Source organism: Dromiciops gliroides, chromosome 6 (assembly GCF_019393635.1).
Source record: "Dromiciops gliroides isolate mDroGli1 chromosome 6, mDroGli1.pri, whole genome shotgun sequence".
In the NCBI taxonomy this organism is placed as follows: Eukaryota; Metazoa; Chordata; class Mammalia; order Microbiotheria; family Microbiotheriidae; genus Dromiciops; species Dromiciops gliroides.
Window position 1 is genome coordinate 40,266,598 of NC_057866.1, and position 288,358 is coordinate 40,554,955.

At 40.8% G+C, this 288,358-nt stretch overlaps 1 protein-coding gene across 4 annotated transcripts; it reads left to right on the plus strand.

Moving 5' to 3' along the window:
• Positions 1–14,394: 14,394 nt before the first annotated feature.
• On the plus strand, positions 14,395–224,746 carry MPPED2 (metallophosphoesterase domain containing 2). 4 transcript variants are annotated; one of them, XM_043973520.1, is made up of 7 exons: positions 14,395–14,841; positions 21,352–21,601; positions 78,481–78,662; positions 126,940–127,165; positions 216,436–216,551; positions 220,448–220,561; positions 224,206–224,746. In XM_043973520.1, exons 2-7 carry the CDS (start codon positions 21,474–21,476, stop codon positions 224,322–224,324), a joined length of 885 nt encoding a protein of 294 aa, XP_043829455.1. In that variant the 5' UTR covers positions 14,395–14,841; positions 21,352–21,473; the 3' UTR covers positions 224,325–224,746. The 4 variants fall into 4 exon arrangements, with proteins under 4 accessions (XP_043829455.1, XP_043829458.1, XP_043829456.1 ...); XM_043973523.1 differs by lacking the exon at positions 14,395–14,841 and adding an exon at positions 16,451–16,471; XM_043973521.1 differs by lacking the exon at positions 14,395–14,841 and adding an exon at positions 16,550–16,824.
• Positions 224,747–288,358: the final 63,612 nt, after the last annotated feature.

A 288,358-nucleotide genomic window follows, 5' to 3' on the forward strand; every position in this document is an offset into this window, starting at 1 on the left:
AAAACTTTGAGGCCAGCAGGTTCCAAGCAACCTGTCAAGCTTTTGAGGGGAATCCAAGCCAGATTAAAATATAACTGAGAAATGTTTAACAAAATAAATAAATATACAATACAACATAGATAATGCTAATTTGTGGTTTTCTAAGTTAATATTTGTCTGGCAGTGATCCTATTCTCTTTGATTTTGACAGGACCTAGTCCTATGTATGTAATTCTAAATAATAAATACCCAATTTTTAAGCATTACTTTAAACACATATCACACAAAGTACATTAACATCTTTTGACAAATGAATTTTTTTGACATAAAACCCATTTCAATAACATATTGATACCATCAAGAGACAAGGCATATTTATTATTTGTAGTTCTTTTGTATTCAAATATACTTATATAAAATTGCTTAATCATAAATTAACATTAAATAAAATTGTTTTAAAATAGTGTTTTTATCCATTCTAGGTGAGTGACAATGGGCAAATCATTTCACAAAGAGCCATAGCCAGGGTGAGATGACCAGAGCTTCTTCCTAGAGCAGTTAAATTTAGTTAGTTAGTTCCTGGCTAAATACTAGCTCCTATTCCTACTTGGGTAATAGCCAGGTGCCCCCTCCCTACCAACACACAAGGGCTGGTGTTGATATCTGCCCAACCTAAGGTTAATATGAAAATTCATTTGGTGCTACTTGCCCTGAGCATCAAAATGGCTAGCTATACTTGAATTACCTCTCTTGACCTCAGTTTCTTCACTTGTAAGATAAACAGATTGGACTATATGAGCTCTAATGGCCCTTACAACTCTGAAACACTTTCCACTTTAAAAAGTTCCAAATACACGTATGCAACTAAGAATGCTTTGCTCTTTCAGCAAAGAAGCTCAAAATGCTTTATCAAGGTTTAAAACACTTCTGCAAAATAGATGTTATTACAAGGGAAAAACTGAGGCAGAGAAAGGCTATTTGGCTTGTCTTCTCTGACAATGGGTCATTAGTATAGCACTTCCAGGAATAGGCCTGTGAGTATTAATTCCTAGGGCTAGGCTGGAACTATTAAATCACAGAGAAATCTCAAGAAGAGATAAGTTACATGAATCAATGATTGCCAGAGCTAAACAGGCTGTAAGTTCAGGAGAGCCCTTAGGGCTTGCTCCTTATTCTGAAAATCAAAAATAAAAAGGAGGCAGAGTATATCAGATTAGAGGCCTAGCTACATATTATCTTATGATTTTAATCTCAACGTACATTGGAGAATTTAGGTATGTGTATGTGTGTTTAAGTACAGTCTTGAAAAGAAAAAAAGAAGGGGGGAAGCGCTGGTTCATCTGTACACATTCAGACAAAAAAAACCCCAAGAATACCAATTAAAATCAACTCCATCAGCCAATGATCACAATAGCCTCTGGGAGGCTGGGAGGGAAAAGAAGGTTTGAATACTCTTTTCTCTCTCTACCAAAGTAAAAGTAGATTGATATCAAACTATAGACAAGTTTAGAAATAATCCAACTTTATTCACAAAAACTATTGTTTTGAAGAAAAGACTCGTATGAAATTGTTTTACAGGAAATTTGGGGGAAATAGGACCAAACTAGATGAAGAATAATAGTGGATGAGTTGAGCCTCTTCTAGAAAACCAACAACCATCCTTTACTACTCATTCCAACCAAATTAATCAGTTAATTTTATTGAGATGGCATGATACTAGATGATGTCGATTCTCGAAACTATCATTAAATTGTACTAAAATTTCTCCCCATTTGCTAATCGGTTTATATTTTGAACCAATTATTTGTAGCCCAGAAAACCAAATTAAACAAATCAATAATAAAATTTTAAAAACACACACTTATTAAGCACCTACTATGTGCCAGGCATTGTTCTTGATTCTGTTTCTCTAACTTCCTTGCTCAAAGGCAGAACCCATTCCTTTTCTTCTCCTTGATTCCCTTTCTCTTGTCTTCTGTAGATGACAGCCTTTAGAGATCCCTCTCTTCTGTGACAGACATCTCAATGTGACCACCGGGGTGTGTCATGGAGATAGTTTGCCTCTGTCTCTTTTCATGTCTATCACAACAGCTGTGGCATATCTCAATCTGAAAAGAAAACGAGCATCAACCCAGATTACCACACAGACCAAATATTGTCCTAATAAGACTGGAGAGAATATTCAATTTGTAGGCATTTCAGAAGTGAATGACAAATTTAAAAAGACTATTTATTGACTGTTAGATTTGGAGGGCCAGGATGAATTCTTCAAAAGTGCAGCTGAATTGTACCCCAAAGGAAAAGGTCCAGACAAACAGATGGCAGAGAGAGACAGAGACAGAGACAATGAAAAACAGCAAGAAACAGAGGCAGAGACAGAAACAGACAGAGACAGAGACAGAGACAAAAACAAAGAGAGGCAGAGACAGATTGTGAGAGACAGAGAAAGAAAGAGAGGCAAAGAAAAAAGCTTTTTATCACTTTGTTCTTAATTCTTTAAAATGAACAAAATAGTTACTAAAGTTTGCAGAAATCCCTGCCATTAGAAATTTGACAAGCTCAGGAAAACTCTTTCTGGTTCCTTTTTTGTTAAACTCATCATCTTTCCCTGTTTCATATCAAACATGCTACGCTCCCCAATAGAAAGCAAGATCCCTGAGGGCAGAAGCAGCTTTATCTTTGTGCTAGACACAAGGTAGGTGTTTAATAAATATTTTTCCAAATGAATTTTTTTTAAACCCCTGATGGATTTTAAAATAAGTGTAGTTTAGATCCTTATTCTTTGTATCAAAGAATATCAAATGGGGGAAAAAGAGAAAAAAAATGTTGTATTTTAAAGCAGGTAGGTCACTCACTTGGTATAATGGATGGAGAGCGGGCCTAGTAGTCAGGAAGACCTGAATTCAAGTTCCATCTCTCATCATTACTAGCTGGGTGACCCTGGGCAAGTCCCTTAATTTCTCAGTGTCCAGTTACAAAGAAGGTGGTGACCTGCATTGGAGAGAGTTGTTCTCATCTAGAAGTTCTCCAGCTAATAAAAACAGAATCTTTTCAGATCCTTTTAGAGGGTCTTCATGGTCAAACTGATTTCTTTAATAATACTAAGGCATTTTCATTTCAATATAGTACATATAATTGCACATGTATATCTGATTGCTCACCACCTCAGGGAGGGGGGAAGATAGAGAGGTAGGGAATGAGAGAGGGATAGAATTTGGAACTCAAAACTTTAAATAAATAAATAAAGTACATTTATACTCTCTATCGAGAGATTACAATAAATTATATCAATATAGTACATATATTAATAGATATGATCCTCTTTTGAGGGGTTGGTCCTTAATAATTTTAAAGGGACCAAAAAAGTTAGAGAATTCCTTCTGGCCTAGACCCCTTCAGCCTTCATTGGGAAAAGATTTTCCAACAAAATAAGAATCGGGACATTGCTGGGTTGTCTCCCACGTGGGTTTCTTTCTGTGATGTCCGCAGTCTTTAGTATTTGTTTACTTTTTACTGCTCGTTAAGAAGTCATTATGGATGAGGGGTCTGGCAATCCCCTAATCCTTTGCTCTGTGCTCCCCCCCTCCCAGTTTTCTTTATGGTTCTGATTATGTTACAATATTTCCAAGCCCTTCTCATCTTAACCTCCTTGTTAAGTCCCGCTGAACTGAATAGCATACATAACTCCCCATCTTCCATCCGCATTCCCTTCGCATTAGGTGTAACGTTGGCATGAAATTCTGAGCCCCAGCTCCAATTTTTCCAGCTGTCTCTGTCTCCCTGTGATCTTTTGGTACAAATTTTCGAGCGTGTCTTTTGAAAAGGCAGCCGCCCCCCACCCCCGGTGCTTGTGCTTCGGCGTTCTGCCAGCCCGAGACATGGATTATTGTGCACAGAATCACAGACTTTTCCCCCTGAACCGAAGTCATTTAAGTGTGTGTGGTGTGGCACACAGAGACGCCGGGGAGGCAGGACGTCATTCCTGCTTTGTGTACAGTTCAGATGGGTTTGAATTTCACTCTGACTACAGAACAAAGCAACCGCCGGATTTTCCTCAAACTCAGCCCTTACGGAGTGTCTTTTAATGACTCAATGAATTGCTAACATTAAAATGATTGGAGCAGTCCCCCCACCCCCTTTCTCCACCTCGAGTTTTCTCCCTTTGTGGTGCCTCCTGTTTATACCTTGTGGAATACACACGGATTCTGTTCCCAATTTTGCTCCCCGCACGCTTAAACTTGAGACAATTTTTTTTTCTATTTGGCATGCTTTTTAGGTTAAGGGGTTATGTGTCTTTAAGTCCCGTGCCAACCCCGAACCATGGCATTCTCTAGACATGTGCCAATTCCAGTGTCTGAATAATTTGGCGGAGACGTGATATCATTGTCTACTCAGAGATAAATGGAGGGCAAGTGGGGGGGGGGATGGATTTTGAAGTGATCTTTTCAAGGGGAAAAAAAAAAAACCCAGCAATTAGAAGAGAATGACCTCATGTATTTTCTTAATTTTTCCATGTACTGTATGCTTTCTAACCTCCCCCCTTTGCCCAACATTACTCAGATAGTGCTAGTATTTCTGTTTCATTATTTTTCAAGCACTATTTGATGACACTGATTTAACAGTTTCTCACAGTTCACTGCTTCAGTTTTCATCAAATTATATTTCTAGTTACACTAGACACTTTCATCATCAATTTCCATATGCCTCAAAGACATGCAGGGACCAGTTTGCCAACAGTGCACTCAGATACTAGATAATAGCTTCAGTCAGCCTGGATCCTTTTAAAATAGCCCTTTCAGAAATGGAAAGCTTAAAATCCACTGTACCATTTTCTTGACTCCCCCAAACTGGCTCATCTCTGTTTCAGTTGCTTATTCTGCCTTTGTGATGAAAGCAGAGGATTACTGCTGAATGTTTATTTCAATGTGCAGGTTTGGTGCTAAAATGTACACTGGTTAAGGAAGGACCCTACCATCACTTTGTCTCCGTATCCCAGCTGCTAGGAAAAGCAACAGATGTCCAGTTAGCCCAAGAGTGGCTATGTTCCAAAGAACTCCCAAGTATCCCTTTCAAGTTCCACAAGTCTCTCTGCTGTCACTTTCATCATGTCCTGACCACCTCTCATCACCAAGGATGGCTGTAGATTTTGTCCCATGATATTTTCCAGAAAACCCAGAAATGTGAAAAAGAGAAATGACACTCACAATATTTTACGTTCACGCTTGATAGCAGTTCTCATATTATGATCACCACCATACAAATAACATTTTAACTTCACCATTTTGCTGATTTAATTCAGCAACACCAAGGAAGACCCTCATAAAGTGCTGGCTTCAGGGTGGGGAAGTCCTAGATTCAAATCCTACCTTGAACACATATTCATTGTGTGACCCTGGGCAGGACTTTCACATTCTCTGAGCCTCAGGCTCATATGATGGTAGATTGAGAGTTAAAAGAGACTTTAAAGGCCATGTAGTCCCCACTGCCAGCACACTTACAACCTTCATTTTACAGATAAGAAAGCCCTGGAAGGCTCAAGGTCACGCAAGTAGCAAGAGGCAAAGAAAGGCAAAATTTCTAGGATTTAGCTACTAAGAATTCATAAGTTATGACAGGTCCTGGTAGAATTGCTGGTAGCTGCCCATACTGAAGAAGTGAGAGATCCAAGCTGTGTTCTTATAAGCCAGTAGCATCATTACCAAGAATTAACAACATTTAGCAAAACACATTTGTCCTCTGTCATTTAGAATATTGCTCATGTCTGGAACAGACTAACAAGCTAAACCTGCAGTGAACTGTGAATTAATTTGATGCCAGAATGATACATACATCCCACACCACATACACACATGTGCATCACACATACAAATACACATGTGCAGACACATGCAAATGTCCACAAATGAAAATACACACTGTATAAAATATATGTGTGTCTATACATACATGCCTGGCTAGTCTTGCTTAAGCATATGCACCTGTATGAATGCAATAAAATGCACATACACATGCCTGTGTGCACCATGTGATTACACATGTAGGCATGTAGGAGCACATGCATGTGCTGCAAATGCATACACTTACTTGTATATTTATGTGTATACATGTAAACATATGTATAAATCTGAGCAATTTTCTTAATGCTCTTTGGCACTGAATCTTTCACAGAATATTCAATTAAAGTTATCTTGTTGGTCATATGTAGGCATAGCATTCTATTAATTAATTAATTCATTCATTCATTTATATTATCTATTTATTCATTTATCCATTCATCCATTCGTTTATTTATTTATTCATCTTTCTATCTATCTATCTATCTATCTATCTATCTATCTATCTATCTATCTATCTATCTATCTATCTATCTATCATCTGCGGGGCAATGAGGATTAAGTGACTTGCCCAGGGTCACACAGCTAGTGTTAAGTGTCTGAGGTAGGATTTGAACTCGGGCTTTCCTAAATGCAGGGCCAGTGCTTTATTCACCTAGCTGCTCCTGGTGCAGCTTTCTAAAATGGAATGTGGAATCTCCTTGGGCATTTCGTGTTTATAATAAGCACAGAGCTGGCAGAACTCCTTTTCATGAAAGTTCTTTCTATGAAATAAGAAGAGGTGGTGGAGATTTTGCAGCACCACTGAGTTGATTGTTCCCTCACTACAGCACTGTCCAGGAAATCTTCCTTTGATCTTGATGCACATAATAAAATACCTTCTTATCAACCTCAGTAATACAAGTGGCTTCTCCTCACATGTAAACTTTACCCATTTTTTTAAAAAAGAGAGTGACTATAAACAGGGCAAAAGGTACCAGTGATAGGCATTGCAAAAATGCAAGAATGCACAACTAAAGTGTCAAAAGTGTTTTTCTTTGTGTGTTTATTTATTTAGATTATTTTCCCCCAAATTACATGTAAAAACAAATTTTTACACTGATTTTTAAAACTTTTGTGTTCTAAATTCTCTTCCTCCCTCTCCACCTCCCCTAAGAACTTAAGCAATTCAATATAAGTTATATATGTGTAGTCATGCAAAACATTTCCACACCAAAATGTGTTTTTCATTGTCTAAAAGCATTATTTTGCTATACCTTGGGCCTCTAGTTTCATCAAGGAGGATAAAAGAGACTATAACTGACAAGTACTAAGGAACAAAGGATCCATCTCTCAGTTCTGGGTTCATTGAGGGTGGAATTGCCCACGTGGTCATGTTTATTTTTGCCTGGGTGAGGGGGCAAAAGTGGAACAGTGCTGGCACCATGGTGTAGTTAATGTCTATGCTTCTTTCACTTTCCTCTACTTAACATTTCATCTCTTACCTCCATGCTTTTGCACAGGCTGGGCTCCCCGCCTGGGGTGCTCTTCTTCCTTCTTCTATATCTTTTAACTCTTAACTTCTTGTGAGTGTCAACTCAAGTGCTCCTTCTTTCAAGGGACCTTTTCTGTTTTCCTTGGTTGTTAGTGGTCCCTGCTAAAATTGCTTTTCATTTATTTTGGCTGTTATCTGCTTTTACTGATCTATGAATATATTGTATCCTCCTGTAGGATATAGCAAGCTTCTTGATTATAGGGAGTTTCTTAATGTATTCATATTCCTAGTGCCTAGCACCTTACCTAGAACACAAGTAGGTGCTTGTGAAACCACTGTTAAATGACATAATTTCTATTTCTTTAAAACACATCATCAACAACTAAAAATTAATGAGGGTAATGGAGCTTAAGGTACAGAAGAGGCATTAGGGATATGGGCAGAGGAGTAGATCATCATGTGTTCTTCAACTCCACCACTCCCTCCCAAATCCATAAATAAATAGAAGATCAAGTATTGCATTTACAATGCACAAAGTTAAGAATAATTTTATCTGTAAGCCACATTTCTAAAGAAAGAATAACTATCTGCATATAATTTATTTCTACTAGTAAATATAATCATTCTATCTGCATATTTCTGTAGATACAGTTAAGAATAATTATACCTGTAAGCCACCTGTCTAAAGAAGTCTAAACCCATTGCTGGGAATGGGTAGATAAAGATAAGAATGAGGATGGGGCATTAGAGTATGTTGTGGTGGAAAGATGCCCAAACTTGAAGAAAGAAGCCCTGGATACTTGTCTTGTTTCCCTTTTATAGGTCTTGCTTTCCATCTTTGTAAAAAAGAGGCAACTGGAACAGATGAACTTTAAAGTCTCTTCCTCATTGCTATGGTCTTATGTTACCTGTTTGAACAGGGTGGGATTAGATTATATGGTCAACCACCCCTTGGATTGTTCTTGGAAGGCTGCATAGCCTCAGCAATATCTTTTTTTCCCCAGCAATATCTTAAGAGCTGTTTGAATGACAGAGAGCAGATGGCTTGGAGGTAAGATTGGAATGACCAGATGGAGAAAGGATTGAAGAGGTTTGCCAGAAAGGAGTGAACAGGTGAATATGCTTCTTAGTCCTTTCCAACTGCAACCCTCCACCCCAGCCCTGAAAGAAATTTAGATGTGCAGAGACATTCTTTTATAAGTGATTTATTGAAGTAGTAAGTTGGTAAAAAGCATGTTAATAAAATTAACAAATGGGTTTTCATTTTATTTACAGCCTCTCACTGCTCTGAGTAGAGTCCTTCCTGTGACACATTATGGCAGTGTAGCCTTGGGTCAGTCCCCTAAACTCTCAGTGTCCCAGGCAACTCTCAAAGACAGAGATTTGTCACCTTTTTTTGATTCATGGACCCCCCTGTGACAGTCTGGTAAAGCCTATGGATCCCTTTTCAGAATACTGTTTTTAAAGGCATTACTTAACAGATTTGGAACACCAAAGGAAACCAATTCTATTGAAATAGAGTTGTCAGCATATTTAAAAACAAAACAAAACAAGTTCACTGATCCCAGGTGAAGAACTCCTGCCTAAGAGTACAAATTGCAGAGAAAGTACTTATCTGTATTGGTAGGAAGACTTTCCTTATCTGGGAGCTGCCTAAATCAATGGAATTATGGGTCTAGTCTCAATTGCTATACTGATCAGCAAACTCGATATTTTGTTCTTTGACTAAAAATGAAAACATTCCTATTAAAGAATTATTGTATCTCCTGTTTTCCACTAGAATGGAAACCCCTTGAGGGCAGAGGATAGCTGCCTATATATCCCCAGTAACTAAATAGTGTCTGGCATGTAGTAGACATGTGATTGATTTCTATGAAGCAATGAATGAATGAATGGGCTTATTAAACTGGGAAAACAAAATACAATTTTTTTAGTGAACTTTTTATAGGCTTCCTGCATTTTTGTTTCCCAAACTTGGTTACTTTGATGTATGTTGAAAGAAAGTAACTCCTTCTACAATGGCAAAATTTTCCAAAGCTATGACTAAATTCTGCTACTTAAGCCAGTTGGGAACATGCCCAATATGGCAGGAAGCCATAGATCTAGGCAGGCCCAATAAGAATTCATTGATACCAGTAAAAATAGGTGACATAGTGGATAGAGTGCCAGGCCTAAAGTCAGGAAGATTCATTTTCTTGAGTTCTAATCTGAACTCAGACACTTACTAGCTGTGTGACCCTGGACATGTCACTTAACCCTGTTTGCTTCAGTTTCTTCATCTGTAAAATGAGCTGGTGAAGGAAATGGCAAACCACTTCAGGATCTCTGCCAAGAAAATCCCAAATGGGGTCATGAAGAGTCTGAAATGACTGAACAACAAAGACCCTCTAAGCGAAAATCTTGGTCTATTAAGAATAGAATATGTCTATATATAGTAATAATATATAACATACTTAATAATATATATTTGTGTAATATACATGTGTGTATGTATATTTGTGTATGTGTGTGCTTTGCAAACTTTAAGGTACCAAGTAACTGTGTTTTCATTATTATAAAAAAAAATTAAATCATCCTTACTCATCTCTAGCTTTAGACAGCTAGTACATAGCATTGCATATGGTGGACATTGAAAAATACTTATTGGTTGAAACATATTATCTATTGGCTCAGTGAATATCATAAAAGTGCTAAGTATAGGAAGTGGTCACCATTTTGCAAAAGGATTTTTTTGGGCAAACAAATATACATTATTTCTACTTCTTTTAGTAAGCATTCTGCCTGGCTCAATTCAATACTAATGCTTCTGATAGGATCACGCTTTTGAAATACAATTTCAACCTTTTCCTAGTGTGCATATCTATAAAACGTTTTACCCATCAGCCATGAATGTGGTAGGATTACACTAATAAATTAAGTCAAATTGACTTTTAGTCTCTAATTAGCTGAATGAGTACAAGAGAGAAGAATACTTTTTCTTTTTATTTGAGGAATTCTTCAAGGATTCCTTAAAGAACTGAACTAACCATACAAGTTACTTTGATGTGTATTTATTGGCAAGGTTACTCTTGTAAACTTCAAATAGTATGTCTGTCTCCCCCTTCCCCTTTTTGCATACTGCCAAAGATATTACACATCATAAAAAACACTTGTGGTAGTTAGATATTTTTTTAAAAGATGGCTGCCTCTAAGGGAAAGAGAGACAAATCTTCCATTTCCTTCAACTGTGTGAAAAGTTCTTTTCTTCCTTCCCTCTCTAAGTCTCGGTGTCAGGTATAATGTAATGTTTGCAAATTCATTGAGCGAAAATTCTTAAACTGGACATTTTGTGAGAGGGAAGGAGTGTGTATTTGTCCAGTATCCTGTGATGTTTTATTGATATCTTTCAGTTGAACTTCAAAAAAAGTATACCTTTTTTCAAGGTAGAACACAAATGATTTTTCTTTTATAGTTTATTTGATTGGATACTTCATCTGTTCAACAAGTATTTGGTAGCACCTACTATGTTTGAATCACTGAGCTGGATAAACAACATGGAGTATACAAAAGAAACAGGAGTCATTAATTCCTTCCCTTGATGACCTGGGGTGGGGGCGGGGGGGGGGGAGACAGAGAGAGAGAGAGAGACAGAGAGAGAAAGAGAGAGAGAGAGAGAGAGCAAGAAAGCAGGAAGGAAGGGAGGGAGGAAGGAAGGAAGAGAAGAAAAGAGAGAAGTCAGTGAGTCATAGAAAGGAAGGAAAGAAAGAAGAAAGGAAGAAAGGAGTAAAAAGAAGGAAGAAAACAGGTTTATTGACTATTAGACTGAAAATGAGGAAAAGAACAGTGTAGATTAATCCTTGTTTTAATGTATTATGTCCATGGACTCTATTTCCATTTGATTTTCAGAGCCTCTATTTTTAGAGACTAACCATTATTTTAGGCATTTAGAAAAATGTAGACTAGTAACAGGACAAGGAGAAAACAAGGAGGCTGCTTTCTCTCTCTTTGATTCTGCCGGTCCAATGATTTCAGTAAAAATGTCAGTCAGTAAGACTAAGAGCAGGAGATGGGACTTAGTTTTAATTGATCCATGCAATAGCACAATATTGTTGGTGGGGCTGAGGGGTGGGGTGTAGTTAGTGAAAACCAAAGACCAAGGAGCCTTCAATATATTTCTTAAGATTCAGCCCCCAAGTTCCCCTATCAAACTCTCTATTGTTTTCTCTATTGAATGTATTTGCCAAGGATGTTTTTAAAAGGCACTGAATTAGGGTACCAGGAGTCACTTTCCATGACTTCAAACAAAATTCTGAATGAAAGTTTCAACTTGATGCCTTATAAGGACACAATTTAGATAGTTTTCATTGAGAGCTGTCATTCTGGCATTTGGCTTTTTTAAAAAGAAATCCTTCTTAGGATTGCTTTATAAACAATAAAAAAATTGCATTATATAAAAAATTGTTAGCACTGACAGTTGTAGAACCTATTTTTTTTTTGGTAGAACCTATTTTTAAAAATTCAGGCCACAGAAATTGGAATGCAGTACGGTGAAGTTCCCCCCTTTAAAATTAGTATCAAGGGAAAATAATTTATACATGTTCTATTAGGCCTTTACTGTATAGTTATAGTTGTGGATGCTATATCCAAGCCTATTTTAACACGAAGTCATGCTATAAAGACCTACTGCTCTTCATTTACTGTTTGGGTTCATTCACCTAATTTTCTCCATATTCTGGTTGTATTGTTGTTGTTGTTGTTGTTTTGTTTTTAAGTAGCCTATACAAAATAAAAATTCATCATCTAAATTAAATGATTGATATTTCTCCCTTCTGATACAAATAAACACTACTTGTAACAGAGGGGGCAGAAAATGAAGTCTTCTTTCTTCACCATGAACATGCACTAAATAGGGCATGTTGCTAAATTTTCATGTGCCTTAATTTTTCCCAAATAGAAAAATCAAATAAAGAATAATTCACTGGCTGGTTAAAGTTTCATTCACTTGATTTTTACTAAGCCTCAAGAAAAATCTTTGCCTAAAAAGAACTAATAAACAGAGAGTATTGGTACTATTACACTCACTTTCTGGATAAGTTTTATGATAGATCTACACATATGTACATATATACATATACACATACATATTTCTATATATGTATATGTTTTTCAGCTAGGTCCATATGCACAGATTGTTCAGACTGCTTTGAATGACTTAATCAGTCAGTAAAAAAGATTGACTGATGACAATTTTTTTAACTGACCACTTTCCTGGGAAATGATGTAGTCAATCAAAATAGTCAAGCTAGTCTGTTCCTTTAATAGGATTTTAGAGATATACTATACACACACACACACACACAAAAATGTACACACATACGAACACACACACACACACACAAACATATACCTTGAACTGGGCAGAAACATTATTTCTAAAACATGAATACAGTCAAGATTTAATTCATTACTAGACTGTAAAAAAAGCAAAAAGGCACGTACCTAGTGGTGTCTGGTGTCCTGTTCTGTTGGTTCTCGGAGTTTATGCCAGTCAGGAAAAATCAGGGCACTTTCAATTCCAACTAAATTTGACATCATTGAAACTTTAACTCTCATCTAATTGTAAACCAACCAACACTCCTCCAAAAAAGCCCAAATAAACATCATTTCTGGCTCTCCCAGTCATGTGATGGTTATTTCCCCCTTCACTTCAGTGCAAGGGATGGAGATTGTGATAATTTCCGCTTAGTTCTAGGGCTCGGAATTTCCTCTTTCTGAGTGATTTTTGCAGGTGAAGCCTGATCTTTTTACTGTTGATCACACCACCCCCAAAGTGAACCTGAAAACAAATTAATCTTACAGCTGAAGGACACAGACCCAGGGTTGACAAGGCTCCTTTTTATTTTCCGGGGCTATAATTTCAGCTGGATGGTGTCCGGTCAGTTGTCATATAGTGTACTTAGCACACTTCTCTCACATGCACATACATTGTATTTCCCTCTGGAGAACGTCTAGATCTTTGAGTCTGACTTCTGGAAAGGAATGAGAAGACCCGGCTGTCATCCATGCCCTCAGCTCTGACAATGGCATCACATCACAGGGCCAACTCATCTTTCACAGGCGTCCCTGATCAACCAAGTTTTCAAAGATTGTTTTCCCCCTTTTCCTCTACTGTCTAGGTGTTCATTAGGGTTGGGTCTTTTTTGTTTGTTTGTTTGTTTTTTGCTTTTATGTTATTTGCAAGCAAATCTGAAAATCTCTTTTAAAAAAAATGGAGCAAAGAAAACTTCTAAGTTGTCTCACCGCTCGCCCCCCCCCCCACAAAGGGATTATTAATGAAGGAGAAAACAGTCTCCAAAATGCAAAAGTGGGAATAATTAGACTCTTAGCCTCTCCCCTTCCCAATTGTAATCTTGATTTAATTTCTGCAGCTGGAAAAAAAAAGAGAATTATGTGTACATCAGTTTCCCCCCTCTTCCATCATTTTCTTCATGGAGGAAAATCATACACATGAGAAAAACAGAGGATCACAGAAAAAGAGGAGAGAGAGAGTTTGTATATGTGTGTATGTGTGTGTGTTAGAAAAGGGGTTGAGGAAAGGAAGCCGCCCTTCCACAAGGTAAGGATTCAGGGCAGCAGATCGCAAGGAAATTGCAGCCTATTTCATTTATCCGAGTATTGCTTAAAGCCTGCAGCAGCCCAGTGGAAGCCTCTCTGGACTGGGGAGGTGCCAAGGGGCCTGACAGCTAGAGTAGGTCCAAAGCTCTGGGTTTTCTTCGCAGAAAATGCCCATGGGGGTGGGGAAGGGAGAATTCTCATTATTTCTCCAGCTTTAGAATTTCCCGCCCTGGTTATTTTTTTTATTAGAATAACAACGATGATTATGATCCTGAATTTGCTGCTCAGCTGCTTGCTGCCTCCTTTGACCTGAGACACCAGAGAGCAGATTTTCTCTTTGCCTTTCTCTCCTTTGCAGCCCTTTTCCCCTCCCCTTGTCTTCCCCCAGGTTCTCCTCTGAGGGGAGGAGAGCAGCACTTTGGCCGAGGAAAGCCTTGGCCCCCTTCTCCTAGTGGGGGGAAGTGAAGTGGGAGTCTGCAGGAGGAGCTGGCGGGGCGTGTGTGTGTCTGTGTGTCTGGGTGTGCGCGCACACACACACACACACACATACACACACAGCTCCTTGGCCGCCCTGTTTCCTGGTGCTCTGCTCCCTTGACCCCAGTGGCAGTCCCTGTCACTGCACTGCTCTGCTCTCTCCTCCAGCTCGCCTCTCGCTCTCCTTCTCCCTCTCTCTCTCTCTCCCTCTCTCCCTAGCTCTCTTTTCTCCTCAGATCGAGGCTGCTCTCATTCTCTCTCTCCCTCTCTCCCTCTCATTTCCAACCCAGCCAGCCGGTGGGACCTCCAGGGTCGAAGGTTCTGCCCTGCCTCCACCAACCTCCACCTCCCCAGCGCCTCTCTCCTTCTCTCCCTGTCTCCTTCTCTCCTTCTCTCTAGCCAGCTCTCTCCAACTCCCCTATGGATCGGCTCCTTTCAGAGCACTGAAGGCATCTCCAAGACCCACATCCCAGCCAGAGAAAGGTAATCTACCCCGTTAGAGAGGGGGGTGGGTGGGAGGGAGCGGGGAAGGAGGGGAAGGGAGGGGGTGGTGGTGGTGGAATCAGATGGAAAGGAAGGGGAAAAAAAATAACACACACAAAGCCGCGGGTTAGAGGTGCCTTGTCATGTACAAGTAGAAGAGGATCGGGCTGGATCTGAGGCAGCAGGCAGCGTCTGCTCCTGGCTGCTCTTTAAAATAATAACAATAAGGCGACTTTAGTGCAATTTTTATGACTCGGAATAAGCGTTTAAAGGGGTTTTGTTTTCCAGGAGTGAAAGAGAATTATTTTTAGGAGCTGTCTTCTCCCCCACTAACCATTTTCTCGCTCCCTTCCACGCGCCCCCCCCCGCCCCCAACCCCGACCTCTCCAGGGTGTCTTTCTCCTACCGGGGGGTGGCACGAAGGGGGGTAGGGGGAAGAAAGGGGGTTGGTGGGGAAGAGAAGGAGATAGGGAGCCCTGCAAGGGAAGTGATTTGGTCGCGGCGAGAGGCAGAGGAGATGGGGGGTGGGGATGCTGGCTCGGCTGCCTGTTTACTAGAAAGTCTCGGGGTTATAATGTTAGAGCACGGCCGGGCTAGGCCGGGGTGCATTGTGTTTGCCGGAGACCAAGGCAACAGCGGCGGCGGCCGCGGCGGCGGCCGATCCAGGGGGTGCAGAATGCAAAGTACAGTTACAGGAAAAGCCGCCTAACCGGGAGCGGCAGGCATTGTGAACAGGGGGGCTGTGCGGCTCTGCGCCGGGAGCCCCGCGCGCGTGTCTGTGGCTCTGTGTGTGTGTGTGTTGCGTGTGTGTGTGTGTGTGTGTGTGTGTGTGTGTGTGTGTGCGTGCGTGTGTGTATTTTTTCTCACCCTTTCCCCTCCACCCTAACCTCACTCCTTCCTCCGCTGCCTCCCCCGCCCCCTCCGCCGGTGCTGGAACGAGCACAGCTTGGGGTGGGGGTGAGGGAGGTGAGGGGGGTGAGGGGGGCAGGGGGTGGGGGTTAGAAAAGTAAAAATCGTGAAGGATTGTTTCTTTTTATTCAGAAACTGGAGTTGCTAGTGTAGGGTCCCCGTAAGCGAAGGAGGGTTTAGGAAACCTTGCAAATCCAGGGTCTTGCGGCCTAGGAGGTGGAAAGGGCAATTATTATTTTTTTTCTCCTGTAATGGGGAGGTGGAGACGCCGGAGTGGGAGTACGGGGATGAGAGGAAATACACAAAGGCTTTGAGGATCCAGGGTCCCCCTTCCCGCGATGTCAACTACATAACATAACTCATCTCTCACCCCCGACCACCACCTCCGACCCCCATCACACGTAAGTCTAAATGTGGGCCAAAAAAAAAAAAAGGTGCATTGATCGTGAAACACCAAGGACAAACAAAAACTGCTTGGGAAAAACTTTAAGTGCAAGAAAAAGATTGCCACCCTCCCTGTGGTCCTTTACACCACCGGCAAAGGTCCCTCCCTCGTGGTGCCCCCCTCTTCCTTCGGACAGAAGCAAGGCGCCCCAGTAGTTGGTGGACGGTGGTGGCCGTGGCGGCGACTGCTCCGGGGGGCTCTGGCGAGGGCCGATTTGGGATTGGTCATCGGGAGGATGCCAAGCCAGAGCAGCGGAGCCCGCTGGGGAGGCATAACGTGTGTGTGTGGGGGGGAGACTGAGGGGGCGGGTGGGCAGGGGGACTTGGTACAAAAACCCGGGATGATGCGATGTCAGAGCTATTGGGCGCGGATGGCAATCAATCAATCTGGGACCGGTAAAGAGAGAGAGGGAGGTAGCGAGAAAGAAAGGAAGAAGGAGCAGTCACCCAACAGCGGAGCCCAGTGCAGCAGGGTGGCAGGAGGGGCGGCAGCAACGGTGGTGGTGGCGGCAGCAGCAACCACAGCAGCAGCAGCAGCCGCAGCAGCAGCAGCAGCAGCCAGCGAGTGCTCACTGGGAAGGAGAGGGGGAGCTATAGACAGAACTAGCAGGACGAGAACCCATTGAGGAGGTGGGGTGTGTGTGTGTGCGTGTGTGCGTGTGTGTGTGTGTGTGTGTGTGTGTGTGTGTGTGCACCCATGGGACCAGGGGCAGACTGCCCCCCCCTTTTAAGTCATATATTTTAAACCTCCCTCAAACTCCCCAAATCTGAGAGTTCCTTCTTTCTCATTGCCAAGTGTGCCAGCGGCGTACCTGACGCTGGACACAAGTTCAGGTGTGTGTGTGGGGGGGGTATATTTGGGGGTGAGGGGTGGGGGAAAAAGCTTTGGAGCCTCTCTCTAACTTTCTGCTTCCACAGCTGTGAGCGCACTACTACCGAAGGTGGGTGAGCACCCTTGGTGTGAGTGTTACTGCAACACCGTGATATATAAAAGAAATAATTAGGGTCTGAAGTGGAATGGGGAGGAAACTGGAGAAAGTTGCTTGCGAAGTCTGGGGATGTTACTCGGTCTCTCCTCCCCCTGATATTCTTGTGGGGGAAAAGGGGGGGAACAACCCCCTTTCTTGCCAGGCTGGGACAGGTACAGTGCTCAAACTGTTATCCCTTTTTTGCTTATCATATTGGTCCTGAGTCGAAGGGTATTTTGTTGGAGGGGGGTGAACTCCTCTTTTAAATATTTTAATTACTCGGAGACTTTTAAAAGGGCTTCTGACCAGATTCCTGAAAATATTTTTCATTGAACAACTGAAGAATACAAGTGGCTGCTATCTAGGAAATAGCAAAGAGACTTACATGATTTTTTAAAGAGAGATAACCAAGCCGGCACCAGCACAAGGATTTTGGCAGTGTCTACACCATTTCTCTTTAGGCTTATTGACATAAACTACTATTTTACTTGGGGGTGGTGGTGGATGTGTTAGTGTGAACAAAATGAATGCTGACTGTCTTTATGTGAAAAAAGAGGCAAAAATCTATTTGGCTGAATCTGCTTTATAAATATGATATGGCTTAATGGCTATTATAACAATCACACTAATAACTTTTGATACATCCCTGAGGTTACAGATGGCCACTGTAGCCGGTTTCTGCTTCTCAGGCTTTGGGGGACCATGATACACATCCTTGCTCTGTAGAAAATGAATTAATCCGAGGGTGCCGAGGTGAACACCCAGTTGTTGGGGTGGGGGCAAGTGGGGAGTAGAAATCAGCCTTTTTCTCTGCGGTCTGTAAGGGTATCTGTGAAAGTTTTGAAGTCTTCCCTTCTGCCTCAGAATGACACTCCTCTTCAAAGGACTCCAGATTAAAGGAGATAGACACTGCAGGTGCACTGTTCCGATAAGACATTTGAAAAAAAGAACACAGTGGAGACAAATTCAAATGAGTCTGTAGCCACCCATTCAGCCTTTGCTAGTTACATAGTCTTGCTTGTGCTAATGAAAGGATGTTCTATTTGGGCAGAGGTACGGAAATTTACAAATGTTAGCCCATCAGAGGAAGATTGTGGAGGTGAAGTCAGGATTCTGCTGCCCCTTTGAAAGAGGGCAAATGATTTCTGTTTCATCTAAGTTATCTCTCTTTGCACCTTTAAAATGTTACAGACTAGAAGGGGTAGGGGATGCGGTAACTACTGCAGGCTGCTTCCTAAATATTTAAAAAAGCTATGTATAATTCATTTTAATTAGTAAGTTAACTCCCCAGGAAATAGATGTAACATTTCAGCTGTTTCTTGGACTTAGGAAGCCAAACTGTTTTATTCAGAGGTCTTAGCAGTCTGGGCAAAAATGACGGTTTTCCTTTGCTTCTTTACATTCTGTATGTTACACAATAGGATCTGATGGTGAGGAATAAGAATTGCATGTAATTTTCATACCACTCTTTAATTTATGCAAGCACTAAGTTCCCACAGTATGAAAATGTGGATTTTTTTTCCTCCTCTGAGCTTTGATGGCTAACATTCTTTTTAATGACAGTCATTTTTGTAACAGGAAGATGTTTCCATTTGTATTTACTTTGCCGTACAGTGCAATTATGCAGCTTCTCCCTGCATAGAGTCTTCCTACTTTGTATCTCAAAAGAGAATTACAGTACTTAAAGCGGGACTGCAATTTCAAGCAGGTGTTGCGTGTTACTGTTATGCAAAATAACAGCAAAATATAATTGTAACGGGAAGTTAAGGAAACAGCTGCAAACTTGGTATGGAGACTGGTGACATTATCATTTGTAAGCAGTTCTTATAGATCCCTTACATCACACCGATAGGGAGCCAAATTTGAGTCTGAAACTGGTGGGCCTTTTTGTCACTGCTCCATAAAGACTCATAGGAACGAGACAGGAAAGTCAGGAGAGGGAGAGAGAGAGAGACAGACAGAGAGAGAGACAGAGAGAGAGAGAGAGAGACAGAGAGAGAGAGAGACAGAGAGAGAGAGAGAGAGAGAGAGAAAGAGACAGAGAGAGAGAGACAGAGAGCCCTGAGATGATGGTCCCTACAAGATGCCAAATCACAAGTGATTCATCTCTTGGCAGGGACACTGTGGTTGCCTATTAGCAGAGCGGGCAAGGTGGATGTTATTTAGCCCGCCTTGCTAATAGGAAGGAGGCAAATTATTTGAGTGGAATGCTGTGGAATGTCTTAGCCCAGATAGCATATGGAAGGCTACACAGGCCTGGGGTTGTAAAATAATAAAATAAATGGCCTATGGCAGGCCATCTGCCTTTTGCAGGGTGTTTGAGGTGTTCTATGCCAAATTTAAATCCAATCTTAGCATTCTAAATATTATTTTTTAGATCCCAGCAAAGACTGCCGAAGCTTTAACGGAACACATGGTAAACACATTTTGATTTGAGGAGCTTAGAACATGTAGAAGGCATCTTGCCCTGGGAAAATGCTGCTGCTGCTTCTGCTGCTGCTGCTGCTCTCTGTGTGTGTGTGTGTGTGTGTGTGTGTGTGTGTGTGTGTGTGTGTGTGTGTGTCTGTGTTTGGTCTAGAGCTCTGAACCATCTCCAGAGTTTGGTGCAGGTCTGAATTGTGAAAATATACCTATCCATCTCTGAGCCAAAGACAGACAAATCCCCTTTGTGATAGCAGATCACAATATGCCAACATTTTAAACAAAAATGACCAGAGGTCAGAGCCATTTCTTCATTTCCTCTTAAAGTGTATAAAACTAATAACCAATTATATAGCACCAAGAATTAGGTGCTCCGTAATTAGATACCTGACAAATGATATAGTGGTATGCTACCCTCTCCCCCAACACACACATCACTTTACAAATATCCTAGGTGACTGGTGCATTCCAAGTGCTGTATGTGTTTTACTTTCCTGCTGAGTGAGTCCCATGGTGTTCCCATTAGCTTAACAAAATTATACATAGCTTTAGAGCAAAGATAAAGTATACTATCATATGAGGGTTGCTAGCACATATGCATTTGCTGGTGGAACATTGTTGAATGGGGCTGCAAATTCTGTTTAAGTTCCAGATTTCCTTCAAGGGTGAAACACACATGCATGTATACACACGTATAATTGTACGCACACATACAAGGGAAGTATACACACACACACACACACACACACACACATATATATATATATATATATATACACACACAGTATACCTACACACATATACCTTCACCTGCACATATATGTGTGTATATGTACACACACACTTACCTAAGTAAAAGTGAAATAGCATTTTCTATTCTCTGTTTTATTGTATATACCCCTGGGTAACATTGAGTTTCAAGATGTCAAGAGAAAAAGTGAAATTAATCCAATAAGGAAGAAGGCAGTTTAAGCAATTCCTCTGTGCAGACCCTTGTAAACAAGGTGTAACCTCATAAATTTCGGGATTTTCAGTTGCGTGTAAATATATTTAGAAACAAGAGAGGCTATTTAGCTTAATGGGACATGGAAGGCTGAATTCAAAGTTAGGAAGGCCTGTTCTACCTGTGGCACACACTGGTTGTAAGACCCTGGTGGATGGAGTCTTTTAATCTCTTAGAGCTCCAGGCAAACTTTTGGGGGTGGGGTGGGGCAATGAGGGTTAAGTGACTTGCCCAGGGTCACACAGCTAGTAGTGTCAAGTGTCTGAGGTTGGATTTGAACTCAAGTCCTCATGAATCCAGGGCCGGTGCTCCAGGCAAACTTTTTAAGACTATTAAATTGCCTGACTGGTTCTGGGAGTTTCCTTGTCTGGGAGTTTGCTATATCAATAAAATCTTAGGGCTAATAAAAAAAATTAGTAAGAGACTCATAAAATATGAAACTTTAAAAAATTAGGTTCAACCTCAGCTGTGAATGTACCCATATTGGTCATTCATATAAGTGGCACAATTAAAATGAAAGATTGGGTTCACCTTTGAGATGATCTGATTGCAGCCAAGTGTTCTGTTTTAAATAACAGCCCCACAAAATTGGTTTTGGGGACAGGGGAAATAAGTTGGAGAAATGGTATTTGTGTAGAATTAACCCAAATTCCCAGGGCTGACTTCTACAGTTACCCACGAAATCTCAGTTTTCTCGTTCATTGGTCCAGTTGGAAGTTTTTTTTTTCAATGAAGTTTCTTTGTTTTCTGTTTTCTTGCTTTCAGAGACTCAGGGCCTTGATGAGTAAGTCGCTCCTTGGGTTCCGTCTTTGGCTGCGACACACAATGCCTGCTTCCATCCTTTGCTCTGGAAAGTTGTGAATTGCTCATGAGTATAAGGAGGAAGGATGGCACATGGGATCCCCTCTCAGGGCAAAGTCACCATCACCGTGGATGAGTATAGCTCGAACCCAACCCAGGCCTTCACCCACTACAACATCAACCAGAGCAGGTTCCAGCCTCCGCATGTACATATGTAAGTATTTCTTACGGTTTCTTAAGATTTTTTTTTTCAAGAAAAGAAAGCAATACCCAGAGAAGCAAACAAAAACAAAACAGCAAATAACAAAACTTTTCAGGAAAAAAAAATTAGGGAATTCTGCCAGGGAGGATGAAGTAAGATCTATGGTTAGCAAAACTGGGTATCAATAACTTCAACCTTTTTTTTTTAATATACTTTTCCATGTATTATCTTATCCAAGCCTCATAGCATCCCTGGGGAATATTATAAGGCAATCAGACAGATGAAGTAGTTTAAGATTAGGTAGGTGACTTGTCCAGGGTCACACAACTCCTCAGTGTTGGAGCTAAGAGTGGAGGTTTGATCTCTACAGTAATGTGTAAGGTTCATCACCACCCCACTGCCCCTACAACAGCTTATTTCTTTAAGGTTTAAACAGTTCTGCCTCTCCCTCCCCCAACACACACCCTTCTTGCCCCTTTACATTCAGCTGTGAAATAGGCCTAATTGGGGCTAATTGTCCAGTGATTACTGAATCCATTGTCTTTCCGTTTGTGAGTAGAAAGTGTGCTGGGCTGTCCCATTCCACTAACAATAAAGGGGACAAAGGATTAGGGAATTCTGGAACTGTTAGTCTCAAGAAACTGAACTCTTCCCTTACACCCCTGCTTCCTCCTCACGCCCTTTTGGGAGACCTAGGCTTGGAAACTAGTAGAGCCACGAGTAATTTCGAACCCTGGCATCCTTGCCCCTTGACCCCCACCCCACCTTGTCGTGTACTTGTGATTTAGTTAAACTGGTCCAGAATCCCCCTCAGCTGTGCTGAGCTTTCATCAAATAAGACGGGGGGGGGGGGGGGGGGGGCATCTTCCCGCTTTCCTTTATTCAAGGCCTTTAGCTCACTCTGTCACACCCTTCCCAGGGTCTGATGTGAATGATTCAAGATTGGAGTGAACCTTGTCTAAGAAGCTCTTGTAGCCAAGATCAGAGAGGTTAGAAAGCCTGCCAGGCCACCCTGGGTAGAATAAAACTTGGGGTCTGTCATTAGTCTTTTCTTTTCTTGGCCTTTAAACAAAAAAGGTAAAAAACAAAACAAAAACCAAACTAAAAAATCCAACCCATCCTTTAAACTTCAACATCCTAAGAAAATAAAAAAGGTGTTTTCCGTGACCCTGGAGAGTTGGTGGGAATACCAAGATTTTGCTTTGTGGGCATAACCTCCACAGCCAACACCGTTACCTGTGATGAGATGTCTGCAGAGCAAGGAGACTAAAATAGCAGGCACATGCAAAATCCTTGCAAAGAAAGATTGCAATTAAAATCTTGCCTGAGAACTGTGTATTTTGAAACATTTTGGGTCTCTTTAAGTCAGAAGTGTTTGTTTTATTTTCAAATGGTTTTGGAAAATAGCTTAATTTATGCCTTTGGTAGAAAAATGTTCACATTGACCAAACTTACCTGTTGATTGATTAGATTTTTTTCCCCTAAATAAGACATAAATATTCTAGTGGGTCTGTGGAAAGAACACTGAACTAGGGCTAAAAGATGTAGGGCCAAGTCCCAACTCTTTAACTTACTGTCTGTGACATGAGTAAGTGACTTCACCTACGTGGATCTCAGTTTCTTCATCTGTAAAATGAGAGAGTGGGACTACCTATTATTTGGGGACCATATTTTACTTTTCAAATTCATTAATTTTTCCTCTTTTGTGAGGTATGACAATACATAGAAGTCAGAATTCAGATTTTAACAACTCTGCTTTGCATATATTTGGGCACCCTTCATTAAAAAATAGCCAAGAACTTTATTGGCCCTAATCCCAGTCAGGGTTGTCAAGGCAGGAGAAAATTGGATAAAGCTCTTAGAAATTGGCTTATGGAAACCAAGTGAGATTGTGGGACCTGAGGATTCTCATTTGTTTGGCCTTCTTCATCAATATGCCTGTCAAGAGATGTAGTAAGTACTTTTGAGAGGCAGCCTCAAAGTCAGGTGAGTCCTAGGTTCAAATCTTGCCACTGACATGTGCTGGCCATGTGACCCTATACAAGTCATTTAACCTGTAGATGTTTTCTAAGTTGTAGAAAGGGGACCAACCTGCATTGGTAGAGGGAGCTTCTGAACCTGGAAGTTCCTTATGCTAATAAAATCACTGATCTAGTCCCTATCCTTCTTAATAACAGGTAACTTGTCCTGTCTGACACTTTGTAGGATTTTTTTTTGCAAAGATACTGGAGTGGTTTGCCATTTCCTTCTCCAGCTCATTTTACAAATGAAGAAACTGAGGCAAACAGGATTAAGTGACTTGCCCAGGGTCACACAGATAGTAAGTGCCTGAGGCCTGAATGTGATTGGTAAAAGCAGTAAGCATATTTTAAGATTCATCTGCGTTGAGAATTAGTAAAATAACAATAACATGGTCATTTACTGCTTGAAATGGGAGGTTTGTAATTGTAGCACTCCCCATTGTTTTCATATCATATAATGAGCTCCTGAGGTTGGCACTCAAGGCTTTCTACTTTGTCCCCAGATTACCATATTGACTTCTTCAACATTCTCTGTGAATTTCCAGATCTGTCTTCCTTCACACTACTCTACTTTCAACCTCCTCTCCTCTTTTCTCTTGACCCACCAAATTCCTAGCCCTGATTCAAAACCCATGCCAATTTGTACATAACTCAGAAAGCTTCCCTTGGCCATTTCATTACACTGTACTTTTTTCTTCCCTTGATCTCTTATTGTCTATAATACAATACAGTAAATTGTGTTTGTTAATTAGCTTTATTTCATACTAGCCTATATTTTGACTCCTACATTTTTAAGTTTTGGGGTTTTTTGAGGCAATCATGGTTAAATGACTTGCCCAGGGTCACACAGCTGGTAACTGTCTGAGGACAGATTTGAACTCAGGTCCTCCTGACTCCTGGGCTGGTGTTCTATACACTTTGCCACTTAGCTGCCTCATTTTAATTTCTTTTAAATAGGGCTGAACTTCAAAGCTTTGCCTCAAGGCAAGGAAGTTGAGAAGGCATGAAGAGCACCACCCTGGGGTGTTTGTTTCTTCTCCCCATAGCCACCTAGAAACCTGATAGTGTCCTCATCTCTGCCCCTCTGTCAAAAGTGGACTATCCTTCAACAGTGTAGAAACCTCATGAAGTTCGGAGAGTTCAAACCTGCCCTCCCGGCATCTCTACATATAAAGGCTTCTGGCTACAACTCTGTCTTTGGATCAGAAGCTCGATTTCTGGGAATGTCATTAATATCCCATGGATATTAGCTGGTTGTTTGATTATTCATTCAGAAGAAAGTAATAGGAGAGGTTTTCATTTGGAGTGGTCTGTTTCTTCATAGCATTGGGACAAGGTCCATGGCTGTTTTACTGTTTTTAAAGAATTGATTAGGTTTCACTAATAATTTAGATTTCTCTCTTTTTTAGTTGTGTTCTTACAAATTACTGAGATCAGTGCCTGATCAACAGTGTTGATTTTACTTTTTGGAAATGGTTAATACAGCATTTACTAAAGAACTCAGTATTCCAATTATCTTCATTTGTTACCAACAAGCTTTTTTAGCCTCTGAAGTCAAAGGACCTGGGCTTGAATATCTGTTCCTTGTTGTTGTTATTGAGTCGTTTTCATTCGTGTCTGACTCTTTGGGAGCCCATTTGGGGTTTTCTTGGCAAAGATACTGGAGTGGTTTGCCATTTCCTTCTCTGGCTCATTTTACAGATGAGGAAACTGAGGCGAACAGGGTTAAGTGACCTGCCCAAGGTCACATAGCTAGTAAATGTCTAAGGGCAGCTTTGAACTCAGGAAGGTGAGTCTTTCTGGCTTCAGGCTTGGTCCTCTAACATCTGTGATATTTAGCTGCCCTACAACTTACTGTGTGACCTTGGGCAAGGCAGTCTACTTCTCTGACTTTCAGTTTCTTCATCTATAAAATGAAGGGGTTGAATCAGATGACCTCCAAAGTCCTTTCTAATTCAAAATCTATAAAACTTAAGCAGCTCATTTTCCATGAAATATTTTGGTTACTTTAGCTCTCTGTACTTTACGTCTGGAGAAATAGTTAAGAGTCCACCAGGAATGGAGGTAGGTCCCAGTGTCTTTAACAACCTCTTTTCCCTCCCCAGCAATCTATGTATCTGGAAACTTCTCCCCCTGGCTTTGACTCTTTGACTTCAAAAGTGATTTGAAGAAGGGCAGCTACGTGGTGCAGGAGATAAAGCACTAGCACTGGCCCTGGCTTCAGGAGGACCCAGATTCAAATTTGACCTCAGACACTTGATACTTAATAGCTGTGTGACCCTGGGCAAGTCACTTAACCCTCCTCATTGCCTCACCAAAAAAAAAAAAAAAAAGGTTTTTAAAAAAGTGAATTGAATTATTGGTTCACCTGGGCTAAGATGTTTCTGCATATTAATGTGCCTCATTCTGTAAATTCTGAGAAGGATGCTTGCTAGCCTACAAAACAGATTAAGATGGGCTTGAAGCTCTGTGATTTTTGCCTGGGAAAGTCGTTGTCTTCTTTCTTCTTCTTGCTTCTTGCTTCTTCTTGCTTCTTCTTTCTTCTTCTGTTTCTGCTTCTTCTCCTCCTCCTCTCCCTCCTCCTTCTTTCTTCTTTAAAGAAACAATCTAATAACACCTAAAGAAAAAAATGAAAGTCATGTAGAAGAAAAACCACCCCACATTATGCAGTGCACCTCTCTTCATGCTGCACTATCAGCAGGCATATTTGTAACCTAGCCTTTGTGTGCCTAACTCCCTGTGCCTCTCACCCCTCCACCTCCCACTATAACTGCTTTGGGTCCAACCCTTGTGGTCTTCCTAAGGTCTTCTTAAATGAATGGTGTAGTGAAAAGAGTTTTTGTTATTCTTGTTATTCATTTCTTTTGTTATCCCTTTCATCACAGGGACAGCATACCTCGAGACTTATTAAAATGTCTTAAGAAGACATTTGGTAGGGGCAGCTAGATGGCACAGTGGATAGAGCACTGACCCTGGAGTCAGGAGGACCTGAGTTCAAATTCGACCTCAGACACTTGACACTTACTAGCTGTGTGACCTGGGGCAAGTCACTTACCCCTCATTGCCCTTCAAAAAAAAAAAAGAAAGAAAAAAAGAAAAAAAAAACATTTGATATTTGACATGGAAACAGTATCCAGCTCTATTTGGAATTAGTGATTATGAGGGGGCTGATGAGAAATTGCTTGAAATACCGTTCTTTTCATAGTGTTTACTTTTTTCTTTTTGGAGGTTTTTCCCTTGTGTTCTGATTTTTCTTTCACAACATGACTAACACAGAAATATGTTTAACATGATTGTACATGTATAACCTACATCAGATTGCTTTCTGTCTTGAGGAGAGGGGAGGGAAGGGAGTGAGGGAGAAAAATTTGGAACTCAAAATCTTATAAAAACAAATGTTGAAAACTATCTTTACATGTAACTGGAAAATAATAAAATACTTTTATGTTTTTGTAAAAGAAATATGGTTCTTTTAGAGTATTTTAGCCTTCTTCTTGAAGAACTGTTACCCTGTTTTCTCAGAGAAATTTCAAATTGCTAGACTTCATAGTGTTTCCAGATTTCTTAGTGTGGAGGAAGTGTATGACAAATGAATTTTTCTGATAGTGTGAAACCTCAAGTATCTCTGGGATTCATCTACTTAAGGGAGACAATGTTGTATCTTTTCTTTTTTCTTTCTTTCTTTTTTTTTTGCCCAGGGTCACACAGCTAGTAAGTGTCAAGTGTCTGAGGCCAGATTTGAACTCAGGTCCTCCTGAATCTAGGGCTGGTGCTTTATCCACTGTGCCACCTAGCTGCCCCCACAGTGTTGTATCTTAAGAAGCTTTCTAGACCTGGAGTTGGGGAAAACTTGGATTCAGATCCTAGCCCTGACATTTTCTGGTTGTGCGATTTAGGGTGAATCTTAACCTCTCCAAGTCTCAGTTTCCTCACCTGTTAAATGGGAATAATACTTGTAATTGTACAGAATTGTGAGGAAAATGTTTCTGGGAACCATGAAGCACTCCATAAACCAAGTTAATATTATTACTCTCTAACAGCAGCTATAGCTATAGTAGGTTACAGGGCTGAAGGTGGTAATCTGGAAGACCTAGTTTCAAATATTATAACTGACACATACTGACTGGGAAATTTTGAACAAGTCACTTAACTTCCAACTTCCCAATATCCTGGGAAACTGAGACTAAAAGGTACAGGTCAACTTCATTTATGGAAGACATTTTCCATAACTTGAACTCCTTAAACCAATGAAACAAACAGGTCAAGATTAAAATATATGTACATATATCTGTATTAAATAGATATAAAATGTAAAATATATTCACATACATATCTGTTTTATATATATACACACTTTTAATATGTATATATAGGAATACATATATACATTTTTATATAATAAAGTTGTAACATGGAAATGTGTTAGATGTATTTTATACACACATATACATACACATAAACATATATACATATAGACACATATGTATGTATATTAATTTCCACTCACTGTTACTCTCATAGTTATATTCCCAGGATTTGTCCACATGTATTTCACCATTAGAAGGAAATGTGATCGCCAAAGCAGGAAATTCTAGAGAAAGCTCTTAGTTCTGCATTCATGTGATAATAATTCCAGAAAAGAAATTTCCATTTCTTACCAGTGTTGTAGCATGGGGGGAATTATGCCTTGAAGGTGTGGTGGAAGTCACCCTTGGAGTCTTCAAACTTTCCCTAAATGCCTGTCTTCTGTTTGGCAATGTGATGAACTAAAAGCCGGGACATCTGAATTCTAGTCCAGTTTTAGTTATTGACTAGAGCTAGATCACTTAATACAATTTCTGGAAGCTCCCTCTGCTTCAGTTATGTAATTTTCTGATGAAAGAGTAAGAAGAGATATTATCAAAGGTCTTTTTTTGTTTCTGAGTGTCTATGAATTAAATCAGAAAAGACAGGTCAACAATACCCAGTAGCCTTTAAAAATTCCCTCCATTTGCTTAAAAACAAGGCATTTCACTGTCCCATTAGGGAATCTCTTATATTCTGGACTTTTCTTCTTCTCATATAAAGATCTCAGGGCTAAAAAGATACCCAAAGAAGTCAATTGAGTATATTAATCATCTCATCGTTCTCTTTTGGTCTCTCTGTAAACCAAAAAAAAAAATTCCCAAACTACAGATAACCACTAATCTCATGGATATGTGTGGGTATTCCCGTCAATGAGGGAGATCAAGGCCTATCTATCCCCAGTAAACCTTGTCCCTGTCCTCTCTTCAATTAGCCTCAGGGAAGTAAAAACATAGTCCTAAAATAATAATAATGGCTTCCATTTATAGAGTGCTTTATTGTTTGTGAAGTGCTTTTTTTTTTTATTTTTAATTTTTTTTAGTGAGGCAATTGGGGTTAAGTGACTTGCCCAGGGTCATACAGCTAGTAAGTGTTAAGTGTCTGAGGCTGGATTTGAAATCAGGTCCTCCTGAATCCAGGGCCGGTGCTTTACCACTGCGCCATCTAGCTGCCCCTGAAGTGCTTTACAAACATCTTATTTCATTCTTACAGCAAACCTGTGATTAGGCACTATTACCATCTTCAAGTTATAGCTGAGGTAACTGAGGCAGACAGAAGTCCAATGACAATTAGTGTTACACAGCTATTAAGTGTCTGAGGGAGGAGTCAAATTCAAGTCTTCCTGAGTCTAAGCCTAACACTCTATCTACTTCACCATCTCTCCACTTTAATGTTGGAAACAAAATTAAGGTATTGTGAGGCTTAAAATCTAAATTGTGTGGTCACCTTAAATTAGAAGCTTTAGCACCAGTCTTTGGGCATTAAGCATTTATTAAAGGATACCAGGTATTCACGTGGAGTTCAGAAAGTTAAGAAAAGGCCTATCTAGCCCAAGGTTCCAGCCTGGTTGGGTTCTTCCTCAAGTCCTCTGCCATGAGCCTGCTTCAACCACAAACTCTCTTCAAACTGAGTGTGGAAGCTTTTTGTAGGTCCAGAACAGAGGTGGTCCTTACACACTGCTTCACCTTGATTGTTTAGCTTCATCCAAATCCATTGGTTCACTGGACTTGAAGGTGGTCTCGGGCTAAGTTCAAAGTCTTTAGTTTCTGAGAACAATATCTTCTTAAGGGCTAACCAGGTGTGATTACAATCTAGTTAACTTTGAAGTAGGCTAATCAGCAGTCAATCACTCTCACTTGATTCAATCAGTTTAGATTAATCTCCAGGTGGGCCTTTGAGTATCTGCTAAATCCCATTATTTTATCACAGTATGGTGGGAGTATAGGGGAATCATGGAGGATAGCAATGATAATTGGGAGCAGAGAAATAACTCACATGAGCTGCAGTCTGGAAGATTACTATCAATGAACCATACATAAGGGCTGGTGGTGTGATAGCAACAAAATACCTTTATCACCCATCTGGAACTCTGAAAAAATCACATTTTATGAACAACCTGGAAATTCCTTCTTTTCAGAACACTCTACATATATTCATCTCTCTGTTGCTGGTGAGTTGCGATGGCTTGTATTTATCACTACAATTTATTTTTGCACTAGGCACTCGCATGGCTATAATTTTCTCCTTAATGTTTCCAATCTCTTATTCATCTTGGAAATTCTCAATGTCCCCTTTTAGCTTGGATTCATTCATACATAAACACAGGATATTTTTCTATTTTTCCTTCTTAAAAAAAAATAATTTCCCTGTATGCTCCATGGGGGAAACGCCTTGTAGTCTGTGACAGTCAGACTTTGTTTCAGAGCTGACTATGTTCCTTTACTGTGGATTTCTTTGTTTGTGTTCCAACATTTTTTAAAGCACCACCAAAATTAGACCCCTCTCCCCTGCAATCCCTCAATTGGGGTCTTTTATTTATATTTCAAGGTCTGCCTTTGTTATATAATAGGACACACCATTTTCCTTTGGCTGTCTGGTTGTCCTGGCACATTAGGATTACTTTTATAAATACTTGATCAACTGACATTAGAATTGGTGGGGGGGGGGAACATAGGAATGAATTCTGTCATTATCCAGTAAATAATAGTGCATATCTATATAACCCTTTATGGTTGGCAAAGTATTTTACATACATTATCTCATTTGACCCTCTCGGCTATTATCCTTATTTTTTATAAATCTATGAAACTGAGTCTGAGAGGAGTTAAGAAATTTGCCCAAGGTCACTTAGCCAGTGTGTGTCTAAGGGAGGATTTGATCCCAGGTCTTGCTAACTCCCAAGTCTAGAGCTCTTGGATTTCATATTCAGAGAATAATAGATCAAGAGTTAGAAGGGACCTCAGAGGTCATCCTGTCCAATCCTCTCATTTTTCACAGGAGACGTGAAGTCACTTGTCCAAGGTCAAAAAAGACATAAATGGTAGGGTAGAGACTAGAACTGAACATGGATCATCGGGAAAAGAAATCCAGCTTTCTTTCTGGTGCCCCATAATTCCTCCACCTTCTGTTATCAAGATTAGAAGTAGAAGCATAGTTGGCATATGGAAACTTTGAAGATTTCTCTCTCCTTAAATTCAGAAAAGAACTGTCAGATTGCCATCCTTCACTCTCCCAAGTTTGTTTTGTTATTTTTTTTTAAATCTTTGGGTCAGAACATCTTAATCGTAATATGCCACTGTTGAAGTCGGCTAAATCAGTCCCACAATAGAGGGTGTACTGTGGAGATGCTAATTTTAGATTCTAGTTTTTCAGAACTAGAATATCATCTCTGGAAAGATGATTTAGAAGTAAATGAAACCCAACAATTTCTCAAAGTGCCTGGGTCACAGGTAGCAAGTTCTAATTTGAAAAGTGTGTATTCAGGGGCAGCTAGGTGGCACAGTGGTTAAAGCACCGGCCCTGGATTCAGGAGGACCTGAGTTCAAATGCAGCCTCAGACACTTGACACTTACTAGCTGTGTGATCCTGGGCAAGTCACTTAACCCTCATTGCCCCAAAACAAAACAAAAACAAAAGTGTATTCTTTTCATTTCCTTTTTTGTTTGTTGTTATTGAGATCTCTAATTTCATTGGTTGTAGGAATTCCTTCCACAGATGCAGATGGGTGATTCATCTGTAACTTGTAATTTACAGAGTTTCCTCAGTCACTGAGATGTTAAATGTCTTGCCTAGGATCACACAGCCAGCCCAACATGTGTGCATTAGACTTGAACCCGGGTCTTTCTGACTTCAAAGCGAACTTTTTACTGGGATAGGCCAGATGATTTTCTATATCTCTAATGGAAGAACCTGGTTCTTCCCTTCTCCCAAGACTTATGAGATCATTTTATTAGTGAGCATTTCTTCTGACCATTTCCTTCCTTCTCTCCATCCCATGTCTCTCCATCTTTATCAGTTAGACTGGCATGTTATTGGTTTGCGTTTGCTTTTCCGTAATGCTCCTGAAAAACTCACCTATTCTTCTGTGGGGAGGAATGCTTGCCATGTTGCAAAAATAAAAAAAATAAAAATGCTTGGTGGCTGGGTCCAGGTGGAAACACCAGAGCCTACAGAACTAAAGTTTTGGTATGCTTACTGTCCATGATATCATTTGGTTTAACATCTTCTTTCATTTTTTTTCCTCTAAAGATTTTATTTTCAATTTGTACCCCAGCAGAGGGTAGGAACATGCAGATAAATATACCTTTATAGTTTCCTGTGTCCCCCATCCTTTTTTTTTTTTTTGCAGGGCAATGAGGGTTAAGTGACTTGCCCAGGGTCACACAGCTAGTAAGTGTCAAGTATCTGAGGCCAGGTTTAAACTCAGGTCCTCCTGAATCCAGGGCTGGTGCTTTATCCACTGCACCACCTAGCTGCAAACTGGTTTGCTGGATTTTTAATAAGTCCTACTTGTGTCTTTGATGTAGCATTCTTTAGAGAAGATTCTCAAATCTTCTGGGCTTAGGATCCCTTCCCATTCTTACAAATTATCTAGTATCCTGATGAGCTGTTGTTTATGTACAACACATCTAGCAATATCTCAGCCAAATTAGAAATGAAAACTGATAATTTTATATATTTATTTATTCACTCAACCTTCCACAGCTCTCTCTCACTGAAATCCAATTCAGTGCAGGACAGGATATCATGGTTCTCTCAAGAATGAGGGACAGACAACAAGAGCGACATTGAATAGCAAGCCAATGAACATAAATCACATATTTTATGAAAAAGTAATTCTATTTTCCAAAATGAAAGAAATTTAGTAGAGGCAAAAGACATTTAGGAGAGCCATTGTTTTGCTTTCTTTTTGCAAATTTCTGTAATGTCTGGCTTAATCGAAGACGACAGGATTCTTAACATTTGCTTCTGAATTCAGTCAGTTGTGATAGCTGGCTTAGTGTTCTACCCACTGTATTACCTAGTACTAGTATGTCCTAGGCTGTCTTTTTCCAGCTCTGAATCTATGATCCTATGCTAATTTCATTAAAAAGAAAAGATTTCACTTGGTTTATAGAGGTGTTTGATGAGGCATATTTATATCCTAAGTTTTCAAAGTCTCCCCCTACCATTTGCTGGGTCCAGCATCCACAAACATACTCAAAGGATGCCAAAGAAAGAGATCGGGGTTGTTTCATTACAACAGTAACTAACCACTGTACTGGGTAACAATATATATGGAATATGCACTTGAGGAAAGATTCCCATCAATCTATTCTTTTACAGGAGAGTACAACTGTTATAAGAGCATATATTGTGGAGACCGTGGGGAGGGAGGGTACGTACCGTTCAAGGAGGAAGATTGTATTGGATGTATTTGCAAGCTGAAAATTTTATAATTCCTATATTTAAAGTGTCCCTGGTGTTGTAATTGCCTTTAGTGATGGAGACCAGGAGAGTGAGTAAATTGCTTTTGAACACACAGAATATATCATTTTGAAAATATCTATAGTCTTTCTGTGTATCTCTCTGCACAACAACTTAACACCAACAATCAAATGGGTTAGTGTTTAGAGAATCAATCTAGCTTTCTATTTGAGCTTGCTTATTCTATTCCATGCAGTTTCTCTGTCTCTGTCTCTCTCCTCTCCTCTCCTCTCCTCTCCTCTCCTCTCCTCTCCTCTCCTCTCCTCTCCTCTCCTCTCCTCTCCTCTCCTCTCCTCTCCTCTCCTCTCCTCTCCTCTCCTCTCCTCTCCTCTCCTCTCCTCTCCTCTCCTCTCCTCTCCTCTCCTCTCCTCTCCCACAACTCAGATCCTTAGTAGAAATCTGAATTTGAGGGGGTAGCTAGGTGGCACAGTGGATAAAGCACTAGCCCTGGATTCAGGAGGACCTGAGTTCAAATTCACCCTCAGACACTTGACACTTACTAGCTGTGTGACCCTGGGCAAGTCACTTAACCTTTATTGTCCTGCAAAAAAAAAAAGAAAGAAAGAAAAAAAGAAATCTGAGTTTGAGACCTCCCCTAGGAGATTCCATAGAGTCCATTTAACAAACATTTATTAGGCAGTTATTGTTCAACAAGCATTTATTATGCACCTACTATGTGTCAAGCATGGTACTAGTTTCTGGGGATGAGAAGATAAAAATTAAACAAGCCCTGTCCTCAAGGAGCTTACATTTTCATGGTGTTAAAACAACTTGTACAGAATTTTAAAAAGATGTGGAATATTTACAAAATAATTTTGAGTTAGGGTCAGGGAAGGAAGAAGAATAACAACTGTATGGAAGTGAGGGAATCAAGAAAGGCCTTGTGTAGGAAGTAGCAGTTGAACTAAGTCTTGACTGAAGAGAATAGGCCCTGGGAGGCTGTTCTCCCCCATAGTGACCTTTGATGGTGTTTGGGGAGCTGCTTTACATCCCTCCAACTTGACCCTGCCCTGGTGTTAATGGTAGGCGGCACACGTCTTTGTTTATCTTGGAATTTGATACCATCATTTTGGCAACCAAACCCAGGGACCTTTACTGCCTAGATGGTTTGTCATTTGTTGTTAATTATCTGTTACCATAAATTCTGCACTTTGGAGGGGGGAAAGGGGGGAACTATTTTGAAATATTTCCTCAAGGAAAGAATGTATTCATTTCTATGGACAAAAGATGGGGGTGGGGGTCCAGTTGGTAACTGGTTTGGGGGAAGTTGTGTATTCCCCCCCCCATCCAGACTGGTTTGAGTCAGATCCCATTAATTCTGCAAAGACTTTTTATTTTATTTTGCTGAGAGAATGTTTGCAATCCAGCTCTGGTCTGCATTAGTGATCTGTATCCCCATTTGAGTAAAAAATTAACTTTCCATCCTGAGTCTGCCTTTCAGGACGATCTCATCAGACCACAATTATGGACTCTCTCTCTCTCTCTCTCTCTCTCTCTCTCTCTCTCTCTCTCTCTCTGTGTGTGTGTGTGTGTGTGTGTGTGTGTGTGTGTGTGTGTGTTAGGGGGGGAAGGAGGGAGAGGGAAAGGGAGAGAGAGGGAGAGAGGGAGGGAGGGGGAGGGAGAGAGAGAGAGAGAGAGAGAGAGAGAGAGAGAGAGAGAGAGAGAGAGAGAGAGAGAGAGAGAGAGAGAGAGAGAGGAGAGGGAGAGGAGAGGGAGAGGGAGAGGGAGAGGGAGAGGGAGAGGGAGAGGGAGAGAGGGGGGAGAGGGGAGAGAGAGAGAAAACCTGGAGCCTATTGCTTTCAGCTGATGTTGCTTAAAAAAAAAAGCTTGTTAAGAAAAATCCAGACAGACTCAAAAGTAGAGCTGGTTACTCAGCTGCCTTTATGAGGTGTTTGGTTTGTCAGGTGTAGAATGAAAATAAGGCTTTTAACCATTAGTGGATTTTACTTGAGCTCCCATATTCTATAGGAAGAATAGGCCACTTTATAAACAAACGGGGCCATCCTGGACAAAGGGCAGGGCAAACTTCTACCTAGCTCTCTTAATGAAGCTCAGATGAAAAAGGGGGGTGGGGGAAAGAAGGAGAGTGATGGACAAGGGAAGTAGAGATTGTTTGTAGGGTCAGATAGAGTTAGAAGAGACTTTAGAGGGCATTTGGTTTAAATGCCTTTATTTTACAGAAGAGTAAACTGAGGCCCTGGGTAGGTTTATTATTGGGTTTTTGTTTTGTTTTGGGTTTTTTTTTGCAGGCAATGGGGGTTAAGTGATTTGCCCAGGGTCACACAGCTAGTAAGTGTCAAGTGTCTGAGGCCGGATTTGAACTCAGGTCCTCCTGAATTCAGGGCCGGTGCTTTAACCACTGTGCCATCTAGCTGCCCCTCCTGGGTAGGTTAATACATAGACCATATGCTCCTCCAGGTATGGTGGTGTATGTCTGTGATCTCTGCTACTCAGGAGTATGAGCTTTCTGGATTGCTTGAGTTTGGAAATTCTGAGCTGCAGAGAGGCTAACATGGGTGTCTGCTCAAAGTCCAACAACAATATAGTAAGACCCCAGAGTGGGGCCACCAGTCTACCTAAGGAGGTATGAACCAGGCCAGATCAGAAAGGAAACAAGATTAAAGCTTCTGTGCTGATCAGCAGTGGGATCAGTCTCTAGATAGTGACTGAATTCCCTTCCCATCCTGGGTGACGTAGGGAGATGACATCCCAACCCCGCCCCCCACCCCCCGAGGAGGTGGGGGGAACATTTTGAGGGCTAGCACTGTTTTTTCTTTGTCTTTGTATCTCTGGTGCTTAGCCCAGTACCAGACCTGGAGATGCTTAATAAATGCTTCATGATTGGTTCATACTGATGTCATAAGGTTGTTTCTGGTCAGTTAGTGCTTTGTACCTTAGCAATGTGAACTATTAATTGAGTTGTTCAGGATTAAATTGTATGTGGGTTTTGTACCTGCCAAGTTTTAAAAACATTTTAAATGTGTTCCCCTTCCATAGTGAATTCCCTCTAATGTGGTACAAAGTTGACTTGTATGCAGAGTGATGGCTAAGGGTGTCCCAGCTCAGTAAATACTTCATTATACTTAAAACCTAGCATGTGTGCTTATCTTTCAGGAATGCAATATTTCACTTAATTTGTTGAAACTCCTTGACTATTTCATTTATTCCAACTGTTTGGGGACCTCTGATCAAAATCGGAGGTTTTAGTGTTTATTTTTTTTTTAGTAACACCCATTTTCATATAATTACAAAGATATAAATAAAATTAAATAGAAGTACCAATGATATTCATTAACCTCACCCTCATATTCTTTCTAGGACTAGTCTGAATGATTTCTTCTTTGAGTTTTATTGATCTCTTTGGCTTTTATATCATTATTATTTCTGAGTATTCCATCCACTAGACTGGCTTTCCCTGATATATATTTTTTTAAATGGTTAAATAAAACCAATCAGCACAGCATTACATCCACCAGGGAATGAGACATTTGCATATGTGGTCCATTTCCTGTCCAAGGTAAGGAGGAAGATACTTTTTTTTTTTTTTGACTCAGTGCCTGGTACATACAAGTGCTTAATAGATGTCCTGTCTACCTGTTATCTAGCTTTACATTCATTCACCTTCCCAGCCACCCTCCCTCTCTTTTTGTCTCTGTTTCTTTGTCTCTTTCTTTCTCTGTCTCTGTCTCTCACCTTCCCCCCTCCCCCAATGTCTCTATTTCTGTCTGTCTGTGTGTCTATCTCTCCCTGTCTTCTCCAGAGCCAAGATAGGTCATTACAATTACACATCATTCTCTAGTCATTTGTTTTTGAGAACCTGTGTTTATACTTGACAGCCTACATTTCGCGCTAAAACGGGTAACTTAGAGTAGTCTCCCGTGTTTTTTTCAGGATGGAGCTGGATGAATTCCCGAGTGAGCATTTCTAACCCTTCTCTGCTGACACTGTAGACTGTCCTGTCTTCTTCGGCCTCTTCCCATGTGCAATAGAGCAGTGGATCAGAGCCTTGTTAGGCCTCAAAGTCTGCTCACAACTTCAGAAAGCAGACAATTCCATTGGTCCCTTGGACTTGGAGTTTGTGACATAACAGAGCATAGGAATTGAGGCTGGCTGCTTTGTTTTCTTGCTCGAAAGCTGAGATGTAGGTAGCACTATACTGAGTGTTTTGTTTTAACTCCTTATTAAATATTCACTTCTTTACTGAACTAGTCAATGTTTTTGAGTGGCTTTTGAAGCTGGGGGTGCATTTTGACCTTTTCAATATAAGCCTGACCCAGCAGCTAAGCTTAGTAAACTGGGATTTCCCTGAAGACCAAGGAGAAACAGATCATATATTATCATGGGAACTTGTGTTTTTTGCTATGGAATGAGTTCTATGATAATAGTCAGTGTTTCTGTACTGTTTTATGATTTTCAGAACACTTTTCTCCCAAGGGATTTAGCTCAAATGATAGTGGCAAGCATTGTGCCAGGGATTCTATGCTGAGCTGGAAGTCAGAAGCCCTGACTTCAGCTCTTGATTCTGCTATTTGTTAATTGTGACCCTGGGCAAGTCACTTCCCTTCCTGTTGGTCTTGCTTTCCTGGTCTGTAAAATGAGAATTTGGTCTAGAATACCCTAGATAGGCCTCTAGCTCTAAACCTATGATCTTATCAGTACTTGCCTTTGATGTGAAAGGTTAGTGGGATAGATTCTTGCAATTCTCTGTGGACACTTAGAGATGCAGATGGAAGGGGAGGAGCTTAATTTGTGGAAGAGCAGGATCGATTCCTGCAATTCTCTGTGGATAATTTGAGAGGCAGATAGGGGGAGCTTAATTTTAGGTCAAAACACCTGGGTTCCAATCATGGTTGTTGCACGTTCTAAACACTTAATCTTGAGTAAGCACAGCGACCCCCATGCATGTAATGTTCATAAATTTGACTTAAGTGTTTGTAGACTTAAACTCAGGCCATAGCCTGCTTGGCCTGAGATTTCTACCTCTGATTAGGTGAACCATGTGAGGGATGTGATACAGATTGTACCTATATTGAATAGATAAGGAAATTGAAACTGAGAGATGGTAAAAGTTCCCACAGTTCAGCTGTCAGTTGATTAAGTAATATTTATTTATTTTTATATAATTATCCTTTATTTATTTATTCTAACATTCATTTTTTAAAAGAATTTGGAGTTCTGAATTCTACTTCTCCCTCCAGCCTCTCACACCCACCCATTTAAAAGGCAAGCAATAGGATATCAATTATACATGTAAAGTCATGTGAAATATATTTCCATATTAGACATCAGACCAACATTTATTATGCTATAATATGTCTCAGGTGCTGCACTAGGTTCTGAGAATACAAAAACAAAATGAAACCATACCTGCCTTCAAGGGGATTACCTTTTATTGGAGCTAGGACTCCAACCTAGGTCCTCTGACTCTGAGTTCAGTGGTTGTGCCACTAGAAGTAATCACTGCCTTCCCTCCCCAGCTAACTCATCTGTTTTAATTATTAGTCTACCTTTTTTTTTTTAAAATTCCATTTTAAGTAAGAGTCTCATTGAGAAAATACTTGTGATTTGGGGTAATCCCAAAGGAATAACATCATGATGTTATCGTTGGGGTGGCCATGTGTTGGTTAGAGTGTAGTGATGTGTGGAAATGGCTAGACTGGAGACTAGAATTTGACCCATGACAACACCGAATCTCTGGTAGAGAGGCATTCTGGCATAGTGGATAGAAGGTTGGACCTGTAGTCAGGAAGATCTGGGTTCAAATCCTATCTCTGATGCTTAATAGCTGTGTGACAGTCTATAATCTTCAATTTCCTCATCAGCTAAGTGGGGAACAACAGTAATTGTCTTATATCTTGCATACTAGATTTCTTTAGAGGCTCAAAAGAGATAAAAGTACACTAGGTGCTATGCAAACCTTAATGGAAGATAGAAACACCATTTTTTTTTTTTTGCAGGGCAATGGGGGTTAAGTGACTTGCCAAGGGTCACACAGCTAGTAAGTGTCAAGTGTCTGAGGCCGAATTTGAACTCAGGTACTCCTGAATCCAGGGCCGGTACTTTATCAACTTCGCCACCTAGCCACCCCCTAAACACCATTTTAAATGATAATTGTATATCAGTTCCCTGGGTTGGACCAATTGCCTTTCTGGTAGGTCTTCACGACAAAAGTAATCTGTAGCATCCTAGAGAGGCAGTGAGGGAGAATAGAAAAAGCAGTTCCTCAAATTCATAAAAAATCAAGAGTCAGAAGATGTGGGTTCAAATTCCCTCCTCTGTCATTCAGTCCCTGTGCAGTATTAGACGAGTGATTGAATCATTCTGTTTCCTTATCTGTAAAATGAGGGAGTTGGCCTCTTCCGCCTCTAAATCTGTGATCTCTTCTAAAACCCAACTGTCATCATCATAAACAACATTTTTATAGAGCTTAAACTTTTGCCAAGTACTTGCGTGACATCATATTGTAGAGAAGGGGGACGGGAGGGAGGTAATTTCCCTTCCTGGGCTTTTCGGTTTTTCTATCTATAAAATGAAGACTGAGGAAAAGGGGTCAAACTAAATGACCAGGGTCCCTTCCATATCCAAAAGGCTATTCTTCTGTGGTTCTGAGAAGAGGGGGGACTTCAAGAAGTTGAGGACACCCCACAGAGAAACATCCTTCTTCCCCAAGTGCTTGGAATTTGGGAACCTTTTAATAGAGGTGTTTTTCTTAAATTTTCCCTTCATCCTCAGACTCCTGGTTTCTCTGCTGAGAAAGGTGCCACAATGTGACTTTCTACAGCTTGCTCTTTTCCTGGATGCCACTAATTGATGGCATAGACTTCAGGGTAGGACACAGTAGGAGAAGAATGGGCCCTCCAAGGTAGAAGTCCTTTGATTAATCAACATCTTTGATAATTACCTAAAGTGGCTGGGCCATGACATTATTTAGGCAAAATGTGATCTGGTCATCAAGGAGCCCCCTTCACCTGAGATATGAGCAACTCTCTTTAAAAACAGGCAGGACACAAAAATCCGCAAGTGCAATTTAAATGAGTCTGTATTCTGTGTTATAAATATGCACCGGACATGGAGAGAAAACCGGAACAATCTCTCAGGATGCTGTTAGGGCCAAGCGGAATCTCATTAGGGACAACTTCAAAGATCAGTTCCTCATGTCCATAAAAACAAGTGTAAATTATCTGGTCGAGGCCTGCTGTTAGCAGTTAGGAGGATACATTATGCATGATTCTAGACTGAACAGGGTACGGGCTGGCTGCTCTGTGTTCCCATGTGGGGTGGGATTTCTCCCTTATGCTCTCCCCACCCGCCTAACCCCATTTTTTGTGCTGAGTTCTGGCTTTCAGAAATTTATTGGTAGTGTTTTTGTCAATGTAGGGTTTCATTTGTAACCTACCTCTGCTTTTTTGATTAATAGACATCAACCCAGAGAGTAATGATGAGGTTCTACTTAGTTTATGGGAAAGGCCAGTTGATGCTAATATCTTGATCTTTTTACCTCATATGAGGAATTAAAAGTTTGGCTCTTGTGGATTTCAAATCTTGAAGAATGATTGGTACTAGTTTCCTTGATTCCCCCCCCTCCCCCAACGGATTTCTCTTTTCCCTATGGTCATTTGGTTAGTTATTTTAAAGTTTTCTTTGATGCCTTTTATTTTAACATTACATTAATTTCTGAATATGTCTACCCTTCTTCACCTAATGAGCCTTCCCTTAAAAATCCAAAAAGTAGGTCAGCAAATCTAACCAATAGATGGATCATGTCTCACTACATATTACATAGAATGTTCATAGTTTCCCACCTAGCTGATGAAAGTGGGCCGCACATTTTCTCTTCATTTCTCTGGGGCAAAATTTGGTCAACATTATGTAGCATTCAGCTTTGTTTTATTGTTTTTCCCATTTACATTGTTGTTATTATGCATATTGTTTTCTTGCTTCTGCTTAGTTTATTCTGTATCAGTTCATGTAATTCTTCCTATCTTTCTTTTAATTCTTCATAATCTTTATAATTCCTTACAGGGTTATAATTATAACATTTCCCTAACAAAAATTTGTTTAGCCATTCATTCCCCAATCAATGGGCATCTACTTTATGTTTCTTTGTTACCTCAACATGCTGGTATGCATATTTTGGTATATATGGGATCTTCTTCTTCTTCTCTCTCTCTCTCTTCTTCTCTCTCTCTCTCTTTTTATCTCTTTCTCTCCTTCCTTCCTTCCTTCCTTCCTTCCTTCCTTCCTTCCTTCCTTCCTTCCTTCCTTCCTTCCTTCCTTCCTTCTCCTTGGGGCATGAGCCAATCAGTGGTATCTCTGAGGCCAAAAATGGTATATTTTATTCGTTCTTTTTAAAATTGTCAATGCAGTTTTGTTTATTTTATTTTTCATTATTTACTTGGTAAATTAAAAGCTACATTTAGCATCAAATAGTCAGCAAAGATTTTGGTTTTTCTCTGTTTTACCTCAAATAGGATAGCTCTTGAATGTACATGATAGCTGGTAAAATTAGACATTAGGGAGCTTGTGGAATCTTTCATAATCACTTAGATCTCTTCCACACCAGTAGGGGTACCTCCTTCCAAGTACTTGACTTAAGGCTTGGCCAAACACTTTCTTGACTATTTATTCCTTTTTTGATTAATTCCAAATGATTTTCTAGGATGGTTAAACTAATTCATAACTCCACTAACAGTGTATTTGTGTGCCTTTCTTTCCTTTTTTGCGTTTGCTTTTGGGGTTTTTTGGTGGGGCATTGAGAGTTAATTGACTTGCCCAGGGTCACACAGCTAGTAAGTGTCAAGTGTCTGAGGTTGGATTTGAACTCAGGTCCTCCTGAATCCAGGGCAGGTGCTTTATCTGTTGTGCTACTTAGCTGCCCCCATGCCTGTCTTTCTTTAGCTCTTTCACCATTCACTATGTACCTGGTCACAATTTAAAGATGATCTATAATGCCTGGAAAATAGAACACCAAATTCCATCTAGCATTTGTGTACACCATGCCTTAAACACAGTAGGTCCCTGGATAAATTTTTTAAAGAATGGGATTAAAGGTAGGGATTAGCATGTCATTCATCAAATAACATTTATTTACCAACCAACTCTACTAGGTGCTGTAGGTGAGGATGAAAAGAGAATTCAAGCAACCAATTATTTAAGCAACCCAAGTGTTCTGTTATATTTGTATGTATGAGTGTGGGGCTTGGTAAAGGAGAGGACAGAGGAAGAAATGGTCAGAATAGGATATGTCTGAGAAGGTTTCTAATATTTGGGTTTGCATGTCTGTGACCCATTGGTGAGAACTGGAGAAGGGAGGAAGAAGTAACCTTCTAATCTCAGCCTGGGGATGGTTTGTCATCAATGAGCAATTAGGGGGGATAGAGGACGGAACAGGCTGCTTCCCATCCTGAACTGTCCCATTCTCAGGCAAGGAGATCAGGAAGGTATCTGCATTTTTATTTCTATAACAGAAGAATAATCACATTCGTAAGCTTTGTCTGAAATTGCTTCCATTTTAAAATTTACTTCCTCTTCTGGAAAGCGAAAGGAGAACTCCTAAATATCTAAGAATGTACACTCTTCAGAAGACACAAAGTTGTTTTGTTTTTACTTTTTTTTTTCAGGGCATTGAGAGTTAAGTGACTTGTCCAGGGTCACACAGCTAGTGTCAAGTGTCTGAGGCTGGATTTGAACTCAGGTCCTCCTGAATCCAGGGCCAGTGCTTTATGCACTGCGCCACCTAGCTGCCCCAAATATGTACTCTTAAGATAGAAGACCATCCCCAACAAGGATGGCATCTCCTCGTAATACACCTTCCATGTCCCCTTGGTTTCCATCTTCAATCTCACCTTCCTCTGTCAGGTTAATAGAAGGGCAATTCACCCTTTCCTTTTTTCTTTGGCAATGTCTTTAAAATTCATCATTGCCATAAAAATGGTCACCGACTCCCTTTCCCTGCTGTATTCCTGTCTTCATTCGACTGATGATCCTGCCACTTTCTATCTGCCTTATGCAGATCATGAATTTGACTGCTATTAGCTAGAAGTTCTCAGATTAATTCTTCAAATTAATTCAGCCTTCCTTCCTTATCATGAAGTCCCTCCTCCCCCCTTTGTATTCAGAAAGAGGTTGCTTGGTGTACCATAAGATTTGAACAAGAAGAAAGGTCAGAAGCCTTAATAGTCATATTGGGAACCTCCTATGAAGAAGGGGCAATTGTAGTCCTATAAGAGGAGAGTCTCTTCTAAAAGACAATGGTCCAATGGTATTTCAGTCAGTGAGTCAACAAGTCTTAGATCCAGTAGAAGTGTAAGACATAGAGCCTGGCTGAAAAGAGATCACAGTTTGGAGGAGTAGACAAATGGATGCCCATGAAACCAGCAGAGTGGATAGAGTAGACTCAGGAAGATTCAGGAAGACTGGAGCAGAAATCCTACCTCAGCACTAGCTAACTGCATGACTGTGGTCAAGTCACCTAACTACTTGGCCTCAGTTTGGAAAATGTAGACAATGATAGCACTTGTCTTATAGGGTTGTTGCGAGGGCCAAATTATGTAATATATAAAATGGCTTTGCCAACCTTAAAATAAGATAGAAATGCTGACCATCATCATCATCGAGTGATATATAGATAATTAACAAGTATTTATTGGGGATGATGACTACTGACCATCTAATATACTGGTTCACAGACTCTTTGGTTCCTAACACAGTTATACTTGTCTTAAGTAATCATGGCTTACTGAATATTTAAGTTGGCGACACTGGGAGACTTAGGAGACTCCTTGTGTCTATGAGGTATTTGCAAGTCTAAGTTCTATATATTTGGTGCCTTGTGGGTGAGGTGGCAGGGTTGATACACCTTTTGAGGACCACCAATTTAGGCTAATCTCTTCATTTCAAAGACAGGAGAACTGTCACCCAAATAAGGACAGGTTGTCCCAAAAGTCTTGGTGCACTTGAAAGTTATTAGAGGCTAGAATTGCACTAAGACTTTTGGGACACGATGTATTTTACAATCTCTTCCTACATATGTATAGAGCTCGAGCTGGAAGTGACCTTAGAGATCATCTCTTCCACTCCCTCATTCTACAGATGAGTAACCAAGGCCTGGAGTGGTTATTTACCCACAGTGACATGTATAGTAAGCATCAGAGCCTTCCCCTTCCCCCTTCCCCCTTCCCCCTTCCCCCTTCCCCCTTCCCCCTTCCCCCTTCCCCCTCCCCTTCCCCCTCCCCTTCCCCTTCCCCTTCCCGTGTAATCCTTATTGATCACTTAACCAGTGCTCTGTCCACTGTTCTCTGCCCAAATTCACAGAGCAAGGTCTAGATTCTGGTTCTGGGAAATCCTGATAAGGAAACTCCCTCTGCCATATCAGATCAGAACTTGTTTGGCAACCCAGAGTCTTAGAGGTTAAGTGACTTTCCCAGCATCAAGTTAGAGAGACTAGGGTTAATACCCCTGAAAGCTTTAGAGAACAATAGAGTGTCTAGAGCACTGTGTGTCAAGGCTTGCTGGGTTTGGCTTTCAGAAGCCCTGGGTTCAAGCCTTGCCTCTGATATGTTTGGTCTGTACCCTCAAGTCCCTTGACTCACAGCCTCAGCCACCTTCCTAGGGCTTAGCCACTAGGATATAGATGGTTGGATGGTGCATGAAGCTTCCATTGTTGGGAATCTCTGGTGCTTTAAATCAGTGGTTGTCCAACATTTTCATCTCAGTGCCCCTTTATAGTCTTAAAAGCTATTGAGGTTAAAGAGCTATTGTTCATGGAGGTTATTTCTATTGATGTTTATCATATAGATTCAAACTGATATTTTTAAAAATGTTTACTTATTTACTTAAAATGAATAATAAACCCATCACCATGAAAAATAACTGTGTTCCAAAACTACCCAAAAAATAGTGAAAGGAGTGACATTGTTTGGTTTTTACATATTTTTGCAAATCTCTTTAATGCCTTGCTTAATAGAAGACAGCTGGATTCTCCTATCTGCTTCTCCATTCAATCTGTTGATATGTGTTTTAGTTGAAGTATAGGAAGAAAATCTGGCCTCACACAGATACATAGTTGGAAGAAGGTGCAGTGTTTTCTTAGGAAAATAACGTCTTATTATTATTATGAAAAAAATTAAAATGAATTTTTTAAAAAGTCTTCACCTTGTGGACCCCCTGAACAGGTCTTAGGGCTCCCAAGGTCTGCAGAGCGTATCTTGAGAACTGCTGCTTTAGGAATTCTCAGTTCTTTGGGGCTAAATGTGTAGTGGCCTCAGAACATAAGTGTAAGAGGAGTTCTGTAATTCCTCTGGATGCTGATGCCTCACTCCCCCTCCCATCATCTTCTCTCTATTTTGTATACAGTCTGTATATACTTACATATGTACACGTTGTTGCCTTCGGTTGAATAGAAGCTCCCTGAGGACAGGTCCTGCTTCCCTTTTGTCTTTGTATCTGGCAGAGCCAAGTACAGAATCTGGCACATGGTATATATTTGCTAAATGTTTGTTGGGAGAGATATTTTCTTCTCCAAAATTTTGGTTTTTTCCTGGCATAAGGGACATTCTCCTTCTTTTCAAAATCATTTTATCAACCTATCTGTCTATTAATTTATTCATTCGTTTATCTGTTTTTAAATTTATCTATTCATTCACTTATCTATCCATCTATTTACTCAATTGCTGATGAAATTTCACTGGATGTGTTTCAGTTGTATTCTTCCATTTTATTTCTCTGGACATACCCACCCCCTCTCCCACTTTTACCCCTTGACTAGCTAGTATTTTGTTATTTTCACAGAGTTGTTAAGACTGGGTCTTTTTCCTGTCTACTGTAGATATTATAACCCTGGGATGATCTATTGTGGAAGATCCTCTCTGTTCACAAGGGATGCTGTTGAGGAGAAGGCAGCACAAAGGACCTTAGAAAAATGGTTTCCAAGTCCTTTATGCCCAACTTTGTCCTTCATGTCTCTCTAACTTGGCAGTCTCTGCTGGCCTTGAGGGCTCCTGTATGAACCACTGCCTTTCCCAATTCAAAACTGTGCATGTTTGGACTGTAATTGCATTTTTTGCCGTGATGTGAGATTCAGAAGTGTGTGGACAAGAGCCACCGGCTTGGATAAGATGTTACATTTCCATGAAATGGATGATTCCTGGCCCATTGGTTGGTCACACTGTGTGGAGAGGAATACATCTAGGTGCTTCCAGATTTTTCTGGCCAGGAGAAGGGTTTGTTGCGTCAGCACACTTACTTTAACAAGGTTCAAGTACGGTTCTATACTCTGGGAAGGGTTAAATATCAGGCATCAAGGGCCATGTTTGAGAAGTTCACCAGGGTTTCTGCTTGGTTAATGATGTCTTGGACTGATGCGATGATTACACAGAAAATTGCTTCTGTTATCCATAATTTAGCATCGCCCATGAGTGGGTAGACAGTGCATGTATTCTTCATGAGGTCTGAGAAACTGCCACCACCAGGCGTTTGTTCTATAAGCAAGTTTCCAGCCCTATGCAATTTCCTTCTTGGAAAATGCTCAGTAGCAGGTGGCAGGCATTACATAAAGCAAGCTCCTTTATGTTAAAACTGAGGCTGAGACAGAGTTGGCTGCTGTGATGGCACCTTTTTATAGAGGGGGGTTTCATCTCCATCACCTGGAAGTGATGATCCAGGCAGCAGGGTAATGGTAGCATCTCTGTCCACTATAAATATTCTGAGTGTATAGGCTGGTGAGCCAATGGTCCCTGGTAGAGCTTTCAAGAGAGCATCAGAGGAAATCATAGTATTGAGGCAGCTCACCTGTTCTCCAGGTGTGGGCTGCTTTTGAGCAAGGTTTGCTGGCAATTTCCCCTGTTTGGTCTCCAGTCTTGAGTGTTACATATGGAAATGATATAATTGAAATTCAGACTCTGGGTGATGATAACAATGGGTACCAAGGGAAAAATCAACTCCCAACTTATGTATCCCTGATCATAATGACCTTTGCATTTACTTTGCATGTTTTCCATTTCCTCATCTGGCTACTAGCTTCATGCCCCCAGGAAAATGCAAACCTCCTGAGGACAGGGACTATTCATTTGCATTTTTAGCATCTAGCACTGTGCCTTCCACATAGAAGACATTTGTTCTTTTGTTCATTTGAATTGAGGATCTCTGTTAGTAGCTCGCTTGGCTGCAGTAGGTTACAATCACTGATAGAAATGTAAAAATAAAACAAAAATATATAATGCACCTATGTATTTACGATGTGTATATGTGAATGCATGTGAGATACAGAGACAGAGACATAGAAAGATATACAGAGACAGAGAGGGAGAGACATAAGAGAGAGAGAAGAGGGAGAGAAAGAGGAGAGGAAAGAATGTGTCAAAGAATAACAGTATAGTGGATTGAGGGCCAGTCTCTGTGATCCTGGGCAAATCACTTAATCTCTCAGTACCTCAAGGAACTCTCTAAGTTTGTAAGATGCAGAGCAAGTACTGATCTACATTGGCTTCCCAATGAAATTAAAGGTCTTGTCCCCAAAAAAGTAAATTGAAAGAAAGATATGTAGGTAGGTAGATGAGAGAGAGACATGAATGGAATGGATAGATGGGTGGGTGGATGGATGGATGGATGGATGGATGTGCGTGTGCATGGAGGGGTGTGTATAACTGTTTATGAATGTGTCTATGCACTGGTCAGACCTGTGATTTCTTCTGTGCTTGGGAATTCCTGGCATAGAAAGTGTCTTCACTGATGCAGAGACTCAGTCACTCTGTTGCTTTAGGGACTTAGCTACTTGGGATGCTGAGAAGCTAAGGAGCTTGTCCACAGTTATATCTAGTAAATGTAAGAGATAGGCCTTGAACCCAGATATTTTGGGATTCTGAGTCCCAGGCTGACTCTATGCTGGCCCTTTCATATGTACATGTCCCTACAAAAATAGAGATAGAATACCCTGAAACATCTACATTACGGCATCAAATGTGAAACAAGTCCACTTGTCTCTTGAATACGCGTGTCAGAGGCTACAGAAAGTAAAAATACTGGACATGTTTGCATTGTGAAGAGCCTAGGCTTGGACTAATTATGATCGCTCACTTAGTTGACCTTGTTCATTGAGGTGGACAAGTACTGGGCATTATAAAATATTGGGTGGAGCCAAAGTTCAGAAGAACATCGTTTTTCTTTCAGTAGAAATGAAAAGACTTCCAGGCAGAGGGTTTTGTTTTTGTTGTCCTGTGGGTTGGAGTTGGGGTAGGGATAGGGGTTAGGGGGCAGGGAAGAGAACATGCCTTTTTCTTTCTTTTCTTTCTATATCTCTATTGCCACTCAATAAATAAGCAGATTCAGTCTTTTGTTTTAATATGTAATCAGTAGAGAGATTGCATTTGTACTGCTTGTAAGCGAATAGCAGAAGTGAAATTACTTCTTTTCCATTTCATTTTGTGTCATAAAATGTTATGGGATGCAGGCTGTTTTTCCTCTTCCTAGAGCTTCTTGTACTGATATGGGGGGGTGGCATGGAAATCAAGATATTCTTCCTTCCCTTTCTTTTTCTTTGAGCCCAAATCTGTTCCAAACTCCAGAGCTAAGAAATATGCCCTCCTTTGTAGCATTTCCCTCCACCTCTCAATGCCTGGAAACATAAGCCAGAGGTTTGGATTCAACAGATACTGGTAAATTCTAGGAGTAAATGGGAATTTGAAGACAATCTCATATTGTAAAGCAAGTGATTGCTAATCGGATTGTGCCATTATTAGCAAGGCCTTCAGCTGGTTAAGTGGGAATGCCAATTGGTTGCAACCTACAAAGGAATGTGAGCTTTGGGGTGGGGGTAGGGGTAGGGGTGTCATTTGGCTACAGAAACATTCTTTCTGCCTCTGTCTCTGTCTCTCTAAGTGTGTCTCTCTGCCTCTGTCTCTGTCTCTCTCTTTCATACGCATGCACACAAAACAACATATATTATAAAAACAGAAAATCTATCTTAGACATCAATGGCCTTTTTTTTTTGTGGTGGTGGTGGGGGTTGTTATCAGAATGAAATGCATTTTTAAATTGACTTTTTAAAAGGTATCCTTAAGGCAGATTTTTATCCGAACCATAATTCATGGGGAGATCACTCCCCCATCCCCCTTCAAGGAAATAAAATAAATGATTTAACACGGCAGTAATTATTGCCTGACTTCAAAAGTCAGGAGCCTGTGTGATAAATGTGAACGTCCCCCTTCTTCCCCCCACTGAGAATTTCTTTATTCATTAATTTTTTAAGATGGAAGTATAAGCAAAAGTAAGTGTTCTTGGATAACCTCTAACATTGTGCGGTTGCCCACAAAACCTCTGCTTATTAACTACATTATTGATAAAAAAAAAAAAACCCTCGCCATGCAGCAGGAAACAAGGCTGCTGATTCCACTGTTTGCCTAAATGTGGAGACTGTTTAAGCTACAGATGTGTTACATAGGTGCATTCGCTGGATATCTGTGGAGCGTTTTGAAAATGGCCAATGGCAGGAAGCGGAATGGGTTCCCTTCACTGGTTTTATCCGAGAATCTGAGAGCAGGAATGAACCTTTGAAGACACCTGGTCCAGCTTCTACCTGAACAAGACTTGCCTTTCTTTACATGGTCATCCAGTCTTTGCTCAAAGATTTCCAAGGAGGGTGAAACCCACTAATTTCCGAGGCAGCTCCTTCCACTCTTGGAGAAAGCTCTAATTGGCAGGAAATTGTGTTTGTGGCTTTTGTTTTGTTTTATTTTATTCTTTCCTCACTTAGGAAAGCTTAAAGCCACCTGTTTCTTTGCAACTTAGATACAATGCTCTTAATTTGCCCCACCAAGACCAGGCAAATCAAGTTTAATTCCAGGGAGTCCACGGACTTTAAAAAAATCTATTTTGATAATTGCATTTTTCCTACAACAGTTAAAATATACCCTTTTTATCATTGAGTTCCTTTGTGATCCTATGTATTTTTTTGTTGTTTGTTTTGGTGAGGCAATTGGGGTTAAGTGACAGCTAGTAAGTATCAAGTGTCTGAGGCTGGATTTGAACTCAGGCCCTCCTGACTCTAGGGCTGGTGCTCTATCCGCTGTACCACCTACCTGCCCCATATCCTATGTATTTTCTTTTTGAATTTAAAAACATCCTGAGAACGGTTCCATATAATCAAATGAGATAATATTTGTGTGTAGCACAGTGCCTGACACAGAGTAGGTGCTTAATAAATGCATTTTCATATCCCATTCCCCTTCACTAGGCTTTGAGTAGACAATGACACACACAAACTCTTCCTTGTGACAGTCTTTCAAATACTTGACGATAGCTACCGTTATGACTACAATTGTTCTTTGGTATAAAAAAAGTCACATGAAATCTGTCATACCAAGATTGGTTGAAGTGCTTGGGAAGAAGAAAAGAATTTAGGGGGACTTGATCCCTGGCTTCAGTTTTTAAAGAGTTATAATGGCAAAAGGGGGGATTAGATTTGTTTTTCATAGCCCCAAAGGGAAGAACTAGTAGCAATGAGTAGACCCAGCCAATAAGAGGATTTTGACAAGTACAAGGAAAAATTAACAAGCAAACAAACAATTTTCTAACAATTAGAACTGGCCAGAGGCAGAATTTGGTGACTTGAATAGGTATTGAGTTCCCTATTGTTGCAGATTGGAAAGTAGAGTCCAAATGTCTTCTTAAGCAAGAAATTATAATGGTGTGGGGGGGGGGGAGGAGGGGAGTTCCCGGCTAAGACCAGGGTTTGGAGGTCCTTCCAATTCTTGAGATTGTTATTCTGGAAGCATGTTAAAATATAACAAACTAAATGCAAAATGGTAAGCCCTCATTCACTCAACAAACTTTCTTAAGCAAAGATGTGGAGAGCTGTGCTGAATTCTGAGGGGAATACAAACATACAATTTCAGAGGTCTCTATTTGTATCAAACCTATAATGTAAATGGCAAAAAAATACATAGAAAAGTAGACTCTAGTTCATTCCTTACATTAGTTTCTAGCTTTGTAATTTACAGAGCTCTTCTCCATATATGCTACTGGCTTTAATCATCCATACTTCCAACCCACTGATGCCCTACACTGACGGCTCATGGATGTTCTGAGATGTCCTTGGCTTCCTAAAACCACAGAGGGCAATGTTTGGCAGATCCTGCCAAACTGGAAGGGCTTTCAATACAGTTCTCTGAAAAATCACTTGTTGAGGGGAATGGAGGGGATTGGGTAGAAGATAATGGGAGAAAGATGATATGTAGAAAAGTAGATGTAGGCTTCATTTGCTCTTCTAAAGGAATTAAAATCACGATATCACTGCAGTTTGTCTAAAATCAAATGTCGCTTTGTTGTAATTTTCATCTGTTTTCAGCTTTTTTCTTTTTGATCATTTTTGAGGGGGTAATTTTCTGACAGTGATAATCCATCTGTGTAAAGGTGGAGATTGCCTGACGTTGACTCGATGCTTTGGCCATGCTTCTTCCAGCTACTGGGCATTCTAGAGGTCAGGACTGCTTTGGTGTAACTTGTAAGATGAACTTCTCATTTTCAGCCTCTTAGAACTTGCTGAAAAATGTCCAAGGGGATCCTTCCGCAAAGATGATATTTTTGTGTTTTAGACAAAGTTTTTGCTCTATTCCTTTTTATGACTACCTTTAAACATTTGTTTCAGGAAGTTCAAAGAGGCTGAAAATAAGTTCATTGCTTCTCCATCCCCCCTCCCCCCCCCCACCCCAAGACAGGTACATTCTTCACCCTTCTCCTTCCTCTTCAGCTCATTTAATATATTGCCTTCCCCATTTGAGTGTAACCTTCTGGATGTCATAGGTGTTTAATAAGTGCTGGTTGACTGACTGGACAGTAAGTGGCAGAGCTAGAATTTGGGCCTGAGTATTCTGCCTACAGATCCAGTATTCTTTTTACTGAACCACACCAGATGTTATAAAGGATTTAAATTTTCTTTGTATGGAGGTTGAGCTGGGTGACACCAAAAGTCTCTTGCAACTCTGAGATTTTGGTGACACAAACTTTTTTTTGGGGGGGGGGGGATGGCTACATTCCCTTTAAGTTGAACATATGCAAGAGATGAAATTCAGATGTAAATTTTCACATGGGACTTCATCTTTAGCAATGATTTCATCCATTCTTTTAGACTAACCAAGTGACCTGGAGACCCTGCCTCAAACAATCGATTGAATTGATTATTCGAAGGAAGATTGGCCAATTGATGCTCCAGGGTGATCCATCTAGTCTGTCATCTGACAGACTGAAGTAACGAGATTTCCTCTTATTTAAGTCGCAAGGATGACTGATCGGAGCTTCTGTTAAACAATAGATCTGCTGCTTGACAATTAACCTTCCTACCAGCTGGAAAAAGGCGATTGGGATGGTCCATCTGTGTGTCCATGTGCACATGGCACTATCCACCAATCCATGCCCCTGAGTGAAGCATAGAGATCATTTAGTCTGACCTTTTTCCATAGACTCATTTAGTGTAATCCCCTCCTTTTTACAGAGGAGAAACTTGATCCTTATAGTGGTTAAGTAACTTTCCCAAGGTCACACACAAGTCAGAATAAGAGGCAGGATTTGAACACAAGTCTTCAGACTCCATAGGCAGTGTTCTTTCTACCATATCAAGCTAGCCACAGACATTCAAAGGTCTACCATGTGCCAGGTAGTGTTCTAAGTCTTGGAGGGCTTTACGAATGGAAAAAGCAGGCTGCAGAACATAAAATGTTATAATAGCTATTTAATCCAATGCACAGCCCTCAAAATAATCTCTATTAAAGCACATCATACAAGTGATCATGCACATTTTTTCTTGAAGACCTTCAGTAAAGGGTGGCCCACTGCCTCCAAGGCAGCCCATTAGGGCAAATCACTAGGGATTTTATATTTTGTGTGTGTTCTATGTGTGTATATGCATGTATGCATACCTGTGTTATGTGCATGTATATATGTATATATACACAGATTTATATATGTATATGCACAAAGACATGCATATATATGTATAGACATATATTTATATATATTATACATACACAGAGAAAGAGAGAGACAGACGTGGACATAGAGAGAGACTGAGCCTTTTGCCTCTATACAAATTGTATTCATTGTTCCCGGTTCTATCCTCTGAGGCCAAGCTGGATGAGCCCAAACCCTTTGCCACATGAGGGCCTCTCATGTAATTGAAGATAGCTATCAACTTCTCCTGAATTTTTTTCCCTCCAGGCTAAACATCTTCTATTCCTTCAAAAAGTAGTGAGCTCCATCATTAGATTGTGAGTGCCTCTGGGCAGGGACTGTCTTTTGCCTTTCTTTTTATCTCTAGCTTTGTAGCAGAATGCCTTGCACATAGTAGGTGCTTAAATACTTATTGACTGATGTGCCATGGACTCAAAGATCCAGCTTGATCTGGTTGCTTTTCTCCGGATTCTTAGTTCAAAGAGTTGGAAATGAAGATGCAGCAAGGTGCAGTGACTTGCCCAGGGTCACAAGGGCAGTTTAGTTGAGCTAGGACTATATTTCGTGTTTAAGAACTCCCAGGTTGGTGTTCTCACCCACGTGCTTGTTAAATGTACACAAGTGTTCCTAGTGACTCTTTTCTAGTAACCCTGGGCTTTCCATTCTGATCAGGAGAGATTTCTACCGCTGTCCTGTTGTATTCTTTTGATTTCCTAGGTTATTTTTTACACTTGTCCAGCTTTCTCCTTGAAATCACCTTGTCCTTGCTTTGCCAGATTCCTATCCTGTTTTTGGCTTTGGGTTAGAGAGCCTGAGTGTGCCCTCCTGAATGCCATGCCCCATGACTATGCACTAAGTCACCTCTAACCTAGCCAGTCTTATTTCATCTTATGCTCCTTTCCATATTAGGAAAACATTAGATGAACTGACCTACTGGCTGTATACCAAACACCTTCCTTCCTGGTCATCTCCAGACCAGGAGTCTTCTACCTGGTCTTCATCTTCACCTTATTCCCTCCAGAATCTTGGACTCTTTTCCTGGCTCCTAAAAAGTGGATCTTCTTGGATCCAGCTCTTCACCTCATTCCTAAGGCATTTCCAAACATGGTACAAGGGGTGGATTCCTACCCCCAATTTCCAGCTCCCTTTTCCGAGTTGTCTTTTCTTTGCTTCTTAAGAGCAGGGATTGCTTTGCTTATTTGTATTTGTATCTCTAGTACTTAACAGAGTTCCTGAAATATAGTAAGCATTTAATTCTTCTGTACAAAATATTCTCTGTTTTCCCCTTTATGCAGGTGGTTCCCCCATGCCTAGGATGTTTTCCCTCCTCACCTTTGCCTTATTAGAGGTGTCTTTCAAAGCATAGCTTAAGCACAAATGCCTATGTGAAGTCCGTCCTAACACTCACTCTTTAGTTGCTATTCGTGCCCTGCTCTTGAAATTGTTTCCCATGAGTGTAATGTGGCAACTGGACAGTGAGCTCCCAGACCATAGAACATGATCAGATTTGCTGCTTCTTTCGGGTTGTATTGATCATACACAGATATCTCCTTCCTGGTTCCAATTCAACATATGGAACTTGATAGAATGCTTTCAACTATATATGTAACTGAGGGGTTGAAACTATGCAGTGACAAAAGTCTTCTAAATGACTGGAGAGCTGTTCCATCTGATGACTCAGAACATGCTAAACTGTAACCAAGTGCTTTATAAAAGGGACTACTCTCTGTCTTTTGGTCTCATTTTTATCTTGCCCTGAATGGATCAGTATTGTTAACACGATCACCTAAAGGGTGAGGAGGTGAGTCCTAGGCAGTCCTAGGCCCTTAATCCTTATAGGAAGAGTCCCACATATTCTGGGAACTCTATAGAGACTAGGGTTCCCTTCGGAGAAAGTAAATTTGATCTCTTTGGTTTTTAAATTTTCCTTGTTGTATCTTTATTGTGTCTTTGGGTCTGGGAAGACCTTTTTCAAGCACAGAAACAAGTATTTTATAAGTACTAGACAAGCACTGACCCCGATAAGTTTTGTAAAATATTCTTTTTTTATCTAACTATATAAATGGTAATTAATATAATTACGATATAATAATGCTTAAGTTTCTACACAGAGAATGTCTGTGTGTGTACCAAGTGGGGAGCCATATAGAATCTTGAATAGAGGCAGATACCTGTACATCCTTCCAAAAATGCTGAATTTGTAGTCAGGGTCAACTTGTCTAGGTTTGAATTCTGCCTCTTCCACTAATTATTTTTGTTACCTTGGTGAATTTATTTTGTAGGAGATGGAGGCTGGAACAGATTCGTGATGCTCAGCTTTTTGTTACTTGTGGCACAGTGTTCTTCTTTGACATGAGGAATTACAGAACACCTTAGGAGATTTGGGAGATTTGCACAAGCCCATGGGACAGCAGATGTAAATGCCATTGATTTTGGGGGGCACACCCAGCAGAATTAATGATGTCACCTTTGAGAGCCAATGATCTTATGGTTCTATGGCATCTAATACAGTCTTCCTTAAAATAATAAGTAACTAGTCTTAATGTAGTGTAAATAGCTAAACAATTCATAGATTTTCTGATCATTTGGTTTCTTAATATATCTATATCTATGTATCATCTTTCTAACTCTTTGCCTGTGTATATTATTTTTCTCCATTTATTATTATCTCTCTTTTCATCAATTATCTAGTTATTTATCTCTTTTGATCTATTCACCTCTTTCTCTTCTTTTCCATTATCTGTATCTTATTTTTCACTCTATTATTTTCCTATTTATAATTATCTATTTTCTATCTCCATTTTCTATTAATGTTTATCATCTTTTTTCTGTTACCCTTGATTATTCATCTCTTTTCTATCTCTCTATCTCTATTATCTATCTCTTAGCTGTCATTCTCCATTATCATTCCATTTCTATATAGTTATCTGTTATCTGTCTCCATTTATCTATCTCTTCATCTCTCATCTATTTTTCTAATCTATTATCTATCATTTGTCTATATCTATGTCTCTATGTCTCTATCTCATCTGTTGTTGTTGTGAAGTCATTTTTCAGTTGTGTCTGACTTTCTATGACCTCATTTGGGGTTTTCTTGGCAAGGATACTGGAGTGGTTTTCCATTAAGTGAGGAGCTGAGGTAAGCAAGGTTAAGTGACTTGCCCAGGGTCACACAGGTGGTAAGTATCTGAGACTATATTTGAGCTCATGAAGATGAGTCTTCCTGACTCCAGGTTCAGCATTCAATTCACTGCGCTACATAGCAGTTGCATCTAATCTCTCTCTCTCTCTCTCTCTCTCTCTCTCTCTCTCTCTCTCTCTCTCTCTCTCTCTCTCATCTATCTATCTTCTCTCTGTCTATCTACATGAACTTGGTTTATATAAGATAGATTTGAAGTAATCATGTAATCACAGAATAGTTCATGCAGTCTTCCTAAAACAAACATAAATCCTCAATTTAAGAACTTTGTACCTCATCATTTATGCATAGAATGTACCCTTGGGCTTTTGGATTTGAGGAAATGCCACAGATTTTTGCTCATCACTCTTCCTAGGAGAAAGGTAATATAGTGCAGTGGAAAAAAAGCATCGTATTGCAAGTCAGGAGAAACATGGGTTTGAATATGACTGCCCTTGAGAACAATTTCTAGCTGTGTGACATAGGGCAATCCATTGACCCTTTCTGAGCCTCAGTATCTTATCTGAAAAATAGGGATAACATCTATGAACCCAACTTGGGATTATTGTGGCAATCAAATGAGGTAATGCATTAAAGAGCTTTGTAAACCTTAAAGTGCTATATAAATGTCAGCTATTATTAATAAAATTTATATGACTATGATTCAGTATGTCCATTGTAGGTTCATAAGCAGGGCATTGACATTATAAAACCGAGTGTTTTACGAAGACTAATCTAGTGATGAGAATGAGAGTCTAGAAGGGGAGGAGACTGGAGGCCAGGAGGCCAGTGAGCATTACTACAGAGATTGAAATGAGAGATGAGGAGTACTGGGGCTAGTGTGGTTTCTGTGAGGTTAGGGAGGAAGGGGTGAAGACCTGGAGACATTGCCAAACAAGGGGTTCAGCTGAGTATAGATGTATATTCTGTGTGGAAAATAAAGGAAAAGAGATAATCAAAGATAATTTTGAGGGGAGGAGCCTAGAGGTTCAGGAAAATAGGGGCTTTATTGGTAGAATTTAGGAATGAGTTGTTCAAGTCCCCAAGGATACCAAAGGTAGAAAAAAGTTGGTTAGTCCAGGTGGGGAAAGATGAACAGGCTCACGGATGTGTTCCCACCAGCCACCAGCATGCTCTTCGATATAAAAAAGAGGGGAAAGTCTACTTTTTTCAACTTTTTCTTTTTTTCTTTTACTTCTAAGTCAACCCTATATAAACTAAAACCATGCTGATAGACAAATCGATAGATAATCGATTAGAAAATAGATGATAGAAAGATAATAGGTGAGAGAAAGACATAGCTATAGCTCTACTATGCCTCTCCCACCACTACCTGTGTGACTGTGGATAAGTCACTCGAGCTTCTTAGGCATCACTCAATTTTCCTCATCTATCAAATGGGGGGAGTTGCATTAGATGGAAGAATTCTCTATTAGCTCTATATCTAAGCTCCCTCTTGAGTCTAGCCAGACTGTACTTCTTGCTATCTTTTACCTACAAGAGTCTATCTCTGTCCTTTGCACAGGCTGTTAATACTTGGAATATTTTCCTTCCTTATTTCTATCTCTTAGAATCAAACTAAGTGATGTTGTCACATAGTAGGTACTTCATAAATACTTTTACCCTTGCCTTCTGCTGTTTCTTGGTAAAAACCAAACATTACATTCTTCTTTAGTGATCCTTTGGCATCATAGTTGGTCATTAATGCCACCTCCAAGAGGCCTTACTGCTTTGCGTTTCAACTATATTGTTGGATAAATATAGGGGATAGACCTATGTTTCATTAGTATAGAACACTTGTGATGGAGAACACCTTCTACCAATGCAGGTTAGCATTTACAATTTAAAGTCTTAGAGGGGTACCTGGGACATTATGTGATTTGCCTAGAGTCACAGCCAGCATGGGGACTTGAACTTACTGGCTCCAAAATTAGCTATATACTGTACTATCCATTCACAGTGCAATGGGAAAAAGACAATATGTTTTTTGTTTTGGGGAGGCAATAGGGGTTAAGTGACTTGCCCAGGGTCACACAGCCATTAAGTGTCTGACGTCAGATTTAAATTCTGTCCACCATGCCACCTAGCTGCCTGCATGATATGTTCTTTCCAATAGAGACAGTTTGACACACTTCTCTAGATTTAAACCTGTAAGCTAAGGTCTTCATGATAATGCCCAGCTCAGGGGGCATCTCCTCCAACAAAGCCTTCCGTGGTTCTCATATCTCCCCTCCCATTATTCCTAGCTCTTTGCTGGGCTAGGAATCTTTTTTAGCACAATCTCCCTTGTATCTTCCTCATTTGCCAGTGTCTTCCTCCCACCCCCTTAGATTGTGAGCTCCTTGAGAAGTGGGTCATTGTCCTCTCTGCCCTCCTACCTAGGACAGCGCCTCGAATACAAGGGGAGACTTTGAAATGAATGAATTGAATCACAATAGCACTAAATTGGAAATAGTGTCTGTGGGTTAGATTCCAGATTCCTAGCCAGACCCTAAAATAAATGTCTCAAATATATAGAGTATGAACGTGCATTAGGTTATTGGATGAACCTTGATATTTGTTTTTTCTGACTTAAACAATACATTGTGTGACTATAAGCAGAAATCGACTTTTCCTGCATAACCCTTGGTCTCCTACCTCCTCCCCCTCCCCTTTTTCTTCAAAGGGAATATAATAAAACCTGACACATTACTTCAAAAGTAGTTTTTATGGAGCATTTGGCAGTAAATGCTGTTGAGTGGTGATGGAACGGTGCTTTCTTGAAATAAACTGCATGGGGTTGGGGGGGGTGGAAGGGGGAATGTTTTAAAAGGAAGGTAATAATCTCTGTGCTCCTCGGCCTCATTGGAACAGGTGTTCCAAAGGTGGGAGGTGAGTTTTTTTGGCTCTTAATCTGTAGAGGGTAGTCAGAACTAGGGGGAAAATGTTATTTTCTTTATCTCAGAGGAGTCACTATAATTGTTTACTGGAACTACTGGCATTTGGAGTTTACACATCGCTGGGTACAGGGGCCGTTTGTCAGCATAGGAAGAGCAAGGTGCCCTCTTGGTTTGGGGTGTTCTGTTGAAAGTGAGAAGGGTATGTATGGATATGGTGATTTGATGGAGTTTTCTTTATTAGAGATGTGACAAGGTACTGTTTATTCCGGGGGCAATGGTTGTGTTGGGGAATTTGGGATGTGAGAAGTTGGGTTTGGCCACCAGGAGGATGAAGCTCAAAGCTGGCAAGGGCTTTTGGCATCTTGGAACTAAGCCCTGTGTTAAGGGCTAAAATTCTAGCTAAACTGTCTAAAATATCTAATGAGTGGTCGCCAATCAATTATAAGCTTTAGCAAGAGTTAGACTTTTAAGCATTTATTAAGGAGAATAAGAATTTGGTAAAGAGAGAGAAAGGCCTAGATTCCTATCTATTAAAGGGAGAGCATATTTCTAGCTCCGATCTCCACCAGAGTCCAAAGGAAAGAGAGTGAGAGTGAGCGCCAGTCTCTTCCTTCCTCTTCCCACTAGCCCGAGTCACTTCCTGACGCCAAAGAACAGACTCCTGGTCTTGCCCTCAAAGACCTTCGCTTCATGGGCGGAACTCTTCTACAGTAAGTCTCCAGCAGGTGGCGTCATTCCAATCGTTACACCTGCTAGCCCAAGGCCTAGTTATGGCTGTCTTCTAAAACCAGTTAGGGTTGCAGCATCTTAGGCCTAGGGCAGGGAGGGAACTTGTTAGGCCTTCTGGTCTAACCTGTTTATTTTACTGATGAGGAAACTGAGGCTTGCGGAGCTGAAATGACTTGCCCAAAGGCAAGGTAGAAAATGTTGGAATACGTATTTGAATCTTACTCCTCTGTCTCTGAACCCACATTCCCCTAGAAAAGTTTGAAACCCACAGTTCTGGCCCCAGGCAGAATTTTGTAGTGATTGTCTGGGACAATGTCTAGGAATTCTGGTATTCACCAGGCCCCCACCTTCTTTTCATTCTATGAGTTCACAAAGGACATCATTTCTAGAGGCTCAGGAAAGGCATTACCTGTTCAATGATCATTCTAGACACTGCAGCAAACACGCAATTTCTTGTTGGCTATGTTAGCCTCTTGTGATCGGCAGTTGATCAGTCAGTCAGTCAACTGGCATTTTCTAAGCACTTGCTGTGTGTCAAGCATTGCTCTAATTGCCGGAGGTAGAATGAAAGGCACAAACAAAACAGACAAAAAGCAAACCCACAGGTCACTGCCTCTTCTCAGGGAGCTCACAGTCTAATGGGGAACTCAACATGGAAAAGAACTATGTATAAACAAATTATATACAGGACAAATTTGGGGTAATCTCAGGGGGAAGCTCTTAGATTAAGGAAGACTGGGAAAGTCTTCCTATAGAAGGTGAGAAGCCAGGAGGCAGAGATGAGCAAGTAGAGGATTTCAGGTATGGGGTGTGGGGGGCAGCTAGGTGGTGCAGTGGATAGAGCACTGGCCCTGGATTCAGGAGGACCTGAGTTCAAATATGGCCTCAGACACTTGATGCTTACTAGCTGTGTGACCCTGGGCAAGTCACTTAACCCTCATTGACCCACCCCCCAAAATTTATGGGGTGCCCTATCTATGGTTCTAATATATTGCTACTCAGAAATTACAGGCTTCTGTACAAGTTTGGGGGCATTGTGCATTTACTAAAGCATATTAAATGTTAGAGAAAGTGAGAGCACTTGGTTAGAAGCCCTACATACCTAGGATAGAGAGCAAGAACCAGAGGGCAGCATGGGAGAGGCAAGAGCATGCAAAAAGAGAGCGAGAGGCCCCTCCCCAGGGTTTTTCACCTGTCTCAGGTAGAGGCGGGTCACTGCACCTTGATCCAAGCTAATTGGCCAGTAACATTCAAGTCCATTGATTGACATGACTTGAGGGTGGTCTTAAGGTGATTTATCTTCCTTTGAAATTCTACTGACTCTGGGCTGGCCTTTAGAAAGAACAGGGGAGGCTCTCTGGGTCTCATAGAACCCCATTATTTTCTCATGGAGGGCAGCCGGGAAACCACTTGGGAGTGGGGAGAAGGCAGGAAGGCCCGTGTCCCTGGGGGGGTGTGAGGTGTGAGAAGACCGGAAAGGCAGGAGGGGAATAGCTTATGAAGGGCTTTGAAAACCTAATGGAGGATTTAAAATGTGATATTGGGGCTAATAGGGAGTCCGTGGGGTTTACTGAATGAGGGAGAGTGATATGGGCAAGGAAGATCAAGTTGGCAGCTCAGCAGATAACAGACTGGAGCAGGAAGAGGTTTGAGGTAGGGAGACCCACTAACAGACTGTTGGAATAGTTCAAGCCTGCAGTGATGAGGGTATACACCAGGGTCAAAGGAGAGAGGCGGGGCATATGTTACAAAAGGAAGAAATGACAAGATTGGACCACTGTTTGGATATGGGGATTAAATAATGCATAATTATTTTCATTTGCTTGTTTGTTTTGGTGAGGCAATTGGGGTTAATTGTGTCCAGGGCTACACAGATAGTTAAGTGTCAAGTGTCTGAGGCCGGATTTTAACTCAGGTCCTCCAGAATCCAAGACCGGTGCTTTATCCAGTGAGCCACCTATGTCCCTTAAATAATGCATAATTAACAGAAATAGAGTTATAGAGCAAAACTCAGCCCAAGGGGTAGATTCCAGTTCTGCAGAGAAGGCAGGGAAAGACAATTACCCCAGCTGGAAATGTGATCTGAGTCAGTAAAGAAGCGTACCCACCAGTGAGATATTGTATATTTCAGAAAAATCTCAGTTTCTTAAATAATCAAAATGTTGTTTGGTATTTTCCATTGTGAAGGAAAAAAGAAGGAAAGAAACAAGCATAAAAACAGTTTATGGAGCCAAATTCACATCAGTATCCTTTTACTTTGAACCTGGGTTCAAATCTTGCCTCTTTCGCATGCTGGCTAGATGACCATAATCAACCCTCTTAACCTCTCTGTGCCTCAAGCAGCTCTCTAAAACTGTAATTTGCAGAGCAGGTATAAATCTCCATTGGTGTAGGGAGCTCCCTATACCCGTGAAATCATGGGTCTGATTTTTTTAAAATGCACATTATCTTTAGAGCCCTATAAAGAATGAGCCCCAGACCCAAAATGGGAAATCATAGAGTAATTAATTTATATCTACAAGGCACTATTGAGGCCATTTAGTTCAGCTCTTAAACTGGAGTTTGAATTTGTTTTTGCTTTTTAATATGCATTTTAATGTAATTGGTTTTCTTTTCAATCATATGTAAATTTTTATGCATTGGGAAACATTCTGAGAAAGGGTCTATAGACTTCTCCTGGCTGCCAACAAAGGAGTCCTTGACACACACAAAAAAGTTTAAAAACTCCAGATCTAGTCCAACCCCTTTACCAGATTTAACAAATTACAAATGAAGGCCATGGAAGGTTTAATGATTTTTCCAAGGTCAGACAGGGAGTATCATGGGTGGGATTTAAGCCAAGGTCCTCAGGCTCCAGAGCCAATACTCTTCCATCCTACGGACGGCTCCCATCCCAGGTGGCAGTCCAAATTCATGGCCACCAGTTGGTCTTCCCTATTTGCCCTATAAGGCTCCTGTGGGTGAGTAATTAACACTACAGCTCTCTGGAAGGAATCAAATGCTCTCCAAATCTATCGGGCCAGTCCAGAGAGAGCCAGAGTAGAGATTGAAGACAATGTCATTAACTGTAGTAAGTGGAAATGGGGACTTGGGGCTTTCCCATTAGGACTTGGGTTTGGGTAGAACAGGTCAAGAAAGATGGGCTGGGTCCCCTGTGAAAGGAGGTTGAACAGAGAAAGCCCAGCAGGGCTGTTCACAGATTCACATGATTTGCAGGCTTTAATCAGGAGCCAGCCAGCCCCAAGCTTTCCGGAGATTGAATTGCATCCTATCCCAGGAGGAGGGTTATGCCTTTAGGTTAAGAGTGAGGTCATTGAGAAGACTTAGCTGAGGTATGCGCTGAACTCTGGTCTGTGCTCCTGTGTGGAAGACAGGAGAACAGAAGAACTTATTTTCTTCTGGGCTACAAGTTCCAGGGGGTGTGCTTCTCCTGCCTGACCTTCTGACCAAATATTTATTAAAGATTAGTCTTCCAAGTCAACTCAACGCACCACCAGTGCCACCGGCAAAATGGCAAAATACACTGAGTTTGTCTTTGACTTTCTCTCATTTCACTTCCTGCTTTCACTCCTCTTTTTCTTCCTCTCTCTCCCTTGAGTCCCCTAACTTATCACAAGGTGCCTGGGTACCCACAGATTGCCATCTTGGGGTGCCTGGTCCTCCCCAGGGACATGCCTCCAATATGCCACCTACTCCAGAATTATAGCTCCTTATCCCTACTCCTCTGCAACTAGAAGTCTCATATTCCACTAGTTGACCTCAGTTAAGAAGGGGAAGAAGGCAGGGAACCAAACTGAACCAAAACTCTTCGAGACACAATGGAAAGTCAAATCAGATCAAAGAGTATTTATTAAGTGCTTACTATTTGCTGAGCTTTATGCTAGGCACTGGAGATAAAAAGCAAACAAACAAAAACCCTAACCCTCTAAGTAACAAGCAAAACAAAACAGTCCCTCCTCTCAAGGTGCTCACAGTCTAATGAAAATATTGCTAGCTTCAGGAGGCCAAGGATCTGAGTTCGAGTCTCACCTCCAACATGAACTACCTCTGTAAATTTGGTCAAGTGATTTAACTTCCCTGGTCCTCTGTTTTTTCATATGTGAAATGAAGGTATTAGACCTAGAGGCAATGACCTGTGAGGTCCCTTCCAGATCTAAGATTCCATGAGTCCATTTGTCATAGAAGTAATTCACACCAAAATGTGAATGACTAAGATAGTCCTGCCTTGTCATGCTTATAGTCCTTACAAAGAACTTATTGAAGGTGGCGCAGTGGATAGAGCCCCAGCTGTGGATTCAGGAGGACCTGAGTTCAAATCCATCCTCAGACACTTAACACTTACTAGCTGTGTGACCCTGGGCAAGTCACTTAACCCACCTGCCTCACCAAAAAACAAACGAAAAGAACTTATTGACACAAATGGATGTCGCATTGTTGGGATGTAAGGAGACCCAGATTATTTTTACCTCTCACATGGCAACCTGCTGGTTGAAGAGAGGTCATATCTTGGCAGCCACTTCCCTCTCAGCCCTTCAGCTCCAAGGTTCAGATCTTAAAAAGGAAGGAGCAATTCTTGCCATCTTGCTTTGTTCTTAACACAGGATACTTCCTCATTCCTGGGATATACTCTTTTCTTGAATTTCTGTAATCCTATAATTCCTAAGTCACTTTAATTTTCTGGACCTTGGGTTTCCCCACCTGTAAAATTTGGAGTTTGGACTAAATGACCTATGGAGTTCCTCTAGGTTCTAAATCTATGATCCTGCGAACTTTTTGAGAAACAGCATAACTCAACAGAGAGATGTCCAGCCTCAGCATCACAAAAACTTGGGTTCGAATCTTGCCTTTGATAACATACTGGTTGTGTGACATTGGGAGGTAGGGGAAACACAATAATTTCTTCCTTGGCATAGGCTCATCACTATTGAGTGGCAGGGGTCATACATCTCCTCAATGCCCCTTGCTCAGCCCTCCTCCCATCCCTGCCTTTTCCATAGGAATCATGGAGTCTCCAAAGAGCTGAGCCCAGAGACTGTACTGATTGAACATCATCTTTTCACAAGGCCTGCTTGCCTCCAACAATCACTTTTGAGCATAGCTTCTCCAACTCTGGAGTATTTGTCAATGTAGGATGAAGGCATCCAGTCTAATAGGACTGTATGTTTGGGTTTTCTGTTCCTTAGGGCTTGGCCATCTTGGTCACTCCTTCTCCTGTTGGCCAGAATCCTTGCCTGGTTTCAGGTTTAACAGCCCTCCCTCCAGACATACCCCTCCATGTACTCATATAACACCCGCACCCACAAACCCTCATGCTTTTTGTAAAATTAAGTTTACTTTATTCAATTTCCAAAGCAGTACAAGTTACCCCTGATATCGGATTCACAACTGGTTGGTTGGTCAGAAATAAATAATAGTAACCACAGATAGACATACTCTAACAATAAGATTATGTCCATTTTAAAATCAGTTTTACTCTTTAAAGAAACAAAAACAAAAGGTTAATAGATGAGGAAATAGGCCAAGATTTGACCATTTTAAAGGTTAATTATAACTTTCTAAAGCAACAGAACGAGAGAAAAATCAGAGCTCCCTCCTTTGGCCAAGTACACTTGATTTCAGTCACCTCTCACCCCCGGTCTGGCTTTTGTAAAGAACAGGACACATTTGTATTTCACAAACAGGAATGTTGCTAGGTTTTAAAGGCCCTCACGATCAGGTTATTTTTACGGGGTGTGTGTGGGGGGGAGATAGGAGAGCTTAAGTTATCTGAAAAATGCAGTCCAAGAGACATTGGCCCTCACCTTTAAAACTGGCCTCAAAGGACTCATTTAGAGAGATGGGGGCTGGGAGTGGGGGTTGGGGGTGGAAAGCCTGCCTGATGTCGAGTTAGAGGACCTTAGATGGAAGCCCGACTTTGACACCTACTACCTGTTTTGATTGCAGTCAAGTCACTTAACTTTTCTTGTTGTTTGCCAAAATAAATAAATGATAGATAGATGGATAAATGGATGGACGGACAGACAGACAACCAGACAGATAGATAGATAAAGGAGGTTGGAGTAGATAGCTTCTTAGGTTTCTTCAAACTCCTAAATCACTTTAAATCCACGTGCCTCAGTTTCCTCACCTGCAAAATGTGGAGGTTGGACTCTATAACCACTAGGGTTCTTGTTAGCTCTATAACAATATAACACAGGGGAGAGATGGCTGGCCTCAGTTTACCCAGGAAGACCTGGGTTTGGATCTTGTTTGTGATACCCATTGGCTGTTTGACCTTCTCAATGCCCTCAGGATATTCTCTAGTAACAAATTTAATTAATTAATTTAGAACTGTCCCCACCTTACATGTAAAAACAAGTTGTAACATGGATTTTTCTAACTTTGTGTTCCAAATTCTCTTCCTCCCTCCCTCTACCCCCCCCCGCCCCTGTTAAGAACTCAAGCAGTTCAACATAAGCTATACATGTGCAGTCGTGCAAAACTCTAGTAACAAATTTAGACCACAACAAACCTACCTTGGTGGCAGAGCCAAGAGAGATTGTCATGATGCCCTCAGCAGGTTTGAAAATGGTGTCTCCTGGCAATTCAGGCCAAGCTGTGAGGCTTGAACACTTCCATTGAAACCAGGGGTGTGATTGAGCACAAAATAAGTAATAAGTCATAATTATAAATAGCCATAAGGTTTACAAAGCTCGTTCTTCACAGCCATTCCTGCAAGATAGCTAGGTACCCGAGAGAGTGTAATTTCGTGTCATTAAAACATTTACAATGATTTTTAAGAAGTCATATAGGCAGCCCTCTGAGACCAAAGCTAGAAGTGGCATTCTGCTTCTTACTCAGGCCAATCTCTTGAGAAGCAGCATTGGTCAGTCAAAGAATTGGACAGGCTTCTATAACTGGGCTTGATCCCCCTCTCCTTCTCTGGAATGGGAGGGAAGTAGAGTCACACCCACCCCAATGTTTTGTTGTCAAATGGCGGGTACAGACTATTTGTGGTTCCATTGATTGGGGAGTCGATCAATGGAAGGAGCAGTTAACCAGCTATTCCAGGAAGGGAGTGTGGGGGGTGGGGAAGGGCAGGAGAAGAGACGACATAAAAGAATGAGCAACAGAAACTATCTCATCTCACTGAATTCAATTCAGGAGTTTTTCTTAGGCAGCTTCTCTGTGTCAGGGAATATAGTTTGCCCTTAGTCCTCAGGAAGCTTGGATTCTACTGGGAAAGAAACTGTGTAACTGGTAAAGGGCAATCCCTCCTCCAACTCTGACCACCTTGGGGATCTTGGGAAGAGATGCTTAGCATTCCTTATGTGTAAAATGAAGGAGTTATATGAGGTGGGCCTCTAAGGGCCCTTCTAGCTCTGGGTCTGACTTTCCTGGTCCCACTGGGGCCCCTCCCTCCAAACTATTTTGTATGTATCCGTATTTATTCTCTGTATAGGTACATACATGTGCGCATATATACGCATATATAATCCCTTTCTAGCTATCTCTAGCATCTCTATCATTGACTCTCCATCTATCTCTATTATCTCTATCTTTTTTTTTTTTTTTTAGTGAGGCAATTGGAGTTAAGTGACTTGCCTAGGGTCACACAGCTAGTAAGTGTTAAGTGTCTGAGGCCGGATTTGAACTCAGGTACTCCTGAATCCAGGGCCGGTGCTCTATCCACTGTGCCATCTAGCTGCCCCTATCTCTATCTTTCTAATAACACTATTTAAAGTAGTGAGCAATGCAAATATAAAATTACTGGGGGTATTGTGAGATAGTAGATGCAAAGTACTGGGCAAATTTTCCTTTTAAGTGCCACTTCTTGTTGTTAGCCTCCAGTGGGGGCTGGGGGGGGGCATCCCCCTTGCTAGTGATGACCTCATTCCCTTAACTTTCTACTAAACTCTTGATAAACTCAAGGGATGTTTATGGAGTAGTTGAGGGATTTAACAATGGGGCTTTCAGGGGGAATTGTATACACACCTACTTTTTAGTTTAATCTGCGTTATTCACACTTTCTCAGATCTAGAAATCAACAAAATACAACAGTAAATTGAGCCCTGATTGTTGATCATTAAGATGAAAATGCTTACACCGAATATTTACCTCTAGAACCAGGGGGAGCTGGATCCAACATACCCCTAGAAATATCTTATACTTGTTAAAGGCCCAACTTGCAAAGTTAGGAAATTCTATTTTCAGAGAGACAGTTTGGTGTTGTAGATAATAAGAAAATGGGCCTAGGTACGGGGTTCTTGAACTTTCTCTCTCTCTCTCTCTCTCTCTCTCTCTCTCTCTCTCTCTCTTTCTCTCCTCACACACACACACACACACACACCCCCACACACACACATAACTTAACTATATATATATATATACATGCATATATCTAGATCAGAACTGATAGATTTAATATAGATATGGTTGTAGACTAGGTATAGATAATCATTTCAAGATAATGAGTTTCCTTGGTAATCATGTATTTTATGAATTTAAAAGCATGATTCTGAGGTCTCCGTAGGCATCATCCTACTGCCAAAGGGGTCCAGGATACAAAAAAAGACTAAGAATTTCTGCATAGAGTCAGGAAGGGTTCAGGTTCTGTGTCCTGCATAAATTCTACTTGCATAATTTAGGGCAAATCCCATAACCTTGTAAGTGCCCCCAGGCTATCCTCTTAAGACTATTTATTAATTGCAGAATAGCAGGCAACATGCATTGGTAGAGGGACCTTCCTCAAAGGGAGTCCTGACATCAATAAAATCACAGGTGGTGGGGAGAGAGAAGGAAGGAAGAAAGGTCCAGCAGTTCCTGTTTTGGAGACCTTAACTTTTTGTTCCATTTATTTTATTTTGTTTGGTAAATAGTATTTGATTTTTTCCTATTACAGGAGACATTAACTTTTTGAAAACTTGGTGTTTAGTTAGAAAGGAAGGATTGACAAGTGAATTAGGCCCTCCTTGGTAAGAATTTTCCTTGTTTTGATTTGTTGGTGTTTTTTTTTTTTTTCATTCTGCTTATCCAAATTCAGGGCTCCTAATCCTTGTCGTTTTGATTGGCCCCAAATTTTTCTTTCTGTTGGAATGGGGCCAATTGAAGATAAACATGCCTTTCAAAAGACCACTTTCTGAATATGGGCCCTAGCACGAGCTTTATTAAGAACAACTATTAATCCTCTTCGGGTTGGGAGCATAGGTATCACTCTCCATTTTGCACATAAAGAAGTGGAACTGTGGAGGGAGGAAATGGTTTTCCTGAGGTCACTTGCCTCATGAATTTCAGAGCTGGGACAAGAACTTGTTTAGTTGCATTACGCCAGTTAGGTGACTTAGCTGGTTTCTTTTGTCCACCCATAATTTCCTTCCTGCTTTCTCTTCCTAGTTTAAAGAGATCTGTCTTTCTTAGCCCAGCTAACAGCCTGCTTCTTCCCCTAAGCCTTCTTTCAGTCCTCTGCCCTATCACAGTTTCTTTCTACTCTAAACTCCTGGAGCATTTATTATTGATCCATAGGACCATAGGCTTAGAGCATAAAGGATTTTTGGGTTATTTCATTCTACTGTCTAATTTCACAGATGAAAAAAAGAGAGGTAAGTGACACACCCAAGTTCACACAAACAGTAAGTGGCAGAGCCTCTGACACCAAATGAAGTTTTTGGTCCTGATATCACTCTGCCTCTCTCCCTTTTGTAATGCCTCATGGTATTTATAGAAGAGATGGACCTTAGAGGCTACCTAATCCAACCTTCTCATTTTTCTGTTGAGGAAATTGAGGCCCAGAGAGATGGAATAACTTCCCCAGCATCATGGGGCGAGGGGACAGTGCCCAGATTCATACCCAGATTCTCTGACTCCAAACTCAACACCCGATCCCATACAGCTATTAAACGTTTGAGGCTGGATTTGAACTCATGAAGATGAGTCTTCCTCATTCCAATCCCAGTGCTCTATCCACTGAGCAAGCAAGCTGCCCTCTTTACATAATAGACACTTAGAAATATTCATTGAGGGAGCAGGGTGTTGTAGAGAAAATTCTAGACTGGGAGTCAGAAGACCCGAGTTCATATCCTGCCTTAGATATTAGCTGTGTAACCCTGGGCAAATCATTTAACCTTAGCTTCTTCACAAGTCATGAGGATCAAATAAGATAGCACGGGAAGTGCTTTCCAAACCTTAAAGTGCCACGTAAATGATGGCTTTTGTTATTTTTATGAAATTAACATGAATAAACAAATGTGAAGGAATCAGTATTGAAGAATACATTTGCATGAATGCATGAGCATACCAGAAACTTAAGATGATAAACTTCCTCAAGGGAGGAATGGGAGACTCGATCCTGAATTGAGATTCTCTAATCTGTCATTTATGACCAACAAAGATACCTCTAAGAGGCTTCAACGGCTCCAGTGCCAGGTACACTTACAATCTACTCCTTGAAATCACATAGACTGGAGCTCTATGTGGGGCTCACGAATTCCTATTAGATGCAGCGCTCCCAGAATTAAATTGTTACCACTTAATATTCATTGAATGTCACGCTGTACTTTGTTCTCTGAAAAAAATGGAAGGCAGAGACCCAGTGCAGTGGGCTTTGTTAGCTGTAATTAGTTGGAAATGGAATATTGTTGATATTTCAGTTCATCAGTTAAAAGGAGGTACTGTAGTCCTCTTGCGACAAATGTGAATATTTTTATACATATGGGTCTTTTAGGCTTACTTACCGTATGTCAGTGCTATTACTGTTCTGGACTCCCCAGTCTAAACTAGCGGCGTTTAACTAGCTCAGCATTCTCATCAGAGGAGGAAATGATCTCCGTTTCTTAAAACATTTTTATTAAGGCGCGCAGTCATGCTTAATTTTTGGTTTACTGTGCTTAATGGGCCCGTGGCAACGTTTTTGCTTGCAAAAAAAAAATATGCCCTACTTTGCAGCTTCCATTCTGTTAGAATAAAATTCCACCAGTTCATTTCTCATTGATGTGGATTTGGTTATCATTTGGATGGGGTTAAGAATGGGGAGTTAGAAGATGTGGGTGCAGTTTCCCTGCTCTGATACTTACTAGGGGAGTGATTTGGGGCCTCAGTTTCTACATAAGTGAATGATCAATAGAGTTAGACTACATCAGGAAATCTTAACCTGGGCTCTACCGACCTGCAAGGCTTCTATGGATAGATTTCAGGGGGTGTGGATGGGAAATCATGGATGGGAAAAATGACTTAGCATTTTGTTCAATAATTTTAAAAGGTTGTTTTCTGAAGGGTGCCCATAGGCTTTGCCAGACCACCATGTTGCCTCAGAGATTAAGAATTCCTTCCCTCGAGATCTCTAAGATTACTTTTGGCTCTCACAGTGTATTGTAACGATTGGAATGATGCCACCTGCTGGAGACTTACTGTAGAAGAGTTCCACCCATGAAGCGAAGGTCTTTGAGGGCAAGACCAGGAGTCTTTTCTTTGGCATCAGGAAGTGACGTCTGCTTGTGGAAAGAAGAAGGAAGAGACGGGCTCTTTCTCGGTCTCTCTTTCCTGAGGACGCTGGTGGAGAGCCGGGCTAGAAATGTGCTCTCCCTTTAATAGATAGATGAATGTAGGCCTTTCTCTCTCTCTTTACCAAATTCTTATTCTCCTTAATAAATGCTTAAAAATCTAACTCTTGCTAAAGCTTATAATTTATTGGCGACCACTCATTAGATATTTTAGACAGTTTAGCTAGAATTTTAGCCCTTAACAGTATGATGCTGTATGACTCTACATCCTGCCGTCTTACCCAATGCCCACTTTGTAAGAGGTTTAGAGGGTGAACAGACAATGGAAATGGGTTTTGTAAAAATGAGGCACTTAGCTTGGATGATCTCCAAAGGCCCTTTTCTGCCCTAAATGGGGTGATCTTTGCACTCTCCATGAAGAAGAATGCAGAGGTCTAGGGGAGATGCAAGGGGATAGTTCAGTAAGCATTTATTAAGTGCCAACCTATGTGTAAGGCACCATGCTAGATGCTAGGAATACAAAGGCAACGAGGAAACTGCCATGTGCCCTAAAGGCAGGAATTACATTCTAGTGGAAAAGGGGGTGTGAAATAGGCAAATGATACACTCAGCTGTAGTTAAGTAAGTACAGGATAATTTGAGGAAGGAGGCAGGAGAGTATTAACTAAAGGGATCATGAAACACTTTTCATAAGACTTGGCAGCTGAGTTTTATAGGATTTGAATCCAGGTCTTCTGACTCCAAAGTCATCATCTTTTCTACTATTTTCTCTCTCTCTCTCTCTCTCTCTCTCTCTCTCTCTCTCTCTCTCTCTCTCTCTCTCCCCTTCTTCTTCTCCTCCTTCTCCTCCTCCTCCTCTTCTTCTTTTCTTCTTCTTCTTCTTCTTCTTCTTCTTCTTCTTCTTCTTCTTCTTCTTCTCCTTCTTCTTCTCCTTCTCCTTCTCCTTCTCCTTCTCCTTCTCCTTCTCCTTCTCCTTCTCCTTCTCCTTCTCCTTCTCCTTCTCCTTCTCCTTCTCCTTCTCCTTCTCCTTCTCCTTCTCCTTCTCCTTCTCCTTCTCCTCCTCCTCCTCCTCCTCCTCCTCCTTCTCCTCTCTTTTGCTTTATCTAATCGTGTCTCTCCTAGTGAGTCCTACATAGTTGCCTGAAGCATGCAGAGGTTAATTGTGGTGGGGTGGGAAGAGGGTTGCACTTGGAAGAGAAGGAAGCGAGTTTTGAGTCTCGCTCTGTAACATCCTTGGCTATGGACAAGCCAGTTAATTTCTCTGGGCCTCATTTTCCTCATCTGTAAAGTGGGGAAATTGGACTGGATGTCATCTCTGTTGTTTTTCAGTTATAGGCTCATGATCCTGTGAATTGATTAAGGTCACAGGACTAGAATAGAGGTCCGAGTGGAACCCAGGTCTTCTTGACTTTGAGCCTAATTTCCCATAGCCCATCCACTAAGCCCTGCTAAGTCTAAGTTCATTAGACTTAAACTCAATTAGTTTTGGAGGGTAGCCTCATTTACACAGTTTTATTTTTGCTCTCTATGTCCTGCAAGCATGAGATTTTTGACATATTGGTCACTGTTGACTGTTTCCAAGAATCCCCTCTTTGCTAATCTCCGCTGCCAAAATTTACATGATTCATCCACTGGCACTGAGATCTGTTGGTCTTTTCCGTATGACAAGAAACTGGGTATGCAATGGCATCTAAAATAAAAAGCTGGGAAATGACCTGACTTGTTCAATAATAGAGGAGTGATTGCATATGTTAAGGGCTAAAATTCTAGCTAAACTGTCTAAAATATCTAATGAGTGGTCGCCAATCAATTATAAGCTTTAGCAAGAGTTAGACTTTTAAGCATTTATTAAGGAGAATAAGAATTTGGTAAAGAGAGAGAGAAAGGCCTAGATTCCTATCTATTAAAGGGAGAGCACATTTCTAGCTCCGCTCTCCACCAGCGTCCTCAGGAAAGAGCCCCAGACCGAGCGCCAGTCTCTTCCTTCCTCCTCCCACTCGGCCGCGTCACTTCCTGATGCCTGGTCTTGCCCTCAAAGACCTTCGCTTCATGGGCAGAACTCTTCTACAGTAAGTATCCAGCAGGTGGCGTTATTCCAATCGTTACACATAAATTGTAGTAAGTTAGTGAAATGAATGGAATGCCAAAATGCAATTAAGATCGACAAATGAGGAATACAAAGAAATCTGGAAAGAGCTTTATGAATTGATGAAAAGTGAAAATGGCAGACCCAGAACCACAAAATATACGAGACCCAAGACCACAGAGAAAGAGGGAATCCAAATGAATAGGTCGAGAATCTTAAGGGAGGGTTAAAGGGAGTGATTGGACATTGATAACATCTTAGGTACTGAAATGAATTGACTTAAACCTTAATATTTCAAAGCAAGCTTGATAGATTATATTTGTGTTTAGGAATAGTAATATGAATCATGTTAATATATAGTAATATAGTAACTATTATGAGTATTGCTTAATTATTATGTATACTATATTCTATACACTATATTTTATTATATAATAAAGAATATATTGTAATATATAAACTACACTATTATATAATTTGTATCATATGTTATAATTATATTATAGTATACTTATATTAGTAATTAGTATTACTTATATTTGTAGCATTATTACTTAATTATAATAATTGTTTAATTTAAAAAATTCAAAATTAGTGGGTATGAGGGAGGTATTGTGGGATAGTATGAAGAACATTGAGAACCGTGTGTATGAACATCTGGGTTGCAACCCAAACAGTGATGAAAATGTTCCCCAACTTGTCCCTCACTTCAGCAATGCCAGTAGAAGAGCGCCTCACCCCAGATGACATCTTTTACTTGGGGTTGCTTCAGTCTTCTCATCTCCCAAACAGCTTGTCCACTTGCTTAGACACATCTTGATTATAACTTCTACCTTGAGGTGGAATGTTCTCTTCTTAGACTCTTAGGCATAATGTTGTCATCTTGCCCTATGGTACTACTCACATGTGTTGATGTGTCAAGAGTTGTTTCTTTTCACATCATTCAGTGGAAGGAAAGGTGGTAGACCCTTGGTTGCCTTCTTTCCATTGTCCTCACTTCAAGTCTATGTTTCAGTCATTTCTCTCCAATGCCACTCATTCAACCTTACTTTGACTTTCCAGCAGTCATTCTCATTCATTCTCCCTCCCTCTCTCTCTCTCTCTCTCTCATCTACAGTGTCTCCATCTTGGATTATAAAATCCTAGTTTTACAGCTGGGGAGGAAACTTTAAAAGACAGAATACAGTGCAGGGGAAAGAGTATCAGATTGACAGAGAGAGAACATAGGCTCAAATCCTCCCTCAGATACCATCTGCTTGACCATAGGCAAGTCACTTAACTTGCATGGTCTCCGTTTTCCTCATTGATAAAACAAGGGGGTTAGACTAGATGGTCTCAGAGATCCCCCTCAACTCTAGATCTATGATCCTAACATGATCTTTGAGCCTCAGATCTTAATCAGTTCAAATAAGGGGGTTAGAGTAGATGCCCTTTAAAGTTTCTCCCAGTTCTAAATGGATCATCCTATCATCTGATGACCTTAGAGGTCCAACTACTGCATTTTCTGTTTTACAAATGAGGAAGCCCAGAGAGGTTATTTGATTATCCTAACATCTCTTCCTATCTGATACTGATGATTTCTGTTTCACCAAGTGATGCTTGTGTTGTTGGTGCCATGGCTTTCTCTGCACATCCCCGTTCTCATCTCATTGACTTGGTTTTTCACTCTGCACCTAACTTGAAGAAAGAGATTTTTGCCCATCAGTGCCCCTCTTCATTACCCTTTGATACAACTATTATCTAATTGATAATTCCACTTGGTGCCAGTTTCCGTGAAAGACATATTATAGGATTGTAGCAACGCTATTGCCGAAGGGGACCTCAGAGGCCATCTTGTCTAACCCTTTCAATTTTACAGATGAGAAAAAGCATCTGAGCAGACCTTCACTAGTCCTTAACACGACCCACCAAGTTGTTTATGCCTAACTTGGAGTTTAGAAGAGAAATAAGGAAGAAGCAGCTAAGTAATTTGGTAACCCAAACCAGGCAGCTTCCTAGGATGAGGAGATTCTGGTAGTAAGGGAGTTATTTTAGTCACTTTCTGGGTGATGAATCCCAAGTGCTAATAACGATGTCCCCATGACAGATTGTGATGGGCTCCCTAGGGAGGTTAGCCACAGCAAGGATGATTTGCAGACTGTGGCTGGATTTGAGAATTAGCTGAAATAGCAGGCAGAAGCACAGTAGAAATCAGGACTTTGTCCGTAAGATGCAAAGCACAAAAACTGCAAAGAAAAAGAAAAGAAACATCCAAGTGTCTTAGCTATATAATGCCATACATACAGCAACATATTTCCAAGCATTTCTGTTTTTGACTGATTTTTTTTTTCATTGTTATCCAGATCTTTGGGGATGTTGTTGTGGGAAGCACAAAATGTTACAGCCCCAAAGGTTGATCTCCCTGGTTTTTTTGTTCAGAAATGCTTAGAGAATGAGAAAAGTGTGTGTCTGCAGTGGAAGCAGGCATTTGTTTCTTTTGCTGTCCAGGGAAACCATTCTTAGGAGACAGGAGGTGTTGATAAGCTTCTGGCCGCTGAGACTCCATATTTACTTTGCAATATATTTCTCAAAAATTTCAATTTACCCTCTGTAATGGAAAGGATAGAGCCAAATAAAAAAGCCCAACTGCATATCATCACAGTTCTCCCCAGGTTGCTGCTGGTATCTCAGTGGATTAGTGAATTTTCTCCGTGGTAACAGTGTTATTAATTTCTTACTCTCATGGGAAAAATCCATTAATTGTAGGTTGAAGTTAAAATTTCTTTTTGGGTTTCCAATTAGACCCACAGCGATAACCAGGTCGATGTGCCATATAATCATGCAATCTGCTTGTTATTTTATTTTTTGGCAGTAAGAAGCTATGCAAGAGTCAAAGAATTGCAGAAACACCTGCAGGTTGCTAACCAGAAGCTTTCTTTTGCTAGTTGAGAATGATTTTCCAAAGAAACAAACAAAAAATGATTATTTCTTTAAAAAAATATTTTTTTAAAGAGAAAAAAGCAGAAGGGCACTGGAATAACGTGCATGTAATATCTTTATGTTATTGCTTCAACGTGTGATATGGGGCATGGTCTAGTGTCTAAGTGGATGTAGATGCCCCAGGAAACACTGCTACTGATAAATCCTTCCCCATTCTAACTGTCCTGATAAGTATTCACTCCTTTCTTGACCTTTTCTTTATACCTTTGTAAATTCTTCATCCCTTCTCCCGATGTGAGCCAAAATAAATGTGTGTTCATATCTAAAAATGAAAAAAAAAATAGTTGCCTGATTAAATTCTTCCAAAGCATCCTTACCTATACTGGAAAACACTGGGCATGTTCAGTGCCAGGTGCTGGAAAAGTCTGATTGCCATTTTACCACTTAGCTAATTTAGAACATTTTGTTGCCTTCCAACTACGAAGCCAGGATGTTGTTTCATTTTCTAAATATGGGCTGCATTTTCATCTCACGGCTGTTGTAATTCCACTGTGTCTGTCTCTAAAACTTTATTGATGCATAGGTGTCAGTAGGTACCTGTCATAAAACACATACTTTTTGGGGGTGTGACCCTGGGTAAGTCACTTACCTTAGTTTGCCTCAGTTTCCTCATCTGTAAAATGAGCTGGAGAAGGAAATCGCAAACCACTCCAGGATCTCTCCCAAGAAAACCCCAAATAGGGTCATGAAGAGTCAGATATGACCAAAATGACTCCAGAATATTAAGAAAAAAATCTCTTCCCAAGGCACTTTAATGTCATATTAACCAAAGTCATTGTCATCTTAACCAAATGTCATATCCTCAGAGGTCATCTAGGTCAACTCCCTCATTTCACTGACAGGGAACATTTAGTGAGCTGCCTGAGGTCAAAGGTAGTGAATGGCAAAGCTAGTATTTGTTCTTTTGTTTTGGGGGTTTTTTTGTTTGTTTTGGGGTTGTTTTTTGGTGAGGCAATTGGGAGTTAAGTGACTTGCCCAGGGTCACACAGCTAGTAAGTGTTAAGTGTCTGAGGCTGGATTTGAACTCGGGTCCTTCTGACTCCAGGGCCGGCGCTCTAACCACTGCGCCACCTCGCTGCCCCCACAAAGTCAGTATTTGAACCCAGGTCTTCTGATATGAAAACTAGGGTTCTTTCTTTTAAACCACACTGCCTCCTCATTTACTCTGCTAATTTTCGACAACAGAGATTTTTTTTTTAGGCCACTTAATTCGGGATCAGGCATCCGAAGCTACTTTGTGACTGTCTTGGTGGAAGATGGGGTATCAACTAAGTGTAGACAATGGGAAGGAACCACTTGGTGTTTTATTGTTTCCCTGACCAGGATGCTGCTCTAGCACCTCACTTGGCTTAAGATTCTGAGACCCCACTTTGTCAATTACTTAATTGGTTAGTTTATACATTTTTAAGTTAGAATAAACAACTTTCTTATCTCATAAGCAATTAAACCAATTGGAAAATAAATGAGAAGGGAATGCCGTAACTTTGATTACCACAGCTGCAGTTCAGTATTCTCAGTCACCTTCGTTCAGTATGTTTCGGTTGGCCCCATCCTATCATATGCATTTTTCCCCTAGTCTTTCCTGCCAGGTAAGTGTTTGTGAATTTGACTGGGTGGGTTGCTGATAAGTGACAAATTCTCCTTCCCACCAAATGTCTCCCTTCTTGTGCTAGCCATTTCTGCCATTATGCCAAGCTCTCTGAGTATGCACCCTGATATTGATCAATATTTGTTTGTGATATTGTGTGAGGGTTCGAATGCATTTAACTCTTGTGGGATCTGTTATGTCTGCTTCAGGGTCGACCCTATCCCATATGACACTCCAAAACCAGCGGGCCACACACGGTTTGTCTGCGTCTCAGACACACACTCCAGAACAGATGGCATCCAGATGCCTTATGGGGACATCCTCCTACACACAGGCGATTTCACCGAGCTGGGACTGCCCTCAGAGGTTAAGAAGTTTAATGACTGGTTAGGTAAGGAATTATTACGTTCTGGTGACCCCAATTAACCTTTCCCATCCAAGTGTCACTCACTGTGTCCTAATTGAATTAGAGCCCTTGGAAGCTAGCTCATCTACTTCTCCTATGATATGTAGTAGTGTCTAGCTTGGATCTAATGCTCTTAATTAAAGATGAATTTTTAGATATTTAACTGTCTGATGTATCATGTGGCAATGGGGCTTTTATGCCTGTGGGACAAAGGGAAGGAGAGGTTTGTTGCCCATTTTATTGTACTCATGCTTCTTGAATTGAGTGCTCGATAGCACACGAAGATATTTTTTATTGATTGTTTGGGAATGGATCGTCTCTGCAGATCTTCTCAGAGCAAAACAAAATAAAAACGTGTAAGTGAACTATGATAGAGAGAACATTTCTAAGAAATGCAAATGGTGTCAAACTTGATAAATGGTGCAGAGCCAAGTGCCAGTGTGAGCAGCAGGACAATGTCTTATGCCAAGGGTTTGGTGGTTCTTGTTTTGTTTTTTTGTTCCCCTGAGAATGCCTGTGAAGACTCAGAGTGGAGTAGATTTGTGGAAAAGTTTGGCTAGAATTTACCATTTACCTCTTGAGTGACTGAAGTATGGGGAAACCCACTGTAACGTTTGGCGAATTAATAGAAGTCCCGAAAGTGTCATCAAAGACCAACAGAAAAAGATTATGAAATACAGTGGATTTTCTGTCAGCCCTTTGCCCAACATTGGTATCATAAGGAAATTACAGGGTCATTTACATCCTGAACTAGTGAAATAAAAAGTCCCTGCCCCCAAGGAGCTTACAGTCTAGTGGAGAGAAACAATAGGGATGCAAATAATCATAACATAAATTAGAGTATGATAAAAACATGAGAAGCAACATCAATAATAATAACTAATATTTATATAGAGCTTTTTTTTTAAACTTAAGTAAAGCTCTTTGCCTATACCGTGTCACTTAATCTCACTTGAGCCTCATACCAGCCTTGTGTAGTAACTCTAGGCATTATGCATATTTTACAGATGAGGATACAGAAAGCCAGAGAAGTTAGGTGACTTACCCACAGGCACATGCCAAGTATCAGAGAAGGAATTCAAAACTAGGTCTTCCTCAATCTGAGCCCAGCCTTCTCAGATATCTAAAGAAAAAGTGGACCCAAACTTCAGAGATTCTTAAAGACATTTTAGTCTGTTAGTGGGGTAGGCCTCACACAGTGATTATTGGCACAACTACACTGTGTACTAATAATTGCGCAAAAATCTAGTGCTTGAACTCCATTTTTGCTTAGATTATCCAGATAATCTTGCTTGGATAGGCAGGTATTCACGCATGCCAACCCCTTCAGGTGGTTAGATAATATTATACACATGTACACGCACAGATCAGAGGGGCAGTGTGTAAAATTATTAGAAAGCTGCAATAAAGACTGAGGTCAGATTCCACCCTGGACACAGTGATTCTGTGATTCCATAAATGTCATTCAGCCTAGCTGTGTGCTCTGTCATCTTTTTGAGATCGTAAGAGAGAGATCATCTGACAATTGGGATTTCCTTATACCAATAAAATCATATTTTTACCAAATACATCCCCCAGCCTTCCAATCTCGTCTTTATTTGTTTCTCTCTGCCTCTTATTCACACATACACAACACATAGATACACATGTGTATGCATACATGTACATACATGTATACACATATACAGAGACAGACATATACATATATACAAACACATCTACATGCCCATTACATAAATACACAACACACAGCCATAATATACATACATGTATATGCACATGTACACAAGGTATGCACACACGAACATACATACATGCATATGTGTATATAAATGCCTTGTGCACATGTGTATATATACATGCACCTACATTAATGGAACTATATAATTGTAGAACTGGGAGGAACCTTCTGGATCAGCATAACTTTTTTTTTTTTTTTTAGTGAGGCAATTGGGGTTAAGTGACTTGCCCAGGGTCACATAGCTAATAAGTGTTTAGTGTCTGAGGTCAGATTTGAACTCAGGTACTCCTGACTCCAGGGCTGGTGCTCTATCCACTGCGCCACCTAGCTGCCCCTTCAGCATAACTCTTTACCCACATTTTTGCAGTGACTTTTCCAAAGTCACACAATAAGATAGCAGCAGAGCCAAAATTAGATTTATGGACTCAGAGAGCTGGGAAGGACCTTCAAATCATCTAATCCAAGATGCTGATTTTATAGATGAAGAAAAGGAGGTCCAGAGTGATGTGACTGAGATCCTATAGGGAGTCAGTGACATAGAAATTCAAGCCTTCTTACCCTTTTCTGCCTGGCCACTGGTCAGCCCCACTGTGATGACAGCATCCCTTGATAAACGTTACCTTGTGTTCAAAGATGCTGATCTCAAAGAAAGAGATTCAGGCAGTAGGACCAACACATGGAAACAGGAAAAAAGGATTTTTCCCTGATTCATGAAGATTTATTAAACACCTACTGTGTACACAACAGTGTGATAGATTCCAGTCATGCAAAGAAAAGGAAGATACAATAGTTGCCTTAATTATTTCTATTAGGATTTGTTGTTTTAACTCTGCTGCTGACTCTCCTTCTATGACCTTTTTTTTCTTTCCCTTGTTATCCTCTTGCTGAATTAAGTTTTTCATAATTTCTTGTCTCTCTTAATTGTTGCGCCCGAATAATGAAGAAATGATTGGTTAGTTGTACGTTTGCAGTTCCTAATAACATAATAGGCAACCGAGTGAAAACGTGAGCAGCTATAATAGTAACTAACATTTATTTTGCACATTAAGTTTTGATTTTTGGGGGGTGGGGTAATGAGGATTAAGTGACTTGCCCAAGGTCACACAGCTAGGAGGTGGCAAGTGTCTGATGCCAGATTTGAACTCAGGTCCTTCTGAATCCAGGGCTGGTGCTTTATCCACTGTGCCACCTAGCTGCCCCCCACATTAAGCTCCGGAAAGCAGCTCTGAGTGGCTCAGTGGATAGAGAATGGCATCTGGAGTCAGGAGAATGTGAGTTCCTGTCTAGCCTCGAACACTTAGTAGGTGTGCAAGTCTCAGAGAGCAGCTAGAAAGTGGTAGAGTAGTTCGAATGCTAGACTCAGAGTCAGGGAAACCTGGGCTCAAACTGCCACCTCAAAGATGTAATATCTTTGTGACTAGGCAAGTTGCTTAACTGCCTTAAGCCTCAGTTTAATTATCTGTCAAATGGGGGTAATGATAGCACCTATCGAGAAGGATATTGAGAGGATCAAATGAGATAACATGTATAAAACACCTTTCAATTCTTAAAGCACTATGTTAATTATTGTGGTTGCTGTTATTATATTTAGAGCTGTTGTTGTGTTGCTGTTGCTGTTGCTGTTGTTTTGGGGCAGCAAGGTGGCACAGTGGATAGAGTGCTAGACCTGGAGTAAGAAAGACTGTGGGTTCAAATGTGGGTTTAGGCACTTACTACCTGTGTGACCTTGGGCAAGTCACTTAACCCTGTTGGCTTCAATTTCCTCAGCTGTAAAATGACCTGGAGATGGAAATGGCAAATCCCTCCAGTATCTCTGTCAAGAAAACCCCAAATGGAGTCACAAAGAGTCAGATACAATTGAAAACTATTAAACAACAACAAAAAAACAAATTGTTGTTATTATTATATTTAGAGGTATTATTGTCGTCTGTCCTGGCCTTCTTTAGTTCAGGGAAGATACCTCTTCCCCTTGAAAAACAAGCAGATAAGCAAGGCTTGATTGTGCTATATATAGCAATTTATCAGCTTGAGTCTCACCAAGCTCTTGGGCCATACCATCACAGCTCTTGAGCTGGGTGGGACCTAGGAGGGTCCCTCAGGTAGTAAGCATCCATGGCAGGATTTAAACCAAGGACTTCTCACACCAGAGTCAAAATATTCGGGTCCATCAGACCTATGGCTCATTGGGTTGGCTGGTTGTATGCTAAACCAGAGGCTAAGATGTGCTCAGCATAGCCTTTCCTAAGGACTGAGATCCTATGGAAATAACCCCTAGGTTGCTATTGTGTGGGATCCAGGGAAGCCAGATGACTTGTAGTTTTCTTGTTATACCTATTGGATCCAGGGCCAGCCTTTTTGTACAAGTGAGTGAGCTTTTGAGTTTGTCAGGAGGACATTGAAAGACCATCCTGTGCACCCATTTCTTCTACCCACCTGACTCTGACTCTGAAATCCCCATCATGACTCACCCATTTGGTTTAAAGCATTACAGGCCCCTGGTCATAGGGTACAGCAGTAAGTTCTTGCCCCCTAATTCATTTATCAGATTAGCTGGCAGAGAGCAGTGTCACCTCTCTTAGCTAATCTGATAAATGAAGGGGACATAGGACAGGCATGGTCATGGAACCTGGACTGCTAATAAAAACTGTGGAATTTATGGAGCATTTTAAGGTTTGCATGCTTTTGATCTTGTGAATGAGATAAGACAAATATTCTTTGTCCCATTTTGTAGATGTAGACACTGAGGTGAAGGGAGTTGAAGCTCCCCATCAGAAGGAGACTGGGGTTTGAATTCAGGCCTTTTGATTCCATGTCTGATGTTGTTCTGTTCCTAGTTGACCCAGCCACAAGATCTCATGAGGGCTCTGAGAACCTGGGTGTGTGTGTGTGTGTGTGTGTGGAGACAGAGACAGACAGACAGACAGAGACAAAGAGAGGCAGAGAAAATCTACTGACTAGCTATAACTCTGCCCTTGTGATCCTTTCTGGTAGAACAAGACTGTAGATGAAACTGTGTCATAACATATTCTATGTTTTTGGTATTAAAATCCCTTGGGATGGCTCAGAAATGAGCCTTCATATATTGAATTCTTCGGGATAATATATTTGGGTCGATTCTTGGGGAAAAAAATTGGGATGATAAAAAACATCTTGGATTGTAGGTCTTTTCCATTATGATGAATGGATTCATTACAGGGGTAGCTGTCTTTTACCATACTATCATTTCATTCAGTTAAACAATCCTTTAAGTATGACATTGGGTGGGTCAGTTAACCTCGCTGACCTTTGTCAGTAAAATGAAGGGGTTGGCTTAGATGACATCTAAGTGACCCTTCCACCAATAAGTCTGTTAATCTCTGATCACTGAGTAGGTGGGTTGCTGACCAGGGCCTGCACATGTTCCCTTATATAGATAGGAACCCCTCCAACTCAGCGTAGTGCATTTGTCATTGAGTCGTTTCAGTCATCTCTAACTCTCAGTGATCCCATTTGGCAAAGATATGGAATGGTTTGCCAATTACTTCTCCAGTTCATTTTACAGATGAGTAACTGAGACAAGCAGGGTGAAGTGACTTGCCCAGGGTCACACAGCTAGAACGCATCTTAGGCCAGATTTGAACTCAGGAAGATGAGTTTTCCTGACTCCTGGCCCAGCACTCTATCCACTGTACCACTTAGCTGCCTTTATATAGTTCCTCTCAACTTTTTCCACCATATTTTTTTGTGAGAACTTCTGTCCCTATCATCTGTAGGAGCTGAGAGCCAGCTCTTCCCCCAGTCCTATCCTTTCCTTCCTCACTTAAACCCAGCCCCTTAACAACCTCTGAAGCTCTTACTGCCCAACCCACAGTGGCTCTTGGAGTTCCAATCTCCTTCCCCAGATGAAGCCTCCTTCCCCCCCCCCACCCTCCCCCTTCTGAGAGCCGTGAGCAAGACTATTACAGGAGGGAGACAAGCTGAGACCATGGGGGGCCGGGTGGGGCCTCACTCTTGGCATCCCCAGCTGGAAAGCAGGATGGATTTTCCCATGGAAACAATGTTATGTAGGGTGGTTGGGCTCTTAGCTATATTATGGGTAAAATAGGCTTTTGTGGGCTGACCTGGAAACCTAGCAGCACTTTATGGCATTGTTTCTGTGGGAAAATGCCTTCCAAGCTCCTGGCTAGCTGACTTACAGACTTGACTTGGGAAACACAAGTTACTTAGAAGTTGGGAGTTTCTTGCATGGTGAGGTACTTTGTAAGGTTATTTGCTGTTAGGAATTCACTCTGTAAAAACACAAAAGAATCTGTAATAATCACACCTCCCAGCCACTTCTGCTATCCTTTTCATATCCCTTTACCTTCTCCTGCCATCTCTTCACTCCATTCTTTGTCACCTATCTCCCTCCATCCCTACTTCTTTGGAGTTCCTCTGGATGCGAGGCATGCACCCCTTGGTGCTGTACACACAGACATCAGAGGGTCCCATGCCCTTCATTATCCACTGTCGGCCCCAGGCCTCTTCCAAATAAGAAAGGAAGGAAGGAAGAAAGAAAGAAAAAGAGAGAGAAAGAAAGAGAGAAAGAGAAAAGAAAAAACTTTTAACCTTCAGTTCCAATGTTTAATATTTCTGCTGCATTTTTGGCCATTGTTCTAAAATACAGTGGAGGGGGACAGAGAGGGAGAGGGGGAGAGAGAGACAGAGACAGACAGAGACAGACAGAGCCACAGAGAGACAAGAGACAGAGAGAGAGAGTGTGCGTGTGTGTGTGTGTGTGTGTGTGTGTGTGTGTGTGTGTGTGGTAGGGTTTTTGCTGTTTCCTCTATTTTTTCCCCATCAGGAGCATTGTTACATTCAGCTGTCTGTTGTAAATGATGTCCCTGCATTGTACAGAACCACCCGGGGAAGGGTTTATTTCTGTTTTCTGTTGTATAATTAGAAAGCCTGGGTTCTCGGGTGGTCTGCTTTCTCTGCTAAGAGTTTATCTAGCCGTCTGGAAAGCTGAAAATGGCTTTCATCATCACGGCACCAGTCCCAAGGACTATAGTTTCTAATCTTGGCTTTTCTTTTGGTCTGGGCTCTGACTCTGAGTCATTCTATAGTTCTGGGCCTCAGTTTCTCCTTCGCTCAAAAGCAAGAATTAGAATATAGAAAATCGTAAGCATTCAGGACTCTCAGATTTGGGAGGAACCTCAGAGGTTATCTAGTCTAACCTATGTCTGAGTAGAAAATTACTCTAAAGTATTTCCGATGAGTGGTTTATCTAGCCTCCACTTGAATGAATGAAATAGAATTTATTAAATGCTTACTGGGTGCCAGGCACCCGAAAATTATCTGAGATGAAAGACTTACTACCTCCCAATGTGGCCCATTCTTCTTTGGGATTTTATTTTTTCTTTTGATCAAATTGAAATTTACCTCATTGCAATTTCTGCTGCTCTTAGTCCTCCCCCACCCTGCCCCCATTCTAAGAAAAACAAGTCTAATCCCTCTTTGATATGATAACCTTTCAAATACTTGAAGATAGGGCTGAGGTCCCCAACTAAACCTTCTCCAGACTAAACATTCCTTGTTTCTTCAGTCAGTCTTCACATTGTCACCCTCTTTGGGGTACTGTCTAGCTTGTCTGTGTGTCTCCCCAAATGCAGCACTCAGTTCTGAACATGATACCCCAAATGGGGTCCAGTAATAGGCTGGTGCCTCCTTCCTTTTGTGTACTGTATTTCTTTTTATAAAATTTTTACTCCTTTTTAATATTATTTTCATTCCCAGATACATCTGTACTCCATTACCTATCCAGCAATCTACCCCTTGTAAGAAAGAAAGAAAGGGAGGGAGACTGACAGACAGATAAATAGACAGACACAGAGACACAGAGAGACAGAGAGAGATGGAGAGAGACAGTAAGAAACAGAGGAAGAAAGAAGGACAGAAAGAGAAAGAAAGCAATTCAGTGAAATCAACCAATATTTCAACCAAGACTGACACTGTATGTAGTGTCCTACACCTGTGGTCATCCACCTCTACAAAGAAGGGCAGGAAGCAATCTTATATCTTTTCTTTGGGGCCAAACTTGGTCATTATAATTTCATAGCATTCAGTTTTGATTGCTATTTGCTTTTTTCCATTGCTGTGCTAATAGTGTACCTTTTGTTCCCTTGTTTGCATTGATCTGTTCATTGTGTGTATTCTTTGATTTGCTTATTTTAATCAGTATAAGTTCCCATAAGCCTTCTTATGCTTCTTTGAATTCATTTTCTTTGTTTCTTAAAATATTCCATTATGTTCATGTACTGCTTTTTGGTTATCCATTTCCCAAATGAGAAGCATCTACTTTATTTCACTTTCTCTGCTACTACAAAAAATACTGCTATTAATATTTTGATGTATATTTATTTCTACCTTTGATCTCCTTTGAACATATCCCATACAGGAGGATCTCTAGGTCAAATAGTATGGAGATTGTCACTTTCTCAGCACAATTCCAAATTGCTTTCCAGAATAATTGGGTCAATTCACTTTTTTAAAAATTTAAATTAATTTTTTCAATCAGCAAGCATTTATTTCTCACCTTCCCACATTTTCTTCTGTACTCACTAGAAAAAAGTATTTATTTCTCTTTTTTCCCCACAATTCCTTCTGTACTCATTTAAAAAAAAAAGAAGCAGCACAAATCTCCGGTATAATCAAGTAAAAGAAATTCCCATTTAGCCCTGTTAAAAAATGTGTGTCTCATTCTGCTCATTAAATCTATCACCTGTCATGAAGTGGGTATCATCACACTTGGTCATGTCATTGATCAGAATTCTTAAATCTATCAAAGTTGTTTGTCTTTAAAACGTTGCTATTACTGTTTATGTGAATCTCCTGGTTCAGCATTCTTTACTTTGTATCAGTTCATATAAGCCTTCACAGATTTAGCTGAAGCCATCCTCTTCATTGTTTCTTGTGGCATGTTAGTATTCCACTATGTTCATATATCGTTAAGTTATCCAATCATTTCCCAATTACTGGGTATTTCCTTAGTTTCTAGTTCTATGCATTTATACAATGGGTTACTACAAACATTTTTGTACATGCAGGACCTTTTCCCCTTTCTTTGATGTCTTTGGGGGTAATTTAGTTCACTGTATGTCTTTTTTTAAAAAAAATAAATAAAGGCTGTGAGTACCTTAGGGTTTTTGGCTATCTCGTCTTCCCAGGACCCCAAAACCTTTCACATTTGTAGGCATGAAATCAGGTGGCTAGTTTTGTTTTTGACAAATATATGAGGCATAACATCTCTCAATTCCACTAATGGGAACCAAGATGAAAAAGATGAAAGGACTGTAGTCAGCCCTGAAGGAAGGGATACTCATGGAGGTAGTGCCCCCCCTCCAGATTGATGAAACAGCATATCCATTAAAGAATTGTAGTTTATAATAATATTCTTAGAGCAGGAAGGGACTGGAAACCAGCCTTTTAAACACCCCAATGAATGTAGTTCCCATTCACTGTTGACCTCAATAAGGGGCAATTCAGTTCAACTTAATGAACATTTGTTAAGTTTTTGGTATTTTTCTTTTGGCTCTGATTTCATCCCTAGTGGGGAAACACAATGCAAACCAGCAACTTGTCCTTAAACTTTTAGTCTTTGAGAGTTGCTTGGGGGTATCGAGAGATTTAGTGACTTGCCCACAGTCTCACAGCTAATATATGTCAAATGTGAGACTTGAGCTTAAGTCTTCCTAGGTCCAGGACCAGAGATCCATCAATTATTCCAAGTTGCCTATCAGCATATAATTTGTTGTTCAGTTATGACTGATTCTTCTTCATCCCATGTTCCTCTGTTCGTAGGGTTTTCTTGGTGAAGATACTGGAGTGGTTTGCCATCATGGATCCATAGGCAAATGGAAGCTAAGTGACTTGTCAAGGGTCACAAGACTAGAAAGTTTCTGAGGCTGAATTTGAACTCAAATCTTTCTGATTTGCAGCCCAGCTAGGTTCCACCTAGCTCTCTCTCAGTATATAATAGACACCTAAAAAACGCTTGTTGAGTCTAACTGAATGCATGACACAGTGGGGATAAAGGACAAAATTAGATAGTTGCATTCTACTTGAGGAAGAAAATGCATAGAGAAGTATAACATATGTTCCTATTTCCCAATGATTTTTTCATTTCTCAAAACTCTTTTGGACTCATCTCTCAGGGCCTTTAACACATTCTCCATAGTGGACATTTTTCATTCTTTAAGGTAGAGCTTCTAAACCTTTTTTGGTGTCAGGGATACCTTTGGCAGCCTGGCGAGGCCTTCTCAGAATGATGTTTTTAAATCTATAAATTAAAATACATAGTACTATAAAGTACTATAAAGAAAACTAATTATGTTTGAAATGCAGTTATTTTTACACACAGAGAGAGTTAAATTCATGGACTTCTGGTTAAGAATGCCTTTTTTTAAAGAGTAGGTGTATATATTTTTTAAATAGTCAAAAGTCAGTTACAGACATGTCTGATGAATTAGGTGAAAGATCAATCTGGGTAAATCTATTTTGGATGCAATAGAGAGGGCTAGTTAAAAGTACACAGACTGGTTTTCTTGTGTGGCTCATAAACTTGCCCTGATGACAGCCCCAGATGGAGTTCCAGATGTGTTTTGAAGAGTGGCAGCGCCCCTAAAATAAGTGTTTGGACTTCTGTGATGACTATTTTAAAGGAAAATATTCCAGATGTCTGAATTCTTATATGTTTGTTTGGGTTTTTTTAATGGTCTCATAATGAAAAAAGGTCAAATGGGTTTCCAAGATTTGTTCTATAATGTTCCATATTCTAATGAGTTCCATTGGAGTGACTTATGGAATGTAAGCACCTTGAGGGCAGGATCTGGTTTTTCATTTTGGCTCTGCCCAAAACACCATTTTTGGCTTGCTGCCAGACACTGTGCCCCATACTTAATAACTGCTTTATTGGATTAGATTGACCATAGAGGTCCATGAATTCAATCTTCCACCTAATACTGAAGTCCTTTCCAGAACAGCCTAGAACAGCCTCTGATTCGGGATGGTTTGCATTTAATCTTCAGAGAATTTATTAACTTCTTCCTAGGTCAAAAAACTGTTGGGGATGCAAGGACTTTTCAGATTTGTGTTGGTAATCCAGTTTTCTAATCTTTTAAATCCAGAATCATAAATTGCTTTGTAGCTTTTATTTCTGCCTCATACTGTTTGCTAAAGATCTTTTCTCTTCTTTGGTGTGTGTGTTTTCTCAGGTCTTCTTCTAGTCCTTAACCTAGTGTGACATGCTTAGCACGGCACATAGTAGGTGCTTAATTAATGTCTATCAAATTGAATTGAATTCTTTAAGAAGCATTAGGTATTGTGGCAGAACTGACTAAACCTTTCTACATATGAACACAAGGAGTTTTCTTTTCTTGCCTGTAAGAACAGCCCCAGGATTAGGTTATCTGTTTGTCCACGTCCCAATAATAACTATTTTTAAAATTGTCTTGGTTGGTCTATTATCAATAAAGTCTCTCTTTTTTGAATAAGAATGCTTGTTAAAGTAAATCCCCGTAGCCTTTCTGCCTAAATGTAGTCACCTGGTGCAAATAAAAATTACTTAAAGGTTTACTCAGTTTTGATGTTGATTTAAGCAAAGCCCATGAAAATACCTGAGCTAAATCCTGTATATTCAAGTATGTGAAAAAACAAAACAACCCCCTCAAAACCCAACTGCACAATACAGGCTTCTTTAATTAGAAAGCTTCCTCTTTGACATGTGAGGCAGGAGGAGAGAGTGGATGGAGGGGGTGGAGTCAGGAAGACTTGGAGTCAGTTTCAGATTCTGTCTCTGACATCAACCTTCGGTGTGATGAGAGAACTAAGATTGATAGAAGTTGTGGCGTTTCCCCCCAGGATCTTACAGCTAATAAGTATCTGAGGCTGGATTTAAATTCGGGTCTTCTTCACTCTGAATCTAGAGTCTGCTGTAATATCCAGTATGCCACCCAACTGCCTCAGTTGCCTCATCTCTGTAATGGAAATAATAATTGCTGAAGTCATAGAGATGGACCAGGTGCTGTCAAGTTGAGATGCCTTTCAGTTTATGTGATTTTTTTTTTTTAAGGAAAAAGCGATCATCTATTCTGGACAGATATCTTTTCAAACGTGCCTGCCTGAAGATGGTATAGAGAAAGCCCTCATTATGTAATATCACAGAGCTTAGAGCTGAAAGCTACCTTAGTTTGAGACAGCACCTGGTCCTTTCCTATGACTTCAGGAATTATTATTATTTCCATTATAGAGATGAGGCAACTAAGACATCAAAAGAATAAGTGATTGGTCCAAAGTCCCAGGGCCACTTAATGTTAGAGTTAGGACTAGGGTTGTTGGTTTCTTAACTTGAAGGGCAGTCACACTACTCTTCCCTTTCGAACTACTCAGAGGGAGTGTAAATAGCAATTGTTTCCATTCTGGCCACAAACTCTGAGGGGCTTGCTTCCCTTCTCAGATTGGTTCTTTTGAGAAGGCAAACTAAGCCATCTTCTTCCTCCATTCTTACTTAGCCTTTAACTACTGAATGACAAACTGAGACCCAGAAAAGATTTTAGCTTAAAAAGGCCATGCTCTCCCACCGCATCCGGGGGCCCTGAACTTGTTAGTCCTCTTGACCTATGTCTTACCACTGGACTCTGATGACTCTGGAGGAGAGTCTTTGAGCAGCTCTGCCTCACTTAAATCCAATTCACTTGCCAGTCATCACCCTTCTCATATCATTGGTCCTCTTCAAGAACAAAGGACAAACAACAACAACAACAACAAAAAATGCATGGTATAACTTCAGGGACTTTCTTTTCCTCCTTCGAAGAGCCTCCATAAATCTTTTCCTATCCCTTATCCATATGCTCATCCACCCCATATTATTGATGTCCCTGGATCTGTTTCCAAATCTGGGCTCCGGTTTCTCAGGCAGAGTTTTTCTCTGTTCCTCCTCCCAGGCGAATTTTGGCTCCAGTTGTACCTGAGGCCAAGCAGATCAGCTCCAATTCATCTCTTTCCTCCTTGGGCCAGTTGTTTCCAGGAACCAGTCATTCCAGTTTTCCCCGTTGGTTTCTGAATCCCATTATCTCAGCTTTCTGAGCAGCCGGGCCTTTTCTGCCGGTGTAGTTTTCTAACCTATCACCTGCCTTGCTAATTCTTGGCCCTCTCTCCCCTTGACGGATAAATTTTCATTATTGGTTTTGCGTGAAAGTCTTCAGGGTTCCACTCTGGATGACCCCTGTGGTCACTTAGTGATTACACATGCCGGCTGGGGTAATTTATTCACTTTGTTTTGGTGTGAACACGTCCCAGGGGTCTTGTAACTGCTGTAATCACTTGACCCCAGTGACTGCTAAATGCCTTAAACACAGTTATTTTAAATTTATAATTGTTTTCATTAAAAATCCCTTATAGTAACTTAACTGACCTTGCAGTCAGCCTCATACTATGGGCTGGGGGAGAATTAAAAATATTATGATACAAATAATCTATTGCTCATCAGACGGATTCCTCCTATCATCCCAGCACCCACCCACTTTGCATTTGTGCCTGTCGGTGTGTGTGGAAGATGAAAGAGAAGAGTTCGTAATTATAGCACTGAGGACGTAATGCAATATGTTTGTTCCAGCCTGCCAGAGACAGACTGCAGCATATCTGGGGAGTGAGCGGTGAAGGGGCCTCCAAGGTATCCTAAGGGGAAACTGGCCGATGTGACCGGCCCCTGCACAAGGGGCTCCACAGGGTACCTGAGGTTGCCTGGGCCTTTTTTCCAAAATCACCAGCCCCACTCCTTTGGAAGGGTCTCCAGCCTTCTTTCTCAGACCTTCCCCAACCCCAGGCTGTTCCCTTGGCCTCCTCCTCTCTGCTCTTAGAACAAGACACTGCATCTGCAGACTCTGGGCATTTGTACTGGCTGCCCTCCAAGCCTATGACACTCTCCCTCGTCATCCCTCTTCCTCCTGGTTTCTGCCTTCTCTGAGAATGCTAGTGCCTTCTCTCTGTTAATTATCTCCAGTTTATCCCATCTGTATCTTGTTTGTACATACTTGTTTGCATGTTCTCCTTCCTTTTAGAATGTGAGCTCCTTAAGGACAGGAGCTGTCTTGCGTGTGTGTGTGTGTGTGTGTGTGTGTGTGTGTGTGTGTATTTTGGGGGGTCACACAGCTAGTAAGTGTCAAGCGTCTGAGGCTGGATTTGAAGTCGGGTCCTCCTGAATCCAAGACCAGTGCTTTATCCACTGCGCCACCTAGCTGCCCCACAATGTGTATATTTAATAAATATTTATTGCCTGGTGAATTGTTGGTCTGATCTACATCTCTAAAATCAGAAACTTTCCAACCTCTTCTCCAATGCACCTTCAGAAAGCCGTCCACATTTATTTTCCTAAAGCGCAAGTCTAACCACATCAACCCCCAGCTCAAGAACCTTCAGGGGCTCCCTATGACCTGTAAAATAAAATACAGATTCTTGTGTTTCTGGCATTTAAAGCCCTTATGAATCTTCCTCTAATTTACCTTTCCAAGTTTATTGCAAATTACTTACCTTTTTTTTCAGTCTATGGGCAGCTAGGTGGTGCAGTGGATAAAGCTCTGGGCCTGAAGTCAGGAAGATTCATCTTCCTGAGTTCAAATGCTTTGTTACTAATGCTTCTTAGGATTTACCTGAGGTTCAACTCATCTGCCACTTCTTATGAGAAGTCTTTCTATTTATTTATTTACCTACCTATCTATCTATCTATCTATCTATCTATCTATCTATCTATCTATCTATCTATCTATTCATTCATTCATTCATTTATTTTTGGTGGGACAAGTTAAGTGACTTGCCCAGGGTCACACAGCTAGTAAGTGTCAAGTGTCTGAGGCCGGATTTGAACTCAGGTCCTCCTGAATCCAGGGACAGTGCTTTATCCACTGTGCCACCTAGCTGCCCCCAAGAAGTCTTTTTTTGATACTGCTACCTGTTACTCTTCTTTTCTTCCTCAAATTGTCGCACACAAACACATCATAAATCTATGTTGTGTCCCCAGTAGAATGCATATTATTTGAGGTCTGATCCTTTTTTTAACTTGACTTTGTATTCGCGGTCTTCCAATACAGTAAGCACTTAATAAATGCTTATTGTATTTTGGTCTTTGATTTAATACAATTTGCTAACCCAGAAGCTTGTGATTTGTTGCAGAGGAAAAAATATTAAATGTCAGGAGACCCAGGTCCAAGTTTCATCTTTGCTACAAAGTCAGTATGACCTTGGGAAGGTTTTTTTTTCTATCTCTTGACCTCAATTCCCACAGTTCTAAAATAAGTACATTGGACTAAGAGGTCTCTGAGTTCCACCAGTGTGCCCATAAATATTTAACAATTGACTCTCAGGGGAATAAAATAAAAGTAGATGTGACACAGTTACAGGTTTAATCTGAATTATTAACAATTTTCTCCATCACTTTCCTAAGTCTAGACAATTAACAAAACAATAAATTAAGCCTTGATTTGTTGCATTTGCACATTTCCAAGGCATAAATGCTCACACAGAAAATTAGCACTTGGCTCTCAAGCATGACTCCTGGACACCCCTGCAGAGGGTTCTTTGAATTCCAGATCTTTGAACCTTTAAACAAGATATATTCCCTGTCCACACACCCTTGCCCAGTCATGTCTTTTCAGTTTTTTGGAGGGGGGGGGGGCAATGAGGGTTAAATGACTTGCCCAGGGTCACACAGCTAGTAAGTGTCAAGTGTCTGAGGCTGGATTTGAACTCTGGTACTACGGAATCCAGGACCGGTGCTTTATCCACTGTGCCATCTAGCTGCCTCCTTCAATTTTTTTTTAAATTTAGAAACTTTATATAGCTTCATTTAAAAAAAAAACACCAAAAAGACAAAAAAAAAACCCTCCAGCAAAAAACAAAATTAAAAAAATGGCAAAAACATGACAATATCTAAAATTGAGACTCTTCCACTTTTCAAAAGCAAGACCTCTGAAAGTTCTGTCTACTCAGTGGAAGAACCCTACCAATTCAGGAATTACAAATGGGACAATGATGTCATTTCACAAACAGAATTTTATTTAACTGAAGGAGCCTTCCTCAGTTTTCCTCTCTTGTCCTCCTTACCCTAATTCACTTTTAGAAATTGTCCTTCCTGCATTTTCTTTTCTCCTTTTCTTTTGCATATCCCAGACTCCTCTAGTGACCACTGTTCACATTGGTCATGGAGCTAGAATAAGAATTAGAATTAAAAGGCAGCTCAGCGATTATAGTCTCAGAGCACCACAGACCCAGAGCTGGGAGTGGCATGGGTGGCCTTCTAAGCAATTCCCTTAAATTACAGGTGGGGACACTGAGGCTCAGGGAGGTTCAGTGACCAGCTCAACATCACAGATGTTAGAACTCAAACTTTCCAACTCCAAATCCCATTTTCTTGCTCTTTTGCCATACTGCTCATCAATTCATTCTTCCTTTAAATGAGGGGGTTGGATTAGAAATGAGCTTCAAGTTCCCTAGCAACTCTAAGAATATTTACGTGAGAAATTTTTGTGTATGAAATAACCTAAATAGCTAAATTTTTAAAAATAATATTTAATGCTAAGATGATAATTTAATTAAACTACCAAATTTACCAAAATGGATTATATTAAATTAAAATTTAATGTTGTCTTATGCTACTAATTAAACAAAACTAAGTGGTTTTTAAAATATAGGCATTTTATATTTTATGCTGGATTGTTGTTCAAATGCTAGGTTGTATGAATACATAATATACAGTGAAATAAGTTATTAGAGCATGTGCAGATTCTGTTGTATATCTTTTTTTTCCAGGCAGGAGCATTTTGAATAAAATGTTTTTGAAATTAAAAATATATATATGCATTTCATATTTTACGTGACTACACATGTGTAACCTATATCAGATTGCTTATGGTATCAGGCAGGGAGGCAGATAGGAAAGAAAGAATAGAATTTGGAACTCAAAAGTTTTTTTAAAAATGTTAAAAATTGTTTTTACATGTAATTAGGGGGAAAATAAAATATTTTAAAAGTATTTTATTATTTCCAGTTACATGTAAGGATAGTTTTCAATATTTGTTTTCACAGTTTTTAGTTCCAAACTTTTTTCTCCCACCCTCTCTAAAAATATTCTTTAAAAATAAAATAAAGATTGTTAACATAAAAACCAAAATAAAATATAGTTATTTCAGTTAGCTTTTAGTTTTGCATTCTAATATCTATCTAAAAAAGGGGAGGGGTAACGGGCAATGAGGCACTAACCATAGTACACATTTCTATTCTTTTAAAATAACCCCTTGAGGGGTATTATCATTCTCTTTTTGCTAGTGAAGAAACAGATGCACAGAGAAGTCAAACAACTTACACTACGGTCACACTACATGAGTGGGGGTAGAACTGGGGTTTGAACCCAGGAACTTAGTCTCCAGGTTTCATGTTTTTTTAGTCAGAATTATCTGAAGCCATGGAGGGTATCTTAAGACGTCTAGGAGTGCAAAAACAATCATGAAACAGAAATCTGTTGGCATTTTTTAGTTATTGTGTTTTTATTCCCAAGTGCTCTCGACATCTGGAATTTGTTTTACTACTCTGCTTGGCTGGTCCAAGACGCATAATCAGGCAGTTTGCTGTCAAACACTCCATTGATACACCAAGTCCGCATGTTATTGTAGCAAGTTTTGCATGCATTTGACAGTTGAAATTGAAACAAACTTTTTTGTCTGGTTTAACGACTTTTCCTATGCTTGAGTTTATGGTTGCATTTAAGGAATGAGGAAGACGAAATCAATGGGCTTTCTGTTTCTCTCATAGGAAAAGCACCTACAAGACTGACTCTGAATTAGGTGTAGTTTTAATTTTAAACTTAGTCATTCTTGGCTCCCTAGATTTTGTTTCTCTTTTTTTGCTCCAATTTATGTGACCCTCCATGGTCTGGCTCTTGGACATGAGAATTTCCCTTGCCCTTCTTTGCTGTGATAAAGGGGGAGGTGAACCTTTGGGTTTTTCCTTTATGTGTCCAATGTGGAAAAGGCACTGGACTGGGCAAGCAGGTCTCCTGCTGGGAAACATCACTCAGTGTCTTGTGTTTCAGTTTAGTTTTTTGTGGGGCAATGAGGGTTAAGTGACTTGCCCAGGGTCGCACAGCTAGTAAGTGTCAAGTGTCTGAGGTCGAATTTGAACTCAGGTCCTCCTGAATCCAGGGCTGGTGCTTTATCCACTGGCCACCTAACTGCCCACTCAGTTTCCTCAGCTTTAAAATAAAAGGGTGGACTAATCCAGGATCCTATGATTTTCCTGCCTCTTGAGTCTTTTCTTCATCAGCCAATAGAGATCTGCCTGTCCCTCAGGAAAATGTAATAATGATGCTGAATACGGCTCATTTCCATTGAACTCTGAGGTCATAAAGCCTTTTGGAACCACGATTATCCCCATTTTACAGATGAGGAAATTGTGTCCCCAGTAGTTGGCTGTCTTTCTCATGGATAAGCAAGTAATTAGAGGCATGAATCTAGCTGGGGACTTCCGATAATAAGACCAGTTGTCATTGCACTGCACCAAACTTCCTGACTCCAGGTGCAGTGCTCTAATCACTATTCTTATAAATAAGTATATTAATCTTCTTTTTTTTCTTATAAATAGGTATATTAATCTTTTTTTTTTTTGCGGGGCAATGGGGGTTAAGTGACTTTCCCAGGGTCACACAGCTAGTAAGTGTGAAATGTCTGAGGCTGGATTTGAACTCAGGTCCTCCTGAATCCAGGGCCGGTGCTTTATCCACTGTGCCACCTAGCCGCCCCCTTATATTAATCTTCTTAAGAGGTAGAATAAATAGTGATTCGAGTGCTGTACCAGGAGTCAGGAAAACCTGAGTTCAAATGTGGCGTCAGACACCTCCTTGCTATATGGCCCTGGGCACATCATTGAATGAGTTTGCCTCACTTTCCTTCACTGTAAAGTGGGGATAGATAATAGCATCTACTTCTCAGGGTTGCTGGGAGGATAAAATGAAACACTATTTGTAAAGCATTTTGCAAATCTTTATTTATTATGTCCATGCTAAGTGTTATTATTATGGGGAATTCGCTAAATCTCTGAAAAAGTCATTCTATTCTTTTCTCACTTTTTGGAACATGGAAAAAGGGAAGGAAAACATATGCAGCCATGCGAGTCACTTAATCGTTGCCTGCCTCAGTTTCCTCATTTGTAAAATGGGGATAATGAAAGCACCTATCTCCCAGGGTTGTTGTGAGGATCAAATGAGATCTTTTTAAATGCTTTGCAAACCTTAAAGCATTTGAATGAACCTATAGGCATGCTAGCTTTTATTATTGGCTTTGCATGTAAGAGTTTTTTGGGGATTTAGGAGAAAAAATATCGACTTTTACTCCCAGAATTAAATGCCTTGCCCATTATGACACAAGTCATGGAAGACTAGAGCCAGATACAACATAATTATGTCATAGTAAGACTGAAATATGATTTACAAGAGGCTTAAAATTGAGCTCTTTTTAAAGGGCACATTTCATATTATAAACCTGGGCAAACAATTCCCACCCCTTCCCAGTCATTTATCTAGAAGTGAAAAATCCATTTAACCCCTTTTTTAATCTAACAGACAGTCCATTTATCTTTGAGCTTTCCATTGTAATACATCAGTAACATGGGATTTCCTTGGAGGGAGATGTCCTTCCACGGACTCAGACCAAAGGTAGTCTGAGGGTTTTCTGGGACTTTGGGAGTTTCTGCGACTTACTTGCCCGTGGTCCTACAGTAAGAATCTGGGATAGGACTTGGAACCTAGGCCTTATTGGTTCTAAATCCTGCGTGCCCCCTACAATGTCAGGCTGCTTTTATCATCTAATGTTTGTAAAAAAAAAGTGGGGTGGGGAATGGAATGGATTTTGTTGGTGGTAGAGGAAAATAGAGGAGACCTATAGGTAATAACTTGTATTTCTGTAACCTTTTTTTTTTTTTTTTTTTTTTAGGCAATGGGGGTTAAGTGACTTGCCCATGGTCACACAGCTAGTAAGTGTCAAGTGTCTAAGGCCGGATTTGAACTCAGGTACTCCTGAATCCAGGGCCGGTGCTTTAACCACTGCGCCATCTAGCTGCCCCTCTGTAACCTTTTAAGATACTGTCTCTATGGGGCTACTAGGTGGTGGAGTGGATAGATCACCGGTCCTAAAGTCGGGAGGACATGAGTTCAAATCCAACCTCAGACACTTACTAGCTGTTTGATCCTGGGCAAGTCACTTAACACCAAATGCCTAAAAAGAAATACTGTTGCCACTATTAACTGCGTGAGGTATATAGCACAAGTATGATTATCTCCCTTTTAAAGGTCAAGAAACTGAAGCAAATGGTGGTTAAATGGCTTGTCTGGGGTCCCATTGCTAGTGTCAGGGAGAGGATTTGAACTGGGGTCTTCCTGATTCTGTGTCCATCAGTAGAACCACTATGCCGTATTGACCTTCATATTCTAATATTTCTGGTGGCAGGGGAGGGGTGTGTTTGTGGGGGTTGGGGAGGGTATGGCAGGGGTGGTTGTGGATGGAAGAAAATGGGCAAAGCTGTGGGTAATAATATTGCATATTTCCATAGCTCTTTAAGGCCATTTCCTCATAATTACCTCATGAGATAAATAGCAAATGCAGTTTTCAAATGAGGAATATTTAATCACCTCTCTCTGGAGTCAATAAGCTTGTAAGTGGTACAGCTGGGATTTGAACTCAGGGCTTTCTCCACTTAGACAAGCTGACCTCGGTTTTGTTTCTAAACCGGGCAATATTAAAAATAGAGAGCTGTTACTACCAGCGGCTGATAGTTGTCTTACAAATACCCATTTGGCAGGAGGTTTTCTAGGATCCTGGCAGATCTCTGGGCTGAATGCTTGGTGTTCTTAGGGTCTCTGTGGCTACTCAGTGAATGTTTTAGGAGGGACAGATTAGCTGCTTGTAATTCTGGGATAGGAAGGAAAGAAGAAGCAGCGGTTCACAAGGCAGTGTGTGTGAGGGCCTTTCATTTATTACTGTAAATGAGGCCCAGTGCTACACAGAGCAAGGCCTTGTGTAGTCTGGGGCATCAGGAAGGAAATTAATTTTTAAAGAGTCAGGTCAATATGGACTGAGGTGTGGTACCTGAGTATATTAAAAAGAAGTTAGCAAAAGTCAGTCTGGGACTGACATTTCCTAGAAATAGCCAGTGTGTCATTCTAGAACGTTAATGTAGAAAGAGCTCTTCTAAAGGCAAGAGAAAAGGGGGATGTATGGGGGAACCTGGATAAGGAGAAAGGGGATTGGATTTGAAGTCAGGATTCCAAGGTTCAAATCCCTGCACTCCTGCTTCATGCTTTTGAACAGCCAGATTCACGACCCCACTATCACCCTCCATTCCTTTCTCCTCCACCCCACCTATCCTCCAGAACAATTCTTCCTTCCACTCTGATTCAGTCCCTCAGCATCTCATCCCTGAAACATCGCAAGGGCCTCCCTGCCTCAAGTCTCTCTTCAACCCATCTGTTAACAGCTGGCAAAATGTTTTTTTTTTCCTAAAGAGCAGGTTTGAGCATGCTACTCTCCTGCTCAATAATCATCGGTGGCTCCCTATTGTCTCTAAGATCCTTTGATCAGCTTTTAAAGTCCTTCACAATCTGATTGCAGCGTACCTTTCTTAATTAATTATGCATGACTCGCTTTCACAAAGGCTGCAGTCCAACCAAACTGGACTTCTTGGTATTTCTCACAGAGAATATGGCATCTCGCTATCTTAACAAACACCTATTGAGTGCCTACCATGTGCCTAGCATTGGGCTAATTACTGGTGAGACAATGTACAAAAAATAAACTGTTCTCAAGTGGTTATTATTCCACTGGGGGAGAAAGGATATATATATCTATAGTTATAAATGTGTGTATGCATGTGTATATATAGGTACATATAGATACATACATACAAAATACTTTTTATTATGGGGAAAGTGCCTTAGAGATATGGAAATATGAGATATCAACTCCCTTAATTCTTTGCATTTCTACCTACTTTAAAAAAAATTTACCTATAAAAGCACATTGTTGTTGTTCAGTTGTGTCTGACTCTTCATGACCCCATTATGAGATTTTCTTAGCAGAGATGGTTTGCTATTTATTTCCTTCTCCAGTGGATTAAGGTAAATCAATGTTAAGTGACTCACCCGGGGTCACACAGCTAATAAGTGTCTGAGGCTGTATTTGAACTCAGGTCTTCCTGACTCCAGGCCCAGAGCCATCCACTGAACCGTCTAGCTGCCTCCCTAAAAAAATCACATAGTAGGCATTTAATAAATGCTTATTGACTGACTCATATAATGTATATATACTGCTGTACCTGGAATCTAGAAGACATGGATTCAAATCCTGCCCCTGACTCTTATTTTTAATTTATTTATTTTTGGTGAGGCAGTTGGGGTTAAGTGACTTGCCTAGGGTCACACAGCTAGTGTCAAGTGTCTGAGGCCGGATTTGAACTCAGGTCCTCCTGACTCCAGGGCCAGTGCTCTGTCCACTGCACCACCTAGCTGCCCCTGACTCTTAATAGTGATATGTCCATTTTCAAGTCATTAACCACCATTTGACTCAGTTTCATTATCTATTAAAGGGGATGATAATAATAAGGTCAGTCCTTCCCTTGTATAGTTATTTGGGGGAAAGTTTCTTAAAGAAGTACAGTAATATAAGTTAGTAGATTTCCCCAATTTTCTTCTATTAACAAAACCCAGATAATAAAGTATAAAGATAACTTGAAGCCAAGTCAGAAAAATCAAGGTTCACAACCTACTTCTGATGCTTATTATCTGTGTGACCTTCCTGAGCCTCGGGCATCTCTCAGACTAGAAATTCTAGTCTGGATATGATCTAGGTCAGTGGGAGGAGATCTTACACCAAGGAAATGATGAGTCATCGTTGCATAAAACATGTACAGAAGAGATGATGTTTGATCCTAGAAGAAGTAGGGGGCCTTTGGTATTTGCTGAATTGTAGGAGGTAAGAAATTCAAAGCCAGGTCCTCCATTGCCAAATCTGACGCTCTTTCTACTGAAGCACGCTGCCTCCCTGTTGGTCAGTCAGTCAGTCACTAAATATTTATTACATGCCCACTATCTGCAAGTTTCTGTGCTAAGAGCTGGAGATAGAAAAAGTGGCAAAAGACAACCCCTACCATCAAGGAGCTTACAATCTAACAGGAGACTGCTTTCAGAAAATCCCCTTAGTGGCTGTGGGAGGGAGAGACTTGAGACTGGAAGCAGGGAAAACGATTAGATCTATTATAGTAAGAACTTAAAAGGAGAGGTGATGCTGGCCTCAGTTAGGGTGATGGCTAAGTGAGTAGAGATAAGGGAACAGATGGGAGAGATGAAAATGAAGCAGTCCTGTAAGGAGCTACTGGGAGGACAGCGTGTATGTGTAGAAGGAAATGCAAAAGGATTTTGGAGGGAGAGATACTAGCAATTTAGGGGGTCAGGAAGGGCTTTCTGAGGGGGGGCACTTGAGGTGAGCCTTGTAAAAAGCTAGGGATGCTATGATATGGAAGGGAGAAAGTAGTGGAGTAGACAGGCTGTTCAGGAGCCTTGAGGCAGGAGATGTCAATCATTATTTTGAAGTCTGGGACCATCGGATTGCTAATTTAAAAAGACTCACCTCTTCCCCCAAAACAAAAAAAAATAAAAAAAAAATACTGGGGCCAAAGCTTGGAGGAATGATGCCCAATTCCTGATTTGAGATTTGAAAGGGGATTTTTTTTCATTCCAACAAATGGTCAGCCAAAGCAGCCCAAATGGGTTCCCTACAGCATGGTGGCTGGCCAGGCCTGCAAGGATTTGTGGGGAGGTCTCCCAAATGAGGCCAAGCAGCTGTGTATCCAGCCTGGAGCACACAGATGATCTATAGTCTTTTGTACACGGGCTTTCAATATTTAATATGCCATCTCAATTTTTTAAAGATGTCCTTTTCTGTATCCTTGAGTCTATTTTGTCTCTGAATGTGTGCAGGGGAGAAAGGCACCCAAAAAATCTAGAGTCGGTGTGCCCAAGAAGGATGAACTGATACTTTGCTGCTAACAATAGCAATGAAAAATGAAGGGGAAAAAAGCTTTTGGAGACCTATATGCTGCTTAGCAAGAACAATGCTGGAGGGGGGGGGGAGCGAGGCTGAACAAATCCCTTGGAAGAGGGGAAGGGGGCAGTGGCTTGGCAGATGGGGGGGGGGATGCACTGCAAATTTTAGTATAATGTGTAGTGTTGAAAGAAATTTTATCTCATCGTAAAGATTAGCAGGCTGTGTAATTCAATTTAAAATTGGTCGGTGGTGTCCTGTCTATTACAGGACCCTTTTTGTTTTATCACCACTCGCTTATTTTATGTCGTGCGGCCCAAGCACACAAGGGCTTCTTTCCCGCCTGTGCTGCTTGTTGAGGAAATTGTCGGGGAAAGCAAGAGATTATCTTCAAATGAGTTAAGAAAATGCTTGCTTGCTCAATTGAATGCCTCCTTGTTTCTTTCTCTCTCGCCATCTCTGTCTTTCTCTCCCCTCCCTTTTTTTTTTTTTTTGTTAGCATAAAATGAATTTCTTCTGGGCAGGCAACCATTGAGAGCAGAATTCTTTTCAAAGCATTTGTTGGATACAGGGCTTGGTTCTCAAAACTCCAATGTTAGCACTTATCCACAGTATCTTGGGCATTACTGTGCCATTGAAAACCAACGTGTAGCTGCTTATGTTAATGCAAGACTGGCAGACCCACATCTGATGGTAATTACCCAGACTGGGGGGTTAATAAATGGCCTTAGAATGACTGGCTTTATTTTCTTTATTACAAGAAAAATGGGCAGCTTCCTGAGCCCCTGCTGTCTGCTTCTTGCTACCAGCCTGGGTGACTTGATAATTAACGGATTGGGTGCCACTGGTTCATGGGCACTGCTGGGTTTAATATTCATGTTGGGGAGAACTTGAGTGTTAATACTGGTATGTTGGGGAACAAAAAAGTCTATATAGAAAGAGGTTTTAACAGATGAGTGCCCAGAAAAATGGATTCAAAAGAATTATTGATTATCTATTATCTATATTTATGTTATAGAGTATCTAAATTATCTAATTTATATCTGTACTATAGATTATAATATATCTACACTATCCACATCTATATTATGTCTGTTATAGAGTACTGAAATTATCTATTTATATCTATATTATAAATTATCTAAATGATCTATTTTACATCTATATATTATATATTATCTATATTATATCTATGTTATGGAGTATCTAAATCATCTAATTTATATCTATTGTATAGATTATCTAAATTATATATTTTATATATTATAGATGACCTATACTACATGTTATAGAATATCCAAATTATCTATTTTATATCTATACTATAGACTATTATCTATAGCATATCTATGTTATAGAGTATCTAAATTATCTAATTTATATCTATATTATAGATAATCTCAATTATATATTTATACCCATATTATAGATTATCTATTATCTATAGTATATTTATGTTATAGAGTATCTAAATTATCAAATCTATATCTATAGCATATGTTATTTATATTATATCTGTTATAGAGTATATAAATTATCTACTTATCTGTTATAAATTATCTATTATATATAATATTATAAAGTATCAATTATATATCTATATTATAGATTATTATCTGTATTATATCTGTTATGGAGTATCTAAATTATATCTATATTATAAACCACCTAAATTATCTATTTTATATCTATATTATAGACTATCTATTATCTATAGTATATCTGTTATAGAGTATCTAAATTATCTAATATATCTACACTATAGATTTTCTAAATGATCTATTTTATATCTATATTATAGATTACCTATAGTACATTTGTGTTATAGCATATCTAAATCATCTAATTTATGTCTATAGTATAGATTATCTAAATTATTTATATCTATATTATAGATTATTTATATCTGTTATAGGGTATTTAAATTATCTATTTTATATCTATATTATAAATTATCTAAATGACCTAATTTATAGCTACATTATAAATTATCTAAATTATCTATTTTGTATCTATATTAAAGATTACATTACATCTGTTATAGAATATCTAAATTATTGAATTTATATCTATATTACAGATGATCTAAATTGTCAATTTTAATAGAGTTCAGTAAATAGGACTTTTATTTCTGGGAATGTAATGCTAATAACTAGCATGTATAAATAGCTTTAAAGTTTGCAAAGCACCTTGTATAGATTGTTTCATATGCGTCTCCCAATAGGCCTTGGATATTGAAACTATAGGTATTCTTATACCCATTTTATATATGAGGAGCCTGAGGCTTGGAGAGATGACTTGCCTGCTTGTATCAAAACTGATTGCTCAATCTGTTACTTTCTTCAACCTGACTTAGTGTGAGCTAATTTGTAGCCCCCAGTTTTGTATGATTTATTTGTGGAGCTCTTTGTTTAGGCAATCATTGATACAGTAAATTATGGTCACACTTGAAAAATATAAATTCCTACTATGTTAAGGTGTTGAAGGATGACTTACCTTGGGTCATGGGCTGATCTGTAGCATAGTCTTTCAGAGCCAAAAGTTCTAATGGAAGAAGTCAATGAACTCAGCTGTTGAGCTCATGAGGTACCATTATCTCATACCTGATGAAAAAAAGGATTAGCTCACAATGTCTAGGACTCTTCAAGTTCGGAATGTACTCAGAAGAAGACAAAATTATGGGCTGTATTGAACAAGCTGAAACAGAAGAGAGACATGAATCCTACAGTTGGGTTAAAAAAAATCAATTGTATAAGGACAGGATGAGATAGGGAAAAAGATCTTGGGGGGGGGTCAGACTTAATATGAGACATAGACAAAATAAATGAGCCAAAATAAAGCTGTTGCAATGTCAAATTGTGCCTGCAATGAGGGAAGTGGTCATTCTCCTTTCCTGTGCCCTGGCAGACCACATATGGAGTACTGTGTTCAGTTCCAGACATTACATTTGAGGAAGGATATTGATAGTCAATAAATAGTCAGTTATTAAGAGCAAACTATGTGCCAGGTACTGTGCTAAGTCCTAGAGGAGGGGTGACTAGGATAATGAGAGGATTAAAAACTGTATCATGGGTGGGGCAGCTAGGTGGCAAAGTAGATAAAACACTGGCCCTGGATTCAGGAGGACCTGAGTTCAAATTCAGCCTCAAACACTTGACACTTACTAGCTGTGTGACCCTGAGCAAATCACTTAACACTCATTGCCCTAGGGGGAGGGAAATAAGAAAAAACTGTGTCATGTAAGAATGAAGGATCTGGAGATGTTTAGCCTAGAGGAGAGAATGATTACTAGGGAGATGTGATAGATCTCTTCAAATGTTTAAGGTCCTATGAAGAAGGATGACTTGTTTTCCTTGGCCTTAGAGGGTGGAACTCTAAGGGGAGTAGGTAGAAGTTACTGTAGCTAACAGAAGTACTGAAGGTTGCTAGTTGCCCTTCATGACATCTTGGAACATTAGGGTTGTAATCTGAGAGTCTCTCATTAGAGTTTATGGATTCTCCTTTCTTTACCTTGGGGCTGGCAGATGGAAAAGGGAGGAGGTACGTTGTGGAAGAGACAGGAACCTGCCAAAGACAAGTTTTCCTTACATTCTGCTTCAAAGTTGGTGTGGGGAGCATTAGGAAGCACTGGAATTGGCAGATAGAAACAAGTAGGACCACATAATGGATGTGATAGCTGTTGAAAACTACCAAGATGGCTGCCTGAAGTGGGCTTGTCTGGGATGCATTCCCCTTTCACCTGCACTGATTAGAATTCTTGGTGTCTCAGCTAGAGCATTCCCATCTACGTGAATCATCTCTCCAATATCTTGGAGCCCTCCCACCCAAAATTACCTTTTTACTGGGGAATATATATTTGTATATAATCATTTATGAATGTTTCCCCTCAATACAGTGTAAGTTCCTTGAAGACAAGGATTGCTTTATTTTTGTCTTCGATTCTGCAGCTTCTAGTACAGTTCCTGGCACATAGTAGGTGATTAATGAGTGTTTATTGATTGACCATGGATAGAGGTTAGGGATTGGATTTGTAATTTAGTACGTGTAGGGAACTCTCAGGTGAAGAAACTGCCTCTACCAGTTAAGGTCTCCAGTTCTGCACTGTATAGTCTTAAGAGTTTTCTAGAAAATAGTAGGTGTTTAATAAATGCTTGTTCATTGATTGATTGATAAGTCAAGTGTGGGTAGATTCACTGACCAGTAAGTGGCTCTTGTGGCCACCTTTGACAGAACTCCCAAGATTCCAATCTTGTGAATTTACTAGTTATTTTCTTCCTTTTATCTTACTCTTTTTTCTTGTCATCTTTCCCTCCTTCTTCCTTGTTCTACTTCCTATCCCCTTGGCCACCTAGTCTCTGAATGTTTTGGAGAAGGCTAGTTTCCAATCATGCTTTCTTCTTCATCCAGTTGAAGAGAGGGCCCCATTGTGATCCAGCCAAACCAGTCTTTTTAAAGTTCCTTCAGTATGATACTCATCTCTCATCTTCACACCTTTGCACTGACTGTCCCCAGTGTAAAGCCAATATAATATATTCAGTGTATTGATCAAGAAACTTCAAATTACTGGAAGAATACCATAAACCCTCAATTAAACAAATTTTTAAAAATTAAGGGAAACGGGGAAGCTAGGTGGCACAGTGGCTAGAGCACCGACCCTGGATTCAGTAGGACCTGAATTCAAATCCAGCCTTAGACCCTTGACACTAGCTGTGTGACCCTGGGCAAGTCACTTAACCCCAATTGCCTCACAAAAAAAAATTAAAGGAAACTTCACTTTTAGGAAAGGGGCAAGTCACAAAAATGCAAACTGAGATCAGGCACATCTTAAAAGATGACACAACTTATAGGCAGGCAATGTTCTGGGATCAGGTTGTGCTCTGCACCATCTCATGTACTTTCTACATCTCTGTCCACAGCCCCTCTACAAGGGCAATGAGTATATATGCTCACTATGGCATTAATACATTGTAGAAAGAGAGGACCATATTTGAAGTCAGAGGATTGGGGTTCAAATCTTGCTGCTGCCTGGTACTGCTTATTCACACAAGTCTTTCCATCTCACTGAGCATCAGTTTTCTCATTTCTTAAATGGGAGGCATCGGGCTAGATAACCACTATCATCCCTTGTAATCCTAGGCCAAGGTTTTTCAACAAAGGTTGAACCAAAAACCTCCCTTCTAGGTTACAAGAAAATTTGTGGAAGCCAATTTCCTGAGCTTCCACATGAATTGCTGTTGTGCAAAATGCTCATTTATAATTATTAAGTTGTTATCAGCACTTTTAGTTGTTTAAAGTGGCTAGTGGATAGATCACTGACTGGGCTTAGAAGCAGGAAGATTTATCTAACTGAATTCAAATCAGGCCTCTGACACTTATTAGCTGTGTGACCCTGGGCAAGTCACTTAACCTTGTTTGCCTCAGTTTCCTCATCTGTAAAATGAGCTGGTGAAGGAAATCGCAAACCACTCCAGGATCTTTGCCAAGAAAACCCCAAATGGCGTCATGAAGAGTCAGACAAGGACTGAAATGACGGAACAATAAAAGTGTATGTTGGGAAGGCAAGTGTTTTCTGTATTTCTAGCTAGATGATAAAACTTTTTAAAGGTTAATACTTCTTGCTCCTGACTTTTCACATAGCTTGGTGCTCTCCATGCACATGTAAAAGTTGTTGGCATCTGATGTGCCATTTGGCACCTAGTTTTTTTTGTTTTGTTTTGTTTAACCAGACCTATGATTTCCTCTTGATAGGGAACCCTTACTGAAGAAACTCTCTTCCGGCACACACTTGAACCTTCCCAACACCTTATATTCTTAGAAAATGAAGTAATCTCTAGCTTGAAGTCCCCCAGCTAGAAATGTGAGAGCAGAGCTTTGAACCCGTGTTTTCCTCCTCCTGATCCACTGTGACACACTGGTTATAGTTGGGGGAAAAATCCAGCATTAACTTCAGGGCATCAGAGGGCATCAGTGCCTCTTGGTCCCTTGGCCGTTAGGAAGAGATGAAAGGGATAAGACTTAGGTTCAGACCTGCCTTTGCGGGGTCTTTGAATTAAATGCAGCACTTACTGGAGAGGTGGGTGAGGGAAAAGATCTGCATGTGGGCAAACCTGGAGGCCTGCTGCCTAATGCTATAATCCCAGAATTAGAGAAAGGTAGACCTGGAGGGGATTGCAGGGCTCATGAGGAAAATTAATAGGGGAAGAACAAGGCGGCAACAGCACCTACATTCTGGCTGCATCTTCCAGTGTGTGTTCCCTCAGCCCTGCAGTCATAGAGTTCAACTTTTTTATAAGGGAGAGACTTCAAAAACTTCAGATGGGAAGTTCCCAGGGCTCTCAAGTCTGGAGAACTAGGTGAGACATTGTGCAGAAAAATCACCTTTCTTATGGTACTTATTTCCACCCTGCAGTTTCCAGGCAGAGCACCCTAAAAGAAATTCTCTTCTTTCACAGAAAGCTTTTTGAACCATTTCCCCCCCTTAACAAACTTAGGCTGCTTTTCATCCTGTACAAATTCTTGTCCAAGACTGGGAGAATGGGAGCTTTCTTTACTTTGTACTTGGGCATTCCTGGCCAAATGTGGTTTTATGTGTGTGTCTGCTAATGAAGGGCTTGAGAGCTATGATGGTATAGTTGGGAAAGAGCTGAACTCGTTGGCATGAAGATCTGTGTTCAAATCCTACTTCTCTTGTATGCTAGATGTGTGACCCTGAGCAAGTCATATCACTTCTCAGTGAGTCAGTCTCACTTCCCAGGCAGACTTCCCTCACTTCCCTGAGACTAGAAGTTTCAGAGCTGATATCGATCTGTCTTGCATATAGCAAGTGCTTAATAAATGCCCATTCATTCATTCATTCATTCATTGGTAATGGAAGTCTTCTCCAGGAATTTCTTATACCAATGAAATCATAGATCTTCTCCTTCCCCTACAAATGAAGAAATGACCTTGGGCAAACCCAAACTCTCCATTATACTGGAAGAGGCATATATAGGATGTCCTAAAAGTCTTAGTTCACTTTGAAGTTTTAAGATATTCAGACTTTAGGGAAAACCTGTATTCTGAATTGAGGGCTACCAATGAAAGACTCTTACTAAGGTAAACCTGTCATTTTTCACAGAGTTTGCAGTCTGGAAACCCATTGCTCAGGGCTTGGGAAAACCACTTGAGGTGTTTCCTTTCAAGAGGGAGTTTATATTGACCTGAGATGGCAAATGTATCATGTTGGCAATTATTAATAAAAGAATTCATAACTCAGAAAATCAATCTCTTTTGACCTGGGGAGGAATCCTCAGATCTCTCACAGTCCTAGACCCAGAGTGTGTGTGTGTGTGTGTGTGTGTGTGTGAGTGTGTGTGTGTGTGTGTGTGTGTGTGACCATGCGCAAGTCACTGTAGTTCTCTTGACCTCAGGTTTCTCATCTGTAAAAATGGGATAATAATGACTTCCATAGCTATATCATGGGTTTGTTGTGAGGTTCAAATGAAATCATACATGTAACATGTTTTATAAACTGGCACGGGCTAGATAAACATTATTTATTTACTTATTTATTCACTTATGTATGTATCTATTCATTCATTTACTTATTTATTTGTTTATTTATTTATTTATTGGGGCAATGAGGCTTAAGTGACTTGCCCAGGGTCACACAGCTAGCAAGTGTCAAGTGTCTGAGGCCGGATTTGAACTCAAGCCCTCCGGAATCCAGGGCCAGTGCTTTATCCACTGTGCCACCTAGCTGCCCCCTATAAATTTTTTTAAGTTATAAATTCCATCTCTCCCTTTAGCCCTTTCTCTACCCATTGAGAAGACAAGCAAATGATATCCATTACACATGTGAAGTCTTGCAAATCTATTTTCATGTCAGGCATGTTGTAAAAAATAGTAAAGGGAAAAAGGGAGGAAGGAAGAGAGAATGAGAATGGAAGGAAGGAAGGAAGGAAGGAAGGAAGGAAGGAAGGAAAAGAAGAAGAAAAAAGTAAAAAAAAATACACTTTAGTCTGTATTCAGAGTTCATCAATTCTCTCTCACGAGGTAACTAGCTTTTTTCATTATGTCTTTTGGAATTGTCTTAGAGTATCTAAGTCTTACATAGCTGATCATCATACAGTATTGCTGTTACTGTGTACAGTGTTCTCCTGGGTTCTGCTCACTTCACTTTGCTTCAGTTCATATAAGTCCCCCAGGGTTTCTCAACCTCATAATTTTATAAATAAGAAAAGTGAGGCCCAAAGAGGAGAATGATTTGCCCAAGGTCACACAGACAATAAATAGCAGAACCATGATTTAAGTCAGATCTTCTGACTTGAAATCCAGCCCACATCCCATGTTAGTTAAGTTGCTAAAAACTGTGTTTAAATAAGTAGTCAGATTCTCATGTTTGACTCAGTGATTCTGGATTTTAAAAAGGTGTGGGAGGGAGGCACAATTCTGGTGAAAGCAGTAGGCCTGTTCATGAAGGGGAGATGAACTTATGCAAAACTGGCTGTCAAAATAACAGCATTCCCTGGGGGGTTTTAGGGCTGAGAACTTTTAGTGAGATGGGACACAATTTAAAAGAATTACTTTTTAAAAATAATGAATGGTTATTCCATTAACTAGTGGCATTAATTACCTCTTCCTATTAACATTGTTTGTTTTTCCTGTGTTGGTTTTTGACTTGCAAGTTATAATAATTCCATATGCTGAGGGGTCTTTTCCCAGAATTCTAGAAAAAGAGTGACTGAGAAAAAACAAACAAACCATAGTATATAAATGAATAGAGTTCATTTGGAGCAGCAGCATTATCCAATGCAAAGTGCTGTGGATATAAATTTAGAAAAATTGGGTTTATATCCCACTTCTTTTCTTTGGTTCCCATGTGATCTTGGGCACTGAGTAATGAGTGATTCTACACTTTTTCAGAATGACAACATGTTATTGAATGGGCAACTAGGGCAGTGAGGTGGAGCAGTGGTTAGAACACTGGGCCTGGAGTCAGGAAGACCTGAATTCAAATGTGGACTCAGGCACTTAGTAGCTGTGTGACCCTGGGCAAGTCACTTTGCCCTGTTTGCTTCAGTTTCCTCATCTGTAAAAAGAGCTGGAGAAGGAAATGGCGAACCACTCTGGTACTTCACCTAGAGAACCCCAAATGGGGTCATGAAGAACTGGAAACAGCTGGACGAGAACAGCATAGTGTGTTCAAAGCCCAGTGCTATGAACCTAACTATGCTTAACAAGCATGGGCTTTATTAGGGGAGCCCACAGGATGTGATGGGTAGTGAGTGTGGATGTGGATTTAAAGGGAAGGAAGGAATGGCAGTGCATCTCAGAGTACTCTACTTCCTCCCCTTTATCCCTTGTCATTCTTAGCTCCCTTCAAGGCTCAGCTCAAGGGACACTTCTTCACTTTGTTAGTACCCCCTTCCATTTTGTTGTATTTGGGGCTTATCTATGAATTCATTGGTGTAGGGATTGCCTGGTTTAAAAAACAATAACTGGGGCAACTTGGTGGTGCAGTGGATAGAGCACCGGCCCTGGAGTCAGGAGGACCTGAGTTCAAATCCAGCCTCAGACACTTAACACTTACCAGTTGTGTGACCCTGGTCAAGTCACTTAACCCCAATTGCCTCACTAAAAAAACACAACAACAAAAACAAAAAAAAAAAAACAACAACAAAAACCAATAACCAAACAATAAATGCGATCTTCCTCTATATGGATTATCACCTGCTCCACAATTTTTAGTCATATTGAGTTACATAGAGACACTGAGAGGTCACACAGTCAATATGTGTCAAAGGTGGGACTTGAACCTCCTTCCTGACTCCAAAGCCAGTTCCGTAGATGTCTTGAGGCCTCTCATTTTTTTTTATATATATCCTGCATTTATTTGTGGACGTGTTGTCTCCCCATAGCAGAATATAAGCTCATTGAAGGCAAGGATTTTGTATTTGTATCCCTGATACCTAGCATAGTGTCTGGCACATAGTAGTCACTTAAACGATTGTTCATTGATGGATGTTGATGTTGGAAAAGACCTTAGACTTAGAATGTCAGCGTTCAAGGGGACACTCAAGCCAGCAGAGTGACACTGAGACCATTTGCTATATAGTAAACTTGGGCCTGAGGGGGATCCTCTCATGTAAAGGAGCTATTCTTTGCTAGTGGGAAATAGTACGGGGCATATGGTTGCATTGATCATTAGTGGGATTCTTGGGTGTGGCATAAGTCCTTTGAACATTGGAAAAAGTTTCCTTTTAAAAGTATGTTATTCTTGGGGCAGTTAGGTGGCACAGTGGATAGAGCACCGGCCCTGGAGTCAGGAGGACCTGAGTTCAAATCTGGCCTCAGACACTTGACAACTTACCAGTTGCGTGATCCTGGGCAAGTCACTTAACCCCACTTGCCTCACCAAAAAACCCAAAAGTATGTTTTTCTTGAAAAAAAAACATTGGCTGCTTAAAAAGACACTCAAGTGAGGTGCTTGATGAATACTGGTGCTGTAAATTCCAGAAACCAAACAGAAGGTAGAATGAAAATGGAAGAGACAAAGCAAGTCTGAGTATATGAAGCTTATTATTGTTATTAAGTAAGTTATTAAGAGAACAGGGAAAGCTAGGTATGATCATCTATAAAAGAGTACTCAAAGGTGCCATCTCCCCTTCCCTTCCATTGTCTGGTATATATGTGTAGCATGTGTGTGTATTGTCTCCCCCTTCCCGATAGACTAAAAGCTCCCTGAGGACAGGGGCTGATTTATTCTTGTCTTTGTAGCCCTAGAATCTAGCACAGTGCCTGGCACATAGTCGATACTTAATTAATACTTGTTGACCAGTTGCAGGGTTATATTTTGGTGCTTTGATGGATCTCACCAGGACGGTTATTCTTTTGGGAGGCATAGGTCCTAGACTATCCGTGGCATCTTATCCCATAGGATTCTTAGTTGTGTTCTTCCAGAGCTATCCACAATGGCTCCATCCACCATGACAGAAGGGCTCCAGAATGTTCTATAGATCTATCGTGGGAGACCCTGGAAGAACATGGCTAAGAAATCCTATGAGATAAGTAGGCATGAATGGGATGGGATCTGTACCTCTGGAAGGAATACCTGCATGGGTGAGATCGTAGGAATTAGTGAAGCACCAAAGGCACTTATATTTTGAAGATAGAAATATAGCACCGAGGCTGCCCATCTGTTATCCATCACTGATGCCAAAAGACCAACCAACCTCCTTCTCCATCCTGTCTTCCCTCATTGACTTCTGCCACTTCTTTACAAATGCAACCATGGAGATAACTGTTCAGTGACCCTCTGATTAACATCAAGTAAGGCATAAAAAAAGGAAATAGACAGTCATATGTTTTAAAAAATGCAAAAAGCTGGAGAAATGAACATTCTTGTATTTTCCTCCAATGCTTTCAGTGTCAGTATTGATGAAGCTCACCTCTCCTGATCATTTTTTATGTTTGCTTTACCATTCTTGGTTAGAATTCTGAATCAGAGGATGATCAAGGTTGATTTTATTGGGTCCTGCCTAATGCTGTATAGGGCAGATAGTCCAAAGTGCAAGTTATTAAAATTGACACAGGATGTGTGTGCAAGGTAATATCCATCTTCGTAGAATCTGCTCTAAAGTGGGAGATTTTTCTGTAGAGTGGATTAGATTATATAGTGAGTAGGGACTATGAAAAGCAAATAGAATTGTGTATTGATGCCTTCAGAAATATTATTTGATAGCAATAAAATATTCCCTGAAATTCCCTTCAGAGCGGAGAAAATGGAGTTTGTTTGCAGTAATTTTATTTTCTCCAATTTTGCCCTCACACTTTCCAATATAAGCCAATTGGAACCTGTGATTTGGTTTTGCTTATTGGCAAAAGTACCATGTAAATTGATCTGTGATGCATTTAGAGAAGATGCTTTGAAAGTTTGGAAATTGAGATGGCTTTTTTCTGATTAGATTTTGAGAGGATTAGGGCTCATTTCTATATTTTAGTCTAATGCAATATTAACCAAATATGTCCTTTTTCAATTTAGTTTTAATCAAGTTCTAGAAGACCATTTCCTTCTAGCCCCAGTGGGGCAGTTAAAGCAGGGACTTTATTTCCATTGTCAACCTCTCTATTCGGGGTTCCATCACTTGGCTGTTCAGAATTGCTGGGAGCACAGATCAAGCTGTTGTCTTGCATGGAATTTTTTCCCCTTCAGAAAGCTACAAAATGGTAGTTATTTTAAAGGAGGGGTTTTTAAGTCCTATAAGAAAAAAAATAAGAGAGCTCTAACAGACCTGCACAAATGCTATTTCTCTTAAGGAATATGGCCCTGATGCCTTGTGTTGTTTTTATTTAATTCAATCTTCACCATGCTTAATGGTTTAAAATGCAAATACACAGCATTTGCAGTAGGTCTTCTAATTATTCAGCAGAATAATTGCCACTTATTTTATAATTATTGCTAGAAGGAACACCTTTTTTCTCCCCCCAGTTTTGTTTAAAAGCTTAGTGGGTGGAGGGAGGGCTGGGGAGAAGAGCATATCCTTCTTCCATCACACCATAGACCTTGTCAATTCAGAACTTCTAGTCTGTTAGTGATATTTATTGGGCTACTATTCCCAGCATTCCATGGAGTTAGGAGTTTGGAGATGTCTTCTTCAGCCCGGATTAATTTATAATTTAAAGGGGGACTTAGGATAAAAAAAGTGTCCTGATTTATAATGCAAAGGGGAACAAAATGTATCAATTAAACTCAAGAAGCATAATCTAGGTAGCTAGGAGTCAGGAAGATCTAAGTTCAAATCTTACCTCAGACACTTACTTGGGCAAGGGTTAGGCAAGTCACTAACCTGTCTGCCTCAATTTCCCCTTCTGTAAATGAGAATTATAATAGCAACTACCTCCCTAGGTTGCTGTGAGATTATTTGCAAAGTGCTTTGGAAACCTTTCAATGCTATAGAAATGCTTTGTTATTATTCATAATAACCACAAAAGACAGAAATATAGCTTGGCAGCATCTCTAACAATTCTTTGCATTTATCTGTTCAATCACAACTATAGTTGGGAGCCGGCTTGACCTTTTGATTATTGAGATGAAATTGATTGCAGTGACTTATGAATGTCTCCATTCACCATGACCTGCTTTTATAAGCTCTGGCCTCTCTCTGAGACTCCATGCAGAAGGCAAACGGCAAAGCAGAAAAGCCTACTTTGGGAAATGGGTCTCTTCAGGTCTGGCCCGGCCTGTAATGAGTCAATGAAACAGGAGTGGAAGGTTCTAGAAGTCAGTTGTCCAAATAAAAAAATAATTCCAGGTCAGGAAGAATTCATGTCTGGGCAGGTCTTTAGAAACAAGCCAGTGGAAAACAATCGAGGATGCTGCTAATTGCGTGACCTCATTTCCTTTGACACCCCTAAAACTATGTTAAAATAATGTTATGGTTGAGACACAAATGCTGAGAAGCAAGGAGCTGCTGAGGAAGGTCTGAGCTATTCAAGCACCTTCATGATCCCTAGGTATCATGCTACCTGTGGGTCTCTCCCTTGGGTCCTACACCTCATGGAGATGATGTTAGATGTCATTAGCACATTTCACTGGAGTGAGCCGAGGATGGGAAGAGATTGACTTTGGTGGGAGTTTTGGATTAGACCTGGACTGTTGTGGACCAAGGCACCTAACATCTCCTAGTGCTGTGGGACCCTGCAAGAGGAGAAGGAAGAGGAGGGAGCATCCTAGCTGCTAGTTCCCCCCACCGCAAACCCAGATTTCTGTGAGCATCCCAGCACGCTCCCTCACTCAGCACTTCCTTGCTTTTTTCCTGGATTTCTGGCTCAGCCCTGACATTATTGTAATATAGTTTTCTGTGTTTAATATTTCTTAGACTTGGTTTCCCATTGCAAGCATGGAAGAAACCCTAATGCATGAGTTTCAGAGGAGAAGGTAGCAGTCTGAACCTACTGTGTGGCTCGATCAGCAAGTGTGAGTATGAATGTTAGAGCTGCCAGGCTTTGTGAAAACTATTGGAGCCTGACGGGGACAGAGTGCAAGGTTAGCCATGGTGCTTCTCCTGGTGGAAGGTTCCTGGTGGGTTTGCAGCTCTGGCATGCTGATGATGGGCATGCTGGAAGCTTAGCCCACTCTGGAGGCAGGGAGCTGGAAGGGATAAGGCTCTCTTCCCTGTCTCCAGGCCAGACCAAAGCAATTCACTTAGCCCAACCCAGTGAATATTGATTTGGGTTCTCGAGAGTCTCAGAGGAGGGATAACTGTCCTCTGTTACCTCTGGCTCACAGTTTTCCTTCCCCTTGATCACTAGCCTAATTTTCTGCTGGTTCAGTTTAAGCCCAATTTATTCTTGTTCCACTTTTGGTGGAATTGAACAATGAAGGGACCCCAAGAGTCTAAGCATCTTCTTCGTCCTTGCTGTAGCCATGACCTTTTTTAAAAAAAATTTAAAAAGAAAGAACTCATATTTCTATAGTGGGCTAAGATTCACAAAATATGAGCCTCACAACAACCCTCTAAGATATATATTTGCAGAAATTATTATTCCCATTATGCAGATGAAGAAATTCAGAAGAGATAAATGACTTGGCTATGGTAGCACAACCAGGACCCGGATCTTGGGTGATTGCATCTCGATTGTATAAATAATAATAATAATAATAATAGCAGCTCAAGTGATAATAATAGTTTGCATTGATAAATATTATCTCATTTGATCCTCACAACAACCCTGGGAGGTAGGTGCTATTATTATCATCTCCATTTTCTGGAGGAGGAAACCAAGGTAGAGAGTAGTTAAGTGGTTTGTCCAGGCTCACATAGTTAGCAAGTATGTAAGTCTATATTTGAACTCAGGTCTTTTTGATTCCTGGTCCAGCACGGTATCTGCCATGCCACTGGGCTTCCCCTAATTCAAGGCAGAGTGGACCCTCTTCCCCACACTGGTATCAGGAGAATCATGTTAAGAGCTAATCATACAGGGGCAGCTAAGTGACGCAGTGGATAAAGTACCGGCCCTGGATTCAGGAGGACCTGAGTTCAAATCCGACCTCAGACACTTGACACACTTACTAGCTGTGTGACCCTGGGCAAGTCACTTAACCCTCATTGCCCCCCCCCCCAAAAAAAAGCCAACCATACAAATCAAACAGACATTGAGAGAATCAGACAATCAAGCATTGGATAAGCATCTACTGTGTGCTGTGTGTGCTTATAGACATGCCAGGAATATAGACAAAGGTCCCTGTCCTCAAAGAAAGTATTTTTCTAATGGGGAACAGTCTAGAAGATTAGCAAGGTGTTTCACATAGGTTGTCTAGTTGGAGCCCTAGGAGATAAGCACGACAGACAAATTTGCCCCCATCTTACAGATGAAGCAGCTGAATTTGAGAGCATTGAAGTCCCATAGTCACACAGCTAGCAGGCTGCAGGAGCTGATTCCGAGTCTCGTTATCCCTTGGCTAAGAATAATCCTAGTTCATGCTGATAGAGCATTTTTAGGCTTCCAAAAGGCTTCACGTCCATTGTGCCATCCATGAAACAACTCTGATAGATGGATTATCATGCACACTTAACCACTGAGACTCACAGAGTGATCTGCTCAGAGCTAGCACATTTCAGAGGTGGGATCTGAGCCCGAGTCTTCCTGTGTCTCATGTCCAGCTCTCTTTCCACTACGGACACTCAGTTCCTACAACATAAGCTCGATGATGATAGTTTATCAACTGAGAGGCAACATGTTGTAGTACGTTGGATTTGAAGCCAGGAGGAATCATGCCTTAGATCCTTGTGCTGGTTGTTTGAGTGTCAGAGTCATCACTTTCAGCTCTCTCAGTCTCAGTTTCTTCATCTGGAAAATGGGGGTAGCGATAGAACACCCCCCACAGGGTTGTTGTGTACATCAAATGAAACATACATGTAAAGTGATTTGCCAGCCTCAAAGGCTGTATTAATGATAGCTTTTATCTCTGTGTCAGGTCTTTACTTACTGGAGGTGTCCCATTTGGGTGGTTGTGATTTGATCTCTGCATACCTGATCAGAAGAAGAATAAATCGAACTAGGGGGTGCTTTATAAATTATTTTTGTACCATGAATGTTTTTCCCCCTGAAGCACTGGCACGGGTTGTTGATCCCAAAGGTTAGGGAGCACACGTTTGAGCTCCTTCGTCCCATGTGAGACATTTCCCAGTCTTCCTTGAGTGGACGATCAACGCTTGTGGGGTTTTATTGGAGCCTGGGGAGGGAGTTGTTAGCCAGAAGTGCAAGGTCACTGACCCACTTGGTTTCCTTGGTTGCCTTTCTCATTTTATGATTGAAGAAGGAGGTGAAATCTCAAAACCCGTCACCCTAATAAAAGTGGAAGGTTTCCTCTTACCCGCAGAGCCCAAGTGCAGTTTTTCCTTCCATTCCCTCCTGTTTGCATTTGGAACCTCTCATTCCTCTACGGTGATTACTGGACCCTAGGGCTTTAATCTTTGCTTTTGCAGAAATGAATTGGGAGTCGGCAGTCATTTAGTCGTGTGTGTTTGTGTGTGTGTGTGTGTGTGTGTGTGTGAGTGTGTGTGAGAGAGAGAGAGAGAGAGAGAGAGAGAGAGAGAGAGAGAGAGAGAGAGAGAGAGAGCGCGAGCGCTGTACTTGGGAGATTGCCAGTCACAGGTGTGGGCAGTTAGGTCTGAGTGCCACAGCTCTTGGCATCCACAGGGGTCATCCACAAACAGAGAGTCCATCCGGATGGCTCATTTTCTCGTGTTGTGTTGAAAAATGGGAAGTGAAAGGGAAAGCCCATCTGTCCACAAATGCCAATGGGAGCAGCAGGTTTCTAGAAGTGAATAATGTGAAAGTGACACCAGACTTTGGTTTGGTGGGTGGCCACATTTGATCCCATCACCCTTGGCTCCTCAAAGTTCGTGAAGGCTCATGAAAACATGGGAAGAGGCTGGATTTAGAGCGAGAGAACCTGGATTCAAATCTCAGCCTTTGTATGACTTTGACAAGTCGCTCTCCCTCTTTGGGCCTCATCTGTAAAATGGATAGGATGATCGTCTCTTCTGACTCTAGTCCTAGGATGCTAAAACATTGGTCCTAAAGAGTCAGCCCAGTAGGGGCAGCTAGGTGGTGCAGTGGATAAAGCACCAGCCCTGGATTCAGGAGGACCTGAGTTCAAATCTGGCCTCAGGCACTTGACACTTACTAGCTGTGTGACCTTGGGCAAGTCACTTAACCCCCATAGCTCTGCCCAAAAAAAACAAAAAAAAGAGTCAGCCTAGTGTTTTGGACAGAAGGCTGAAATTGGAGTTAGGATGACCAGGCTTGTGTCCTGTCTCATGCAGATAATTACTAACTGGGTGGCCCCAGGCCGGTCACTTAATCTCCACAAGCATTCACTAAGTGCCTGCTCTGTGGCAGTTACAGGGCTAGGCGCTGGGGATTCAGATATCAAAGTGAAGCAGTGCCTGCCCTCAAGGAGCTTACATTCTAGTAAGCAAGAATGCCTGTCATTGCCTACCTCCCAGGGTTGTGGCTGTGCTCAAATGAGATGATGTATGTAAAGTGTTTTTCAAACCTTAGAGTGATATATGGATGGATGGAGGGATGTAGGAATGTATGTATGTATGTGTACATGCATGCATATGCATGTGTGTATGTGTATATATACATATCTCAAATATATTTGCTATATTGATAATATAACGTGTGTATACATACATACATATACACACATATATCAAATTACTCTCTCTGGGCCTCAGTTTCTTCATCTCTGAAAAATAGGGGGGTAGGGTGGAGATTTGGAGTCAGACAACCCAAATTCAAACTTGGTCATAACTTGTTTGACTTTGTGGGCAAGTCACTTAACTTCGTCCAGCTCTCAGTTTCTTCAGCTGTAAAATGGAGGTGGGAGGTTGAACTAAATGACTTTGAAAGTTATCTTCTAGCTTTAAATTTGTGATCCCATGATGAGATGACCTCCCTTCTCATTCTAATTATGAGATCTTAGGAAATTAAATGCAATCACCATATAATCTACTGAAAGCCCTCAGCAAATTTTTCTAGAACAGAGTCTGTCCCACTGGGCTGTGTTGAAAGAAAGGCTATAAATGGATCAGGGAAGGCATCCTGGAGGAGGTGTCATTTGAGCTGGGACTGGAAAGGTTGATCTTACTTCAGGAATAATAGCTAAATGCGATATCTAAACGTTGATTTATTTTTTAATTTAATTTTTAAAAATTTCCAATTACATATAAAGAGATTTTTTTGAGTTCCACATTTTTCTCCCACTCTCCCTTCCCTCCCTTCTCCTGAAACCATCAAGCAATCTGATACAGGTTATACATTACAATCATGTTCAACCTATTTCCACATCAGTCAGAGGGAAAAAAAAAACCCACAGGAAAGAATAAACAACAGCAACAACAACAAAGCAACAACAAAAGTGAAAATAGTATTAAGTGGTTAATTTATATGACCAAACCTCTTTATCAGGTGTGTGATAGCTGAAGAACATTGCTTGAGGTTCTGAGTCTGTGCCAACGAAGGTCTTACTAACTTAAAACCTGTGTTGAAGTGATGTTACTTTTACTTTTCAGAGATATTCTTGGTGAATAGAAAAAAAAAATGTCCAAAGCATGTTAAGCAGCCAGCTCTTGTATATAAACCAACAACTGACTTCCTTGGGGTGCGTAGAGGTTGAAAGATGGCAGAGGTGGTGGGGGTGGGGGTGGGCGGTGGGGAGGTGACTTGACCAGAGTAATGTTTTGTCTAGGTTTATGGATGTGTTTCCACAATCATTCTTTTGCCGTTGCTGGTAAAAATGCATCTCTTTAAAGCTTTGCTCTGTAGTCCCACTTGCATAAAATGCCAGGCTGAGTTCCTGGAATATCTGCTTGATATAAACCATTCCCAAAGGGACACTCCAACATACCTTGGGATGTGTTTTCCTTTGGCCCATAGAGTCCACAGTTCACCCCAATTTTCCATCCTGCTGTTCTAGTTAAAATAACTAACCCAGGGCCCTACATTTGGATCTCCGCCCCCCCCCCAAAAAAAAAAATTGCAGCCAATCATTTTAGATGTCCCTGGACTGAATAAATAGAGGCAGGTTGGTGTAGTGGTAAAATACCATAGGGAGATCTGTAAATCCGAGGGCCAAGGGAAAGGGCACAGCCCTGGATTTTAAATGCCACCTTTGTCACTTACTAATTATGTTACCCACGGCAAACTCTTTCACCTCTTTGGGGCTCAGTTTCCTCATATGGATGGTAATAGATAACAACAACAACAAAAACAATAATAGCACTTTTATGTTTGTAAAGTGCTATACATATATTAACTCATTTAATTCTTGATAAGATCTAAAGTCCCTTCCAGCTCTAAATTTCTGATCCCATAGTTTCTTTTTTTACCTGGCCATTAGAAAACAAATAATGTGGCATTTCAGTATTAGGATATTTATGGTTTGAGCACGTACCTTCCTCCCCCACTCCGCTTAATCTTGTCTAGAGACCAGAGGAAAACAAATAAAATATTATCTAGCAACTGGATATTTGTGAGTTGCTCTGTCTCCACTTTATTAACATAAAGGTTGGCAGATTATAGATGAAAGGTCATCATGGCAAAAGCCACGTCAGACTATTTCATAACTGGGATGACAGAGAGAGGACATCAGAGCTAGTTTTGGCTTCTCTGAAAAAGAAGGAGCCTACCAGTGTTGTGCAGATAACCTCACCTGTTTCTAACTTGATGTAATTCAACAAATATTTAATAAGGGCCTACTGTGCACCTTGGGCTCTTCCAGTTGCCAAGGGATACAGAGATGGGAACAAATCAGTTTCTGCCTTCAAAGAGCTTACCTTCCTGTGTCAGGAGGCAAATTCATTCTGTGGTTTCTTATTCATATGACTTGCCCAAAAGCAGATTTAGGAGAAAAGAAGAACCTGAGAAATCAAATTTCCCTTCTTTATTCCTCTGAGGCCCGGGAGACATTGCAGCATAATTGATAAACCTTTGTGACTTTTACTGGCAGTGTGACTCTGGGAAAGTCACTTGATGTCTGAGTTTAAGGTTTTTTTCACCTGCAAAATGTCAATAATAATACCTGTGGTCCCTACCTCACAGGGTTATAGTGTGGCTCAAGTGAAATAATGTAGGGAAAGCGATTTGAAAAATGGGAAAGTTGTGTTTAAAGGCTTGTTTCATTATTGTGCTTTCCAAATGAGGATCGCTAGTAATTGTCAGATTTCCTTTTTTTGAGTCGGCTTGGGAAAAAAAAAACAATCTCTTTTCTTTCTGATACTTCAATCCTTGCCCAACCTCTCTGAAAGATCCTTTAAAAAGCATAGGAAAACCTAAAAAAAAAAAGTGAAAGTGAAGTCAAAATCATTCTGTGAGGGCTCTGGTACGTGGTGATGAAAGCATCCTACAGGCAGTCCATCCCCATGAATGATTAAAGAGAAACGAAACATGTTCGGCATGATTTATAAAAGTGGCCAGCCAAGGATTGCAGGAAAACAGGGCCCTTCTTGTAAGTGATTGCGATCCAGGCTAACGTTCTCTTCAGCATGATCTACAAGGCACCGTGGCATGCCTTTGGTGCAGAGGGGGAGGAGTAGGTAAATGCTCCTCTTAATGAATAGCATCAAGCCATGTTCCTGAGCGATGGTGCTTTGTGTATTGCACAGTCTCCTTGTGTAGGATGGGAATTTGTAACCCTATTTGGTTACTTTGCAACACATCCTTCATCTGCCCTGTGAGCACAATATAAAAAAAAAAAGTGGGATATCTTCGTCATTCTCCTTTGGTAGCTTGAAACACATGTAACTCTTCTTGTTGCCTTAAGCTAGTGAGATTTGCCTAAATTGCTTTGCTGGTTATCGGCCCAAAAGTATGGCCAATTCTCAGCTTGACTTTCCCTTTCCTTTGTGCTAAGAGCTGTTTATTAAATATTTGAAAGTAGTTACTTGCCAAGGGCCAGTAATGAGAGAGAATGGGCTGGGCTTTGTACACTGTGTGTTCCACACAGTGCCAGGCACATAGTAGGTGCTCAGGAAATGTTTGTTGGTTGATTATTTAGTAGCAAAAAAAATTCCCATTAAATCTTTTTCCCCCAAAGAAATTCTATTTAGAGAAACAATATGGCATAGTAGAATATTGTCTGGCTCTGGAATCAAGAAAACCTGAGTTGAAGTGTTGCTTCTGACAAATACTAGCTGTATGACATTTAACCTTTCAGTGTCCCTGGGCAATTCACTAAGACTGTAAGTTATAGTTGAATTGCCGATCTGCATTATTGCAGGGAATTTCCAAATGGGGTGTTCCATACACAGGGAAACCACAAGTCTGGGCTGGCAATAAAGAAATAAATAAGGTTTATGGATACCTTTTATTTTTATATCACGGTCTTTTCCTGATAGTAACTCCAACCAACCAACCTATCCATAGTACTTCCATCGTAACAGAGAAAAAACAATTAAGCAAAACAAAACCAAAATCATTCTGTGGACTTGCAGCTTGTATATGCATAATTCCACATCTCCTTGCCAGGCGGAGAGAGAGAGATCGAATTCATTTTCTGTTCTCCTGAACCAAGACTGAGCATTATAATTACTCAGAGTTCAAATTTCTTCTAATATTTTTTTCATTTGCATTATTGTGGTCATGCCCATTTAATTCCCTTCATTGTCTTTATCGATGCAGGAAGAGTCACTGCCTCGTAAGTAACGCCCCCCCTCCCCCAACTCCCGCTTGTCATGTGGCTTTCTGTGAAATTCCTCCCAACTCTTGGGTCTCCCCTTTGCCACCATAGTGTAATTTCACGCTTTCCTTCCTTTTGAGATGAACAACCCCTCCTACCCCCAAAATAACTAAACTAAAAAAACAAAAACAAACCAAACCCCCCCCCAAAAAAATAACCTAAAGAAAATCAGTAACATTTGAGGAGTTAACCCCATACCCTGACAATTGCCCAGCATAAGCTGATCATTTTGTCACTCATAGCTGGAATGGCAAAGAAATGGGACACTTGGTCACTGACTGTGTGCTCTGTACAGTTCCCACCCCTGAAATCTGAGTTGGCTGCTAACAAAACTTGGCCAAAAAGACTCATTTTCACTTCCACGTTGAGCTTCGTTAGCTAAATCATGGATTTCTGGCTGGCTCACGGGGACCCAGCCTTAGAAGAAGAAGTATATCCAATTTCCTGCTCGTGGTAATTTTAATACTTCCTGAAATAGCAGGAAACATTAATTTTGCATTGGGCCCAGGAGTCTTGGGAAGCAGGAATTGTAGGCACAGCCCTGTTTTGGTTTTTTTTTAAATTAAAATAAAACTAATGGCAGAGGGACCCCATTGAGAGAATGGAGAAGGGTCTTCTGAAAGAAGAGTGACAAATACCCTAGCACCTTCTCTCAGGTTTTTCTTTCCTGTAGCACCATAGCTGGTTATTAATATGTATGATGGGCATTTTGTTCAAACATTATAAATCTAGGCTGAGGTCTAGTGTTGGGGTTTTCCTTTATAGCTCTCATTCTTCTGCCCAGAATTATCTCATTTTGATCAGGAAACTTTGCATAAAAATCATACACAGAGCTCCAATTTCCATTCCATAAATATTAAAAGGGGGTTAAGTATTACAGTTTCTCTTTCAGGCCCCAGTGGGAGGAGGAAAGTTAGCTTTCTAATCAGGGCCCTGTAATAATGCTCTTTTCATTCACAAGCCAAAAGGTAAACAAAACATTGCTCTTGCCCCCACAATATGGTAATACTTAGTGAAGTAAACCAAATATAATATAACAAAAGAAAATCCATAGAGCACTTGATTGTTTTACCCATGATATAGGAAATATATACTGAAACGGGCCATTCTACTTGTTATCTGAACTGTTGTGGATAACTGGTGGGGGTGGGAGGGTATTTTTTGTAATTTTATTTTTATGGATACCTTGTTTTTATATCTCCATTTCCAGTGGAATCAACAGGTATTTATTAAGTACTTACTAAACTCAGACACTGCTGTTTCCAAACATATCTCTCTTTATTCTCCTATGGAAGGAATCATCCTTTGTAACAAATATTTTTAAGAGAGAGAATTTTGATGTGTTGATTTCTTTTGTTGACTTTTTCCCCCTTCTTACTCCTTAAACATTTCTTTGTTAAAAGGGGAAGCTAGGTGGCGCAGTGGATAAAGCATCAGACCTGGATTCAGGAGGACCTGAGTTCAAATACAGCCTCAGACACTTAACACTTACTAGCTATGTGACCCTGGGCAAGTCACTTAACCCCAATTGCCTTGCCAAAAAACAAAACAAAACAAAGGGATGACTCGGTGGGAGAGGAGGCCAGAGCGTGTGATGAGAAATATAGATGATGTAAAAAACAAAGATATTGATAGTTAATTTAAAAAAAAGAAAAAAATGAAAGTGAAAAATAATTGTTCAATAAAATCAGCCAGCACTTGACCCACATCTGACTTCATCTGTAGTTCTCCAACTCTGCAAAGAAAAGAGGGAAATATTCTTTTCTCATCTTCTTCCCCTCCCCGCCCCCCCCCCGTTGAGTTTGACATTATATTTACACAGAGTTCAGTTTCAGAATTTGTTTTTTGCCTTTCCATTAATATTATTGTCATCGTGTATAGTGTTTCCTTGGTTTTGCTCATTTTATGTTACATCAGTTCATATAAATCTTTTGGGAATTTATTTATTTATTCATTCATTCATTTATTGATTGATTGATTGATTGATTGATTGATTGGCGGGGCTTGCCTAGGGTCACACAGCTAGTAAGTGTTAAGTGTCTGAGGTCGGATTTGAACTCAGGTCCTCCTAAATCCAGGGCTGGTGCTTTATACACTGAGCCACCTAGCTGCCCAAGGGGATTCATTTTTTAAAAAACAAACCATACCCACCCACCCACCCCTTTAACCATAAGGGAAAATGGGGCTAAATGACCTTGAAAGTCCATCCTCTTGAGACACCCAGATTCTATAATGGTTTTCATCAGACAATGGATAGGGAGCTAGAAGATCCTCTTTTCCAACCCTATCCTTTTATAGTGGAGGAAACTGAGACTCAGAGAGGGCAATAATTTAATTGAAGTTACTCAGCTATTTTATCATCTTAGATCACTTTTTCCACTATGCATACTGCTTCATTTAGAAACTGATTTTGTAATGATCAGAAAGAGGGAGTAATAATTAAAAAACAAAACCAACATCACCTTTTTTGATGCCTTTTTCCAGGTTCCTAAAGGGTTTTTTAGTTGATGTTGGGTCTCCATTTTGTTTGAGATAAATTTGAATTCCCATGAAAAGGTAGATTCGTTTGTGCATTTCATTCTTTCAGTTGGTTGAGCTGTTTGCTTATTGCCCCCAGTTCTACTATTGTATGTCTTGATGGCCTGCAAATGTGCTAATTAAGTGCTTTTTTTTCTCTCCCTCTCTCTCGGATTTCAGGAAGCCTGCCATATGAATATAAAATAGTGATTGCTGGGAATCATGAACTGACATTTGACAAGGAATTCATGGCTGACCTGGTTAAACAAGACTACTACCGTTTTCCTTCAGTGTCCAAATTGAAACCAGAGGACTTTGACAATGTTCAGTCGCTCCTGACAAACAGTATTTACTTGCAAGATTCGGAGGTAACAGTGAAAGGGTTCAGAATATACGGGGCTCCTTGGTAAGTGTTAATTTGAACATACCACCCCCCCCTTCTCCCACTTTACCCTTCATTAGCTCAGCTATGAGAAACTAAAGTTCCAGACTCTGGTGGTTTGGACGAACCCAGGCCCTACTTTATAGGGCAAAGAGGAACTATGGTTACTACCGTATCTTTTAATAAAAATCCTTAGTGCGGCTGCTAGAGAACAAGGAGACCATTGTTTTAATTCGTGAGGGAAAATATTTTTTATGTGGCAAGATCAGCATGATGAGGGCCCTGTCTGGGTGACTGGGTTTAGGTTTAGGTGAGTGGAAGAGGCAGATGGGGACTACAGCAAGATGGAGACGCTAGATAGACTCCCCACCCAATCTGTTGAAAGATGTAGTGAAAAGTTGCCACATTCCCTTTCCCACAGAAACTACTAGTCCAAAATCTTCGAAATTTACTTGGCCACTTCTTTTTCAATGAAGATTGTTTCTAGAAGTTCTCTCTCTTTTGATTTATGGAGCGTGAACAGAAAACTCCAAGCCAAGACCAGTGGCCCCAGAAAGACACCCTGGTGATCTTTCCAAGGCCCACCTAGCCCTTCCTAAATCCAGAGATATGGGGCCTGACTTAAAGATATACCTGGTCATTCCAGCCTGCCCTTGGATACCTCAAGTTTTGTGGGACCTTGATGTTTTGGGTGAGGCTCAAAAGGTTGGACTTATTCTTTACGTTGCATTGCAGAGTTTGGTTTGGTCCAGCAGTCCCTGAACCAAACCCCAGAGCTGGGTTGATAACAAGGTGGGGGCTGGGAAGGTAAGCACCATCCTAGATCATTAGCTTCTGCAGAACTGGGCTAACTGCATAGAGTTAGGGGTATCATAATTATATATCCTTTGAAAAATGAATGATATTTTCCCAGTAACCAGGAGTTGGTAACTAATTTGGATCCCTAGCACCTAACCAAGTACCTAGCATATAGTTGGTGCCTAATAAATGTTTGTTTATTGATTGATACTATTTCATATGTGAAGTGTCATGGAGGGTATAGGTATTTTTATTATTGTTGCTGTCGTTGTTGCTATTATTATTCTTTTTTTGTGAGGCAGTTGGGGTTAAGTCACTTGCCTAGGGTCACACAGCTAGTAAGTATCAAGTGTCTGAGGTCAGATTTGAACTCAGGTCCTCCTGACTCCAGGGCCAGTGCTCCATCCACTGTGCCACCTAGCTGCCCCGCTATTCTTCTTCTTCTTTTTTTTTTTTGCAGGACAATGGGGGTTAAGTGACTTGCACAGGGCCACACAGCTAGTAAGTGTCAAGTGTCTGAGGCCAGATTTGAACTCAGGTACTCCTGAATCCAGGGCCGGTGCTTTATCCACTGCGCTACCTAGCCGCTCCCGCTATTATTCTTCTTAATGTGGTTATTAGAACTAGAAGCATCAAGTAGTCCTACTTGCCTTTTTCCTGCTCTCTGAACGTCCTTCCATTTTTATTTGTACAAAAATGGAGTATCACAGAGCATCAAGTACAAGAGCCCAGGGAGCAAAAAGGACTCTGCCAACATGGTCTTTGCAGAAAGCTTCCGGGGGTCTCTCATGAATTGTGAACCTCACAAACCTCCACATTCTTCAAAGCCTCTTGCTAGACTGGGGTTTTTCCAGACTTTGATGCCAACTTATGAGAATTCCATTGTACTTTTTTCTTTTGACCAAGAACATAGCTGTTGAGAAAAGGAAAGTTTTAGTTCTGCTGGTACTAAAAGGCACTCGGGAGGGAATCTGGAAATTTAGGTTGTGGTCCTGACTCTGCTCACTAACCCTTTGTTGGGTAAGTCAATTCATTTTTCTGCGTCTGGGTTTTTCTCTCCTTTACTGTGAAGACTTTGGAGCAGATAGTTTTTAAGTGGAGTGTATTAAAGCAGGCCTTCTTAAACTTTTTCCATTCACAACCCCTTTTTACCCAAGAAATTTTTACTGAATCCTGAGTATATAAGTATATAAAATAGGGATATATAAACTTTTACTGTTGGCAAACTTTTTGCAACCCCACATTCAGTTACACGACCCCATAGGGGGTTGAGATCTACAGTTTAAGAAACTTTGCATTAAAGGGTATTTAATTATTTAACAACTGACTCCCTTCTCCCCTCAAAAAAGTAGGCAGGACCCACTTCTTGTTTAATTCCCATTATTGACATTTTTTAAGTACAGAAAACAAACCAGCAAATGAAGTTTTGATGTAGTTTGCTAATTTCTAAGGTGCAGATGCTCACAGTGAAAATTTAACAACCAGCTCTCATTTAACCCCTCCCCCCAGAGGAGAATAATCAGTCATGATTGGGTTTATATAGAGGCTGGATCACCATTTGGTTTGAGCCGACTCACACACACCCCCCTGTATGTATCCTGAGAATTTTATGATTTGAACTTCTTTGGATGAGTGTAATTGAAGAGTATGTTTTAGGGGCACAGGATAGCAATCGTGAAGTATTTCAAAGGTCGTCATGGGAAATTGGGCTTGTTCTTTTTGACTTCTGAAACCACAGAGCACTGGAAGGCAAAATGCAGAGAGGTGGCTTTAGGTTTGATGAGAGACAATCAGAGCTATGTAGAAGGATGATAGGCAGCCATGAGAAACATTGATTTCACTTAGAGGCTGGAGGACCATTTGCTGAGTCCAGGTTGAGCTACATAGGCAGTACACTACCTTCTCCTGGGATTCTCTAAAACAGTACTTTGGGTCTCCCTGGGATCACAGCTGCTTGTGACCTTAGACAAGTCACTTAGGCTCTCTGTGCCTTAGTTTTCTATCTAAAAAGTGGATGTGATAATCCCTGTTCTCTCTGGACTCAGAAGGTGGTGTGAAGAGGAAATCAGAGGTTGATGTACTCAAAGGCTTTGAAAAGCGTAGAACCTAGTACAAATAACTGTATTGTTATTGGAAAGCAAATGTTTTGGGGGTGAAAAGAGAAACAGAGCTACAGAACTAGAAAATGTTAGTGTTAGGAGGGACCTGGGTTTAAATCCAACCTCAGTCACCTACTTGCTATGTGGCCATGCACAAGACACAACCACTCTGCCTTTGGTGAAGAGTTGTGATGATCTAGAAAGATGCTGTCTTCAAAATTCTTGGTGCACCTTAAAGTAGAATCAATGTCAGTTATAATTGTTGATGAGAAATTAAATTATATTGCCTCTGAGTGGCTGGACTTTTCTTTTCCGCAAACTTCACCAGGGGTGACTTGATAGGAAAGTGGGCACTTTTCTAAGACAGGATCCCTTTCCTCTCTTCAACCCACTGAAATCCACTCCCAGGCAAATAAAAAAAAATAATAACAGCTAGCATTTATACAGCATTTTAAGGCTTGCAAAGCACTTTTAAGAATATTATTTAATCTTCATAACTCTGAGAGGTAGGTGCTATTATTATCACCCCCTTTTACAGTTGAGGAAACTGAGGCAGTCAGAAGTTAAGTGATTTGCCCAGGATCCCACAGCTAGAAAGTGTCTGAGGTTGGATTTGAACTCAGATTTTCCTGACTCAGATTTCCCTCACTCTATCCTTGGTGCCAGCTAATACCAGCATCATCCCCTTGAGCCATGCCATTCTTAAAATGAGTGAGGCTGATTAACATGCATTTCTGATGATCTTTCCAGAGGAAAAGCTCTCATTTGCTGATCCAGCAAGTGGTTTTAATTTAAAAAGTGAGATCAAGCCCCGAATAACAGCTGGGATGTTGAGAGTTTCTAGCCTGTCAGAGGTTTCTTAGAAATAATTGTCATCAGACTGGGGAAATAGTTATAACTCATGTGTTTAAGAAAATGTAAATTGCCATTTGGTATAGATAGAGGAAAGAAAGATCAGCCCATACACATTACATGTTTATGACTTGTGGTGCATCTGAAAGCTTTCTAAAGACCTGGGAGAATTCCAGGAGTGCCTTCTAACTTACAATTTAGCAGAATTTTTATGTAGAAAATAACTTCGAACACACAGGAGCAGGCAGGGATGCTTGCAATTGGAGCGTGCTGTGGTGCATAGCAACTACCTCTGAGGTCCGGAGAATTTGAATTTAGCCTGATGGGTCTGGGAGAAGTACATGGTATTGAGTGGATGCTCTGGCGGGGGGATGCCTGGTTCCTCAAGGGACCAGGGATACCTTCTGAGGTCATGGCTTGACTACTCCCACCATGGGGTCTGCAGGCTGGTTTCTGTGGCAATCCTGGGCAAACCTTTCCTTTGCTGCCCTTCAGAGAGCCTCGAAGAAAGATTGCAGAGATAGCCAGAATGTCCTGAACTTAGAGGCAAGTGATCTGGGTCTAGCTCATGGCTTTGGGACTTCGGAGCAGCGTTACCCCAACACAGTGCAAACTCCTTGAGGGTAACAAATGGTTGGAGTTATTTTTTTCTCTCTCGTGGTTGTTGTTTCCTTTACACATAGCAGAACTGGAAGAGACCCTAGAACACAGAATGTCAGAGCTGGAAGGGACCTTAGAGCATATACTATCAGAACTGAAAATATCAGAGCATCCAATATCAGAACTGTCAAGATGATAGAATTTAGAACTGGCAAAGGACCAAAGAACACAACTACTCTAACCCCTTTATTTTGTAGAAACTAAAACCCAAAGGAAAGTGACTTTTCTAGGCTCCCAGAAGTATCTAACAGCCAAACTGAGAATCAGAATCCAATCGAATCCAACAAGCATTTATTAAACGCCTACTATATGTGCCTCCTTATATGCATCCATTCTTCTGCCTCCCAAACCATTATTCTCCCACCACATTGCACTTCTCAGACTTTCAAGAGTTTAGTAATTTAATGTGCCCCTCTCAGGTAACCCCTTCATTTATTTTAAGCACCTCATTTTATTTAAAAAAATTTAATTCATATTTTTATATAACCTTTATTTCCAAATATATCCCTCCTCTACCGCTGAACTATCCCTTGTAACAAAGAGTAAAAAAAGGAAGGAAAACAGCAATTAGCAAAATGAACCAACATTGACACACATATGCTGTGTCTGACAGCATAATTCAGTAATCACCTCATATTCCTCCGTGTATACAAAGAAGGAAGGGAGGTCTATTTTCTCATCTGATCTCTGAACTCAAACTTGGTCATAATACACTGTTCAGTTTGGGGGTTTTATTGGGGGGGAAGTGTTTGTTCTGTTTATGTTCTATTTACATCTATTTACATCCATTGTATACATTGTTTTATTGTTTCTGCCTATTTCCGCTCCATCTACATTTATGTTGGTTGATCACTCATTTCTTCAGAGCATAGGAATGGCAAAATTTGAACTCGGGTCTTTTTAATTTCAGGTCCAGCTATCAGTGCACTGTGCCTCTAGCTGCCAAGGTAGCGAGTGGCAGACCTGGAACACAGTCCCAGATCTTCCAACTCTAACTCTTGCATTTATCCTACTGTGACATGTTGTAATTGATCAGATGCCCCTGGCCTACAAATAAAATGAATAAAAAAACACGCAAAACCAAAACAATGCCCTGGTAGAAACAGGAGTGTTCTTTAGCGGGACCCTGCTGCCCCTTTTTGTCCTCTCAAACAGAAACACAAAATGACGTCCTGTAGCTTTTAATGAATACTAGTGGGGTTTTCCAGTCCCCAGGCATTTGATCTATAGGGTGATAGAGAGATTCAGGAACAAGCAGCTTACTTTTTTGCATGTATCAGAGTAGCCCTGGGTTTAATTTGTCTGATTTAGTGACCCTGGTAAGAAGGATCTTTGCTTCTGCTGCAAGAAATACGGCCTGGCCATAGCGAGCGAGTCCAATGCTGAAATAGGTGAAAAGCTGCCACAGAATGACCGGGAGCTTGCACTGGGGAAAATGGCAAAAAAAAACCCGGGTTGGCTCTCTTTGTCCTACGGCCCTCCGGCTCTTGATTCTGAAAAATCCTCGGGTTGTTCCATCTCTCAACATCATTTCGTATGCATTTATTTTCATTGTAGGAGCCAAAACCGTAGCTGCCAGCCGGCTCCTTGGTGGCGTTTATAATTATGTTTGCCTACAAATAGCTCTAAGGTTGTTAGTGCCTTCCCGTTCTGATCAGTGCGTACATTCAGTCTTGCTGTTTACCCTGTCACAAAAGCATCCGGCATTTTTATTTCCAATTATAAGTTCTGTAATGCATCATAGATTTTGCTGACAGTCTTCAAGCTCTTGAAATCGCAAGCAAATTAACAGCCGATATCGACTTGTGGGGATAAGAAAACCAATTGACAGCTACCCGGATGGGCTGGAGATGGGGTTCCCAGCCGAGGAGGCTCATTTATTTTATTTTCATACTTTTACTTTGTAATTAACTGGGCCTTTAGAAGAAGAAACTGTCGCAGAAGCAGCAGCGACATCTCCACATTCAGCAAAAAAAAACAAAACAAAACAAAAAACCCCACAAAACCCCCCAAAACCAAAGTTCTTGGTCTCCATACGCACCCGAGGAGCCAGGAAAAAACAATATTGGTTCTGTACCAGGCTCTCAGGAATTCCGGCATTTATTCAGTAGGAGAAGTCAGCAGTTCAGAAAGGGACTGGCAGAGAAAGGTCTTCTGTCTCTGTGTTAAGCAAATAGGCCCTGGTCTTTTTACATGGGCCTGCTTAAAAGGTGCAGGCTCCCATTTCATTTTCCTTGGCACTGGGCCTTAGACTCTCCTATTATGGAACCCATGCCCAGTTTCCTCATCTCTAGAATTACGGGGTTTGTTTACATTTTTGCCTCTTTCGGAATGCCTCCGCTGCTGGCGGCTCTTAAACCCACATGGAGTCAGATTCCCTTTTTGATTTTGAACAGCCGTCCTGTTTATTGGGGGGTGGGGGGGAGGGGAAGCAAAAAAAAAAAGAGCAAGGCTGATCGTTTTCCCTCTGCACCCCGCCCTGCCCCTCTACTCCTATTTGATGTCTATAGCGGTAAATCCCATTTTTAGATGCATATTTAGGCAGAAATGGAGCTGTTGTGGTTATAGAAACCACCTTCGTTCTGTATGTAGCCAACTCATGATTGAAAGAATAGTCCAGATGTAGTCTTGATTTTATTCGAAGGTCGTGCCTGTGGTGAGGAAGAATCCAGGGTCCGTTTCTCATCTTGACCACCCAGAATTGTTAGAAGTTGTGGAGGGACAGATTTCAGCTCAATGTGTAGGGGCCAGCACACACACACACACACACACACACACACACACACACACACACACGGAGGGCAGGGAGAGACAGAGAAAGAGAGGGATCAAGAGGGAGAGAAAAAGAGAGGGGGGTGGTGGAGGGGGAGAGAGAGAGAGAGAGAGAGAGGAATTGTGGTGTATTCCACCTCAGACATTTACTAGCTATGTGACTAAGTAAGTTCCTTATCCTAGCAGGAAGGTGCTGTACTTATTGACCTCGAAGGCTCTTCCTGTTCTAAATCTATGAATCTATGAACTTTCGTTTTGCCCCTCGGTGCTAGTGGGGTTTTTTTCCTGATTACTTGGAAAGATTGTTTTCAACATTCATTTTTGTGAATCTATAAACTTTCTAACACTTGAAACTATCTTTTAATGGAATGAACTTGTCTTGGAGGTAAAAAGGGTTCCTTCCCCCTTGTTGGACAATCTAAAGAAGAGTGTGGGATGGGAGTGTTGGGTATAGGGGACTATGGAGGTATCAGTTGAGCTAGATGGACACAGGTCTTTTCTAATTGCGAGAGTCTTTGTGATTCAGAGAAAGGCCATAGAGATGTTCATGACTTCTTGAGATAGTATTACTTAGGTGTTCCAGATCTAAGTGAAGAAACGAAAACATTTTGTAATGAATGATAGAAGTGAGGTTGGGAAAAGGATTAATTTGGCTGTTTGTGAATAAAGTGAATATCTTGCTTCAGAAACATTCTCATTCTCTCTCTCTCTCTCTCTCTCTCTCTCTCTCTCTCTCTCTCTCTCTCTCTCTCTCTCTCTCTCTTCCCCTTCTCCCTCTCCCCATCTCCCTCTCTTTCTCTTTATTTTTCTCTCCCTCTCCCTACCCTCCTCTCTCTCCCCCCTCTCTCTCTCGTTATTTGTCTCTCTCCCTCTCCTCTCACCATCTCTCCTCTTTCACATTCTTTCTCTCACACTTTCTCTCTCTCCCCTTTCTCTCCCTCTTCTCTTTTCTCTCCCTTTCCTTCTCCTTCTCTGTCCCTCTCTCTCACTCTCCTTTCTCTCCCCTCCCTCTTTCTTTCTCTCCCTCCCCCTCTCTCCTTTTCTCCCCCATCTCCCTCTCTCAACTCCTCCCATTAATACATTTTGTCTCAACGCAACAGACATTTACCAAACAACGTCCAAACAAATCCCCCTCTTCTCCCCCCCAAATGCTTACCTTATCACTTATTGACAAAAAAGAAGGATGTATCCTTTAACTTAGACAGAACAACACTAACTTTGAAGAGAATATTTTTCATAGTGAAAGTTTTGCTTATCAACATGCCCCCAAAGTGAGGTCATTGCTTTTCTCCCGATTGGCACCCCTCCAGAGTGGTGAATGCTTTGCCAGTCTAGATGCACTTGGTTCCATGTGGTTTCCCTTCACTGAAGCCCAATGAGCAAATCAGATCTCAGCTCCTGGGCACCAGCACCCAGAAGGAAGTGCAGGCAGTGTGTGCTGCTGAAGGCAAGGCCTGGCACTGTCCCAGCATTCTTAGACAAGAAGAAGGCTTGGAGCAATGTGCATTTCTCTTTCCACTATACAAGGGCTCCTGCAGTTTCCCTTTTGTCTTATAGTCTATGGAAGAGACATGGAGGGCAGTTTCTATTATATAAACCCACTGGTTGCTGGAGGCAAAAAGAGGAATGTCAAAGATAATGTAGTTGGTAAAGTAAGGTTGGGCACAATTTTGGGGGGGCCGGGGTGGGGGTCAATGGAATAGCAGAGTTGAGAGGCCAACTGATGAACAGAGTCAGGGAAGACCCGAGGTCAGAGATATATAAGCCTTGGGCAAGTTACTTAACTTCTACCTGCCTCAGTTTCTTTATTTGTAAAATGGGGGTAATAAAAGTACCCAGGATGGTTGTATTAAATCAGATAATATTGGTAAAGCACTTAAGACTGTGCCTGGCATATGGTAGGCTCTTGATAAATGTTAGCTTCATACATATACGCTCACACAATGAATACAAGGAATTTTGGGGATGGGGTCTATAAATTCCATGTGGAATGTTCGAAATGGGACATTCACCAGGAAATGACTTACAAATTCAGGGGCCTTAGGGTGAGTAGAATAAATCTAATTAGAAGTAAGGATGGTTGGACCCACTGGGGAGTAGAAGGCAAAGCAGAGATCTAAGTAAACTCATCAAGAGTCTTGGGAGCACACATTGGCCCCTGTATTCTAAAGCTGTGGACCTGCTCTGCTAAAGATGATCTTAGTTTAGATGGCAAATGTGTTTGCATTATCTGTTAATATTGGGTAATGAGGTTTGGAGGAAACATTCTTTGGCTCAGAATGGAAGGTCAGGGAAGTGGGGTGGGGGAACCAATCCACCGGTAAGTAAGGCTAAATCAGAGGAAGTGGTTAAGAATAAGTCTAAATAAGTCTCTGCTTGGGATAAGATTTCCCAAGAGACCCTATGAGAATATTGGCAGCATTAATTAGTTGGGCTGGACGCTCTCAGACCTGATGCTTTAGCAAAAGTGTGTTGAGTATGGATCTCATTAAATAAGGAGTGGGAGTGGAATTATTGATGAATCAACAATAAATCAACACTGAAGACTGAGGGAGACCAAAGCTGTGTTTGTCAGGAAGAAGAAAGGCCAGAGGTGACATGTTGTTTTTCCATTCTTCTGAGTAATGGGATGATCAGTCCTTTTTCTATATGAAGGCCCTCTTCTTCTGTAGGATAATAATAAGGGATTCTGATGCACGTGTGTCTTGCTAAATGGAGACGATTGTTTTTGTCTCTGTAGCCAGAGCTACATTAGATATTGAAGTTCTGAGATATAGCAGCCTGCCTTCCTGTGGAATCTGATAAGGTGGGCCTGCCTTTTGGGCCACACAGAAACCTTCTCACAGCCAATTTTCAGAGGGCCAAGTGCCAGGGATAGTGGAAATTCACCTTTGTGAATTTTACTTTGGCCTCTCTGGGCCTCAGTTTCTTTATCCGTACAATGAGAACTAGCTTACCTCTGAGGCCCCTTCTAGTTCTAAATCTGCCATCCTATAATTGCCCCTAACAGAAATGAAGTGGACTTTTTAGTTACATTAATTTGAAAAGAAACAATTAAAATCCCAGGTTAGGACATCTCAACTTACAGGACCACAGATAGTTAGCAGGAAGTGACTCAGAAGCTATCTAGTCTTCCTCATTTTTTTCCATTTTATTTTATTTTTCCATTAATGATCATTTATTTTCTTCCCATTGAAAAGGAAAAAAGAGAAAAACAAAGCTCTTGTAACTAATTATGGCCAAAAAAGTATGTCTGATTTTGCCTCTTGAATCTATTCTCTCTGTCAGGAAGTGGGTAGCAACTTCATCATTTTACAGATGAGGACATTAGGACCCAGGAAGGTTAGTTGACCTGCCTCGTGTCATATAGGAAATAAACATCAGAGACAGAATTTGAACCCAGGTCTTCCGTATCCAGAGTCAATGTTCTTTCCATGGTACTGTGCTCATAAGGGTTCCTGGATCTAGAACCAGAAGACTTCCAGTCCAACTCCCTCATTTCATAGGTGAGGAAACTTAGGCCAGAGAAGCTAATGACTTACCCAAAGTCACACAGGGAATTAACATCAGAGGTGGCATTTGAACTCAGGTACTCTGATTCCATAGGTACCATGCTGTTTCTAACCCTTCTTATAGTGAAATACAGGTCAGTGGTATGAAACACACAACTTTAACAAAATAAATAAAAATACAATACATTACAATAGATAACATTACATTTTTAAACAAGGTCAATCTGCTGCCAGCAGCAATCTTTATATACAGATTAATGACACCCATTTCAATTTGAGTTTAACACAACCAGTATAGGTCAATAATAATGGCCCAGCCTCAGGAACTTCCCGGGGACAGGATTTGAACCCAGGTCTTCCTGATTCTAAGGCCAATCTATTTTTCATCATTGTAACCATTCTGCTGCCTCTCTCTTAAATCCTTGTGTGTCCTTGGAGACAATATGAGGTGTTTTTTTTCCCCTGAGGACTAAATCAATAAGATGATAATTGGGTTTTTTTGTGGGGGCAAAAATGAAACCATAGCAGAAGAAATAAAGTCTTTCTTTTCTGTCCTAAAACTATCAAACCAAATACCTTTGTTCCCTTGACTGCATTAGATATAAACAAAGTCTGTGTCTTTTTCCGAGCTTCCCCAACTAAGAGCCAATGGGAATGAAAAAGAATTGGTCCTGGGAATTGGCCGGGTAGAAACTGTGCAGAGCTAGGCATGCAGAATTCTGCTTCCCAAGCAGTGTAAACTTTCTTTGGTTAAATAAATACTCACAGAGATGGAGATATTACATTTCCAGTAAAACATCTTCACATTCACCCAGTTCTCTCTGCCCAAGAAACTTGGGTTAGCTGTGTCTGGGACAAATGAACTCCCAATTCATTTATTACTTTTTGAATAGACAAGCATACATTAAGAGTCTACTGTGGGGGCAGCTAGGTGGTGCAATGGATAGAGCACTGGCCCTGGAGTCAGGAGTACCTGAGTTCAAATCTGGCCTCAGACACTTAACACTTACTAGCTGTGTGACCCTGGGCAAGTCACTTAACCCCAATTGCCTCACTAAAAACAAAACAAAACAAAAAAAAAGAGTCTACTGTGTCCAAACCATTGTATTAAGAACTGGGCATATACTCTGCCCCCCCCCAGGGAGCTTTGTATATTCTACTGGGGGTGAGAGGAGAGAAGGAGTAACTGGTTGAGAAGTAAATATACAATTATTTGAAGAGTGAGAGTAAATTAAAAAGATGGGAATTAGGATTAGCTTCTCATAGGAGATGAAATTTGAGCTGAGCCTGGCAGGGGGAAGCTAAAAATTCTAAGTGGGCATCCTAAGTGATTAGGGAGGGCATTCTAGACATGAGGGACAGCCTATGCAAAGGCATGGAGATGGGAGATGGAGTTGTGACATGTGGAGAAAGGTAGGCACATGAGTGTAGTTCTCTTTCGGCACCTCTATTCCATCATGAATGTATTTATTATGTTGTGGTTATACAGACCTCTTGTTTTTCTGTATGTGTTACATTTGTGTTTGTTGACCATTATTCTTATTAATAAAAATAAATTTAAAATTAAAAAATAGGGCAGCTAGGTGGTGCAGTGGATAGAACACCGGCCCTGGAGTCAGGAGTACCTGAGTTCAAATCCGGCCTCAAACACTTAACACTTACTAGCTGTGTGACCCTGGGCAAGTCACTTAACCCCAATTGCCTCAATAAAAAAAACAAAACAAAACAAAACAAAAAATAAAGAATAATCAAATCATAATGGAGGAGAGAAAAGAGCATTAGACTTAGACATGGATGGACGACTTTAAATGTCAGTCTGAGTAGTTGATCAAAGAGGCAATAGGGAGCCTCTGAAGACATTTTTTGAGCATGAGAGAGAAAGTCCGGCAGTGGTAAACTTTTTTTTTTGAAGTCATGGCAACTATATACAAAAAAAATGGATTTCAGTAGACAAAATGAAATGGGCAGTTTGAGAAGTTATTGTTATTCCTCCTTTGAGCTATGATTTTAGAGCTAGAAGTGACTATTGAGAAGCTTCTTTGTTCTACAGAAGAGGAAACTGAGACCCAGAAGAAACAGAACTAGAACATGATAGAGTGTTGTGTCTGGAGTCAGAAGCCCTGACTTTGATCCCAGACCCATGCTCATTACCCACTGGACCTTGGACAGATAACTGAACTTCTCTGGTCCTCTGTGTTTTGATCCATAACAGAGATGCTTCGACCAGTGATTTTAAAAGTCCCATTGGAGATCTAAATCTTATACACCCGAATGTCTTCTCTGCCATTCCATGCTCTCATACTGCTTCTTGTCCATGGCCCAAACTCATACAGTCCATATTGTTGTTCAGTTGTTTTTCAGTCATGTTTGACTTTTTGTAACTCCTTTTGGGGTTTTCTTGGCAAAGATACTCACTCTAGTGGTTGGCCATTTCCTTCTCCAGCTCATTTTACAGACGAGGAAACTGAGGCAAACAGGGTTAAGTGACTTGTCCAGGGTCACGCAGGTAGGATTTATCTGAGGTTGGATTTGAACTCGGGTCTTCCTGACTCCAGGTCTGGTGCTCTGTGTGCTATGATGCCCCGTAGTCACTCCTGACATTCCATATACATTGACCCATATACATGTATCTACCACATAAAATAAAAGAATGTTAAAGGAAACAATCTTCAAAAGAATACATTTTACCCAAGGTTACATAGCTATTCAATTCAGCTCAGCAAACATTATTACCCACTTATCATACACAAGACAAAAAGGGGGGGCAGCCCTTTTCTTAGATCCATAGATCAAAAGCTGAAAGGGCCCTCAGAGGAGATCTAGTCTATCTCCCTCCTATTTTTCCTACTGCGGCAGGGAAGTTCAATGATTGACCTAAGGTCACACAGACAGGAAGCATGGGAGGTGAGATTTTACCCCAGATCCTCTAATTCCAGAGATGTTGGACCCCATTTTTTGGGAGCACAAAGCACGTGCACAATTAAGAAAATACAAAGCACATACATGGTAGTTCACCAGGATTGGAAGAGATAGATCCCTAATAAGTAAGGAATCAGGAAAAACCTCCTGGTGGCTTCCTGAGCTGAACCTTGAAGGGAGACAAGGATTTCAGGAGGCAGAAGCAAGGAGAGAACTTTCCATCCATGGGGGATAGCCTGGGCAAAGGCATGGAGAGGGTAGAGAAGACTGGGACATATGGAGGATGTGAGGAGGATTGTGGGGAGAAGAGAGTCTGCAGCCCAGCCTGGACCCTCATTTTGATGGGCTTTATATTCCTACGAATTGTATGTTAGGGGCAATCGAGAGCCAACGATGCTTCCCGAGCAAGGAAGTAACATGGTCTATGCCTTAGGAATCTCAATTAGGCAACGAAACAGAAGCCTTCTGATTTACAGGGCCGGTGTCCTTTCGATTGAAACGTGTCAATTCCTCCGTTGCCTATGGATAGAGTCATAGTGAACAAGAGCTCGAAACAGGGAATGTTATAACTTTAATAAACAGGCAGTGATTTGCCCATTAGGAGCCGAAATGGAATAGAGACCAGGGATCTACTCCCAGCAACCTAAATCGGCTGTGTGGTTTTGAGGCAGATGCTTGGGCTTTCTAGGTCTCCGTTTTTTTCTTCTATGAAATGGGAGTGGGAGAGTGGCTAAGAGGAGAAGACTTCTAAGATCCAGGCTAGCGCTGACATTCAGTGTTCTGAGGTCCACAGTCCTTTGTGCGCTGAAACTCAATGTTTCTGTGATTCCTGGGGCATCCCTAGATTGATGGCTCATCCTATTGGAGAGATTTTCACATCCATTTGGAAACAGAGACATGGAGACAGCACAGATCGACCACCTTGAGATGGGTTGCCCAAGAAGTCAAGATCTCTTCCCTGGGCTGATATTTGATTTATCCCTGGATGTGATGCCCGGAGGCTCAGGTGGCAGGACCTGGCATTGGCTGGTGATGACTTACAGTCAAGGGAAGCTGGGTGCCTACCTTTGCTTATTTGTATTCCAGTGCCATAACCTCCCCTGCTCTTGTGTGTCTTTGTTCTATTAATCTGCAAAACAGGGCCCGACTTGTGATTATTCCTCAGAGCTTGTTTCTATTAATCAGTCTGCAAAACAGGTCTACTTGGATGCTTTTGTTGTAAGAACCTAACACACTCTCCTTGGCAGCCTGGTGCCACCGAGCTGCTGGCTGTGGCCTCCAATGAGACCGGCAGAGGACATTGAGTTTTAAATGCTGATTGTGTGGCTGGGGAGGGAAGCCCCCAGAAAAGGGCTTTGATGATTTTTACAAAAGCTGCATTGGAAGAAAAGTTTACAGGGAATAGAACTGGGGGCACCTTTTGGGGGGATAGTGGTACGGAAGATCACCAGGTACAGAGAGCAAAAAGGTACATTTCATAGGGTGGATGCCTATCTTGCTCTTGTATCAAATAATGCTGGATTTGTGATTAGAACTAAAGCTATACTTGAAATAATGGGTTAGGATGCATATCCTCCCCCCAAAAAAACCCAACTGAATATCCAGCATTAATAATAACTACTGAACCAGGCAATTATGGATTTTACTAGTCTAGCTTTCCTTCCTTTTGAGTATTCATGAGACCACAGAGAATCCCTTCCCCTTCCCCTTCTGCATTCCCCCTTCCGCCTTCTGCCTTCTTCCTTCTCCCTTCTCCCTTCCCCTTCCACTTCTCCCTTCTCCCTTCACTTCTCCCTTCTACTCTCCCCTTCACTTCTCCCTTTCCTTCCTTCTTTGCTTCTCCCCTAAATTGTTATACTGCACACACACACACACACACACACACACACACACACACACCCCAAAGCACAACTAAACAAGAAGAGCAAAAGCCTCTCCCCAGGGTAGGGCTAGAGAAAACCCTGTACTTTGGTTTTCTTATCTTCATTATCAAGGGACAAGGACAGACCTCCCCTGTGGAGATGCTGTATAGGTTAACTGAATGATGACTACAAATTGCTTTGTAAAATGCTCATTATCACCATTAAAAAAAAGAATTCTGCATTCTCCAGTGTATGAGAGAACACATCATAAGAAAATTATGTCAGGATACAACTTTTCCTCATAGCTGCGACTCTCAAAGAAAACGATGTTCCACTGGAACAGAACCTTTGGTTCCAACCAAACGTCACATTCCCTCCTTGGGAAATCACCACAAAAAAAATTAAATATAAGGAGCAAACTGTCAGAGCCCCAAATTCAATTTGTCATCAGTGATAAATTCAGTTGTGCAAAATACTCTAATCCATTCTTCAGCTTGATTTATTGGTTTTGATAGTTAGCAAGAGTATATTACACCTTACACAGAATTTAGTAGATAAAATTTCTGCCTAGATTTCAGGAGACCTCAGAGTTAGTGGATCTCAGAGATCCCCTCTACAGATTCCCCTCTATAGAACCCCTCATGAGGGTACAAGTAACCTTCATATAAAGACCGTTCCCACCCCACAGTAAGGAGGAGCCCCCTTATATCTGGAGGTAGCTCAGGCCACCTTCGGCTAACTTAAAAGTATCAGGACACTTTTGCTGACCTCAAGTATAGCTTTGGGTCTTTGCAACTTCTACCCACTTCCTCCTAGTTCAACCCTTGGGGGCCACATAAGAGTCTTTGAGATAAAACAAAGATTCCAGGAAACATACTAGGTCATAAGGAAAGATTAAATTCTGAGTGACTGGGCAAGGTGACTTTTAAAAATAATAATCTTCACTAAATCTCTTGGGTCTTGATAACTGTTAAAATGTCTGGAAGGAAGGAAGGAGGGAGGAAGCAGGGAGGAGAGGAAAAAAGGAAGGAAAAGGGTGGGAGGGAGGGAGAGAAGAAGGGAGGAAGGAAGGGAGAGAAGGGAAGGAAGAAAAGGATAGGAAGAAAGGAAGGGAGGAAGGAGGAGGAAACAAGAAAGGAAGGAAGGGAAAGAAGAAGGAAGGAAGAACAGGAGAGAGGAAGAGAGGAAGGAAGGGAAGGGAGGGAGAGAAGGAAAGAAGAAAAAGGAGAGAGGAAGAGAGGAAGGAAGGAAGGGGAGGGAGAGAAGGAAGGAAAGAAAGGAGAAGAGGAAGAGAAGAAGGAAGGGAGGGAGGGAGAGAGAGAGAAGAAAGGAAGAAAGAAAGGAAGGGAGGGAGGAAAGAAGAAGGAAGGAGAGGAAGGACGGAAGGGATGGAGAGAGGGAGGAGAGGGAAAAGGAAGGAAAAGGGTGGGAGGAAGGGAGAGAGGAAGGGAGAGGGAGAGAGGAAGGGAGGGAGAGAAAAAGGAAGGAAAAGGGTGGGAGGAAGGGAGAGAGGGAGGAAGGGAGGGAGGAGAGAAAAAGGAAGGAAAGGAAGGGAGAGAGGAAGGAAGGGAGGGAGGGAGGAAACAAGACAGGAAGGAAGGGAAAGAAGAAGGAAGGGAGAGAAGGAAGGAAGAAAAGGAGAGAGGAAGGAAGGGAGGGAGAGAGGGAGGAGAGGAAAAAGGAAGGAAAAGGGAGGGAGGAAAGGAAAGAGGAAGGGAAGGAGGGAGGCAGGGAGGATTCCTATTATATGGCACTATACTTATTTTAATTCTCTCTTAGAAGGTGAGCACACTGGGGTCCTGCCTGGCATCAGGACCAGCCAATCCCTCTAGAGGCTATTTATCCCTCAGGCTTTTTATTTCTCTCTCTTCTTCCTCCCTCCTTTGTGTGTGCCTAAGGCCTAGGCTGGTTTCCCAGCTCCTGGTCCAGCCCTTGCATATGTAATGACTGCTCTGCCTCAGATTGGCCGGCCTTTGTGCCTCTTTCAGCCCCAACACCAGCAGCTTCCTTAGATGCTGTTTGGTCTGCTCGATCTTTTCCAACCTCCACTGACTCAGATACCAACATTAAACCTCGGCCCTTCCAGCTGAAACAATCCAGACCTGATTTCCCCATTCCTATCTTATCAGAATCTGCTCCTGACCCAGGCTAGGCTCCCCCTCTCTCGCTCCCCCCCATCCCAGGGCTGTCTTTAGCATTGACTGCCCTGAGGTCTCCCACCATTGTCTGCTTCTGCTCCCTCTGGAATTGAGTGGTTGAGTCTGTGTTACGGAGCAGTATTTAGCATGTTTCCCTATTTGCACAGAGCTCTAAAAGGATTATCACTCCTGTGACTGTGGGTGAGAAATAGTTAACCTTCTAGAAGGCTGTCCTTTCTAGTACTCAAGAGTAGAAATCAGATATTCATTATTAATGACCACAATAAGAAAAAAATGAAAAGCCATTCGTAAGCTTTTACTCCTCGTTTGACTCCCATCCCAGCCTGCCTTCTTGGGAAGACACTCACCCTAAGTACAAACGTTTAGCAAAACAGGTGGTGGGGAATTTTCTATTGTTGGGCTCTACTAGGATCCTGGAGAGAAATAGCCTACCCTTCCGCTTACCGGCCCTATGTGATTTTTTTAGCCTTTCATGTTGGACTTTGAATTTTCCAGCAGGATTAATTCAGTCAGGCAATCAACAAGCATTTTTCAGATACCTTCTGTCTGTAAGATACTGTGCAAGGTGCTGCTGGGATTACAGATACAAAGTCTGGAACAATCTTGACTTTCAAGAATCTTGCGGATGCTCTTTTCATTCATCTCCCAAATTCTCAAAGAAATAGCTCCATTTCTATAGATTATTTTACTTAGCTGTTTACTTGTGTCCCCCCCGGGAGAATATTACTCCGCCCCCAGAGCAAGGATTTTTTTTTTTCATTCTGTCTTCATATGCCCTGAGGCCAGCACAGTGCCTGGCACGTAGTAGACACCTAATAGATTTTGATAGATGGATTAATTGATGGGTTGGTACAAAGCAGAAATTCAATATTACTCTTGTATGTGATGGCTAAACAAAAAGGAAATCTGAGTTGTTTTCTTTTTTAATCCCCTCTCTCTGGCCAATTTTCTGATAATCTCAGTTTGAAAAGTTGAAAGTCTTCCTTCTTTTTTGGAGAAGCATAAAATTGGGGATGCAAAAGGTCTCTGACTGCATCATTTTTTCCACCCCATTGGCCAGTGCGGTCTTGATTCCCCTCTGGTGTTATTCCCCAGTGTTTATGGGAGCAGGAAAGCTTTTTGTCTTCTTCCCTCTGGGAAAATGTCCCACTAACAGCTCTCCCAGTTCCATTTTTGTCATCATTGTAAGCTTCATCTTGCCCTTCATGGTGCCTATTGCATCAAAGCACATAGACCCTCATTTGTCCTTTCTCAATTAGCTTGCCTCAATAAACAAAGGGAAAAGAAATTCATGTATACATAGGGCTTTTTCAGTATTGAAAGAATCGTCATGACAGCACAGCTCCTGAGGTTTTTTACCATTTTTTGTTTTGTCCTTGATGTATCTGATTTTTTTGGGGGGGGGAACTTCTTCAGTATTGGGAATTCCCAATGGAAACTCCCTTCACCAGTGTACATCCGTAAATCATAACTTATATTCCTATAGACTTGCCTGGGTCACTGAGAGGTTATAACCTGCCTGGCGTCACAGCCAATATGTGTCGGAGGTCAGACTTGAATCCTGATCTCAGCTCCTAAGGATGACCCACCATGCACTACAGCACCTATCTGATATGACCTGGCCATAAATGAATGTGGCCAGTTCCTCAAGTAATTATTTTCCTCTCCTATGACATTGGTCCCTCAGCATCATTCTGGTTATTATGATGTCACCACTCTCTTAGAGAGTCTTGGGTGGTATTTTCCTAGTAAGTCATCTCAGTGTATTGCCTAAGAGAGAAAAAAGAAAAGAAACCAAAGTATTATCAAAGATGAAAACAATAGTGACCAAAAAGGGCTAACGTTTACAGATGCTATTTGATTCTATCTCTTGAAACCTCCCAGTGTAGCAGGTAATGAATGCTTTATTGCTTTCATTTTACAAATGGAAAAAAACCAAGCTCGCAGAGGCTGTCACACCAGTTGGTAGTCAATCATTTAAGTGCCTACTATATTCAGGGCGCTAGGAATGCAAGTCCAAAGAGAGACTAGTCAGAAGTGTAGTAGGTGGGGGTGAACACCAAGGCTCCCTTGGACTACAGGTCTTTGCTTTTTCCACTGGCTGCTAGATATGTATATAGTAGATCAACTAGAATACATTTTCAAATCTAGCTTGCCATGAGGGGTTATTATTTATTCAGTCATATCAACAAATCTTCATTAGGCACCATTTGTTTGCAGACTGGGTGAAACTTATAATTTAGTAGGAGCAATAACAACATGTACACAGATTTTTGATGTTATGTCATAACTGTCATGTAGAGTGGAATATGATGAGAACAAAACCCAGGGCAGCTAGGTGGCACAGTGGGTAGTGTTGGCCCTGGATTCTTCAAGACTTATCTTCCTGAGTTCAAATCTGGCCTCAGACACTTACTAGCTGTGTGACCCTGTGCAAGTCACTTAACCCTGTTTGCCTGTTTCCTCATGTGTAAAATGAGAGGTTTGGACTAGATAGGCTCTAAGTTATCTATAAATCTATGATTCTTTTTGGATAAAAGGAGTCCCCCAAAACTTCTGTTATTCACTGATCATCTTCATAAAAATTGGGAACCTTCAATTCTAGTCTAGATGCGTGATACCAGATGCTGTCAATGGTGTGAGGAGTCAACAAATTGTAGAGATAGATTTGTGCTGCCTTGTTCCCTTTTAGGATCTGGCAGAGGTTTGCAAGCATTCTCTCAGGTCACGGGTGCAGTCCATAGCCAAATGGGACCAGGAAGCCAACTGCTCCCCTGACCATGACCTCCTGAATACCATACTTTCAGCCAAGTGAAACAATTTTCTATTTATTGCAAGAGGGTATTAGGTGGCTCAGTAGATAGAATGCTGGGCCTGGAGAAAGGAAGACCTGAGTTCAAATCCAGCCTCAGACACTTACTAGCTGTGTGACCCTGGACAAGTCACTTAACCTCTACATTGGAGAAGGAAATGGCAAAGTATTCCAGTATCTTTGCCAGGAAACCCCATGGACAGTATCGACATGCTGGATGGTCCACAGGGTCACAAAGACTCCACAAGAACAACAGAAACAACACATTTATTACCAGAATGCAGCTAGGTAGAGAAGCAGCATAGTCACTAACTTTGGAGTCAGGAAGACCCAGGTTCACAATGGCTACCTCTGCCAAATCCTTGCTGTGGAACTGTGGACAAGTCACAGTATCTGAGTGACCAGGGAGATTCTCTAAGATCATAAGTCAAGAGAGTAGTTCGCAGTCTGCATTGGTGGAGGGAGTTTCCACACTGGAAACCCCCACGATTGATGAAATGACAAGGAACTGTACTATTCTCTCCCACTCCTGTGCAAATGGGTGTGTTTAGCTCTTCTTGGATCACTTCACATGCAATTCAGGGCTTCCTTATTTAGGAACAGGGTGTGTTCTTGAAGGTTCGTGGATTACCATTTTAGAGTGAGAAGGGACAAGAGAGGCCATCTAATCTGAGCCTCTCATTTTATAAATGAGAAGATAGGAGGCCAGGGAGTTTGTGACTTTGTCTAAGGTCATACGGGTAGTGAATGATGGATACTGGATGCCTAACCCGGGACCTGGGACTCCAAAACTGGGACTTTTTCCACAGTCTGGAGTACTTTAATAGAAAAGTTCCATGTGGGGAGGGGGGAGGAACAACTATAAGGCTATTACCTAGAAGGTAAAGGAAGAAATAGGAGATCTTGTTAGGTTCTACTCTCTGCTTCCAAACCCTCATTTCTGGCAATATTCTTCATACTTTACTGCACTTTAAGTCAGACTAGATGAGCACATTCTGGGAAGGGAAGCGATGGGAAAAATGGCTTCCTTTCATTAGGCAAAGAGGTGGCATTTCTAAAAGGCAATACTTTCAGACCACTTTGCAAAGCCCATTTTTTTTCCTCCTGGGCATCTTAAGAGTCACAGGGGACTGATGCTTCTTTACTATGTAACGAAGATTCAATTGGCTAGAGTTGGGGTGGAGGAGCAGGAAAGAAAGTTAGGTGAACTTGGGGTGTATATGTATGTGTGTGTGGTGTGTGTGTGTATATATTAATATATATATATAATTTATATATCTACCTATATATATGGAGACATTTTTCTTCCTTCGTGGTTTGAGGGCTTTATTTGAGATTTAAAAATATTATCCAAGTTGGCAAAATTTCAATAAGCCTTCATTTGGATGATAGTCTTATGTTTTATCCAAGATTGGAAAGAAATACATTGTTACTATTTATTATCATTTAGATATTTTTAGATACCCAGGTGACATTATTGGTAGGGTTTTTTTGGAACTGGAATCTGGAAGATTTGAGTTCAAATCCTGGCTCAGATTGTAAAAAACTGTGTGACCCTGGGGAAGTCACTTGATCTTTCTCAGCCTCAATTTGCTCATTTGTACAATAGGGATAATAGTAGTACATATTTCATAGGGTTGTTATGAGAATCAAATGAGATACCACATGGGAAGCACTTTGTAGTAGCACTTGTAGTAGTAGGAGGAGGAGGAGGAGGAGAAGGAGGTGTTATTAATCATTAGACTAGTCCACAGTATAGGAAGCTTCTTGTGAGAAAATCCCCTCTACCAATATAGATTTGAACCTGTTCTGTAGCTTGGTTTTCTATAAGAAATGAATCAGTAATCAAAACCTCTCTAGCCTTAGTTTCCTGGGACATTGAAAGACCAGAATGTGTCAGAGGCAGGATTTGAACCCAGGTCTTTCACATTCTATCAAACCCTCTCAAAATCACTGCTAGGTGCCACTTATTCCTATATTTGTTACCCTGTCAGGCTTTAAAAGTATGTCTGTCTGATAGTTCCATATTTACTTTGTTCCTGACTTGTGGTGTCATTGGTCCAGGGAAATCATAGTGTAAATGTCTATTCAGATGACATACTCATATGCTAGAGTCTTTGACAATTTCCTGGAGGCACTGAGGGATAAGTGTTTTACCCACCATCACTCAGCTAGTGTGTTTAGGGCATAAAGTTCAAGTTTACAGATTGAATCCAAGGTCTTCCAGACACTAGAGAGAACCCATTAGTGACTATGCCAGATTCCTGCTCAATAATATACTTGTCTATAAATGTCCTTTGAAGTCTGAGCTTACGAATCTTTGCTTCACTTCTTACAATCCTTCATTTTCTCTAGTTGAGCTCAGATATCACCTGCACGAGGTCTTTTCTGATCATACCACTCGCTGGGGCCTCTCCTCCAAAGTTCCTTATATTCATTTTGTATGTAAAGTCTGCTTTTGTTTGCCTATAAAATATATATGGCTATATTTTCACGTGTTCTCTCCTTGGTAGAATTTATGCCTCCTTAGGATAGGGACTATTCATATGTTTCTTTGTATCACATCACCTAGGACTTGCCATGTAGCAGTGATTTAATAGATGCCATTTAATTGATTGTTACTAGTTTTCATCTAGAGATTCTGGCCCAAAGAAATGATGGAAGCCGTAGTCTATGAACTTCCTCTTTTTTTAAAAAAAAACTTTTTTATTTGTATCCCTAGCACAATGTCTGTATCAGGTACTTAATAAATGGTTGTTAAGTGAATGCTTGTGCAGTAAAAATTCACTCCAATTCACATTGGAGTGAAGACACTGTGCCTTCAAAATGAGTGGATAAGAGAGGAAGTGACCAAGATATAGACAGACAAGACAAAAAACTTACGCCTTTCAGGAAAACCTGTGTGAAGGAGCAGATGAATGCACACACACAGAAACTGTTCATCCTGTGGGGGAATGGCATAGAGGGAATCACCCTCCCCCTTTTCCTCTTCTATCAAAAGCTGTTAAAATGTAGGATCTGCTCATCTATTTACCCATCAATCACTGTTGAGGTCCTTTGCAAGTCTGTCTGTGGGGCATTGTAGTCCTATTTTTATCAGTTCCTTCCTGTACACCAGACATTCAAAATAGCCCCAGCAGAGGTCAGGAATATCTTAATGGACTTGGTTCCCAGAGATATCGGTAACCAGAGGAAGAGTTTTGTTGAAATTTCTTCCTGAGCTGATTAAGAAGGTGACCTGGGGCAAGGTGAAGAGAGATGAGGCTCTCTGACCTCTAGAGTCCCAGCGTAGCATTAAACAGGCACAAGATGTATTTGTGTGTGTGAGTGTGTCTGAATATGTATGTGTGTGTGTGTGTGTGTGAGTGAGTGTGAGTGTGTGTGTGTGTGTGCACGTGCATGCACACTCAAGTACCTATGCGCCCTTGGCACACCTGTCTTGAGGATGGTGCAGTGATGTATCATCTCCCTGGAAAGAGTGTCATGCGCTGGAGCAAAATGACTTCCCATTTGCAGGTTAATGCTCTGAATGACATTGTGTAATTGTTTATGGCAACGAGGCTCTCCGTGCTGTTACCATGTTTTTCATAAAACAAACTTCCTGGAGAGATCGCATTAACTCACGCACATGCATATACAAAGTCCCTGAGCCTTTTCAGAAATCTCTTTTGTGCCTCTTGAATGCATTTTCCTCCTCTCCCCCTACCACATCCTCCACTCTTCTCCTGACACCAAAATTGGTCATAACATCAGTCTGAAGTGAGGGTCTTCATTCCCACAGTTTGGTTCATTGTGTTCAGTGGACTTTTGGCTCTGTTCTCTTCATTTGGCTGCAGTTCATAAGTCTGCAGGCCCATAGACAAAGCTGGAAGGAACTTCAGTGGTCCCCTCACTTCACAGATGAAGAAACTGAGGCCCAGAAAGACCTTACGTGATTTATCCAAAGTCACATGAATAAGGGCCAGATACAGCATTTGAACCTTGGATCCTCTTGACTCCAAATCTATTCCCCAAAGGCCTCATTTCTCACAGCATGATGCTGTTACATTATATGCATGGGCCATGATAGATCCCGGCATTCCCAGTCAATCAGTACCCACTTTGGAACCAGATTGTTTTTCCAATCAGAGAACTCTGCCTTCCAAATTTTGTTATATACTGGACTTTTATTTTTGGTCCATTGACCATCTTGGACTATCTACTACCAGTGGGATTTCTAGGTCAAAAGGGCTTGCAATTAGCTAGCGTCATTCCAAATTGTTTTGCAGGCTGGTGGGTCAACAAATCGCCCCAATAGTTTGCATCTTCCCACAGTCACACCAACAGTAACTATTTCCAGGTTTTGTCATCTTTGCTGGGTATGTGGAAGGACGTCAGGGTTATTTGAATTGGAATTGTTCTTATAAATGATTTGGAGCGATCCTGTATTTGACTGGAACACGTGCCAAAGAATTTTAAAAAGTAAGCCCAAAGTTCTCCATACTTATTGGGTCACTTGGATCACAACATGAATCTAGTGAGGCCCTTTGGTATAAATGAAAAATGCTACAATACCTCTACGTGAAATTGTATTCTGAGAGGACTGAAGGAACGGTGTCATCTTCACACACATCCAACCTTCAGGGTCCTTGCCAGATCTACTCCAGGAAAATAGATCATGAACAAAAATAACCAGGACTTTTATTTTAATTGGAGAAAGGTTATACTTTAGGATAATAAAAAGGCTATGCTTTTTCTTTTTTTTGGCTTCTTTAAAAAGAAAGAGCAAGAAATGTGGCATTTTCCTAACATGCTTTTATAGATTTGGGTGTCAATTCATTTTTATTTCTTGCAATGAATTTAGTGCTACACATACATGTACTGCGTGCTAGCCGTTCTCTTCTGCTCAAATTAAACTTTTCAGGCTCTAATCAAGTTTTATAGTTGTTGTTTTTAAGGGCACTGGAATTCATGAATTTGCTTCCTTCCTGGGTGAGTCAAACAGGAATATAAATAGCTTGGTAGGACGAATGAGACTTTTCTACAATCTCTTCCAGCGCACCTGCTTTGCATTTTGGGGCTGCACATGGGGATTAAAAGATAACAATACCTGTGATGCTTCCCTCATGGGGGTGGTTGTGAGAGTTAAATGAGAACTTGTGTGTGTGTGTGTGTGTGTGTGTGTGTGTTGTTCAGGTCATTTCAGTCATGTCTGACTCTACATGACCCCATTTGGGGTTTTCTTGGGTTTGCCATTTCCCCCTCTAGCCCATTTTACAGATGAGGAAACCAAGAGAAACCAGGGTTAAGTGACTTGACTAAGGTCACATGGCTATGAGTGTCTAAGGATGGATTTGAACTCATGAAGAGGAGTCTTCCTGACTCCAAACTCCCATGCTCTATCTACTGTGACACCTATTTGTTTAGTATATGTATGTATATATATACTTCTGCATACATACACACATATGTGTATTCATATACACAACAAATAATGTGCGGACACATCTATATACATGTGTAGGTTATGTACATATATTATGGTGTGGATACACACATACACATATACACGAAATTTTAAAACTAGAAAAAATGGAAAAGGCATGTGAGTGAGGTCTAATAAACAAGGCAGTATCTTTGAAGTTCAGAAAGACCTGGAAATCAAATCCTACTTCTACTCTGCACCACTTATGTGACTCTGGGTGCAATCACTTTGCATTTCTGGGCCCTGGTGTTCTTCAGCTGCAAACTGAGTGGTTCAGACAAGGTCCCTTCTAACTCCTTGTCTATGGTGGTTAGGAATTATAATCCCATTCTGGTTTGAGGTGAGGGGGTCTGGGTTCCAGCCTGTTTCTGCTGTCTGGCTGTATAATAATCAGTGGGGCAATCCTCTTCATCTTTCTGTGGCCTCCGCTGCCTTTTCTGTAAAATAGATGATCCCTAAGATTTCTTCTCCTTTGACATTCTCAATCATGTATAAATCTCATGTGTTCCAGGCAATATTCACGCTGACATATACATTGTTTTAATTTTGTATTTCCCTTCTGGGTAGGGTGTTTTGGTTTTTTCCTACCCCAGTAGACAGAGCACATGGGAGAACCCTATGCTCTGGGGGATTCCTTTCTAGAAGAATCCTCCAAAGATACAGCCCTCTCAGTCTTTTATTGCAAAATATTATTATTTATAGAATCATAGACCTCAAGCCCAGAAGGGACCTCAATCCAAGTTCCTCCATTTAGAGAGAGGGAAACTAAGTCTCAGAAATATCAACATGCTTTAGCTAGTCACACAAGTGAGTGTGGAAGGCAGGATTTGAACCCAAACCCTCGGACTCCAGGGGTCTGGACACTGTTTTTATTATACCGTGCCACCTCACTTATAATTTTCTTCCTAACCATCTCAGCTTTACCTGCACCAGAAAGATCACAGGATCCCATTTAGTTCCATTCTCTTTTTACAGATGAGGAAACTGAGGCCTAGTGACATTAAAGCGACTTGCCTAAAGTCACACAGGTAAATAAGTGGTAGAGAGAGGCTTCAAGCCCAGGCTGCCTTGTAATAGGATGCTGGAATCTCAAGTTAGGGGGGAAGTTCAGAGGTCAACTCTAGCAAGTAGATGCCTCAGCAGGGAATCCTCTATACAACTTCTCCAAAATCAACAAGCGATTGCCAATCTCAGCGTGAAGACCTTGAGTAAAAGGAAAACCACTTCTTCCTCCTTCCCAGGATAGCCCATGGGACAGCTTTAATTGTGAGAAAGGTTTTTTGGATGAGTCAGTCACGTAAAGTTAGGAGAAACTGGTCTGTAGTTCTGGTCCAGTCTGTATAAATTCTACACATCTCTTACTTTCAGTCTTGGGGTAAAGAATAGGAGTCAGCAGGTGACTCAGTGAATAGAGCCCTGGACCTGGGAGTCAGGAGAGACCCGAGTTCAAATCTGGCCTCTGTAGATACTAAGCCTGTATGACCCTAGGACAAGGCACTTAACGTTGTTTGCCTTCATCCACTGGAGAAAGAAATGCGAAACCACTACAGAATCTTTACCAAGAAAATCTCTTGGAGAGTGTTGGTATTCTATGGTCATGAGGACTTGGACATGACTGATCAACAATATGTAAGGCATACACTTAAAAAATTATGTGTCGTGTGTACTAAGATCCATGATCTACGAAGTGAAACAAAGAGATTATTCCAGAGATTAAAATTGTTGGGGTAATATTTATCTCAAATCTCTAGGGGACAAAAGCAACATGTTTTCTCTTTATTAAAAGGAAATTAGAGGGGCAGCTAGGTGACGCAGTGGATGAAGCACCGACCCTGTATTCAGGAAGACCTGAGTTCAAATCCGGCCTCAGACACTTAGCACTTACTAGCTGTGTGACCGTGGGCAAGTCACTTAACCCCAATTGCCTCACACACAAAAAAATTCCTTTAAAAAAAAGGAAATTAGATTTAACTACTCTCTTGAGGAAGACCTAGGTTCTACTTCTGTTACTCACATATACTGGCCAGCGTGGCCCTGGGCAAGTCATTTAATTTTTCAGTGCTTTAGGGAACAGTCTAAGATTATAAATTACAGAGAAGGTGGTGTTGTTCAGTCATTCAATCATGTCCAACTTTTTGTGACCCCACAGACCATAGATAGCACACCAGGCCCCTTTATCCTCTGCTCTCTCCCAAAGTCTGTCCAAGCTCATTGCATCCATGACACGATTTATTTATCTCATCTTCTGCTGTCCCCTTTTCCTTTTGCCTTCAATCTTTCCTAAACTCAGGATCTTTTCCAATGAGTTCTATCTTCTCATTATGTGGCCAAAATATATCTATATCCAGGAGGATGAGTTTCCTCATTCATAATTTCCCTATATTGTTAAAAGACCCTATTCACTCTCTGCTAGTTGGGTTCTCAGTGAATATTCTCCTTTTTTAAAAAAAATCCATTTTAATGATCACATTTCATGCTGTCCTTTGGACACATGGTGCCAAACAACCATTTCTGCATTCTATAATAACACTGACATTCTGTGCATTTACCTTCATGAGATTAGCATTATGCAGATAGCAGAAATGGGAGCTTTGTTTTAATTTGACTTATGTGGACGCTTGGGCTCTCCATCTCAGCAGCACAAAGGAAATGCTAACCCAGACATCATTAAATAGCAGCTGATGGGTGTGGCCTCATCAACTTCTACTAGACATCATCAAACAATATGGTGGCACATTGGCCGTATTGTAGACAGCCCCTACCTAAGAATATATATGATCGGGGGCAGCTAGGTGGCTCAGTGGATAGAGCACCAGCCCTGGAGTCAGGAGTACCTGAGTTCAAATCTGGCCTCAGACACTTAATACTTACTGGCTGTGTGACCCTGGGCAAGTCACTTAACCCCAATTGCCTCAAAAAAAAAGAATATATATGATCATAGATTAAGAGTTAGAGGAGACTTTGGAGATTACCTAGCCCAACTCCCTTATTTCACATATGGGCAAACTGAGGTCTAGAAAAGTTAAGGCACATGTCCAATGTAGAGGTAGAAAATGGCAGGTCCAGCATTCAAACCTAGCTCAAGTCATTCGTTGCTTTCCCCTGAATGTACTCTCATGTGAAACAGCTTTATGAGGCTGACAGGATCATACCTCTAAATGGATCTCATTGGCCATCTACTCGAAACCCCTCATTTTAGAGTTGAGGAAGCTGAGGCGTAGGGAAGGGAAATGACTCGCCCAAGTCATACTAGTAATTATCGTCAGATTTTTATGAGAGGCAGACTATACTATACCAAATTGTTCTTATGAAGCAACGGTATTCAGAACAGTGTTATACCAGGGACACTTGTAAAGATTTTCTGTCATAGAATTCAGCCCCCAAAGATAAAGGCACAGATTTCTTGGGCAAAGGGAGCAATTAGGGAAAGCAAAGAGGAATAAATGGGAGGTAATTGTTTTTAAAAGACAAATTCAGAAAATGACCTGAAAAAAATTAGCTTGGAAAGTTGGCCAAAAACCAAAATTAACCAGCCAGTTAGTTCTCTCTCCTTGATTGAAATGTGAAACAGGTAGGAGAAATCTGAAGTAATTCTGCCTCCTGTTCATTTTAAGTTTATGCCCAGCAACTTGCACATCAAAACCAGAAAGAGTGATGATGCTATGGCAGGACATCACTTTCTAATGATGTTATCCAAGTAGCCAAGAGAACCAGAAGCTGACTGGGTGGCCCAATGAGGAATCTAAACCTTTCTCCTTGCCCTTTGTATACTTTAAATTGTGTCCTTGCATTTCTGGAGAAAGAGTAAACTGCAGTGTCTGTCTTGGGCCTTCTCAAAACATCAGGCCACTTCTGGGCAGGGCTAATTAACCAAAGTAACCCAATATCTTCCACCCATTTCCCCCAAAGAAGGAAGTTCCAGTCATCCTGCCTAATCACATCACACTTCAGAATAGGACAAGGGACAAAAAAGGACATGATTTCTGACCTCGCAGACATTGGTTTGCTAACCCTGGACATATCATGGAAGACCCTGAAAACCAGAGAGCTTTTATATTCAACTTTGTGGGTTTCAGAGCTGCCTGAATGAATATTTTATGAATGTCTTGTGGAGGGTTTGTGCTCATAATGTGACCTAAGAGCACAGTAGTGGCTCCCTCCTTGGGAAGGCATTTACAGATTTCCTGTAGCTGAAAAAACCCTTAAGAGACAAGACCTCCCAGGAGACTCCTTTCTAGGGGGAGTAGAGCCAAAAATCCTTGCACTGAGAGTCAGTAGAGACCTGGCTGGAATCCTCCCTCTAGTTATCATTTGCTTCTGGGAAAGTAATCAAACTCCCTTAACCTATGTCCTAATCTGTGAAATGGGTATAATAATACTTGCAGCTACTTTCGCTCATAAGGGATGCTTTGAGAAAAACACCATAAAAACTTCTCTTAAAGTGCATACAGAATTGTAAGTCATTATGATTGTTTTTGCCTATCAGGGTGTCTGGGAATTTTTTTTTCATGAAATGATAGTTATCATAGTGACATTGCCAATTTCTAGCCCCATATCCCTTGGTTCACAAATCTGTATTCATGAGCTGGAGAACATCAGAGGCAGGCAGGCAGAGTGGTGAAGGGCCCAAGACTCTTGTGCTGGTTTCCATATACTTAAAAAAACGATATATTTTGGTAGCTATGTTTCAAAATAATTGGCTTTCTTTGTTATCCTATATATTTTATTTGATGCATCTAAAATATTTTTCTGAAAAAGGGTCCATAGCTTTTATCAGGCTGCCAGTTCGGTCCAGGACACACACACACACACACACACACACACACACAGGCTGAGAACCTCTTCTATGTGGGGATCAGTTGAAGGAATTGAGAACAATGAGCTTAGAGATTTAGTAGGGAAATGATAGTAGCTGTCAAATGGAAGACACTTTTTTTTCTTGGTCCTAGAAGATAAAACTAGAAATAAGTGGAATTTGCAAAGAATTGAATTGAATTGAATGTCAGGAACAAAAATTTCTGCCCATTAGCATTGGATTGGGCTGCGTCAAGAGGCAGTAAATTGACCCTCACCAGAAGTCTTCAAGCAAAGGCTGAATGACCATTTAGCAGGGATATCGTATCACGTATAGGTTGGACAAGGTAGTTTCCAAACCCCCTTCCAACCTTGAGATGATGTATTACTCAGAATAAATGGACATTTGAATTTACTAATTAATGGACTAACTTATACATAGTGATTCTAGAGGGAGAACAAAAGACCAGGATGGGGAGTTTGAATTTGCATGTAATTTTCTCTTTGAGGCATAAGAAACACACTTTTTTGGAGTATGTATTTGAAAATTTTATCCCAGTGCAAGGAGGTATCATCGAACATTGTCTGTTCTCCCGATCTAGTCTTGTCACTGTAGGAGGTGGGGACGATTGGATTGAATAAGTACTGACCCCTGGAATTAGCTTCTTGTAACCATTAGCTTGTTTTCCTTCTCTTCAAAGCAAAGCACAATTAAAATTCATTTCACAGAACCTTTGAATTGAAAGAGACTTTAGACACATTCTGATTTATCCTGTACCTGAACAAGCATTCCCTCTGTAGCATTCTCAACAAATGGTCATCCAAGACACAAGCATGCAATAAATCTACAACCTCCTTTCACACCCCATTCCACTTTTGCTTAAAGACCTCAAGTGTGTAAGACCCTAAAACCTCCTGACGTACCGCATTCCCCTTTGGGACAGTTCTAATTATTAGGACATCATTTCCTTACAGGGATCCTAAATTTTCCTCTTTGTAACTTCTATCCATTGACTGAGAGTTTTGGTTGAGTTTTTATTATATTTTTTATCTTCTTATTATCATTATTGTCTATTGTCATTATTATTTTATGATAGCCTTTTGCCTTTGATGTATCATCTCATTCATAAAATCATAGATTTTCTAATGAACCGGTGAGCTTCAGAGCCAGCAGGGCAATAGGGATCATCTCATCTAACATTCTCCTTTTACAGATGAAGTAACTAAGTCCTGAAGTGGTTAAGTGAGTTCTTCAAAGGGACATAACTACTTAGTGGTATAACTGGGAATTAATTTTTGGTTATACTGCCTCCCAAGAATATAGCATTCTTTCTTTCCCCTCATCCCATCCATTCCATTTCAAAGACATAATTTCTTATTCTTCTTATGAAAGGCAGCTTGATATAGTGGATAGAGATCTGTCCTTAGGCTCAGGAAGACCTTGATTCAAGCCTTGCCTCTGACACATATTGCCTGTTTGACCTTGGGAAAGTCACTTAACCTCTTAATGTTCTAGGCAACTTTCTAAGAGCATAATTGTAGGTGCCTACCCACAATGGTGTAAAGGGTATTCTCTCATCTGGGAGTATTCTCTATCACTGAAATCACATGTCTAATCCCTACCCCCTAATTTCTTATATTGAATCATGATCTGGTGTGCCCTGGAGAATTTATGTCTCCTGATCTCTAGAAGTTTTAGAAAGTGGGCTCTGATTCAAATTGGTCCATTTAAAATGCACAGGTATTGAAGAGACTCCGATATAAATTAAAGTGAGTTAGAGCCTGTGTGGAAACCAAATCCTTCTTACTGCCTAAGCAGGCCAAAAATATCTGTCCTTATAACCTTTTCTGAGTAGCAATGCCATGGCACAGGTTTAAAGATTTATTACTTATTTATTTTTTCAAAAGATTTATTTTAATATAATCTTCTGAACATTCCTTAGTATTTTGCTTTCTTACGTTTTCTGGGATTGGAACTTTGCACATTTAATTGACAATGACATCTACTCCACATGCTCCCTCCCCCACCCCAAAATTCTAACTCTTTAGGCCCTCAATTTGTATTTAAATCTGCAGATTTTGGGGGGGAAAACACAAGAAACTGAACAAACAAAAAAACAAAAAGAAAAGTTACTGGAAAAAATGAGTGAAGAAAAATCCCAGTCATGAGTACTGGAAAGAGAGTTGGATTTGAGTCTGGTCTCAAAATTCTGGTTAAACTGATTATAATCTTTGTGACTTTGGACGAGTTGCCTCCATTTCTCCCCACCCTTGTTTCCGCCCATGTAAAACAAAGGGGGTAGAATAGACAATTTCTAATGTACTTACCATCCCAGCTTCAAACTTTTGATCTTTTGGATAGCCTGGTAAAGTTCTGAGCCTTCTCAGTTTGGACCTCAACTATCTCATAGTCTATTCTGTAGAGAATAAATGTGGTCTCAGCCTTGATTGGGGGGTGTGGCATTTGAATGGGGAAGGTAAGGTTCTAGAGATTTAATTCTTTTTTTTTTGTGAGGCAATTGGGGTTAAGTGACTTGCCTAGGGTCACACAGCTAATAAGTGTAAAGTGTCTGAGGCCGAATTTGAACGCGGGTCCTCCTGAATCCAGGGCCGATACTCTATCCACTGTGCCACCTAGCTGCCCTGAGATTTAATTCTTGTACATTTCTCTGAATTCTCTTTGAAAAGTTTCCCAGTGGTTCACAGGCACAAATTTTCTTCTTAAATAGTTCTATTGATTTCTTTTGTTTTTTTTTACAATAGTTAATTCTCCCTAATCTTTCACATAATTGAAGTCTTCCTTCTACTCTTACCTCCACCCCTTCCCCCCTCAAATATAAAGCCAACTTAGTAACCGTGGCTAACATTGTAAATTGAATTACACATCAATAGTCTCCACCTCTGTCCCAAAAAAGAGAAGAAAAAAGGATATACTTCCTCAAATTAGTTCAGTGAAATTACTGATTACAATTGATCACGGTTTGACTTTTTTTTAGGTTAGTTACCATTTACCTTATTGCTGCAGCTGTATATGGGGAGATGACTGAAGATCAGAGTGAGAAGGACATGGGATTTGGAATGAGAGGTCCTTAGTTTGAATCTCAGATTCTTTGTGACTTTGGAAAAGGATGTTTTCCTGTCTCAGCCTCAGATTATTCATCTATAAGAAGAGAAGTTTGGAATTCTTGTCCTCCAAGATCCTGTCCTCCTCCAAATGTTTAAGTCCTGTCATGGTTCCCTGATCTTGTGGCATAATAACATTCCATAACAGTGTCACGTATACAATGTATTCAGATATACCTCAGTAGGATTGGTGACGATTTTGTTTCCAGATTTTTTTTTTTTGTCTTGCCTGAAAAGTGTTGGAGTTTGCATTTTGGTACATATATGATGATGGTGGTGGCCATGGTGACAATGATGATGTTAGATATCATCACCGTCGTCATTTTTATTACCCAGTAGTAAGGTCACTAGGCCAAAGGGTATGATCAATGTATTGGCTTTACTCTTAAGCAGGAATTTTCAAAGTCTCTTCCAGTTTATTCCTTCAATGTGGATAAGTCTCTTTCTTATAAGAGTTGGAATCCTATGAATGCCAACAAAATCAGATTTATTGGCTAGAGAGCCCACTTTGGTGCCAAGAAAACCTGAATTTAAGCCCTGTCTCTGACATATCTTGGCTAGGTGACTCAGAACAAATCACTTAGCCTCTCAGGGTCCCAAGTAACTATAAATTACTCTAAGACTATAAATTACAGATGAGTTGCTTATCTACTCTGGTTGAGGAAATTTGCATACTGGGAGGTCCTACATCAACAAAATCATAGGACCAGACCAAAAGCCAACAAACAGACCTCTAAGTCATCAGAACATTAGTTTCTGACAGCCCCTGACCCTCTCTTTCATCAATTTCTTTGTCACCCACGTTTTTGATGCTCCTTCTGTTTGTAAAATATTTTACCATATCATCCCTCGCTCCTATTTTCAGCGGGGTTGCTGCATTAGTGATTAGCATCCTTCCTGCATTTTAAAGGGCTGACCCTCCTGGGAACAAGTTGCTCCCTTTGCCAAGGCCTCATATCTGAAAGAGCACAAGTACAGCACTTAGCCTATGAGAATGATCCGTCACCGAGTGCAAGGAAAGTTCTGAAATGGCACGGCTTCGCCTCTGCTGAATGTGGTCTGCGTTCCTTTTCCATCTCTCTGCCATGAATGTAAAATATTTTATTAGTAGGAATAGCCAGTAAAAATATAGGAGAGGACAGAAATATTTTTACTAGTTATTCTTACTAACAGAGATTTTCCAAGGAGAAAAGAATAAGTCATTTACACATTTATGGACAGCTAGGTGGCTCAGTGGATAGAGCACTGGCCCTGGATTCAGGAGGACCTGAGTTCAAATGCGGCCTCAGACCCTTGACACTTACTAGCTGTGTGACCCTGGGCAAGTCACTTAACCCCAATTGCCTCACCAAAAAAAAAAACCCAACCCAACAAAAACATTTACACATTTATTAGGTGCCTACTATGTGCTAGACTTTGTGTCAGGCACTGGAGATAGAGAGACAAAAATGAAATGGCCCTGCCTTCAAGATACTTACATTCTATCAAGAGTATGAGAGAGGGCTGAGAGAGCCTGTCTGAGCAGTGGGTTTTTTGGTTTTGTTTATTTACGATTTTTGCAGGGGCAATGAGGGTTAAGTGGGTAAGTGTCAAGTGTCTGAAGTTGAATTTGAACTCAGGTCCTCCTGAATCTGGGGCTGGTGCTTTATTCACTGCACCACCTAGTTGTTCCCCTGGGCAGAGTTTTTAAATGGTTAGGTTCTACATCATTCTACCCTTAAGCCTAGTTCAGTTCAATTTTCAGAACTGTATTCCAGGTATAAGGTTAGGTTTGCAGGTCAAAAGGGAAAAAAAAAGTCCCACCACTAAAGAAGTTTACCGTCTAAAGGGAGAAGAGAGACGACGTAGACGATTAAGCAGCTACATATGCACACATACATTTAGAGACAGACAGAGAGAGACATACATATATAACACACATATACATATAGACACAGAGAGAGGAATAGCAGTTGGGAATCCAGATGAACAATCAGGAAAAGACCTCTTATAAAAAGTAGCCAGGGCGGCTAGGTGGCACAGTGGATAGAGCACCGGCCCTGGATTCAGGAGTACCTGAGTTCAAATCCGGCCTCAGACACTTAACACTTACTAGCTGTGTGACCCTGGGCAAGTCACTTAACCCCAATTGCCTCACTGAAAAAAAAAAAAAGTAGCCGTTGTTCCAAGTTTTGAAGGGAACTAAGGATTGTAAGAAAGAGAAGTGAGGAGGAAGAGTATTCTAGCCATGGGGGACAAACTAAAAAAGGTGGCATATGGATAGAGTCCTACGTCTAAAGTCCCCCAGAGAAACCCATCTCTTTGCAGATCAGCCTGACTTAATGTGATGAGATTGGGGAGTTCCCTAATCACGAAGGGAAGGGTCCTAAGCAGTGGCCTCCAGGCACATGTCAACAGGATTCATTTTTCAGGCTCTGCCCTTCAATGGGACACTTAATTGATAGCATGGTACAGGTGGAAAGAGTCTTTTTATGTGACTTTGGGCAAGTTTGGGGCCTCAGTTTCCTTCTCTTTAAAATGAGGAGGTTTGACTGGATGTTCTAAAGTCTAAAGGTCTAAAGTCAGGAATTCAAAATCTGATCTCAGAAACTTACTAACTGTGTGACCCTGGATAAGTCACTGAACCCTGTTTGCCTCAGTCTTCTCATTTGTAAAATAAGCTGGAGAAGGAAATAGCAAACCACTCCAGTATCTTTGCCAAGAAAGCCCCCAAATGGGATCAGGGTATAGCCTGGGTGTCCTTAACCTTCTCAAACTTCAGGGGCCAAGAAATCCCAAGGAAAACCAGAGCCTAGAGGGAGAAAGAAGGTAGGGAAATCTCTGCAGAGCCCAGAGCAGAGCCCTCACCCCTAAGGAGGCGATCTGTGGCTGTGGGAGCTTCACTGTGCTTCTCATAAGAAAAGTACCATTGAAGGGCAGAGCCTGAAAAATGAATCCTGTTGACATGTGCCTGGAGGCCACTGCTTAGGACCCTTCCCTTCGTGATTAGGGAACTCCCCAATCTCATCACATTAAGTCAGGCTGATCTGCAAAGAGATGGGTTTCTCTGGGGGGCTGGCAGAGCTTAATTGATTTACCCTATTCATGGAGTACATTGAGGAACCATCCTCCGCTTTACCTACCTACTGGCCTTTGCTGTAGATACATGGGGGAGGAAGTGGTGCTGGAAGTGGCCTCCTTTTTTTTTCCCCCTCTCAAAAATGAGGAAAAGAGGGGGCGGCTAGGTGGCGCAGTGGATAAAGCACTGGCCCTGGAGTCAGGAGTACCTGAGTTCAAATCCAGCCTCAGACACTTGACACTTACTAGCTGTGTGACCCTGGGCAAGTCACTTAACCCCTATTGCCCTGCAAAAAAAAAAAAATGAGGAAAAGAGGCAGTTGGATAGACCCGGGAGAGATGGCATGGTACAGGTGGAAAGAGTCTTTTTATGTGACTTTGGGCAAGTTTGGGGCCTCAGTTTCCTTCTCTTTAAAATGAGGAGGTTTGACTGGATGTTCTCTTTCCAGCCATGATTCTGTGTTAAACCCATTTTTTAAAAAAAATTATTTAATAGTATTTTTTCTAGTTACATATAAAGACAATCTTCAATCTTCAACATTCATTCTTTTTTTTTTTTTTTTTGGTGAGGCAAATGGGGTTAAGTGACTTGCCCAGGGTCACACAGCTAGTAAGTATTAAGTGTCTGAGGCCGGATTTGAACTCAGGTCCTCCTGACTCCAGGGCTGGTGCTCTATCCACTGTGCCACCTAGCTTCCCCCAACATTCATTCTTTGAAAGATTTTGAGTTTCAAATTTTTCTCTCTCCTCTCCCCTTCTCCCTCTCCCCAAGACAGCAAGAAATCAGCTATAAAACCCAGTGGTTTTTAAAAAAGAAAAATATTCAAGTACAGATACAATACTCGAACATAGAACTATTAAGGAAAAACTGCTTTTATTTATCCTTATAATTGTTGTTGTTGTTGGTGGTGGTAGTAGTAGTAGTGGTAGTAGTAGTAATAATAGTAGTAGCAGTAGTCATCAAGACATATGATTCACCAGTGAACTCCCTTCTGTGAAAATTCTATCTATGTAGATCACCAGTTCATCCAAAATAGTCTCAAAGAGTTGCCAAGAGCACTTAGAGATTAAGTGAGTTCACCAGGATCATATAGTCACTGTCAGAGGATGGACTTGAACCCAGGCCTTTGTGGGGGGCAGCCACGTGGCAAAGTGGATAGAGCACCGGGACCTGGAGTCAGGAAGACCTGAATTCAAATCCAGCCTTAGGCATTTACTAACTATGTGACCCTGGGCAAATCACTTAACCTCTGCCTCAGTTTCCACAGCAGTTAAATGGTGATAATGATACCACCTATCTCACAGGGTTATTGTATGGTTTGAATGAAACAATATTTGTAAAGCACTTAACACAGTTCCTGGCACATGGTCAGCACTTAATGAATATGGATTCCCTTCTCTTGGATTCCTCTTCCTGACTCTAAGACCCACCCTCTGTGTACTGTGCTATTATGTTGCTTATTCCAAAGATAGATGGATGGATGGATAGATAGATAGATGATAGATTAATAGATAATAGACCAATAGATTGGTAGGTAGGTAGGTAGATAGATGATAGAGCAATAGATATAGATCAGTAGATAGATAGATAGATAGATAGATAGATAGATAGATAGATAGATAGATAGATGGATGATAGAGCAATAGATACAGATCAGTAGATAGTGCAATAAATATAGATTGGCAGATAGATTGATAGATAGAGTGATAGATATAGATCCATAGATAGATAGATACAGATCAGTAGATAGTGCAATAGATATAGATCGTAGTTAGATAGAGTGATAGAGGAATAGATATAGATCAGTAGATAGATAGAGTGATAGACATAGATCAGTAGATAGATGGATGGATGATAGTGACAGATATAGATCAGTAGATAGATAGGAGAGGAATGGCAAAGGAATCAGGAAGGGTTTCCTCTTTTTACACACACACACACACACACACACACACACACACACACACACACACACACACACGAGGAATGGGACCCTTCTCGATTCCTCTGCTAGTGTCTCTCCTCCCATAAATTACCTCATATCTGTTTTATATAAACTCCTATATGTAGGTGATGACTGACCATCCTTCACCTCCCCATAGAATATAAGCTCCCTGAGGGTAGGAATTCTCTTACTTTTGTCTTTGTGCCTCTAGGGACCGGCCTGCAGGAGCTAAGTTCTTGTGCTTGTTGACACTGTCTAGTTGACAGAACGTAAGCCCCTTCAAGTTCATTTTTGACTGTATCCCCAGCATTTGCTACACAGTGTCTGACACATAGTTGTTGTTTAATCGTTCAGTTGTGTCCGACTCTTTGTGACCCCATTTGGGATTTTCTTGGCAAAGATACTGAGATGGTTGGCCATTTTCTTCTTCAGCTCATTTTACAGATGAGGAAACTGAGGCAAACATGGCTAAGTAACTATAGCCCAGGGTCACACAGCTAGTGTCTGAGGCTAGATTTGAACTCAGGTCTATCTGACTCCAAGACAGGTGCTCTATCTGCTGTGCCACCTAACTACTCTGGCACACAGTAGGTATTTAATAAATGTTTATTGATGATCACCAGTTCAAAAATGGAAGAAATACATGGAGAGAGCTTTTTTTCCTGCTCACAAAATCCATAATTTCATCATTTTTTAGGAAAAATAGGGGGAAAAAAGGAGACACTCAGTTATTAGATGGTATCAAACATCCTTTTTGTATCTTTTTATTGAGGTTTTCCAGGGGACCTCTTAGTCTGTTATTCCAGAAGGTCACCTCCACAGCTGTTGGGGTTCCCCTGGGGGCCTCTACCAGGGGCAAGATCGAGCTCATTGCCAGATGAGGTGGGCCAAAGGACGCTTCCCCCTTCTCAGGACTTGTTTGCTTGTAGAGACAGGGAAGTGGCTTCTTTTTTTTTTTTTCTTCTTTTCTTTTCTTCATCTGTCACCACAGCAATATGTAGTGACATTTCAAACTGCTAGCGTGGAAACAAGATAAAAACTGCTCAGGACGACTGGGAAATTTCATTTAGACAGGATGTCAGACCTCAGTCTCCGGTGTAAATACTGGAGGCTTGGCCATATCCAGCTATGTTCCAGTATTTTGTATGAAATTAAATCAGAGGCCAGTTAAAAAACTGAGCAGCCTTCCAAAATGATGGGGAGGGGGGGTCATTAAGTAAACTTGAATTGGCTTCTGTTCATGGGTGGGGGTACCTCCTTGATGGTAATGAAGAAGTCTTTTACGATTCTCCTGAGACAGCAAAAGTACAAAAAGTTTGGAGACTCACTCATTCACCCCCCGCCCACCCCCATCTCATTCCGGTGGCTGATAAAGGGGATTTAGGATTCCCCAGCTTAGGTCCCTGTGTGGGTGAGGGGCATGAATTCTTGGGCAAGTATGTTCATTTCTCTAACATGGGGGATGGAGGGAAAGAAGGGAGGGAAAAGAGGGTTTCTTTCATCTTACTGCTGGCCCTTTTATCTTTTAAGGAATCAAATTTCAGGAAACCTTTCTCCTTCCCCCAACCCACCCCCCCACTTTAAAAAAATCTGGGTCAGGATTTCAAAGGCCTCGTCTGTCCTTCTAGACAGAAACAACTTTTTTTTCTTTTTACTTCTTAATTCTCATAATTCTAACCCCTTCTTCCTGTGATCTCTCTCTCTCTCTCTCTCTCTCTCTCTCTCTCTCTCTCTCTCTCTCTTTCTCTCTCTCTCTCTCTCCCCCCCCTCCTGCTCTCCTCTCTCCTCCTCTCCTCTTCTCTCTGTCTCTCCCTCTCCCTTTCCCTCTCTCCTCTCATCTCCTCTGTCTCCTCTCTCCCCTTCTCCCCTTCTCTTCTTTCTCCATCTCTCTGTCTCTCTCTTATCTTTCTCCTCCTCTCCTCTCTCTCTCCTTTCTTCTCTCTCTTCTTTTTCCTCACTCTCCCCCTCTCCCCATTCCATCTCCTCCCTCCTTTCTCTCTCTCTCTCTCACTCTCCCACCCCCACCCCCCCCCCGCCCTTCTCTCCCTCTCTCCCGTGTACAGAACAGCCCAGGGAAAAAATGTATGTCTTCATTGTGACTTCACTTCCTGCTATTCAGCGCGGGGCATTGTTCTAGCTAATGCCCTGTTTATCCACACTGTGGTTATGGCCATAGCCAGGGCCATTGTTGAAGGATGTTAGACTGTTGTTCATCACCGTATGTCAGTAAACCCATTGTAAAAATGTCCTACTAGTTAAATGAGGCTTAGATTTAATGAGGCCATAAGAATAGAATGGGTTTTTATCATACTGTAAATAAGGTTCCTATGGCAATGTCATTGGGATGAAGGTACCAGATTCCTTTTGTTTCCATTCTACTACGGTCTCCTTGCCCATGGTAAGGAGGCATTTTTCTTTTCCTCCGGGATCCCTTGAAGAATCTGTTGCTTCCTCGGTCTGTACTTAGAGGAGTGTGTGTGTGTGTGTGTGTGTGTGTGTGTGTGTGTGTGTGTGTGTGTGTGTGTGTGTGTGTGTGTGTGTGGCTGAACCAACAGGATCAGGACTGATGTCTAGGGGAGACAAATGACTCGCCCTTGACCTTTTGAGTTGACCACAGCTCTAGAGTCAAAAACCTTCCTGGGAACTTCAGCCGCATGAAATGCATTCCTCCCTGCTTTGTCTCTTTCCTTCTTCCAAGGGAGGCTGAGCTGGCTAGTGAAGGATGGGGAGCTGAGCTCACTGATGCCTTTGAAGTGTAGACAAACGGGGAAGAGGCTGCATTTGGAGAGAATCAGAAGACCAAAATCATAGTATATAATACAGAGAGAGCTAGACTAAGGAAGAGCTTTTCTTTCTGAGGTCAAATCTGGCCTCAAATACTTCTTAGCTATGTGACCCTGGGCAAAATCACTGAACTCCACTTGCCTCAGTTTCCTCATCTATATATAACCTGGAGAAGAAATGGCAAACCACTCCAGTATCTCTGCCAAAGAACCCTAATGGGGTCATGAAGAGTTGGACAGGACTGAAACAACTAAACACAATAACAAAAAAAGTAAGGAAGACCCAAGTTAAAATCCTGCCTCAGATACTTACTTACTGGTTATTGATCTTGGCAAAACATTGACTCTTTTTGTGCCTTAGTTTCCACATCTGTAATATTAGGGAATGACCCCCCATGGCCACAAAAGTCCATTCCAATTTACAGTCTATAATCCCAGCTTTGCCCCTGTTCCCTGTGTTACTTTCCATGAATTTCATAACTTCTGCCAGACCATCAGAGCTCAATAAAGATTTACTTAAATTGATTCGGCAATAAAGGAGGGTGTCGAGCTGAATGATCTCTAAAGAGTTTTCCACTTCTAACCCTATGAGTGAGTCTAAAGAAGGGTGGGATGGGAACTCAAGTGAGAGGCTGAAATTGTCCTTGCAGACAAGCAGAGGATTTGGAGCTGAGAGAGAGGATTTGTGTTGTTATTGTTGTGCTTTATGAAAACCTCCATCGTTCTCTTTCTTCACAATGCCTTAAAATCAATGTTTTATGGATGCCTTTGATCTTCATACCAACCCACAGTCATTTCCACATATGGCCCAACCCCAAATGAGCCTTCCTGGTAGCAGAGAAAACCAGTTCATACTAGGAGTATTTCCTGTAGCACTTTGAGGTTTGCAAAGCTTTACAGATATTATTGAATTTCATCTTCACCACAGTCCTGGAAGAAGGTGCTATTATTATCATCCACATTTTACAGAAGAGGAAACTGAAGTAAGACAGAGGTAAGTGACTTGATGGGGTCACAGCAGCTAATAAGTGTTGGTGGATGGATTCAAACTCAGGTCTTCCTGGAGTCCAGATCCACTCTCTAGTTGTCTAGTTAAGCAAAAGGAAAAAAAAAATTAATGGTAACACAGTGGGTGTCAGTTTCAAATAGAAGAAGAGACCTCTACTCTATACATAATTGACTTAGTTTGTTTTTTTTTGTTTTTTTCAGGGCAGGGTTGGGTTAAGTGACTCGCCCAGGATCACACAGCTAGTACGTGTCAAGGGTCTGAGGCCAGATTTGAACTCAGGTCCTCCTGACTCCAGGGCCGGTACTTTATCCACTGTATCACCTAGCTGCCCTCTTGACTTAGTTTTGTTGTTGTTGTTTTGTGAGGCAGTTGGGGTTAAGTGACTTGCCTAGGGTCACACAGCTAGTAAGTATTAAGTGTCTGAGACTGGATTTGAACTTAGGTCCTCCTGACTCCAGGGCCGGTGCTCTATCCACTGCACCACCTAGCTGCCCCTTGACTTAGTATTAAAATGTAAATTTAATAGTGTTTTATTTATTGTTTTAATATTTACCAGTTATATTTTAATCTGTTTTGGGCCACATTGGGAGGGTGGTAGATCTCACAAGGTCAATTTTGATACCTCTGGTGTAGCATATTGGACTTGGAGTCAATAAAACTTGAGTTCAAATCCTACCTGAAATACTTATTAGCTCTTTGACTTTGGGCATATAGAGTGTTACCTCTTTGTGGCTCATTTAGCTCACCTGAAAAAGGAGAGATTAGACTTGATGACTGCTTAGATCTTTTCAGGTCTTGATCTGTGATTCTGTGATTACACAACAGCTAGACCCATTGAGAGGGTGTGCAGCATTGTGCATCCATTGTTACCCACCGTCTTACCAAATGGACTTAGTCCATTCTTCTCTTTGGCCAAGATCCATCATTCCTATTAGTCAGCACCCACCTTCATTTTTGTCTTCCCACGTCATTGTGGTCTTTGCATTTGGTGTTCTCTCTTCCTTGGCTGTTCTCATCAGTGTCCCAACAAAGAAGTCTCTCCATTCAAAAGCAGAGGGCTAGCCCGGAGGAAATGACTACAAGTTTTGCTATATGCCATTTGCCCTCTCCCCCTTCCCTCCATCCTTCCTTCCCCAGGAAAGAGATGGGCTATTTTCCTAATGACAAAGAAACTAGTTCAGGGAGAATGTCACCTGTACACAGGTGGAGAGGATGAGGCCACATTATCTTTGAGTCTCCAATATGCTGTTCTTAAAAATAGCCAGTCTGGGAATTGTCCTGTTGGAAGGAAATTTGACCGTCCAGAAATAATAGTAAACAGGGTGCCATCTTCCAACTCTGCTTGGGGTACCTGAGAAACAGTCAGAGATAGAAAAAAGCCCCTGCTGGCTGGAGGGCAGGAGGAGGAGCATGGTAGCTGTTGGAAATTAATCTTCTTAGGATATTGTTGTGATTGTATCACCCCACTGCTCCGAAAACCTTCAGTGGCTATCCATTGGCTTCTGAATAAAGCCCAATTCATTAATGACATTGGATGCCCTCTGTGATTTGGCTCCAATGCGTCTTTTTTGCTCACACTTAACTTGTGCTGCAGGCAAACCAGAACTGTTTTTATGAATCTACTAACACATCCTATACCCTTCCATCTCTACAGTTTTATTCATCTCTTTGCCCTGAGCTGGGATGTATGAACTATTCATCTTTGGATCTTAGCTTCCTACCTCTACTTCAAGTATCAGATCAATGTTTACATCTTCCATGAAGTCTTCCCTCTTCTACCCTCTCATCCGACTTCACACCACCCTTGTGCATTAGTGCTTTCCTTTTCTGCATCATATTCCTATTCACAACAGTCCCTATGGTGTTTTAGATTCAATGGAATCCTAGAATTGAAGGACTTGGGTTCTAATGCTACCTCTTTTTTTTTTTTTTTTTTTTTTTAGTGATGCAATTGGGTCAAGTGACCTGCCCAGGGTCACACAGCCAGCAAGTGTCAAGTGTCTGAGGCCGGATCCGAACTCAGGTACTCCTGAATCCAGGGCCGGTGCTCCAGTCCACTGCGCCACCTAGCTGCCCCTTAATGCTACCGTCTTGATACTTAACTAGCTGTGTGAAAAGGAACAATTATTTCAAGTTCCCAGGCTATAAATGAGGGATTGGACAAGATGTCCAGCTTTATATCTGGTTTGATTCTATGATCCTTTGTTAGCCTCTAGTCCATGCTAAGTCTCCCTTGCCTTGGTGGTATTGGAATGCAAAATGGGACCCCTGAGTTATTGGAGGGCCACCCAATGGGCCAGGGAGAATGAGAAGGAACATCCATGGCTGAGAACTCTACCACCACATAGTAACCAGCCCCTCATTAAGAGAAGGTGGGAGGTTGGCTGGACCCTGACTCCACCCCACCCTTTTTGAAAGGGGTCTCAAGAATCCTTGATTTCTATTTAAATACTCACCAGAGGCTTAATTCCAGCTCTTAGTATATTTATTTAATGTTCTGAAGAAGGGGGAAAAAAGTTCAAAGGATAGTATTTTCTTTCCTTGCCCATAGCACATAGCATGATTGCATGCATATCATGCCTAGGATTTCTCTGACTTCATAGGGACCTGCATTTGGGAAAGGTACCACTTTTGAAGCTAGAAGGAGCAGTAAGGAAGCATCTTTATCTTTGCTCACTAGGTTGGGGGGGAGAGGAATTCTCTCCTCTCCATCTTCCTCCCCTTCCCCAAATCTCATGCCAGGGCTGACTCTTTGTGACCCTTTTTTTGAAACTTTTCTTGGCAGAGATACTGGAGTGATTTGCGATTTCTTTCTCCAGCTGATTTATAGATGAGGGAAACGGAGGGAAATAGGGTGAAGTGACTTGCCCAGGGTCACACAGCTAGTAAGTGTCTGAGATCAGATTTGAACTCAGGTCTTTCTGACTCCAGGCCTCGAGCTCTATCCACTGTGCCACCTTAGCTACCCATAGCACATAGGAGTGCATAATAAATGCTTGATGAGTTGAATTAAATTGAAATGTATAGCACGTTACATTCTCAGTGTACTTAGATCATCACAATTCACTTTTATAGATCACTTACAGTTTACAAAGTGCTTTCCTCCCAAAAGTCCTATGATGGTAAGTATAACTGACTGACTAACATCGTAGTAGTAGTAGTAGTAGTAGTAGTAGTAGTAGTAGTAGTAGTCGTCGTCGTCAAGATATCTATATAGTGCTTAAGGTTTAAAATGTTAATTTACCTTCAGTTGTAGAGGTTATCTATTCTCATTTTTCAGATGTGAAAACCAAGGCTCAAAGAGCAGGACAGAAATACTAAGACATATATATTGTAATAATAGGCTTCCCTGACTCTAGAGTCTGGTGCTCATTCATTAGACCACACTGCCCAGAGTCATCAAGTTTGCTGGAAACGGGATTGAAAGCAAGTCTTTCCTACTACCCTGACTGGACCCTTTCGGGCTCTTTCATTACTCATGTTTATCATTGTTGGTGGGAACTGTCCGATGTGTAGGTAGAAATAACAAGAAGTAAAGACACATTTATTAGGCGTTGTGGAGCCAGCAAAAAGGAAAAATTCCTGGCATCTTATCCTCCTAACATCTCTTTAACTTTGGCTCTTGAGTATTGTTTCCATATCACAGTTATAGGAACCACAGTTAATTATGCAAATACAGGAGGGACCTGTGATTTTATCAGCTTAGGAGATTAATAAATTCAGTCGATTATTGATTAAGGAACTCGTGTTGTCCAAACTCCCTAACCAAGGCAGAATGCAATCCATTTATTAACAGAGTAGATAAATCTTAGGGAGTAGCTTGAGGCAGATAAAAATTAAGTTGACTCGCCCAGGGTCTCACAGCTAATAAGTATGAGAGACAGGATTTGAATTCAAGTTGCCATATCTAGATCTGCCCTCCCCTTCTAACCGTGCTTCATAGACACATTCCTGCCGTGCTGGTCCCCTTTTCTACCCTTCCTACTTCTAGCACTGGGAACTATAATGAATCACATCATGCTTTTGCAAAGGGCATGCCTATCAGGGGACTCCCTCACCATTCTGAAGGGACTCTACATAGGAGATCATAACCTTATTATTGTCCTGGACCCCTTGGGCAGTCTGGTGAAAACATTGGACCCCTTCTCAGGAGAATGTTTTTATATGCACAAATAAAATCCATAGGATTGTAAAGGGAAACCAATTATGTTGATATAAAGTTATCGATGCAGTAGCTAGGTGGCACAGTGGGTAGAGTACTGGGCCTGGAGTCAGGAAGACCTGAGTTCAAATCTAGCCTCAGACTTATCTTTGTAAGTTCAAGTCTTTCCTCAGACACTAACTATATGACCCTGGGAGAATCACCTAACTCAGTTTGCCTCAGTTCCTCATCTGTAAAATGAGCTGGAGAGGAAATGGTTAACCACTCCAGTATCTCTGCCAAGAAAACTCCAAATAGGGTCACAAAGAGTGAGACACAACCGAGGTGACTGATAGCAACATCGTTCTCCAAATATGAAAAACAAAAACAAAATAATAGATCCCAGATTAAAAACCACTTCCCTAGACCATAACAGACTTCTCTGGGTACTGTTCTCCGATGTGTACAATTTCTTCTTATTAGTCTGTAAGCTTCTTGAGGCTTTGGACTATTTATCTTTTATAGTTGTATCCCCAGCACTTTGCACAGTGCTCAGAACATAGCAAGCTCTTAATAAATGCTTTTTCATTCATTCATTCATTCATTCATTCATTCATTCATTCATTCATTCATTCATTCATTCATTCCTGACTCCAATCCCAGTACTCTTTCTTTTATGGGACACTCCCTTTATGAGGTTAAATTACTTTCCTAAAATAATATATAAGGATAGGCATAGACCTGAGATTACCTAAAATCACCTAATTCTTTATCCAGAGTAGTTCTTTTTTAAATCGATAATGTACTTTGACTTTAAAGGGATGAGAAAGAAAGAGAGAAAATCTCTGTCTCCAATTTGAGTGTCCCTTGCCTGTTCTATTATATTCTGTGATAAATACTGTCAATGAGCAGACAGAGCAACATTCATTTGGACCGTCTTTTGGGAATTGTAGCTTACAGAGGGAAATGGGGAACTTGAAACCTTGGTCTCATTGGCTACTTTTCTTGTACCAGGAATGTTACCTCCCTTTAAGAAAGTCAGCTGAGCGGGCTCGCTTGTCAGATTAGATTCTGCACAAGCCCCAAATCTATTCTCCCCAAAGTAATAACTCCTTAGGGCACACGGTCTATTAATCACCCAGGGCTGAATGATAAAGTAATAGGACTTTGAGCAGTTGGAATCTCCATTATTCATCATAAAAAAAATGTTTCCTGCCCTGGAAGACCGGCCTCACTCTCTTTCTCAGAGGCTGACTACATGTGTAACCTGCACACCAGGAGGCAGCGGGGGACTCTCTACCTCAGCTCAGCAGCTACGGTCAGTCATCATGAAGAACTCCAGACTTGTCATAGTCAATCTGGGGCACTCACAGGCGGGGGACAAAGAAAGGAAGCCAAAAGCAGATAGAGAAAAAATATCCTCATAAAGTTTTCAGGAAATAGCCGGATGTGGAGAGCTCCCTGTGTGGGAACTCCCTCCGCTGAGGCAGATAGCGATGTGTTTAATGTCTTGGTACATAATTCCCAGGAGTTACTTGAGGCACACAGAGATCAAGCGGGTTTGACCAGTGTCAACACAGCTCATAGAATTCTATCCACTTTGGAACTTCCCTGCTGTGGGACCTCAGGCAAGGCAATTTCTCTCTTTGAGCATCAGTCCCCCTCCCCCCCCCCCCCCCCCCCCCCGCCCCACTGAGAAATGGGTAGAATAATTCTTGTTGCTTTTGACTTCACTGACTGGGTTGTTGGAAGGAGTGCATTTTGTGAGACTGAATGGTGAAGTGAGAAGGGCATTGCTATTTTCTGTCCAGGTGATCTTGGCAAGGGAACTTTTCACTTGCCTGGGTCTGTTTCCTCATTTGTAAAATGAGAGGTTTGGATTAGATTAACCCTGAAGTCCTGTCCAGGTCTAGAATTGGGATCCTATTCTGGATCCCAGAATTGGCCTTCGCTAGATAGGTTAGGAAAAGAGGCATCCTGGTGCCAAAGGAACTTTCCATTCACAAATTTTGGACTATGTATATAGGAATTACCACCACTACTAGTTTTTGTTGGGTTATTTTCAGTTATGTCTGACTCTTTGTGACCCCATTTGGGGTTTTCTTTGGCAAAGAAAGTGGTTTGCCATTTCCTTCTCCAGTTCATTTTACACATGAGGAAACTGAGGCAAACAGCGTGAAGTGACTTGACCAGAGTCACACAGCTGTAAGTGTCTGAGGCCAGATTTGAGCTCATGAAGATGAGGCTTCCTGATTCCAGTCCAGTGCTCTATCTACTGCACCACCATAGCTGCCCATTATTAATAGTAGGACTAGTACTACTATCATTATTAAAACAGTGAGTGGAGGATAAAGAGATGGAGTCACACGGAGCCCTAGGAACAAGTCTTGGATTTGATATACACTGGTTGAGAGTAAATCACTTAACCTTTAAGTGCCCTGGGCAACTTTAAGACTACAAGGTGTAGCATCTCACCAGGAATTCCTGGCACCATCTGAACCAAAGGATATATCCATATATTTTCGTTTTGTTTTGTCAGTTTTGTTTTTGTGAGGCAATTGGGGTTAAGTGACTTGCCCAGGGTCACACAGCTGGTAAGTGTCAAGTGTCTGAGACCAAATTTGAACTCAGGTCTTCTTGATTCAATGGCTGGTACTCTATTCACTGTGCCACCTAGCTTGCCCCTAGCCATATATTTTTAAAAGAAAATAAGCTTAGAGCTGAAAGGACTTGAGTGATTATCGATCCATTCTCTTTATTAAAAGGGGGAGAGAGGACCTAAGAGAAATGAAGTTGTGTGCCTAAGGTCACAAATGCTTCTTAGTGGCAGAACCAGGGTTGGAACCCAAGCAACCTGGATCCTTGTTCATACTCCTGCATTCTTTTTAACTAATAGCTCGCTGCATCCCAATGCTATTGTATAACACAATGCTCTGCACAGATCTGTTTTGAGAGACACGGATTGTGAAGAAATCACGTTTGGGAAATTGTTGCAGGAATGTACAGAAGGACTTTAAGCAAATTTAGGCCAATCAACAGAGAATGTTCAGATGACCTCAGCATGATAAGACCAGGGCACTTGATGGTTTTATAATTCGTTTTAGAATTGTGAAAAGAGTACTATAATCTTGAATTTTTAAAAAAGATACTTAAGGGGCAGCTAGGTGGTTCAGTGGATAAAGCACCGGCCCTGAGTTCAAATCCGGTATCAGACACTTGACATTTACTAGCTGTGTGACCCTGGCAAGTCACTTACCCCAATTGCCTCAACCAAAAACAAAACAAAAAAAAAACCCAACAACAACAACAAAAAATCCAAAAGACACTTTAAAAAAAAACTTTAAGTGATTTCCTTCCCCCTCTCCCCTTTCTTTCTGTCCCTCTCTCCCCCTCTCCCTGTATCCCCAATCTCTCATTATCTCCTTTCTTTTTCTCTCTCTCCCTCACCACACCTTGTTATCAAATCCCTTGGACATCTAAGCAGGAAGTGCTTTAGTCTTATTTTTATGGATGGGGAATCTGAAGACCAGAGAGATTAAAGAATAATCTTCAAATCACACAGCATTTCTCAATCTGGAGTCATGGGATCTTGGTTCCAATCCTGACTCTGCTTCTTACTGCTTGTATGATCTTAGGTAAGTCACTTTCCCTGTGTAGAACTTCATTTTCTCTTCAGCAAAATGATGTGGTTAGACTAAATAATTTCATAGGTCACCTCCAGAGTTAAATCTATGATACAGTCTCTTCCAAAATGAAATGTCTGACCCTGTGATCTCTCATAGAGTGTTTCTCAGATTCCATTTTTAGGGTCTTTTTTATCCATAGAAGAGCTTCACCTAGATGTTTCAGGGTTATCTAGAACTCAACTTGTCCAGAACTGATCTTGTCATCTTTCCTGTCAACTTCCTTTTTCTTGAATCTCAATCTTTTTATCAAATGTGCCCCCCATACACTTGCCCTCTTCTGCTTGTAACCTGGGGGTTATTTCTTTTTTTCTTTCTTTGTTCCTTCCTTCCTTCCTTCCTTCCTTCCTTCCTTCCTTCCTTCCTTCCTTCCTTCCTTCCTTCCTTCCTTCCTTCCTTCCTTCCTTCCTTCCTTCCTTCCTTCCTTCCTTTCTTTCTCTTTTGGCAGGGCAATGAGGGTTCAGTGACTTGCCCAGGGTCACAACACAGCTAGTAAGTGTCAAGTGTCTGAGGCCGAATTTGAACTCAGAACTCAGGTCCTCCTGAATCCAGGGCCAGTGCTTTATCCACTGTACCACCTAGCTGCCCCCTGGGGGTTACTTCTTAATCTTTCCCCTGCTCCACCTCCTATTTCCAATCAGTCTCCAAGTCCTGTCCATTTCTCCCTACCACGGCTCTCATTTCCTTTTTCTTTCCCATGCCGCTGTCCTGGTACAATCCCTCACTAAGACTCACCTGGATTATTTCGGTAACTTCCTTCCAGTGGTCTCGTCTGTATTCTCTCCTCTTCTGATCTGTCATTCTCATCTCTGCAAGGATAATCTTTCTTACAATGTATACACATATGTGTGTATATATATGTGTGTATGCATGTATACACACACACACACACACACACACATATATATATATATATATATATATATATATATATGCAAAATGTCAGAAAATTTTTAAAACTGAAAAGCCGTATAGGGTAGTAGAGATCCAGGCTCAAAGTCAGCAAAGAACTGGGTTCAGGTCTTGCCTTTTTGACACTTATGGGCTCCAAGTGTTATTTAACCACTTAGTATCCCAGGCAGTTCTCTAAGATGCTACAGATTGTAGAGTAATTGATGATCTAGTTTGGGAGAGAGAGTTTCCTCACTCCCCATACCAGTGAAATCACAGGTCTGGTCCCAGATTTATCCTCATGCATAAAGTTAATTACATCACACCTCTGAGGAACATCTTCCTTGGACTACAGGAAAATTTCCAACACCCTTGGGGGCACTTTAGGTCCTCTGCAGTCTGGGGTCCAGGAGCTCCTCGAGAGCACGGACTGTCTTTTACTTTCCTTCTATCTCCAGCACTTAACACATAAGAGGATGGTCAGTAAATGTTTATTGACTGATTCACTATTACTCACTTTTATGAACTCTTCTCTTCAGCCAAATTGGACTATTTTCTGCTCCCTAAACAAGTGCCGACTTCTCCCACCTCTGTGTTCTTGCACAAGCAGATTCCTGTGCCTGGAATTCCTTTCTTCCATATCTTGGTGAAGTCCTACCCTCTGAATAAATGAAAAGTAAAACATTTATTACATGCCTCTTGTGTGTGTGTGACCCTGTGCAGGCGAATACAAAAGTGAAACAGCCCCTTCCCTGGGGATGCTTACATTCCAATGGGGGAAAAGAAGGAATACTCAAATCCTGCCTTCCACAAGCAACCTTTCTCGATCTTCCCACCTGCTGGTGCATGACTGCCAAACTACTGCGGATTTAGCTATACCATATTTATGTGTGCATGTTATATACATATGTATGTGCACACACATGTATATATGAGCATACATTTGTGCACATATATGTCCGCACACAGAAACATGTATATATGTATGTAGTATGCATGCGCACACATGTAGATGTAGGCATAGTGCATACATCTATACACCTATATGTTCATATATTGTATGCATGTATGTCTGTAATTCTAGATAACATGTTTTGTGCACATGCATGTGTGCTCAGATGTGTATGCTCATGTGTATCTATGGTTATATGTTTGTGTTTATGTGTGTGTACATGAGTGTACATATATACACATATGTTTGTGTGTGTTGACACATAAATATATACACACATACTAATTGTCTTCCTCATTAGAATGGAAGCACTTTGTTAGTAAGGATTTTTTCATTCTTTTTTTGTATCCCCAGTGCATGCAGTAGGTACTTAATAAATGCCTGAATAATATAGAGTGGTGGCAGCCAGGCAAGGGAATTTTGGTCTAGGAAGTCATAGGAATGGTGAGGAGAGCAATCACACATCAGTCAGACCTCTTCTAATAGCAATGCTAATATTGATTTGGTTGCTGTTTGCAGACCAAGAGGTAGAATGGGGGGTGGGGAGTGGCAGGGTTGGACAGAGGGCTGGCTGGATAGAGTGGGTTTAAATGAATTTTCACTCACTTACCCATCTGGACAGCTCAGCCCCGGGGCTGAGTAGAACAACTCTTCCAGGTTGGGTCAGTAGGGTCTCTGGGCCAAGGTTCCAAGGTCTTCCAGATAGGACAGAGGGGAGCCACAGCAGGAGATAGAGCAAGATGTCTGAGTAGGTGCCGTTTTCCCAGTGGACCAAGATCTCCCTGCTCAAAAGGCCAGCTCTCTGTCTACTAATCATCTCTTTATAAATGCTCAGTGAATGACTTGCTGCCGGATATACATACCTGCCAAGGCAAGATCAAAACGAGCCGGCTCTGCATGGGGAACAGTCTTTCTCTCCTGCTGGTGGCTGATCTTCACTCTCGCTCCCTGCCTCCTCATGCTTTTGCGTCTCCCCTTCCTCCCTCGCCGTGGCCTCCCATTTATCAACGATCAATATTCAGAGACTCTTGGCTCTTGTCAGTCTAATTTCTAGTTGCCGTTGCTTCTTGACATGCGGCACTTCATCAAACGCACCCTGCTTGGCTCCTCTTGCCACTGATCTCAGCATTACTAATAAACAGCAACACCAAGGCCATATTTCCCGGGTCCTGTCAGATTGCTTCTTTCCTGGGTGAAATAAAAGTCCTATTAACATGCTCCTCCTCATTGGCTCTGACAGCTTGATTAATTAGGCCCCCTCTTTAGATGACCTCTGCACTGACACGACAAGGAGGTGAATATAAAATGAATAGTTTACCCACATAATAGGCTACTGTGGGTTTGGCGATTTTTATCCAATCAGACTGTCAGAAGTTAGGGACTTGGCTTCAGCGCTGCCTCTGTGTGTGGTAGCCTGGAAGGGTGGGCTCATGAGCCGGTGAGGGAGGTCTGCCATGGTGGAATTAAAGACCTGAAGGGGAGACTTCCTAGCAAATAGCAGCCTCTCTTCTTGGATGGGCCTCTTGCCGAAAGGGTTCACCTCCCAAGTGGTCCAAAGGCCATTCCCCTTTATATCATCCAATCAAGCAACCTTTTGCTTACAAAATTTCTTTATAACAGCTAAAAAATCATGGGATAGTAGGTATAGAGCTGGAAATCATCTTGGAACATATTTAGTCCAACCCTTCTCATTTTACAGTTGGGGAAACTGAGGCCCCCAGAGAGGTTAAGTGTCTTGAACAAGATCATACAGATAGTACCAGATGGAATTTGAACCCAGGCTCCCTGACCACAATGACTATGCTCTTTTCCATTGTATTATCCTCTCTCCCCCTAAAACATGAATGCAAAGCCATTACCATATAGGCTTGTGAGTTAAATGTCTATCCACATTTCCATTAGGCGGTACAGCTTTCACACATTTCTATAACGTGGTCATAAAAAGTCACTCAAGATGGAAACTTAGCATGGAAGGGCTTGTCTGGCCTCAGTAAACAAATCTGCTTGCGTGTTTTAGATTGCAGGAGGGTGAAATCAAAACGGGTGTTTATCGGTTTCCACTGCTTTTATACCCCCTTGTCTTTGGAGGCAGAATGGCTTGGGAAGCCATTAGCCAGATTGAAATATACAAGGGGCCCTCTAATTGCTTTAGTGAGCAGGATCTGTGTATATTTCCAATCTTGCCTGCGAGCAAGAATGGAGCGGGTTGGCAGAGCCCCCAGAAAGTCTGCAGTGAGTGTGCAAATATGAACAAAGGTGCCAAGAGACTGATGGCTGTTTGTTTCTTATGCTTACCTAGAGTGACGTGTGTATGTATGTGTATGTCTGTGAAAGAGAGAGAGACAGAGAGAGAGACAGAGGCAAGAAGAGAGGTAGGGAGAGAGGGACACAGAGAAAGAGACAAGAGAAGAAAGAAGAGAGAGACAGGGAGGGAGGGAGAGGGGAAAGAAGAGAGAGAAGGAGAGAAAGAGAGGATAGAAAGAGAGACAGATGAAGAGGGAGAGAGAGGAAAGGAGAGAAGAGACAGAGGAAGAGGGGGAAAAAGGAGAAATGGAAAAAGAAGAGAGTGAACGAGAGAGAGAAGATGAGGGGGAGAAAGAGAGTAGAGGAAAGGAGACAAAAGGAGAGAGGGAGGGAGGGCAGAGAGAGATTCATATGGAAGGCTATACAGATCCCTGGACTAACTCTCAGATCTGCTTCTTCCAAGAATTAGTTGTATGACCTTGGCCACTTATTCCACTGCTAAGGGCCCCAGCTGCCTCATTTTTAAAATACAGGGGTTGACAAAGATGACCTCTAAGGTCCCTTCCATCTCTAAAATTCAGCAAGTCTGTGATCATCTATCTGCCCCCAGATTAAAGGGTTAAACTACTGACTCCACAGCTCTCTGATTCTTACTAGGCTAGGCCTGAGCAAGGTCAAGACAAGAGCTCCTGTCATCCAAGAGGAGCAGTATGCAGGAGTCTGGGTGATTCTGAGTGGTTCTGAGAACCTCTGAAAAACAAAGAGCTAGAAGTGACCTTTGAGCTTCTTAATTCCAATTTCCTCATTTAAAAAAAAATATGGAAAACAAGGTCCCAAAGGGTCGTGACTTGCCCAAGGTCACACAGTTTGTGGTCAACCTTGTGACTGAACCCTAAATATCTTTAAATGCCACTTCCATGCCTTTTCCACTGTCCCAGCTTGACGCTGCTCTGTGCGGATTCCAGGGCTTATTCTGAGAATTTCTCTTAGTGAAGTGTTTAGAAACAATGAACCAAGAAACTGGATGCTGCATAATTATAATGACAGATCTTAACCCTGCAGAAGAGTTGAGAAAATGCACAGCCCTCCCATTTTTGCAAGAGTGGGAAAATATGGGTGTGCAACATAATGTGTACAGTCAAGCCATCTTTGTGTTAAGTAGTTTTGCTAAATGCTATGGTTTTTTTTTTCATTATTTTTGGTGACTCCCTGGATAGGTGAGAAAGGAGGGATATATTTGGGGGTGGATGCAACATTAAAAAAAAAAAGAAAGAAGCAGCAATAAAATAGAAAGATAGATGATGGGTAGGTGGATGGATGGGTGAGTGGGTAGGTGGGTGGATGGATGGATAGATAGATAGATAGGTAGGTAAGTAGATAGTCAGATTATTGAATGCTAAATTCTTGGCAGCCATAGGCTTGTTATTTTAATATTATTACAGGCTATGCATCAATTAACTTGAGAACCATCTAGAATTACCATTGTAAAGGTTCCTTTAGAATAACTTCTTCAGCATTTCCAAGAACTATGATTTCATTCATTAACTTGCAGGTTACTATCCTGCCATTTCTAGTCATATAGGACTTTCCCCTGGCCCTCTCCAAAACATCCTTTGTTCCACTTTTTCAGCGATGAGGCTTGTTAAGAAATTATAGTCTCACCAATTTTTTTTCTCGACTCAAAGTAATCAATGATTTCCTGAAGTTATGGGGACTCTTTCCCACTCGGAGGAACAGGAATGAACATGGTGGCCACCACAAACCATGTATAGGAGAGCTAATTCTCACATAGAGAACCAAAAGTCGGGAAGATCTGTGTTCAAATCCTGTATCTGACATATAATGGCTACTGACTTTTATCATCTGAAAAGTGAGGGTGTTAGAGGTGTTGGACTCAGCCTCCCATGGTTCTTTCTAGCAATAGATCCTTGATCCTAGGAGATGGTGCCTTTAATTGCAGAATGCACATAACTCACCCCTGTGGGAATTTGGGAAATAAATGACTAAGAAAGAATAACTAAAATCACGCACTGTCCTAGCACGTTCCTGAATAAACAAAGTGTATCATGCCAAAATAATGAAAGCAAAGAAAGGAAACAAACTAACCTAGAACCCTAAACCATAAAACAGAGAGGAAAAGTAGAGCTGAGAACGTTTCCCTTCTTTTTAGGCATTTACATGGGACCCTGGTTTCTTCCTCATCTCAGCCCTGAGGGGAGTTATTTTGAATATATGTTTTTTAAAAACTAAAATAAAATAAAATTGGGTTAATCCATTGTGGAGTTAGGTCAGCCTGGAAAATATGCATCCCTTTGAAAAAAAAATGGATACCTTCTTTTCTTCTTTTTGGTTCAGAATAACCCAGAAACTGCTTTCCGATTTCCGCCTTGCTGTGGGTATTATCCTAGGAGAGGAAAACGTCTTTGACGCATTTGAAACCATTTGTGAGACAAACAAAACAATTCTGAGCAATTGAAAATGACACGGCCAGGCTCCCTGTTACTTCATTTTCATTACTGGTTTTCAGTGAGCGGAGAATGCAGATCACAGGCCAACTGTGGCCTCTCCAGAGAGCTGGGCTCATTATGCGGGTGGTCCAGTCCACCTTTCTCATTTTTAAGGGCAAACTTCAGCTCGTCCTGGCCTCGTAGGAAGGCTGCCCAATCTTGTTTAACCTTTCCAAGGGATAGCCATTTATTTGGGTTTTAAACGAGTTTCAATAAGCCTTAATTAATCAAATTTCTTTCTAAAGAAATCATTCTGCTCCAGATCTCGGGAGTCAGAAATAGCATGGGGAGTTTAAAAAAAAAAAAAGATTTATTCTTCAGCCTCGGAACTAGCTCATTTCCAGAAATATCAGGTCCTTGCCACCGTGCTCTTTCATTCATTTAAAACGTGCTTACTGAGTACTTATGGGGTAGGGGGGCAGGATCCAACCTCCTCCTGTTGCAAAGGGGGAAACTGAGGCCCAAGGAGGTTGTGGGACTGGGTCCAAGTTGGGCAGGTAGTAAAGCATTACAGGTAGAGTTTAAACCAAAGTCTTTGGATTCCAAGCCAATGCTTTTTCTTTTCTTTTTTTCCAATGTTTTTTCTACTGAACCAATGCTGTGTAACAGTATCCTAAGAACTCAGGCAAGATTATATATGCATATAGGCACACATGCCTTTATTTATAGAAGCAAATATGTGCCATTTGTATACATATACATCCATGCATACACTTTATGTTGTTTGTGTGTATTGTATAGACATATACATCCATGCATGTTTTCTATTGTTTGTGTATATTGCATGTGCTTATTTATATACATACACACGCATACATATATTCTATATTGTTTGTACATATGAGTTTTGTTGTTGTTGTTCAGTTGTTTTCAGTCCTGTCTGACTCTCTGTGACCCAATTAGGGCTTTCCTTGACAGAGACACTGGAGTGATCTGTCATTTCCTTCTCCAGCCTATTTTACAGATGAGGAAATGGAGGCAAGCAGGGTGAAGTGACTTGCCCAGGATCACACAGCTAATAAGTGTCTGAGGACAGATTTTAAGTCAGGAAGAGTTCTCCTGATTCTAGGCTCAGCACTGTATTCACTATACCACCTAGCTACTCTGTATGTGTGTGTATATATACATACAAACATATGTATGTATGTATGTATGTATGTATGTATATGTATATATATACTTGATATTATATAATGTCTGATATAATGTTGTGTGAATGTACATAAATATATGTATTGTGTAAATATACACATGTACATAATGTATAGTTTATTTATGTATATATGCAAATGTTTGTGTAGTTGTGCATACATATGTGTGTCAAATTTGTGTGAACATGTATGTATATGTATGTATGTATACAGACACACATACATACTTGTGGAGGTGTTTATAAATGGTCCGGTAATCTTGTTTTTCAAGTAAGAGAAAGCTTGCTTAAAGTCTCTTATTAAAAAACTCAGGTCATAGGGATAATTGTGGAAATTTCTGTACAGAGAAGAAAGACCTCTTTGCCATCCCTGTCTTTTATTTGTTTTGTTTTGTTTTGTTTTTTGGTGAGGCAATTGGGGTTAAGTGACTTGCCCAGGGTCACACAGCTAGTAAGTGTTAAGTGTCTGAGGCCGGATTTGAACTCAGGTACTCCTGAATCCAGGGCCAGTGCTTTATCCACTGCGCCACCTAGCTGCCCCCATCCCAGTCTTTTAGAAGCTGTCAATCTCATTATCCCCCACCCTCACCACCTGCCCCTGGGATGCTGAAAGTGATAGCAAATGGCTTAGTGAATATTAATAATTATTAATACTAAGTAGCATCTTATAGTAGAGCTTTAAGGTTTGCAAAGTACTTTACAAATATTATTGCATCTGATCTTCATAACAACTCTAGGAGGTCAGTGTTACTATCCTTATTTTATAGATAAGGACATTGGGACTGGCAAGTTAAATGACTTACACAGGGTCAAACAGCTAGCAGGTGTCTGTGGCTGGATTTGAACACAGGTCTTCCTGACACCAACGCCAATGCTCTATCCACTGAGCCACCTAGGAGCCAATAGGTTTACATGATGCTCCTACACAGAAAATGGATTTAGCTCTGCAGATTGTGTGTGTGTGTGTTTATGTGTGATAAGTGTTGGTTTGTACAACCAGTGATTCTGTTTGGGTAAGGCAAATATTGGTGCTCTATCTAAAGAGTTTCTCAACATTTGGCTCATGTGCTGAACCCCAAATAAGGCAGCTTGGAGGCTCAGTAGTGATAAATATTGAATAAGGGTTCTAGTGGAGACTCGATGGTACACTTCACAGCTGATGCTTTTTCCTAGGAAGAAGATGTTCCCCCAAAGTCCAAACTGGTCTAATCTAATCCAACAAGCATTTATTAAACACCTACTATGTATCAGATACTGCCTTTCAAAGATCTTGCATTCAAATGGTGGAGATAACTTGTGCATCTATAGGTATATGCAAAAACATGTGAGATTGCATGGGAGATGAGGAGGAGGTTGAGGTAAAAAGGCATTGGCATCTGGGGCAACAAAAAAGCAGAAGATGATGCTTGAGCTGAGTCTTGACAAAATCGGTGATTCCAAGACATAGAGGTGAAGAAGGACTGCATTCCAGGCATGAGCAACACCACAATAAAAACATGGAGATGAGAGATGAAGTACACCTAGGGGGTGCCATTGTGCCCACAGATCTGGGCTGGAATCAGGGGGACCTGAGTTCAAATGTTGCCTCTGGCACTAACTGCGGACAAGACACTAACCACTGGCTGCTTCAGTTTCCTTATCTGTAAAATGGGAATATTAATGGCATCTAATGGTTGTTGTATCAAATGAGATATTTTTAAAGCCCAAAGCACAGTGTCCTGAGCGAACATAGATATTGCTGTATAAACTTCAAATACTATTTAGTAGTAGTAGCAGTAGTAGTAGTACTAGTACTATTAGTAGCAGTAGTAGCAGCAGCAGCAGTGGTAGAGGTGGTGGTGGCAGCAGTGGAGGCAGCAGCAGAAGCAGCAGTAGCAGCACCTACTATGTGTCAGGCACTGTGCTAAATCCTTGAGATTAAAAAAAAAAAGACAGTCCATGTCCTCTAGGTGCTCACAATCTAATGAGGGAGACAACTTGTAAATAACTCTGTACAAACAAGCTATATACAGAATAAATTGAAAATAATCAGCAGAGAGAAGAGACAACAATTGGGAAGGTATTTGCGTAAAGGCTGAATGACTGAGGACCTGGGTTCGAATCCCAGATGCCACCTTTGTGCCACTGGGCAAGTTGCTTAACTTCTCTGGACCTCATTTTCCTTGTCTGTAAAATGGGGGGGGGGCAGCTAGGTGGCGCAGTGGATAGAGCACCGGCCCTGGAGTCAGGAGGACCTGAGTTCAAATCCGGCCTCAGACACTTAACACTTACTAGCTGTGTGACCTGGGCAAGTCACTTAACCCCAATTGCCTCACTAAAAAAAAAAAAAAAATGGGGGTGGGGGTAGACCTCTGAGATTCCTGCTTCCTTTGCAGCACAAGTCTATGGTCCTATGACTCTTAGAGGGATAATTAAGCCATTTCTTCAAGCTACTCAACCTGCATATTTCACATTCTTTCCAGGAAATAGCTGGTTATGTATCAGTGGCTCCTACTAACTGTTATGTAAAAATATAAATCCAGAGCTGACTTCATTTGTGACCTTCACTGCAAAACTGACAAATTCCTCTGCTTCATGGTAAACACAGAATCCAATGAGACTGAGGAGATTAGGAAAGGAATAAACCACTACTGTTTTTTTTTAATCTATTAGAGAGCTTCAGTTTCTAGTAGGAATTTCTGGGAATGATTTGATTAGTAAATGGTTCAGCAGTAATTAAAAGAGCATTGCCAATTTTCTTGGTTTTATTTTCTTTTTCTTTTTTCTTAAAAAAAAAACACCCAAAAAAGTATCCATCAAGTGCCTGGCGTTCCAATGACACATCCCTTCTTAGAAATGAGATTAATGATTTCTAAGGTTGTTGATTTCAGATTCCTTTACATCATAGAGATGTGTCTGATGTGACAGAGTCATGTGCTTCCCTCTTATAGAATATAGGAGAATGCCTGTGTAGGAATGATCCTTCAGCCCTAAGTACTGTGTGTGGAAAAGGTTTCTCATGTGTAGAAAAATTCTCCTTTATTCAGAAAATAATAACAATGAAATATAAAAGAAAAAAATTTTCCATTTGGATCTGTTGTCCCGTGTCATACAGGACAGAGTATGGGAGTCTATCGTGTGCTGAAATTTACTATCATAGGATGAATGAATGGAAATGCATTTATTAAAGGCTTACCATATGCAAGACACTGGGGATAGGGACAGAATGTGTGATTTCCCTGGTATAGAGAACTCCCATGTGAGAAACTCCTTCTACCAAAGCAGGGTAGCATTATGTCTACAACTTGTACTTTTCATTTTATATTTCTTTTTTTTTTAAAAGATAAATAGACACGGGAGGGGAAAAAAGAATTAATGTTTGATTACTATAAAAAAAATCTTATATTCTTAGGGAATTGTCTAGAGTGTTGAGAGATGAAATAACTGCCTGGGGTCACAGGGATAGTCCCTAGCTGACTCTGCCATCCTGACTCATGAAGCTTGTATTCCATTGGTATCATCTTCCAGACCCCAAGTTCACCTCCAGCCATGATGAGGTATCAGGGCAGGAGTGGAATAGTTTAATGCATCTGGAAAGAAACAAACAAGTAATGCTTTCTCAACTCCTTTCCACTCTCACTTCCATCTGTTGACTTGGACCTCCTTCTTTGGAAACCTTGGGGATTTCTTATCCGCTTCTCTGCTGCATAAGGATTGGAATTTCTAGGCCAATAACATCAAAAGAAACTTCCCTTTGCAATCCTTGCTAAATGGAAATGGCCAACACAGTCTTGGGTTTATGTTGTGCATGTTGTTACTGCAGTCATAAATGCAAAGGCATTATGATGTGACCCTGAGTGTACAAATAGTGAAAGTCTGATGCAGATTGTTTCTTAATAAAAAATAACCCCGTGTACATGCATTTATGTTTTTCCTCTTAAGTGGAGTAAAATTAGCCCTAGAGTCAAGTTTGAAATTATTTTCATAATTTGGGGTAATTAAGACACTTCCCAGATCTCATTAGCGGAGGCCTAAAATAGCATAATTGCAATATAATTAGTGATTGGCAAACCTTTAGAGGGTTGGAGGTTTTATCCTTTGCAGAATATGGGAGCTCATGCTCTACCCCAGGAGTCCCTGAACCCTTGAAGCTTGTCAGGGCCCCCAAACACTCCTTTTCTGCTCACCTTGGCCTTGACCTTCTCATTCCATTGGCCTCTGTCTCCTCAGAGCTCTTCCTGCTTCCCAGGTAGTATCTCAGTTGTATTTATTAAGGGTAATCTCTGGGTCCAGTATAGTGTTGGGTATCTTGGTACTGATAAGAGAGAGAGAGCTTTCGGTCAGATAATATAAATGTCTTTCCTGAGGCCACAGTTAGTAACTTAGCAGAGGCTAAAGTTAAAACTAGAGAGGAAAGATGTTTACACATGAAACAATATACAATAAAAAAATAGCAATTCTACAAACCCATGGGAAATTCTGTAGTTGTTTGGGACACTGAGAGTTTAAATGAGCTGCTCTGAGTCAGCTCTACTCTTTATGTATCTTGTACCATATGTACCTACTGATACACATTTGCATTCTCGTTAGAATGTAAGCTCCGTGAGAGTTTAATAAATGCTTATTGACTGAGTGGTCTAAGACTTTTAAGAAGAATTGTCAACCTACATTGGTGTCAGGAAGACCCGAAGTTCATACCCTGCCTCAGATGGTGGATGATACCAGGCAAGTGCTATAAGAGTCCTTTTTTTTTTTTTAGTTAGGCAATTGGGGTTAAGTGACTTGCCCAGGGTCACACAGCTAGTAAGTGTTAAGTGTCTGAAGCCAGATTTGAACTCAAGTACTCCTGAATTCAGGGCTGGTGCTCTATCCACTGCGCCACCTAGCTGACCAAGAGTCCTTCTTTTTAAGATTAAGATGAAACATTATTTATCTTATACATGAAGCCATTCTTGATTCCCCTCTCCCAAACTGTCTTGTGTTGAATTACTTTATATAGGTGCATTTTTACTTTATTGCTTAATCAGTAGATATATGTGTATATGCATATACCTACATGTGTATATCATTATAAATATTCATATATGCATATATACACATAGGCTACGCACATGCATGTATTATGTATGTATGCATGCACATGTGTCTGTCTGTATAAATAAATAAAACTCTCCTTACACCCAGACTTTGATCTCATCTATTAGAATTTAAGTTCATTGGGAGTAAGAATTGTTTCATTCTCTGTCCTTTGTATTCTGTAAAGAATTAATTGTTATTTGAGGTTTTTATGCCTTGGTGGCTTGCACTGGCCTGGGACTCCGCAAACCACACCGCGCTCCACTCACTGGTTGTAGCCATTGCCAGGGCGCTGGCACCTCACGTCATCACCACTCGCCAACGCCTACATGGGCCTGGCAAAATTATAATGATTGGAAGCCTAGTGAGGGCAGTCATGTGACTGTCAGAGCAGCCATCCTATTGGCTGGGGCTGTGTGGGGTGTTTCTAGGTTTGGGGGAGGAGAATTGGGCATTCTAGGTGGAAGCTGGAAAGCGACAGGCATTCTGCGTATTTTCAGCTGATTCCTGGGCGGTGGTATTTTTTCAGGTATTATAATTTCCCTTTCCCCATTTTATTTCCTTTCCCTTGATCCTACTGATCCTGTTTGTGTGTTTTGTTTTGTTTTGAAGTTCGTTCTTGTTAAAATAAATCTTGTTCTCTTTTGAGGGAGGCTGCCAGTCTCCCTTGCCCCAATATTGCGGTGAGCCACTTAGCTAGCACTCCCCAATTAAAAATTGGTCCCCACAATTCCCAGTATGTAGGTATTGGCTCATAGGTGCTTAATTAATGCTGATTGGTTAAATGAGATGCATTTGGAAAAACAGCAGATGAAAAACAGCCCCAGATATACTACCTTTAAGGTAACTTCCACCTCTCAGATTGTATCATTGAAGAGTTTTGGAAATAGATGAATAGCACTTGTCTCAAGAGCAATTCCAAAAACCCAAGCAGTAGGGTCTCAGTAGCCACCACTGACCTTGACAGGGAGAAGACTCAAATCCCCACTTGGCCTTTCACTGCTGCAGTCTGCTTGAAAACCAGAGAAAGAATCCCATCCATGGAAAAAGCCTAATGGAATTGATTTCAGTTCCATATATACAAGTCACTTAAACAACTTTGAACTCAGTTTCCTCTTCTGTAAGATGAGTGTCTTAGCTCCGATGAGCTCTAAGTCATTATAGATTTATATCCCATAGTTTCCTATCAGTATATGTGTGTGTGTGTGTGTGTGTGTGTGTGTGAGAGAGAGAGAGAGAGAGAGAGAGAGAGAGAGAGAGAGAGAGAGAGAGAGAGAGAGATTGGATCTGATCACTATAAGAGTTTATTTCTTGTTCAGTCATTTCAGCCATGTCCAACTCTTTGTGACCCCGTTGGGGTTTTCTTGGAAAAGCTATTAGAGTGGTTTGCCGTTTCCTTCTCCAACTCATTCTATAGATGAGGAAACTGAGGCAGAGTTAAGTGCCTAGCCCAGTGTCACATAGCTAATGTATCAGGCCAGATTTGAATTCAGTACGATGAGTCTCAACTCCAGGCCCTGTACCAACTAACTGCATTTATTAACCATCTACTATGGGCCAAGCAACCTAGGCGCATATCCCAGAGATGACAACAAAACAATCCTTGTCCCTACAGAGCTTACACACTGTTGAGGAGTAAGCAAAATAAACACAGATAAATAAATATAAATTATATCTAAAATAAATACACAGGATTTTTTTGGTGAACTATAATGCTAACAATGGAAGAATCAGAAAAGACCTCATAAGAGCAGAATATTAAAATGAAGCCAAGTAAGAAGTAAAGAGAAAACAAATCCAGAATTGTGACTCAATCCATTTGTTACAGTTTTTGATTGGGTCTTAGCTCTACGAGTCTGGGTCCTCTCAGGGAGACAATGTGATGACAATATCCATTAAAGTTAATTTCCTGGTAGAGGCCATTTAAAATCTGATTGTTGTTTTAATTTGTTTCACTGCTAATTTCCATCAACTTAAATAGAGGAAACATTCCATACTTTTCCTGGAGGACATCCCAGGTGATCTGTGAAGGGTGTTCTCAGCACCAGCTCTGATTTTTCGAGACTTCTTAAGAGCCTTGCTTTAGTGTTAGATGGGACCCTCAGGAACCTTGGGTTCAACCCCTTTGGTTTCCAGGTGGGGAAATTGAGGCCCATGGAAGTGCCATGACTTACCCAAAGTCACAAGGTCAGTCAGTGGCAGAACTGGAATTTGAACCCAAGTCCTCACTATGATGGGGCTATTTTTCAGGGGAGCATATAGGACTTTATCTATAATAGAGGTACATATCTTGAAATTCTATGTGTACAGCTAGTTGTTAGCATATAAATTTCCTTTTGCCAGCTGCAAGGGCTCAAGTCACATCCATTAACTTGTGTGGGGGAAAATTCAGTTGTCACAGGTTTTGAACTTGAATGGCTAACTAGTCCCCTTCCTTCAGTTTACAGATGAGGAAACTGAAGGTCCGAGGAGTTAAATGATTTGGCCAAGATCACACCATTATTACACAGAAGAGGCAAAATTTGAACCCTGATCTTTTAACTCCAAAAGCAGCATTATTTTCACTATACTATCCTGCCTCAAAATTGTGCACAGTTGATGATATGGGCTGTTTCACACACATTACAAAATTATCAACTATTTTTCTACCTATCTATATCATCTAGTTAATTGTTAATTATAATCTATCCATCTATCTACCTATCCCTATTATCTACCTATTTATCTATTAACTATCCATTTATCCATCTATCTGCACATCTACGTATCTCTGTCATTTGTCTATCTACCAACTATCTATACCTCTTTGTTGCTATCATCTATGTTTATCTATCAACTATCTATCTGTCCAGGCAGCTAGATGGCACAGAGGATAGACTGCTGGGCCTAGAGTCAGGAAAACTCAACTTCGTGAAAATAAATTTGGCCTCAGACATTTATTAGCTAAGAAAGAGATAAATAGTTTTGAACATGGCCAATTAGGAAATTTGTTTTGCTTAACTATGTATATTTATTATAAGTTTCTCCCCTCTCTCCTTGTTTTTTTTTTGGGGGGGGTATCAGAGGAAGAGAAAATAAATACTTGTTAATTGAAAAATAAAACTAAATAGAAAAGAGAAAGGTCCAGGAGATAAAAGAGCTAAAGACAGATGACTGTATTTTTCAAATACTGTCACTTATCATTGATTTCTGAAATTTTCTTATTTTCTTTGCAAGAAAAGTTTGAGGGCCATCTTTTATTTCCTTCTTGATTTTTTTTTCCTGCTTAGCTGAAGTGTCAAGAAACAACATATAATTTGCATTTTGACCAGATTTCTATCAAAGGGGTCTGACATGGTGATTAGATGCCACTGCCATTGGTTTGTAAGTAGACCGAGTAAATGTGTAGGTGAAAAATAGGGGGTAATTCTGGGTTCTCTAGCTGCTCAAATACCAGTGAGCTAAGGCTTCAATTTTGTTCATGAAACCAAAGAGCATTTGGCAGCCTGGATGATCCCCACCATTTTAAAGAAGTGGCTGGACTAAAACTGAGAAGAGGCAGAGGCAGACGAGTTGAAGTTTCCCCTCTAGAATACAACCGTGAAGGGGAAGGTAAGCAAACAGGGGTTCTGACGTGCTAACATGGCTAGCAAGAGGCCTTAAACTAAATCTCACAGACAGTTCCATCACGGTTGGAGCCTTATTCACTTTTCTTTAACACACAGTTCTAACAACCTTGATGATCTTCTTTTCCAAAGAGGTAGTATAGAGTAGTGGATAGAATACTGGACTTGGAGTCTGGAGGACTAGATTTCAAATGCTACCCCTTAACCTAGCTATGAGACTACACCCCTCTGAGCCCCTGGAGACTCTTTAAGACTAATCTACTGAGTTATGCATGGGCTGCCATCTGTTATGATAGAGAAAGCAAGCATAGATCCTTGATACATTGCAAACCTGTTTTCCAAGGCCTTAGCAAAATAAAAGATGGTAGAGGGCTTTTGGAGCGATGTGGAAAACAGCAAGAAACAAAGTGGATAGTCTGATATAGTTTAGATTTTTATATCTTTATCTGTTTATCAACTATCAGTTACCTATCATCTATTTATCAGTTACCTATCTACTTAGGTGACGAAGTGGATAGAACACTGGCCCTGGTGTCAAGAGGCACAAAGTTTAAATTTTATCTCAGACGTTACTAGCTGTGTGACCTTGGGCAAGTCACTTAACCCCAAGTGCCTTAAACATCCAGGGCCATCTCTGGTCGTCCTGGTATATATCTTTTCACTGGACCCAGATGACTCTGGAGGAGAGAGTGAGGCTGTGACTTTGTATAGCCCTCCCTCCCTTAAATCCAGTTCACTGCAAGTCATGACATCACTGCCTGGTGTTACGGGCCTCTTCAAGAACAAAGGGCAAAAAATAGCATATTCTAGCAATTTATCTATCAGCTACCTACATACCCATCTATCTGTCCATATCATCTATTTTTCTGTCAACTATTTATCTATCTCTATCATCCATATTTATCATCTATCTATCCATCTCGCCATCGACCTCTCTACCTATTTCTATCATTAATTTATCAACTGTCTTCCTAATGTATGTTTATCTATCAGCTATCTACCTATTAGCTATTTATTTATCAACTTTCTATCTACATATCTGTCACCTAGCTATTTATCTATCAACCCACTATCCATATACCTATCAATTTATTTAACAACTATCTACCTATCTCTGTCATCTATGCTTATCTATCCATCTCTCTTCCACTCTACCTATCTGTATCATCTATCAACTATCTATTTACATATCTCTATCATCTGTTAATCTATCAGTTAGATACCTATCACATATTTATCAACTTTCTACCTATCTCTGTCATTTAGCTATTTATCTATCAACTCTTATCTATCCATTTATATACCTATCATCTCTTTATTTATCAACTATCTACCTATCTCTGCCATCTGTCTGTCTACTTCACTTTTTTCATTAATCTCTTCCACAGATATAAACATATTGTTACTGTATCTTTAAGATCTAAATGAAATATTATGGGAAAAGGTTATATACATATCTATCCATTCATCATCTATCCATCTATCTATCTATCTATCTACCTATCTATCTATCTATCTAAGCACAGCAGTCAGAAGCCATTTTAGTGCAGGAGCAAGCATCATGACTTAAGTCAATCTCCCTACTCAAATGTCATGATAATTAAGAATTGCTTCTCAGGGCTGTAGGGTTGTCTTGGAATCAGCTGGTACCAACTTGTCAGAGCTGATTATTAAATTTTCAGTGTGAACATTTACATTTCAGAAACTGGCAAATGCTAAAAATTAGGACTTGGTTTATTGTTTCATTGATTTCTAGACTTAAGAAAGTGAAAGAGAAAGTGTTAATAATTCAAACTAAATTTGCGTGTATATTTTTTTTCTTCAAAAATGCTATCTCCACATGGCTATTATCCAATTCAGAGAGAGCAGTTCCGAAAGGGGAATCCTCCAAAATGTTAGAATCCGTGGGCAGCCTCTAAAGGGGGAAATCCTTGTTTGACTCTTTAAGCTCTGGAACATATTTTAAACAGTCTCCTTACTTTTTAGTCACACACCCTGTGGCTATGTGAAGTCAGGTTCCTCAGAATAACTGATTTAGAACTAGGAGGCACCATAAAGACCATGTTGTCTAACTCTTATTTTTCAGCTGAGGAAACTGAGGATCTAAGAGGTTAAATGACTTATCTGTAGTCACCCAGGTAGTAACTAGGATTTGAACCCAGGCCTCTTATTCTAGTTAGCAGCCTTTTCATTGTGAACAAATAATAAGAGAAAATCAGCCCTCAGCTCCCAATTCCCATGAGCTCCTTTTACTCAGATTTACTCTAAAAAAAAGAAAAGAAAAGAAAACAATACAGAAACAGGCAAAGCCCTTTTTATTTTTAGCGGACACCTCCAGAAAACGGTGAATAATGTTCTATTTATAAAACAAAGTGTCTGTTTTCCTGAAAACTTGCCCAGTAATAAGAAAGGAAGAACACTGTTCAAAAGCAGGAGCAGTGTTGGCAAATTAAATGTTTTTCAAAGATTTCCTGGAGGCATCAATAGCTCTTTAAGAAATAACAACAAAGGAGTGGGTGGGGTTCACTTTTTGTTTCAGTGGAATGGGAAGTTCACCTAGAACTTGATCGCCCAGGCCCCAGATTCTACCTTGGTGTGGATTAGAAGCAGATGGGGAAACTTCTGCAAAGGGACTGAGCTCTGGATTCCAAAGGCCGACTTTCAAAGAGCTGTGAGGCTGCCTTTGTAGTATATTCCTGGTTCCTTTTTTTTTTCTTCCCGGTATCACCCGAGGGTTTTTAGAAACTCATTCCCTTGTAAGAATTGTTCTTTATTATTTCTAATAATAGGGATAGGGCTGGACCTGTGATTTTACTAGTATAGGGAATTCCTTTGTGAGCAAACTGCTTCTGTCAAGAGAAGCTGAGGGGTTTTCAACTTACAATCAGTCTTAGACCTTCCTGAGGCAGTGAGAGCTTAAGTGATTTTCCCAGAGTCAGGAAGCCAGTATATGTGTGTCAGAGGCAGGACTGGATCCCAGGTCAGCCTGTCCCCAAGGTCAACTCTCTATCCATTATAATTATTATTGCTAAGAATAATAATAAATTGAATGAGTTAATTCAGTTTGTGCTAGGGTACCCGGAGACCAGAAATGTGGGCTCTCCCATTGTTAGGGTCTGAAGGTAAAAATAATAGCTCATATTACCTACCTACCTATTATCTATCTATCTTCTGTTTCTATATACACAGTGTATATATGTACATATGTGTGAAGAGAGAAGGAGGGAGAGAGGAGAGAGAAAAGGAGAGGGGGAGAGAGAGGAGAAGAAAGGAAGAGAGAAGACAAAGAGAAGAGCAGTGAGAGAGAGGGAAAAGGGGGAGAGAGAAAGACAGACAGAAAGGGAGGGGAAGAAAGAAAGGAGGGAGAGAGGGAGAAAAGAGGGGGATGGAGAGAGGGAGAAAAGAGGGGGATGGAGAGAGAGAGAGAGTGCTTGAGAGAAAGAGCGCTTTTAAAGGGAGTACATAGAGAAATGAGAGTAGGTTAAGTGAAGTGCCCTAAAAAGCAGCTTGGTGTGTTGGAAAAAGCAGAAAGGAGAGAGGCAGAAAACTTGCGTTCGAATCCTGACTCCACAGCGCCTATGTCTTTTACAAGCCACTTCTCTGTAGGCATCAGTTTCCTCATGTGTAAAATGAGAGGGATTGAATTGGATGACCTCTAAGGTCCTTCCACCCCCGAATCTGTGATCTTATGAGCACGTGGATAAGCACTCTATGATACACAAATGTAAGTACAATGCCGACATTGTAGTTCTTTGGGTTCGTGTTTCACCCCCCACCCCCTTCCCCCATTGAGCTCTAAACCTCTTAAGGACAGGGGCAATGATGGTGGGGGTTGTTTTGTTTTTCCTCTCCTGTCTCTTAAACTTCTTCTTTTTTTTTTTTTGCCTTTTATTGGTTTTTGCATTTTTTAATTTAACTCCCTCCCGTTTTTCTATCTAGCTCTTCATTTTACTGAGATTTCTATTTTATTTAGCTGTTTTTATTTTTATTTGTACATTTGGCTGGTTTTAAAATTTTTACTTATTTATCTATTTTTTTTTTATTTAGTTAGTTTTTATTTAAATGTTTCCTGTGTGTCTTCTTTATCCCCCCAACCGTATTAAAAGTTCCTCAAGGGTACAAACTCTGTCTTATACATTTGTATAGTTCCACCATACCTAGTTCAGTGCTGAGCACAGAGTAGGTCGTCAATAGTTATTTATGGATCAGAGAATCATAAATTTAGAACTGGACCTTAGAGGCCAGAGAGTCCAACTTCCTGATCTTATATATGAGAAAAACTGGGCTCTAAGGGCCATAGAAGAAGCATGTAGCAGAAGCAGGAATCAATCCCTTGTCCTCTGCCTCTGAAGCCAGTGCTTTTCCCGCTAACCCAGAATAAAATTGAAGATACATCTTTATCCAATATTGAGTGAGGAAAGTACAAAGAACGAATGAATGAGAAGTATTTATGAAGTTCCAGGCACTATGTTAAGCTTGTAGAGATACAGGATAAAAAGTGAGACAGTATCTGCCCTCAGGAAGCTTATTGTCTATATATACTCTTAGAGAAATGATTGATTCCAGATACAGAATAAAACATACATTTTTGGACATGATCAATGTGGAAGTTTGTTTTGACTGACTATGCATATTTATTTTAGGAGTTTTGTTTCTGTTTTAAATTAACGGAGTAGGGGAAAGAGGAAATAAATGCTTGTTAGCTGAAAATAAAAATTAAAAATATAGTTATAATATGCAGTCTAAATATGTGACTTATGGATACATTCATTTCTTTAATTTTTTTTTCCTTTTAGGCATAGTATAGTGTAAGGCTACACTTGGCATTAGACCACAAAAGCACATTCTGACATTCAGTAGCCCTGTGACTCTGGACAAGTCATTTACCTTCACTTTTCCTCAGGCAACTCTCTAGGGCTCGCCTAAGACATCATAGACAGGCTGAGATCTCAAACCCCTCCTGTTTGTTCTGAAGTACAGAAAACAATGTAAATGTTTATCTTCTCATGTGCCTGGACTGTCAGTCACAGATTCCTTTCTCGACTGCAATGGGCTGTGCTGGTTAGAAGTCACCTAGAGTTGAAGCGTTCCTTAAACCAGTGTGAAAGCCTTGATTTTTTTTCTCCCTGATCCACTTGACCCACATTCTGAGCCATGATAGAATTGGGGCCAACTCATGTCAGACTGTCACAGGATCATAAAATGTTGAAAGGGACCTTAGAGGCCACCCTGTCTAATTATCCAGAACCTCTGCTCCATGGCATTAACAACTATGTAAGCAGCATATTTGACCAAAGGGTGGAACAGTGATCTGGAAATCAGATTTCTCATAATCTGAACCCTATCACTGAGTGCTTTGGGTTGAGTCATCTAAACCTGGAATGCCTTAAATATAATTTTGAGGAATAAAGACCTAAAAAATTTAGTAGAGGGGCGGCTAGGTGGTGCAGTGGATAAAGCACCGGCCCTGGAGTCAGGAGTACCAGAGTTCAAATCTGGCCTCAGACACTTGACACTTACTAGCTGTGTGACTCTGGGCAAGTCACTTAACCCCCATTGCCCTGCAAAAAAAAAATTAGCAGAGATGTAAGGAAGATAAACTAGGATGCATCCACTGGAGCAGCAGAGGGAAGCATGATAACAGTGGGGAACAAGAGACTGGTTCTTATAATCTCCAAGTATGTCTTCTAGTCTCCTTCTAGACTATATGTCAAGGGGAATGTCTTAGCTAAACTTTGATTCTCCTCTTTGCATCTGAACGGTGTATTACAGTGCTCTGCATGCAATAAGTACTTCATAAATGCTTGTTGAAAAACTGGAAACTGAGCAGATGCCCATAGTTTGAGGAATAGCAAAGCAAGCTGTGGGACAAGAATATAAAGGGACATTTCTGCAGTGTAAGAAATGATGAATGGGAGGAATAAAGAGAAGCAGAGGAGGACTAACTGAAGTGAGCAGAATCAGGAAAATCGTTTACACAATGATAACAATGTAGATGAAAAAAGGACAGTGGAAATAAAGAAAGAGAGAGGGAAGGAAAGAAAGGAGAGAGAGAGAGAGAAAGAGAAACAATGTTGTGAAATTCTAATAACTGAGTTAGGCCCCAATAAAGAGATATAAGAATGTACCTCCCTTCCTCTACAGAGGTTGGGGAATATGGGTAAGGAAGACTGTATAATGTCACACTTGGTTGCTATTGTTGGTCAGTTTTACCGAGCATTTTTCTTCATTATCATAAAGGATGGGAGGTGAAGAACAAATATATTGGAAAATGTAGTTAATAATATGAAAAAAATATGTAAAAAAAAAAAAGCTCTGATGCAAATCCCCCACCACATACACAGACCTCCTTGAATACTAGCAGCCAACTGCTACTAATGAATACTTTCAAACACATTCGACTCTCAGTTATCCACATATAGATTATATGCTTTGGTCATCTTAGGATCATAGATTTAGAACTAGAAGTTAGTTTAGAGACATTTTACAGAGGAAGTTACTCTGAGTCAGAGAAGATAAGTAACTTGCCCAGGGTTAAACATCTAGGAAATGTCTTGACAAATGATTTGAAGCAAAGTCTTCCTGATTCCAAGTGTCTCTACTCACTAGAGCAGGTTGTCTCAGTTAATTCAGACAGTTTCTGATGCTAATGCAGTATTCATCCAGGTTGCCTTTCCCTACTTCTCTGTTGATAAAGGCTTTGGAAAAGCAAGATAGTTTTTGTTTTGTTTTGTTCTTTTGTTGGGGGTGGGGGGGCAATGAGGGTTAAGTGACTTGTCCAGGGTCACACAGCTAGTAAGTGTCAGGTGTTTGAGGTCGGATTTGAACTCAGGTCCTCCTGAATCCAGGGCTGGTGCTTTATCCACTGCGCCACCTAGCTGCCCCACAAGATAGTTTTAACATTAGCCTGAGTAAACCATAATTAATTAAGGAGGAAAACCTACTGCAAAACAACAACAACACATATTCATAAAGAAAAGAAAATGGATTTTGGCTTATCTGCCATTTAGGGCAAGAGACTCCCTCAATCACATGGATAATTAAGAGTTAGATGCCTAATAACTAGCCAGAGATTTAGGGAATTCAAGTCCCTACTTTTCTGACACCCCTTTACATCAGGGGAGTGTTACGTTTGAGTTTAGAAGGAGGGTCTGTTCTCCTTCTGCCTCCCAGAAGGACTTGTAAACAGAGCCATGAGACCAAGAATGGAATGCCAGGTGTGCTTTTTACAAGTACCTAGTGGCAACTCCATCCCCCATAACCTGTGGTGCCTCGCGGCCTCACCAGGCACATGTTATACCTGCCCTTTGCATCATAGGATATGGTAGAAAATGGTTTCGTGGCTCTGTTGTGGGAGAATCAATCTCTTTATGAAGTATAAAGGGAGGTTATGTAATCACTTGAAGTTTCACCTGATACACCATGAAAATGTCTGTTCTGAGCAGGGGGTGGGGAAGGGTGGCAATCTCTAATTCGTGATTCTGAATCAGTCTTAGGATATTTTGTTTTGTTTTGTTTTGTGTGGGGCAATGGGGGTTAAGTGACTTGCCCAAGGTCACACAGCTAGTAAGTGTCAAGTGTCTGAGGCCAGATTTGAACTCAGGTACTTCTGAATCCAGGGCTGGTGCTTTATCCACTGCGCCACCTAGCTGCCCCTAGTCTTAGGATATTTTTTATTTCATCCAGGAACTATGTTACAAGGAACCAACATCTAGACTTTAAGGAACAATAGCCAAGGCAGCTGGTCTCTTAAACATCTGGCCTCGGCTGACACCAGAACCGCTTCCCCAGCACCTGCCTCCATGCTTTATAAGCCGATCTTCTCCATCACCACCTTGCCCCCTTTATTTCCTGGGTAATCGCTGTACTTAATCTCCTGTCTTAAAAGGCATGTGTGTGAAAGTTTGGGTGTTATTCAGAAAAGCATTTTAGAGTAACCTCAACATTGGTTCTCTCTGTTCCAAACTGCCCGTGTGCGGTTGTTCTGTATTTACACTATCTCAGGAAGGCATCTTTTGTGGCCCAGCCTCTAATTCTCTCAGACTGTAGAGGAAACCGCTTCATCTCTTGGTACCTAGAAGCTTCCTGTGTTTGCTTAAAGTGGCCACCAACATAGGGGTCTGGCTGTTATTATCACCGGGACATCAATATTCTTTTTCATGATGGACGTTCAGCATTTCCCCCACTGCTACCCTGTGGAAAGGAAATGGATTGAGAATTTTCTACTTCCTCTTATTTATTTATAGCATTAAAGGCAGGTATGCCAGTTTAGGAGGTGAGATATTGTAATGTTATTTTTAATAATTCAGAACATACCAAGTTCAAAAACAGGTCGTAGTTTGTTTTTCACCTCCGTTCCCGGCATTGCCTGCCACTGTACCTCTTTCCCTCCACTAGCAAGAAGGAAGAGGAATGATCATGGGAAGTGGTTAAACTGGTTAAACAGTTGGTGGTCTCTAACAGGATTTAGATTTTTGGACCATAACTTAAAAAATACAGGAATGATAATTTCTTTGTCAGGGATGGAGTGCCAATAAGAAGGGCTGTTTAAAAAAAAATCTCTGTGTGTGTATGTATATATACATATATGTTTGTGTGTATATGTCTATATGCACACATACATATATATGTATCTAGACTTAAAATCTAATCAAATGGACTTTAAACTGAAAAGGAAAGGTAGGTACCGTAGAGAGGAGTAAAGTTGAACAAAGGACAGCAAAAGAGCAATAAGGTCATGGGAGACAAATATCCAACAGGCATCAGCAATAAAGCTCATTTCTTAAGAGGCTGTCTATACACAAATTCATAAAGCTATGATAAGAAGCTAAGTGTAGTACAGAAGAAAGAGAACCAATACTGGAATCAAAATCCTGCTTCTCAAGAAAGTCATTTGTCCCAGTTGACAGGAAGGGGATGGATTGGATACTCTTTGAGATCCCTTGTGGTTCTAAATCCATGCTCCTGTGACCTATGAATCTAACACAAACATAGCCAACACTAACATCTGGTTGGGCTAAAACCTATAACTAGAGCAGACTCTAGAAGGGTATGGTACAAGAGAAATGGAATAGGTAAAAGTGGGAGTGGAATTAGCATTGCATGTAAGTGAGAGAATCCAGGAAGTACAATAGAACAGATTAGAGAGTATTTAGTTAATTTCATTGGAACATGCTATAGACCACCTAGACAGAAAGAAGAAATAGATACAGTTTGGGAAACAGATTATAGGCCTGGCAAGGGGGCATGAAATGATAGATAATGAGAGGGAATTTCAGTTATCCAGACATTTATTAGAGTTCTCTCTGCCCAAATAAGAGCAGATAAATTCTTGACTGGCCTTAACAATAATTTCATCTTTCCAAAGGGAGAGGAAAAGACAAAGATAACTATTTTTCTGGACTTGATTCTCACTAACAAGGAAGGATTGGTTGCTGAAATAGAAGAGATGGAAACATTAAAGAAAGCAACCGCTCCATCTTAGAATTTGTAAAAAAATTTAATTTAAATTCAATTTAATTTTAATTTTAATTTAATTTAATTTAAAAAGGAGCAAATAAATCCAATGTTTTGTGTCACTGGGACTAGGTTTTAGGAAAGATTTCAAATATAAGGTTAGATTTAAATTTCAAAGAGTTCAAAATATAGGTAGATACCTCTGACCTAAAATTTTACAAGGGAATTCAGCTCAGAAAAAGTGGGAGAGTCAACACAGAAACAATTATCAGAAGCTGCAAAAAAGGAGAGTTGACTTAAAAAGAGAAATGTGGATACAAATAGAATTTCATCAAGCAGCTTAGATTTTAAAAACAAGAACAGGTAACAGTGGATGAATACAATATGTAATAGTCTTCTAAGAATAGTATGACATCAAGAAAAGTACCTGTGTATCATCACAATGTTCATAGCATCATAGTTTTTGGAAACAAATATGTGCTTAATAACTGAGGAATGACTGAACAAAATAAGGTTAATGAATGTAAGGAAATATAACTATAGCTTTAGGAGTGATGAGAATGATGAATTAAGAGAAGTATCAGAAGAATTGTAAAAAGTGAAAGAGTGGAGGAAGACAATGACTAGAACAATCTAAATAAGTGAAGACATGCAGAAAGGCAAAAGAAGTCTGGTCAAGCATAACAATCAATGTCAGCACCAGTATGGAAAAGGTCAAAAGACACCTTCTCTCTGGTTAAAAACAAGAGCATCTTTTCAGGGAAGTGGCTTCTGTGACCCAACAAAATGTGTCAATATGGTAAATAAAACAAAAACAAAAACAAAAAAATGGCCCTGGGACTGTGGAGCTTCATAAAAAACTGAGGCTGAGGAAAAAAACTAGGGTTTTTGGTAAAGGGACATGGGATCATTCTAGGACTGGAAAAGATCTCCATGGGTATCTACTTTTTGTTTCTTTTCAGACCTATATTGGAAAAACGGGGGAGTCAAAGAAAGAATGGGACCACTACTCTGGTTTAATGGTGTCACAACAGATAATGGAGCCATGGATAGAATGCTCTCATTTTGTTTTGTGCTTCTCTGCTAAGGAGAATGAATAATCTTTTTAATGGAAAGAGAGGGAAGAAAACCCCTGATGACTGATAGGGACTTGATTTCAAGATAACTAAAGACCTAATAAGAGAATTCAGAGCTGTTACCAGATTCAGATATATCCCACTGTACCAACAGAATTGGCAGTGTGGTTACTGATGCCCTATCTTTAAAAACCAAACCAAAACACAACAAAACAATTTTTGTGTTGTTCCACCACCCCCTCAAGCTCACAGCTTTTCTCTCTCCTTCCTTTAATGATAAACTTGTTGAATGACTCAACCCAAAGAGTTAATGGTTTAATGTAAACTGGGAGGAGGAGGAGGAAAGGAAGAAGAGGAGAAGGAGGACAAGGACGAGAATGAAGAAGAATCATCTTGAGGTCACATCATAGCTCCACCTTATATTTTCTCACATGAGATGCCCTCATCAGGTGTATTTCAGGCACTAAGTGGTTTCTCTGTGAATCATCCATTATATCCTGTAATGGATATCCATAGTAGAGAGATTGCTGAACTTGGAGGCAGGACAACCTGAGTTCGAATCCATCCTCAGACATTCACTAGCTTTGCAACCTTGGACAAGTCACTTAACCTCTCTCGGACTCAGTTTCCTTCTCTGTAAAATGTATGTACACATGTAATACTAGCACCTATCTCTCAGGGCTGCTGTGAGGATCAATTGGGATAATATATGTAAAGCACTTTTCAAACCTTAAGATGACATAGAAATACAAGCTGTTTTCATTATCCTTGTCATCATTATTATTATCCCCAAGTATGGGACATTTCACAGGAGACTGTTCTTTGTTAAAAACAGCAATGATTTTCATCCAGTGTGTGGACAAATTAAAAACCTAGATGCTATAGTGTCATAGAGAAGGGAAGGGGCTGTCTGACTCAACAGCTGGTGAGAGAAAAACCTCCCCTTCCCTTTGGAAGCAGGGGGGATTGTAAAGGTGGTTTCACTGGACCAGTTTTCCAGGCAGCTTGCAGAGAGAGTGTGCATCTTATTCCAAAGATCAGCTCCCCTCCCCTCTTGCTATTGTGGCATTTGGCTGGGCCAGGAGTAGGTATTTGCTATAGTCTAATGTATGACCCCTTTAATTGCAGGGAGAAATCCCTTTCAGCTTGCTATGTCCAGGGATCTGCAGGGACCGTGCCAGTGTTCTCAAGCAGTGTCAAGAGCTAGGAAACAGAACTAGCAACGGGAAGGGGGGGCAGGTGTCTGCCTTTCATCTGGATGCTCTGTATGACACATCTGGAACCCGTGTAACTCTGATTCCTAACTGACAAGGAAGCTTTGCAGCCATGAGAGGGTTGAGCTGTCAGGTGAGGCAGAGATCAAGAATTATTGTGATGGTTTCATGGCAGGAGAAAGACGCTCTGAAGTGCTGTGTGATTTTAAGCAGTGGTAGTTAAATTAGGTTCTCTTGGACCCGGCATGATCTACAGTATGAGAGAGCCCATGGCTTTGTGTGTGCTTTGCATGAAGGAGATTAAAGCTCAGAATTGGGGCCACCATCTAGGGGAAAATATGCCGTTAAAATGTTTCTCCTTCTCTAGTCTGTATCTGTGCTTAGATGCTGGCAGCAGAGATAGAAGTAATTGGTGGTTTAGAGAGTTTTTTTTCTGTGAACCTCTTTAATGCCCCCCTTCTTGTTATAAATATTACAGCACCAAAGTAACCCGTTGCTCTTGGTACCCAATTTAAGACTTTTGTCAAACTCCAACCACTGGAGCTACCTGGCAAAGCAACCTTGACTAACAGCTTTGACATACCACCGAATTGTCTGTGCAAGACGGATTGAGCGCTTAAAATTTTTTTTTTTTATTCTATGCAGTAGTGCACTGAGGAAATTTCTTTTAATAAGTAATCAGCCCAAGTAAAACGTATACTATCTGTCTGATGAGTTACCATTTGCCTGTACCCTGGGGATTTTTCACAAGTGTAACATTGGCAGGGGCAGAATCATAAAATCCCCTGCTTGAAAGGCTCTGGTTGGAGTGAACTTGAGGGCTTTATCTGTGTCATTGACCCACACAGGACTAGTCAAAATTTACCCTTACACAAAGAATCCTGGCTCTCCCTTTGTTTAGCACAGCATCTGTCTAAAGTTTCATGGGGTGGGGGCAGGCAGTAGACAACTATTCACCTGTCCAGCCCTTGAATTTATAGTGCCTCCGCTGCGTTCTGCCTGCACCATAGCACAGTGTACTGCAAACACAGATGACCTTTACCAGTGATTTCATCTAAACCCGCCTCCTTATAGAAAACCTGCTTTTTTATTGACATTGTTAGGCACAAGTCCTCTCTAGGTTATTTCCCCCTGCCCTGGCAGCTGGAATTGGAGGCTGTGAAGGCTAAGACATTCTAATCACAGTTAGCAAGGGCTGAGCATCTCCGGGATTCGGCGTTCAACTTCACTGACGTCTTTAGAAATATTTCTTTTTTCACTCTGATCGAATTTCCTCAAGGCCATTGGATTTTTCATGTTCTCTTCTGAGGTGAGAATTCCCTATGTGCTAGGGGACATGTTTCAGGCAAGTTTTGGCCCACTGGAAACAGGGAAGATCATGAAACATTTTCTTCCAAGTTGGTTCCCATGTGGAATTTATTAGTCACAGCTAATTATTAAGGCTTTGGCGAAAGGCGATGACATTGTTAGCTTTGATTCTACCCCTCCTCCTTCCCACCCTCCCCAGTCCCATCCCCCACTCCTTTCAGTTAGAGAACAAAATATATTGTAGACCTGTGGAAGTTGGTTAGATTCATGTTCTCCAGGGAACTCTCGGGGACATCACTGTTAAGGTTTTGTGTTTCCAGTTGAAATTGTAGGATTGTCTCTATAGTACACTTAGCATTAGGAACCCAACTGGGTAAAGAACTATTAAATGATGGTGACACGTTCCATCTCTACAGCGCACACATGTTCTCCCCCTACTTCCCACTCCATCACCAGCCCTTCCTCCAGTCTGTACTGCAGAATTTCCCTTCCTGGGAACTTGAGTCATACAGTCTCAGTATTGAGCCAAGAATGTTGCAGTGAGAAGGGGCTAGATAATGGTTTCTCTGAAAAAGACCTGGTGGTTTTCATGGACTTCCAGCTTGACAGGAATCACCATGTGGATAGCCAAAGAAGTTAGTGTGATAAAGATATAATATCCAGGATTAGCGAGGCAAGAGTAGTGACACACCCACTGCACTCCATCCCGGTCAAGCTACGTCATTTCTCATTTTGGGAAAGGCATTGATAAAGCTGGAAAGTCTTCAAAGGAGGGAAACCACCTGGTGAAGGATCTTGAGTTTATATCATAAAGAGATTAGCTAAAGAAATTGGGAGGGGGGGGTTTAGCCTTAGAGAATAGAAGGTTTTAGAGGGACACAAGAACCATCTTCAAGCGTGTGAAGGACTGACTGCTGCACGGGAGAGATTAGACTCCTTTTCCTTGTCCTCAGTCCACAGATCAAAGAGTGAGGCAGCATTTGAACAGAAGGAAATGTCAGCTTGATTCGAGGAGGCTCTTGCTAAATAATTCGATTATCCAAGGATGCACTTGGGCTGCGAGTTCCCCTTCACTAGAGGTCTCCAAGCAATGACCAGATGACCACTTCTCGGATCGATTATGCAGGCCAGATTAGTCAGGGTCAGGTTAGAGGTTGAATTGGAGGCCTCCTAGATTCCTTCTGTTTCTTGCATCCTGTTCTTCTGCGATGGATCAATTTTTCTAGAAGCTATTACAGAAAGGGACCTTCGAGGTCTGGTAGTTCAACCCCCTTGTTTTACAGCCACAGTGTGCTATAATAGAGAGTTCACTGGCTCCAGAGTTAGAGGACCTGAGTTCAAATCCTGCTTCTTGACACAACTTGTTTGACTCTGACAAGATTCTTCAATATTCCTGGGCTTGATGACCGCTGAGGTCTCTCTTCAATCAATCAATCACATTTATGAAGTGCCTACTATGTGCCAGGCACTGTGCTAAGATCCTTTTCACTCGAGAGATATCATCCTATAAGGACACTGTGATTTTCTCAAGGTCACACAAGCAATACTTAGCAGCATCATGGCCACAGGTCCTCCTCTGAACGTAGAGTCAGCTCTCTTGTCACTTCACCCCTGTCTCCTGATCACCCTTTGATGAGTGACCTCATCCCAGGTTGCACCTCAGTTTACAATTAGTTTTGGGCATCATTGGGACTAGAATCCAGGTAGCCTCCCTCCTGGTCAAGTACTTTTTCTTTGGCCTCATGGCCATTGTCTCCAAAGCAGGGCCCTGTGAGAGAATGCCTGAAGGCACTTTGCATCTGTGTTAAGGAAATGAAAGTACCATGAAAATAGTACTAAAAGTAACTTTGTTTTTGTTTCAGATACTTGATATTCAAACAAAATCAAGCCTTGAAAATTTCATTCCAGAATGCAATTAGAACTAAAAATAAAGTCACATCCCTCTCTCTTTTTCTCTCTCCTCTCCTCCTTCCCTCTTTTCCTCCTCCTCTTCCTCCTTCTTCTCTCTCTTCCCCCTCTCCTCTCTTCTCTCTCTCTTCTCCCTCAATTCTTCCTCCTTTCTCTGTCTGTTCCTCTCCCCCTTTCTTTCAGTCTTCCCTCCTTCCTCTCTCTGCCTCTGTGTCTCTTTCTGTCTCTCTTTGTCTCTGTCTGACTCTGTCTCTGTTCCTCTGTTTCTGTCTGTCTGTCTCTCACACATGTGCATACATGATCACATGCATTTTGGTGATAATAAAAGCCAGAACCTTCTAAACTCTATCTAACTTGGAAACTTCTGGATTTTGTCACAAGCTTAATGTTAGCCAAACATAATTTGGGTCTCTGCAGGCTGATGTCTTGTTTGAATCATTTATGGAAAGCTCATGATGCAGAGCACCCCAGGGAGCAGGACTGCCTGTTTCTGGAAGAACCTCCTTTTAAACAATAGTGGAAAGACTACAAAGGATCCGCTTGTGTCCCCACTAGTCCAGTGAACCCCTAAGAGATACCACAAGGATCCAAAGGCTGCTTCTGACCATAGCTGGAATGTTTTGGGTTGTACATTTGTTTTTCCCAAGACTGGTATTTAATAAATGGGGGGAACTCCTGGTGTGGAAACCACCTCTACTGATGCAGATAGACTCTTCTGTGGCATCTGGTCTTAGAGAGTCATGTGGGGCACTGAGAGTTGTAAATGATTTGCCCAAAGTCACACAGCTGATGTGTATGAGAGGAGAAGCTTGAACCCAGATCTTCACGACAACAGTCATTCCGCCTTCCTATGGTATATAATCAGAGAAAGACTTCTCTTTCATACTAATTTCTTTTAAATCCTCTGTGTTCTTGGCAGGCTAGCCCTTCTAACACAGTAGGCTGTTTTTAAGTGAATTCAAGCAGCATCCCCTAAGTGCTACCCTGTGCACTCTGCATTTTTAAAATAGCAGAACACAGGTATTTCTTCAGATTTTTATTTGCCCACATTTCTAAAATATGTAGTGCCTTTTGGTTGGGTCCTAGACTCATTTTATTTTCCAAGATTGGATTCTAGAATCATGTAAACTTAGGTTGAAGGAAAAGAGAGGGTGGCCCAATCTGGGGAAGTCCTTGATTTCTATTTTACTGTAAAAAGAATAGTTGAGGGACAGCTAGGTGGCACAGTGGATAGAGCACTGGCCCCAGAGTCAGGAGGACCTGAGTTCAAATCCGGGTTCAGACACTTAATACTTACTAGCTGTGTGAACCTGGGCAAGTCACTTAACCCCAATTGTCTCACCCAAAAAAAAAAAAAAAGAATTGTTGAACACAGGGGTAAATTGTCAATAGGCAGTAGGACCAGTTGATTAAATGAGACTCTGGATTACAGGAGTATTCACAGCTGAATCAGAAGCCTTGGCTTTGAAAACAGTTGCCATTTTCTCTATTTTAAAAAGCGATCTTTTGTGGTCATTCAAACCAAATAAGCATTCTAAGCTTATTGTGACTTTTTTGTTGTTGTTCAGTCATGACCCATTTGAGGTTTTCTTGACAAAGACACTGGGGTAGTTTGTCATTTCCTTCTTCAGCTCATTTTACAGATGAGGATACTGAGGCAAACAGGGTTGAGTGACTTGCCCAGGGTCATACAGCTAGTTAAGTATCTGTAGCCAGATGTGAACTCAGGAAGATGAGTTTTCCTGAGTCCAAGCCCAGCACTCTCTCCAGTGCCACCTAGCTGCCCCCTAGTGTGATACAGGCTGATCTAAACCTAATTCTGCCAAAGCATTTACAATGCTTGTCAAATAGATCTTTCCCCAGTTATTTCCCTTCTTTGATTTATCAAACACTGAAAATAATCATCGTCTTACTCAAGATGAAGGCAGTGATCCAGTGGAAAGAGCACTGTATTTCTGTCGGGAAATCCAGACTCAACCTTTGTCACACACTCAGATAGAATGTAACCTTCCTGAGGGAAGGAACTGTTTGATTGTAATCATTATATTCCCAGTTCCTGAAACAGAGCAGGCATTGAATAGATTCTTGTATGACCTTGGACAATGCATTTCCCTTTCTTTTTATTTATTTTTTTAATTTAATTTTTTTTTGCAGGGCAATGAGGGTTAAGTGACTTGCCCAGGGTCACACAGCTAGTAAGTGTCAAGTGTCTGAGGCCGGATTTGTACTCAGGTCCTCCTGAATCCAGGGCCAGTGCTCTATCCACTGTGCCATCTAGCTGCCCCTGTATTTCCCTTTCTGAACCTCAGTGTCTTCATCTATAAAATGGAAGAGATAGTCTAGATGGTCTCTTCCGGTTGTGATTCTATAAAGAAAACCAAAAAGAGCTTTGCCTGGCTCTATGTACAAAGTGTTATATCCTTCCATCTAGTAAACCAGGGTGGGATTTTGATTCAGCAAATATTTATCATGTGGTCACAAGGTCAGCCTCAGCCAGCAAGCAATAACTTGCTTTTAGGCCTCAGACTCTAGTGTAGCTTAAAACATTTTGGATCCAATTTGGAAAAAAAAAATCTTAAGTATCTCTAGAGTAGCTATGTTTGTAGTGTTGCAGTCTTCCACCTAATATGGCCAAATATCTAAAATCAGGGGTCCTACAGACTCATTGTTACAAGGGGGTTATAAAAATTTCAAGTAATAATATCCAGCTATATAGACATAGATAGAGGTAATTCATCTATAACTATCAACCTTTCTAATCTATCTCATCCATCTATTCTTTCTTTCTTTCTATTTATCTTCTTTCTTTTTCTTTCTCTCCTCTATTTCTTTTTCTTCCTTCGTTCCTTTCCTTCCTGCCTGCCTTTCTTCCTTCCTTTCTCTTTCTTTTCTCTTTCTTTCTTTCTTTCCTTTCTTTCTTTTCTTTCTTTTTTGATATTCATCACTAAACTGTGAAGATGAAACTCTCATCCAAAACAAATAAATATACCCTAAGAGCTCCGGGACCTTGGATCCTCTGTCCTCTTGGAGGATGTGGGGGTTGTGACTTGCCTCACCACCACCACCATGAGTGTTGTTTGGTAAAGAAGTGTGTTTGTCTTTGCTCATGCTGTTGAAAGGATCTGAATATTTCATCAAACACTTTATTTTCCAGTGGAGCTTTCAGAAACGAGCAACTAAATGAATTTACAGTAAAATTAAAAAGATGCTAGCAATTTGGAGCCTGAATTTAAATTTAGAGTCATGGATTGCTAAACATAATGGGCCATATATAGTAATGATGGGATTTTATTCGCCACTACCAGAAACCATGTGTCTAAGAAGTTTCCCCTAGCATTTTAAAAAGATGTGAACTAAGCCCATTAATGTGAGTAATTGGATTCCTTGAGCTTTACCAAAACCTTATATGTATATGCCAGTCTCACTGCCTAGTAATGAGAGGAAGGGAACCCTAAAATTTGGTGATTCAGCAAATCAAATAAGTGAGTTTAAAAAAAAGTCTTCTGCAAGCAAAGATGATTGCCATTTTTGCAAGGAAAAGAAATAAAAACCTTTTTAGAGATGAAAATTTTAAAAATACCAAAATGAAATTGAGGCGTTCTGATTTCTGATCCTTTTCTTGACCTACTCTTCCAGCTTAGAATATAAGCCCCTTGATGGAAAAAGGCTATTTTATTTTTGTCTCTGTGTGGCCAGCGCTTAGTAGGATGCTTTGCATGGAGTATTTTTGACTTGCTCATAGTCAGATGACTGTTGAATTGAAGTGGACTGAATTGCTTTAGAATTGGCTTTAATCTTGGGATCAGAGATCTGAAGCCAGAATTTCTTGTATTAAAAGTCACCTATTTTTACCAGCTCATTTTACAGAAGAGGAAGCTGAGGCCCAAAGAGGTTAATGACATGCCCAAGGCTGCATTGGTAGTCAGTTGACAAAATTACCATTCAAGCTCCAGTCTTTTGACTGCAAACATAACACTTTTTCCATTGCGCGGTGTTGACTGTTCTTAAAATAAGTCTGTCCAAGGATGGACTCGATAAACTTCAGGGCAGAGAACATGTGCTCTGCTCTTAGCTCTTATACTGTAGCAAAATGATTGGAGGGTTGGTTCACAGGTCACTTCTGTGCTGTGCACAGTAGCCACATCGTTCTATGCTCTTTCTACCCGGCATTTTCAGTGTGTTAGATTCAGTCAAAAAAAGATGATTTCAAATAGGATTTCCAACAAACCTGGTCACATCTAAATCTATGGAACTGGGGAAAGTCTGAGAAGCTCATCAAGTTTCTATGCCAATTCAAACCAGGAAGCATTTATTAGACACATTTTTCTTTCTTTTTTTTTTTTTTGGTGAGGCAATTGGGGTTAAGTGACTTGCCCAGGGTCACACAGCTAGTATGTTAAGTGTCTGAGGCTGGATTTGAACTCAGGGCCTCCTGAATCCAGGGCTGGTGCTCTATCCACTACACCACCTAGCTGCCCCTAGACACACTTTTCATGAGCAAAGCCATTGTGCTAAGTGCTATGGATACAGAGACAGCATGGAAAATGGCTTCTGTCCTGGAGTTGTGTAAGTTCTTCTGGGAGGATATAGCAGGTATAAAGATAAACACAGGGGCACAAGCATGTGCACACAATATGTGTATATGCACATCTCTGTGTATAGATATGTGCATATCTCTATGTATTGATAGATGCATGTCTAAACATACACATATATGTATAATATACATATAGATGTGTATAAACACACACACACACATATATGCATGCATGCTGCTATTTCCTGATCTCATAAGGGTGAAAAGGAATGCTTGTCATATTTCCCAGATGGAAAAGAGGGAGGATAGTGAATAGAATAGTGACTAGACCTGGGTCCAAATTCTCCTGTAAATACTTATTAGCTGTGTGACCCTGGGCAAATCACTTACCCTCTCTGGACCTTAGTTTCCTCATAAAATAAGGGTGTTAGACAAAATGGCCACTACTGCTATTTTTAGGTCTAAATCTATGATTTATGATAAGATAAGGGTGCTATACAGGGCTGTGTGTAACTGTGTGTATATGTATTGTAAAGAATTAATTATTATTTGAGGTTTTTATGCCTTGGTGCACACTGGCCTGGGGCTCCACAAACCGCAGGGTGCTCCACCCACTGGTTGTAGCCATTGCCATGCCCACGCCTACATGGACCTGGCAAAATTGTAATGATTGGAAGCCTAGTGAGGGCAGTCATGTGATTGTCAGAGCGGCCATCCTATTGGCTGGGGCTGTGTAGGGTGTTTCTAGGTTTGAGGGAGAAGAAATGGGCATTCTAGGTGGAAGCTGGAAAGCAAAGGGCGTTCTGTTGCGTATTTTCAGCTGATTCCTGGCCGGTGGTATTTTTTCAGGTATTATAATTTCCCTTTCCCCATTTTATTTCCTTTCCCTTGATCCTACTGATCCTGTTTGTGTTTTGTTTTTTTTTTTAAGTTTATTCTTGTTAAAATAAATCTTGTCCTGCTTTGAGGGAGGCTGCCGGTCTCCTTCCTTGCCCTGATATTGTGGCGAGCCGCTTAGCTAGCACTCCCCAATTAAAAATTGGTCCCCACAGTTTATATTCAAATAGATTTGTATGTATATATTCCCATCCATGTGTGAATATACACCTTTATAGACTATATATATATATGTTATATATGAGGGAGAGAATGTTAAATTTTTTTCTACTTTGAAAAAAATTACGTTTCCTATATTTATTACCAATCATAAGAGATATTTGTAGTGATAGGAATGGGTTGCCCATTTAGGGTTAGGGATCTCTCTCCTATCAGGAAAGGAACCATGTTAAAGAGCACAGGGACTTAGTTTAGTTTTATTACAATTTATTGTGACGATCATGGGCAAGATATAAACCTTTGGTGAACTGGGGTCCCTTCCTTCATGACACTTTTAGTCTTGTCTTTACATATATGGCAAAGCTTCTTAAACTGTGGGTCACAACCCCATATGGGGTCATTTAGCTGAATGTGAGAGTCACTGAAAATTTGGAAGTAAATGCTTGATTTGTATACCTATTTTATATACCCAGAATCGCATAAAAATTTCTCAGGTGAAAAGGGGTGTCAGATGGAAAAGGTTTAAGCCTCTTCCAATAGCCTCCTAGTTAGTTTCCCTGATTTCTGGTCTTTCCCTTCCCCAATCTCTCCTTCAGACAGCTGTCAAATAAGTATTTCAAGAACGCAGAACTGATGAGGTCATTCTCATATTAAAAAATCTTCGGTGGCTCCCTATAATCTCTAGGATGAAAAATATCCTCCACCTGGTATTTATATTTTTCTATGATCTGACTTCTTTTTTAGCCTTATTTCACAGGATTACCCTTCATGCACTCTCTACTCCAGTTAAAAGTGCCCTGCTAGTTCTTTTCCCCACATGACATCTCTCCTCCTGCCTCTGGACCCATTTGCTTCAGTGGTCCTCTGTGTCTGACACGAACTTCCTGTTCACCTCTGCCTCTGAATCCCTGGTTTCCTTTAACACACAATTCAGGTGGCACCTACTATCCAAGGCCTTTCTTCATATGTCCAGTTAATTGGTGTTTTCTGCCTTTTGAAACTATGCTGTGGCAGGGAGCAGCTAGGTGGTACAGAGTATAAAGTACCGGCCCTGGATTCAGGAGTACCTGAGTTCAAATCCAGCCTCAGACACTTGACGATAGCTGTGTGACCCTGGGCAAGTCACTTAACCTCCATTGACCCACCAAAAAGAAAAAAAAAAATAAACTATGCTGGGGCAGTGGGGAGAGGTGTTTGTATGTACCTTGTATTTAGTGACTTGTGATGTATTCAATCCCCCAAATAGAATCTTAGCCTCTTGGAGGCAAGACTGTTGGATTTTTGTCTTTGTATGCTAATGCCTAGCATAGTACTGGGATATGGTAGAAGCTTAACACATGTGTACTGAATTGTACTGAGTCGAATTGAGTTCTTCTCTTACTCTCATTTTACTGGGGTTCCACATGGTTCGGAATTTGCTTTCTAACCTCATATTCACCAAAACTGTTCTTTTAGCAAAATCATGTGGCGCAAGGGCACTTTCTGGGTCCCCGTCAAGATTTTGCCAAGAATAATCACTGGTGAGGAGGCTGAGGGCCTACTTTAGAATTCTTCCTCCAAATGAATGGTGGAACTGTTCCAGATCTGAGCTAGAAATCCAAGCGGCTCTGATATCTGTGTGCGTCCAAAGTATTGTCCCCTTTGTGTTGACGATGTTCCTTTCTCAGACAATCATGCCCCTTTGCGCTGAATGATCCAATTCACAGCCTCCATGTCCTCATTCCAATGTCACGGTTTGAAGACAGCCGACAGAAAGGTTCCCTCTACAAGAGACAACCCAAAAGAGGAGAAGAAACACAAATTGTTGGAGGGAATGTGCAAGTCAAAAATTCTGAAAATAGGGAACATTGCTCTGTTGGCCTGATGCCATTTGCATTATTTTTCCCAAAGGACGCCATGGTTTAATGGATGGGGCTTTAACCTACCCAGAGGTCAGTCTTTGCTGGACAAGTGGAACCTCATCCCAGAGGGAATTGATATACTAATGACACATGGTCCTCCTCTTGGTAAGTGAAGTAAGGGGGGGGGCATCATTTTTATCACGGTGGATATTTTCTGTTCAGGCAGAATGAATAATGCTTTCAGGGACATAATCATTTTCCTCTAACCAAAAAGAAAAAAAAAAGGGGGAGAATATGGGAGGGAGGTGGAAAGCAATGTCTTCAAAGAAGCCCAGTATGATAATTAAACTTAGCAGTTCTGCTGGGCTTCCAGGTGTTCTTGAAATTAAATTTTTTGATTTATTGGAGTCAAGGAAAATCAAATGAGTGTATAGCACCACAGTCTTTTGAGCCAGATAATTTATTTTAAGAACAGTATTCACCTTACGGGGAAGGAGGGGGGAAGCACACCATAGACCCCATCACTGGGGCTTTTCAATAACCATGAAATGACAGAAGCTTTTATTCAGAGTTCATTTCCCTTTTCATCAACTAGTTGGAATAGGGGAGGAGTCTTTAAGTTTAACATTTGAGCTTATAATTTGGGGAGAAAGTGCTTCTTCTCTCCCTCTAAAACACACACAGAAATTAAGTAAAATTGAAGATGTCCAGTGAGCAGTTATAATTAAAGGTGACTTCAAGGTGTTTATCCTGGAGATTCTGGGTCTGATTAAAGGTCTGCATAGACAGTAGATTTCAGTGCTATGATAAGAAACAAAAAAAAAACCCACAATTTTTCATTATATGGGTATGAAAAATATTATTTTAATTGTGTGATCAACTCTTTCTCCAATCAATAAATGAACAAATGTTCATATGTTAAAATTCTTACTATGTGCAGGGCACTCACTGTGTTAAATGCTGAATATACAGAGAAAAGCAAAAATAGTCTCTGCCCTCAGGGAGGTGATATTCTAATGGAAGAAATGATATCATGATGAGTCATTGCATACAAGAGAAATAAGGAGCAGATGGAGTAGAAGTGACCCTAGGCTCTCAAAGGTCATGCCAGTGGAACATAAGAAGTTCTTGGCACATCCTACAAAACATGAAAGAGTTTGAGTGCAACCCAGGCAGTGTAATGTGAGTGATCCAGGGATCAGATTTCAGAAAGGATCATTACCAGCTTTGAACACAGGGGTGGTTAATATTTTGGGTCGAAGCCACTCTCAAAGACTGTACCATTATATGGAAGAGTCTCAGTCTACCCAAGATTCCTCAAAATATTGAAGGGTAAGTGTGGCTCATTATCACAATTAATTGTTAATTGTCCACAACTTCATCATCCATTTGGTATTATGCATGGAAAAATTTTAATCCAGGACTAACACGCTTCACTCCATAGTGCCACTGGACGGTCTCAAAAACTACCTGAAGTGGTATATGCTCAAGTTAGTCATATTAATTTTAATATTAGCCAAGGTAAACCACAATTAAGGAGACCATTCTAGGTTGGGAGATGGTCATAATACAACCCAAGTAGAATATCGTGGGATCTTAGATTGAGAACTAGAAGGCCATCAAGTCCAATCTCCTCATTTTACAAATGGGCAAGCTATGGAATGGAGTGTTTAAGTGACTTGTCCAAGGTCACATAGCTGGTAAGTACCTAAGGTAGGATTTGAACCTAGGTCTTATTGACTCTGAGACCAGTGCTCTATCAGATATACCACCTGTTATTTTGAGTCATCCATGTCTCTGTTATCCTCCATTTGCACAGAATTTTTTAAAAAATGTAATATTCAGAGACAGTTTCCTCTGGAAGCCATTTGCTACCATTTCTTGATCTTGCTCAGAGATGAAAAGAAACATTTGCTGTATTTCCCAAATGAAAGTTGGGAGGGATTAGGGGATAGAGCACTAGATTTGGAATTGGGAAACCCTGTTTTACAATCCTGCCTCAGATACTATGACCTGTGGCAAATGAGTTCTGGAGCTCTATTTAGTCATATGTAGAACAAAGGTGTTGGATAAGATGACCTTTCATTTATAATGAGGGCAAGGGTGCTCACCACAATGGCAGCTCTTAAAATTTGGGGGCCCAGAATAAGAAAAGAGCCTGACCCTTTATAGAGCCCTACAGTTCCCTCATTGGATTAGGGACTTGCATTCAAACATGTTTGGGGTTACTTAGGGACTATAACAGCTTCACTGAAAATTTGGATAAATCCTTTAGCCTGGAGCAAAAGCGAATTGTGGTGACAGATGTTTAAATTCCAGGCCTCCAAGAAAAACTTTGCAAAGACCCTTCCCCCATCAGGTTTCCCCTTCCCAGAAAGTACTCCTTCTCCCACTGCCCCACTCTGCCTTCCAGAGACTGCCCATCTCTCCATTACTCTAAGCCAACAGAACTCCTTAATTGCCCTTCTTGACCCTCCTGTAGTAGGAGGCTGGAGGGAGATTTTGGACCAGAGTTTAAGATCAGCCAAAAACGACCAGGGAAGAAGCTAGAGGTCATAGCTTGATATTATTAAGCTTCCAAAGAAAAGAGGAGGGGGTGGACCTTAAAATAAAGCATGCAGTTGGTGTTTCAAGAATGACTTTGTAGGCACATTTTGCACATGTTACTAATTGTACCCATTGAGGGAGACTGGAAATAAGCTTTTTGCAAAGCATCTTTAAATTCTCCACTTCTAGGAGTATTAGTGACCAAATCTATCTCACCCATCCACACACCCAGTAATAAAAGGAACTTCCTTTCCTTTGACCATTTTCTATGAAAAGTGATTCCCCCCCGCTTAAAAAAACAAAACAACCCAAGCAATGAAGGAATATGCCTATAATTTTTGGTGGTGGGTACCTGTCCCTGTTTCCAAGAGCTTCCATACTCTCCTTTGAATCAATGCAAAGGACCCAGTTTTCCACATTTACCAAATATTCTTCTTGACTTATTTCTCCCCTGTCCCCCTACATAACCCATATACCCATTATTTATGGTCTGCCTTTAACTAATTTTGTGCAGTGGGGCTCAATATTCTTTTCTTCAGTTTCACTGAATTAAATGGTCGACTTGTTTGCCAGTCCCTGTCCAAAACTACCTTGATTTAGGCCCCTCTAGGTTTTTTTTAATAGATAGAGACAACATAATAGTGCCGCAAACAGATTTGTAAAATTTGTGCTAAAGCTTCCTGCACCCACTGCTCTTCCCAGCCTTCTCCTATATGCCCAGCCCCCACCCCCATCTGATCCCTACAGATTCCATTTCAGACTGTAATCATCATGACAGCCGACTTTTGTGATAATTGATGTCAGTTTTTTATGGATTTTCTGCATTAAGTGTGGAACTAAGTGGCTTTTACTTTAAAAGTAGTCAATTAGCCCCAGCTTGCTGGATACTGTGATGGGTCATGTTGTTACCTATTGCTGGTGATCAGCCTGGGGAGGTAACCTAGCTTTCGAAGGCTTTGGTCACTGGAAATCACCCAGAGCCAAGAGTTGAATTGTCTAGAGAGACCCAGGTGCATGGAGGCCAGTGTATAATGTGGCCCTTACCAACCCTCCTTAATCTGACCATCTCAGAAATAAACCTGATCTTTGGGCAGATGGGGCACTAAGATAAGTAATAAGGTGAGAGATACAGAATTGGAGATACACCAACACAGACCCAGACACAGAAGAAAGAGAAAGGGGGTGGGAGACCATATCACACTGCCAGGAATCAATGTCACCAAGTTTCAGCTCACAGAAAGAATTTGAAACCCGTTGGTTGAATAAATCAAATTCTATACAGGGGAAAAATGTTAATTAAGAGGGGAAAAACCCCGAAACTAAAAAAAAAAAACCTCTAAAGAAGACAAAGTGATGAGTGAAAAGTTTCTTAAAAGGCATTGTAAGCTTTAATGGAGAGGTTAGGATTACAGATAATGTAATAAACCTTCAGTGAGTTATGGCTTCCTGAAAGTCTAAATGAAACCTTACCTGAAGAGAGAAAATTAAGAGTATTGATTTCATTTTGCCCTCAGGTTTTCGAGACTGGGTCCCCAAGGAGCTTCAGCGAGTTGGCTGCGTTGAACTGTTAAACACGGTGCAGAGACGAGTACGGCCCAAACTCCATGTCTTTGGCGGAATCCATGAAGGTATGAAATGGGAGAAGGGAAATTGATGCCCATTGTGGAAACCCTGGCTTTGGAAATGGATCTGGCATGATTGGGGTGCCTCTGGGTGTGTTATGATCCATGTGTCACATAGACAGGCCTTTTTGCAGATAAATGCTGAAAGGCCCATTTAGGGCTTCCCCAAAATGTCAAGGACTATTTAGCTCTGAGTCAGGCTAAGCAGAGTAATCAATTCCTTGCACAAATGGGAACCAGATCAGTTGACTTATCCCCTACCTTTCAAGGTTAACTGTAGGAAAATTCACAAGCTTTGAATGCTTTATAGATACTTTCTCAGAAGTCAAAGGTTCAGAGCTAGAAGGGATCTCATCGGATTCCTGGTCTAGTAACCTTACTTTACAGGTGATGAGACTGAGGCCCACACAAAATCACATCTTCATGATATTACTTACACACTTGGTAGCAAGTAGAAGAAGCAGGATTTGAGCCTGCATTCTCTGGCTATGAATCTAACACTTGGCAACTGTACTCTTTCTTTTCCCCCACTTTGCTTAACTGAGGGTAACAACAATTCATAACCTGGCACACCCTCCTCTAAAGTGGTGGCATGTTGATTGTGAATAGTCTTCACTGATTCTCTTGGACATGAACAGGGTTCATCTGGCTCTTTGCGACAATGAAAAACCTACAAGCGAGCACACTCCATATGTGAACCACATACATCCAGAGCTCAGAGGGATCTCAGGGGCCAGCTAGTCCAGATTCCTCATTTTATGGATGAGGAAACTGAGGGCCACAGAGTTATGTGACTTGCCCAAGGTTTATACATATGATAAACATCAGAAGCAGGATATGAATTCAGGACCTCCGACCCCAAAGTCATCAAGTCTTTGCAATGTATTACTCTGCCTTCTAGATTAAAAAGGTGGAAATCAGCCAAGAGAAGAGAGAGGGGAAAGGATGCTAGATAAATTAAACCAATACAATTGTCACTTAGTTTAAAATAAATTCTCCCCTCTTACTTGCCTATCCAGTTTTTACTCCACAAAAAGTGAAATAAATGAAAACATTACCATTTTTAAAACATCTGACTGATTCTTTTCTGCAGTTTGTTTGGGGTCAGAGGCTTATGTTTTCTTATAGTTTGTTGGTAGGCTTTTTAACTCTGTGGAATCAAAAATTCCTGGTTTTCAGTCAACTAATGTTGATTAAAGTATCATGGGCCAGGCACAAAGAAGGAGTGTGTGTGTGTGTGTGTGTGTGTGTGTGTGTGTGTGTGTGTGTGTGTTTGTGTGTATTTCTATTCACAAAGGGCTCACAGTCTCATCTTTTAAAAAAAAGGATTATGAAAAACAAACAAAAAAAATGATTGTGAAGTTTCTTTGCCTTGGCTGCCCTCTCCTTGGGGAGACCCATACTCAAAGGGCGACTAGGCTATCACCTGCATCACCAGACACTGCACAGATGGGGCTGGGCGGTGGGGTCTTTTCTCCAAGAGACTGGTTAGGCCCCATCTCTACTGCTTTTCCCCACCACAGCTCTGGAGTTCTTTGTATGCTCACAGCAGAAGCAGAAGATGTCCGGGGTCACGTGCCAGAAAAGCAAGGCAAAAAAAAAAAAAAAAAGCCACAAAGTTTGCTTTGCCAAGCTCACAGACCCAGAGGCTTCCTGGTTAGGTGGTAATAAAGAGCATATTGAAAATCCCCCCACAGAGCCAAGAGAAAATTCAGATTGCTCTGAGAGCAAGCGCCAGCTGAGCAGGTAGAAAGCGGGGGCTCGGCCCTCAGAGAGAGCGGGGCCTCCAACCTGGCCTGTCTTTGAGGCTGCTCTCTCAGAGAAGGAGAAGAAGGCTGTTGGGCGTGATTAACAAGGGAGTCTGGGAAGAATTCCACATCCACCTTTTTAAACTTGTTTCTAAGCAAGGCTTCTGGGGGAAGTGGCTGTGATTTTGAGAGCAGGTTTTTATTTTTTTTTCAATCTTAATAATATTTTATTTTTTCCCCAGTTACATGTGAAGCTAGTTTTCAACATTTGTTTTTATAAGAATTTTGAGTTCCAAATTTTTCTCCTTCCCCAAGACAGAAAGCAATCTGATTTTGCTTATATAGGTACAAGAGAGCAGGTTTTAAAAAACCACTACACCTCTTTGTCTTCCTCTTAATTTTTTTTAAATTGCTTTCCAAAAATAAAAATGAAAATAAATGAAAATTGCCTTCAGCTCACTGAGACAAAGAGGGGTGAGGTTCCATTAAAGTCCCCAAACAGTTAAGTTACTTAAAGGGGAGGAGATCATATTCAAATAAACTCCTCTCTTTTCTATTCCTTGAAGACAGCTGAAGAGGGCAGAAGGAGGGCAAATACCAAACATCTCGATGGAGAGCGATAACGAGACTTTATGACCTCAGAACTAAACACTACACATGTAAATGCTTTCCCCACTCCCCCTGGAGAGTTTTCCATTGACCCTCATTAAGCCGTCGGTAGGTTCAGTAGGTTCATATACTTGAAGAATTTTCACCAGGAAAACACACACACACACACACACACACACACACACACACACACACACACACACACACTCTGCTCACCTATCTTTTAAAGGTTTCCTCAAACCCTATCTCCTTCAAGTAGATTTTTACCAAACCATTTCCCAGTGTCCCTAAATCCCCAAGTTATATGACATATTCTAATATCTTATTAATTTTATTGAAAAATTAATTGAATCATAGCAGCAGAAAAGCAAACACCCCATAGGAAAGGGGAAAGGGAGGCATGAGGTCTAGATCTTGGAGATATAGTTCATGATCCACAATCAGATGAGTGGGTGCACATACCCACACCTACACCTACTACTCACCTAGCTCTGAAAGGTTTCCCCAAATTCTCTGTCTCTCTGTCTCTCTCTGTCTCTCTCACTCACACACACACACACACACACACACACACACACACACACACACACATACACATATACTCCGATGCTGAGAGTGATTTCATTAGCCTCTTTCTATAGGTCACAGCAATTACTTAAACAGTGCACAGGAAGTGCTTTTATTTGCCTCCCAAATAAAAACATATGGGAGACGTCGCTGGGTCTTTTGTTCCTCAGCACTCTTGCACAAAGTTAGAAAACCATGAGGCAGCAGAGAGAGCACCAAATTTGGAATCTGAGTAACCAGGTTCAAATCCTGACAATGCCACTTACTAGCTCTATGACTTTGGTTAAGTCACTAGTCCCTCTGGGCCTCAATTTCCTCATTTGTAAAATGAAAGAGTTGAACTAAATGAACTTCTAGGGTCACTTCAGACTCTAAATCTTAAGATTTTATTATTTAAGAGAAGGAACAGAAAGATTTGTATCCACATGGTAAGTGGTAAAGGAACTGTAGCCTTTCCCTATGTCCTAAATTCTGTGTTAAGTAAGCAACAATCAGCACAATGAAAGAAGAATCCATTTTATTTGAACTAGAATACAAAACACATTTCTATTTTAAAGAGAAGGACTAGGGGGCAGCTTTTGGAAGCTGCTGACATCTGGGGCATCTCAGCTGAACTTTAGCCCACCACCCACCAGTAAAGAGATCTTTGACTCAAGTAGCCTATATTGCATTGAGATCACCATCATTTGTGCCTGTAACAGTCAGTGTGAACCACTCTCCCCGCAGGTTATGGCATCATGACAGATGGTTACACGACGTACATCAATGCCTCAACGTGTACAGTCAGCTTTCAGCCAACCAACCCTCCCATTATATTTGACCTTCCAAACCCTCAAGGATCATGAAGCACTCTTAATGCCCCATTTGGAGCGAAGGAAGGAAGGTCAATAAACTGCCATTTTTCTAATTCTAAACTTACATTCTCTTACATGTTTCTTTCCAAATTCTGTGAGATTTTTTTGTAAAATTGCTGGTACAAAAACGACGCTAGAGGTTGTGCTTTTTTTTCCCCTCCCTTTCTTTTTCTGTTTCTTTCTCTTTAATTTTTTTTTTTTTTTGAGATGCGGCATCCGTTTTAAATTGATAAAGCATTGTGGATTTGTAAAATGACTCCTGTTTTCTCAATGACCATGCCATTGTAAATCATTAGTGTTCTCCAAAGGACAGCCAAGCTTTCTTTTAAGAAATGAGAAATGTTATTTTATATGATATAAGCTGGAAGAAAAAAAAAAGACAGAGGCAGTGTTTTGTTTTGTTTTTTATAAAATCACCCAGATTTGCACAACTGTTGAGTACTGTTTGATTTTTATTTTGTGATGTCCTTTGTTTATAAGTGTGGCCCCGATGTATAGCAGACTTCTGGAGAGAAGTTGACTTTGAAGGGTCATCTCTGCACGCACCTCAAGGCACGTGCTTTCCTCCCGAAGGTAACACGAGTTACATCAAGGGGTTGGAACGAGCCTCAGATCTGATGTTTCTGGTCTCTTTCAAAGGGCGGTTTAGTTAGCAGCATTGGTATTTGTGATGATATGCTTTCTTATTATTTTGGTTAATTTTTAAATTATTTTAGCTTTAAGAATATGGGGATGAAATCCATAAAGAACATTTGTTTCATGCAGCAAAAAAAAAAAAAGGAAAAAAAGAAAAAACATGTAAGTGCAGACTTCTTTTAAATATGAATTTATATATATATATATAAGTATTTTTTGTGCATTTATAACTAAGCTAGGAATTTAATATTGCCAGCATAACAGCTACAGAGTTATGCTGCTCGGCACCTCTAAACTACAAAAGATGTAACACATTTTCCCAGCAGTGCTCAAGGCCTCGATGAGCTTGCGTTAAATCTAGGTGCAGTTTCTGACTTGTATAGAATCAAATGGATGCAATGGAGCCGATCTAAAATAAGGCTTAGTTGTCCTTTATATTTAAATATCCTTGAATTGTCTCCTTATTTTCTCTCTTTCCTCCCTTATTTTGCACTGTGTGTAAATGCAATCTTGCTAGCACAAAATATTGTCGCAGATAGGTGTTTCTGTTCTTCCACTGTAAATGCTATCGGGTTTTATTCCATTTTATGTTTATCTTGTTAATGGAATTTAGGAAAGCAGTTGTTTCTTTAAATTTATTGTGATATTCTATATCTAGCGGCCTTTATATGCAAATAAAATTGCAAGATTTTTAAATAGTTGCTGTTTGAGGGTTTTGGTGGGGATTTTAGGGCTTTGGGGGTGTGGGGAGAATGCAGAATTTGTATGCAGCACTAGTTTTCCCTTTTAAGAGAATTAGAATAAGTGACATTTTTTTCTAATTTTCCATAAATTTTTATTACCTACTGTTCGTGGGCTGGCAAGCAGGTCGATAAAGCACTCAGTGGACTTTTTCCATCACTTTGTCATCTATCTTGCCACAGATTTCAGGAAGGGAAGATTTCATCTATGGAGATTATAATTCAACTTGAACAAAGTTGATGTTCACTCAAGGCTCAGTGTATCCAGGATATTATAGTCTATGTGTGTATGGAAGTGATGCTGGAGGGAGGTACCGGTCCAGGACAAAGATGGGGGAGTTGGCTATATAATAAGCTTTCCCCCCATCAATTTTTCTCAAAAGTAGTTTAATTAGGACCTGTCCTTTACAATGCTCACCCACTAAAATGTTGTTAAAATAAAATAAAGGATGCCATCTGTCAGTAAAATAATTTAAAACACATATATAACCATACAGTTTTATTTAGAAAGAACTGTAAGAAATAGCATGAGACTGAATTTATATCTACATTTATATATGGAGGCACTGAATGTATTTATATATAATGTATATTTATATTATATATTTATAAATTCATTCTCATGCTATCATATATGTATAACTATATGTATATGTACTGACTTTTTATGTTATACATAAATTCAGTCTCACACTCATATATATGCATATATGTGTATTATATATTTGTGTATTGTGTGTATACTATGTGTGTGTGTGCGTGTATGTGCCGGCTATGGAATGGAGACTGGGAAAGGAGTAAAGCACTAGCTTTAACATGCCAACTGAATTTAGGATCTATATATAAATCTAAAAATAAATGTCTTTTCTCGAAATGGAAAGGAATGTTGCATAATAGGCTATGTGTATGGGGCTCTGGCAGTCTTCCTGTGTGGAGCTCTGGAGATGCTAGTATTGACACAGTTAAGTTAAGTTAGGCATTTAATAAAAACTGCTCTCCATTGTGTGGGAAAGAAATGAACATATGCAAGACAAATTTGGATCAAAAAATAATGATAGGTGACATTTGCGTTGTTCTGCTGTTACCAAAGCACTTTACATACATTGTATTATGTGAGCAGTCCTGGGAGACTAAGAATTGCAGGTTATTATTAGCATCGTGGTCCTCATTTTACATACTGAGGGTGCGAGAGGCTAAGTGATTTGTCTGTGGTCATCATATATACAGAAACTGTCAGGTGGAATTCCAGTCCAGGTCTTCCTATCTCCAAGGCTAGGACTCAATCCAGGACATGATGTTGTCTCTTACAGGGCAATCTGACTCCCATAATAAATATGCTTTCATTCATTCAGCCATTATTCATTAAGTTCCTACTGTATGCAGTGTACCACACTGAACAAAGTTTTCCCACTTAACTTTATTATGTGTAGACATGTGTTGGAAAAAGGTTTGATGAGCAAGAAGAAGAGTTGTATATAGCAGGGCTTCTTAAACTTTTCCCACTCACAACCCCTTTTTGCCCAAGAAATTTTTATGCGACCCTGGATCTATAGGTATATAAAATAAGTATACATAACCTTTTACTGTTGCCAGATTTTTCACAACCCCCACATTCAGTTAGTTACACGACTCTATATGGGGTCCGGACCCATAGTTTAAGAAGCTAGGGTACATAGGGATACCTCCAACACGAAAAAAGAGAGAGAGAGAGAGATGAGATTAATGAGAAGTGTCCTGGTGTCCCCTCTGGTCTTGGGTTTGGTACCTTGCTCCATTGCTTACCAGCCCTGATACTAGATCATAAATTTAGACTCAGAAGGAGCCATACAAGTCAACTAGTCAAATTCCTTCATTTTACAGATAAGGAAACTGAGGCCTAGAGAGGTTAAATTACTTGCCCAGGATCACATGGGTAATGGCAGAGGTACAGTTTGATCTCAGGGCCTCCTACTCAAAATCTAATAGTATTGGGGCAGCTAGGTGGCACAGTGGATAGAGCACCAGCCCTGGATTCAGGAGTACCTGAGTTCAAATCTGACCTCAGACACTTAACACTTACTAGGTGTGTGACCCTGGGCAAGTCACTTAACCCCAATTGCCCCACAAAAAAAAATCTAATAGTATTTCCATTGTGCCATAGATTTCATTTTTCTGGGCCTCAATTTCTTTATCAAATGGGGATAATAATATGTTCATTGCGAGCCTCCTAAAGTTGCCATCAGGAAAAGATTTTTGTAACATAGCTGCTATATAAATGTTAACAGTTTGTGATTATGGGAATAGATACTCCCATTGATGTCACTAGTTGACTCAGTAGATAGAGCACAAGGCCTGGAGTCAGGAAGATCTGAGTTCTAATTTGCCTTTGGACCCTTTCTGTGTAAGCCAGGCAAGTTATTTAATCTCTGTTTGACTCAGTTTCCTCACCTATAAAGTGAAGATAATAATAGCACCTACCTCCTAGGGTTGTCAGGAGGAACAAGTGAAATAATATTTGTAAAGCACTTTAGCATAGTGCCTGACACATAGTAGGTGCTGTATAAATGATGGCTATCATCATCATTATTATTATCACCAATGTCATTGTTATTATTATTATCATCATTATTCATCTGAGAGTGAGAACACCAAGTTATCTTAAATGATATAAGGAGTCACAAGATCGCAAGCACTACCAGTAGGAGGGAGACCAAAGATCAGTCATGGAACCCAACTGACCAGCATCAACATCGCCTTGGCGCCATCTCCTGCCTCCACTTGAAGCTCTCTAGTGATGGGGACCCAACTATCTCCCCAAGGAAGCCCATTCCAGTTTTAGGCATGGAAGTGTTTCTGGATGTCAAGAAGTTGTTCTCTGTGGAATGTCCACCTACTGTTATTTTCTCTTTCTACTGGGAACAAGCCAAGCCAATCCCTCTTCAACCTAATAAATTCATGAAGGCAGTTAGCATGGATCCTTAAATCTCCTCTTCTGACTAAATAGTCCAGTTCCTTCCAATGATCCTTACTTATGATGCCCCTTAGACCATTTATCATCCTGGTTACCTTTCTCTGAACATGTTCATAATACATACAGTTAGATGGCACAGTAGATGAGAAAGAATAAGAAAGGAAACAAGTATTTATGTGGCACCTACTGTTTACCAGGCACTGTACCAAGTACTTTTCGAATATTATCTCATTTGATCCTCAAAACAACCCTGGGAGGTAGGAGCTTCTATTATATTCACTTTACTGTTGAGGAAACTGAGGCAAATAGAGGTTAAGTGACTTGCCTAGGGTCACGCAGATAGTAAATGTCTGAGGTTGGATTTGAACTCAAGTCTTCTTGCCTCCAGGTACAGTATTCTCTCCACTGCACCATCTAGCTGCCTGGGATAAAAGTTTGGACTTGGAATAAGGAAGATTCTAGTTTGAATCCTGCCTCAGAATTTTACTAGTTGTCACTTGACTTTTCTCCCAGGGTAGTTGTGAAGATCAAATGAGATAATATGTATAAAGTACTTTGGTTGCAAAGTGCTTAAAGTGCTATGTAATACTATTATTCGGTGGTTGTTTTTTTAATCAGTGTTCTTCCCAAAATATGGTCACGCTACTCAAAATATGCCCAACTGAGGACAGAGTTCAGTAGGATTGTATCTATCTTGTGTTGGACACTATATTTCAGGTAGCATGGGAGTTGGCAGAAAGACCTGGATTCAAGTTCTACCTTTGACACGAAGGGGACGTGTGATCCTGGATGAGTAACTTAGCTTCTCATGTAACTTCTCAATTCTAGACAATTCTCTAGAACTCTTATTTGCAGAGAATGTGCCAACTTTTATTGGTAGAAGGGGTTCCCTCACTGGGTTCTCCCTATACCAATAAAAGAAATCATAGGTCCAGTTTAAAAATAAAACAAAACAAAAATTAAATGAATGAATGAATGAATGAATGAAAAAATAAATGTGTTGAATTTGTCCTCTAAAATCTCCCAGATATTATCAACATGAATTATATCAATCAATACTTCTGCCATCTCGTTTTTGTGCAATTTAATTTTATTGACTCAATTATAGAAATTGACATTCATCCCAATTAAATTTCATCTTCTTTGATTCAAGTTATCTTTCTAGTCTATTGAGATCTTTTCAGGTCCTGGCATTTGGGGATCCTCCCAGCTTGCTGCCATATGTAAATTGGATAAATGTGCCATCTGTGCCTTCCTCCAAGTCATCAGTAAAAATGTGGAACAGCACAGTACCAAAGACAGATTCCTGGAACACTGCGATAGAGACTTCCCTCCAAGTTTCTGTAAATCATTGCTCTGTGGATGCAGTCATTCAGCCATTCTGCATCTGCCTCACTTGACTGTCACCTAGCTCCGATCTCTCCTCCTTGCCCACACAAGGATAGCGTGAGGGACTTTGTCAAATGCCTTGCTGAAATCTCAGCCTAGTCTGTCTTTGGTGTCCCCTTGGTTCATTTAACTCCATAAAGGAAATGGTTAGTTGTGATCTGTTGTTGATTAACATATGATACTTCAACATCGTTGATTCCTTTTCTAAATGCTCCTAAACTGTCTCTTTAATAGTATCTTCTGAAAAATGGATAGGACACTAAATCCAAGTCATTGGGCAAATAGCTTGAAGATTCCAATCTTTTTTTTTTCTTTCTTTCTTTTTTTTTGTTAAACTGGAACATCACTTGAGAAGCAGCGTGCTATGGTGGAAAGAATAGGAACTTGGGAGCAAATGAGCTGAATTCCCATCCCAGCCATGCCATTTGCTACCTGTGTGACCTCTACCAAGTTGCAACCTTTCTGGGGATTTGTTTTGTCTTCTATAAAATAAGAGTTTAGTCATTTGGGAAGTAGGTTAATAAACATTTATTAGAAGCACCTGCTAGGGCCCGGGAAGGGCAGCTAGATTGCATAATGGTTAGAGCACTGGGTCTGGAGTCAGGAAGACACATCTTCAGGAGTTCAAATCTGGCCTCAGACACTTACTAGCTGTGTAACCCCAGACACATCACTTCACCCCGTTTGCCTCATTTTCCTCATCTGTACAATGAGCTAGAGAAGGAAATGCCAAGCCCCTCTAGTATCTTTGCCAAGAAAACCCTAAATAGGGTCATGGACTTGACTGAGAAGTGAATGAATGGGCCAGTCCCAGAGCTAAGTGCTAGGGTTACAAAGAGCGGCAAAAGACCAAATGATCTCTAGGTCCTTTTGCATCCCTAACTTCTATGGTGATGATAATGATAACTACCAGATATTATGACACTTGAAGGCTTACAAAGATCTTTGCATAGGTTATCTCATTTTATGCTCACGATAGTCCTGTGAAATAGGTGCTAATATTATCCCTGTTTTACAGATAATGAAACTAAGGCAAACAAAGATTAATTGATTTGCCCAGGGTGACACAATGAGTATGTGTTTAAGACAGAATTTGAACTCAAGTCTTCCTGACTCCATGTTCAGCACTCAATCCCCTGTACCACCTAATTGCTCATCTCCAATTCTGTGGCACCTCTTCTATTCACATTTCCCCCCAAAAAAATCACCAGCAGAGACTCATGAGCAACATCCACTATTTTCTTCTAGTCCTTTGGTATATAGTTTCTATAGTTTCTCCAGGTCTTGTGACTTGAGTTCATTCAAGACAGCAAAATGCTTTCTTGCTACTATTGTCTTGCTCCCCATTGACCATTTCTTTCCTAATCTGAATATTAGTCAGACAATAAACACAATAAATAGTGCTGATTACTTCTGCCTTCTCTCCATGATCTGGTTTGAGTTTTGGAGAAAGAGGGGGTGGGATGGGGATGGGAGGAACAGTCTTATGATTTCATTAGTCCAGAAAACTCCTGGTGAGAATATTCCTTTTGGCAATTTCTCAGTTTCAGAGAGTGGCCTGGACCACAGGGATTTACATTTACTTGCTCAGGGTTTTCCAGCTAGTATAGATGAGAGGCAGGATTTGAACCCAGGGCTTCCTCTCTCTGAGGCCAGCCCCCTATTCACTATACTATGTTCCCTCTCTATAATTATTACACAGTTATGGCTTGAACAGTGGTCTCATCCTTTCTTTGGCCTTCCTCCATCTCCCATCATAGCTTAGGGTTGGGAGGTGGGGAAGCCCATGATTGTCCTAAACTCCATCTGTTTGAGGTTTCTTGTTCCTACTGACCATTCTAATAGGACTGGTTCTCTTGTTTTCCTTCTCACTTAATCTGCTTTTCTCCTTCACTCTGTATATATCTCATCAAAAGCTAAATTAGTCAGTTCTCTGTAAGTACACATTAGTCTCTTTAAACCACCCTTCCCTCTTTTTTTTTTCATTGAATTGCTTTTGTTTGCATCATAAGCATTTCATTACTGAGAGCTTCCTATTCCCCTCAGACTAACTGTTCCTATAGAATTTTGGTCCATCCTTTGGACCCAGATGAAATCATTGCCATTCTTTGTAGGAAAATGAGTGTGCGTTTGCAATCTGTGAGAAATTCAACAAGTCTATTTCTCTGCCTTAGAAGTATGAAGAGCCCAGAGTGCTCCTGTGCAAGACAGATATGGGATTCCTGTTTTCTCATTTGGATGCCATTATTTAAGGTGTCCAAGGTTTAGTCTCTATGGATGAAAGGATTTATTACTTCCAGTTGTTCAAATTAGTCTAGAGAACTCTCTGGACCTGGAGATTTGTCCTAATATCTTTTTCCCTGGAATTCTGTTCCCCATCTCTCCCATTTTTTATCTCACCATATATCTCAATCGAGGAGAGCCTTTATTTGTATATGAACTCATTTTCACCTTCTTTTCGAAATCTTTTTCCTTTGGTGATGACCACCTAATGCCCAATTCACTCTTCTTTTCACCAGCGGCCAGCACTAACTTGGTGGTCTCCTTTAATCCTCCCAGCAGCTCCCTGGCTTAAGCAAATAAACACTATGAACCCATCTCAGGGAGGGAAAAGAGAAGCTCTGAGGATTAAGGATTTGTCAGTTCTAGATAAGAAGCTAGCTTTGTCCCCAAGCTTAGTGTGTACACAGCTAACAGTGACCAACACATGCCAACAGTCTTAACAAACAACAGCTGCCCCATTCTTATGGTAGAGAAGGAGTCCTCTGCTTTTTGGACTCGCCTTCCCCTAAACTGTCTTGACTTCACCACACCCTTCCCCCTCCTCCTTATCACTCAAACATTTACTAATGGCTTGATACATACCAGACTTTGTGCTGGGTACTTGGGAGATAATAGCCAAAGGGGAAACTGTTTCTACCTTCAGAGAACTTATATCTCCTTAGGACAAACGTGCATAAATAAAAAGTGAAAGCGAATTGAAAGCATTGTCAGATCTGGAGTCTGGGTCCAAATACTGACTCTGCTACTTACTGTGTGTGTGACCTTGGACAAGTCACTTAAATGTCATTAAGCCTCAGTCTACTCATATTTAAAAGGAAAGGGTTGGAAAGTTGACTCCTTAGCTCCCTTCCAATTCTGAAATCATCCTGATCTATGACCCTATAATCCCATGAAATAACTTTTTTCTTGATAGCTTGGTGTGGAATTGACACTGGATTCTCAAAGGGATGACAATGGAATCTAAGTTAGAGAGGCTTGGATTACACCCTTAGAGACTGAATAGATGTAAGGACCAGCTTAGCTGAGTAAGAGCAGACAAGCTCATCACTAACAGGAAGCCCATTTGGTGCAGAAGTTTTGGGCCACTTAATCTCTGTCTCAGTTTTCTCAGCTGCAAAATGGGACCCATAACAGCATCCACCTCCCAAGGCTGTTGTGAAGATGAAATTAGAGGATATTCATAAAGCGCTTTTCAAACCTTAAAGTGCTACATATATTGTCATATATGTATTACATATTATATATGTGAGATACATATGTATGTGTATTTATATACACATATATAAATATAATTTTATATATGTATACATATATACATATATATATATAATTGTTGGTTATTGTTTCCATTGGAGGAATAGAGATAAGGACTGGACTTGTGATTTCATTGGTATAGGGAATTCCTGGTTGAGCAAACTCCCTCTACCAGTGTAGGTCAGCACCTTCTCTGCAACTAAGAGTCTCAGAAGATAGTACAGAGTCTTGAGAAGTTGTGACTTGCCCAGGGACACACAGACAGTAGGTATCAAAGGTGAGACTTGAACTCAGGTCTTTCTAGCTACAGGGCTGGCTTTCTATCTAGTAAATCATGTTTGTTGTTCAGTTGTGTCCAACTGTCCATGACTCCATAGGTAGAGTGTTTCCTTCCAATTCAGTCCAATGAGCATTCATTATTAGGCACCTACTATGTACAAGACTTTGTTCTAAGCATTGGGGGTTCAATGACAAAGAAAAAAAATTCTTTACCCTCAAGGAGTATACATTTTACTGTGAAAAGTGTTGAGTCATTTTGGTGACACCATTTGGGATTTTCTTTGCAAAGAGATTAGAATGGTTTTCTGTTCCTTCTCCAGCTCATTTTAAAGAGGAGGAACTGAGGAAAATAGGGTGAAATGACTTGCCCAGAGTCACTCAAGCTAGTAAGTGTCTGAGGCCAGATTTGAACTCACGAAGATGAGTCTTCCTGGATCTAAACCCAGTGCTCTATCCACTGCACTATTTAGGTTCCCGTATAGATAGATAGATAGTTGATAGATAAATATAAATGATAGAGATAGTTTGGTCTGTGATTCTTTCTTACTGAACTCTATAACAGAACAGCTGAATTTGTCAAGGGCTTTGGGTGGCACTGTGGGGAAGAGATTAGTTTGTCTGTGTCTGATGTAATCTGATAGTCTTGAAGATCAACTTTCAAGGTCAAAAGTGCAGCTATTTGTATGGAAAACAAGTGACCTTGTAGTCTGGCATTTCCTTTGTTAGCTGGCTCCCATTCTCCTAGGGAGATTTTTCTGACCCCAGCTCTCAGGAACCCTTTCTCCTGTGGGCTCCAATACAGTAACAGAGCTCCCCCAACTTCCCTCTGGTATTTTGGTATCTTCTGTTTGTACATTAAATGTGAAGGAGGCCACTCCGTGCTGCCCTGTGGGTGATAAAAAGGTTTTTAAAATGACAATTAAAGCAAAGCAATCTCATCATTAGTCACAACCCAGTGAACCACTTGTTAAAGGAGTTAATTTCATGCACTGAGTCAAATCAGAGAAATAGAACTATAAATGTGCCCTGGGAAAATCGTGTCTGTTCTTCAAACTTGCATCTCACTGAGGTACCCAGCAAAACGTTCATTCTGGCTTTGTCTCCGCTTCTCATCTTTTTCATTTGCTGATTTAGGGACGCTGTCCAGGAAAAACTCACAAGGCATGGGGGTTAGCTCACTCTCACGTCTGTGAGTGTCTATATCTGGATAATGGGCGGGGGGAGAGAAAGAAAAATGTATTTCCATTAGGAAGCATGGTTGCTGTCTACTAAAAGCCTGGGTAGGCATGTTGGGGTAGCTGTCTCCACCTTCTCATCCATCAGTTTTGATGTTTATGATGTCAAAGCTACCACAAGATGCATTTGGCCTTCCCACAGAAGCTACCTAGCAGCGTCAGTGGCTGAGATGTGGAGAAGATGTGTGTGATTCCTTGCTCTGTTTCCTCCAATAACCTTATCTAATGACCTTGGGAACAGAGAGTTCCTTCATTCCTTGGGAATAGTGAGAAACTTGCTTGGTGAATGGTCAAAGGAATGTAGGCATGTGAAATTGTAGAGAATTAAATTAAATCAAGCATCTATTGAGAATCTGCTGGGGATGCAAAGAAGCATAAAATCTAACTCCTGTTCTCATGGAGATTACAGTTTGTTTGCCATTTTCCTTCTCTAGCACATTTTACAGATAACGAAATGGAAACCAGTGGGGGTTAAGTGACTTGCCCAGGGTCATATAGCTAGTAAGTGTCTGAGGCTGGACTTGAACTCATTTGAACCAAGCAAGAAATCATTTATTCAGTACCTACTATGTGGTAAGTGCTAGACAAGACATAAACAAATAAAAAACTCCATCACAAAAACATTTTGCTTTTTTAATAGTAGGATACTACTATTATAAATTAAGAGCTGAAAGAGAGCTTAGAGGTCATCAAGAACATCTCCCTTGGGGCAGCTGGGTGACTCAGTGGATAGAGCATTTTCCCTGGAGTCAGGAGAACCTGAGTTCAAATCCGGCCTCAGATACTTACGAGTTGTATGACCCTGGCAAGTCACTTAGTTCCAAATGTCTCAGGAAGGAAGGAGGGAGGGAGGGAGGGGGAGAGAGAGAGAGAGAGAGAGAGAGAGAGAGAGAGAGAGAGAGAGAGAGAGAGAGAAGGAGAAAAGGAGAAGAAGAAGAAATAATCCTTTTATTATACAGATGAGGAAACTGAGACCCAAAAAGGTTATATAGCTGGTAATTTTGTTGCCTTTTCTTTTTATATCATAATTACTTTGCCTTCATCCTCCATCTCACTTCTACCCTTCCTTATAAGAAAAACATCAGAAGTATTTAATCAAAACCAGCTGACCTAGCAAAGAGTTTTATAATATGTATTGTATTCCACACATGCACCCCATAACTCCGGTCCCCACTTCTCTACTGAGCAGAATAAGGTATTTTTCCTTATCAGTTCTCTGGACCCCAGACTTTTTTTTTACAAGTTGTTTTTTAGTATTATTTACACTACCAATAAGGCTTTGAATAGCGATTTGGAATAATAGAACAGATCTGTGTGTTGGTCTTTCAGCCATCAGTTTCTCAAGTTTGTCTGAGGAGGGAGGTATTAGGGAAGTGGGAGGGGTGGGGTGGGGAGGTCAGGGTGGGAGGGGGTGAACTTGTTTCTTAGTCTACATAACTAGCAAAGGAAGCTTGCCTGATAGTGTCACTGCAAGTTGACTTCATCTCTGGACGACCAGGATTGGTGTGGCCACTACTGATTGCAAGCAGGTCTCCTAAGATGGTTTGTTTTCTTAATTTACTACATGAAATAGTTTTTCTCTAATGGCACCTGGCATGTCATCTACTAAATGCACCTTAATGTCTTCATCCATCACCTCAGAATGCTCTTGCATATATCAGTTGTTGACATCCCCCCCCAAACAAATAAATGAGGGGGATGATTTATCCCGAGCCACCAATCACTTGTGGGCCTTCCTAAGTGGCACTCTGGGGAAAAACGACCCAGAGCATTACTGTGTTCCTCCCTCTAGGGCTAGATGGAAGAGAAACTTTGGTAATAAGTCTATGTGAAAGATGTTCCTGGGAATTTGTCCACAGGGATCCAGCTTGTTCCTGGGGCTTTCGGAAAGTGGTTATTTACCTTTCTTTTCTCTTGTGGAAAATGGTCATAGGGTAGAGGGAGCAAACCACTGGACTTTTGTGTTTCAGGTGGACAGTTGTCTGGAAACCAAGACCCTTCCATACATTCACAAGAATTGTGGTGAGCAAGTAGGTATAACCTCGGGGTTATGCCTAGAGGCAGCAAGATAGCTCAGTAGACAGGATGCCAGCTGGGCCTATAATGAGAAAGACCACTGACCTACAATGCTTGCCAGCTGCGTGATGCTCAGTTTCATCAACTATAAAATGGGGATTGTAATATCATCCACCTAACTGGGTTATGAGCATCAAAGGAGATAATATCTTATAAAAGTCTTAGCACAATTCCTGGTATATGGTAGGTGTTTAATAAATGCTGGTTCCCATCTTGACGTTCCTCTGTTACTTTATACAAACCACTTCCTTTGACTATGGTTCCCATCCCAACTGGCTAGCCACTGGAATACCATCATGGACATCTTGTCATCTGCCTCTCCTCTCCTCCCTGCTCTTGGAACAATAATAAAATCAATACAGCCATTGCTGATGGAAAAAGAATGTGAAACCACTGTCCTGTGACTTTGTAATTCCCAAGACATTCTAGACCATGGCTCCCTGTAATGGCCACCCTTCCTCTCTCCCACATCCCCTGTTTCCTTGAGGGAAAAGATTGTTTCAATTTTGCATTCATATCCTCAATGCCTGACCTATTGCAGGTGCTTAATAAATGCTTACTTGTTTGATTCAATCTCAGTACATTCACCTGGGGACAGTAGGCCTCCCTCAGGTACACAGCAGGTACTTAATAAATATTTCTTGGATTGAATTGTCAGAGGACTTGAGAGTTGAAAGGAGGCCTTGGCAGCTGTCTAAGCCAACTCATACCTGGATAAGAACCCCATCTCTAACACACTGGACAAGTGGTCAACCAGCCTCTAATCGAAACCCCTTCTTTAAGTTAAGTTTAAATGCATATGTTTACATATTTACATATCATCTTTTCTCAGTAAGGTAAGTTGGTGGCACAATGGATAGAATGTGGGGCCTGGAGTCAGGAAGACTGCTTCATGAATTCAAATCTGGCCTCAGATACTTATTAGCTGTATGACCCTGGGCAAGTCACTTAACCCTGTTTGCCTCGGTTTCCTCCTCTGTAAAATGAGCTGAAGAAGGAAATGGAAAGCCACTTCAGCATCCTTGCTAAGATAACCCCCAAACGGGGTCACAAAGAGTAGAGTATATGCTCCTTGAGGGCTAAGACTTTTTTTTCTTTGTTATTGCATCCCCAATGCCTAGAGCAATGCATTGCACACAGTAAGTGCTTAATAATGAATGCTCATGAAATTAGATGGGAACATACCCCCTCAAAGCTGCATGTTTTATTTTTGCATAGCTCTAATGGTTAAGGAGGTTTTTCCTTCCATCAAGGCTAAATTTACTTATTTGTAGTTTCCATCTATCACTTTTACTTCTCCCCTCCTGGGCCAAGTGGAATATGGGAGTTGGTTTTTTCCCTCTTTGCTTGACACTCCTTCATATACTTTAATATATGACCCCCTTGTAGTCTTCTCTTCTCCTCATGGGCCATTGATCCCCAGGGTCCTCACCAGCCTGGATACCACCTTCTGTATGCACTTACGATGGACCTTTGGTGCCCAGAACTAAAAATGATACTCCAGATGTGCTCTGGCCAAGTCTAAGGATCATTATGATCCTCACCCTATTCCTGAAGTACAGGTCAATAGGAAGCCTGTGCTTTGATTCTGCCTTATGGAAAATCAATGAAGGTAGGAAAGAAGAGGGTGCAGTGGTCAGGGTACTCAAGGCCTGGGTTTGAATCCTCCCTCTGATACTAGCCTGGACAAATTCCTTAATTGGTCCCCTTATCTGTAAAAATGGGGACAATAAGAACACTCATTTCTCAGGTTTGTTTTGAGGCAATTATATTTTAAATGTTTTTTAAACTTGAACACAGTGTGAGCTAATATTATTACACAGGATATGGTTCAGCAGTATCCACTTAGGATAGAATCCTTTTTTTAAAAAGATGATCAGAGATTTGGCTCATCAAACTATAGAGGTTCTTGAACTAGGGGGACCTAAGAGCCTTCTGACATTTTAACATTTTCCATGTGTTCCCATTTCCTTTAGAATTACCCAATCCTTGATTCTGAGGATCAAAAAGACTGCAGTCACCTTCCTTCTTAGTTCCTGACCCCAAACTTTTAAAACATATACCTTTGAATGTTTCCCCCAAGAGAACATATCAAAATCAGTTCTATTGAAAGGATACAGGGAAATCTACAAGTCACCTAGTTTCTACATCTAAATATCTCTGAATCACATCTCTGTCTATATGTTTATATAGATAAATATACATATATGTATGTGTATATATGCATACACATGTGTAAACAGATACAAAACACATTGTATACTGTGTACACATGTGTGTGCACGTGTGTATATTTTTATGTACATACGTATATAATACACACCTACATGTGGATATATTCCATTAATTCCCAGATCTGTGATTTCATTGATATAGACATAAAGACATAGATACATGAAATACATAAAAATAAAGAATATAATGCTTCCAACAAGAACATAATTTTACTTTGAATATTCTTTCTACCCACTTATATGTATACATTAAAATAAAATGTAAGTTTCTATCAGATTAAATAAGCTAACATAGGATGTAAAATGCTTAACACAGTGTCTGGCACACAGTAAACATTAAATAAATGCTTATTCCCTTCCTCAAAGCAGGGGCCATTCCACTTTTGTCTTTGTATCATTAACCACTTTTGTCTTTGTTATTATTAGGGCCTAGCACTATGACTGGCACAGAGTAGGTATTTTATAAATGTGTGTTGATTGATTTAATATATAACACATGTAAATAATATAATATATACATTGTCTTTCTATCATCTATCTACCTTTGTTTTATATGTATATGTATGTGTGTATATACACACATACATGCATGCATGCATACATATATATACACACATACATACACCCCAGAGATGTGGAAATTATTTGACCAATAGAATTTCTCTTCCTGTGACTAGAAATAGACCATTATGGAGACAGCGTGTTATCAGTATGTTATCCTATTTGGAGTCAGGAGAACCATTCATATCTCACCTCTGACACTAACAGTGTGATCCTGGGTATGTCACTTTGTATACTGCTGCAAACTCTCCAAGAATTATCTAGGAAGACTGGACAGGTAGTGTTCTGCCCTGGTAAAGGAGTGGTATTTGCATATTATATGTAATAGTGATAAACCAGAAGACATTCACATGTGCTGCTGCTGCTGCCAATGATGATGAAGAAATGCTTGCCACGTGCGTGCCAGGCACTGTGCCAAGTACTTTATGATTATGTTCTCTCTTTTTTTAAAACTAATGCCAAGGTAAAGACAGATAGCAAATAACTCATTGGCATACATTTGGTGTTCTAAAATGACATCAAGTTGGGAGAAACATGAAATTTCCCATTTCTTTCTTCCATTGTTCTCGAAATGGCTTAGGAACCAAAATAAGTCGAAACCTACTAAGATGATGGTGGCTGGGAGTACCACAGATTTTCCGTTTCACCTGCTATGAATGGGATCTTCTTGTTCCAGAAGCCTCAGCCTATATCATCTGTTGGTCTCTTGTATTTCCTTTTTCACTTAAAATAGATGTTAATAAAACTGCAGAGGGAAGGAATGAAATACTGTAAAGACAGTGGACAGGTGTACAGAGGATCTGGGTTCATATTCTTACTGGGCCACAAACAAGCTGGGTAACATTGAGCAGGTCATTTAAACTCTGGGCCTCAAGTGGTCCTCAATATTCTTGTCTGTAAAATCACAGGATTGGCCTTGGTCCTCTCTGAGGGTCCAGCTCCATGATGTTATGGCTATGCTTAGGATGTTGTTATCAGATTGTAGGATAAGATCATAGACCATAGAGTTGATGCTGGATGGGAACTCAGAGGTCATCTCATCCAATGAATTAATTTTTAAATTTTATTTTTAATTTGTGGAATAAAACAAGCAATTCCATAACATGGAATATTTATAAAAACATTTATTTATTTATTTGCAGGTCAGTGAGGGTCAAGTGACTTGCCCAAGGTCACACAGCTAATAAGTGTCAAGTGTCTGGGGTCAGATTTGAACTCCGGTCCTCCTGAATCCAGGACCCATGCTTTATGCTCCACCTAGCTACCCCACATGGAATAATTTTTAAAAAGACAATTGCACTTGAAACTTTGTATCAAATTTATTATGTACACCTATTCCTTTTAAATATATAATAAAGTTATCATGTAAATTTCTTTTTTCCCTTTTTCTTCCCTTCTCCTGCTCTAGAGATGGCTACCATTAGACACAAATAGTCATATATATGTATACACACATGCATACATATATGCATACATATATACTCACACACATATACACCCACCTACATACATACATATACATATATGTAAAATTATTCTATACACACTTCTATTTATCACTTCTTTCTCTGGATACTTATAGTAACTTTCTTCATATGTTCTTTATAGTTAATTTGGGTATTTATAATACTCTAATTTTACATATGAAGAAACTAATGACTAAGTAGGTTAATGACTTGCCCATGATCTCACTGGTTGCAAAAATGGCAGTCAATATTGAAACTCAGGTCCCCCAACTCTAAAGCAATATAGCACTGAATTGGGAATCAGTGAACCTCTGTCTGAATCCTAACTTTGTCATTTTGACTGCCTTTGAAACCATGGGCAAGTTATTTGCCCTCTCTGGTTACCCAGATTTCTCATCTCTTAAAATGTAGAGGTCGAATTAGAAGGTCCCTCCAAATTCCTAAAAATTTGGTCTTAAAACCCTACTATGTATTATTTTTGTGTGCGTGTGTGTCACTGGGTTGGGGGTGGGGGCAAAAATAAAAGGGGGGGAGGTTTTCCTGTGTTAAAATTCCCATCAACACTTGAATTTCTCAGACCGGTAAGTAGGACTTCAGGCCTTCTCGTGATAAATGTCTTTCCCAAACCATGCATTGATAGATTTAGTTCCTTGATGTCAGGCCATGCTTGAACAGCGAGGGCAGGTGAATAGCCTTGTTGCACTGGTGATTTAGAGTTTGCCGGCTTTCTGGCGGCCACAGAGCTCGCCGGACCCATCGGAACAGTCATTACGACGCCTCTGCGATGGGCTTTTCCGATGCCGTGGCACTTGAGAGATTGCTTGGGGAAAATGTGTTGCTCTTAAAGCCGCCTTTTCCCAGGGAATGAATTATGTATCTCAAGCTTGGGGACAATATGCCCACGACTCCAGCTGCGGTTGTGGATTCAGCAGTATCGTATTTACAGATATGAATATTTATTTTCATGCCACCGAGGCTGGGGTGGTAGTTGTTTGCAGGGATGATCGTGGCTGGGATGCTGAGGACATCACCTACCGCTTTTTACTGCTCAGCACTCTAGGGGCTATTTAAGGATCTCTTTCGTCACCATCACTTTGGGCCAACCTTAAAAACAATTGAGTTGAGATCTGCTGTCTCGAGGGCTCCTCTGATCTGTGATGCTGACCTAGAGGCAATTGTATGTGTGGGCGTACAGGTAGGCTGGCTATTTGTTTACCCTTGTGTGGTTCCTTTCATCTGTAACGTACAAACAAGGTTCAGAATGGCCGCCCATCCGATGAATCTTTATTTGTTTGTAACTGGGTACCTAAATTATTTCCCCACAGGAAGAGAAAAGTTGGTATGTGGTGACACATACAAGAGCTATACGTTCATCCTGTGGGTCCCTTATTAAATGCCTCCTCTGTGCAAATCAATCAGTGAAGTATTTCTTGAGCAAATCTAGAAGCACCATGATATACCAGAGAGCCAGTCCTAGAGATACAAGATCTGAGTTCAGGTGCTGTCTCAGACTCTCTTTACTTGTGTGACTAAGGGCAAGGTACAGGTGTCAACTAGGTGGTGCAAAGGATAGAGCGCTAGGCCTGGAGTCAGTAAGACCTGAGTTCAAATCAAGCCTCAGACACTGACTCGCTGTGTAACCCTGGGCAAGCCACTTAACCACTGTCTGCCACAGTTTATTCCTCTGTAAAATGGAGATAATATGTGAGGATCCAATCAGATAATATCTGTAAAACACCCTGCAGGGTAGCAATATGGTGCAGTGGATAGGTCATGGAGTCAGGAAGACTTGCGTTCAAATCTGGCCTCAGATACTTCCTAGCTATTTGATCCTGGACAAGTCACGTAAGGCTACCTCAGTTTCTTCATCTGTAAAATGAGCTCGAGAGGGGCAGCTAGGTGGCACAGTAGATAGAGCACTGGCCCTGGATTCAGGAGGACCTGAGTTCAAATCCGGCCTCAGACACTTAACACTTACTAGCTGTGTGACCCTGGGCAAGTCACTTAACCCCAATTGACTCACCAAAAAAAAAAAAAAATTAGCTGGAGAAGGAAATGGCAAACCACTCCAGTATTTTTGCCAAGACAACCCCAAATGGAGTCATGAAGAATCAGACATGATTGAAAAACAACAAAGCACAGTGCCTGGAACATAGTGAGTGCTTTATAAATATTAGCTCTTTATTGATGAGGAGGAGGATGAGGAGGATGTCATCACTTAGACTTTGGCCCCAGACAACTCTCTGAATTACAAATGAGTTGTTCTGCATCCATGAAGGTCATTGGCACCAGGAATTATTCACACTCAGAGGTAATGGCAAGTTTGAAATCAGAGGTCTGTCCTACCCCAGCCTGCTCCTTGAAAAATGCAAAGGCACCATGCTTTAGAAGACAGTGACCAACCCTTAGTTGCACCAACACACACTGAGTCATTCTTTTTGTAGCAGGGATGGAGCTGGGCTGGTGATCCGGCAGGACTCCTTTGCCCAGTTCCCCTGAGTGAGTGAGATGACTGATTGCCCAAGGTTAAAGACCATGCCTTGCATGGAACAGAGAGAAATCACCTGGCCCCACAAGGGACTTGACCACATGGCTTTGAGCTAATTATTGCATAATGTTCTCACCCTTTGGGCATGTGCCCAAAGAATCTATCATGCAGTCTAAGAATCTAGTTTGCCCAGAATCTTAGAAAATTGCCTAAAGGGGCACTGAGAGGTTAAGTAGCTTGCTTGGGGTCACACAGGCAGGATGTGTCAGAGGTGGGATTTGAACCCAGGTCTTCCTGCTTCCAAGACCAGCTTTTTATCTACTACACTATGCTGAAGAAAAAGAAGGTATGTCCCTTCCTTTCAAGGATTGCTGGAGCTCAGATCCCTCTTCTTGTTCTTTTGTTCTTGTTCTTGTTCTTTTGTTCTTGTTCTTTTTCTTATTTTTGTTCTCCTCCTCCTCCTTCTCCTCCTCCTTCTTTTTTCTGGTGAGGCAATTGGGGTTAAGTGACTTGCCCAGGATCACACATCTAGTAAGTGTCAAGTGTCTGAGGCTGGATTTGAACTTGGGTCCTGCTGAATCCAGGGCCAGTGCTCTATCCACTGTGCCACTTAGCTGCCCCACTAGATCCCTCTTCTTGCCATCTTTTGACCATTAGGGTTCCAACTTTAAAAATATATATATATAATCCCCTTTTTAGAGATAAACATATTTCACAGGCCTTTGCCCACATGATGCTAGGAACTGATGTTTATATGACACTTTAAAGCTTGTAAAATGCCTTACATATGGTATCTCATTTGAACCTCATTTAAGCCTCCTGTGAAGTAGGTACCATGGACATTTTAATCCCCATTTTACTGATAAAGGAACAAGTTCAGTGACTTGTTCAAGTTCACACAGCTAGTAAAATGTCAAGGACAGGATTCGAACTCAGGCCCAGCACTCTATGCGCTATACTGTGTGTACTAGTAGTATGGACATATACAAAAAAATGTGATTGTGAATTCAATAATACATGTAAATGAATCAGTATTGTAGTCATCAAATCTGCCTCTTCAAAATAATAACTATCATTTGTATCACACCTTGTAGATAAGATCAAAGGTCAAAAAGACAAAGCATTGCATAGGTAAATTTTCACTGGTCTTTTTACGGTAATTCTAGGGTCCCTGTGGGACCTGGTCCCTAGGTTTGGACCCATTGCTGTAGCCCATAGTTTTTTTCTCTCTGTCTCTGTCTGTGTGTCCATGTGTCCATCTGTCAGTGTCTCTATCTGGCCCTGTCTCCATCTCTTGCTCTTTCTGTGGTTCAGAATGATGCCCACTGAGTCTTTGTATATACTAAGACTTAGTCATCAGAATTCTCGAAAGTCTGATGTCACCCTATGAGCACTGGTGTAGGACCCAGAGCATTTAAAATAACCAGCTACATGGGCAAGGGTCACCTTCCTCTGCCCAATCCAAGAGCCAACAGAGTTGGTTTCAAGGATCTCCCTCCTCTCTTTCCTTTCACTCAATCTAAACTTTGACCTTTCTCCCTTACATTAACTTGCTACAATTCCATTTCCATTCTGCACATACTCAGTGGATCCATCCTCCATTCTGTCTTTCCCACTTTATCAGCCGACTAAGTCGATCTGTGGGTACAGTTAGGAAAGACCTGAGTTCAAATCCTTCCTCAGATACTTCCTAGCTGTGTGACTCTGGACAAACTAACCAAACTTTCATGCCTCAGTTTCTTCAAATGTAAAATGGGGGTAATGATAGCACCTACCTCTCAGGGTTGTGTGGTGATCAAATGACATACTATTTAGCTTAGCATAGTGCCTGAACACATAGTAGGTGCTTAATAATGTTTCCATCCTTACTCTCAATAACTGCTCCACATATAGTCACAAAGGCTCAGTTCTTTTTTCACTCACATAGTCAACACTCCATACTCTATCCCGAAAGTACCAAAGAGCCAAATCTTGCCCCTGAGTGAGATAATGTTTGCAAAGCACTTAACACAATGCCTGGCATATAGTAGGTGTTTAGTAAATGCTTGTTCCCCTCCCTTCCCTTCCCCACCGTGTCTCATCATATTCATTCATGCCAAGTCAACACTTTGATGTTCTTTTAGAGCCCAGGGGGGAATTAGTGATTGTGGAAAGCTGCCCAAAGCTTTTGTTTTTTTCCACAAAACTCTCTACCTCTCTCTGAGATTCTCAATCAGAGCCCTGAGGCCCAGAGGTGAAAGGTCAGGGTCACACAATTTATCAGCAGAGTCAAGATTCTAGATTAACCCTTCCAATACCCTGCCATTGTTCTATACACTGTGTTCTCCTGCTCTCTCAATCTAATGACTAATCTTAACATGCTCCTTGAACTCTGGGCAATTCCTACAAATTTAGGGTAGAAGCAATTTTTGGTTTGTTTTGTTTTGGTTTTTTTGTTTGTTTTGTTTGTTTTGTTTTGTTTTTGCAGGGCAATTGGGGTTAAGTGACTTGCCCAGGGTCACACAGCTAGTAAATGTTAAGTGTCTGAGGCCAGATTTGAACTCAGGTACTCCTGAATCCAAGGCCAGTGCTCTATCCACTGTGCCACCTAGCTGCCCCAGAAGCAATTTTTTAAGGGAATAAGTGTGACATCTTCCTTTTGATGGCCCATAAAAAAATTCATGCCTTTAGTCTCTGCCTCTCCACTCACATAAAAGTTTTGTCTATGTATCTAATACAATTTATTTGAGATGCAATAAGATATAGTGAAAACTGGATTTGATGTCAGGAAGCCTGGGTTCAAGTCTAGCACGTTGTATATTACTAAACTGACAAGCAAATTGCTTAGAATCATTGCATTCAGAGTTGGAAAGGACCTTACAGGTCATTTAGTCCAAACTCCCCATGTTGCAGATAAGCAGAACAGAGGCTAAGAGCATTTAAGCAACTTACCCAAAAGTAGACAAAGGAAATAAGGGAAGGGAATAAGCATTTATATAGCACCTGCTATGTGCTGAGCACTACACAGACACACACACACATACACACACATATTTTTTAAATTTTTTAATTTTTTTGTGGGGCAATGAGGGTTAAATGACTTGCCCAGGGTCACACAGCTAGTAAGTGTCAAGTGTCTGAGGGTGGATTTGAACTCAGGTCCTCCTGAATCCAGGGCCAGTGCTTTATCCATTGCACCACCTAGCTGCCCCCAGGATATTATATTTTTTTATAAAATAAATATACTTTATTTATTTTAACATTCTTTTAAAAAAATTTGAGTTCCAAATTCTCTCTCACATCCAGCCCCGCCCCCACCCATTGAGAAGGCAAGCAACATAAGCACTTTTTACAAATATTATCTCATTGGATCCTAACAACAACCCTACAAGGAAGGTGCTGTTATTATCCTCATTTTACAGTTGAAGAAACTAAGGTTAAGTGACTTGTCCAGGGTCACATAATTAGGAAGTATTTCAGGCTGGATTTGAACTCAGGTCTTCCTGACTCCAGGTTCAGAGCTCTATCCACTACACCACCGGTTGTCTAAAGTAATGAATAAGATGTAGCTGAACCTTGATTCCAACTCAGGTCCTCTGACTACATACACATGTATGTTTCATTTATATTCACATATATTTGTATATATGTATGTGTGTGTATACTTTCCACATATACATACACACATGTGTGCATACACACATACATACACATACATCATATACATATACGTAGATGTAGACATATATATAGACACAGACATACACACTTCTCAGTAAAATAGGATGAATAATATCAACTCTTATCCACCTCATAGGGTTCTTGTGAATATCTATGAATATGTGAAAGTACTTAAAGACACCTTAGGCAAGACCCAATGGCAATAACATTTCCTAGTTGACCTGCTGAAAAATGGTCTTCTATACTCACCAAAGTTGACTGCATTTATTAAGTGTCTGCTCTGTACCGGACCTAGTGGAAGGCACTGGGAATAAAAAGATAAAATGAAAAAATATCCTTTGTTTTCAAGGAGTTTACATTCTACCCCAGCAAAAATGCTGGCCAAAGGAGAAAAGATAATGGAAATGAAACACTTGGGAAAGACCTTGAACTTGGTTCCAATCATATAGATATCATGCTGCCTAGATGCAAATTAGCCTGGCATAGTGTGTAGAGTTAGCCTTGAAGTGAAGAAGGCCATTCATTCATGTCTTTCCTCTGATATACACTTGCTGCTTGACCCTGAGCACGTCCCTTAATCTCTGAGGGCTCCACACAACAAAGATAAGTTTCAGAATAGTTGCCAATCTGCTTTGATAGAGGGATTTTCCTGATCAGGAATTCCCTATATCATTGAATGTGCAGGTCTGGACCAGGAGATGATACTATATATGGAATTCATATAATTTTAATTTTATAACTCATTCAATGTTATCTGTTTCAGCAGCACTTGTGCTAGGCTATATTTTAACTCTGTATTTCTCAGGCCAGGTTACTTCTGTTGTTTGTCATTATTGATGAATATGAGCAATATCTGAAAGGTTAGAGATGATGACCATCATTTCCAATATATGGCTTATAATTTTTCAGCCGGTAACTCAAGCAAAGGCCTTTTTTTTTTCCTTTTCCCTGAGATGGCATTGGAGATCTGTGGCGCAAATGAAGCCTCCCTAATCTGCACCCATTGTCCATTTACACATGAGCAAATATGTTAAACTGTTCATAAAATGATAAAATAATTCTAAAGATGAATGCAAAATGACTTTTGAAAAGACACGAAACAGTACATTACATTCCACTCTGGGTAATGCCTGCCAGCGTTCCAAAGGCCAAGGATTTGATAAAATACCAATTTCAGGGATAGGAAGAGGTGACGCCTTAAGTGAAGGGCTCCAACTCCACACAATGTGAGACTAATTTTGTCATGGAATAGGGAGCAGTAGACTTTTTTTTTTTTACCTTTTGTAATTCAGCAATTCTGATGCTAATAAATTAGAGTAAGTGGTTTGCCTGGGACATGGAGAAAATTGGATACAGAATGAAGAATTAACAACGATGTTAATGAGAAAATGGCCCTCTTGTAATTTTTGTGCTAGAATTTACTAGGCAGAGCAATGAGCCCTTCATAAATTTGTGAGGTTTTTTTTTGGTAAAAATATTTGTGCTTTTAAAAAATGTTTCCGGATTCTTCCAAGGTCAGAGAAGACAATCTCTACTTTGTCACATTATGCTTTCGTGTATGGTTTGATGTTTTAATGAAATTGTTACAGAACGGTACATCAGCCGTGTACGTGTCACTGGTGGGGCATCCTTCACAAACAATTAGGTCTTTATGAGACATGTGATCGTCCTTACAGTTATCACATGCTGTCTGGCCCTCCTGAATAAAAACATCATTTAGAACCAACCAGAATCAGTCCAGGATTTCTCTAGAAAGAAGAGAAACTGTTCTCCCTTTGGGGAGTGTCTTAAATCTTTCAGGTCATTCAGATCCCATGTGTACCCCTGAATGCAAATGAACTTTGCTGGGTCTGAAAAGATATTAGAAATATTGTGGGGGGTTTTGTTTTGTTTTTGGTAGAGCAATAGAAAGAATGCAATTCTTGATTGCTAGAGTTTGGACACTATGTAGTCCATCAACCTGGTCATTTTACAGAATAGAAAGTTGTCACTTATCGATGACTATGCAGCTAGTAAATGGTAGAGCTAGGGTCAGAAGCAGCACAGAAAGAACTAAAAAGGGACAGAACTAGGTCTCCAATCTTCTGATGCCTAATTCCAGTGTCTATAGTACTTAGTTCAAAGCAGTAAGAGAATTATCCCATAATGAAGCAAAAGTTCTGGCCGCTAATGCCACATAACATAGTCAATAGTGCTTTGTTCTATGATCACAGATTCTGCCCCTGACCCCAGCCCCTGTTTGGTTAACTCATGTCATGGGTCACCATGGGGCCTGGGAGTATGAGGGAATCACTGAAAAATCTCATCTCCATTATTGAGAATAGAGAGGTGACTCGAAGCACGTGTCCTGTTGTTGGTGGAATCTCCCTCCATCCAGGAAGAGGTGGTATGTTCTTACTGAGCCCTTGCTGGAGATTGCCAGTTAGAAGAAGGATGAGTCATGTTCTGTTTGGTGTCAGAGGTCAGAAAGAGGATGGACATTTCAAAGAGGCAATCCAGAGCTTGACACTAGGAAAAATACCCTATCTGTTGGCAGAACCGGTTGCCTTAGGGTGGAAAACTCTGGAGTTCTTCAAGAAAAGGTTTAATGACCGCTTGTCAGGCAGGTTTAAAAGGAATTCTTCTCAGGAGCAGGGTAGGATGGATAGTATTCTGTGACCTTCTTTGGTTTTTCTCTCCCGTGAGAAAGGCAGCATGCCGTAGTAGTAGATGAGTTGAAGTAAAAGAAGATCTGAGTTCAAATTCTTCCTCAGATACTAGCTGTGTGACCTTGAGTGAGTTATTTAACCACTCTGTGTGTCTCAGTTGCCTCTTCTTTAAAATAAGGGGGTTGGACTGCAACATACCTTCTAGCTTGAAATCTACTATACTCTGGATGAATCCATTAAACCAGATTCCCCTGCCAGAGGTCAATATCATTGGTTTTTTAACTTTCCTCTGGATGTCAGTACAGTTTGTCCACACAGTCCTGGGATTATGAATCTGTAAGAAATGGTGCTAACTCAGATGATGGTGGTGGTAGTGGGAGTGGTATTGATGTTATTTATTTATTTTTTTAGTGAGGCAATTGGGGTTAAGTGACTTGCCCAGGGTCACACAGCTAGTAAGTGTTAAGTGTCTCAGGGCAGATTTGAACTCAGGTCCTCCTGACTCCAGGGCCAGTGCTTTACCACTGCTCCCCCTAGCGGCCCCGAGGAGTGGTAATGATTAAAGCAAAGCTATGAGGCTTAGAGTGCCTGAGGATGCCTTTTCTTGTTTGTCCCTCACAGCAGCCAGTGAGGGAGATAAGGTAGACATCGTCCTCATACCTATTTCAGAACTAAGGAAGGCAAAGGCTGATTGGTAAAGAAGCAGCTGTCGATGGTCGAGCCAGTGAAAAATTCTATTCTGGATGCTCAGATCAAAACGCTGGCAGAGGAAGAAGGGCAGAAGTGACCATCTGTGTGGAAACTGTGACTCTGAGCTTGGCCTTGAACCTGGGGTTTTCCCCCATGAACTTATCTATTTCCTGGCTCTTTCTCCTGGCTCTGGGAGTCGGTGAGACCAGATGCAGGGAGAGAGGAACACATTTCAGACCTGCTTTGCAAAGCCTAAATTTAGAGCCACCATGTAAATGAGAGATACCTACAGGCACAGAGTGTGCGAGAAATGAACCAGCCAGAGGGTAAGAATTTTGAGAAAAAAAAAAAGAAAAAGGAATAACATGCAGCTTGTTCCTGAGAGTTAGTGTGGGGCTGATGGCATCTGTGGCCATGGTGGGGGTGGGGGTGGGGGTTGGAAAGAAGGGAATGTCAGCTATTTCAAGGCCGTTTCAGCTAGACTAAAGGCCCTTATTAGTTACTTCCCAAAGAATGCCTTTGATTACAAATATTTTCTCAGGATACTAGACAGGTAGAGGACAGTCTTAGTTACCAAATGTTCATCCGTATTTGCTCAGCGAATGCCTGTGAAAATTTTAGAACCTGAGGAAAAAAGAAAAAAGAAAATTTTAGAGTTTTAGGGAAAAATGCATAAACTCTAAGAGCCCCAGCTTTATGAATGTCCCCTACACATTCCCACACAAAGAATGGGCAGGAGGGTCAGTGAAAAGCAAACTTTCCCAAGCATTTGTCATAGATTTTGAGCTGGAAGGAACCTTCGAGGTACCCTAGTCTAACCTCCCCAACCCCCACATTTTTACCAATGAACAAAGAGAGTAAGTGACTTGGCCAGGGTCACACAGTTAATATCTGTGTGAATAGAAAAATAGGATCTGAATCTAAATCTGGCTACACTACCCTGGACATTTCTAGAGATTTTTTGACCCACCCTTGAGGCATAAACTACTCAGAGACATCCCTAGATCTCAAGTTTTTATAAATTTAGTGTGTGTGAAGAAGGCTGACTCCAGCCAACCAGCCAGACAGCCAGCCTGCCAGCCCCCTACACCTTAAAATAACAAAGAACTTCTAAAGGATCAGAGCTGTTTAAAAGTTGGAATGGACTGTCTGGGTGGGTATCGAGTTCCCTGTCGCTGGCAGGCTTCAAGCCGAGGCTAGGTGACTACTTGTCAGGGAGGTCACAGAGGGGATTGACTATTCAGGTAGGAGTTGGATCAAGTGACCTCTGGGGTCCTCAAGTATGTGGGAATTTTTTATTTTTTAAGCACTCCTACGCATTCATGAGCTAAGAACTTTGTAGGTCAAAGAGCATGAAATTTATGGATATTATCTGCTGTTACAGTTCGGCGTTTTAAAGGAAGAGGACAGTTTAAGTCATGGAGACTAGTGCTTATAAATCTTGGGAGTGATATTAGTGTGTGTGTGTGTGTGTGTGTGTGTACACATTTGGAAAAAAGATTGATTACAAAGACTGGTTCTAGGGAAAGACAAGTAACTAATTGGCATTTAATTAACGAGGGTAAGTTGTATTAAATTAAAGACGTATAATCTTTAATTATTTATCTTCATATAGGTGATGTGACATTCCATTCTTAGCTTATTAACAGTGGACCAGTTTTTTTCCAAGCCTTCTGCTCAGGCTGTATAAATAGTCTGAATATGTTCATGTCTCTACCATGGGAACGGCATCTCTCTTAGGAAACTGCAGGTGTTTTGTTGTTGTTTGTTTTTTTTTAAAAAAAGATGAGCTCATTTTGTTGATGTTTTAAAGATGTAAATGATGTAAAGATGCATATCCACTTCAGAGTGGATGGTATGAGCCCTAAGATCAGGCAGTTCATACCTGCAGAGGAGAATAAATGGATCTTCTTTATCTTAACATCATGGACCCTTGAACTGAAAGGGACCTTAAAGGTTATCTGCTTCCAGCCTCTTCATTTCACAGACAACAAAAATGAGAACGATGAAAGTTAAATGATTTGCCCTGGGGTCACCCAGGTAAAGAAGCAGCATAGGGGAACTTGAACCTCGGATCTCTGACACCAAATCCCATACTCTTGACAATACCAGGGATGAGCTTCATTCAAGTGAATGACTGGTGACTGGTGATCAAATGGATGCTAGATAAGGAGATGGTACAAGGCGCTAACCTTGAGGTGAGAACAACCTCACTCTACAACACGCTCTACCAACTTTCTCCATCCTGCCCAAGGGCTGTCCTTGCTTTTAAGGCTCAGGATGAACTTGGGTTGTTGTTGTTTGTTGTTTAAAAAGGCCAAAAATAAATATGGAGGTGAAAAGAGAAGTCTGGTTAGTTGCAGAATGAAATTGACCAAAGCTGGGCTGAGAAGGCATCAGGGGGACGGGATCAGCTTGCCCCAGGCACACTCCTTGTGACTGAAGCCCAAGGAGAGAGGCAGGGGGCAGGCTGCATCCAAGTCATAAAGATGCCAGGCCAGAGGCAAAGCCTCAGGGGATTTGGTCCTGACTAGAAAGAAACCAGCTGAGATGTTACAAGCTGTTTATATATCCAGTGCTGCTGACAGTCCAGTAAACGGAAAGAAAGCCTTGTGACTTCTCCCTCCCAGATATTATAGGATGTGGGGTATACCCAGCATGCTTTCTGTCTTTTTTCCATGTTAAGACGCTTGTTCTTTGTGCCTGACTTAAAGGCAAGGATATCACCAGCCTGGGTATCTTTAAATCTAGAAAAACAAACAAAAATTTTTTTTAAAGTATCCCTCCCACCCCATCGCCTTCCTTGCTCCTTTTCCTGAGTGAGGTCATTTCAAGTTAAGGAAGGTCTGTCCCCTTTAAGAACAAATCACTTAAGAACGTCTGGCTTCCTGCCAGGGTAGAAAGTAGAGCAGGAGGCATTTTAAGGCCCCCTCCCCAGCCCCTCCTTTTGAAAACTGTCATTTTCCCCACTGCTTCAGATTAGGTTATTAATCAAGGGGCCAGGGCCGGAGAGAAATTATCTTTACCTGCTTATATCCCTCAGGTTCAAATGCATTTGAATCGGGGCTTATTTTTAGACCCCTTTGTTGTTGTTGCCTAACCCTATGTTAAAGCAATTATTGTCTAGGAGGGTCACTTGGAGTTCAATGGTACAGAAAAACTCACCGGCCTGGCTGGGTATTAACTGCCGAGCTTGCCCATGGAGGGTTTCTCCCTTAAAGAGACAGAACCGCCTGTCAGGGGGAGAGGGCATTATACATCTCGACTGACAAATCAGCTTAGCCTTTAGGGACCCCTCCGCCCAATCCCTCTCCCGCCCCCAGGCTTCTGAAGTTTTTCAGATTTGAAGCTTCTTTTATTTGAACTCAAGAAATAAATTCGGGATTCAAAAGGATTTAGGACAATGAGGTTTGGTTGGAAAGGTCATGCGATTTGGAATCGAAAGACCTGTGTTGAATACCTAATCTTGGCCTGGGTGACCTTGAGACAGTCTTCTTGGATGTTTGGGTCTTATCAGGAAAATGAGAAGTTGAGGAAGAGCCTAAGGTCTCTCCCAGATCTGAACCCTATGAGTTTATTGAATTTTGTAAGCATTTCCCTTAATGGTAGAAGTTTTTATACTGGTGTCTGTGAACTTGTTTTGTTGTTAATTTTGATAAGTGTATCTTAATGTAGTGTGTTTTCTTTTAAATTCTATTTTACGCCTTTGATAATCATCTAAGAAGTTTCATCAGACTACTATAGCACACATAAAACAAGGTGAAGCACCCAGGCTTAGAGCTAGAAGAGGCCCTTAGAGGGTATCTAGTTTTTTTTTTTCTTTTTCCTTTTAGCCAATTGAAGTTGTGACTTGGCCAGGGTCACACAGCTAGTAAGAGTCTAAGACCACTTATGAACTGAGGTCTTCCTGACTCCAGGGCTGGATGCACTATCCATTGCAGCACCCAACTTCCTGGTCATATAGTTTTAAATCTCTTACTTAACAAATAAGGAAACTGAGATACAGAGAGGACAAATGATCATCAGGAAATTCCCAGCACAGCAGGAGAGTCTACCTCAGATTCCTCTTTCTATTTCATCACACTAGTTCTCATTTCAGGTAACTATTGTCAGCTAGACTTACAGGCAAAATGGAGATTCTACTTGGGACAAGGATCTTGAAATAGAATCCCCTTCCCCGCCCCCACACACACTTAGTGTTAAAACTGGGTGACTTCCCCAGAGAGGGTTTTTTGGAGACAAAGACCAAAGGTGCTAAACCAGCAGCTTGCATTGGGATTCCTAGCTCCTTTTTCCTGTCTGGGTCTTATCTTCCAGCCTGGCCTTGAGCCTTTTGAGGATGGGGGTGGGGGGGAGGAGGGAGGAGGGGAGAAAGGTACAGGAGGTTGAGTTAATGAAGTGCAGCGGCAGAAAAAAAAGCCACAGAGCAGGCCTTGGTAATGACAGTCTGGGAAACCTGCTTTCAATTATTAGTTCTTTTTATCTGCCGTGGAAGAAGGGTGTAGAGCTGGGAGAGCCAGGTTCAAATCCAGTCTCCGGCTCGACTACACTAATGCTGTAGCCATCTGTGGCATGAACACCTCTTCACCCTCTCCCAGTCCAACACAATCCATTGTCATTATATCCCTGTCCAGAGACTTGGCTCCCAGCCCACCATGCAGCCTTGTTCTCATATCTCAAGATAGAGAAAAACCACCATCCTTATACTTTCTTCCAATGTCACGTCTTCATCCTCTTTCCTCCCCCCACCCCCAGCTTGGTTCTGAGGACACAGGGTAGAATCCCTTCTAGGTGGGGGGGGGGGGAGCTGCCCTCCTCACCACACAGCAGCAACTGACCTGAGAGTTCTGAATTCTTCCCTGGGACCACTATGAAGACTAGCCCTGAAAGCCCACGGAGGTGGGATCTTCAATCCTTTAGAGTCTGCCCTGTCCCTCTACACAGTGGTGGCTTCCAGGAGTGGGATAACATGGGATAAGTATGGAGACCCTCGGTTTCTTCCCTTGTAAACCAGGGGCATTGGATTAGAAGATCTGCATGAAGAAATATGTTTGATGTGATTGTACATATATAAACTATATCAGATTGCTTTCTGTCTTGGGGAGGAGGGTAGGAAAGGAGGGTGGGAGAAAAATTTGGAACTAAAAATCCTATGAAAACAAATGTTGAAAACTATACTGTAACTGGAAAATAATAAAATACTTTTATTATAAAAAAGATCTGCATGAACTGCTACCAAGTGAAAGAAACAAAACCAGGAGAAAACATATACAATGACTACAATTATTTTTAAAATTGTTATTTATTTAATTTTTAATTTATGGAATTAAGCAAACATTTCCATAATCCAAATTAACTACAAAGCTCTTATGAAAGAATATGCTATCTGCATCTGGAGAAAGAACTGAGAAATAGAATTGGATATAGAATGATTTTACATACATAAATATATACTTCCATACATGTATACATACATACATCTATCCATGCATATACATATTTGTGTCTAATGGTAATGTTGAAAATTAAATATATAGTTTAATCTTCTTGTCTCCTATAAACAGATCAGAGGAATCAATTTATAACATCTCCTATAAAAATTAATAATAATAAACTGAGACATGTCTCCCACAGAACAAAACCAGATCAAAGAACATAATGTCTCCTAAAGGATAACCCAGATCAGAAACAGACAGGAAAAACATAATACCAATTGATTTTGTCCCAAGGAGAAAGAACCATGATCATGTGGAGACCCTTCTCAAAAGGGCTCAGAGACTCCCTTTTTCTGAGGGTATATAAGGTTTTTTTGTCCACTGGTTACAGGCCATTGTCAGTTTCAAAAAATCAACTCAGAAGCAAAAGCAGTTTAACAATTTTAGTTATAACAAGTTTAGAGGAAATACAGAAACATCATGATAAGATTACAGGATTCCAAAAAAGGGTTTGGCAAAGATGAGGATGCCAAGATGTCCCCATAAGATATAGGGACTTGCTATCCTTAGGGAAAAGAAGTTACCAGGTAGGGTCTTTTATCTGCCAGCTATCTGGGTTCAGTTTGGAGTTCAGCTGAAAGACATTTTGTTCCTATTAATCCTGTTAATCCAGGGCTTCATAAAACTCCCTTGTAGAATAAGGCACCTCCATCAAATCCAGGTGACCCATACATTCATATTAACAACAGCAACTATATTTTTAAAAGAAAAGATGAAATCAAGAATTTGAAAAAAAATCAGCAATGGTCCCAGAGAACAGATAATAAAGTAGAACTTCTTGGCAAAGAAATGGTGGGCTATTGAAGCAGAACGTGACATACATTTGTCAGATGGATTACTGTGGTGTTGTTGTTGTTGCTTTACTGTTTTTATTACAAGGCAGGGCTCAATTCATAGTAGGGGTAGAACATGTGAGAAGTTTGTAAATGCCAAAATTACAATGACATCAATGAGGCAAAGGCATCAATGGAGGAAAAAAGCATGGGGTTTGACGAGATTAAGGGTGCTTTTTTTTCAGTTCACTTTTTATAATGAAGCAGAGCATACCAGATGTGCAGTTTACTGGTATTCTTCTGCAATATGTTGTTTAAGCCTACATATAATCTTTTTATGTCTATGTTTTTATTCCAAAATGCATTTTGTTCTCCTTTTTAGCTTATAATTTGAGGTAGAAATTTTACGTATGTTGTTGTTCATCCTTTGTTTTTGAAGAGGACCTGACATCATGGCTAGTTCTTGTGCATGAAATGGATTTTAGTGAGGCACTAAGTCATCAGTCTCACTCTCTCTTCTAGAGTCACAGAAATCCAGTGGTAGAACAAAAACTTAACCTGAAGGCCGTGAGCTTGCATTTTAAAAAATATTTTTGTCAACTATATTTCAATAGAATTGGTTCCCTTGGAAATCCTATGTATTTTATTTTATGCATTTAAAAACACAGTTCTGAGAAGGGGTTCATAAAGGCCTCTTCGGACTGCTTCCTTCCAAAGGGATTTATGACAAAAAATAAGGTTAAGTCGTTGTCTCAGTTATGTCCAACTCTTGGTGATCCCATTTGGGGTTTTCTTGGCAAAGACACTGTGGTGGTTTGCTATTTCCTCTCTCTAGCTTATCTTACAGATGAGGAAACTGAGGCAAACAGGGTGAAGTGACTTTCCTGGGTTCACACAAGAACTCCTGGACTAAATGACATCTCAGGTGCTTCCAGCCCCAAATCTGAAATGGTTTCTACCCCAGTTCAGCTCCTTGGGGCCTTGCAGGACTAGCCCTTACTTGCTTCTGAATCAAGCTAATCATACTACTGAATGATGAATCTCCTTCAGTAGTCTTAAGAGGCTTTCTAAGACAGCAAGGTGTTAGAATGGGTAGAGTGTTGGACTTGGAATTAGGAAGATCAGTATCTGTGTGACTGGACAAATCACGTAATTTCCATGCCTCAGTTTCAACATCTGTTAAATGGGGATAATCAGTGCTACTCCCTTGTTGGGTAGTTGTGAGGATTAAATGAGATCACATTCATAAAATGCTTTGCAAATCTTAAAGTCCCGTAGAAATGCTAGCTATTATAGTTCGTTTTGGAGAGGCAGGGGGTGGTGAGGTTTAGTGTAGGTGAATGGCAGGAGTCACAAATGTGGTCCAGGAAGTCTCTTAGCATGCCTGATTTAAAGCCCTGTGTTGGACCAGCCCCTACAATTATGTAGCTGAGTCCCTCAGGGGAAGGGGAGGAGAGGGTCATGACCTTTTGCCTTTCATAGGACCGGCTGAGACCCAGTGGACATCACCAGCCACAATGCTGTTGGAAAAAAAAAAAAAAGGTAGAATAAGCAGGTTTCCGCTGCTTAGCAGGGAACCATGGAGATGAGAGGCTTCCACATTCACTCGAGTTGAACAGGCAGCTTCCCCAGAGCACCATTTCCCAAGATGAAGGATGGCTGTCTGCCTGATAGGAGCTTTCAGCCGGGTTTTGTGGAATACCGCACAGATGCAGGCTTCTTGTATTTAGGGAATGCAGGCTCTGCTAGGGAAATTCACCCATATGCAAACTCCCCAGCCACAAGATGGGTACCTTGGAGATGTCATGGTGACAGGCTTCTTTCCTGGCGGGGGTACTGTCCACAGAAACCATGGTGCTGAATCACCACAAATTGGGCAAAGGAAGCCTATTAAAAGCCAGGCTTGTTTTCCCCCTGCACCAGTGCATTCAGGCCTTCAGGGAAGCAGGGTTGATGGGTGATGGGTGGGGAGGATTAATCAATACAGCATCTCAGAGTAAGCAAAGGGATTTTTGGATTTGCTTTGTCTGGGAAGAGGGTAGAAGCCAAGAGAAAAGAATTCTCTATCTGTAGGGGGAGAAAAGAAAAAAAATGCTGATAAAGAAGGATTGAAATAAAGATTCCTGAGCAGAACTCTTAGGAAGAGATGACGGATTTCTACTGAGGTGAGCCTCAAAAATGGAGTTTCTCTTTTACTCATTCTGCTATATCAAGAAACTATTCCAAAATTTCCTCCTGTTTCTTTTTTTTTCCTTTCTTTTTTTCTTTTTTGGTGGGGCAATGAGGGTTAAGTGACTTGCCCAGGGTCACATAGCTAGTAAGTGTCAAGTATCTGAGGTCACGTTTGAACTCAGGTCCTCCTGAATCCAGGGCCGGTGCTTTTTCTATAGCGCCACCTAGCTGCCCCCTCCTCTTGTTTCTTAATTGTATTTTCCTGAGGAGAACAGTTTACAAGCATCGATAAACTGCCTACCATGTGCCAGGAATTATGCCAGGCATGCAAATGTGAAATAGTGCCAATGTGACACAGTCAAAAAGATGCTGGATCTGGAGTCAGAGGACTCAAATCATGGTTGTCATTTCCCTTGGGAAAATTGCTTACTTCTTAGACTTCAGAGACCCCTTTGTAAAATTAGGGCATTGGAGAATATGCTTCTCATATCAATATAGGAAATAGAAATAAAACATATAATCCGTTCCAGCCCTAAATCTATGATTGCCTTGCTTAGTTTACTGGGGGCGGGAGGCGGGGCGCAGCAGTGCATCTTAACCAATAAGTTAATACGGGTAATATACAAAATAAATGCAAAATAATTGGGAGGAGGTGTGAACGTCTAGGGAAATCAGTTAAGATGTCTTATGAAAACTTGAGTTGAGCCTTGAAGGTAGCTGGGGGTCCCAAGAGCCAGGAGTGAAGAAGGAAAGAATTACAGGTCTGGAAGAAAACTCAACATTTTCTACATGGTTCCAATTTGTTGTTGTTGTTTGTTTGTTTGTTTTTTCCAGTTCATCAAGGGTAGGTGATATCTGACTGCACCAAAGACTGAATAGAACCCAAAGCTTGATGGCTGTTCAAGTCAAAAAATGACTCCGCCCTTCAACTGATACACACAACAGAGTTCTTTTTAACTCTTCCTTCTACCTAGTTTACCGAGACCAACGAAACCCATTTCTAAATGCCCTCAGTGTTCTATTCTGGGGCCTTGACCCATCCCTCAGTGAGCTCCCATTCCACGTCCAGCCTGTGAACCAGGTCTAAACTAATAATTCTCCTCTGATTCCCAGAAGTCATTTGGTATAATTGAATTTTTAAAATATGTATGAAGTCCCTACAGCAGACAGAGCCCTGTGCTGGGTTTTTTTTTGGAGGGGAGCGCAAAGTTTAGATAAGAAGTAGCCTTTGCCTGTTGAATCCTACGATCATAGATTTAACATTGGAAGGGGAAGTAGTCCAATGTCTTCATTCTACAGATGAGGAAAGTGAGACCCAGAAAAATGCTAACTCATCATCTCTATCAGGCCTCCCAAATGTCCATGTCTCCCCTAGGTTCTTTCCTAAGTCCCCTCTTCTTTTATCTCTACCTCCTTAATGACATAATCAACTTCCATGAGTATAGGTATCATCTCTGTGCAGATGAGTCATAGTTGTGTATATATCCAGTCCTTGTCTCTCACTTGAATTTTAATCCCAAATCACCAATTGACTATTGAACATTTCACATGTGAAATTTGAGCTCAGTCCAAAACTGAACTCATTGTCTTTCCCTGGAAGCCTTCTTCTGGTTAGTTAGTCAGTCAATAAACATTTATTAAGTGCTTACTCTGTGCGAAGCACTCTGCTGAGTATTGGGGTTACCGAAAAAGGCAAAAACACAGTCCCTGACCACCAAGGAGTAGATTGGGGGAAATGACATTTTAATAGCTAGGTATGTAGAAGATACATGCAGAATTGATGAAGATGATCTGAAAGAAGAAGGCATTAGCAGCCAGAGGAGGGCCCCCAAGGCTGCTTTCCAGCCTCACATTCATAACCTGGGCATTGTTCTTGACTCCTCACTCTCCCTCCCTCCAAATCCACGCCCCTGCCAAATTTTGCTGTTCCTACTTCCACAGCATCTCTTGCATTTGACCCCTGCTCTGTATGCACACAGACACCACCTCAGTTCAGGCTTTCCCCCACTTTTGAGCCTCAATTATGGCAAGTGTCCTGATTGGTCTTCCTGTCTCTCACCACTTCAGTTCTTCTTAGACACCGCTGCCAAAGTAATTTTCCTTAAATGCAGATCTGACCACGTGACTCTCCTATTCAATCAACTCCAGCGGCTTTCTCTTGCCTCTAGGGTAAGATATAAATTCCTCTGCTCAGTTTGAAAACCCTTCAGAACCCAGTACCAACCTATTTTCCCAAGCCCGTTGGCCATTGCTCCTCTTCCTGTGTTGTGTGATCCAGCCAAATTCACCTTTTCTGTTCTTCACACAGGATACTCTATCTCCCATGTCCATACCTTTCCCCATTCCTGGAATATACTCTCTTCCTCTGCCTCATAGGGTCCCCTCTCTTCCTTTAAGATTCAGTTTGAACACCATGCTCTGGATGAACGTTTTCCTGTTCCTCCCAGCTACTAGTGTCCTCCTGGACAAACTGCCCTGTATTTAAATTTTTGCTGTTTAGTCGATTTCAGTCGTGTTTTCCATGACCCCATTTGGGTTTTTCTTGGCAAAGATACAGGAATGATTAGCCATCTCCTTCTCCAACTCATTTGACAGATGAACAAACTAAGGCAATCAGGGATAAGTGACTTGCCCAGGGTCACCTAGCTATAAGTGTCTGAGGCTGGATTTGAATTCAGGTCTTCCTGACTCCATTCCCAGCACTCTAACCACTATACCACTTAGCTGCCCCTTTATTGAACTACTTTGTATATATCTAATGTTTCTATACATATTTGTCTCCCCCATTAAAATATAAACTTCTTGGGGAAAGGGATTGTTTCATTCTTTGTACTTGTATGCTCAGTGCCTAGCATACTGACTGAATCATAAAACCTTTATTAAGCACTCACTATGTTCTAGGCATTGTGCTAAGCACCAGGGATACAAAGAGAGACATATGATAGCCCCTGCCTTCAAGGAGCTCACAATCTAACAGAGGAGGCAACACATAAAAAGAAATTAATGAGGGGTGGCTAGGTGGTGCAGTGGATAAAGCACCGGCCCTGGATTCAAGAATACTTGAGTTCAAATCCAGCCTCAGATACTTGACACTTACTAGCTGTGTGACCCTGGCTGGGCAAGTCACTTAACCCCCATTGCCCGGCAAAAAAATTAAAAAGAAATTAATGAGTGGGGGAGGGAGGTTGCCTAGTACATAAGGGTGGGAGTGGTATGATGAAGTCATGCAGCAGGATAGGAAATGATCTGAGGAGGTATGAGTTTCCAAGTTGACTTCACCTTACAGAATGATGAGTTTCTCGAGATGTTCAAGTCAAGAAAAATAGTCCTGTGGGAAATGATGAGGAGAATTGCCTGGGTGCTATCTTTCAATGGAAAGGGATTGGAAAAGAGCTCCTAGCTCTGAGCTTCCTGTCCTCTGCTGGCACATAGAACTTAATACTTGATTGATTGCTGAAGGTCCTACAGGTGAAAGAGCTAAGATATGTTGAACCCACAGTGTTATGTGGTAGAAAGAACCCCAGATTTGCAATCTGAACATCTGTCACTTACTACCTGTGTGATGTTGGGCAAATCAATCTATTTCTCTGGAACTCGGAGTCTACATCTCTAAAGTAACAGGAGGCTGGGAGATGGGGGCTGGGAGGGAAGAATTATCTTAAATCATCTTAAAGATCCCTTCCAATCAACAAACATTTATTAAGCACCTATTATGTGTCAGGTACTGAGTTAAGCTCTAGGAATACAAAAAAGGGAAAAGAAAACTCAAATACCCTGTGACCTGAGTATTGGTGTCTTATTTTGTTTTGTCTTCTTTGCAACTTACACTATGAAAGGCATGCTGTTCACCAATAATATTATGATTATCTAATGGTAAGAGCCAACATTTATGATTTGCAGAGCTTTAAGGTTTGCAAAGCATTTTACTGGGATTATCTCATTTGATTCCCATAATAACCCTCTAGGGCAAGTCCTATTAGTATCATCATTCCCATTATTTAGATGAAGAAACCAAGGTTTGGGGTGGCGTGTACTTATCCAAAGTTATATAACTACCAAGTACAGGAAGCAAGATTCAAACCCATGCCTGACCTGAATTAAAGTATCTTCTACTATGTTGTCCTGGATTGTCTTTGGGTAGATGGTGATGCTTTTATAGGGAAGGTGGGAAAACACCCAGATAATGCCTTGGCACAATGGAAAGCCAATCTGGATTTGGGGAAGAGTGGAGGAGGGGTGTCATAGGTGAATTTCCTATCATAAGATCATATATTTAGAATGGGAAGAGACCTTAACACACACCCATTTTACAGATGAGGGAACAGAGTCCAAGAGATATTAGGTGACTTGTCCAAGGTCACACATCTAGTAAGTGTCTAAGGCAAGATTACAATATTGCCAGCATTTCTCAACCCCAAGTCCAGTGCTCTGTTGCCTCAGCACAAGATGCGTGTCACAAACCTGGCCAAAAGGCAATAAGGTTTTACCACTCCATAGATTTTTAACCCCTCACTGCAACTAGTTCAAAAAGCATCACCAAAGGGAAGAGTTAAATAGAGAAGCCCCCAACTCCTTCCCAATAGGAGAACAAGTCCTTCACGATTGGGGCATGTGAATAGGATTGAGAAAATTCCCAGGTGCTCACAGGCTGCTCTTGCAGATCAGGGAGCTTTAGTACATGAGAGCTGTGGGCAATGGGGGGAGCCAACCCTCCCTTCACCCCAGGAGCTGGCGGCTGGGAGCCTCACAAATGGAGCCTTGGATTGTGTGCCTCGGTTGGAGCCTTGGGCTGATTGACACAGCAGGTGCCTCCAGTCTTGAGACAATTCCATATTTCAATGGAGCGTTGTCACAACCAAAGCTTATTATCTAGGGCAATAAAGTTTAGGATTAGGGGGATTCGGGATGATTGTGTGATTCTCCACAAAGCTTATCTTCTAATAGACCAGCTGCTTTATTATGCTTCTTTCCCCCCCAAACCCCTCCCCCATCTCCTTCCCATAGTAGACACAAGTCCCACACAGAAGAGGGAATGTATTGACGCCGGCAGTGGCAGCCAGCTGGGGGTATCGTATCACCCTCACTCTCCATCTGGGAGTATTAAATTATGGGAGGATTCCAGCTGGGCACATCCCATCTCCCACCTTCCTCCAACAAAGCCCATCAGCATTATTGTCAGGCCTCTGCCAAGGACATTAACTGGGCTCTCCCCTCCCCCAGGCGTCTGTGGCAAGGGACCCTCAGTTCTGCAGCCCCAACCACCAGCCCGACTTCTGTGACCAATGGGGCTCAAAGAAAGGGCAGAAAAGTTCTCATACATAGCCCTCACACATTCCTCTTCTTGACGTGTGTCCTTGGAAAGGTTGGGGTGGTATTAGAAAAAGGGGGATGATTTCGGTGGCAAGAAATGTTCATATAAATGTGCAAACCATGTTTCGCAGGGAGGATAAATGGAACTATTCTTTGCTGGCTTATGGATTAGGCTGGAAATAACCAGGACATTCATGTCTCATTAGGAAGGGAGAGCATGGGGTATTGAACAGAACACTGGATTAGTAATCAAAGGACTTTGATTTAAATCCCGATTCTACTGTTTAATTTGTGTGACCTTGGGCAAGTCACTTGACTTCTAAATCTCTTCATCTGCCATATGAGGGATTTGGATTGAAGGATGTCCAAAGGGCCTTCCAACTCTAGATTTATGAATCTACCATTTTATAGTAGTGACATAGGTAAATCACTTTGCTCCAGTGGACCTCGGTCACAGAAAGGATACTAGACTTACTGATACTTGGTCAGGAGAAGTCCCATGTGAGGAAACTCCCTCAGCCAATGAAAGTCAGAACCTTTCCTGCAATTTATAGTCTTTTTCCATCTTCCTTAATTAATATTTTTTTCCAATTTAATGTAAAAAGAAATTTTAACCTTCATTTTTTAAAACATTCATTTAAAAAAAATTAAGTTCCAGTTTCTCTCTTTCCCTCCTTTCCCTATCCCTTCCCAGAGATGGCAAGTAATTTGATATAAGTTATACATATGCAGTTATGTAAAACATATTTCCATGTAAGTCATGTTGTGAAAGAAAACACAGACCAAGCACACACACGCAAAGTTTTTTTTTTTAAAGTATGCTTCAATCAACATTCAGACTCCTTCAGTTCTTTCTCTTGATGTGAATAGCAGAATTGTCTTGGATCTTTGTATTGCTGAGAATAGGTAAGTCACTCACTCGTTCATCCTCATGTAATATTGCTGTTACTGTGTACAATGTCCTCCTTGTTCTGCTCACTTTACTTTGCATCAATTCATGTAAGTCTTTCTAGGTTTTTCTGAAAGCATCCTGCTTGTCATTTCTTAATAGCCCAATTCCATTCCATTCATATTTCATCAATTTCAGATACCACAGCTTGTTTAGCCATTCCCCCAATTGATGGTTATCTATCTCCTCAATTTCCAATTCTTTGCCACCACAAAAAGCTGTTATAAATATTTTCGTGCAAATACTTTTCCTTTTTTTAAAAAAATGTTTTTGGAATACAGACGTAGTACTGGTATTGCTGGGCATAGTTCCAAATTCTTGCAATTTATAGTCTTAGAGAGTTGCCTAATATACTGAGAAGTGACTTGCCTAAGGTCATATGACAAAAGGTGGAGTTTGAATCCATGTCTTGCTGCCTTTGAAGACAGTTTTTTTATCCACTTCACCATACACACAGCTGGTGCTACATGAATGCCTATGACCTCAGTGTTCTCATTTTTAAAATGAGGAGCTTGATTTAGATGACCCATAAGGTCTCTTCTAGTTCTAACATTCTAGGGGGAACGAGTCAAGTGGTCAGTTAATACATATTTTAAAAGCACCTAGTATGTGCCAGACACAGTGCTAAGTAATGGGGTAAAGAAAGGCAAAAGCCAGTCCTGTCCTCAGGAAACTCACAATCTAATGGGAGAGACAACATGCAAACAATCTATATACAAGATAAATTGGAGATAATGAAGATAGGGAAGGCACTAGAATTAAGGGGGAATGATCAGGAAAGGCTGATTCCCACCCCCCCACACCAGCTTCCACACAACCTGGATTTTTCAAGGCAGTTCAGGTGAGAAGAAAAGACACCTTTCAACCAGAAGAATATATTTTCTTAGACCCCGTGTCCCAATTTTTGTCCTAGGAAAACACAGTCATAATAGGCATATGGTTGGTGAAGGCTGATTGGATGAGGCCCCTTCTTATCAAGCCCCGTATTCATCATTATCCAGCATAATCATTGTTGTATTCAAAGATGGGGGGGTGGCGCTAAGAGGATGAATGACTTGCTCTAGGTTATACACACTCAAAGGTGGGATTCAAACTCTTTCCAGTGGGGGCAGCTAGGTGGCGCAGTGGATAGAGCACCGGCCCTGGATTCAGGAAGACCTGAGTTTAAATCTGACCTCAGACACTTAACACTTACTAGCTGTGTGACCCTGGGCAAGTCACTTAACCCCAATTGCCTCACAAAAACCCCCCAAAAACAAAAAAACCCAAACTCTTTCCAGTGGAAAGAGCATTGAATTGAAAGTCAGAAGACCTGGGATGGAATCATGGCCTTGATACCTGTGTGATTTTAAGCAAGAAAGTTAATCTCTCTGGATTTCACTTTCCTTATCTATAAAATTGTGGCATTAGACTCCTTGAATTGTTTCAGTCATGTCCGAGTCTTTGTGATCCCATTTTGGGGTTTTCTTGGCAAAAATACTGGAGTGGTTTACCAGTTTGTTTCTCCAGCTCATTTTACAGAAGAGGAACTGAAGCAAAAAGGGTGAAGTGACTTAACCAAGGTCACATGGTGTCTGATGCTGAATTTGAACTCATGAAGATGTCTTCCTGAGCCCAGTGCTCTATCCATTACATCACCTAGCTGCTAAGATCCCTTAAAACTTTAAATCAATGACACTCTGATGCCAGTCCTCTCTTCATTACCCCACACTGCTGCTGCTGGAGTCATAGATTTGGGAGTCATAAACATTATGTATGTGTGTACATGCATATATACACATACATACATACAAATATACATATACATATATAAATATATGTATATATACATAACTCTTAGAGAGCCAGCATCGTCTAATCAATCAGCATTACTTAAGCATCTACTATAAGATAGACCTTACGCTGGGTATGAGTGCAGATCATAATCCATTCATGACTTCATAGACTAAGAAAGACTGAAAAGGAGGTTTTTGGATGTTTTCTGGTGGCCAGATAAGAAGCTTTCTCAGTGCCAAGGATCTTAGCAGCGTGAACTCTTCTTGTTCAGGCTTCCCCATTCCCATAGCTGTCATGCTATTGGCAGTGTCTGTTGGGGGTGGTAGTCAATCCCAGTTAAACATGAAGTGTGTCCTTGAAATAACTGTTCTGGGGTTATCAGGACATACTCTGGGGATAATAATTTCATTTCATAGGGAAGGACATAAGCTATTCTTTTACTTAAGAAGAATATTGGGAGAATTCATGAAGAGATTATATGTCAAATTTCTTAAAATTATTGTCGATCCAGTGGCCAAATGGAACAAGAGGATTCCAGTTCTGGCTATGCCACCAATTGACTATGGGGCCTTGACCAAGTCATAGAACATTTCTGTGCTATGGGTGCCTCGTCTATAGAGTAACAACCCATGGAGAGGGTGAATGACTGAATCAGTAAGGGTTTTACCCAAAATTCTATGAGATAGGCTACATGAACTTTACTGCCTCTGCTTTATAAATGAAGAAACGTTGGGTATCAGAGAAATGAAATGGCTCAGTCACAGTCATACAGTTAGGAAGCACTAGAGCAGAGGGAGGAAGCCGGCCCTCTTGACTACAAGCCCAGAAATCCTTTCACCTTTGTTCCCTTTCAGTATAAGAAGTGATTAAAATTGGGGGCAGCTAGGTGGCCCAGTGGATAAAGCACTGGCCTTGGATTCAGAAGGACCTGAGTTCAAATCCAGCCTCAGACACTTGAAACTAGCTGTGTGACCCTGGGCAAGTCACTTAGCCCTCACTTTCCTGCAAAAAAACAAAACAAAACAAAAAAGAAGGGATTAAAATGAAGACTTCAAAGAGGCATGAGAAGACATAGCTACTGATAAAGAGTAATCAGAAGCATATATCACATCTACAAATATATCATATTTTATAAAGTATACAAAATATGATATAAACAATATATCATAAAGTATACAGATAATACAATATATTGATACATATATTTTATAGAGATACATTATATATTATCTATATATTTTAATATATCTGCATCTATACATGTATGTGTGTATGTATATGTATGTGTGTGTGTGTATATATATATATAAATTAAGTGGACAGTTAGGTGGCACAGTGGATAAAGCACCAGACCTGGATTCAGGGGGACCTGAGTTCAAATATGGCCTCAGGCACTTGATACTTACTAGCAGTGTGACCCTGGGCAAGTCACTTAACCCTCATTTCCCCGACCCCCCCCCCCCAAAAAAGATATATAATTAGTCTTATAGAACTGTCTGGGGACACTGAGACAGACAATAAATGACTTACCCAGGGCCACACAGCTAGTTTATATCAGAAGCAGGACTCCAAGCTTAATTCTTTTTAACTATGAAATGGCCAGTGTCCTATGCACTATACTGCACTGCTTCTCTCATAGATGCTTAAAGTATGAATTATTCTGGTTGGCTATAAGGTCCTGGAAATATTCTGGTCAGAGTGGGCTCCTTGACCCAGAGGGAGGAGAGTGGATGGGTAAGTAAAAATAGCTGGAATGACTGATGGGCAGCCCTGCACACCAAAGGAATCCAATCATCCCCAGGTGTATCTTTACCCGATAACTAAAACACCTGAAAAAAAAAATGGCTCCCAAAAGGCAGTGTGTCCTAGTGGATAGAGTCCTTTAGCTTTTTAACCCTGAGTAAGTTATTTAACCTTTCTCAGGGCCCACCGACAACTGATTCTCAGTGACTACAAATTGCAGAGAAGTTGCCGATTTGCATTGTAGATGGATTTCCTGTCTGAGACTTCTTTACCCCAATAAAATCAGAGAAAGGAAAAACAATGAAAAAGGCTGCAGTCTCTTGTTCTCTTGAGACTAAAACGGGCCTTCTCCTCACCATTCTTATCACTAAGGCTTTGCTCAGAGTTATAGATAGGCCTGGTTTTTATCTAGAGCTACTTTACCCTATAATAACAACAATAGCTAACATTTATATTGCACTTACTATGTACTGTGTGGGGCAGGTAGATGGCATCCTGGATAGAGCACCACCTTGAGTTTAAATCCATCTTACTAACTATGTAACCTTGGGCAACTCACTTCACCCTGTTTGTCTCAGTTTCCTCATCTGTAAAATGATCTGGAGAAGGAAATGGCAAAGCTCTGAATACAGGCCAGCAATGGCCTATATGTATGTCAGCAGAGGACCAGCTGAGAACCATCAGCAGGAGGCTGACCAGTGGGTAATGATTTTTGTTTTGCTTTGTTTTGCAGGGCAATGAGGGTTAAGTGACTTGCCTAAGGTCACACAGCTAGTAAGTGTCAAGTGTCTGAGGCGGGATTTGAACTCAGGTCCTCCTGAATCCAGGACCATTGCTTTATCCACTGCACCACCTAGCTGCCTAGGGGTAATGATTTCTAAAATTTACTTTAGCAGCTCATGAAATGTAAAGCATTTCATAATTGAGAATTCTATCCAAGACTCAAATAGGTAAATCTTCAGTTATCTGGAAAACTTGACTGTCCAAAACAGATTGCTCCTTCAAGGTTCCATAGAGTTCTTTTTTTTTCCCCACATGGGAACTGTAGAGTTTCAGAGCATTCATTTTCCTCTGCCACAATCCCCTTATTATACAGATAAGAAAATCAATGCACATAGAGAGGAAATGACTTGGCCAAGGTCAAGCAGATTTATGAGTGGCAAAGCCAGGATCTGAATGCTTGTCATTTGACAATGAAACAAAATGATAGAGTGGGTAAAGGGCTAGATTCAGAGTCAGGAAGAGCTGGGTTTGATCACAATCTCTCTGGGTCTCAGTTTTTCCATCTGTGAAATCGGTGGGGTGGATTCAGTTGTCTCTTTGGTCCCTGTCAGCCCTAAATCTGTTCCCTTAATGCATCTCAGATTCCTTCTAGCGCTAAATCGATCATCTGATGATTCTGTAACCAGTGTTCTTTTTACTACACTCCAGGCTTTGAAAAGGAAAAAAATGGAACACGCAGAGGTCAGGCACTACTTGTTGCAAAAAAGGTGCAGAGAACAGTGAATCATTGATGTTCCTGCCATATTGATGTTAAGGAGATTTGAAAAGAAAATCAAATGATACATTTCTGGGCTTAGAGACATGGTCATGAGCACATCCAAAGTACCTATACAAACAATTCCCATTAAGGTGAAACATGAAAAGGTTCAGGTAAAAAACCTGGCCAATATGACAGAGACAGAGAGACAGAGGTAGAGAGAGATAGAGACAGAGAGAAAAAGAAATAGAGAGATAAAGACAAAGAGAGACAGAAAGACATAGACAGACAGACACACACACACAAACATGCAGAGCTTTGCCAAGATGTGCTTGGAGATAATTTCTTTAGTGCAGAAGGCAGAAGTGCTAATTGACAGAGGAGATGCCCACAATAGGTCAACATATTTAGCTGTAGAACAGCACAGCTTCAGGGAACCAAAAAACATAGGAGAGGGGGAAATTGAGGTAAGGGGAGTGTTGGGGAGGAAGCTGACCTTCATCGTTACCAAATATCTCTATTTTTCATTATTAGGAGGTCCATGTAAGATTAGCCCAGCTCATCCTACTGCCCAGTGCAAGACCCACATTTCAGAGCACCTTTGTGAAAAGGTGAGGTTCAGTAGGGTAGAACATCAATAGAAGCCTTGGGGGAGTGCAAAAGCTTTCATAGACATTTTAACTCCACCACTGCAGTAGTATGACCTTGGTAAATGACAGCTCAAGCATTAGGGCAGCTACGTGGTACAGTGGATAGAGTGCCAGGTCTGAAGTCAGGAAGACCCATCTTTGTGAATTCCAATCTGGCCTCAGACACTTACTAGCTGCGTGATCCTGAGCAAGTCACTGAACCCTGCTTGCCTCAGTTTCCTCATCTGTGAAATGGGCTGGAGAAGAAAATAGGAACAAGGCACTCCAGGATCTCCTGCCAAGAAAACCCCAAATGGAGTCATGAAGAGTTGGACATGACTGAAAGGACCAAACGATAACAACCACCTCTGCTTCCTCCCCTGTGTAATGGGTGCAGGGATGCTATGCTACCTCCCAGGGTCATTTGTTTACTTGGTTAACTGGCAAGCACTGCTGTGAAAGCATAGGTCTCCCCCATCTCTTATCACAATGCCCTTCTTCTCTATAAAGAGTGTTTGTCACCAAGGATGGAGGACAGAACAAAATGTCATTTCTTTTCCCTTAGGTGGTGGTTTTAAGGGGACATAGTCAAGGTGAACAGACCTTAAATTTAACTCACCCCAATCCATATATCACTACAAAAGGAAATCCTGACAAATCTAAATTGAAGACTGCCTACCTGGGACAAATCCAAGCTTATCAACCAGGCAGCCCATCGGAAGCTAATCCACAGTGCTGAATTTGTTTGTGCTCCCAGCATGCTCAACCCACATGGCTATTTTTCTCCCCCTCCATCCCATTTCTCTCTCCTTTGAGTGTACCAGATATTGAAATACATTCTGATCTATGGGCATCCTGAATGTCCAGGATGAAAACTGGCAAAGTCAAGCTTGGACTTTGAGTGGTGCTTAACAAAACCAGGGAACCGTAAAGTTGGGAGGCAAATTAAGGCAATAAGCATTTATTAAGCACCTACTATACTTCAGGTAAGGACTGGGAATACAGATGCTAGAATATAGGACATGAAATGTCAAAGCTTACAGGATGTTAGAGCATAGCATTTCCGAGCTAGGAGAAACATAGCATAGAATGTTACAGCTGCAAAGGACCTTAAAACAAAGAAAATTGGATCTTAGAGCTGGAAATGGCTTTAGAATATGTGAGACAAAATATCAGTGGAACATAGAATATTAAAACTATATAGATTAGAACCTTAGAACATAGAATGTCTGAGCTGGAGGGCATTTTAGAAAATGTTACAAGGATTTGATTTTTCTTTCATTTTTTCCCCTCAATGAGGTAGAGGATGGGTGGGAGAGAAAATAAGATTTTTATTCATTAAAAAAAATTTAAAAAGAACATATGACATAAAATATAAGAGCTGGAAGGGGCCTGACTTTAAAAAAAGACTATAGAACACAGAGTATAAAAGTTAGATTAACCATAGAACATAGAATATCAAAGTTGCAAGGATCTAAATCTTCTCTTCTCCAGATTCCAGTAGTCTGTCATTCACTAAAATCCTCATATCTTTTTCACACAAATCATCATAAATCATAGCGCTGGGGGCAGGAGGGGGAACTTTAGAAATCATATAGCCAACCCTCTTATTTTCGAAGGTGAGAAAACTGAAGTCTAGAAAGGTTAAACAACTTGCCCAAGGTTAAGCAGCTAGCTAGCAGCAGAGCTGAGAGCACAACCCAAGTCTCTTGCCTCTCAGTTCAGTATTCTTTCCACTACGATTCTCCCTCCTCTACCTTGGTAACCTACCTTTTCTGTTTGGTGTATGCTGTTACAAAAAGAAGTAGGCAGCGAGGTGGCTCAGTAGATAGAATGCTGGGTGGCTCAGTAGATAGAATGCTTAGAGCCAGAAAGACCTTGAACAAATCACTGTTTGCCTCAGTTCCCCAACTGTAATACAAGGATAATAGTAGTACCTATCTCTCAGGGTTGTTGAGATGATCCAATGTAATAATGTTTTCAAGATGATTAGTGCCTGGCACAGAATAGGCTGGATTTGAATTACTATCTTCCTGGCTCCCTATGCTTGACTTACAAAGTCAACTAGTAAGTGCTAGTCAAGAAAAATCTCAGGGTATCAGGTGATTTCTTACTGGAACTGGGAAGCTAGGCAAAAAGCGATGGGGTATAGCAAATCACACTGAATGGTAAAAGCATCAAAACTCACAAAACATCAGAAGCTTACTGAGCATTGGAAGAGATCTCAGAAGTCATCTGGCCGAAGTATCTCAACAAGAAAGACCTCGATGACATTCCAACAGGCGATCAATCTTTGTTTGAAGACTTCCAGTGAAAGGGTACTCACTTCTCCCTACATCAGTCCATTCTACTTTAAGAGCTATAACTAGTTTTATTTTACTTTTCTCTTAGATTGAATTTAGTACTCTCCTGGGCAACTTCTACCCATTATTCTGTCTTCTAGCATTAAGCAGAACAAGTCTAATGCTTCTTTTGCATTTAATTTTAATTGTAGGGTTTTTTTTGTTTGTTTGTTTGTTTTTTGTTTTTGTTTTTTGCGCAGGGCAATTGGGGTTAAGTGACTTGCCCAGGGTCACACAGCTAGTAAGTGTCAAGGGTCTGAGGCCGCATTTGAACTCAGGTCCTGAATCCAGGGCCAGTGCTCTATCCACTACACCAAACAGAGATTAAGTGACTTGTCCAAGGTCACAAAGCTAGTCAGTGTCTAAGACTGGATTTGAACTCAGATCTTCTTGGCTCCAGACCCAGCACTCTATTCTCACTGTACCACCCAGGTAAGTGTTATATTATTGCTCTCTTACCACCTCTTCATTTTGTGGGATTCCAGCTCTTCATTAACCATTTTTTCTTCAATATCCCTAACCCTCAGAGTTTGAGTTTGGGCACTGAAGTGTTTTTTGGTTAAATTTCATTTTAATTTTATCTCACTATAGATCCTTCATGTTTATATTTCTCATGATCTTTTCAGATCTCGATACTCATATGTTACCTTCCTGTCATCTGTGTATTTGATAAGAATTTCAGTCGCTGATAAAAATGTCAAACAGAATTGACCCAGAGTTAGAGCCCAGAATCAGCCCACTAGAGACATTTTTACAGGTATATGTACATCAATCCATTGATCACCAATCTTTGGGCCTGGCCATTCAACCAATTCTTAATTTACCCAGATGCATTTTTACATACACCAGAGCCTCTTTAATTGGGGTGCATAGACACCTCGAGTAGATTTCAGAAGGTATGGAACTCATTTTAAAAATATTTTGATAATTGCATATCAATGCAATTGGTTTTCTTTGTAATCTTATGTATTTTATTTTATGCATTAAAAAAACCACATTGTTCTGAGAAAGAGTCCATGGACTTCACTGGATTGCCAAAGGGATTCTTGACAAAACAGAGGCTAATTTTTCCTAATCTAGATTATATATTTCTATATTGATCCTAAAGACATCATGATGGACTTTGTCAAATTCCTGGTTGAAATCGAGTCTATTTTATTCCTCTGAGCTATGAGTCTAGTAATTCTATCAAAATATGATATGAGACTAGTCTGATGTGATATTTTCTTGATTAACCCATTCTGACTCTTAGGAATCACCAGTTCTAGTGGTATGCAGATAAATGTTTAACAACTGTTCTCTGAGAAAACACACACACACATACACATGCAATGCACTTTTAAGTTTAATCTGCACATTATTATCATTTTTCTATTACTTTATTAAGATGGAAATCAATGAAACAATAAATCAAGCCTTGATTTGTAGTCTTTACTGATTTCCAATGTGTAAATGCTCCCATTGAAATTTTAACAATTGGCTCTTCTGAGTCAATTTGAGCTGGCACATTTCAATTTCTCTAATTAAATGCTCATGAATCATCTATTTAATAATATATCCTGTTTTGGGGGGACAGGAATTGAAGTCTTGTCTTCACTACCTCCTTTAAAAAAAATAACTAGGACAACCTTTATTCACCTCTAGTATTTTAAGACCTTGTTCCATTTTTAAATATTTGTTCAATAATGTCCAGGGGATTAGCAATCCCATCTAAAAGGTTTTTCAGTATCCTGGGCAGTAGTTCCTCTGGATATGGTTACCTGAGCTTACTGAGGGCAGTTAATGAAGGAACACAGTGAGAGCAGCCTCACTACACACCACTGCCCAGCAGAGGACTGCTATAGCTTTCATGCTGGGCAGAGCTGACCATGTCTGACTCATCCTGATCCCCCTCCCCCCCACCCCCTGTCTCTGCAGCTCTTGCTGCATTAATGACCCCAAGGCCCTTTTGGTCTGATGCTACTTAATAACTATGTGGATCATTCATAAGCTGAGGAGAGTCCTGAAGAGGTACCCCACCCCCATGGCAAAGGCAATGACTTAGTATTTGAAAAGCTATGACAGGCAAGAGAAAGTAAGCTTGTTTTATTGGGTCATTAAGGGCACGGATATCTAATAGTAGCCATATCTGGGGGCGGGGTATGGAGAAAAGGAGAAAAAAAGAAAGTTAACATGAAAACTTCATTATATATTCAAAGGGAAAAGCAAGTAGCACATCATAGATTTGCAGTTTCATATGCAATCCTTTTTTTCTATTCTACTTTTTATGGAAATGCTGGTTTTATTTCTTAAGTTCAGAGTTTTAAAAATGAAGGGGGGCAGCTAGGTGGCACAGTGGATAAAGCACCAGCCCTGGATTCAGGAGGACCTGAGTTCAAATCCGGCCTCAGACACGTGACACTTACTAGCTGTGTGACCCTGGGCAAGTCACTTAACCCCAATCGCCTCACTGAAAAAAAAAATAAAGGGCATGGCAAGGAACAATGAGTTAAAGTTGCTGAGAACAAATTTGAACTCATTGTAAGGAAATCCTGCCTTATAAGCCTTAGAGCTGTTCTAGAAGAGAACAGTCTCAGAACAGGACGCTAGACTAGCCTGAGTGGACCTCAGTGGTCATCTACTCCAACTCCATTTTTACAGATAAGAAATCTGAGGCAATAGGGAGGTAGTTAGTGAGTTATTCCTTACTTGAAGTCCTCAAGCAAAGACTACAAACTGACTTACTGGGAACATGGGGGAGGGAATTATTATTCAAATACAGATTGAACTAGATGACCCCTAAAGTATCTTCCAAATGAAATTCTGTACTTTTTTTTTTACCATCTCTTTATTTATTATGGGTTCCCACTTCCTGTTAACCATTTTCACTTTTTTGTGTTATAATCTGAACATTGTTCTTATTGGTAGACATGGAAAAGGGATAGGACCTGTGAATTCATTGATATAGCAGTGAGAAGTGAGGAAATACCCTCTTACCAATACAGACATGCACCTTCTTGTCTTTGTTGTTTGTAATTTTTCAGTTGTGTCTGACTCTTTGTGACCCTTTTGGGGTTTTCTTGGCAAAGATACTGGAGTTGTTTGCTATTTCTTTCTCCAGCTCATTTTACAAATGAGGAAATTGAGGCAAACAGAGCTAAGCGACTTGCTCAGAGTGACACAGCTAGTAAGTGTCTGCGACTGAATTTGAACACAGGAAGATGAATTTTCCTGATACCAAGTTCTAGCCACTGCACACCTAGCTGTTCTATCTTCTTGTCTTAATATTATACTCTGAACACTTAGGTTAAATTACTTGACCAGCATCATGTAGACAGTATGTGTCAGAGGCAAGATTTGACCCCCTGGTTCCTTAGCTTCAAGGCTAGCTCCTCTATCTACCATGACAGTCTGCCCCTCTCTAACAGAACAGAAACAAAATTTAGGGTTCAGTACCTCTGCCTTTACACTGTCAACCATTATAACTTGAACCCCAACCACCCTGCCCCAGAAGCAATCATATTCCTTCTTTAATCCTCCTATTGACCTCAACAAAACTTTTAAAAACATTATTTCTGTCATTCTTAGCCTTCATTGCCAACCTCAGCTCCCATTGAGCCTTAATCCTTTGCATACTATTCTTTTTAAGTTTTATTAATGTCTTTTGCTTTAATGGTACATGCATTTCCTGATACACTCTTCAACCAACAGAATTCTCCCTTGTAACAAAGGAAAAAGCAGTTAAGGAAAATCAGCTGGCATTGTAACCACATCTATCAATGTATATATACACACCAATTAGCATCTGTGGCACTGCTTCCTCTAGTCCCACCTAAGCACTTTACAAATGTTAGCGCATTTTGATCCTCACAACAACCCTGGAAGGTAGGCACTGTTCCGAGAGGGATTGAGAGAGGCTCATGCTAGCTGCCTCTTAAAGATCTTCAGTGAAAGGCTCAGTGACCACTTGTTAAGAATTTTTAAAAACGGGTTCCCATTTAGGTATAAGTTTGATTAGATTCCCTCTATGGTCCCTTCTAACTCTGAAATCCTGCAATGCTGGTAATTTATTGGTGGTTTACCTTCCCTCCCTTAAATTCTGGCTTTTAAATTCTCAGTGATTTCTGGTGTGCCAGAATCCAACAGCCCCAATCTCATTAACATGAGACCTGTTAGGAGGCTAGATGGTCTTAGTAATGCCTTTGACTTTCATTACTCAGCCAGATTGTGGAGTCTATCAATTATCTCAGCATTGACAGTCTAGTGAATTAATTGGTGCATTTGACAAGGACACCTATTACCCTATGTTGTCCTGACAGCTGGTTTTGATATCGGAAATTTGTCAACCCTCTCCCCCGTATGAGTGAATGGTTGAGTGGACTGGGCCAGGACATTTTATGATTTTCTCCCATGGTTTCAAGCGCCATTCTTAAATAAAAGTGAGATGTTCACAATCTAAGCCTGTAACGTGAGTATCAAATCAAATGGTGAAAAAAAAAATTTACTCAATAGGCTAACAAATGGGAAAAGGGGTGGGGAGAGTGGACTAATTAATTACTACTGAACTGACTACTCTTTGGTAATGCCTTTTAAAATGCCTTTTGGGTGCCAGATATACTTTTTATGCTCAAGCAATCTGAATTTTTCTGAAGTTGAGTTCCCTCTGCTTGCAAGACTGCAAACATCCTTAGCTTGAGGTTCTATCTACTATTTGTTTATTTGTTTTTCCCTGGGTCAGTCTAATCTGAGTTACTGTTTAGGGTATAGAGATACAAGGTACATGGAATGCCATATGGTTTACTTTGTCTTACTTTGTAACCACAGCACATCATCTGGCATGTAGTTGGTGCTTAATGAATGTTCATTGACTGACTAAAGGCATTATTTTATTGCACTTTGCAGTTATTACATTTTTTATAAATTGAAAATATGTGGCAACCCTGCATTGCCCAAGTCTATTGGTGGCATTTCCCCTAGCAGCGTGTCTTCACATTGTGTCTCTGTGTCACATTTCAGTGATTCTCACAATATTTCAAACTTTTTCATCATTATTATATCTGTTATGGTGATCTGTGATCAGCGATGTTAGATGTTACTTTTGGAATTGCTTTGCCCCATGAACCATGCCCACATAAAATGGTGAACTTGATCGATAAATGTTGTGTGTGTTCTGACTGTTCTACCCACCAGTCGTTCCATCTCTCTCCTTCTTCTTGGCTCGTTCTATTTCCTGAGACACAACAATCTTGAAATTAGGTCAATGAATAACCCTACAATGGCTTCTAAGCGTATGAGTGAAAGGAAGAGTCAATCATTGTGGCAAACTTCATTGTTGCCACAGCCACCCTAACCTTCAGCAAACACCACCCTGATCAGTCAGCCACCATCAACATTGAGGCAGGGCAAAAAGATTATAACTCACTGAAGGCTCAGATGATGGTTAGCATTTTTAAACAATATAGAATTTTAAAATTATGTGTATTGTTTTTTAGACATGATACTTGCTAGATTACATTATAGTAACTTTTATATACACTGGGAAACCAAAAATTTTTGTGACTTGCTTAATTGTAGTGGTCTAGAGCTGAACCTGCAATATCTTTGAGGTATGCCTTTATACCATTTGTATATGAACAGAGAGCTTTGTATGATGGAATCAACACTGTTCAATAAGACTAAACTCCTACTGGTAACTTCCTACAAGGCCTCACAGTCATTCCTGAGTCTTCCTTTTCCCTCATCTTCCACGTCCAATACAGATTCACTATGTCTTTATACCGGTTGTCAAGTGTTGTTGATTCTACCTCCTTACCACCTCTCACATCCTGTTCCCTTCTTGCTGTCACAGGACCCATCCTCTTGTTTAGGTTTTCATGACCTCTTACTAGGCCTTTTGTAATAGTCTCCTAACTGGTTTTTCTGGGTCAAGTCTCTCCCAAAACCAATCCTTTTTTCACATCACGGATAAATGATTTTCCTGTGGTGTTTCCAGTATGCAATATTCTTTATGGGTTTTGTTTGTTTGTTTATTTGTTTTGAATTCAACCAAATAAGATGAACACTTCCACATACAAAGAAGAGGGGGAAAAAGATGATTGTACATGAACCTGAGAATCTCTATTATATATAGCTTCTTTTTCTTTGTAAGTATATAAAAAATTCAACATGGAATTCTCAGCTGACCTGCTTGCATGTGTTTCCTACTGACCTCAGCATTTCTATGCATTTTTAAAAAATGTGTCAGTTGCCTTCTTTTCTTTCCTTTCCTTTCCTTTTCTTTTATTTTTCTTTTTGTAACCCATTCTCTAGCCCTTCTCTACCCCTAGGCCCCTTCAAATTGAAAGAAGAGAAAAAAAAACCCTTGCAGCAGACATGTATAGTCAAAGCAAAACAAATTCCATATTGGCCATGTCTGAAAAAATATATTTCTTTCTGTATCTCATGTTTCTCACTTCTCTATCAGGAAGTAAGTAACATGTTTCCTCACTGCTCCTTTAGAATCATGGTTGTTCATAGTATTAATTAGAGACATTAAGTCTTTCAAAGTTGTTATTTCTTTTTTTTTTCTTTCTTTTTTTTTTTTTTTGCAGGGCATTGAGGGTTAAGTGACTTGCCCAGGGTCACAGAGCTAGTGTCAAGTGTCTGAGGCCGGCTTCGAACTCAGGTCCTCCTGAATCCAGGGCTGGTGCTTTATCCATTGTGCCACCTAGCTTCCCCCAAAGTTGTTATTTCTTCAATGTTCTCATTAATGTGTAAATTGTTCTCTAGTTTCTGCTCACTATACATCAGCTTATACAAATCTTCCCAGGTTTCATTGAAATGCTCTTGTGTCATTTCTTATGATACAGTAATATTCAATTTACATGCCATAATTTCTTCTTTCATTTCCCAACTAATGAGTATTCCCTTAATTTCTAGTTTTTTGCCACTATCCAAACAATTATTATAAATCTTTTTAAAAAATAAATGGGTTCTTTTATATCTTCTTCAATCTTTTTGGTGTATTTATCTAGCAATTATATTGCTGGGTCAAAGGGTATACATAGGAAAGTTACTTTCTGGATAAAGTCCCTAGGTTGCTTTCCAGAATGGCTAGACCAATTTACAGCCCCATCAACAGAGTATTAATTTGCCTACTTTTCCCTAGCCCCTTCAAAAATCACCACTTCCTCTTTTTGGTTATTTTTGCCAATTTGATGGATACAAGGGAGAATCTCAAAATTGTTTTAATTTGCATTTTTCTTAATATAAGGGATTTGCAACATTTTTATATGGCCATTGATAGCTTGAATTTCTTCTTTTGGGAACTTCCTATGATAATATCTTTTGGCCCTTTCTCTATTAGAGAATGGCTCTTGTTACATATTTGAATCACTTTCTTGTACATTTTAGATATTCTGCCTTCGTTATAGAAACTTGCTGCAAATTTTCCCCCAAGTTAACTGTTTCTCTTTTATTTTTAATTGCATTAGTTTTCTTTGTACAAGATAATTTTATGTAATAAAAATGACTATTTTATCTTCTATGATCTTCTCTATTTCTTGTCTGGTCTTGAACTCTTCCCCTATTCATTGTTGCAATAGATATTTCCTTCCTTGCTTCTCTAATTTGTTTATTATATGACCCTGTATAATCATATATCAATATGGAATTTGTCTTGGTATATGGTATGAAATGTTGGTCCAAGCTATTTCTGCCTGTGTTTTTTTCATTTCTCAGCAGTTCTTGTCAAATAGGGAGTTCTTGGTCCCAGAAGATGGTATTAAATTAAATTAAGTAGTATGCTACCATGTTTATTTGTTTCTGCATGTTATAAAATTCAGTTAGTTCTCTGATGAACTTCTCAACTTCTTAAACAGTACCAAATAGTATTGATGATCCTGACTTCAGATTATATCTTGAGATCTGAAACTACTAGGTGACCTTTCCCCCATAAATATTGGAGAATCTTTACATTTTCTTATTCTAGATGAAATTTCAAGTTATTTTTTCTTATTCTATCATATAATCCCTTGATAGTTTGATTGGTATGGGACTGAAAAAATAAATTAACTTGGTAGTATTGTCACTTTTATTATATTGACCCAGCCTACCCAAGAACAATCACTTTCCTTTTTTTTTTTTTTTGAACAATTACTTTCCAATTATTCAGGTTTGTCTTTATTTCTGTATCCTTGCAAAAAACCAAACCAAACCAAACCAAACAGAACCACATCAGACAAAACAAACAAACAAAAAACAACCCCCAAGTAGCTCTAAATTGATTCTAGATTAAAATACATGTTCTTCAACCTACACTTAATCCCAGTCTGGCTCCCAGCTACCTTTCAATTATTATTTCATACATATCATTCCCATTTGAATACTATATTCCAGCCAATCTGAACTGTTCGGTATTCCCCAAACTCAGCCTTCTACCTTTGAACATGTGGAGCTGAGGTCAGAGAGTCTAGTTTCAAACCCCACCTTGACACTACTGATGTGACCTTGGCCAAATCACTACATATCCCTGAGTTTCTTTTTCCTTATCTATAAAATAAGGGCCCCTGAGGTTGCTTCAACTTCTAGCCCTAGGCTTCTAAGATCCATGCCTGGACAGTATCCCCTCCTTGTCTATAGTTTTCAGAATCCTTCCCTTCCTTCAAGGCTCAGCTCAGAAGGTTCTACCTCCTACATGAAGTTTCCCTTGTTCCCCATTCCTAGTCAAATTACCCTGAATTTATTTATCTGCATATATGGTATGTCACATATAGTAGAATGTTGAAGTCTTCTTGGGGGAAAAGTTTTTTTGAACTCTGTCTCTCTGTCTCCATCTCTCTCTGTTTGTCTCTCTGTCTCTGTCTCTCTGTGACTTTTTGTCTCCCTCTGTCTCTGTGTCTGTCTGTCTGTCTATCTGTCCTGTATGTATCTGGTGCTTAGCACATAGCCTTGATTAAGAATGAATGAAAAACATTTATTAAGTATTTGTTTTGTGCCAAGCACTGGGATACAAATACAAAAATCCCTGTTTTCAAGAAGCTTCCTTTTGAATAGAAAGAGACGATGTATAGAAGGGTTTGGGGGTCAGGCAAAGATATTTTGGCCTGGGAAGTCACAGAGATGTTGAATGAAGTCATACACCCTTTCCAGAAGCCATGATACTGTTGCTTATTTGATTAGACTTCTTGAGGCAAGAGGTATGAGCAGAGTCAAGACAAAGGACAAAAAGCTAGTCAGAGTATATGGTTAGGAGCTGGCTAGATAATGGTGGCCTGTGTGAGCGTGTGCTCACTACTACCGAGGACAGCTCGGCCTAGGGTGGGCAATCCAAGACCGGATGGATTAAGCCTGCCATGTCCTGGTCCCTGGAATTTCATTGATCCAGAAGTTTCCATATCAAGGATGGGTGGTAAAAAGATCGCCAGGATTGGACAGCCAAAAGCAATGTTAACAAATGTTGAATCATCTTAAATTATTGTTGAATTAGCCTTGGGGAAGCCATATTATTTATTTAAGCTTCTACCAGGTTCTGTGTTGTGGAAATTTATTTTGATTTGGGGACCCTACCTTTGGGCTGAGATTAGAAAACCTTAGGCCCTCAGGGTCTCTTCTGTGTGGGAGGTGCTGATGCCCCTCCCCCTCCGCTTCAGCTGAGCCAAAAAGCCCCGTGGGCTGTATGAGATGCCAGGTCAGACAGCTGGGGGGAAAAAGCCCCCAGCTCCCTCCGCCCTGAGCGGAGCTATCCGAGAGATCCCGGGCTCATCCAGACCAGCCTCTGGCATAGCCCGTGCAGAGGTCCCTGGGTGTGGTATGCAGGGGAGGATCAAGCGTGCCCCCCCCCACCAGCCATAGCCCTGGCTGGCAGATTAGCTTGGTCTGTGGGGGCAGAAAAAAAGCCCCGAGATTTGAGTGGAGAAAAGGAAAATATATAGAGACCTGGGAATTAGACTCAGGAGGGGCTAAGGAGATTAAGGGAACAGAAAGGCTGGAGCGCTAAGAGACGGGGAAGGAGAAAAAGCTAAGAGCAAGAAGGGACGGAGCTGACAAGATTAGAGGGGCGGCAAAGAGGGCAGACTGACAGAGCAGACAGACAGGCAGAACAGGAGGCAGCGGAGAGCACAGAAGCAGTCAGCACAGGGTATAGGCGAAGTTAGAAGAAAGTAGCTGAGCAGTGAAAGTGTAACATACCCTAAGGCAAGAGGTGGCATCAGCCCTTATTGAATTTAAAAAAAAAGTTCCAGGCTCAGCAGGTGGAAAGAGATGTCCACAATGCAGTTAGGTTGTACATTTTATTTTCCTGTATTCTTAATTTTAAATAGTATCTCATGAATAAACTCTACTTTGATTATTTAGTTAAGAGGCTTCTTATTCTTTTACTTATCAGTTTGGGAGCAGCGTGGTGGAACTTTTAAACGGCCCATATTAAGTTAATAGCAGTCAGATAGCCAGTCAACAATCCCAGATTAGTTCTCCAGTCAGATTAGTCCCCCCAAATTAGGCTAGTCATCAAAAATATTCAACATTTGAATGGCGACCGTGGCAGGAATTACGGCCCAACTATCATTTTTCTAAAGTTATAATTTTTCCTATAGTTATAATTTTTCATAAGCCCAATTATATAATTTTTTCAGACTAGATTAAATAGCTAATAATTAATTTTTTTTTACAGTGTCATGTGTTGGGAATCCACAGACAAAAGGAAGATAGTCCTGGGTCTCTGGAAGAGCTTACATTCCTCATGGGGTGGGGTGGTAGGTGGGTGGTATACCAGGTAAACAGATACATATTTAAAAGCTAAATCTGGAAAAGCACTAATTTAGGGGGAATGAGCAAAGGCTTCCTGTAGTAGGAAATGACAAATATGCCACCTTAGAAAATGAAGGATTTTAGAAGGCTGAGGTTTAAGAGGGAGAATGTTCTAGGCATGGCTATGTAGCCTTATGCCAAGAGATTCCTTTGCGAACTTCCATTATTCTGTCTTTAAAGTCAGAGTGAGAGGAAGTGTGACATATTGGATAGAGTGCTGGACTTGAAATCAGGAAGAGCTGAGGTAGAATCCTACCCCAAATGCTCATCAACAGTATGACCCTGCACAAGTTACTTAATTTTTCCTCCTCTATAAATGAATGGATTGGCTTGATGGACTCTGAAAAGTCCCCTTTAGCTTTAAATCTGTGATCTCTCTCAGAAACATTCTAAAAATGAGAGAAAATGGAGGCCACTTGAGTCCTTTGGATGGAAGTTTCCATGTTAAAAGAAGCTATTTTTGGAGAGTTTGGTGAATGGAAAAAAAAAAAAAAAAGGATTTCATTTTCTCATTCTGAGACCAGGATCTACCTTTGTCCCATCGCAATGATTCCATGTGGCCAGAAACCCGCCATTCTTTCTGTCCAGCTGTGTTACCATCTTAACAGGTCCAAGAGAAAGAGGAAGCATTGCTGAACTGTAAGTGAAATCTACTTTCTATAAAATTAAACATGGTGGAGAAATGTAGTTGGAGGCTGTTTGTGGCTGTTAAACAGGATGAAAAATAAAAGTAATGCCCAGGTCCATTTCCTGGGCAGCAAGTTGGGCTCATTCTCCATGGCAGTGTTGGTGTCCCCATGAAAAGGTTAATTTCCAAAGCAGCTGCTTCCACAGCCAGTGAGAGCCTGGGCCCTTCCCTTAGGAAGTGATTAGCTCTTTGGGAAGAACATAGGGAGGTGTTTTAGGAGAGCTGTCTGCTGCAGGATGCTCTCTCAAATGCTTCTCCTGCCACGGTGATTAATCTCAATTCCAAGCCCTCTTGTCCTGCTTAACAGTTGTGTTTCTCATCCTTCCATCACCCTCTCTTCTTCCATCTACAACTCCATATGGTTTTGTGCTGAAATGAGGGGGGGATGGTGTGTATAGTGATGACAGGAGAGGCCCAAGTGTACCATAGAAGACAGGAGAGAACAAGGTGAGACCAGGGAGGAGGGCAGAAAGCAAATCTCTCTTCTTCAACAAGGAGGCTAGCACTTATCTCACAGGAGGTCCTGAAGAATTGTTGAAAGATGCGGACTGCTTGTGGGCATTTCAAAAAATAAATGACAGCTCATTCCCTAGCAAAACTGCTTTCCGGAATGGGAGAAAGTTTCAGAAAGTGGGTGAGCCCAGCCTACCGTGTTTGTGGTGGTTTTATTACTAGATGGTGTTATGGCATATCAGTTGGGTTCAAATCTCATTTCTGATGCTTACTACATGTATGACTTTGGGCTGGTCATTTAATCTCCCCAGGACTCAGTTTCTTTCCTCCCTCATCTGTAGAATGAGGGGGTTGACTTAGATGACCTCTGAGATTAATTCCAATTTTTGATTTTTGATCCTTTCCTCATAGTGCAGTTTGACAAATGTATATTTGGGGTGTATCTTTTTGTATCCCTAGTGCTTAGCATAGTGTCTGGCACATAGTAGGTGCCTAATAAATGTTTATTGGTTGATTTCTTGATTGGAGGTGTGTGTGTGTGTTTTTCTAGTAGATATCAGAGTATCCAAAAAGTATCAATGTAGAGATGGTGGTGTGTAACATAAAGAAAGATGACAATGGAGTTAGGAAGAACAGGGTTCAAATCCTGCCTATGATGCTTAATAGCTATGTGACCATAGACAAATTATTTAATATATCTGAGATTCCATCTGTAAAACAATAATGATAATAGCCATTCATTAAGCATCTACTATGTTCCAGTTGCTTTGCTAAGCACTAAGAATACAAGGAAAGATAAAAAGGGCAGCTAGGTGGCACAGTGGATAAAGCAACGACCCTGAATTCAGGAGGACCTGAGTTCAAATCTAGCATCAGAAACTTGACACTTACTAGCTGTGTGATCCTGGGAAAGTCACTTAACCCTCATTGCCCAGAAGAAGAAGAAGAAGAAAAGGAAGAAGGAGGAAGAAGGAGGAAGAAGGAGGAAGAAGAAAAAGCAGCCGCCAGGGGAAAAGAAAGGCAAAAAACAAAAATTCCCTTCCTTCAAGGAGTTCATATTCTAATGGGAGAGACAACTTAATACACAACTATATACATGCAAGAGAGATACAGAGGACATGGAAGATAATCTCAGAGAGAACTCACTTTCAATGGGGGACAGGAGGAGAACAGGAGAGGCCTCTCACTGAAGGTGAAATTTGAGTTGAGTCTTGAAGGAAGCCAGAGAAACTAGGAGAGAATTCCAGGCATAGGGGATAGCCAATGCAAAGGCATGGAGTCAGGAGATGTTATATGTGAGGAATTCCAAGTAGATTGGTGTTGTTGTTGTTGAACTCTTTGTGACCCTATTTGGAGTTTTCTTGACAGAGATACTGGAGTGGTTTGCCATTTCCTCCTCCAGCTCATTTTACAGATGAGGAAACTGAGGCAAGCAGGGTTAAGCGACATGCTCAGGGTCATACAGTTAGTAAGTGTCTGAGGCTGGATTTGAACTCAGGAAGATGTCTTCACAATTCTAGGTCCAGCAATCCATCCACTGCACCATCTAGTTGCCCCCAAGTAGATCAGAACAGCTGTGTATTATAGAATGTGGGAAGGGAAGGGTGAGAAGACAGAAAAGGCAGTAAGGGTCCAGGTTGTAAAGGGCTTTTAAATGTCAAACAGAATGTTATATTTGATCCTGGAGGAATAATAAGGGGAAGGGAGCAAACATTTATTAAGTGCCTACTATGTGCCAGGGGCTTTACAAGCCATTTGACGCTCACAACAACACCATGAAGTATGTGCCATTGTTATCGCCACTTTGTAGTTGAAAATGAGGCAGATGGGTTGGTTAAATGCCTAGGGTCACTGGGCTATTAGAGAATCTCCCATTGGATTTGAACTCAAGTATTCCTGATTACAGGCTCTATCCACTGCGCCACCTAGTGGCATAGAGAATAACTGCAGTGTGGTTTGATGAGGGTGTATTGTCAGACTTAAAAAAATCACTTTGGCAGCTGAACAGAGGATGGATTGGCACCTGCCTCATAGGGTTGTTATAAAGGTCAAATGAGATAATATGTGCAAAATACCTCACAAGCCTTAAAGTGTTATATAAATATCAGCTATTATCATGATTATCAGTTATGGAAAGGGAAATTCATACTTTCGTCTTAATTTATGCTTTATGCAACCATGGATTGTAGGGTGGGTTTGCCTTTGTAAGGAAGTAGGAGGGGCAGAGTATGCTTCCTTTGTCGTTTTCTTTGAACCCTCCAATGTACTTCTCATGTTATGCTGATGAATTCTAGTTATCTATGTTTCTCCTGCTGCATCTTTAAGATGAGTAGGTGGGGGAGTGATACACTACCTCTCCCACTCCTTAGATGCTTATTTAACCCATAGATATTTATCAAGCCCTTACTATCATTTATCTTTCTTAGTATTTGTCTTCCCAATTAGATTATATGTTCCTTGAAGGCAGGGGTTTTGTTACAAAGATTGTTTAGATTCTTAACACCTATCAGTGTTTTGTGCATAGAAAGGACACAGGACACTTTAATGAGAGACAGCAAGATGATACGGATAGCATATTGGCTCTGGAAAAAGCAGGGATTTAAATACTCCCTTCAACATTTAGTTGCTGTGTGACTGTGGTCAATTCATTCACCCTCTCTGAATATGCATCTATAAAATGAGCCTAATTATACCTATAGTGAGGCTAGAAGGATATCTCAAGTATGGATTATAATAAATCCGTGTTGGATTAGATTAAATTGGAAATATCCTAGAGAGAAATCAAACTTTCTTTCTATCCTTCCTTGGAAAGAGCCACATCGATGCACCATGTGAAATATTAAGTAGAGATCAAAGTACCCA

Coding starts and splice junctions, on each gene's coding strand:
- MPPED2 (XM_043973520.1), top strand. CDS start 21,474: ATGGCACATGGGATCCCCTCTCAGGGCAAAGTCACCATCACCGTGGAT. Junction 21,602..78,480: donor CAGCCTCCGCATGTACATAT/GTAAGTATTTCT, acceptor TGTCTGCTTCAG/GGTCGACCCTATCCCATATG. Junction 220,562..224,205: donor CTTTGGCGGAATCCATGAAG/GTATGAAATGGG, acceptor CTCTCCCCGCAG/GTTATGGCATCATGACAGAT.